Source organism: Papilio xuthus, unplaced genomic scaffold (assembly GCF_000836235.2).
Source record: "Papilio xuthus unplaced genomic scaffold, Pxut_1.1 DF826938.1, whole genome shotgun sequence".
Taxonomy (NCBI): Eukaryota; Metazoa; Arthropoda; class Insecta; order Lepidoptera; family Papilionidae; genus Papilio; species Papilio xuthus.
In genome coordinates, this window is record NW_013531711.1 from 3,815,102 (window position 1) to 4,055,759 (window position 240,658).

Genomic DNA, 240,658 nt, shown 5'->3' on the forward strand with positions numbered 1-240,658 from the left:
TATGTGTATTTTGCAGTTAGGCAATGTTGTTGTGATGACAATATTATTGCATATATCAAGTAAAATTGTGGTCAAATAACTAATAATATTATATTAATGTTATATGAAACTCTGTTTACATTTTCCTTAAATACGGTAGTTGTGTGCTCCGGAACGAGGGCACAATTTGTTGACTCAAGTGCCGCGTACTGTTATTTACTTTGACAGCTCTTTAAATTCAAACTCATTTATCGATTCTATTTGAATTACGAACAACTAGCTTTTACGACCGACTTCACTTGCATTAAAAAGAAAAATAATTTTATTAGATTTAATTTAAAAATAAAAAATGTATTAGCGACAATTTAAAAGATAAAGAGCGGTTTATAGCTTGAAAATAGGTCGAAACGTAGGTGAATAATGTTGGCTAGACGATTTTAAAAGCGTTAAGATTACGTGGAGCGATGTTTACAAACATTCGTTTCGGTTCAATCGCATACCGAAGTGTAATAAAACCGGGCGTATAGTGAATAAGTCTAATATCGCATGGAAAACCTCGCGGTTATTGTAGGCGGGTTTTATTGTCGCAGTTTCTATTGTGTTGTGGAGTGCGATTAACTTTGTTTATAGCTAAATGAGCGATACAATGGTCATCGACCTGGTCCTGAAATAGACTTCGTCATGCGTACAGATTACGTTGTGATAGTCGGCTAATTGCGAGATCCTTTTGTTGGATAAGTCGATTTCATTAGCGGTAATTATGCCTCGAAATGAATTATCTATGTTGGCAACGGCCTCTTGTGCTTATCTCCTTCCTACACTTTATAGTACTTTACAATAATATACTCTAGAGAAACCAAACTCGGTACAATGATCGTCTCTTGTGGACTAGGAAAATCTTTCTAGGTTTGGTTACGGTATAAGATAAATTAAAGAGCATTTATAAGAGGAAACTTATATAGTAAAAGGAATTGGCATACCTTGACCTTACTTGAACCAATCCACTTAATTATTATAAAACAATCTATGAGTGGAAAAGAGTAGAGAACAAAGAAATAAGGTTTAGAATCTTCTATTAAAGCTTCGAGCACCGATATTCTGTAGTTGCCCATTTTTACAACAATTGTAACTGTTGTAATGTTTAATATTAAGCTAGTTTTTTTACGAAAATAAAAACTGATCTCTAAATCTAAATGTTACTTATTTTAGTAACAAATACACACAAAAGGCGATGGAATATAGAAAATTTCAACACACAAAATGATCATTTTATAATCTGTAAATCAGTCTGTGTGCCATTCTTATTCATAAGTTTTACGAAATCGAGGCTATCTGTGTCCAGCCTTCATCCGCGATTACTAAACAGATACGAATATCCAACGACGTATCGGAAACAATGACCGATTATCTCTTTTACCGCATATTATTAGATTTGCTAAAATTATGAAAATTATCGTTGATATAATCTATAGAATGTAAATAACCACTGTTAAAAACAATTGTTTTTGTACACATGAACGAGAGAGATATGAACATTTTTGTAAGACAAGTGTTACGACAATGGAGATTCGTAGTAAGATAGATTTTTTTTTGTTAATTAGTAAGTACTAGGTTTATTCAGGAACAGAGTCACAATATTATCAAGGAATATTCAGGAATTTAATTGTTTTATTATTAGGTTGGATTGTGATGAAATCTAAACATGCAAATTATTTTTGCGGTTTAATTAATATAATTTATTTTTGTTTTAAAATTTAATAAAATAACCAATACTAATAATATAAAAATATTATAAATAAAAATTACAGATGAATTGATAACCTCCTTTTTGAAGTCGGCTAATAAATATCTGCGAAAGAACGCTTTGAATCGTTTCAAAGGAGACATTGTGGCGTCGGGCAATAAGTACTTACTCGTATAATGATATTGTATATGTACTCATTTTCTCCTCCGTCTCCGTTTGCGCGGAATTAAAATAAGCATTATTAGTAGCCTATGTTATCATCCAGACTATGTTCTATATGTATGCCAAATTTCAGTACGATCCATTCAGCCATCCTTCAAACAAACATCCATCCATCCATCTAAACATTCGCATTTATAATATTAGTAATATTAATAGTCCGACGTTTAACACTATTGAGTGAAATATAAGTACCTTTTTTTGTAAACTTTTATAGCAACCTTAAAACTTTTTCGCATAAGTTTTGTTGCTCGTTTTCAGAAAGTGCAACCTTGTACGGTCAAAGTACTACACAGATGAGTCCATCAATATTGTGCGCAGATAAAATCTAAAATAAGTAACGAAATCCCCACACGTTTATCAAACGGACATCGTATAAAGTGTCGGGTTAATGGTGGTTATATTTTAAAACTTTATGACTAGGTTATCTTGTGTGCGATGCTAAAATTTATACCCCATGAACTTCCTGGTGTAAGCAACATATGATAACAATGTTTCAATTTTAACTTCTTCATTGAATAATAACCGTGATTTTCATTTAAAATATATTGTCGTCCCGCTCATTCTCTTTAGTAAAACTGAAATAACTATATGATTTGTACGTTGTTTATTAAGCATTTTGGTAACAAATATACCTTGGACTGTAATCAAGTAAAATATTGATAAAATTATGTGGATTACTAGCTGACGACCGCAACTCCGTCCGCACTAGATTAAAGAAAGATAGTAACTGATTCCCAGACTTATTGAATATGCATGTAAAATTTATTAAGATCGGTGGAGTATGGTAACTAACGTTGTGACACGAGAAATTCATATATTTTGCTAATCTTACTAATATTTTAAATGCAACAATATAGATGGATGGATGGATGAATGAATAGATGGATATTTTTATGAAGAAAGGCTGAACGGATCTGGATGAAATTCGGCATAGTCTACATCTATGCCGAATTTCATCCAGATCCGTAGTCTAGAAGAACACATAGGCTATTAAATAAGCTCTTTTATTAAACCCACACGAATAGAGTCGCGGGCGACAGCTAAGACAAAAAAATTTAGTAATTAACAAAATCACAGCATTATAATCATATATTTACTCCGTAACTTTCAAGCTTGAATGTATATGTTTATGCGTAAGTCATTTGCGAAGGCGGGTGTGTGACCGATAGCGGGGTCATTGCCCTCTTTTATCAGGCGAGCAATGCGTATGCACCGATCTCGTTTTCACGCATTTCAGTATAAGGTGAGGGTTTAATTGTATGAACGCTTGCTATGAGTACGTGACAGAAATAGCGTGTGCTGTTTACTTATCTGTGTAGCTGGCTGTCGTGTCATTGTTCACAATATTCATCTTTTGCGCACAATTTATTCTCAGTTGCATACGAGTTACTGGTTGTGATTATTAAAATTCGATTTCAATTTTTCTTTTCGAATGTAATATGCTTGCTTAGATCATACTTTGAAATTTTATATCAAAAAGGCGGCAAATTTCGTTGCTGCTGTGGATTCTAACATTGCTACAAAGTTTCTCGTATCTATGCATAATGTTGTATAGAGGAAAGATTTCTTTGTTTGTTTGCATTGAATAGGCTCCAAAACTATTGAACTAATTTGAAAAAAAACTTATACTACAGACTGTTAGATTTTCTTTAATCCGCACGGCTGTCGCGGTCGACTGATGGTATTTTAAAAAGATGACAGATCTATAAATATGTATAAATTTGGTATTCCTACATATTTGAAGTATCATTTTTAGACATCCACTGACGATTGATATATCAAATGAAAGAAACAGACCATCTAATACTTTAAATTCTGTTTTTGATTTAATTGATGTTTTATAAGCTTTTATTTTTATCTATGTCTTGCAGAATTCTAATGTCCACACTAAGATAATTATCAACGCCCTTGTGTTGGATGGATCACTCCGTATATCGTACACTTTGTACATTTTAAAATTAAACAACTAATGTAAAGTGCAAACAGTCGCGTATGACCACAGCGTTGCTAATGAAGAGCGAAGTGTCGTTAACCCGACCAACGTATTTGTCACTTACAGTGAATTTCCACTGACTAAATTGCTGTTTAAGAACATAATGTCATCTCAATTATTCTCCTTGATTAAACAGAGACAAACATATATAATGTTGGTGCTTTACCAGTGGAAATGATGGTTATTACTTTTATCTTTACATACCAGATAAATTGATTTTGTGTTTCGAATAATCTAAACAAAATAATGTCTTCATTTTCATTAAAGATTACGTCATGTAAGTATTTACATCAATACAACTTGTTTTTTTTTATCTTATAAGAAAAAAAACGTTAGTAATGTATGGGAGGGAAATATAAGTACCAAAGCAAAATAACGATAAATATGTATATACTATCTATAATGCGAAGATAGGACAAATTTGATAATGAAATTAATATTGATAATTGTACAAGTGGAGGTATATCTAAAAACATGACAGAATTATAAGCAAGGGTAATCTAAAATAATAACGAACTTTTAAAATAGTTTCAATTTTGTAATAGATTAATGAAGAATACCAAACATTTCGCCTAATTATAAGTACAAGCAATTATTTCTATAAGTGAAATGTTTTGTAAGCGATTAATTTTACAGGCGCATGTAAATCGCAGGATAAATACTGTGTCGTTTATGTAACTTGAAATGTACGAACATGGTTAGCTTATCTTAGGTAAGAGAAAAAAAACAACGTTATATTTTCATGGTACATAGTTCTCTATTAATAACCTTAGTTCCAAAAAAATATATTGATTTTAGTAAAAACCCTTTCAAGTAGAAACACGCAACTGATTTTTTTTACATGACTTTTTCCACATATTACTCACATTCACTACGAGTGTTTTTGCATAAGTTACTAATGTTGCCAATGAACTGAGGTTTACATAAATACTTAATTTTTAACAGACAACCTTGAAGATTGTTGAACTTTGTTTATTTTCTTCGCAATAATTAAAAAAGTGGGCGTGATCACCTGGTCACGAATACTTTTACAATATTATAATTTTATTAAATTAAAAATAGAATAATTTAGTATTCGTGAAAAAGGTGACAATCGAGGTTATTGTTTTGAATTAAAACGTTTTGGTTTCTACTGTATTATTTATTTCTTTAACATTTTTTTTTCGTCAACTTTTTTTTGAAAATAAAACGTCTGTAGAGATGAATAGATTTCATTTAAGGAATCGTGACCTCTTTTGTAACCTTTTTAACCAGGGAACAGAAAAAATAACTCATAAAAGTAATTTAAAAAAAAATATAGATTTTTCCCTTAAATTTTCCGATTTGAATAATAATAATACTGTGTCGTAAATATTTAGTAATGTAACCGATGAAAATCTGTTACAGTGGATTATAAAATTTCGTCACATCGGTAGTAAGAACAGGACGTCATTATAAGTATATCTGGAGTGGTCGACTGACTGTTTGATCAAGTGTTGGCTTATCAACACAGAGCTAGCAGTGTTCGTATCAACGGGCCCTTGTGATCCCCCTGACAACCCCACCGGATGTGGCTCGTATTCAAATTATACAAGGCGCGAATCACGATCAATGCTTTAATTTATAATACCGCAAAGACCTTTTATCTCATTTACCAAACTGAAAGCTCGCACTTTATACCAGCTTCATTAATAGGAATTCAAATATTGATATGACATTTTATTCAAGTTTTAGATTGTTAGAGGTAGGTTATTGTTTAAGGTACCTTCCTACAATTTTTTGCACGAGCCACAGTCGCAAGTTTACAACGGAATGTAATTTTTTCAGAATTTTGACATAAACGGTAGGTTTCAATTACATTTTTGAAAATAAATTAAATGAAACACAAATTTTTCTTGTTTAAAGTTAATAAGATTACCTAAAAATATTTATTCTATTGCACGTACATGATAAAGTGGAAAACAGCGCCATCTAGTACAATGCAATTAAACCAGTTGCGAGAAATTTAATAGGGATGCAACCTTGGATAAGCCCATTTAAAATTACTTTTGATTTTACCTTATTTAGATTAGATTTTATAAAAAATCTTTAAATATTGTTTTTTCAGACTATTCTACTAGAATTAAAAGGAATCAATGTTCACATACAACCATTATACTAACTGCACGTCACTAGACTACATTTTTTTAAATGACGTTTCCCTTTCCCGCCACTCAGCTTTGTTCGTGAAATTATAATGAAAAAGTTGTATCATTTCTTTTTTATAAAATAAGATTTCCTCGTTCTAGATTAAATATTATGAAACCGTTAAAACGGAGCGTTATCGATACGAAAGTTATTAAAACAGTCGAGTTGACGACGACCGCCAGATCTAAATAATTTTATCATTTGAAGGTCAGGACTCCACATTTGTATTTTAATCAGTTCAGTCGGCTTGGCCTCACACCCACCTGATAGCCGCTAATGTTCTCTTACTCGTAGAATTATAAAAAATATATAATTATGGCTTCGACAATGTTGAAAGTATTTAGAAACGAAGTAAGTTTTAGTGATTATTGTGCGACATTATAATAAATTTAACGATTTAGTGTACTTTTGAACATGTACTTAATAAATTCGAGCTGTTTTACCTAAACCGGTTACAATATGTGTATGTACTTTGGAAACTGCGTTTCTCGTGACAAACAACCGAGGACTTGATATATCATTCAAGTAATTTGTTATTTCAACCGTTTACATTATTCATTGTGGACCGGTGGATTGTTGATGCGTAGTTGAATATTTGCTTCATCTAGTTTCGTCATTTTTCATCAATAATTTACATAAACCATTTGCAATAATCCTTCACTCACATTTGAGACACTAGTGCAGAGATATTATTACATTTTCCTCCTCTTTAGTTAATTTTCAAGTAAATACATAGTTAACAAAATGATACATGTTATGCAGCTGTTTGCATAGGTATTTTTTGTAAAATATTCCCTAATCATGTCTAATATCTTTAAATTATTTAAATGGTGCAATATATGTCTAAACTATATTTTCAGTCTCGCTTAATTCTCAATAGAAGTTACAGCAGCTCTGCTCCCAGCACAAAATTGTTCATCGATGGACAGTTTGTTGAATCCAAGACTAACAATTGGATTGAACTTACAAACCCCGCAACTAATGAAGTTATAGGCAGGTAAGACTTAAACTGTACCAAAAAAATGTTACTTCTTCATTAACACCATATTCATAATTGAAAAATTGATAGAATACTTTCTGTACAGTGGCCTATATTGGTGGTGTACCCACAACCCTAAAAATAATCACTTTTACTTTTACAATGTTATCAAAGTTTTGATTTAAAATAAACCATTGCTTGTCTCCTGTTACATTTAATGAACTTTAAAATTGCATGACAGGTACCCAGTACATATTTAAACCAATTCATAACCACCTAATTGTTCCTCCTTCTTGTTAAACCATTTATTCTATTATAAATTTGCTTTGGAAGTTCAATATCACCAGCAACCCTCACTGTACCTCATATGTACATAGTGACAATGATAATAAAATTCTTGAATATTTTATTTATAATTATCTCTATCCAAAGCTCTAATTGTTTAGAAGAAACTGTTTAGATTGCCTTGAAATTGATATTATCTCATTTTAAATGGTCCTATGAATGTTATCAGCTTATCTTTTTTATTGTAACTACTATAAACATCTGATGACTTAGCAAATACAGGCCTCCATATGTAATTTGATGAATAAATTACATTAACAAATTGTAAATAATATAGTTTATCAGTATATTTTATTAAAATTATTACTTTGTTATAACAATTGTCATGTTTTAAGATACATTGAAATTATGGCAAGAACAAAGTCAGAAAAGAAATAATCAAACTGTCCTAGTGGTGGCCCATTTCAATTTGTGTGCTTCAAAATCTATTTTTTTATACCTTTTACTTACTTTTTATCATTGCATTTAACTATATCAAATTTCATGTTTATCTGTTTGCACATTATGTTTTTTCCAGAGTCCCAGAAACAACAAAGGAAGAATTAAACACAGCATTAGAGGCAGCTAAGAAGGCATACAAACCATGGAGCCAAAGCACTGTCATGACACGCCAGCAACTTATGTTCAAGTTAGTTTGATATTATTTATTTCATTTATATACTATATTTCTTCCGCTACTCCATCTGTGCGGGCTTAAAAAAAATTAATAAGTAGCCAATGTGTTCTTCCAGACTATGTTCTACATCTACAGATGGTACACCTAGTTTTATCAAGATCCAATGAACCATTCAAGAGATAGCTTCTAACATCCATCCATCTATCCATCTAAACTTTTGCATTTATAATATTATTAAGATGTTTAATATTCTTACATTGTAGGAAAACAGTGTGATGCAATCTGCACATTTCTATGTGGATATTCAAAGTTGTATGTAATGTCAACCTAGTCACAGTAGGTGTAGTTTACTATGGGCTAAAGGCTAGCAGCCCATAACTTAGAGTAGGCTTGAACCCCAATTGACATGGTTGAGTTAACAAAAGGCGCTTCAATAATAATAGATTTTTCATAGGTTTGCAAGATTACTCAGAGAGAATCAAAGCAAATTAGCAGCAAAGATCACAGAAGAGCAGGGCAAGACAACAGCTGATGCCGAAGGAGATGTTCTTAGGGGCATTCGTAAGTGATTATAACAAATCAAATCATACCTTGAAAAGACTTACATCTCTTGAGGGATCTTATATAAGATGTAACCCTTTTAATCACATTGTTTCAAATTAAATAGAATGGTGATATTTTTGGAAACATGTATCTATTCCATTGTGAATTCAGGTTCACCAATAATTAGCTGCCTCCTGTGATTAAAAAAAAACTTTGTTACTAACCTATGTGTTCTTCCAAACTGTGTTCTACATCAAGTCAAATTTCAGCAATATCCATGCAATCAATCTGGAGATATCTTCAAACCAACATCCATCCATATCCATGAATCTTTAGATCCATGGATGTTTGTTTGAATCTCTGGAACAGCTGAACGGATCTTGATGAAATATGGCTTACATATAAATCATAGTTTGGAATATCACATAGGCTACTAATTTTGTTTTTTTTTAATTCCGCGCGGACGGAGTCACAGGCTACCGCTAGTCATAATGTTACTATAAAGTACCAATTACTTGTTTAGCTATTTAAATTTAAAAGTCCAAAGTAACTATAGGTGAAAAATGTAAATTGTCATTATGTATGTGCATCTATTATCTATTTGTTATATTGTAATTTAACGAAATTTACTATATTCTATTGGCAATGCATGACATAATTCTTATCAAGTTTTTTTTGGCAAAACAGTGATTACAGAAGTGTTGATATCACTATCTATAAGGATTGATTATATTATGAAATATATTATTTGTAAGTCAATAATATTTAAATAATATTGTATGTATTAAACTACAATAATAAAATGATTTTGGTTAAAATTATGTACTTAGAAAAAACACAAAACAATTGTGTTTAATTTTGAAAATAAGGTAATTTAAAAACACGCTGTACACAAGGGAATTAAGTTATAAAAAATATCAATTCAATATCTCTATATAAAAAATGTAAAAGTTTTAATTTTCTAATAGTTAACAGTTAACATACACTTTATGTATGTCTTAATCCTATTAACATAATTTGAATACAAAGTACATTATGTAAATAATAAGAATGACATTTCTATTTCAATGAATAAACACTATTACTTAATAAAATTATTTTATGCGATGATTGTGTTGTTGAATGTACTTTAAGTTTCAATCATTAAATTTTTTACTGCATGCTTTCTTAAAAGATTTAAAGACAGTGATCTACAGGGTGTTCGATGTACACAATGGCACAAAAATATGCATATTGACCCAACGTTAAATATAAATCTGATTTATCCTACTATGAATTTCAACTATCATAATGTTATATTGCTATCCCTCTTTTATATTATGACACAAAAGAGATAAAAATATGTTGTTGTATGTTTCGGTAATGGATCGGCGATTAATTTGTTGCAGAATTGGTGGAGCACTGCTGCAGCATCACATCGCTGCAGCTGGGCGACTGCATACAGAACATCGCTAAAGACATGGACACACACAGCTACAAGGTGCCTCTGGGTGTTGTTGGCGGTGAGTGACTTTCGTTTATCAACTAGCTGTCGCCCGCGACTTCGTCCGCTTGGAAAAAAAATATTTAGTAGCCTATGTGTTCTATAAGGCTAAATTCTCCATCTATGCCAAATTTCAGCGAGATCTATGCTACTGTTTTGGAGATACCTTCATCAGATACATCCAGTATTAGTAAGATAAATATTAACAAAAAAAATATAAATAACATTGTGTTAGGTGTTGCTGCATTCAACTTCCCGGTGATGATCCCCCTGTGGATGTTCCCTCCGGCGCTGGTGACAGGTAACACGTGCCTGGTGAAGCCCTCCGAGCAGGACCCCGGCGCAACCCTCATGATGATGGAACTCCTGCAGGAGGCTGGCGCTCCTCCCGGCGTTGTTAATGTATGTTGCTCAATACATATAACACGGCTTATGTGTATATTGTAGTTATATATATATAAAATTAATAAGGTCCATGCTTAAAATTATGACCAAGTACCAAATATGGCTTTTGCATGCATTTTAGGTTTCAAAATTAAAAGTATGTAGTTTGAAAAAAATGTTTTTTATGAAAAAAGCATTATAATCTATCTTATGTGAAATATGATTTGCAGGTCATCCACGGTACCCACGACCCGGTGAACTTCATCTGTGACCACCCTGACATCAAAGCTGTTTCCTTTGTGGGTGGAGATGGAGCTGGTAAACACATCTACACCAGAGCCTCCGCTGCTGGTAAGTCATTTTAATAGTTACCTATTTAACAATATTATTCTTTTTTCACATTTCGTACATATGAAGTTCGCATTTGTTCCTAGTAATCTCTCAAATGGCTGGACTGATTTTTACTGGGATTTAACGAGATGTTAGCTGATGAATGCTGTGTGCTGGCTATATTTTTTTCCAAAATTTGACGAAAAATGTCTAATAAAATAAACTCATGTATTTTAGGTAAACGTGTGCAGAGTAACATGGGCGCTAAGAACCACGGCGTGATCATGCCCGACGCCAACAAGGAGCATACACTGAACCAGCTCGCCGGCGCAGCGTTTGGTGCGGCCGGACAGCGCTGCATGGCGCTCAGCACTGCTGTCTTTGTTGGTATGTCTTTATCTATACTACCTTTGAACAATAACACACACACGTAACCCAGAAGGATAGCCAGAGACCTCGACCTCTACCTTCATTTTTGATTAATGATATAATGACGTTTATAGGTGTAACACCGTATAGGAACATTGTCGTTTTGTCTGTTTTTTTTTTCAAAACTCCAAAATTTTTGTTGTTAATTAAACATAGATGGCGCTAAAAAGTTTCAGATGATTTGAAATATTTTTATTACAAGTAACTTACATTTCAGTAATTTGGACTTTTTTAGAAGTATTGATGATTCAAAGATTGTTAATTTAATGTTTTTTTTAATCAGGTGAAGCTAAAGAATGGATTCCCGACCTGGTGAACCGCGCGCAAGCACTAAAGGTGAACGCGGGCCACGTGCCCGGCACTGACGTCGGACCAGTCATCTCCGCTAAGGCTAAGGAACGAATCATTAGACTCGTCGATTCAGGTATGAAAAAAAAGTTACTAAACAACCTGATTATTTTCATTTACCACAACTATGATTCAGGGAAAAATAAGAATGGAATCACAGTCACTATACATCTGACAAATATGTTGCGAGAAGTGTAACTTTATTTAAGACTATCCAAAGGATTTTAAAAAGTACTCCGACATTAGATCATAATTATCATAACAATTCATCACAACAAATCATTAATTTTTACAGGAGTCAAAGATGGCGCCAAACTGGTACTTGACGGTCGAGGTATCAAAGTATCGGGTTTCGAAAAGGGCAACTTTGTCGGACCTACTATCCTTACTGATGTCAAACCAAACATGGAATGTTATAAAGAAGAGATATTTGGCCCCGTTTTAATCTGTTTGTTTGTTGATACTTTGGATGAGGCCATACAAATGATTAATTCCAATCCTTACGGTAATGGTACAGCTATATTTACCACCAACGGTGCTGCTGCAAGGAAATTCTCTGCCGAAATCGATGTGGGACAAGTCGGTGTGAATGTACCGATTCCTGTACCACTTTCTATGTTCTCCTTTACCGGTACTAGAGGCAGTTTCCTTGGTACGAACCACTTCTGTGGTAAACAAGGTCTCGATTTTTACACAGAGTTGAAGACTGTGGTTTCCTTCTGGAGACAAAGTGATGTGTCTCATACAAAAGCAGCTGTTTCAATGCCAACACAACAGTAAACTAAGATTACAATGAAAATATAAATAAATATGTCTCTTCTGATTCTCGTGTGTTTAAAATGTTTTAAAGGGGATCGAATTCATTGTTATTAAAAGTAAGCGTAAATATTTATAGCATTTATTTTTAAAATGTAAACGAAAACATTCTAATGTCTTCCATTATGTGATTCGTGTTTTGCATGTTATTGTTATTTATGTTTCAAAGTGTCATATTTTAATAAAAAAATATATTTTATTTTTATTGGTTTTTTCCTTAAAAAATTCGCCTTCGCGTTTGGCATATTTTACAGGTAGTCCAAACCTGCAAAGCCAATGCAAGAAAAAGAATAATATTTTTATCGTGCATTGACTTAAAAGTATATTTAGCGCGTGACTAAAAATAGAAGTTCGACTGGAATGGAGGGTTATGGGATTTTGAAAGGGTAAAGAGGATGTTATGGTGGAGGAGGTAGATGAAAAAAGTGGTATGAGATAGTACATGAAAAGTGACATTAGGCGTGGAGCTAGACCTGTGTGAATAAAATGCGGTTAACTGGTGGGAGACAGTGTAGGACAGGCGGCGTTAGCGATCTTTTGTATCATTCGGAGGTCAAGACCTATTAGTTGTTGCTCCAGCGCAGTATTTTCTTTTACCACCAATTGCGGTAAGTTTTACACCACATTTATAATGCCGAACTTAATTTGATTCCTCCAAAAATATAAATAAATGTATCTTACTTTGTTATAAAAAGTGATAGAATGTAAAAAATATTGTTTGTGAGATTTATATATTAATACTATAAATGATTTTTATTGTAATTAACGATTCAATAAAACGGAACAAGTGCTTGGGTGACAGTTTTCTAACCTTTCTATCTTGTCAGTGCTACCTGTCACTGTCATTTGTTTGGTAAACGATAACAAAATACCTTTGTAACCAGTTTAGTGAATAAAAATAAATAATGGCGCAGTCTATCAATGAATTTCGCGGCGATTCGTCACATCAATTTGTATACACGAAAGGAAACAATTTAACAATGTTTTATAAACAAACAATTGTTTGCAGCCTATGTAGATACATTCTATGATCAAATTCCATGACATCATAAACAACTCTAATGTGAACTTCCTGAGTCTCCTATTACTTCGCGGGGGACATCCATGAAGTAAACACGTCTCGCGATGCATAGCTTTAAATTACTGGCGATATTTTCGTTAATATTGACTGAGTGCAATAGTTTGACACCTCAGTGCAGAAATGAAAGGGGAGAACCAGTTGATTGGTAAGTCATTTTAACTTATTCATTGAATATCTCCTACACTTTTATTGAAGTAAACAAAGAAGTTGTATATATGACTCACTTAAGTTAGCAGCGCAATAAGATAATGCTCCAGCCCTTTAATTTATAACAAAGCTATTATTTATTCTTAAAGTTAACTTTATGATCTGAAATATTAGTTTTATATTTTAATACTAAATATCTAAAAGAGAGGGTAGTCATATAATTACCAGAAATACATAAAAAAAGGTATTGGTAAATTGTAAAAGTGTAACTCATAATGTTTCAAATACACCATAATTTTGAAAATGCGTTCTAATAGACAGGAAGTTTATAAATTTTAAATTTAAACTTTATGAAATTAAAATACAACCACAATACCCATGACACATACAGAGAAAAATAATTGTTTGTTAAAATGCATTTATAAATTTAAAAAATAATCTACAGGAAATTGTAATCAAGTTATTTGTGGAGTATTATAAATAATTTCATAATAATACTTTAGGTTTTATGTGTACAAGCTGCCTCGGGAGAAGAATCACTTGAACCCATTGGTGCGAAGAGGAGTAGCATATATGTACTTAACTCCATCTAAGTTAAGAGGAGGATGGATTATGTCAGATTTAGCTATAAGTGATTCCCGGTCTATGGTCGGGAAGACTTTAATGCCTTTGTACCAAGTAAGAGTAATTTTAAATAGTGTATTTTTAATTCTTACCTTTAGAGTCATTTAATTGCTTAATTGTAATAATCCCTTAGTGCACTAAGGATTGTCCTTAGTGATCATTATATGTATATAAGATTATATTATATTAAGAAGACTATTGTAAAAAGTAAATTAAATTTACAATAACAGTTTGTAGATTTAATCAATATTAATATGAATATTAATTATTAATTCTTCATGAAATGATTAACAAAACATCCTGTTTGTGCAACTGCTTATTTTTAGAACAAATTCATCATTTATTAATCACAAATAACTACTGCAAACTTTTAAATTCGATTCCATATGTTATAACATGAATTAATTTTTTAGTTCCTATTTCATACATCCACAATGTCATAAATAAAATATATAGCACAAGTTGAGAGCTACATAATGTCAATTAACATATTTATCCCGCTTAGCCCAACTTTTATTTCGGTACATTTCAGGATAGAAATATAATATCATTGGTGTACAATGATCAGCCTCCAGCCACAGAGCACCAGCCGGACATTCTACAGTCTGTTGCAGAGATGTATTCTAAAAGTAAAAGAGGTATGTATGTTATTTAACACATTCAATGCTATCAACTCATTTTCATGCTAATTAACAATGTTTTCATACATAGAAATCGTATGTTATTTTGGGTAAATGTGAGAAGTAGAGCCTCTATTTTGTTGAATAAGTAATAGATTTTTGGCCGATTTAACATAAATGTAATATTTTTGTGGGCATGTTCAATTGTTATTCCTCTAGTTGAACAGCTATAGATTATTTTAAAAACTTTTAACAAAACTCACATTCAAAGGCATGTTTTATTTAGTTGTTTGTAAAATTCATGATATCTTTCGAAGGTCAAATGAATCAAGCTGGTGTTAAAAAGTTCAAGAAATTCAAACTGGGTGATAAATACTATGATGATTACGATTTAGCTGAAATGTGTAAAATGCATTCAAAGTTCATGAAATCACGCGTCGAGAGCGGACACACTAAGGGGGTGATATTAGGGGATAAGTTTACAGCTCTCTGGTTGGTGCATTCAGTACCTAGGTTCCCGCCATTACCTGACAGTAAGTCGTTTAATATACTTATATTGTCTGCTTATATGTTCCTTTTGGTCGAATAAAAAACCTTATCCTAGCTATCTAAACTAGCAATCGACCGGGACTCCGTCTGCTCGGAATTAAAACTTTGTTGCCTATGTTGTCTTCTAAACTATGCTCTACATCTATGCCAAACTTCAAAGAGATCCATGCAGCCGTTATGGACCTTCTAACAAGCATCTATCCATCCATCCATCTAAACATTCGTTTTAATAATTTTAGTAAGATTCATCAATGTATCATAATTTGCAAATGAAATTTCAGTGTATAAAGTGCATAAAATATTGTCTATTGGAGGCGAAATACATTTTTAACTATGAGTTTAGAAAATCAGCACTCAATATTTCAGAACTTGGAGAAAATATTTTTCTTGTTAAAGTTCTATTATTTCCTTCCAGTTCATGGTCTGAACGTTTCTTCATATAACTATCCTACTACGGGTACGAAGTATGGACAATCATTTCTATGTGTTTCTGTTCAAACTTCAACACTAAATCAGATTGCGACCCAACTAAAATACAATGAACCCTTAATCGTGTATTATCATATGCCACCGGACTTCGATAGTGAACTTCCGAATTTAGTCGATGTGGTTCATAATAAGACGATTGACGCATCACCTTGGTAAGTAAAGCAAGAATTGTGTATATTATGGATATCAAAACATTAATTAATTAGCGGATATGTGTTTTGGAATTATAACTGAATTATATTAATATCGTATGTTTGTTATATTTCTCGATTCCTTGTTAGTTTCCCTTTTATTACTTGTTTTATAGAATGTTAGAAAGACATTTTACTGCTAAAAATATAAAACTATCTGACTAGTAAGACTATAAGAGAATTTGAACAAAATATTTTGTTTTTCTACTATAAATAGTAAATCTTTTTAAAAAGGCTTTGACACATTATTTTTTTATTGTGTATCCATAGACAATTAGAACTACACTTTGGAGATGTATACTGAAAAATTATATTTTCTCTTCTTGTTCACCCACCCTGATCCATAACCATAACCCTATCTTATCTTTTCCTGATAGAAAAATAATAGTAAGAAGAAAATTACAATTTACGTTTTAACCTTCCAGGTACCATATAGAAAGTTTCGAGACTCTAGTGGGTCGTAAATTCTTATCGTTTGCGAAGAGTGCGATGTTCAACGATGACCTGTACAGCGGGCTGGTGGCGGAAGTCCTGCAATCAGATCTTCTTGTCGAGTCCTGGACCAACGGACCTGGGACTCTGGACTCCGAATGCACAAGGAACTTTCAGTAAGTACACTAATGAAGTAAGATTCTAAGATATGTTTGAAGTCAATCATAGCACTGGGCTAGTGTAGTTGTATGATTAATTTAGTCTCGTTAGGTCATATATGTCGCCATTTTTGATTCGTGATATTTCCAAGAAATGAAAGGCTGTAAAGCAGAATTTTTGTATATTCAACTATTTCCGTGGGATGTGTTCATTTTTATATATTGTGTAGGGTACGTAACATCGAAAGACTGAAGTTCCCGATCGCGAAGATGTCGTTCACGTCACACAACGACCACTCCAAATGGGCGGTGGCTGTCGCTCACAAGATGCACAACAGCCAGGACACCAAGGTCGCCGACTACTGGGTCTGCGTCGGCGACATCAACAGAGCGGTAAGTGGCAACTTTCAGGTTCACTACGCCCTCCAGGCTGACTATCTTCTCCTTTCTATGACTCCCTTTTATAGAAAAAAAGTGACGAAAGATTAGGGTATATTTGTCATTTAACTAATTTAGTCTCTCCCTGTGCAAAATCAAAACCACCACCCCTAGATATTAGGAAAAGCTTTACTTAAAAAAGGTGGAAAATCAGATTTTGGTGTACGAGGCATCTCTCATCGGAGAATTCTTAAAAGATCATTAAAAAGGTGGTGTACTGAGTATAGCTTTATAGTGATGTGGTGGTTCCAGTTGCCCCAGGAGTCGCGGGGCGGGGGCACGGTGTGCACGTCGGGGCCAATCCTGTGGGGCAACTTCGCGCACCTCATCGAGTCCGTGCAGACGTGTAACTAGCAGCTAGTGCGAACTACCTAAGGACTAATCGTACCAACGTTTCTCACTAAGTCTCAGTGTAAATATCTATTGTGCCACTCTGTTAAGGCGAGGGTTTTACATTTTGTACCAATTTTATATTCCCAGGAGTTTTTATATTTTTTGCCTTATCGGGATATGTGAAACTTGTTATCAATTTAGAGTCAATTTTTAATAAAACTTTTTTTTTTGTAACTTTTATAAAAAAAACGTTTTAAAAACAGAATGATTTGTAACAACTTGGCCATTTCGTTATAAATAAAATGTATATTAAAGAATATGTCAATTGGTGATTTTCTATTTATAAGATAAATTGTGGAATTATAAAAAAAAAGTGTAGATTTTTTTTTGAGAAATTGATAACCTCGCCTTAAAAGTTTAATATTCTAGTATTAGTACAATACGTTACGAAATAGTTCGCACAGATACGTGCCATTGTGTATTTTCCCCTTAAATGTATTTCTTAATTAAAACTTACCTTTTCCTTGTATGTGTAAAATTTGTAAACTTATTTTATATATATTTTTTAGTTTATTTATTTATGTACTTGTAATATAAGGAATGTTTTTGAAAGAGCGATGTATTTTTTTAACAGTTTTGTTTCAAATGTCACTCATACAAAATACAATTTGAGATTTGAATTTTGTATTTGATTTCTAATATATCAGTTTCAGTTAATGCTCATTGTTACTGCCTGTTCGTGTGTAAATTAACACGTTTACAGTGTGTTTCCATTGCCGAAACATCTGAACAACTATCTCTGTTTATTTGATAAGGAGAATGACAATGTTTTACGCAGGAGTTTTCCACATACTATGTTTTATGTAAGCATAGTATAAATTCATAAGATTTTATGCAACATCGTAAAAAAAGCTATAAAAATAGCTAGTAGCCATGTTGTCATTGACTATATCGGTAGCTTACTTCGCATGTTCTCAAGTTTTTTGTATTTTTTTGACGTTTTGCACCATCGTAAATGGACATTCCGTACCATTGGACCGTGTTAGAGGTTGGAATTATTTGAATCTTCATTGCAGAGATAACGAGAATAGACCAGTTGGATGGTAAGAATTGTTACAATTTTCGGGCTTAAATTGACATCTTTTTTTAACTTTTTATATTCAAAGATAGCATGATTTTAAGTATGATCGTTTCTATGTAATAAAAAAAAACATATTTCGTGAACATAGTTTATTTAAAAAATTGCCAGTTTATCTGTAAGTTCGCGATAATCACCTGAAAAGTCTCGGTTGATTTTGACGGGACTTTTACTGGAAGGTAGCTCACGTATGCCAGAGTAACTTAGGTCACAGCTAGTAAATTAAAAAGCATTGGCATGAAAAAACATTAGGCAAGATTTTAGTTAATAATTATAGGATATCTAAAAATGATTTTCTCATTTAACACTTTCAATGGAACCGATTTGTCCCAACGATGTCTTTGTTATTGTACCAAATTATTCAAAAATTATAGTGATATTAAACGTGTTAAAATCGTGTAAAACTTTGTAGTATATTTTGTACACAGGTGGTACATTTACAAGCCTCCTAGTGACATTGCGCCATACTTAGAGTTAGGACGTAACTTCACTTACATTACTTCAAGAAACGCCGGCAGATGGCAACCTTCTAGTAAATATATAACTGCCAATTCTATGTTGCAACATACGTTATCACCTATTTATAGGGTAAGGATTTTATTTACTATAATTTTAGTTTACTATAACCTGTGTAATTTTGATTCTAAACTGCAAATAATATGCCAGTACTTAGTTCATTTGTTTGCTTTAATTCATAAACTTTATTAACAAAAGATGAATGCTTTAGCTCACTGGCGCCAGTTAATTTTTACAGTATGCCAGTTGTGTGCCAACACAAAATTTTATTCTTCGCTAGTACGTATTTACCTAAGGTATTTGTCACACTTCCATAGTAAAAAAAACGTTAATATTAGTTATTTTACCGTCAAAAATAATTGATGTACACAAATCTATGGGCGCCTTGTTTTTGAGATGACTTTTCAGCCGACGTATACGGATTACTTAGCGGTGGCGGTGTATGAACCGCGCTCGACATCTCAGGCCCGCGGGGTGCTGCTGGCTGACGAGGTCGGCGGTGTATGGATAGGGCATACCGTGCCCGGCTTGATAGATATGCGCGGTCAGAGTTACACTATACCGTTATACTGCTAATAATAATGAAAAAATAGTTATAATACTCTAGGAAAATGACACTTAATTCATCACAATCAGTACACCAATTTGGGCTAGAAAAAGACACAATAGAGCTGATAAGTAGGGAACAAAAGTACTTGAGCCTAGCTTGTATAAATCTTTCCAAATATCTTGTCAGAGCTAACTTCACGCGAGTCTGCGCAGCGCGCCGATGACCTTCGGTCTCCACGATAGTTTAAAATTCTAAAACCGTGTTCATGCAAACTTTAAACAAACATGCAATTTTACTATAGATGATCGTCCAACATTCCCGGATAGTGAGAGAGCAAATGGACATCTATTAATGTGTCTGTCTATCGATCTATTAGCAATCAATGCGATCGCTTCAGCACTACAAGTCGCTGCACCAACGTTCACTTATGTCAAAGTACCAAACAGAATGAGAGAATTATTGCCCACATGGGATTTTGAAAATAATACGAACTCAAATGAGTAAGTAATTTAGATGATAATAGGACAAGAACTATGAAAACTATTTTATTAGGTTTTCTAATAGTAAAAATCTCGTAAATTCATAGCAAATATATTAAAAGTTCCAAGTTCCTTAGTTAAAACGTGTATACGACATTAAAATGATGATTATTTTCTAGAAAACACACGAAAAAAGTAAATTTTTTGACAAACTCTGAATTTTTGACCGTGGAAATGTTAGCGGGACCTCCTGATAATGAAGGTTCATTGTACGAGGAGTTCGCAGCTTCCAAGCAGTTAGTGTTGGACGTGTATAGTCCCACGGACGGAGAATACCTATCTTCTGTGTGCGCAAAAAACTTTAGGTTAGTATACATCAGCTGGCAGCTAATATGTAGTATTAAACATAATTATATAACTTAAATTGCAGCGTACGTAACATAGAGACAATCTCACTAAAGATGAGAGAATCAGTTCAATACGTGAGCTATTTGAATGACCGCACAAGGTTTGCGGTCAGCACCGCCGCTTCCTGGCAGAAGATGAAGTCATCACCTCCACAGTATTGGACCTGCGTTAGTAATCTGGATAAAGAGGATACAATAGGAAAAGGCGGTCTTATCACCTGTGTCGATAATTATCCTATTTGGTTGACGTTTGATAATTTTAAAGTTAAAGAACCAGAATGTTATTGAAATTGTCAACTAGCAGAACCAGTTGGCACGCGTGGCAGAAGAGTTCTCTTGGTCCACACGTGCCAAGCTAAATACATTTCAACTAATTATAATTTGAAAATTACCATTTGTTACCTGGATGTTATCCTCTACTGAAAAAAGGACAAATAAAATGTTATAAAGTTTCTTTATAATTAAATAAATATATATAAGAAACATCGTTTTTACACATTATTTGATGCATTCAAATCGCTGGAAATTAGAAGAACAGAGATAATAATCTCCTCAATAACCTTTCAATAGAAAAGAAATTTATTCTATAAAAGGAAAAACAACAATTTTTAAAGATATATTTTAATGTACAACAAAAAAATTATTTACATACAATTGTGACATCTTTAATGTAAACCCACAATCAGCCAACTACAATTTCCTTTAATCTCTACTTTAGTCATGGTTCCATCGAGTCGTTAGTTAAAATCAGGGCTTAACATACAACGTAAGTAACCAATATCAAACCATTTATCATAAAATTGGCACAAAGCCTCTGCTTCTGCCTCTATTTGCTGTCATCTACAAAAAAACAGCAAATATTTTCTCGTTGTTAAATGACAAAATGTCCATCATTCTTAAAAAGATCGTATAGAAAGGTACTATCAAATTTGTTAAAATCTCATTAAAGCAATTTCTATCATTTAAATACTTTTTAATGTTTAAATTAGTAATTTGTTAGTACCTTTTGTTATTTGGCACAATACCTCCACTGCCCCGTGCCTTCGTCTTACAAGGATACAGTGGGTCGAAAATATATAGAATATTAAGCATTAAAATGAATATAGATTATATAAAATAATAATAAAATGAGTATACGAATTCAGGTTTGCTGAAAAAATTGTTTTTACGCAACGCCTGGATTTAAATATTAGCAAAATATCATAATATGTATTTCTTTGGAAACTGTACCTACTTCATTTAATTTGTAATACTAATTACGGTTAATTCATATTAACTAATTGTCTGATATATTGTTTGGATTACATAATTTAGTGCGTATTGTGTTATTGAATGTGTTCAACATATCTAATAAATAAGGTATGTTTTTGTTTACAAGAATAAAGGGTTCGTCAATAATGAGTAAGAAGGGCGCAGCTCCGAATTTTTTCTTTCCTATGATTTATTTTTATTTTCACTATTTTTCATAGAACGACAAAATGTTAAAAAGTTCTTTTTTTCTGCGATTAAAAATCGTATATTTTTTATAATCATCATCATCAGTGTTTGTCTGTCCGCTGCTAGACTGGTGTACGCTACAAACTCATGAAATTATAGTTTCAGTCAGAATTCACTTTTACTTAAATTGGAGACCATTTAAAATTATTGTCATATAGTTATAAAAAAACTATAAAAACGAATGTTATATTATCCGAACTCCCATTCGAACATTAAACATTTGTAAACCTTTAGAATCAAACAACCGTGATTTAATACAAATCTTAAAAACTTCGTAGAAGTGAATTCGTAAAAAAAGCTACGCCCTACTGATGTGCTCAGTGTCCGACCCTCAAGGAGGGCATCCTTGTGAACCAGGAGTCGTGTTTGAGTTTCAAGTAGTATGAGTCCTTGGGTGCGGGTGTGGTGAGCGCGTCCTCCAGCAGGCGGAGCGCGGCGGCCGGCAGCACCTTGGCGCTGTACTCCGCCGCCTCGCCCGGCATCGTCACCGCACAGCTCGCACTCGCACTCGCACCGCTTATGTCGGAGCTCGGACTTTCGGGTCGGCTGAAATTCAAACGTGATACCAACTGAACGAACATTTTATCAATTAAAAAAGGATTTATGCTTCCGCCTATGTTCCTTTATGTGTGTCAGATTTTAGGCTATACTATTTATGAAAGTTAGCTTACCTTGCCGGCTGGCTGGGCGCGCTGAGCTGTGCGGGCGGAGCGTACACGTCGAGTGCGGAGAGGTCCGGCGCGTGCAGCAGCACGACGCGCACGCCGCGCGCCCGCAGCGCTCCCCGCAGTGCACGCGCCGCGCCCCACGTGCCCCAGCGCGCCGCCGCGCACACCGCGCCCGTCTCGCACGCCTCCAGCGCGCCCAGACTCTGCCCCGCCCCCAGCCCCAATCCCTGTGACACGCTCTCACACGCAGTGTCAGATGTCAGACCTATAATGTACAAACTTACAATTTGAACTTATGAATATGCACAAACAAAGCACCTATATTAGAGAACTTTTATAATACAATTGTAAAATGGTTATTATTATCTTCCTCGGTTACATACATTTGGAATTGATTAAATTTTAGGGATGTAATTAATTAATAAACAGACAAACCGATGTAAAAGAGTCGTCCGGCGTGCGGATGGTCTGCGGCGGCGGCGGCGAGGAGAGGCGCGAAGGAGCGCGCGACACGCAGCGCGCCCAGTACGTTACCTCGCAGTGCCGCCTCCCAGCGCGCCGCACCGCGCCCTCCACACCCCGCTGTGTTGATCACCGCCCACACTCCTGCACAATACATCAATATAATACTAACTTAATATACTTAATACAATCATCAACTGCGGGAATGTTCTAAAACATTAGAGAGTATAGTTGTGGTTGTGATTCTTTAATCTTTGATTTATGTCCTAGTTTTAAGTCAGTTGCCATCTATGGTCAATGTGGTCGTTTACTAGAAGCTAGGATGGTACTTACCATTTTTACACAATAGATGGCGTTAAGTTTAACAACTTTAACATGAATAATGTGAGTGAATAATGGTAATGGTCGCGGGTGACAGCTAGCAATGGTTATAAAAGAAACAAATAATCACTTAAAAGTTATAAACGAGAAATTGAAACCAAGTTTTGATAAAAATTTAAATTAAAAAAAATACTTGGATGGTATTTTTCATAATTACAATTGAGCACTGCTGGTGTAGTGGTATCATGCAAGATTCCCATTCTTGCGACCCGGGTTCGATTCCCGGGCAGTGCAAAATTTTGGCTGCTAGTTGTAAGAAATTACGCTTTCGGCAAGTTTGAAAGAAAATAATTGTAAAAGATTTTACAAGTTTTATCAAGTTTTTATTTATTTTCTATTAATTTGTAAGTATCAATAATACACACATATTTGTACACTAAAATCATATAAATAATTTAACTCCGAGATCCAGTTAATTATTCTGTTCACATACCATGTTCTCCAGCTGGGAGATGCTGCGCGATTGCCCTTGCAGCCTCTTCAAGCAGATCCTCCCGGGCAACGTCCAGCTCGAGGGTGGCGAGGCGGGGTGGTTGCTGGTCTTCTGGCGTGGCGGCCACGTGAGCCTGCAGCCACGACTCTGCCAGGCGCGCACCCAGTCCGCCGCTACGGCAGCCGGCGATCACACGCCACCCTCTATCGCTTAGATATGTCGCTATCTGAAACACAAAGATTTTTTTTAAATAAACTAAGTACCCAGATTTACAGTACAAGATGTGGTAATGTCTTCTTCAATATTAAGTCAGGCAGTTTAAGCGAAACATTGAAAGATTTTTGTTAGAAAATTTATTTTCTGTATCGCTTGATGATTTTAATAATCATGCAAATGACAAGACTAGATTATTCATTGTGGAAATAATTAACACTTTATTCCATTGTTTCAAAATCACATTTATTTGAAATATCACATATAATGTATATCGTTTTAGTTTAGTCTAGTTCAACATTAAAAAATATGAATAGGATTTGTTATTTATTCTTCAATCAATAACCCAAATAAATGACTCATGTAAGCTAAATAATAACCTAGAAATATACGACCGTAGTTCACACAATATTATGTAAAGGTACTTAAGCATACAAAGCTAAGGGCTTTGAGTTTGACAGTTAATCAGCTTTCAACCCACGGGCGTCAGATTTGCGACAGACATGAGCTAAGAAATATGCCTCGCATTGTGCTTCTTATCTTTTAATAGAATATTACGACAGGCAACACAAAGGCTTTCGTTGATATTAGTTAAAGAGCATTAGAGTATCTCTATCAATAGTATAATATGAAGAAAGAAGAAGAAAGAAAAGTTTTTATTATTATAGGTAACAGATTAAACCAAGAAACAATAACTAACATAATAAAATTGCACATAACTAAGAAATTAAATTAGACCTAAGTTACCATTTATGGTTAATTTGGATAATTTAGTGATGCCCACACTAGGCAATGCCTGTATCGTGGGCACCGATATTCAGATAGGTATATATTATTCAGTCCACAAAATTACAAAACCCACACTCACGACACTTTAGCATTTAACAATTCAGTTACTCCGGTATACATATAATAAAAACAAAATTTAAGTTAATGAAAAGAAGAAAAACTTAAGTTAAATATATAATATAAATGTGTATGTACGGCTATATAAATTGATAAGAGATAAATATGTTAAAGGATCTAGGATTGTATCTTCAAAAGATTCTCAGTATCATTATAATTTAAAGTTAGCAGCCATATTAAGCCGCGGTTTAACTCTTAAACATTATCTTATACTTGTATTGAAATATAACTTAACAATCAATAAGTAAATGTAACTCTTCTCTCTTCTCTGGAGTATCTTGTAGGTCATATAAACCACTTTTTCTACTAATGTCACTCTGCGTGACCTGGCCGTGAGCGACTTTCATTTCATGTTACTAACAAGTATCTTAAAAAATAATACCCGTACTTGGCCTTGATAGGTATGCTCGAGTTTCAGAACAAGAGAAGCAGAGACAGGAGTACAAGAAACTACTTGGATATCAAAAAGGACGAATATGTCACTCCAAAATATCATTAGCACTTACTCGACACATCTTACTAATATAATAAATGCGAATATTAGAAAGTTACTCCAGAAAAACTGATCGGATCTCAATGATATTTGGCATAGATCTAGTACATAGTCTGGAAGAACACATAGCCTACAAACATTTTTTTAATTCGCTTCGCTGATGCCAGCTTTATTGTATAAAACATTCACAGTACCTGCAAACCTAAAGCAGTATCAACGGATGTGACAAGCACGGTCTTAGCGCCATCTGTTGGTAAGACCTCTGCAACACGCACTTTGCGCAGTAGGTACAGTAACAGCGCGCCCACGATACAGCACAGAGCCGCCAGCTGCAGCCCCAGTGATAGCCACGTCAGAGGGTCCATACTTCACTGCGCGAACATTTTACCTCTGTAATACAACAATAAGCAAATATTGTGAAAAAGAACATGAGACATATCAGACAGACAGACAATTCTGAAGCTTAATGTGGAGATGTGATTATTTTTTTTTGGGATGCGTTTTTCAAAATAATTATATAACAATTTATGCTTTTGGGCCGTCTAACATATGAGTACTTAATGTTTTTGTGGGTTTTTTTGTATTAAATTTGGCATTTTATTCTTCATTTGGATTTAATTTACAAAGTTTATATTTGACGATAATTTAAAAACGAAAAAAAAACATCAATAGACAAATTTATATATCTCAGAAAACCGTAACTTTTCTGAGACTAAAATCTCATCGTATAGTCATCTCTGTCTGTCATATTTGACAAAACAGAGATAAAAATATGTTTTAAACAAGAATTTTAGGCTGAGTCTAAGAAACCCACGATAAGTTAACAATGTTGGAGTTATAGCATATTGGCGTGTCATTGGACGATGTCCACTGCGGATGTCGTACAATATACAACAGTTCAATAGCGACGAAGTCTTGTTATTGTTTGAACATTGGTTCGGGTGATCTATCCCACACTGTGAACAGCTAGTAAGACAACCGTATGGACATATACAGAGTCGGACTTGGATTATAAAAGACGAATAAACGATGTGAGCAAAAACAAACAGGACATTGACGCGTTCTTTAAACACTCTTTTAGTTGAAAAGAATACTTACTCTCTAAGATTAAGTTATTTTAAATGTTTTTGTCATAGTAAAAATACTGAAACGACTATGTGTAAAAAACCTATAGTTTCTTCTCCTTCAAGAACCATAAATGGGTAAGGGATTACATGCACATAATGCATTTGCCGACACAAGAAACACAATACACGGTTACATTCCGGGAATCCCCGTGGGTTGTTATTGTCAGTACTAGGGTTGCTAACAATCAATAAATGTAGACACGAACATTACCGGAGAAAGAATGTCGACCCTTGATCCCTAGCGGACAACAATAAATGCCATACTGAATGACTTGTTTGACCCTAAAACATTGTCGTCAAATCCTTAACCAAAGTATTCGTGTCGAACCTGATAAGGTGGCAACCCTAGTCGGTACCCTCGTGTATTGATTGTTGAGAAACGTCGCTTTGATTTTTCCCATAACATAACCTTGGCTTATGTTAACAAGGGTAGCCGTTTGTATAAGAATCGGAATAATATTTTATAAGTACTGAGTTCAAAGAATGTTATTGTATGTTGAGGAACCACAAACTTCTATATTTTCGTAGTGACGGTTTTGTTACCGTGGGTTTCCATTGACGAAACTCACGTAAAAAACAACATGTTTTTAGAAGTGTAGCTTAATCCAATAATAAAATAAACTATCGATAAAGTAATATATAATAGGATAAAAAATATATTAACTGAAAAAATGATAAAATATGGGATATCAACCAATAAAAGTCGATTTTTTTTAATTTGTAGGTAAATTATGGATTCTTTATATGAAAGGAATGCTCTGTCAAGGTATAAATTACCTAACTATTCAAGGCTCATTCGACTCGATTTATTTTCTGTTTCGGCAATGCCTGAGAAAACAAACAAACGAATAGAAGTAATAGTAATTTTTACAGACATTTTAAAGTATTATATTTTAAAGTGTTATTCTATTTACACTTTACAGTAAAATGCAACCAATGTTAAATTACAACTTCGTCTAAACAAGTCTACGGTAAATACACGCAACTAACTATAACTGTAAAGTTTTTTATTTATTTCATACACAGCCTTGCTATCTTACATCTTAATAGATCCCAGCGTGGGTTTTCACTGGCGCCAGTAGATTGCCGCTTAAACATTTTTATGGGAGCCTATCTTAAATGATTAAACTCGCCCGCGACTCCGTCCGCGCGGAATTAAAAACAAACTTAATAAATAGTTTATGTGTTCTTCCAGGCTATGTTCTACATCTATGCCAAATTTCAGCGATATCCATGCAGCCGTTCCGGAGATACCTTCAAACAAACATCCCTCTATCCATCCATCTAAAGATTCGCATTTAAGATATCAAATATCAAGTTTTATTGATATTGTAAATATTATAATATTAGTTCCGTTTCCACAACAAAAGTTTACATTTTCAATAAAACCGCAGCAATTTTACAACCGCTTACGATTGGAACGTGATTTCTCTGATATAATTATATTAATATTATTGTAGTGTAAAAGTGGCTTTTGTGTTGTATAATTTGTTTGTAGAAAATGGCATTTTCCTTATGGATTTAACAAATATTTATTATCGGCATGAAACAGCATTTTTATACATACAGAATAAGTCAGGCTGTATTAACCTAAACTTCAGGTTATAATTATTATTATTTAGCTTGTAATTGCTACTAAACTTTATTCTTAGATTGATTATCTTACTAATATTATAAATTTACAAGATTGGACGGATGGATGTTTGTTACAAAGAATCTCCGAAACAGATCAATGGCTTTTGATGAAATTCGGCACAGACGTAGACCATAGTCTAGAAGAAAACATAGGGTATTAACTAAGTTTATTTTTATTTCTGCGTGGACGTGGTCCCGGGCGACAGCTAGTCAAGAACATTATAACTTCATAGAAAACAAAACACAGTAAATCTCAAGAAATGAAAAATATACGAATGGGACATAAAAACATTTGAATTGGGATAATATAAAGTCCATCTGTTTGTATTGTGTTACCAGCGGCCGGGTCCGGACAGCATAACTAAAAAGGATTGCGGACGGAAAAAGTTCTCTAAAAAATTCCGGTTGTGCAATGTCGCGCTAAGATGTTTTGTAGTGTTGCCATTTTACAATACAATCAATTTAAAATATAAAATAAATATATTATACACAAAAAATTACTTAAATAAAATAAGTGTATGATTTCTTTTCACACTTTTTCTTTTAATTCAGAGTCTGGCACGCGATCATGTCTCGGAACGTTTCCCCGACAGCTGTTCTGGATTTTTTCCTTTTGATTTGACATCGACACTGAAGATGTTTGGCATTTATTTATTTCATAGTAGGAGTCATAAGACAAGCATATTGTTACATTATAACAAAGGAAGGGGATCGTTTTATTCACATTTACTGCTATTATTTTATGTTAAGATAGCAGATTTTCATTGCAAATAAATATGAGCTTTACGCGAGTGAAACAAAGTCTAATTTTACATTTTTAAAAAATCTGCTCGCTTATACGCCCCGATCAGTCTCAAAGGACCCTTACAGCTATAAAGTTTGGGTTATATTTTTTTAATTACATACTATAACTTGAATATAATCTACATAACTTCACAGCAATCATAGTAGTTATAAAAAGTATAGATCATTAACTCGGCTTATTATCGCGATGATGACTATTGTCTGTACGTGTGGATGTACAAAAACGTGGGAGATGATTCTATAATACAGATAACAAGAGGAAGATCATGGCCTTACATGACTCACAATGACGATAAAGTGGGCGATTAGACGATCTGATATTAGCTAGTTTTTTTATAAATGTGAAGGACGTTGTTAAATTGAAATTAAAAAGTACTTGTAATTAATGGGATCTTCAAAATTAACAATCTTTTTTGGTAAAGTTCTTTAGTTTGTCAGTGATGTAATAAGATTAATATAAGTTATTTTGTTTTCTTCTTTCTTCTATATAATTTTTCTCGCAATATGTTGACTTCCGTATCAATAAATGTTTTTTTTTTATAACAGAAGGGGGCAAACGAGCAGCGGGAACACCGAGGTGTTCAACGACGCCCATGGACATCAGCAATACCAGAGGAACCGCAGATGCGTTGCCGGCCTTTGAGGTGGTGATAAGCTCGCTTCTTGAAGGACCCTAAGTCGTAGCGGTTTGGAAATACCGCCGAGGACAGACCATTCCACAACGCTGCTGTGCGAGGCAGGAAGGAATCAATAAATGTAGATTATTCTTATTATTCCCCCTATACTATAAAACTCAAAATTTGAATAGATTCGTTATTGTTAAAATGAAATTAATTAAATTCCTATCTTTATATTGATTTAACTTTGAACACATCATTAATGTTGAACACATGTCTGTGGAGATTTCATCACAATCTGTAAGCAACAGGTGTGGCCCATTAACTTTTTCTACCAGTTAGTATTCAATACATGCGCCGTGAGACTCGTTTACCTTTTCAACGTCGTTAAGAATTTACTTTTCGGATAAATTGGAATGATTTACTCCACGTTATTCCTATAAATTATACAAATACACTTTATTAAAAATAAATCTAGCAGTTATTAATTGCAATATTGAAATTCAAAAATAAAAAAAAGGAGCAGCAATGGCTACTTTGTAGTGTTAAAAAGAAAATCCGATACTGTCCCGGTGTACCGGCGCAACTAGTCTTGCTAAAATGACGACGTTTATGACGCCTCACTAATCATTCTGACACTTGACTTTGTAACGAAAGCGCGCCATTCCCGTCAAAGGATTCTAACTAATGTCTAAAAGTAGCATAACCTATAGTATGTGATTTGATTTCTACATAGAAATACCTTGTAGTTCATGTTTAACACACGCGTCATCACTCCGCTACAGACCGCTGAGGTGAAAGGACGTGTCCGCTCGCCTCACTTCTGTCGCACCGCCCAACAATTCGTTGAGCAATCCGCACCTGCGCGCGCCGTAAAAGGTGCCGCCATCCTTTGTTCGCGAGCCGATTGTGTTGGTGCAATTTTTATTGCGCCCGCCATTTGACAAGCGATAATCCTAGTTTCGAGGTAGAACGTCGTCATTTCATTGTTCCTTAGAGAACTATTTATTGCACCGCCACCTGGCAAGCAATTATCTAGTTTCTTATTAATAACATAGCAACGTCTATTGTTTCCGACTTCGGGAACTGCGTGAAAGGAATTGTGAAGTGCAGTTTTCACTGCGCGGAGCAACTTCTTAACAACGCAATTTTAAAAGGCTAGCGGATACCTAACGGTGATAACGAAGCTAGTCAGGCAGCCCCGTTCGCCTGCGTTTCCCCTTCAGGGAACCGCGTAATTCGGAAGGGACCTCCACCACTGGCCTTGGGTAGTGCCCTAGTCAACGTTGGTCCACGTTTGGCCTTTTAGAGCCCACGGGTAGCTTTAGTTAGACTTAAGTACACACCCGAGTGCACAATAAGATCGGCACTCGGACGCACTAGGGCTACACGTAGTAGGCACACATCCTCCCTGCTTAACCCAGCAGGGAGGGAGCTAGGGATACACACCCCGGCATCCCACCGGGAGAATTTAATATATATATAGGTTAGGTCCACCATATGTCCAAATGGCGGACCTAAATCTCGTAGCCGTCCTGGAATTCCTCAGGGCAAAATTCCCTGACGCATTTAAGGCGCTTACCGCCGAAACCGAAGTTCGCGCAGGCCCATCCACGACCGACCCCATCAGCGATGCGTCATTATCATCGGGTAGTGACGTTGAAGAAATGGAGCTAGACTCCCCGCTATCCCCCGAGAACCCGGAAGACATAGGAGGCCTGTTTACGGAAGTCCGTAACAAGAAAAAACGCAAGAAGCGCTCCTCCCCCGCCCCCTCGTCAGAATCATCATCCTCGTCCCCCGTCCCTCCGAAGGCGCCGCGCCCTCACTCCCCACTCGAATCCGGATCTGCCCATTCAGATTTGATTCCAGCCCTTATGGCAATGCCCGTCGAGCCCCCCAAAACTGCTCCCATAAAGCAGTCGTCTGTCCGTTCGGTTCCCCCCGTAGCCCGTGCGCTGACGGACAAAAAACCGCCACCTATTTACGTCCAAGCCCCGGACAAATGGCCGATGATTCAATCGGCCATGTCCAACAAATTTAAATTTGTAGCCGCAGCTACAGCCCAAGGCATTCGGATGCAACTGGAGACCGCCGAGGCCTTCAGGTTCGTAACCCGGTTCCTACAGGAAAAGGAGGTGTACTACCACACGTACACACTCGCAGAAGAGCGCATCCTTAGAGTGGTGATCAAACGCATCCCTAAGGAAATCCCTGTGGAAGACGTAGCCCAGTCCCTAAAAGATCAGAAATTTCCGGTCATTAGCGTCTTCCGGATGACCAATAGGCGATCCAAGTCGCCTATTGACCTAGTACAGGTTCATTTAGAGCTGTCGCCTGAAGGGAAGGCCATTTTTGACGTAAAGTCAATCTGTGGCCTCAGCGGGCTCATAGTAGAGCCGCCACGCAAAAATGGCCTCCCCGGTCAGTGCCACAAATGCCAGTTATACGGGCACTCGGCCCGCAACTGCTTCGCTCGTCCTAGGTGTGTTAAGTGCCTAGGAGATCACGGTACGTCGGAGTGCTCTAGGCCGAAAGATAAATCACTTTTAGAGGCTTTCGGAAAGCCCGCCTGCGTTCTTTGCCGCGGTGATCATACCGCTAACTACCACGGGTGCCCAAAAGCACCTAAGCGTAGCCCGAAGCAACCCCAGCGATCGCTACGTCGGCCCCCTGCGGTACTCTCAGCCAACGAATTCCCACCTCTCCAACCCTCGTGGAAAACGAACGCCCGAACCCCCGCATGGGGCAGTAACAGTCCCACGGCTAACGTATCCGTAAGTAATACATCCACCGCGCCCATTGCTAAGCCGGCCCCGGTCAAGCCGACGGCAATGCCTACGCCACCTAAGACGACAGGGAATCCTTTTGAATCCCTCAATCGTCTTACGAGCCTCAATATGGAGGAAGTTCTAACATTCGCCGACGAATACGAAAAAGCGTCAGGAAATATAGGAACCCGACTGTACTTAATTAAAAAGTACAAGCACATCGTATGTGCCCTCGAACACAACTAGGCGTCTCGATGGCTGCAAACGCGTTAAATAATTGTAGTGATCCGTCTCTCGCGCGTAATAATGGCAGAGTCAAACCGCGTTCGATTAGTATAGCCGTCTATAACGCGAATGGGGGGGTTAGGAACCAACGCGACGAAATCCATACATTCCTCCGCGACCAACAAGTCGATGTGTTACTCGTGCAGGAAACATTTCTTAAACCGACAATGAGAGACCCTAAAGTCTCTAACTATAACATCGTTAGAAATGATAGAACCGGCGCCCCAGGCGGTGGTACTATTATTTACTATAAGAAATCCTTGCACTGTGTACCCATCGAAACGCCCACGCTAACACATCTAGAGGCATCGATCTGTCAGCTGGCCATGACTGGTCACGCCCCCATTACAATAGCTTCAGTCTACCTTCCCTGTAGACCAAGCGCAACCATATTACGCTCCGACTTTGAATCCCTTCTATCTTTAGGAGGAGCCACGATCCTTGCAGGTGATTTCAATAGCAAACACATTCGATGGAACTCTACCAGAATCAGTAATCGCGGCCGTGCGCTTGACGCACTGTCTGACCTACTCGATTTTGATTTCATAGCGCCATTAGAGCCCACTCACTATCCCCATACATTGGGACACACTCCGGATGTGCTTGATATTGCAATCATCAAGAATATCAACCTAACCGTACGTAACGTTGAGGTGATTCATGAGCTTCACTCGGATCACCGACCAGTTCTACTAAAGCTAGGGACCTCGGCACAAACTGATCCTCCAACCAAAACAGTCGTTGACTGGCACAAACTTAGTGCCAAGCTCAAAGACATAAATTCCCCACACCTAAACTCTGTCCCCGACCTAATTAACACGGATTACGATATGGGCGCCGCGATCGGCTCTTTAACAAGTCATATCCAAACCGCCATAGAGGACTGCTCAAGGCAGATGCCAGAGTCAGACAACCAACGCTGGGCACTTCCACCAGATGCCAGAGACTTGTTGAGACGCAAGAACGCGGCCACCCGAGCACACGATTTGTATCCCACTGAATCGAACCGAAAAGCGCTACGTAAATTACAGCGTGAAGTAAAAACACGCATAGCTGCTATCCGGAACGAACGGTGGGATTTAACACTTCGTAATATAAAGCCATCCCACTTAGCCTTTTGGCGACTTCCCAAGTCACTTAAAGGCGACACGTACTCGACGATGCCACCACTCTCTCGTTCAAATATGACACCAGCCATGTTGGACGAAGAGAAAGCCGAATGCCTGGCTGACAGTCTCGAAGCCCAGTGCTCCCCTAGTAGCCTACCGATCGACCCTGATCACCTCCGAAAGGTGGACAGCGAGGTCGACAGGAGAAAAAGCGAGCCCCTCCTTGACTCAATTACTCCGGTTACCAGCGATGAAGCCGAGATATTAATTAAAAATTTGCGACCACGTAAAGCTCCCGGTTCGGATAGCATCACCAATAGGGTGGCCAAACTGCTTCCCGTTACAATTATACAACTCCTCGTAGCCATTTTTAATGCGGCAATGACCAAAGGCGTCTTTCCCAGCGAGTGGAAAGACGCCGTAGTCATAGGGTTCCTCAAACCCTCAAAACCGCCTTCTAATCCTACTTCATATCGCCCCATAAGCCTTCTCAAAACGTTTGGGAAGATTTATGAACGACTAGTTTTAGCCCGCCTTCGTTCCTTTATGGATACGAAAGGCATGCCTATTGCCGAGCAGTTTGGATTTCGCGCCAAACACTCATGCACTCATCAAGTGCACCGCATCACGGAACATATACTTGCCAAACGCCAACGCGGCCTTAACACCGGAGCTCTCTTTCTCGACGTTGCAAAAGCGTTCGATAAAGTATGGCACAACGGGCTCATATACAAGCTATATGAGTACGGAGTGCCCGACCGTCTCGTATGCATAATACGAGACTTCCTTAGTGACCGCACGTTTCGCTACCGCGTCGAGGGAGTGTGTTCTCAATCGCACCCCGTTCGAGCCGGGGTGCCTCAAGGGTCGGTGCTAGGGCCGGTCCTATTTACTCTCTACACCAATGATATGCCGCGCGTACATGGTGTAGAACTAGCACTATTTGCCGATGACACCTGTATTTACACGTCTGGTCGTAAGCCCGATGCTATTTGTCGACGCCTTCAGACCGCAGCCAACACCCTTGGTGCCTGGTTTCGGAAATGGAGGATCGAAATTAATCCTACCAAGAGTGCAGCAGTGTACTTCTCCCGCCTCAAAGTGACTCGTCTTCCATCCGTCACACTTATGGACAGCCCAATACCTTGGGAAGACAACGTTAAATACTTGGGTGTCATCCTTGACTCTAAACTTAACTTCTCCGCTCATGTAACCCGGGTTAGAAACCGCGCGGCTTTCATCCTAGGTCGTCTTTACGCGTTATTTAATAAAAAGAGCAAAATGTCCCTTCGAAACAAGGTGACACTCTATAAATCAGTAGTACGTCCCGTCATGACGTATGCTAGTCCGGTATTCGCGCACATAGCTCCGAAACAAATACACCGACTTCAGGTGATTCAGAATAGATTCTTGCGTAGAGCCACGGGAGCCCCGTGGTACATGCGCAACAGTGATCTTCATATAGACTTGGACTTGCCCACCATCGCCCAACACCTGAAGTTAGCGTCGCGTCGTTATTTTGACTCTGCCGTCGGCCATCCTAATCCACTAGTTGTAAGTGCCGCCACTTACAATCCAATCGCGCTCGGTAAATTCCGTCGGGATCATCGTAGACCTAGAAACGTACTTGACTTTCAAGACGATCCAATTACTATCGCTCAAGCTAAGGTAAAACAACACAGACAGACCACACGCCGCAGTCGCTGTCGGCTGCGGCAATCATTCTCGCGATACGGCCTCATAGCAGGTAGATTTTCTCCTATTAATAATAGAAGCGTTGCTGGAGTTTCTTCCGCCACTTCTTCTCCCAGCGATAACGCTTTACGAAGTGGTAGTAATGTTAGATGTATTAATAGCAATCAGATAATAGCAACCGATCAAGCCGAGGTTCGGCCCTCTCGGGCACCCCTGAATCGGAATGCTAAACGCGTAATGAGTGACAGCCCAAGCCGAGGTCCCCTCTCGGGGGCCCTTGAGACCAGTCACTCCATGGAGCGTCCACCTAAGCGATCTAAGAGCTCGGTGACCTCCCAACCCGGTAACTATAATGAAGTAACAGCCCGAGCCGAGGCTCCTGAGGGAGCCCTCGAGTCTTGTTACTCATAAACGAGGTTCAGGCTAAGCGCCATCTGCGCTCGGCCACCTCAAGCCCGGTGAAGCTGTAAATGCCTCCTCAAGGCAAACAGTGACTACTCAGTCACAAACTGAAAAAAAAAAAACACGCGTCATGGGCATACAGGTTATAACATATTAGCGCTCACAAGGAGGTCAACACGATAAACTGCTGGTTATTCAAGCGTAATATTTTACAGTTTACATCGTGCACATATTGTTACGATACAAGCTAAAAAAGATTTTATCTAATAATACACAGAAATTTAAAAATGGAACAAAACCGTTTTTTTTTATAACAGAAGGGGGTAAACTAGCAGCGGGAACACCGAGGTGTTCAACGACGCCCATGGACATCAGCAGTACCAGAGGAACCGCAGATGCGTTGCCGGCCTTTAAAACCTAAACATAACCTAACCTAACATAAAGTTATGTTTATTGGTTATTTGATATTGCCATTTGCACAATGTTCAATTTTATTAATTAACTTAATAAAACTGTGCTTGCTAATTTTAAAAGTAAAATATAAAACAAGGATTTTAGATTTGGGTTGTCTATCATATATTAATTTTGGATGCGGCAGCGTAATTATTCGGTATATTTTTAAACGTCTGCAAAATTTGTTTTTAAAACATACGATTATTAACGTCGGGACCATCGTTTCTAAATTAGAAGATACATTTATGAATATCTATTCAATATTCTGATTACCTTAGGCTTGAATGAATAAATTGTATTCCAATACGAACTTCCACATTATGCTTCTTTAAAGCGACATCTTCCGGTCAATATCGTAACTTGTCTATCTATTAGCGTGTTTGCTTGTAGAGGCATGACGTAACCATTTTGAATATGGTAAGGCTTTGCCACTTGTGTAAAGTATAAGATAAGATCGGAAGCGGATAATAGTCGTAACTACGGTGGCCAAGTGCGGATTAGTTAACACACATCTTTGAATTTCTTCTCAGATGAATTTTGCACCATAAGAGTATTTCAGCGAAAGATCTTTAACTCAAGATTGGATTATTATGTCGTCAGCTTATAAACATCTCTACCGAGGTTCTCAAGCCTACTCTAATTAGGAATGATTTGGTCTTAGTCACCTTCGTTCGCTCGGTGCGGCTAACTTCATTTCATACACATTCTTGAATTTATCTTGTACATCTACCTGTCCTTGTCTCATTTACGTAGGGTCGGATCACCAGGTTTCCGTCCTTCATCTCAATCTACCGTCTTGGTCGTCACTCCCTTCGTAATCATATCACCTTCCAAGGTATCCATCTCTCCTAAGTTTACCACTACCAGCGTACGTTTGTGAATTTCTACTGTTCCTTCTGAATATTTCTTTGTAACTGCATAGTAAACAAGTAAAACTGCAAACTAACGCAAGTATTACGAGATCTATCCTGTGATATCGATGTTTATTTTGATCGAGACGGGGTCGTCGACCGCGGCGCGTGTCGTATATCCAAAGCATTCACTTGTAATAATATTCCACGACTTATTTCATGTACGAATTCCTATCATTTTACTCGCGCTCACTCACAAAGTGCTAGAAGTTTAAAATGTTAAGTCTAGACAACTTAACCTAGAAAATATAACTTTTAATTTTACAACTATGAGTACCAATTTAACGTAATCGTATATTGTATACCATTCCTCTTATATTCCTTGAAAAAAAAATTTACTAATAAAAATAACTACGAAAACTTTTTGGACAGGTGTTTCGGCTGGAGAAACTCGCTGTAATATATTACATTTCTATATCCATACTTATTATGCAATTCTCTTGACATTTAAGTTGTCCAAACAAGCCGATTATATCAATACGACTATAAGAAATGGAAATTATGTTGGAATATTCAATTTCTAACATGCTGCGAGCAAATCAGTTACAAAACACGTTGTGTGAAAGTTGATACTGACCGGCGAGCTATGAGACAACGATTTGCCACCATTCTTGGAAATGACACACTGCAAGTGACAGTGTAAGCTATGCAACCATAAAATGCAACAAAAGGAAGTTAAGGTGTTAAAATTAGTACTGCAATTTCAAGCAATCCTGTCTTTGTATTTCTAAAGTATACTGTTTGTTAATTACAAGTTACTATTGCAGATATCACCTAGATGTGTTTACAGTTTAGTTTTATTAACACTACTAGCTTTGCCCGCGTGTCTGTCCGCGCGAAGTAAAAAACAAGAATTAGTAGACTGTGTTCTTCCAGACTATATTAGCATTTGTAATATTAGTAAGATAACTGCGAATGTTTAGATAGATGATGGATGTTTATTTAGAGGTAGCTATAGAACGGCTGTATGGATCTTGTTGAAATTTGGCATAGATGTAGAACATAGCCTGGAAGAACACATAGGCTACTTATTAAGCTTTTGTTGAATGTACTCGTTGAAACTAACTTGAACTTTTAAATAAAAGCTTTTAAAAGCTGACATTTGCTGACTAAATTATTGTACAAAGGATTTTTATTATTATATTATCCTGATACTTAAATTATAACGGATCATTTGTTTCATCATGCTCGCAGATAAATTATTCCCGTAATTATTAAAAGACAGATCAAATTGAATTTCAATTAGCTTTTATTTATGATCATCTTATATATAAAAGTCTCGTGTCACAATTTTCGTTCCCATACTCCTCCGAAACGGCTTGACCGATTGTCATGAAATTTTGTGAGCATATTGAGTAGGTCTGAGAATCGGCCAACATCTATTTTTAAACCCGCGCGGACAGAGTCGCGGGCGACAGCTAGTTTAGTCTTAGTCCATTCGTTTTAACAGAAACACGTAAAAGACACATTGGATAAATAAATCATATCCATGTCACAATTCAATGGGATAATAATTTATGATTACGTTTGGTAATATTTTAGAAATTCCTACAGCGCCAAGAAATATGTCGCCCGGATAAATAAATGATCGAATATATTTGCAATGAATCAATTCCGTACCTTTATTCATTCGAAAGTTATTGAAAGGAATTGATATATTGATTTTGTTTGTGTCAAACAGCTTAAATGGAATCAATAGTGGTATAGATAAATCTTTGTAATACATTATTTGCGTTTAGAATTTTGATGTTGCAAATACTCCAGCGTAGAGTTTATAAAAACGTTTACAGTCGTATTAAAAACTACTGGACAGCGAAATAATCCTGATCTCAAAGAAAAATATACCAATTTATTTGGTCTGAATAAAATAGAAAAATATTTCTATTTTATTCAGACCTATGTTCTGTAAGCTTTAAGCTACGCGTCCGTTGACCCGTGCCGGACCGGACGCACACGTACGGCTCGCAACGGATTTTAGTTAACTTTGTATGATTTTACATAACGCTGCGTCCATCATCCGTACCGCCCGTATCGATGACAAAGCAAATCTGTTGAATTCGTGCGTGCGGTGCGTGCGGTGCGTCCGGCGCAGGCCAATGGAAGTGTACCTATAAGCCCAGTTAATTATATTTGTCGCTCTGTTCAAGGAAAGTCTGTTAAACATCGGCGACTAATGTATTAAACGGTTAGTTAATGTATGGAGTACCAGTATATCCAATCCGTGTTAGAGGAGTGTGTAATTATTGCAGACGTCGGCCGAGCGTTGCGGACCGTTTCCTTTGAGACAAATTACCGTTGCCCAAGATTAATGCTGCCAATTCTATGCCTATAGTGTAAGTTAAGAGCGAATGTTTACCTTGATATCAACATTGGAAGAGTCCGAAGAAAGATCAGTAATAAATAGACCTGCATAATGCTACGACCAAACCGAAGTCTGGCGTCAAGTACTTCTGCATTTCATATGAAAGCGTATGTTGCCTGGCAAAATCTAGTAGTCTTTCATATTCGGTCTTTTACTAATAAGGAATTAATGGAAATGGAGTAAGAAGGACTCGATGAAGGAGAGGATGAACAATATGAATCTTCTCATTTTACAATAAGAAGCTTAGTGTTACGTTTTTTACACTTTTCGTTCAAATACAAATTGCAGATATTTACTTTTACTTTTAACGTTTCTGTTACAAGTTTTACATTTCCTGTAACAACAAAACTCACTTATTCAGTCGCGAGTAGCATAATAATAGTTTAACAATATCCGTTCATTTATATAAATAGGTTGTACAGGCGTCCAATTCATTGCTGTTACTGTTTAAAAGATTTTATAATTATAGTTAAATAAAAAAAATACCGCGCAATCGATAGGATCAATTATGTGTGTTTTTTATATCGTAAGGTAGGAAACGAGACAGCGGCCACTTGAAATCGCTGAAATAACTATGCGACCGTTGCCTATGGACACCCGCAAAAGCAGATGCGTGAAAAGTTAGAAATTAATTTCTAAGCAATTTTGAATAGCTCTTGTAACTTAGGGCATACGTGACAGCCACTTGTCAGTTATTAATATTCAGTGTGCGCGGTTCCCGGCACGCATTTGCGACGCGACGGTGGCTATCGCGCATGTATCGAAATCTTTTCAACCGTGCGACATTTCGCTGTAATTACGTATTCAATTTCTACCACTCCTTAACTTTAAGTTGAGCAACTTTATAGTGAGTTTGTTAGATATATTATATAAAAACGTATACATCTACCTAACTTTCAACTCTTATCTGATCAGGTAACTTAATTTGGGATAGATAACCTATAAGCCAATGAAATTGCTTTTTTGAAATATTATAATATTGTTCTTTTGTTTTTATAAACATCTTTATTTTTTCTTCATTTATTAAAAGAAAACCAGTATATTGATTTTTTAAAATGTCGAGACTCATTAGTATTTGTCGTAGGGTTGTCTAAGCGGAATTCGATTATATTACGTCAGAGGGCGCCACTAAAAAAGTACAAAGTTACTGGCACATAGTGGCGCCGTGATATTTTATTTCTCTATTTTATCGAGTGTGTTTGTTATTTTTTCAGTGTGTAAAAACGAGTGAGTAACAATGAACAGAGAATAGTGTGTTGTCCTAACTAATTATATTTGTTAAATCGTAGTGTGTTGTATATATGTTTTGTTAAGTTATCATCATAATTCTATAATAAACATTAAGTGAAGAGAACAATGCTTTTATTTTGAACAAAAGTTTGGTGCCGAAACCCGGGAGAAGAATAATTGAACTATAGTGAATATATTAATATTGTGATTGTGTTACGAGAACATTGAACATTTAAAAATGTCTGAAGCATTAAAAGTATGTCTGCGACGTCAAGAGGAGTTATTTGAGCGGGTTAGTAAAGCGCAGATTAATTACAAAAAATCGCCTAAAGATCGGCTTACTGTGAACTATATTGAAACGAAAATAGAGGCGTTAAATAAACTGTGGGAGTCATTCTTGAGTATTCATAACGAGATTGTTGCCGCTGTAGATAAATCTGAGAAATCGAAACTTAGCTATTTTGCCGAAGATATGTATTCAGAGTTTGAGGATATTTACGAGACCTACAAAATCAAACTAAAAGATGATCTACAGTTATACCAGCCGACTTCGTGTGTGAGCGCAGCTAATAACCAACCTAGTATTGTGGCGACATCTAGTGACGTGAGATTACCAACAATTCATTTGCCAAAATTTTCTTGTGGATACGAAAATTGGCAAACTTTCTATGATATGTTTGTGTCGTTAATTCATACAAATGCTACACTAACCGCTGCTCAAAAACTACATTATCTGAAGAGCTGCTTATCTGGAGAAGCTGAAATCCTACTTAAAAATCTATCAACAACCGATGTAAATTACAACGAGGCGTGGAGCCAGCTAGTTCGACGATACAACAATAAGCGCTTTAATACTAATGAAGTTATGAAACGTTTATTTTCTCAAAAGAATGTAACGAGTGAGTCGCCCGCTGCTTTAAAACAACTTTTAGATACAACATCATCCAGTTTAAAATCATTACAAAATTTGGAAATAGATACGAGTGCATGGGACGCTATCATAATTTATTTAGTAGTCACAAGAGTAGATGCAGAGACAAGAAAGCTATGGGAGTTAGAGGTGAGCCGAGTACATTCAGACGGTGAAGCAGATTCTTTACCTACCTGGGAGGAGCTGAAGAGATTTATCGAGACGAGATTTAGAACATTGGAGATGTTGGAGTCATCAAATCATTACAACTGTAGAGCAGCTAACACAACACAATACAACAACACTACGAGACAAACTACAAAACAGAGATCATTTCATTCATCAGTGGAAGAGGAGAAGAGAGAGTACACATGTGTAATGTGTTCAGGACAACACTTATTATATCAGTGTAAGCAATTTGCAGCACAAACCCCAGAGAAGAGAACTGAGTATGTGCAATCAAATCATTTGTGCTTCAATTGCTTATCACCTAATCATAACGTGAGGAGTTGCTATTCAAGTACGAGCTGTCGTCGTTGTGCTCGACGACATCATACACTACTGCATTATGAGAGAACATCTAACCGTGAAGAGAGATCAACTGCAGAGGTATATTCAAATCATGAGAATACATCCCCTGAAGTTCAAGAGCGAAGCCAACAACCTGAGAGAAAAATTGTAGCACATTTTACCAATGAGAGTCAACTGAGTAGAGTATTACTGGCCACAGCTATGGTCAAAATCAAATCACCTACGGGTCATTCACAAATCGTTCGAGCTTTGATTGACCAAGGATCTGAAGCATCATTCATAACAGAAGCCACAGCACAAGTCCTGAAGTTAAAGCGAGTTTCAGTGAACAGTCTTATATCAGGAGTCGGAGAAGGTCAAACACAAACAAAGAGTATAGCTTCTTTTGAGATCATATCTTTACACAATCCTGAGTTTTCCATCCAAGTCAATGCATTCGTGTTGAAGAGATTAACTTCGTTTATACCATCCAGAGACTCATCTATACATGATTGGCCAGAGATCACCAACATACCTTTGGCTGACCCTACCTACAGTACACCTGGACGGATTGATATTATTCTGGGTGCTGAAGTCTACGGAGAAATTCTACTAGATGGTCTTCTGAAACATTCGAAGTCATCTGGACCAGTTGCACAAAATACGCAATTGGGCTGGATATTATCTGGAAAAATTAAAAATGAGTTAGTACAAGAAAATGGCAATATTATGAGCATGCATATACATGTGAAGGAAGAAGAGCTTTTAAAACAACATTGGGAGATAGAAAGAGAACCTGAAACTATCAAAAGGAGAAAGTCGAGAGAGAAAATGCAATGCAAAGAAATTTACGAAGAAACAACCGAGGAGGGAGACTTACGAGATGCTTACGACGTTTATCTGCCATACCAAGGAGTGATAAGAGAGGTAAAACAGACTACACGAGTAAGAGTGGAGTTCGACGCATCGAGCAAAGGAGTGAACGACGTGTCTTTAAATGACAATATTCTCGTCGGACCTACATTACAGAGTGATCTACGTAATATTCTAGTGAGATGGAGATATCATAGAATTTGTACAGTTGCAGAGTTATTTAATATGTATCGTCAAGTTGTCAACGAGCAAGCCACAGATTTCCAAAGGATACTGTGGAGATCAAATCTAGAAGGACATGTTCAACATTACCAACTACTGAGACTTACCTTTGGAACATCTTGTGCACCTTACGTAGCTGTGAAGTGTCTGCAACAACTATCAAAATATGATCAACCAGGTTATCCCCTAACAGCGCAAATTACACTGCAAGATTATTATATGAATCATTTACTTACCGGATGTAAAACCACAGAGCATACTATAGACAACTATCATCAAATGAATACTTTAATGAGAGCAGGTAGTTTTGAACTTCGAAAATGGTGGAGCAACAGCGAAGTGAAACAAATCTGCAAAGAGAATCGAAGAGAAAATCAGTTATTACATTTCAACTTTAATAATAACATCAAGATATTAGATATTACCTGGAACAAAACAAACGATGAATTTCCGCATCACTTTCAATTAACTAAAGTTAAAGAGAATCGAGAAGATATAACTAAAAGAACAAAGCTGTCTGAAATAGCGCGTCCTTACAGCCCAATGAGGTACACAGTATCAATTGACGTCAGAGCGAGGAGTTTTAAACAAAACCTGTGGGGAATAAAATTATCATGGGATGAAAAGATCACCCCACAACTATTACACGAGTGGCGGCAATTCAAAGAGGACCTACTTAAACTAGAGAAGATATACATACCGAGATGGTTACGCAATAGCACATCTGAGATACTTACCAAGTTGGAACGAGAGCAGTGGAGACACGAGTCTTCAGATCAGAACGCTGTTCCCAATGCGACTAGAGAACTAGGAGAAATGTCTGACCGAGCTAAATCTAAATTACCTGACGAACTTCAGCATCTTCTAGCAGACGAGGAAACAGCATGGAGGTACCATCCTCCGCACGAACCGAACTTCGGAGGAGTATTTAGAGAAGCTGATGTTCGCACAACAATAGTGCATCTGAAAAGAGTGAGAGTAGGAGATTCTACACTTACCTTTGAGGAGCAAATGATCATCTTGAGGCAAATCAAATCCTTTCTTAAATCACCATCCTTGTCCTACCTGAGTGTTAATCCAGATACGGAGTAGTGTAAATTCTTAATTTCATTGTGTGTGTACGTGTGTTTTAATTTTCTTTCAATTATTTCTTTTTGTATAGAGTCTAGAGTTTTACCATTCATCTTTCTTATTGTATAGAGTTTAGTGCTATCTTATCATTCATATTTCTTCTTATATAGAGTCGAGCTTTGTATTTAATAATTTTAATGTGTTATTGTTACTTAAGCATAGAGTGCCATGGTGGGCGGTAGCAGTGTTTAGTATTCGGTGTAAGAGATTTTGAGTTTGTATAGAGTTTAAAAGGACTACGTCCTTTGGTGGGCGGGATGTCTAAGCGGAATTCGATTATATTACGTCAGAGGGCGCCACTAAAAAAGTACAAAGTTACTGGCACATAGTGGCGCCGTGATATTTTATTTCTCTATTTTATCGAGTGTGTTTGTTATTTTTTCAGTGTGTAAAAACGAGTGAGTAACAATGAACAGAGAATAGTGTGTTGTCCTAACTAATTATATTTGTTAAATCGTAGTGTGTTGTATATATGTTTTGTTAAGTTATCATCATAATTCTATAATAAACATTAAGTGAAGAGAACAATGCTTTTATTTTGAAGTCGTAGTGAACTATGTACCTTCACAAAGACATTTTAATTTTAAAAATCTGAGTAAGTTGAATGAGAGCTATTTAATAAAGATGTGTTAAAAGTAACTTAACAATGTAAAAACAAGAGAGATTTCCTTTATAATTTATGCTATATTCAAAGAACTATTAATTTGCCAAAATATTTCGGGAATTAAAGTACATTAACAATGTCTGGAATCCACAAATTAGTTGATGCAGTTCTCTATGCACAGAAATAATTTGAGAAATACACGCTTTTGTCATATATTACACGTTACAAAATAGAAGCTTTTAACATCAGATACATAATAACTTGGATGTTATTTCTATGCCAACATAGCATCTGTCACCACCGGCTATAATTTACGACAATTTCATCTGTTGTTATTCAAACGTTTCAACATTTTTGTATATTTCACAATGAATCTCAGTTTTTGTGTTTCGGGAGCAGATGGCAAAGGTTTATGCAATAGGTTAACTTTGAATAAAAAAATCAAACAATAAATAATGGATTTTACTTTCTTGCAAAATCTATTTTGTTCTTTTGGTAGATTTGGACATTTTCCAGCTATTGATTCAATAAATTCTTAATTATTTTACTTTTGGAAACAAAAGACGGTCGGTGGCTCAGGTGTTAAGCACTTGGCTTGCAATCTGCAGGTTTGAATCCCGCCATGAACGAATGTGTTTTTTCATTTACATATGTAAATTTCTGACGTTCGTACTGTGAGGGAAAACATCGTGATGCAACCTGCACACGAAGAACTTCAAAGATATCTGTGAAATCAACCAACCAGCACTGGGCCAGCGTGGTTGACTATGGTCTACAGTGTCAGTGGGGACGTATAGTGAGCTGATGATGGTGTAAGATACTCTAATATTAAGAAGTACTTACAAATTTAACAAATACAAATGTCCGTCCTAATACGTATAAGGATCGGATGCAATTTTCTTTGAAACAAAGTTTATATAAGACAGTTTGTTGATATTTGTATACAATAGAGTTTGTAGCGCCCCCTGTCGGCTACACGCCAACACAAACAGTTCTTAGAACTTTAAATTGCAGTTCACTCATGGATGTGTAAAGTTAACTTTAACTGTACTTGTTGTTACTAACAAGATTTACTTACTACAAGTTTGACGATAAATATATTGGCTTTGAAAATTTTTCATTCATTTAACAGTGTATAGTTTAGACGTCATTGTAATCTATTTCAACTTATTTTTAAATAAAGAATAAAAGGCAATGATTCAAGAAATAACCGTAAGATTCAACTGCAAAAACAAGCAAAAATCAAATTACTATCCCAACTTTTTCAAGGACAGAAGGGACAACAATGCCTTTTTGTAATATTGTGAAGAAGTAGGAATGACACTCTATGTTTGCGACATTGGTAGATAGTTGATTTGACTATGTTACCTAATATTGTCTAGTAGAATGCACTTAATTTTTAACTAGTTGTCGCCTGCGACTCCGCGCGGCATTAAAAAACTAATAAGTAGCCTATGTGTTCTTCCAGACTGTTATATATGTATGACAAATTTCATCGAGATCCGTTCAGCCGTTTCAGGGATACCTTCAAACAAACACCCATCCGTCAATTCATCTAAGCATTCGCATTTATATTAAGATTAACACTTTAAATCGTTAAAATTATGTATCTATATTTAATTGTTGAAATCCGATTTCAACAATTAAATCGTTTCTTTTTAGTTATAGTAAATAAAATGACACAAAAGTTACTTTCACTTGAAGCGTCAGTCTATTATTCAAACGTAGTATTTAAAAAACAGCGTTAATTGGTACCTTAGTTAATTATAGTTTGTGGTTTATCTTCTTCAAATATTTTTAAGTGTCATGCAACGCCAGAACATTTTATCTTTGTTTCGTGTTAAATGGCCATAACTACCAGTTAATTGCGCCTCTTTCTAAATTGCCATTCACTCGTCTGTTAGTAAATGCATGGTAATTGTATTTGTTTAATAAAATACTTGTAACGTGTATAAGCAAGAATTGAGTCATAAAAATATTATAAATAAAAGAAATCTTCGTCATTAGCCTACTATACGTCCCCGACGTGTTCGGAGCCCACCCTGAGTTTGGGGTTGGGCCATAGTTCACTTACCCCGTGCGGGTTGGTTGACTTCATAAAATTAATTAAAAGAACTATAAAATAAATAGATTCCTATTTTAATTGTGCTGATAAAAGTCCTTTCTGCAACCTATATCTTATTAATATTATAAATGCGAATGTTTAGATGCATAAATGGATGTTTGTTTGAAGATATATCTAAAACAGCCTGACGGATCTCGATGAGATTTATATACATTTAGAACATACTCTAGAAAACATAGGCTAATAATTATGTTTTTTTTTATTCGGCGCGGACGGACTAGCGGGCTACAGCTAGTATCAAATATACATTAAACTATCGAATAATAAATACAACAATACGCCATTAGTCGAATATGTTTCATAATCTATTGTCTATTTGAAAAATAGATGACGAAAGTTGCACCGGTGAAAGTCGCGAAAGTTAAGGACTATACTTCTAATGGCCACACGAATATATTATCTATTGGTCTTAGAATATGTGTCTATATTGCTTGACCCGTTATATTTACTACTTTGAACAATTTTACCAAAACTCACTTATTAAATTGGAATTTAAAAACGGTATTAAATTACTGAAGGACATCTTTAATTTTAAATTCTTGATATTTATGGAAACTAAGATTAAATATAATAGAAATAAAATTACAGAGACGCAAATAGATAGGGCTTAGGACATACAAACCATTGAATATTTTTTTATAAAAAAAATTACAGTCTATAAAATGTTTAGATAAGACTTAAGAGATCTCTAAATTGAAGTACATATTGTTGACAGTTCTAGATCTTACATAACTCTTACGCATAGAAGAATAACCATTGAATATTTTGTAAATGCTTCATCTTTTTATACAAAGAATCGTATGTAATCGTTCCTTAGTATAATAGCTTGTGTTTATGACAATAATTATACATGTGTCATGGCGTCTTAGTCATGGGAGAGACATCACTTAATGTGGACTTTTGTAATATTTGCATTTATGAATTGTTTCGACAAAGTGTAAAATTGCAACATGTTTTATATCATAAAAACTGTAGTTTAAACACTTACCTTAAGAAGTACTAAGTAAAACATGTTTTTATATGGTTATTTTTGCAATGTAAACTCACAATGCTTCTTTTCTATCATTTAAACAACTCAAACTTTAATTTTACAGGGTGTTCAATAATGTTAACTTACTTCTTACTGTTATTAATATTATAAATGCAAATATTTGGATGGATGAATATCTATTCATCCATCCATCTGGATGGTATGGATCTCGCTGAGATTTTGCATAGATGTAGAACATTGGTTGGAAGCAGTCATAGACTAATAATTAGTTTTTTAATACCTCGCCGACGAAGTCGCTGGCAATAGCTAGTAACTAAATAATGCTAAGTTATCCGTCCTCTGGGGTTCGTAAGAACATTGACCTTGAGGTAATCGTCCTCAGTAATGGGTGTGGCGAAGAATGGAAGGAAACCAGTCGTACTGAGCTACATAATTCACTTATTATCAGTTCAAATACCTATTGTATGTTAAGAGGCCCGAATTATGTAGCAACGTGAGTTTCCACTGACGAGACATTGTAGAAAAACATATTGTCATTTCTATCTTTACAAAGACAATGAAAAGGATGACAATATCGTAAGGTAAAACAAAATGGAAAAGTATGTAAAGTATGTTTTTTTTAAGTAAAAGAACATAAAATATATTTACATCATCATTTGTGTTATTTTAAGCTTAACTACAGTTATTCTTGCTTTATTCTATTTGTAGATATAAAATAAATCGTTAGAATTCTTGTTTAGAAAACAATTCACGGTGTATTGACCCACCACGCTTTCATACGCTCAAACACCGTGTAATCATTACTTACGTTATGGAGACTTGATATGTCACAACGAAGAAACATTCCCATAAGGGTCAGTTCAGATTAAACAAAAATAATTGTTAATTTATGTAATGTATATTTCAGTCGGGTTAGACAAAGTGTATTCGCTCCGAAGCGGTTCCATGACGAATTAAAAAAAATTATAGAACTGACATTAACTTTCGATAAGTCACGTGATTATCATGTGTCAGTACCATACATTTTTATAGCTCGAAGTATGGAATCGCTTCGAAGCGAAAGAATTTTTCTATCTCCGCTCTTTTAAATCATTATGCAATTAAAAATTGATTTTCTAATATGTAAGGAATTTACGCATAGAATACGAAATTCATTAACGTATAAAATGTTGTTTAATAGTGACTTGGTTTCTCTTAAAATCTAGATTTATAATAATAAACACTAAGCGACACGCTGACTGCCCAACCAATGACTACGTGACGGTTTAACATAACTCATTTTAAACATGAGTAAAAAAGTTATATTAACAAGGCACCGTCTGTTCGATCTCGCCTGCCTTCAGCCACTCCCATACATTCCAACGTCTGACATACATTACAACTTGGTGTAAATGTAAACTAACCTATACATATACATAAGGAACAATGATTTGTTATTTACTAGTGTTACTAAGCTATTTGCTATACGGTAGTAGTAACTAAATATGTATACATTACAGAACTATTAACATCTATCTCTCTTTGTTTAAGTCATAACAGATAAGTAATATCGAATTTCTTAGCGAGAAATGTCGAATAAATAAATAATTATTAAACTTTACTTCATTTAACAACTACAAAACGATAACATTTTTTGCTTTATTTATATATTACAAATAAATTCCAAAACGTAAGTATAAATGTATTCAGATATTTTGGCGGCTCTTAAATTCGCGCGAGTCGAGAAGAACACAATTTAAGGTGTAGCGGTATGCGGGGGAGGGCAGTGCACACTGCGCGGATGACCTTGAGCGGCGAATATATTTAAAAAGACTTATATATGAGTAATTATGATTTCCCTAATGGTGTGACATATTAATAAAAGTGATTACCCTTAAATGTGTTTCTTATATAACAAGATTTGTATAAAAACAAGTTTAAAAGTACCCAATCAAGTACATTATATAAATGCCACTTGACTAAACTTACATAGTTAAATACTTTAGGTGATTAAATTTGCTGGAATGGCATTTTATATTGAGGATACCTTTTTAAGGTGCTAATAATAATTCATAATTAGAACTAGATTTTATCTAGAATGTGTTAACTGGTATTTTATCTAGAAAATGCAGACATGTTAACAAGTAAGTTAAGAAATTTAAAATAATACTCTTGCAATATATATTTTCTTACAGCCCTCATCTTCATTTTATTTTGAATCTGTGTTTGAACAACTCAAAAACTTTTTTTAAACAGATTTCTTGTAGATTAATAACCGTCAAGAAAGTCTATAAAGATTTTTAAAATAAATTCTTAAGGAGTTAAGTAAACCGTATTGGTTTCGGTGACGTCACTTAAGTTAACACGGCTGCCGTGTTCGTGCTTAGCTTCACAATATTTAGAAAGTTCAATTTTTGTCACCGTGAAAGTGCTGTCCGCGTTGTATTTGACCGTATGATAAGCGAACGTAATTTGTTATGAAAACGTACTTAAAGTTTGCTAAACGACACTTACTAGGTAGAGTAATAAAAGTACCTATAATTAAGAAAAAAAAAACTGCTGAAACATCAATGTTTTTGAAGGGTTTTGCGTTAATTTTGGTTAACGGAAGATTACGTTAAGTATACATAAAAGAAACCAAAGATCTGGGTATGTTGTCCGTTTAACTTTTTAATATTATCGTAAAAGGAATTCCAAATTAAAGAACGTTTATTTTTATTTTAAATCAATTGCTTAGGTAGATTTCACTGACGTTTTTAGCATTTCAATTTAGGAAATCGCGGTGAAATCGAAACTAAATTATGTCTGTAAATACTTTAATGGTTCTCAGTTCGCATGTTTACCGGTCGATCCGTTAGCTGCCATTTTAGGTGAGAGAGGAATAACCGCTTAGAGAAACACAAAAACCTTAACTGCCTATATGTGGGACCGACTTTGACTTATAAAAAATGTACCTGTCATAGGATTAACGGCAATTTTTATTATTAACTTTGCCGTTATATATTCGCGAAGCTTTATAACTGCTTTTCTTTTAAATCTATCATCTCTCTAAATAAATCCTTATAGTCCAACATACTGATATGGTCCGGTGAATAACAAAACTTATATAGAAGACTGAAAAAGTATAGATATATAGCGTGAAAAAGTATTTTCGTAAGGAGGGAGGGAATTCAGATATTACGGCAAAAAAGATGTATGAAATAGTACTGCAAACTGTGTCAACTCCCCTTGGGTAATATGGCAGAAAGGTAAACGAAGATGTAAAGATGTCACAGCGTCTCTATTCTGAATTTATGAACAGCATAACTGCTTTTATAATATCGTGGGAGTGCGTGTCTTGTAATTACGTATAGAGACAAGGTCGGTTGCTATGCCGTGTGTTGTCAGTTGCCACACAGAACACCCTTCGCATTATAATTTCGGTGTCTCGCAATAATTATGATTGCACCTTGATTCAACATGCAATGCCATTTGTGTACGCTTTATATTATTTATAGCAAAACTTAGTAATTTCAACTATAAATAGTTGTCAAACTCTAAAGAGAACATGCTTGTAATGTTTTTCCCAACTTATCCAGGATCTTCCATCCTACTTCTTATTATAAATGCGAAAGTTATGATAGATGAATGGACGGATGGATGGGTGGATGGATGTTTTTTGTAGGTATCTCTGGAACGACTGAACAGATCTTTATGAAATTTGGAATAGATGTAGAACATAGTCTGGAAGAACATATAGGCTAGTTATTAAATTTTTTTTATTGAGCGCGGACGGAGTCGGGCGTACTGCTATTTTTATAATAATTTATATTTAAGCCAACACTACGGTAGTACATGTCATATTTAAAAAAAAATTGTAATTAATTATGTACGGGTTTCGTATGTCTTAACGTAGTTATTAGATTGATTAGAACTAACGGTTTGCGGCCGATAAGTGATTAAAAGTAAATTAATGTAATAGTATCGTGTTTATCGTAAAAAGTAACTACAATTCTTCTTAGTTGAATTTATTTATATCGAAAAATGTAAGTTTCATTAAAAATCGTATTTATAGTATTTTTGTCTATTAAATTATCAAACGTGACTAAAAATAGATAAACGATATTAATTATCAAGTAAGATCTTATTAACGATAATATGAATTCTCTACAATGACACGTTTGAAATGCAAGAAAAACAATCCACAACAATTGCTTTATAAGCAATTGAAGATAATAAGGGTAATAAAAAATAATATCCATTTCATTTAATAATATTTCGCAATTCATTCATAACAGTATGTCGAATGGACCCTTTTTCCCAGAGGATCCATAACAATTTATTGGATCGCGTTAACAACCGCAGAGGGTCGACGATTAGGTAAATATCTCGCTAGGATGATCAAAACGACAACATTGCCCAAATAAATTGACAAATTGATGGAATAAATAGTACCGCTGGTTAATAAATGCTTTTGACGTATATCATCTTTAATTAATGTCTTTTCTAGGTCATGTTTGTAGTAGGAATAGTTAATTCCAAGACCATAAAGAATTATTACTACTACTGTGGGTTTTGAAACACACATAATTTGTACGTTAAATTAAATTAATAAGCAACCTTGTGTTAAAATATTTACATTGGCCTTTAATAAACAAAGCAATAGGTACTATTGCTCAACTAAATTCCACTAAATGGGTAAAACGAAGCATCAGTAATGTAAGGATGTATCGTGACATACTAGAAAATGTCAGGAGAACATTAAAGTTAGAGTAAGTTCCCATTGTCAAAATAAATGAACAAAAACATAGTAGCTAATTATTGTTGCAGCAGAGTGATTCTAATTCAACAAATAACAGATTAATTTGTTTATAACCAAAGTAAAATTCTAACGAATTCCTTCATACAAATATTTTTGTCAACTGTTCATAGTAGCTTTCTTTGTAAGCTGAAATTTACAATGAACTGTCTGATATAAAAATCTATGTATATAAAATATCGTCATCCCTGTCGTTATCTTTCACAAAACTGAGATAAAAATAGTTAAATTTAAGTTTTAAATGGAGATTTATGTCTCAGAAACCCACGGTAAATACTTTTAAGTTAACACTTTAAATGCTAATTGTTATGTATCCTTAGTGATTGCATTACCCAATTCGCATGTAACATTGTTTCCACAATAATTTTTTTTCGGTGCATGAACATCGCGAATTCATCCTCATTAGTTCATATTTCGCAACACAGTCTGCGCCTCAAATCAAACCGACGGTAATAAATCATTCAAATAATTGCAGTGTGAAACTAAAACCTGTTGAATATTGTATTGTTTATAACATGTGAGTCGTTAGTATTGAACAAAGAACCCTTCGTTTGAACGGATTTTAATACAGACATTCGTTTAAGATAGTTTTTTTTAGAAAATCAAATGCTCAGCAAATTGACTGCATAATAGTTTAATTTAGATATCGCTGATTAAGTTTTTTGATGAAATAATCTAGAATTGTTTCAGAAAATTTCTGTTTATTAAAACATGTCTCAAATTTTTTTAAACATTGAGTAGACTATTAAATTATTCAAACTTTCGTGAGACATTATACTAAACTGACATATAAACACGGCGAAACACTCACTCACTGCGACGGCCTGCGTCCGCGATAATACCAGTACCACTCATCCTGATGAAGGGCCCCCGATGGGCTCGAAACTAGACGGTGCCGCCACCGGACGAATATACGTGAGTGTTTAGCCGTGTTTTTATATCAATTGAGTAGCCAAATTAATATGGATAACGTAAATAATAAACTAAATTACATAACAAAAAGGTGTTATTTTTTAGATAATATGAATTAATGATGATTTGTTTTATAATTAATATGAAACTACAATCAACAAAAGCAACAATTGTTACTGTTGAACGAAAGTATGCAATAAACTCGCTTTGCTGCTGTCATGCAAATTGCTGGCATTGAGGGTGTTAACAGTCGTACCTAAGTGAGAAACCTCTATAAGCGAGAGTCATTGTCATTATTGAGGACTACCATCAGCGAGAAACTTTCGTCCACTTGTCCCTTGGTCTCTCCCATAACAAAGTTCAATTGTATTAAATTATTGTACCTACATTATTTATTAATTTGCGTTCGCATTACCAATGCTTAAAATGTAAATTAGTCTGTTTGGAAATTCGCTAGCCGCAAGGTTTCAGACTGAACTATGTAGGTCAGCAGTTGCAGACGCACTTTGTTTACAAACAAAATTTGTTTGTCTATTTCCATTGTTAAAGCGAATATTAGGAATATTTTGTAACTGTGATGGTTGATGAAATAAATATACAAACAATAAATATAACACATTCATTAAAAACAGAAACATAACTAGATTTTCATTTTATCATGCTTAATTAATTTCAATGTAAAGCTTTTAAATAATTAAATTTTGTAAAGCAATGTAAGCAAAGTAAAGTAATTCGTACTATGTATATAATTGGGAAGTCAATGTCTACAAAAATGTTACTTGACGTATCGTCTTATACAATGGAGATATACAAAATAATTAATATTTACGAGAGACACATAACACTGATCGAATTCCATTGCTGGACATTTCAAGGTTACCTTGTTTGAAGTTTAAAGTCAACACCTTTGCAAATTTATTCCATGACTAGCCATCGCCTGCAACTTTGTGTGTAAGAACTATTTCTGTTCCAATTACCATCCAAATCAGTTATCCGTTTGTTTTAAAAAAAATGTTCGATTATCAGATGTACAGACAAAAATAGCTGTTAAAACTTTCTCGAGACTAAATCAGAAACGCTTTGCGAGAGACAAACCGCGACCGCGAAATATTATAATACCAGTTCCAGCCAACCTAAAGGGAGCCCGAAGAGTTCGAAACTGATCGGTGCATTCGTTTAAACGTAATTGTGTTCTAAATCATAGTTTCACGATTTTGTGATCGTTAGCGAAACACATAATAAATTCGGCATTACGCTATATCTTTACACATCTTCGTTTCGTAATAGTTGCACAGTAACGCTGTTCATTGAAGTTTATGGACCGTATCCCAACGTAATTCTAACAAATTCGTAGCGTGACTTTCAACGAATACAGGTGCAAGCTTAATTTATAATACGAAAATAATTTATACTACGATAGTGTAAGGACGAACGAGCAAGCGGTCATCTGAATTTGATAAATTGGGGAAGTAACCGCTGTAAGGTTCAACACGTGACGAAGCATTCGTATTGTAGCCTCTATGGACAATATTATAACATATAGAGTGATTATCTTATATTACTTAAATTCAATAGCGTAAAATATTCTGAATGTTTATGCCAAACGATAAAAGATATAATCAAAAAATTTACATAATATTATCTTGTTGAATGTCACATGACAAAATGTGTGAAACATAAAATAGTAAATTGATTAAGTAATTTTATTTGCATATTCAAATAAATGATATAGATAAAAAGAAATACAAAAATCTAAGAACTTATCACACGAAGACATGAGTTTATATTCAAGAACAATACTTACAAGATAACAAACATTCAAATACTGAATTAATCATATTTTTAAAATTTCTTTGTAACCCGATGACGAATATTGTACTCATGCCCTTGGAAAAAATAAATGGTTGCATCTTTTGATTCAGTTGGCTTAAAAGTTTTATTTTTTCACAGCACCTAGCGACCGCAGACTTAAACATTTGATATAAATTCCAGCTAGATACCTTCACGCGTTTTTGAGAAAAAGGGTCTTGACAGACAGACCGACGGACAACAAAGTGATGCAATAGGTATACGGAACCCTAAAATTGCTTTTTGTACGTATGTTTCGATGATGAAAACTCACGGTTTATCACAAAACAAATGGGCTGCATATGACTAATATAATTTGCATTAAAATGCTAATAATAAGCATTGTAAAATTACTATGAAATAATTATTACAGGTTTGTTGGACAATGTTTGTCAACTATTTGTCATTCTGTTGCCAACTTAGCGATAGTAGTCGATCACCTATTGTTTGCCATATTTGTCTACTTACGCAAACCTACCAATTTCAACATTTCAATACAAATAATGATTTCTTAATTAATACACAAACAATTTAAAGACATTAAATCTATCCGTATTTTTAAAGATCGAAACTGCATACGGAAGATGTAAACAACTACAAAAATGCAGTTTCTTTCATCCCTTCTGACCGTTTTCATTCAAAATACAAGATTAAGGAAATCATCCACACAATAAGTCTGAAAAAATGTGGCCGACAAAAAATTACGATAACTGTGACCTTCGGAGCGTGACGAGTCAAGGTCACGGTGGCGGAATGACGTCAGCGTCGATCCCACAATACTCAGGTCACATTATTAAACACGTGTTAATAATAATATTAAATGATCAAAATTCTAGAAGAGTAGGAGTGCCAAAGCAATAAGTTCATTTGATTAAACGTGTGAATCCGAACGCCAAAATCCTTTGCCTTTTTTCATGGCAATGTACAAAAAAAATATATCAAACAATGTCGTATTATGCCAGTTGGGTACAAAAAGGAATGAGATTTTTGTATCATTAGCATTTTACAGGTCGTATTAGGTCACCTCTGTATTAATGTTGTTCATATTTATTCTGGGATCGTGCGACTTAACTGCAAAGCTATTTAAATCGATGACTCAATACATTCATTTATACATTAATTTGAACAATCGTAGGTAGATAAAGCGCATCTTTAACATCTGAAGGAATAAGCTAATTATAAGCCGCCTAAACACTATTTTAATTATTCATATTCTAAAAGCGATTTGTCAAAATAACATTGGCTTTACAATTGAAATACCAATTTTTTTTATTGTAATGTAATCACGATTAAAAACTCATTTTACGTGTATAAAATGTCTATGGAAATGTATCTACAGACTATGTTAAGACAAGCTGTTTACTATTCAATGTGCTGCGACGCTGTTGCGCGTAAAATGCTGCATGTTCCTACTCTAAATTCATTGCGGTCACGTATTGCCGTTCCCCGCTAGACGTAGGGCTGCCACTGAACGTTGTCTAGAACTGACGACAAAAATACGACAGCTAATAGACATTTGTCAAGGATTGACACTTGTTTTGGTATATTAGACTTGTATTTCATGAAGTTTTATTTTTACTAGAAGACATTAATGTCAAACAAGTACTTTGACCCTGAGCATACATTGTCTCCAAGTCAAAATCGAGGAGTTCGCAGCCCTAGTCGGTAGTATATTCCATTCTTAAAATCGTAGTTTTATTTACAAACTATCAGACCTTGCCAAGTCAAGTACACTATTGGTTGTTGTTGCTTCTAGTTTAAAAGCACAGGTATTTATTATATAGTGATCCTCTATAGTTATATACTCACATACCTGTCATTCTATGAGGTAGGGGTCTATTTGAAATAATTTAAACACTAAGGCTCTATGCTTTACCACGATTTGTGTTTAGACGGTTGTGATTCACTTTTGGTACTTATGTACAACTTTAGTAATCTTACACACATAAATGCGAAAGTTTAGATGGATCAACGGATGTTTAAAAATTATTTACATATGTAGAACACAGTCTAAAAGACCACACAGGCTACTTATTAAGTTGTTTTTATCAAGATCGCCCGTGCGCAGTCGTGGGCGACAGCTAGTAGTAACTAATTTAATATCAGTAAAATAAACCTATGCGAAATTCTGTATCAATGAGTCAGTAATTACTTGCACTTCACCTTGGTCGTTATGTTTGCTATCCATTACTTTATAAATTGAAATGAATGTTGTTAAACGATTGACAATTAAGCTTTACATTGCTTACAAGCAATTATCATGCTTATGGAAATTGTTATATAGCTTTTTATTGCGTGCCTTACAAGTCTGGAGTACGAAAAGGTTACAGTTAATCAGAATTAATTGTAAAATAAACCTTATAAGTATTGTGTTAACGTTTAAAATAAAATGCATAGATCCTACTACGGTTACGAGTTTGTGTGCATTCAATAATTAGTTTTCAAGCGACGTTTTTCAAATGGATTTCCTTTCTTGTTTCCGTATCTGTAAATGGTTTTAGATAATTTATAATACTCCTTCCTGTCATTTCTATTTACATATCACTACTTACCAAGAAAATGTTTGAATTAATTATCATCAAAAAAATTTAGTTTTGCAATTAATAGTTTAGATCCCTTAAACTTCTTGAGTGCATGCTCTTTTGAATAAACCTCGAATTTCTATTAAGAATTGCGTAAAGAAAAAGAGAAATAAAAGAATCCGCTAAAACGCTGTCAAAATTCGTCTACTCCAAAATAAGTCACAATACGTCTAGACATAGGTCCGATTTCATCCGACTTTTTCAGCGGTGGAAACTGACAACTACGAAACTATAACTGTGGGTTTCTGAGACCTAAATTTCCATTTAAAACGTTGTTATCCCTGTTTTGCCTAAGATAACAAGGATATTGCTATATTTTATACAGAGATTTCCGTCTCAGAAACCAATGGACAGTCAGTTGTTTGGCAATTGGTTATTTCTTCCGTCAGTGTACAACACAAACAATCAAACGTTCTCTTTACCTCGATAGCTCCCGAGAGGCTATTGACATCAGCACTTGCGATCGCCATCGCCATCGCTCTGTTGTCACGTAATTAGATCCTATTGTGTACTCGATCGTTCTTTACCGCAGTGGTTTTACAATATTGAATACGATATTCATAATAAACTTGAAGTTACCATATTTGAGATGTATTTTCCTATGTTTGATAAAAAACAGCAACAGAATATATCTTCAGTGCTAAACAACAAAACAAGTCAAAAAATCGTAGTGTTTGCAAAATTTGCCTTCAAAATAATGTATGTAGCCATTCGATGCATCTGTTAAAGGTATGTTTAAGTACCTTCAGTTCCTTTTAATAAGAAATGTTCTTTTATGACACATGGAATATCCCATAAGTTCTTGTATAATGGTCACCCTATTATAATAGCATCACGTCCAGAAATCGTCGTATTCTGTGACGCGCAGAAAATGCCAACTTTTCCGCTTTCTCGTTCACTAGCAACAGTGTATCTCGGAAATGTTTTGCAGGTTCATTGTTCGTATTTCGTAGTCTTGTTATTCTATTCACAATTGGTTAAATAATATTACGTTTGCAACGAGCCGTTTGATGTTTTGTTAGACATGAACTTACGTCTTTCAGGCTTCCTAAATTTTAGCAGGTATAATATGATAGGATAAAAACTATACATATTTAGAAGTTAAAACCAAAACTAACAGTGAAAAATACTTAACCAATGATGATTTAAAAAAGGATTTACCATCTTTTAAATGATTTACTTTTTGCAGTTCTACTAGCTAACTACATATAATTACAATCGTTCAGTTATTTTGATACATATTGACAATTAAAACTTTTGCAACATAACTTTATATATACTACAAAAATCCATTGCAACTATCCCGTTAATTTATGATAGGAAAAATAAAACTTGGACGTCAACAGACATGCTAATTTAGGAACTTTTATAGTCCGCTTTCTAAACATCAAATTCGCCGCGGCATAAACAAAAGACCTGGCCTTGATATTGTTTTTATTATCGCTGAAGTCATCTCTTTGGATCGCAGTTTCGCACGGCTTAGTGTTTTCAGTTCATTCACACGTGGTACTGATCTTGAACTTTAACCTACGTATGACATAATTGAGATCTTTTGTATTATAAAAGAGGAAATTACAAGACCTAATCTTTTTATCATTAAAATTCTATTATGCCATCTTACTATAAACTTTTTTTTATCAAGATAACCCTGATTATTCATGGATTTCTGACACTAACATCTGTGTAAAAAAACAAATGGCCATCCCTGTTATTATCTTTTACAACACAGAGATAACTATTATGTTTTAAAACGGAGATTTGGGACGGTAGCCCACGGTAAATTGTGTGAGTGGAGGACGGTTTACGAAAAATTCTGAATGTCCGGCGCCTAATATGTTTAATATTTGTGTTTTAACAATTACTAGAAATCAGTAAAGTTTAGCGAAATTGCAAAACGTTTAGACACAAACTGAAATCACAAAATTACAGTGTTTATGTAAATATTTTGGTAGAGTTTAGATGTAATGCTGTGAGTATAATTATGTTAAGTCTCAAGAGACGTTACGTTTGTTCGTACAAGCCCAGTCTTCGTGACAACTTGCACGGTTACAAAGTGCTTACGTTAATTAACTCCGAGGTGAGTAATGAAGTGGAAGGCAAGGAGCCAACACTTAATTTAGCGAGACATTTTAACTTAAACGCTGGATGTTCTTAACGTTATCACGCTCTCTTGCAAGGTTTATAAAAGAACGCGAAAAACGTGTGATGTAATTTTATACGGTTAATTTATTTTGTTAAATTGCTTAAAAGAAAAATGAATATAATGCATCAATATATACAAAAATCGACATATAACAAGGTCCAATAGCAGTCTTTTCATCATAATGTTGGCATTAGCATCGTGAATGCGGCAAAGTAGAGCCGGTTCATGACACAGACACTGGTTATGGTGGATTAGGGTCAACTCTGTCTTGCGTCCGTTTCCTTTAGTGTCAATCGATACCAAGGCTTAGATAAAACAATTGTTTATATGGAAACTTGGATATATATACTGTTTGTTAAACAATTTACAATTGCAGATATGCCTTCTTAAGAGTTAAGTATAATTTCTTTAGTAGTTTTTATTTGCAGCAAATTAGCGAGGTCTTTCTTTTATTTTTTAACAGTCCACATTGGACCTTCATTAAAATTCATTGAATTAAAGAGGTAATGAATATTGCCCTTAAATGTAACAAAGCGTATCGAATGTACAGAATAAATAAAATTAAGGTAATTTACTTAAACCAATTAAGATTCTCTACCTACAATTGCTGCGTATATTTTTAAATGGTAAAGAGAAAATTATAGCCCAAAGTAAAAACTTGCTAAGCCGTAAAGCTTGTTAAAACACCTTATTTTCGCATGCAAATAACATCGTTGCAGGATTAGCACGCTGTTTTATATTTCTCTACAATGTTAAGTCGCTTGCAAAAATTTTCAACCGTAGTATGTCGTTTTATTTAATACTTAAAATTATGTTGACAACTTTAACTTTGTTTTTATTATTATTGTATGTGGTAACTGTAAATGTCGTATTTTTTGTGAGTTCGCACTGATGAAACATTAACAAAACACGTTGTGATTCCTTTAAAAATTGACATCATAATAAAAACTTTTTAGACAAAGAGCATTCGCTCCGAAACGATTCCATAAGGAACTTAAAAAATGTATAGAGATCACAATAACTTTCGTTAAGTCACGTGATTGTTACGCGTCAGTTCTATACATTTTTGATGTTTGCTATATAGTCACTTCGTAGCGAATGGACTTTGTTTAGCATTCCTTTTTAGTTTTTATTAAAAAGAAAGGATAAAAAGACGCCGTATTATTATGCCTACCTCTTTTCGGACTATAGGCATGCACATGTAACAAATGGAGTCTGTATTTACGTAAGACTCGGTAATTCTGTGTGTTAACTGTGGTGAGGATTGTAGCGGACTTACGAAACACCCGATCATCGCTGTTGTGCGTGTGCGCATTGCCCTGGTTTCGTTTTTACTGCAAATATTTTGAACGTTAGATGCTAAAAAAAGGTTTGGTTGAACTGAATTTTAAAGGTTAGGAAAACTTAACATATTTATGTTTGAATATTTATCTCCTAAAGTCGTACCGTTAATGTTCAATAACATATTGACAGCTTTGAGTTGAAATTTAAAGTTAATACTTTCGTGCTAATACGTTGGTCTCGATTTTTAGTCCTTTTAAATCGTACTAAGCGAGGTCATGTTATACGGTATGTAAAAAAAATCTGTTCTGGAATTACGAAATAAACATCCATTCAGTCATCTACCTAAACTATCACATCGTACGAATATTATAAATGCGAATGTTAAGATGGATAGATAGATGGATGGATATTTGTTTGTAGTTATCTCCAGAACGGTTAAACGGATTTTAAGAAAATTTTACACACTTGTAGAACATAGTCTGGAATAACACATGGCTACTTATAAAGTTTTTTTTAATTCCGTACGGACGGAGTCGCGGGCGACAGCTAGTTAATATTAAAACTGTCGTTTCGCACTATAACTACTAGCAACATCCATAGTTTTTAGCTTTTTATTTTATATAACAAACGAAGCACTCAGCTTATCCAGAAGGCCGTTCCCCGTGTGGTCATAAAAATGTCTCTCAAGAAAATAGCTTTGTAATGCTATGGTTATTCGACATAGAAGTCTTTTATGACACGATGGGTTGAGAATAAGCTTGTAAAAGGCGTCAAATACCACTTGACATTATAGCATTTGTACGGATATAATATGTTCACGTTTTGAATTACCGTTCATAGCTCAGGTTGCAAATTGTACGCATTTATTTCCGATAATGTTTTCCAATGTTTTGTACGTAAGCTTACGAAATTTAACATTGACTTTTATCGATTTTTATGATGTATATTACAAGAATCGATTTTATTGTCATATCTCACGTGATACATGCAAATTTTATTTGAAGCACGAAACAATATAATTTTGATTTATTTAACATTGGCGGGATAATGACTGACAGATTATTTATCTTTAATCTTCACAACATTATCATATTAAAAAAAAACACAATCTTATATTATTGACTAGCTGTCGCCCGCGACTCCGTCCGCGCGGGATTAAAAATAGATGTTGGCCGATTCTCAGACCTACACAATACGCTCACAAAATTTCATGAGAATCGGTCAAGCCGTTTCGGAGGAGTATGGGAACGACAATTGTGACACGAGAATTTTATATATAATAAGATTAATGATGACTTGACATACAAAATTTTGAAAATAAATTAACAAAATTTTCTGAATTGCTTTATGATAAGTAAGCTATAACAATGGATATTAAATCTAACAATATCGTTTACTAAATATAGTATGTAATTAGTCTGATAAATCGGGTACAGTCCGCTGGCGCGTACGTTCCGCATAACTTAATTGGAAACTACTTTCAGTAGTACTATCGGGCGTTCGTCAGCTTCATAACATATAGAAAGTATACGTACTTTAATTAATAACATTAATTGTTCTTATATTTAAATATTTTTATCAACGAAATATTATAATTTTGTGCAAGTGTGCGCTCTTACTTTTTAATTATTATTAGAAAGGTTACGTGTGTACTTACTTAAGAGTTTTCAAACATTCTAAATTTAAAATTAAACTTATAAGATTAGCGTTTGCTAGCCACTTCATCTGCCCGGAATTAAAAAAAGTTAATAAGTAGACTATGTGTTCTTCCAGACTATGTTCCACATCTATACCAAATTTTATCGAGAACCGTTGAGCTTTTCTGGAAATATCTTCTAATAAGCATCCATCTATCTTAAATTTCGCATTTTATAATATTAGCAAGATTAAATTAAAGTTAATAAGACAATAGTCTCTTTATTAACATCTTATTTAATTTATGATGTAAACATTTTTTTCAAAAGCATAACAATTTGCGTATAAGCTATACTTATAACGTAACTTCATTATACAAAATTACGGAATACCAGAAGTATGTTAATCGAAAAATGCATACATCGATTTAAATTAACGCATCCAAATACGTTACGTAACCTCAGCAAAGCCAATTCTGTTTTTAAGATATTCTTTGCTGAGACGTTTATAAGAAAAAATAGTGTTGTCTCTGTCAATCTTTCTGTGCAAAACCGAGACAACAATACTTTTGATGTATAGCCAGTTTAAATATATGGTTACCTAATTTACGCACACATAGCTCTTTACTAATGTGTGTGTTAACATACATTTTGTTTTAATTTTGTTTAGATCTTTATCTTATGTTATTTTAGAAAAAACGAATTTATACGACTTTCGTTTTACTTTGGCTTTTTTATTCTTCGCAAACATTTTTAATTTCGCCATCACTATAAAGAAATAAGAAAAAGAGGATATTAGACGAGTTATTAACCGCGATTCTTTATTTTGATTCGCGTAAGATTTATATTTAGATTAAAATACGGTAATGACGGTGCAATTGTTGGGGCTTGAGGAGTGAAAATGTACCAAATAAGTTGTTTATTTAGTTAAAGTCACTAGTACACTTTCATTTTTTGGAGAATATTAAATTCTATTTTATTAATTTCAAAAAACATAACGCGCCTCTTTTGAAACGGAAAACTGCGTTGTTTATTATTTCAGTCCGTGTCATTGACCTGCTTCATCCGGGGTGTCATCGTTATGTGATTTAATTACATATTTACATATCCGGTGATTCTTAAAAATAGATATCCTGTGGAACCGCACGGAATTAGGAAAGTTAGTTTTTAAATTTCCATTGAATATAAGAATTTTGATTATAATTTTTTTAACATTTATCATTTGTAGTTAGTTGTTTTTTTGGAAATAAAAAAAATACTATATAGTTAAATGATTTTCATCGTGCTTTTAGTTTTTCAAAACGATCTTATTTGTTTTACCTTACCTATTTATAAAATAGTACAGTTTCCGGTTTATTTATACTTCAGTAAGAAAACTCACCTAAAACCAGTTTGAAATCCATATAAATTAAGATCGTTTGACTACAAGTTGCGATTTGCTTGGCACAATAAAACTCTATATATAATTTTCCAGTTAAATTTCCACACTTGCACACACAAACCACATGTAGGCCGATCAGTGACTGCCGCCGCAAGAAATCATTCTGTTAAACATGCAAATCCACACAGGGAATGCGAGTGAAAATGCTCCGAGATATATTTACATAAATCTTCACGGCATAAAGAGTATCGATATGGAATAGTCGATAAAGATCGGAACATCACTAATTGGTAATTCGATCGGAAAAATATACGATATTCCCGTACAATGAAACCGTTTTGTTAGCAGACTTCATTTATGAAAAATTGCTAGAATATAGTAATAAATATTGAAATATAAATAGTAACTGATACTAGCTTTCATACATAATGTTGGTTTAAAACGCGATGTGTTTATATGCGGATGTGATGTACTAACAAATAGATGGACATTCGTATGTAAATTTTACATATTTAACGGTATGCATGGTAAAGAGGTTTTTGTTCAATTTCGTACAGAAAGTTTCGATTGAATAAGAGTCAATCAATATTCATGTTGCGTTTCCTTTACAACATTAGAAATTGTTTTAAGTTTTTAAATTTATTTAAAATTGGTAAAATAATTGTATACACTTAAACTATTGTATAATTTGTATAAGTAAAATTATAAGTCGCTATATAAAAACATGCGTCTACTTACTTTAAAAACAATCCAAATCTTTATGAATTTTAATTCCAAATGTGTACACAAATCCAGAACAATTTCCAATAAATATTCAATGAAAACACAATAACACTTCCTAATCAAAATAAACAAGATAATTGAGTTAAATGATTTTGAATCGCTACCGTTTTCGCGAAGACGGTGCGTTACGACGTAGGATACGTCCGAACTCTCGTACGTCTACTTTCGAACTGAGGCATGGTAAAGGCAAGAATCGAGTCGAGATTGTCCGGTATGGGTATCGCGAAGCATCTTTTGATACATCGTATGCATTGCTTGGAATGCAGCGCCACAACCTCCTCTGCTTTATTTTTCCCTTCACAAGAACTGGAATACTGGATAATAAGAACAGTCTGGAATATTTTATGTCTTGAAAGACATAGCTAAAAGAAAAGGTTATTCTAATCGAATTTGTAATATTACCTCAAATTTCTAAGCAACAGTAACTCTTAAAAGTTAAAAATATATTTAACAATATTAAACACCTGACAGATTAAAAATACATGTTCACTTATTCTTAAATTTTTGAATCAAGTTAAAGATTTACACCGTTGAGAATATCCACTTATCTTAATTTAAATGTAATCAATTTGTTAGTAATAATTATATTAATAATTATAGCTCTCGACCTCGAAAAACAATTCTGATATCACGAAAGAGAACTTTTTTTTTAAAAGGTTTTTGAAGATATTAAAAAGAAAAATACTTTCTAAATAGCATATGATACTATTTAAGCTGCTTAGCTTCGAAACATTGGTTCGTTTGCCTTATTGTAAATAAAAAAAACTAGTCCAAGGAATGTTTTAAATCATAAAACGTATTGCTTGCGCACGATCAACAAAGTGCTATAATTTGAGCAAGACTCATTATGCGGCCTTACACAACGTGTGTCAGCTAAACTCTGTAATAAAAGCGAGAGTCGAAGCCTTTTCTTTTGCCATAATCTTTTAAAAACACTTTTAATCTTTTACGGAGCTTACGAGCGAATAAGAACTGGACGCCGTAATACGCTACTCAAAATATTACTTTCAAAAAAGGATATGAGTTTAAAATGGGAAAGTTTAAAACAATTCTCTTGTTTTCACTTCCAGGACGTGATAATTTCGACTCAAATAAATTATAATATTTCAAAACAAAATTAAGTATATCTAAAAATAATCTTACTTGTTTAAAAATATCTTGAGAGCCGCTGTGTGGTTCTCTCTGAAATTTGGCATAGACGGAGAAACACATAGGCTGCTAATTAAGTTTTTTTTTAATACGCGCGGACAAGGTCGCGGGCGACAGCTAGTTAAAATACAAATGTGAAATGAAAAATAGCGTAAAATTAATGTATATGTACTTGTTTTTTACTTTATTGAAATATTAATTTTAAGTCGCTATTTCCTCTAAAAGCAATTATTTAAATGAGCAAATGTTTAAAATGCTTAAAATAATAAACAATTAGTGAATGTTGGCCTGTAATTATATTGGATTTGTCAGCGTTATATGTGTAAGTTACCTTCCGTGTTTACATAACTGCCGTATTAGAAAGTCACTTGATGCATTTACTTTATAAGTCGTTTCCTTAATTTTGCTTAACTAGTTTTTTTCACTCGGCATACATTACTTATCGTTTGACAAAACTATTCTACAGATATATTAACACTAGCTGTCGCCCGCGACTCCGTCTGCGCGGAATTAAAAAAATCTTAATGAGTAGCCTATGTGTTCTTTCGGACTATGTTCTACATTTGTGCTAAATTTCAGATATATGGATGCAGCTGTTCCGAAGATACCTTCAAACAAACATTCATCCATCTAAACATTCGCATTTATAATATTCGTATGCTAAACTACAATTTAATGTTGATATTTTATGCTTATTGTAAGTAATTTTGTCATTAATTTCCTGAAATACTTTTACAAAAATATTATTATCCTTCTTTACCGCTGTTCAATGAAAATAAAAACTATGGAAAAGAGGTTAAAAGAAGCATCGCCTTTTTACATAGAATATGTATAAAAGACTATATAATTATTTTACATATTAATGAAGAAATATTCATAAAGTTATTAAATAAAATAGTTATTTTTAATTCAATCAGTAGTCTTTCATGCAAAACTGTTAACGTTAGCGTTATTCCAATACGGGGCCCGTTAGTTCGTGTCTTCGGCGTACACCATGCAAATCGTGTGTTGATAATATTTATAACATAAGCACGATGTTCGCGGTCTAATAGATAAGGTTATGTGGAACATATTACTATTAGAATTGAAAACTTTGTAATACAATTTTGTCAAAATTGAAATTAGAAATGTTAAATTTGAGATACCTAACCAGTCATTTTTGAACACAATCAGTACTACTAATATTATAAATGCAAATGTTTAGAGGGATGGATGGATGTTTGTTTGTTGGTATATCCGAAACGACTCTACGTAATCTCTACTCTCATGATGAAATTTGACACAGATGAAGAAAATAATGTGGAAAAACACATAGGCTACTTATTTTTTTTTGTAGTCCCGTACGGACGTTGTCGCCGACGACAGCTACTTTTAATAAAGACAAAATACCATACTCCTGTAGCAATTACAAAATACGATTTTAAGCTGGAATAACTTCGTGTGGCTTTTGATTGACGGCTCGTTTTACAAAGTGTAACAAATTGAAACGTTAGTCAGCCATTTTTCCAAACAAATGCGTCGTCATTTTTTTGTTAAAACCGCTTACAAAATGCTAGAGTAAATTGTGAAAATATATATGGGCCTTAGTTCGCGTGGAAAACAAAAGCTAAACTGAATTCGACGTATGTTAAATTCTTTTTTATTGGAAATAAAACTTCAAAATAATGCTTAAACATCTCTCTATTGAAATTGCTGCCTAATTAAAGACCTGAGTATAAACTTACTATAATATAGTGTGATAAACTTATTTGACCCGGTGTGCATAATTTATACTAATATATCTGCTCTCTTCGACATATGTGATTATTTGTTTCTTCCTAAATCTTGTTCTAGTAAATAAAAATATTTTTTCTACTTGGCTTGTGTAAGGTACTTGTTTATGCCATTTATATTGTTTGGTATAACAATCTCCCTCAAACAATAGCGTGATAGGCCTATTGTTTGTAAGTTTTAATAATAATTGACGTTCGTTCTGAGACTATATTACATCAACCGACGAAAAACAATCGAGGGAATAGTTTAATCGTTCAGTTTCTGTGGGTTTCCTTTGTTGAAATACTAGTATCGAAACAAATTGTCTTCCTTACCATTGTCTATGAAAAAATTATATACTAGTTGTCACCCACGACTCCGTCTGCGCGTAAAAAGTAACTTAATTAGTAGTTTATGTCTTCTTCTAGACTATGTTCTACATCTATGCCAAATGTAGTTTGCTTTGGAAATACCTTCTAACAAACATCCATCTTCCTATATACCTGTTTATTATAAATGTTTGTATGGATGGGTGTGTGTTTGAAGGTATCTCCGGTTGAAAAAATCTCAATGAAATTTGGCATACTTATAGAACATAGTCTGTTAGAAAACATAGGCTACTTATTAGGTTTTTTTTTTCAATGCAGCGCGGGCAGAGTCGCGGGCGACAGATAGTAATTCAATAAGTAAGTAACAAACTGTTTTTTTTAATACTTTAACGTCACTTTATGTTATATTGTTGCAATTCAAGTACTCCAGTTCTCTTTCACGATTCGGGACAGCTGCCAACTTCCATTCAATTTGCAATACGAATAAATTAAAATCAAACCGCAATTAAAAAACATTTATGTAGTTTTTTTTCATATTTTATAGAATGTTCTTAAGTTTCATTATAATTTTCACAGATTAACGTTAAATATTTTATTGTAGATTAACTTTAAAATTAAATTGTAAATTTAATTATTTAAGGTTACGAAATAGATTTAAATTATACTTTTATGTAAACATTTTGTACAGCAAAATAAGCTGTACAAAAATAAAAAAGGTAAGGCCTGAATTCGTATGATATATAATAAATTCTTAACTAAGAAATCATATAAATTTATTTTTATGAATATATTGTAAGCACTAGTTAAATAATAATAATAATATGCTTAGTTTAATTCTACAAGATTATAAATCAAATAAAAGACATTTAAACGATTTCTCGCTTCTACAATAATACCTTTCTTTCATCAATCATTTTAAATGTTGACTTGCGAGAAATATCTCTGTCCGATGTTTTATTTGCAACCATTAACTTGTTTTGTAAAAACTTTAGACGTAAATTATTAAAGCACTAAAAGTTGCTTTTATTATTTTAACGATTAAAAAAACAAACAGACAATTGGATAATAACTAACATTGAAAGTTAAGCAAAGATTATTAACATTTGGTTGCTTAATTTGAAAGAATTTTTTGTAACACAAAACATACCGTCTTACGACTATTACGACCTTGAAATAAGTGTTAAAATTTTGAATATCGGTAGTTAACGACCAGTTTCTTAATATAGCTTAGGATCTATATTTGTTCATTATCTATTATTAGTTTTTCCCGTTGTTACCGCCTTTCTTACTTCATCGATGGCCCTAGCTAACAAAAATGTCCTTTATTCATTCGTAACAACTAAAAGACAAACATTCCTTTCAAATTAATTGATTAAATTACGTCTATCAATAAGAATGTTAATGTATTTATGAAGTGTTGGATAAGAGTAAAGATTTTTTTTTCGAATTTAAAATAGAATATAGTCACTTACCAATTTAATCAATAAACCAGCAACATGGCACGAAAGTCTTCTTCAAATATTTACGTTTTGTTTTAAATTGCATAAAATGCTTAACTTCAAAATTATTCACTAACACAACGAGTAACAAAAATTAATATGATAAATGTCACACTTTTCTATCTACCTTAAAAACAAAAATGCATGATTATTATGTCAAGTTTACAAAAACGGTATTAACAAAACTGTATTAGCATAGAGTAGGTATATAAAGAAATAGAATATAAAAGTCAAGGTCGTTTTTTTTAAGTTATTTCACGTAACTTTTAGAAAAACAGTCTTAAAATAATAACTTAAACTCCAAATCCATAAATATATTTCAAATTGTAATTTTATATTGGGGATCATAGAAAAAAATTTAAATGCAAGTAATGAAATACAAAAATATTAAGAAATAAAATAAAGTTATTTCTCATAATTATTAGATCATTTACAGTAACAATTTAATCTAACTTGTAAACTGCCTAAAACGACAATTGTTCGTTGAGCTTTGTTATTGACTTAACGATTTAATGAGAGAAATGCCGAGTTAATTAAATAAAACGTGAACAAAGCTCGCGCTTTAAGACAATCTGCAAAAAAACGTACATAATATAAATAGGTAAATAACGCTTGCAACTGCTTTGAGAAACGTTTTTGTTATCTATATAACAGCGCACTCTAGTGAACGGAAGACACACAACAACGACTTAACAAAAATTTTCCTTTAAATATCTTCACACATACTTCAGTGAACTTTGAATGTGCGTAAGAAATATATTAAAAAATACATTCGAGTTTAATAAAACATTCAATTTATTTATACTTTGAAAAAAATCACTTTAAAGTGTAAAAATACGAGAAGCTTATTGTTGGTTTTACTTTAGTACATGATTTTACCGCTAGATGTAGCTTGGGACGCTCGTAGCGTGAGATTCAATATGGCGGCACCATTCGCCTCTGGAACAGGGCGGGGAGAACAGTTGTCGAATCGACTCTACCATATCTACTCGTATTTTTATCGAAACTGTAGTGTTCGTGACTTGAACGCGGGTGATATTGGAAATTTATTGTGTGTTTCTGTGTTTATATATGTTGTTTGTGTTATCAATAGTGCGTTATGGTGTTTTTGTGTGAATAACGTGAAACTACTTTAGGGTAACAATGTCTAGTAGTTGACATGTTTATCTGTGTCGTGTGTGAAGATTTTCCCTTGGCGTGAGGAGGTGCCGTGCGCTAGTGTGCGCGCTGGCGCCCGTGTGCGTGCCGCGGCCGTAGTAAGCGGCGATCCAATGATGGATTGCATTTCCATGGATGTATAGGTAAAGATCGCCACTCAATTTGTGCCTCTATTTAGCGAGTAATGGCCCAATGCCATACGCATACGAGTAGATCGGTTTCGGCCGCATTCCAGCACTGCTTTGTTTTATACATATCCAGTTCTTTATTCTGTAGCGCATGTATTTCAGTATTAAGATGTATCCTTGAATCGATAAGGATAATGTAGTTTTAGAGTGCGAATTCAACAAGCTTTTTAGTTTCTTTTGTGTTGTCTTATTGCTTTGATTTAAGGTTGTTCGGACCTTGTCGCCGCTTTGATCTTACGAAATGTTTTCCTCTACAGTTCATTGTGTAACATGACATTGGATATTGTTTAATTTCTAATTTATTAGTGTGTATTCTTATTCTTACTTATTCTTTTATTACTTTCTTTTCATATACATAATCCAATAAGAAATTCTTATTAGTTTCATATAACTTTTATGTTTACTTGTGTGATTATAATTTAATATGTTTGATATTGGAAGCTTTCTATCAAAGCTATTCCATACGCACGCATAAAGTCTAGTTTGTACAATTGAATCTTAATTCATTACATTCATGCGGAGTCGCGCGAGAATATGGTTCCCCTCGCTCTGTTCACTGCCTCTGGTTATCAGCTTACAAAATGACTGAAGCTGTCTCTCTCCTGCAGCCTGCTAATCCGTGTAACTCCGTCTCTTTTTGGCGCATATTGCGCGTTTTTCTTCTTTTGCCGCGTCATATGGCAGTGTTGAGGTACAAGCATAGTTGGCGAAGTGAAGTCGATTGGTTTTTACCAGCGCGTTTTAACAAAAACAATCGTGTTTAAAGTTTGACCGTGGGCTGTAATTGATTCCGAGTCCTTTGTTTAAGAGTTTGATACATAGTATAGAGAGGGTATGTTAAGGGCATCTGCGCATCTCAACCGCGCAGTTAGAGGTTTGGAGCTCGTCCGCGGCGCACGTGGCCCGTCCTCTTACCTCCAATCGGGTACCTTGCAATTATCCTAATAAGTTAACGGTAAATGCGATCAGTCAATCATGTAAACGACTTTGGAGGCTGTTTAAAACGTAAGTTAATTTTGTAATAATGCAAGAAACTAGATTTTTGTAAAGAGCCATCTCTTTTATGTACTTTAAACATATTGTAACATTTTCTTGTACGTATAAGTTATTTATCTAAAAGACAGGTTAGAATTATTGTATTTAGCATCAAATAAAACTCAAATAAAAACGATAAAGCAAGTTCCAGGAATTAATTACGTCTCAATTTTATTTAAAAACAGTGTCGTGACTAAAAAGAACTCATTTCGAAGTTTATAACAACTGGAGATTCATTTCAATGCAGTACATTGACGTTCAAAAGGCGCAATAAAAAGAGTTTATTAATATTCATCGCATGAGGAAAAGAGACGGCGATAACCTTTTAGTCCATTAAATTGCTCTTTATAATTACATCATTGACGTAGCATTGAGAAATAAACTTAAGATCTTCAACTTTAACAAATACCCTCATATAGCTACTACAAAACTCCGCTACGTTTCTGTGCATTAATATTATTTGGCTAGACTAAATGACCTATGGTACAGAGTTTTTTGACCTTACATGCATGTGGTAGAGTTTGCGAGTTTGTTTAAGCTTGGGTAAAATTATTGTAATTTTACCCAAGCTAAGATTTTGTAAACTGAACAATGAGATAAATATCTTAAATCTTTTGATAATGTTGGAATCAGTCCTTTTTTAGTTGATTTACATTCAATTAAAATTCCTGGTGTAAAAAACTCGTGATATCAATTGCCACAATTGCTAACATTGCACCAGAAAATTTAAACGCGGCGTTAGTACAGATATGTATTCTGTAGTGCGCTTTCACTGCTGGTATCTACAAACAATGAAAGTGCACGTCATGCAATTTTTGATGAAGAAGACGAACGTCCCACAAAAAGTCATTGCAAACTTGAAAGTATACATAGGTGATTAGAATTATGGGTATACGACGACGCATGTAGATTAATGGACGTAAATAAAGAAAAAAGGTTTGTCTGCCTGATTGAGATGCGTAATCTCTGTCCACAATTACATACTTAATTTAACGATATAATATCACGACTAGCGCTTTTGCCTACAGCCAACACCTTTTATAAAAAAAAAACTTGAGTGCAATTGTTAGTCATTTAATTTTCTCGTCTACAAAGTCACTACAAAGTAAGAGTTCATTGCACTCTTTGATATTGTGAAGATAATTGTAATATGTCTGTAATTGATTGCATAAGTCTCTTGATATTCTCCAGCTTTGTGGAATCGTATTACATTGTTAATGTTAGGATTACCGTGTAATTAACGCATATAGACTGTCTCGTTAACTCAGCGCAATACAATGTCTAATTAATCAAATAAACCTAGATGTTTCCACTACCTTACCAAAACAGTAAACTATTACTAGTGTACAATGTGATTAATGAATTGTTTTAATCAATTTATAGGCTTTTGGGTATGTACTTTTGACCAATACAGACTTGAAAGTTTTATCTGTACCAATTATTTCTTTTTAGCCGACTTCAAAAAGGAGGAAGTTATTAATTCGTCTGTATGTTCTTTTTTTATGTGTGTTACCGCGTAACTCCGCTTCTGGTGCTCCGATTTTTTAAGAAACGAAGAATGAGAAGGAATTCAAAATTAGGCTTTAGGTATTTTAGTCAAAGCCATTTCTTTTTATTACTTGCATAATAGAAGACAAAAGAAAGTACTTGGACATGTCAAATGTTGATAATGGACATTTTTTAAAACATAATGTCCCTTATAAAACTGTACAATATACTGGCAATAAAAAAAATGTTTATTTAAAGCTTAAAGCGGTAAAAATACTAAAGAAGGATTATTGAGTGTAAGAAGTCGCAAACTCTTGGCGGCAATTAAGCTCGGAGGCACGGACGAATTAGAAAAAGTTGATTACTCGCCAAATTTTTTTCCTCACGTTAAGAGCTACGAGTGTTTATTAGTTAAGAATTATTTAGTTGCTTAAACGCTTTGAAAGTATGTCTATAATATATTATTTCTTTCTCACTAATGTTGTAAATGCAAATGTTTAGATGGATGGATGTTTGGTTGAAGGTATCTCCAGAACGGTTGGACGGATCACGATGAACTTTGACATACACATAAAACATAATTTGGAAGAAAACATAGATACTTATGATATTTTTTTTTATTCTACGCGAACGGAGTCGCGGGCGACTGCTAGTGATATTATAAACGGAAAAGATTTCGTTGTTTGTTTGCATTGAAAAGGCACTCATTACTGAACCGATTGGAAAATACATTCACTGTTGATAACCTACCTAATATTTATTAGACGGTTGTTTTAAATTACGCGCGGATGAGTCGCGGGCAATTGCTAGTTTTAAATAAAAGGAATAATATAATCTTCGTGTAAATTAGCGTTTAAAATTAAATGCGAAATATACCTCTACTTAGCAACATAGAAGTCAATATCCTGTGAATGAACTCAACCAAAGCGATTCCTTATCGCTATTCAGATATCAAAATGTATGGCGGTGTTTCTGAAATGAAAAATATACATGGAAATGTGCCAAGTACTGTACAGTTCATTCAGTGTGAACCGCTCGTGCTCATATCAATATAGAGTTAAAGATGTCTTGTCCCCGATTGTGATACAACTTCCGTTCACTTGAATAACTTGGTACTATATTGTGCTATTATATTTAAATAAGAGCGTCTCAAATTACAAATATTTAGTGAATAGTTACTTAGTTAAAATCTTTCTTACTAATATTATAAATGCGAATGTTTGTATGGATTGTTAGGTAGAAAATCCGACACTGTGCCGGTGTACTGGAGAAACACCAGCCTTAATAAAATGTCGACGTTTATGTCCCCTCACTAATCATTCTGACACTGGACTTTTAAACGAATCTGCGCCATTCGTGCCAAAGGATTCTAACTAATAATATCTTAAAGGATGGATGGATAGGTGTTTGTTTGAAGGTATCTCCAGAACAGATGCATGGATCTCGCTTAAAATTTGGCCCAAATATAGAACATAGTCTGAAAGAACACATAGGCTTCTAATTATTATTTTTTTTGTAATTCCGCGCGGACGAAGTCGAGGGCGACAGCTAGTAATTGCATAAAGTTAGTTTTATTTTAGAAATTTTTTGGCTATGTAAAATATGAGGCAAGGGAATGATTGAATTACAGAACTATTTTAGGATAGACAAATTTTATAAAAAGTACTCAGTTCAGAAATAGATTTCTTTCGAATTGGATTATTTTCATCTTAAATGAGGAAAACGTTAAAAATGTCTATTCTTAGAAATTGAGAAAACTTGTTTACTAAATGATATGAAAGCTTTTATATTTCAAGTAAAGCAATTTGTGTTAAGATTACTTAAAATGTTATCAAAGGGCGACATTAATAAGATATTTTTGTAGCGAAATAATTCTAGCTTAAGATTTAGATTTGACGAAAGCGTGGATGGCTCAGGGGTTAAGCACTTGGGAGAGCGTTGGTGGCTCGGGGTAAAGCACTTGACTTGTAATTTGCAGGACCTGGGTTCGAATCTCGCCATGTACCAATGTGTTCTTCGAATTTCGATTTACATACGTACATTTATCCGACGTTCTTACGGTGAAGGAACACATCGTGATGCAACCTGCACACATCTGCGATGTAATTTTAAATATATGTTTGAAGTCGACTAACCCAAACTGGACCAGTTTGGTTGACTATGGCCTAGTGACCCCAACTTAGCACCGAGCCTCTCGGTTGGGACGAATAGTTAGCTCATGATGATGATGACTTTGATTTAATATTGCTTAGTTTGTTTTGTATGTCATTGTAGTTTGCATAGTACATAATCAATCCTTATTCAGTTTATCAATTTGTCAGTTTGTATTACGTAGTATAACATTGAACGTACGCTATCACATAATAGAATTTGCGTTGCGAATGGATTTAGTGTCTATCAGTGGTTACATTTGATTCACTGTAGTCGACGCAAACAAGATTTTACCTATTATATTTAAAGGAAAAACATGAAACTGATTATTCTACATTAATTATGTGTTGATTTTATTTTTTGTCGATGTTATTTGTTTAAATCTCAGCGTTTGATTTATTGTGATTAGTTGTTTTATATAAATATGTCTTACTAATATCATAAATGCGAATGTTTGGATGGATAAATGGATGAATGTTAGAAGGTATCTCCAGACCGACTGCCATAGTCTGAAAGAACCACATCTGGCTATTAATGTTTTTTTTATTCATGGTGGAGTCGCGGTGCACAGCTAGTAAATAAATAAAAATGTTAACATATATTTGTAAGCTTTATTAATAATATCTTCCGTTTTACATGACGGTTTCTGCAAAAATATCGACAACATTCTGCGTTTGTGTGCGCGTACTTTTGCTTTATCCAAATTAGTTTTTTTTTGTGATGTTTTTAGAGCTTTTAAGAACTAGAATTTGAAGCATCTCTTTAATCTTTCATCTGTTCTTTGTTTAACAAACTGATTACATTATAATGATAATAATTTATTCAGTATTAAGTGAAAAGCGTGGTGAGCCGTTTAATATGTAAATGTCATCACGATGGTAATCAACATAAAATTAAATTTGGATTAGTAAAGTGAAAGTCACTTCTTAGTTGCCATGTTCCGGTTTTTAATGAGCTTAAGTAAAATTATCTGGATTATTACACTTACTTAAATGAAATAGCAAAGTTAAACTCTAGTAAATCGTATTTTGTGGTTCTTATATTTGCTTGATTATTCAATAATCCTTTAAGGTCGTTTTTTTGGTATGCTTACAAAGAAATGCCATTAAAAGAGATTTTTCTATTGAAATTCACTCTGGGAATTCCACACTGCCTTTACTTTAAACAATCCATACTGTGATGAATAGTAAGTTTCTCTTTGCTGTAATTTTTATTGACTATAAACTAAACTTTTGAAGTTTTATCTATGTTAAAATGTTTACAATTTAAAATTGGAGTGCCTGTAATACAGAAAAATATTGTGAACATGATGTATTTTGCCTTGCTTATATCGGAAAACATTTTTTTTTCTGTATTTCTGTCCGTCTGCAAATCTGCTTTTCTTTGAGATATCTCCGGACCGTCTGGACTGATTTTGACGGTACTTTTACTGGAAGGTGGTGTATGAACGAGAATAACTTAGGCCAATTTTATTGTTGTGCGCTTACGAAGTCGCAGACGCTAGTATAACAAACCCAATGGACACAGACAGATACGTTTAAAGTACTGCGAGTTCAGTTAATATTTACTCCGTCGTTTCATTTGCGGCTAATCTCAAACAAAATATAAAACATAAGTTAGGAGTATTAACATGTTCTGTTAAAACTCCGTATAAGTTGTATGAAGCGTTAGCCCAACGTAATCGAGCTTGTTTGTTAATTAGTCGTCGGTTAAGTGAGTGAGAGAGGTGTACTCGGGTGGGCTTTATCTGCGGATCTGTATTTCATATTATCCACTAGTAAAATTCTTTGTTACTAATTTGTTATAATTATTCTTATTTTCTTGTATTTAAGATTTTTCATACCACTAAATTTTTAAGGCGTTTCCAAAGTACTGGCCTATTTTAAATACCAATTTAACTGTGTAGTGCTCTATGTAATAATGTGCTTGTAGTCTTACTAATATTATAAAAGCGAATGATTGGATATTTTTAGAAGGTATGCCCAGAACGGCTGCATAGATCCCACTGAAATTTGGCATACATATAGAACATAGTCTAGAAGAACACATAGGCTACTAATTAAGTGTTTTTCTAATACCGTATCGAGTCGTCGTATCGGCGACAGCTAGTTGAAATATACAAAGTCGATGTATAAGTAATGGTAGAATTAGTTTACGACAATACACGGCACATTCAGTGTATAAGTTTGTACTTCCTACATCGAAGTGCCTATATGAACATGAGTATCTCTTCATCCATACAATTGTTAATGGTACAGGCATTAATATTGCAATTACTGTCGTAGTTTATACGTACCTTTACATTGTAGTTCAAGATCCGATGATTTAAGTATTATACTCAGTTAATTTAGACAAAACGGCCTTGCATTTCTGTTTCACGTGGCATCTACAATGCCAAGAATGTTTGTAAAGTTTCAAGAGGTGGATATAATTAGCTTAAATTAAACCCTTTGCTTAAATGGAATAGATGCTAATTTACTTTGTCCCTGGCACGACGCCCTGTGTAGCCTGTGTACAGCTTATTATAGCTCTTGTTAATTTGACTCCGTAATGAATATTAATAAAGGAATATTATGTCTTTATCTTAATCTATGTCTTTATCTATGTGAAATGTCTTTATCGAATTCTATGTATTAGTTTGGTCAATATCTATATTTAATCATATATCAAGGAAACGAATAAACAAAGGTTAATCAATTCCTAATCTCAAATTATTTTAATTAAAATCATTATGTTAAAATAATGATATTGTTTAATATTTATTTTTTTTTTATACTAAATGGTGGCAAACGAGCGAGCGGCCTGAAATCGCTGAAATAGCGAAGTGACCGTTGCCCATAGACACACGCAATTGCATATGCGTTGCCTACCTTTAATCGACGGAGGAGAGGATGCACAGAAAGAAAATATTTTCCCTTTCCATGCATCCTCTCACTCGGAAAGTCCACTTCCACTTCCCATCCTTTCCTTATAAGGAAAAGTTAAATTTGGTTAAAAACAAACAATTTAATGCATATAATTGTGTACTGCTTATTTAGGAATAAATGGGATTATAAGTATTTCATTTACATCTTTTTATTTTCACAAAATTTATGTCCTCATACTCCGTGTGCTTTTGGCGTGAATACTACCCTTACAGAGGCCTCCATAAGATGTCACTTTACCCTAATAATATTTTTACTTTACTTGACAATTTTAAAAAAGGAACAAAAGCATATTTCCAACAAATTCTTCCTTTTATTAACATAACAGATTCATAAATGTAATTTATAAGAGAGAAGAAAATTCTTCATACATTATTGGAAGATGTTCCGATTAGAGACAAAGGATATCAAGTGATATTACGAATGAGAAACCACATAACATGAAGATGAGACATACATCTGTAATGTTAAAATAATGATTGTTCGCAAGAACAGAGTCGTAAAGCGCCGAGGCGGAGACTAATCAGCGAAACTCGAACCGACTTCATTGTATTTAATACATCTCGAGTTTATATCGCTCTTGGCACGTGTTGCTTTTGCTCAGCTTTGATAAACATCTTATTACTGACTTATTTGTTGAATAAAATATATATAATTTGATATATATTCTCACAGCTATTTAATAGAATAACCGTGTGTATCCACTGTCGAAACTTTTAATATCTCAGTTTTTTTTATAGAGAATTGAGGGATGGCTCTTTGTTTTTATACTTTTTATGTTTAATGATTCATCATCGTCATCATCCGCTCACTATACGTCCCCACCGAGGGGCTCGGAGCCTACCCTAAATTAAGGGTGATTAGGTCATAGTCAACCACGCTGACCAAGTGCGGGTTGGTTGACTACACATATCATTGAATTTCTTCTCACATGTGTGCAGGTTGCATCACGATGTTTTCCTTCAACGTAAGAACTAATGATGATTGTATGATTGAAATTCGTATTATAATTATATTTTAGCTGCATTAAATAAAATCTAAGTATTGAAATATTAATAGCTTAAATAATTAATTGAGTAATATAGTATATTAATCTTGTAACTAATCCTTACTAATATAACACTATATAATCCGTCCAGTAATATACAGACTATCGATTGATTAGAATTTAATTTGGAATATGTCTTGATAAATATTAAAGGTTATTCGCTTTATTATATTTATAAATCAATAGTATACAAATAAATACGTTTTTTTATTAACATGTTCAGTGCCATTACATATTTTTCGCTGGTGTGTTTTGCACGGAGAAGGTGCGTGCATTCCGAGGGTCTATCAAGAATATTTGCGATACGCTTTTTCGTAACGTTGTCGATAAAATATGTTGAAACAAGTGAGATTTGTCGTCGTACTTTTCGCGTGTCGCTAAATAATAGAACGTTTTGTCGTTACGAATACTTTTTCGTAAATGTTCGTGCTATTCCCACTGATTCACTCGTACGTTGCGTTATTGTTATCTAACGTATCCGAGGATTTATTATTACTGCGTGCCCGCTGTAGTGTTTTTGTTTACCGTAGTAAGATAATAACGGAGTGCCTGTTGCCTTTATTTGCGATACACTTTGTTTTCATGTCGTAAACTTTAGACGTCACTTTTATTTATTAAATTTAAAAACTTTATTATTTTGTGAATTGATATAGCCGATATATGGTGCTATAAACCACTCATCAAATGATTTTAGAGGTTGGAGTGCGAACTTAATTACCACCTCATTAATTTTGGGCCTAATATGGGCTGATAGGTAAATATAGGTTGATCGCTTACCACATTTTATTCAATTAGCTAAGCAAAATGTAGGCGGCACATTAAATTCAGGTATTCTGATTTATAATTATGCTAGCTGTCGCCAGCGACTCCGTCCGTACACAATTAAAAAAACTTTAGTAGTCTATATCTTTTTCCAGACTATGTTCTATATTTATACCAAATTTCGTCGAGATTCGTTGAGCTGTTCTGGAGATTACTTCAAACAAACATCCACTCATGTAAACATTTGCATTTATAATATTAGTAAGATTTACATATACATAATTTATTCTGTTTAGCACTTTTATTACACGATAATTACACGAATTAAATGTTTTCGAATTCTCTTTTTTGAACTATTATTCTATTTTAAAGAAGAAATGATAATAAATTCCTCAATATTCTGTTTTGTTATATAAACTTTCATCATAACTTATAGTCTATTGCAAATTGAACACATCTGAAAACAAGACCAACTCCCATTATGTTAATATAGTGGAGTTTTGACTTTCCAACATCTCTGATATATGGCGCGGCAAAATCTCATTTGTCATGGCTTCACAAATCTTAATCAGATTTTGTAAGTCTGACGTTTCGTACTGTTAATTATAAGATAGTCTGGTAGCTAATAAACCATTATAAAGATTAATTTAAATTACATTATATTGATGTTTACTTTTTCAATGAAAAACTTTACATGTAAAATTTATTAACTGTGTTTAGGAGCAAATTGTTTTGTAAATAAATTGTAAGCGAAGTTAAATATCGTTACGATGACTAAGTATTTTGAAAGCATTATATTTTATTAATCAATTAAGATCCGCTTTAAAGATTATATAAGCCTATATTAATAACTTAATCTACTAGCGTTATTCGTCATGAAAAATTAAGTGGTAGAATATAAGATTTTAGATTTTACTACCGAGTTATTGTTTTCATTTAAAGTAAGTTTCATTGAAACATAATTGTTAATCTCTCTAAGTTAATAAATTACAGCTTTGTGGATAAAGGGTGTTGTTGAGAGCTTCGTTAATTCACGGATATCCGGTACAGTCTGTTACTCGTACATTCGGACGTAGGAAAACTCGTCCGTAGTAGACCGTAATTACACCCTGACCACTGGATTCCGCTCGGTTTCAATGTTATTCAACAAAATTTGCAAGTGTTAATTCTCCAAGACAATAGTGTTAATTAAATATCAACTTTCTTCCTGAACTCTTTATCTTGTCAGTCATACAGTAAAATTAAATTGTAACTCGTTCTATATGCAAGTAAATTTATTGTTAAAAATTGTTTTTTTACAAAAACGAGAAGTAAATCCACAGATGTCAAAAATATAACCCTTGTCACACTAGAAGTATTAAAATCATAAAAACGTAATCATTTTATTTCATAAGGATAAAGAGGTAAAATTATTTATTACCATAATTATTTTTATAACACTTATATAAATGTAATAAAATATTCGTAATAGAGGAAAACGAGCTTTTATTTCATGTAACGCTGAATAAAATGAGTGTTATTTTGTAAGGAAAAACAAATATCGTTATTGTTACGTTGCATATTATAAGATTTATAGGCCGTGCTCGTACGCGTGTTTTCCCTTCTGACGTAACTTCGTGCTGGGACTTTACTATCTATTGCAATTTTATCGTTTTCTTGGCCCTGAAATGTTATAACTTTTTTGAGAGTTCAATGATATATTAAATTCACGTCATAATGTTTTAACTAGTGTTTAGAGAAATCTTTGTAATTGATTAACTCAAAAAATTCTGTAATTATAAAAAAATTTTTTACACCAATAGACAGCTACCTTATACATCTCATACATCGAGATCCGTTCTGGAAATACAAACGTCTATCCGTTCGAAAGTTCATCCGTTCGAAACCGTGACAAGCTGCTAATATTCAATACGACTCCTTCTATGTATGTATGTTTACAAATATATTCTAAATAATTTGAATTAAAACACAATCTTAGGAAACATTTATTATTCATCTTAACTTTTAACTTTCAAAGCTTTTTCTTTGCCGTCAACTTTGTTCGTTGTATCTAGTCCGTGTAATCTAATAAGAAGTGGACGGGTAAAAGGGTTCCATCGGTTGTCTAATTCATCTCAATTTGTAAGTTTGTAGCATTCGCACAGTTCGTAAGTCGAGTGGTCGGTTAACAAGTTGAACGTACTGTCGGGGGAATCACTACGTCTTTTCTAAAATGTTACCAAAGAAATTCTGTTACCGAAACATAGTGTTATCTTTGTTTTTTTTTTAAGAGATTAAAACTCATTTTATAACAATGGAAATAAACTTAACTAGCTGTCGCCCGCGATTCCTTCCGCGCGGAATAAAAAAAAATAACTTAATTAGTACCCGCTGTGTTCTTCTAACAAACTTCCATCCATCCATCCAAACATTCGCATTTGTAATATTACTATGATTGACTGAGTGTAAAAAATAATAATATATACTTTAAATTAATTCTCTAAGTGTATAAAACCGTAACTTGGTATTACTCAATCGTAAAACGACAAGTTGGGGCCAAGATGTGGTTAAATGATAACTCTTGCTCATAACAATGCAGTTACATCGTCTTTTCTGAACTTACCTTGTACTTATATTACTATAGTTACAAGTTCGAAATAACAACCGTCTTGGATATAGGAATTGTTTTTTAATCTTTGTTTTTTACACATGTTAAAAAATCCATAGCGAGAATCACATTTACATAAATTTTGTTCTAAACAGTTTTCCGAACATGATCTTAAACTTGTTAAAAGTAAAGGAATATACAATCATACTTCATATTAATATTATTAATGCAAATGTTTAGATGGATGGATGGATGTTTGTTTGAAGGTATCTTCGGAACGGCTCACTGGATCTTAATGACAATCGACACTGATGTAGAACATAATGAGTAGCGTAGTAGCCTACGCTACTCATTAAGATTTTTTTGAATTCCACACGGACAGAGTAGCGGGTGACAGCTAGTTTTATAATAAAGAAATAATTTATTTAAATTGAGCAATCTAAAGCACTCTTGAACATGTAAAGCGTACGTTCAAGTCGAGATTGAATTGGCCTTTTTGTATAACTGCATTTCCGTGGGGAGATAGCAATAAATTAATCTGGTCCGCTCCGGCACTTAGTTATCGCAAGATACTGCGGAGTGCGACGGGAAACGGGGTTTACACTTCGTCTTTACAATTTGAGAGGGTCTGAAGATTTTACACTTAAAGGCTCTAAATCGTTTACTTCATTTGAGTTTGAGGTTTGTTTATGAGTCATGACACTATACTTTGATATTGTTAGTCTTGTTTCTTGAATTTCGACTCCAAACATTTTTCTAATATCTTTAAGCTCAATATTGAGCTCTAAAAATAACAACAGTAAGTTTTAACATAACGTAAATATTCTTTAATTTTTACTATGTATTTAATAGTATATTCGAAATGTTTCATTTTAATTGTGAAAAGTTAGAAACGATTCATTCAGTTCGTGAAAAATAAGCAGTGCTTTATTTTCCGTTGACGTGTCGCTGACCTGGATAAAACATAAAGAGGACACGAAAAAATAGATAGGCTTTACTGTGTCTTTTCGAGTACTCTTCAATGTTCTTCAGAATTCAGACCTCAAAAAATCTTTTGTTTACAGCAACGAGAAACATTTTTCATGATAATAATTTGTTTTTGTGAATATTAAAATAAACATTAATTAGATTTGTTCATTTTGTTAAGTTTAAAAAGGATTAATTATGAATCCATTTAACAAAGAAATTCTAAGAAGTTTATAAAATGTTTTTCGTCATAAAAATCTCATGAAATCTTTTCGACTTTGGCTAAATAATTTGAATTCGATTTCTAAGAAATTTTAATCGGTAGCTTTTATATAAGGGAATTAGGAAAGAAATTTTCTTATGGTAAAGCGGTTTAATTTCACATTATCATATTGATTAGATCGAGTAATGCGTAAATTACAAGCTGTAGGGCTCAATTGACCTACTTACGTCGACAGAATGTTGTATTCCATTGGTGACACGAATAACAATTTATAAGTTATACAAGAATTAGAATCACCGAAATAGATGTTAGGAACTTTTTAAACAGCAAATGTTTGCAACAATTGTTTGCAATTAAATTAGTTGGCTGAAATCATAACTTGACATGAAAATATAGTAAGGCACTGTTTAGTTGAACACGTGTTTTAATTAAGCGCCAATAGCTAATGGTTAAGGCTGCGGATTCTCGATCGCGAGATCGGGGGTTTGTATCCTGCCATTCGACTATTGTCGTAAACCATATCATAGCACAAGCCTAGAGCTTAATTGGAATAGTACAAGAAATATTAGTAAATTTATAAAAACCTGCTAATATTTTTACAAATTGAAATCTGACCGCCGGTGATTGATAGTATGGACGTTAAAGTGGTTTTATGTTAATAAATATGTTTCATCACTACAATGCTTTTGTATAAGTACCTATTTAATTATTTTATTTGTCAAGGTTGCATTTGTAAAAAAATCGCGCCAGTCGTTTGTTTAATCTAAAATGTATTTGAATCGCGCTCTATGTTTTTATAAGGCCCATTGATCTATGGAATTTTTTAATATCTAATTTAATATAGTGCTCTGAAGAATTGTTTGGAACGATTCATGCCGCCGAGTTCCGTCGTTGGACGACACGACAGACCGCCAGGTTCCATCCACACCTTCACTCTATCTCGATGGCAGACAATCCACAACCGTGCGGTTTGCGCGAAACTTCCTGTCTCGCACAGCAGGTTGTGGAATGGTCTGTCCTCGACCGTATTTCCAAACAGCTACGCCTTAGGGTCCTTCTAGAAGCGTAGTAGTAAGAGTAACACCATCTAAAAGGCTGGCAACGCATCTGCGGTTCCTCTGGTATTGCTGATGTCCATGGGCGTTGTTGAACATCTCGGTGTTCCCGCTGCTCGTTTACACCCTTCTGTTATAAATAAAAATATCGTGAAATCGTGATGATAAAGTCTTTATAATTGAAGTTTGTATTGTATCACACTGCATAAATGGTGTCGTTAAAAGCGTAAAATATAACGTATAATTACTAAATAATTATTTCCAGCTCTCAAGTAATATAGCAGAGGAATTATTATATTATGATGATTTAAATTTACGGCAGCCATCAAGTGCAAATATGTACGTTAATAAATAGTTTGCGGTCCGAGATGCTTATTACAGTTATTGTAACTAACTATCGTTTAGTATGAAAAGGAATTGTTTCCTTTGTGAGAGCAGAGTTAATGTAGTCCTTCGAACCAACTTTACTGGAACAATTAGTTAACTTTGTTTCTACCATGTTTAACTCGCAGTTAATGTTTAACTAACAGAATTAAGTTTAAGTAATATTTGATTAGCTTATGGGAAACTTAAAACTTAAAGTTCATTGCGGTTTGTAAAAAAATAGGAAGTTAATACTTCTTAGGGTATTGTTGTAAATAAGAATTGGATTAAATGTGTTTAACGACAGTTAATTATTTAAATGAAATAAAGAGTTTCAGATATAAAAATTATATTGTAAACATTTTGACAAGAACGTAAAATTAACTCTTTATACAAGTACGGTACAATCTTAGTTCTTTATAATAAAGAGCAATATTTTTATGCTTCATTCACTAATAGATCAATTTGATATTGTTAATTGCTTTAAAGTTTATTCTAGTTAGGTACTGTAGATGTCTACTTTCCACCCGAGAATCTATAAAATGTTAACCCTTTAAATATTATAGCCCTATTAAAAACAATAGCCCGCATAATTTCTAATCGAAGGAAAACGCTGTCAGCTGTAAGAGAGTATAAATTTCTTCGAAGTGATCCCATCTTCGTTAAATTAAGGAGAATTCTGATAGAATTTATGCTGATTTTCAAAGATATCTAGACTATCACAATATAATTTTTAAAATGAATTTATATTTTACTACGGCATTTGGTTTTCCACCATCTTACTAATATTATAAATGCGAATGTTCAAATGGATGGATGGATGTTTGAAGGTATTTCCAGAACGGCCAAACGGATCTGTCTAAAATTTGGCATAGATGTAAAACATAATCTGGAAGAACATATAAGCTACTTGTTTATTTTTAATACCACGCGGACGGAGCCACGGGAGACAGCTACTAAAGTTATAAATAGAAATGGAAGAAATTTTGATGTAACGTAAATTAAAATTTTCTCGGGCACCGACTTACAGATTCTATTAAATGATCTCGTAATTTGTGTTGGTTTATTTGATTTTTACTCAGGCGTGATATTAAACGTTCATTTAATGAAAATCTGTTCATAATAATATTACTTTATTGCGCGTTTTAATTTTTATTGCAATATGAACATTTTGATATTGCATAAAAATTCAACACTCAAAATACACGAATGTTTAATACGAAACGTTTTTTCGATGGTATTTTTAAATAATAGTTTTTATAATTTAAACGAAAGAAAATATTTTAAGTATGAAATTGTAACTAAAAGTGATTGATTTTTTATTTGCATTCCCGACAATAAAGTCGTCAAAAATCATTGAAGTACATAATTAAGAAATAATTATTGAAATATTAAGAACTACAAGATGTAGCATGAAGTATTAAAAACATTATGACGTTAACCTTTACGTTTTAACTTGCACGTTAACCTAAAATCAAAATGCAAATCTTCCGCTCTCGGCATCGGCACACCGTAAGTCAATAATGTTGAGTACATTGCAGCGGGGTAAAGGAATATTGAACATTTTGCAAAATACTATCGCAACTTACTCGATGTTTACAGCTGCTATAATACAACATTTATAACGTAGTAAAGGTAAATGGTTTTAAATGAATGTTATAGATTGTTCTTTATTTCAATACAAGCGGTCGTCTGCAACTTTGTTAAGAATTAAAAATAAATATAAAACAACGTAGCCCTTTAATACGTGCGCACACGTCAGCTCCTATCCTATGAAAGTCCCGCCAATATCCTTCCATTTCGGAGTTTACCCAAAACAAACTCGGCTTGCGGACAGATATATAAAATTTTTAAAAATTATTTTTTCGTTATAGGTTATGACCCAACCTGAGCTCATTTCTTTTGCATAGCGTATTAAGGGACTTTTTTAAGTCTGTCGCCTACATTCAGAGAATTCAGTGGTCTACCTAAGTGAAACCTACGCTAAGGGTCATTCTTAGTGCTTAGTTATGAGTAAACATGGTATGTTGATTGAAATATAGAGTCTTATATAATCAGATAACACAAAGGGATAACTACAAGTGAATGAGTAACGTGTGAGGTATTTCTAAGCATGATTGCATAATAGTTATGATCCAAACATACCGATTGTTTGTGATTGTAATTTGACGGCGACGCGAGATATACAACTAACAGGTATTTTATCAACAACATAGACTAATAAGCCAAGTGTAAATTAAAAGCAAATAATTTGATACGTTTGTACAATAAAATAAATTCTCATATATTTTATATTCAGAAAATTATGAATTGTTTACGCGATCCGTCGCTTAAGGTCGTGTATAAATATCATCTTGTTTGTGTAGACTTTTGCGTCGTTATTGTGAAATCAATCATCAATATTCGATATGTCGAGACTGAGTAGGTAGCGCAAATATACGAAAGATATTTTTAAAATAATCCTGCTCGAAGGACCAATTAACTAGACTTACATTTATTTTGTAATTCGAATATTTTTTCCACTATAGGCGAATTAGTTTTACTAAATCAGTAGTAAAGCACCTACGATTGTCCATTCTTAAAGTCTTTAGAAGTATTATAAGAAATGCTCTGTGATAAATGCGCAAACGAGGTCAGGGTAGGTGAATTGTTTCCTTGACAATGTTACAGTTCTTAGGCTTAGGTTTCCGATTATGCTCACAAGTTGAATACGAACAATATTATGCTATTACACATTGTCAGTTATCCCTAACTGGGTCATAATAATGTATTATGAATGCTTTTAACATTTAAAGAGCCGTGGTGATAATCATTATAGACCAATATTATCATTATACTACTTATCGTAAATTTAATATTATAGTAAGAGTTGTTTTTTAAACAATTTCTCGGCAAACAAATTGAACGGCTGGCAAATCAAGACAATTTACACATGTTGATTTGAGGAATTATGTACTCAAATCTTAGAACAAACCAATCTAATGAATGGCATATTCACGAAGTCTCCGGGATGGTGACGTTTTTGTTAAACAAATGATAACTTAGTTCATGATATTGAGCATTAGAGAATACTCTTCTTCTTAGAAGACTTGATGTATTGTTGTGAAAATATTTCATCGATGCTTGATCATATAAAACACAAAAATACAAAAAGGATTTTTTATAATACAGTCGTTGTCGCCTCTCATGTTTAAATGTTAGAAACCGTTTTAAAAACAACCAGTATTTTTAAGTCATATAAATAATATAGGGATAATTATACAATAAAAAACTAAAGTGTTTAATGTTATTTAAATTTTGTTAATTAATAAATTCAAATTACAAAAGAGATATTTAACGTCAAAATTAACTTCATAAAATTATAATGAATTTTAGCTCCACCTTGTTGTATAATGCAGAGTTAACTGGCAAATTTAATGAACGCGTTTTATTTATAGTCTTAAAGCCTTTTGGCTTAAAATTTGCAAGGATCTTGTAAATTTATGAGGTGCCATTGAGAAAGTTAAGTTGTTGATCAAAGTTGTTTCGCTTGCTGGTTTACGGATTATCTCTTTTGATAGCGATCATCTTTTATTTAATTTTGATTAAATCATGGTTTTATAAAATGTTTTTATATAGTACCGGCGTTTTATTTTTTAATTACATAATGTGATTTATTTCGCATAAATATTTTTATTAAACTCTTTCTGTAAAATACCATAATTAATCTTTTATCATCTCGTTTCCTTTCACAAGCATTTATCGAAATCGTATCTCCCGGTCTTCGTTAAATGAGTGAATTTATCGGCACTTGATACGTGCGTTGAGTGAACCCGTCTCGACTCGTGATTCTCGCATTGATTGGTCGACCGACGAGTTTTATTTGTAGGTTAAATTGGGCGTTGGACAGCGTGACGCCAATACCTTTGAGTCAGTGCATGTTTCTTATAAAATAAAGACTGGAGTCCTATCCCGTTATCGCACGAGATAATATATTAAAAGAATATTTGAAATTGATCCAGTAGTTTTTGAGTGTGTTCTTGTAACGAATACACACAAAAAATCCTGGATAGAAATATGAAAACCGCGTATAAAGTAGTAGATATTTTAACTATTGTTAACTTTATTTGGGTTACTAAAGTATAATAGGTTAAATTGGGCTTTGTCGTATTCTTCAAAACAATTCAGATCTTAAACTCAAGTAACAGAATAAACTATTGTTCAAAAGCTGTCTACTTTGTCAAACTGTTTCCGAGAAATAAAACATTTAGTGCAGTGTTAATTCACTCTGTTACATCGACATGACTGTACACGATATGTCACATTAAATAACATTGACAACGACTGTACCGCTTAATTGCCAGTTAACGTTGTCAAATGTAATTAATAGTTTGTGTACTCTGTGTTAAAATGTCGTTAATCTGTCGCACCTACTAGTACAGTTCAGATTATATCATTTATGTTATCGTTTAAAACATCGATAGGAATTTGTATGCGACTTAATAAATTGTATTTATTTAATTATCAGAGATGTTTATTAAATTAACAGTAGAGGAATAATTTAATTATGTTGTTCTGTTTAATTTTTTTCAAATGGAAATTTGTGGAATGTGCAGTTAAAATTGCTAAAAAGTTAAATATCGAATAGTGCTAAGTCTGTATGTTTTATTCTCTTTGAGTTTAATTTTATATTTGGACGCAACACGTAATGTGTTAAATTCTTTATACAAGAAACATTCAGGACTAATAAGATTTTATAAAATTCTGAATAGAAAATCTCCATAAAACACTAAACACAAAATTTCCATACATACAGATAAAGACTTACGACTCTCTGGTGGAAACTGTTATACTATTAAGTACGCAAATATGTTAACTTTCGACGGATGGATAGTTTGGAAACTTGTTGAATTTAACTTTGTTAAACAGCTGTCGGAATATTGAAGCTTTGAGCAGTCGTTTAATTCCCCAGTCAGGCATAAACTCTACTTAATATAAGAATAATCGGATAATGGAAAGGACTATACTTTAACAAAATTTACTAACAGTAGGTTTCTGAGACTAAAACATGTGGTCATCTGTGTTTAGACAAAGATGAAAGACAAGGGTGACGATATGATTTAAACAGAGATTTTCATGTCAGAAACCCACGGTAAGACCTGTTAATTAAATGAAACATTTAAGTAAATAGGTATGTCAAGTACATGTATAAAGTAACGATCGGGTTCTGATAAGTAGTAGGTATGTTTTAGGAGCTATTAGTATAAACAATATTGCGTGTTACTTTTATATAAAATACAAATAAAACGTAAGCTAACCTTTCCCTATTGAGTTTAGATAAAATTCCTATGAAAGGTTTTGAATATTTCAACATTTACAAAAATATTGAGTACTGAATGAAAATCAAATGTTACGAAACATTTTTCCATAGCGACAAAATTGGAGAGTCAAATGGATCGAGAAATAATTCCGACACGGGATTTGATTCGCAGCGAGTTGTCGTAATCTTCTGAAAATTCTCTCGTTTCCTGCTTCAGTTCCTATTTTATACGAGCTCGTATTCAAAGTGAACTTTTCTATTTATTTCCTTGTTATTGGAAACCGTTTCATGTCACTTGTTATCATATTTTCGATGTTTTAACATGTTTCTTTTACTGTTAAATCGTGTACTAGTCGGCTTTTGTTTGACATGACCTCTTCACCGTAACTTTTTAATTAATTCGATATTTTCTGGTTCAATAATCTTTAATTAATCGTTTATTAAAATAAGACAGTTATATATTAGTAGTCATACCTAAGATTAACCCTTATGTTCATTTCGTATAGTATACCATACATACAACTTTATAAAAATATGCGATCACTATAAAATAATTTTTAACTTAGTTTTTTTTTTACTTTGTTTTTTGCTGATCTTCAAAAAAGAAATCATGCCACAATAAGGGTTAATACAGATAAATATATTTAAATTAATTACGATAAATTTAATAATACGTTTTTATTTATTGTATAAATGTCATGATACTGGTATATGTTCCTATATATTGCCCTCTGTGTGTATACTGAGAGGAAATCTGTGTCGCTCTATTTTCTGTCACAGCGTTCATATTCAATTCTGCGAATTCAAGTTCAATAAACGATGATGTGAAAATATTTATCGATTGTGTGTTAAACCTACTAAAAAGAACTACATATTTACTGTTAAAAAAATCTTGCATTGTGATATTTTTATAAGTATTCATAAAGCATTTACGATGATTTCGTAGATTTAAGGTTCGTTTTATCGCTTGTTTTTTAGTTCTATTTTTGAACTAAACTTGCTTTTAAAATGTTTCATGCACAATAAGCAGATATATTTAGCCCTTATTATCAAAGTAAGAAGACCCACAAGAATGATCTGAGTTTTAACATCGAATCGCTTGTTGATTTGCCACAATCTTCAATCAATTTCTTACACGTTAACGTTTGGTATACGCCTCTTGGTAGGGTTGTCAACTCTTAACAAAAGTGGAAAATACCGATAGCGAAAAAAAAGCCAAGATTATCGGGTAACTTGTGGATCTTTGATTCGTTCACGGACCACACAAAAACAAAAAAAAGTTTATCTTTGGGGTCCACTTAGTGCCCGAAAAAAGACGACATCCATTGATTACTTCCCAAACAAAGACATTAATGTCAAACATGCCTGAATACGGACTATGTAAACTCGTACAATTTGGGCTATAACAGATGACAGCCCTATTCCTGAGGCTGATTGCGTCAAGGGCGACCGCAGCGGGATATTTTTAGTATCGGCGTCGCGCACGTGGCAACAATTGACATGTCTGATACACAACGCCCACGATACACCCGCTTAGATGTTAATTTACACAGATTCCTATAGACTATCTTGTCTTATAATGTAGATAATAAATTAATAGACATGCCTATATTTTGACATTAAACATGAAATGCTATTTAAATAACCTTGAAGTGTTAGAATTAAAACAAAAGTTCAGAAAACAGAGGTTAAATTCAAAAGGAACTTATAGATTTTTATATTCTAAAGAGTTTTAGAGAATTTAGTTACAAACTTTCTCAATTTGAATATCGTACTAAATATTGCAACTCGAACAGACGTACTAACGATTAAAATAACCAAAGAAAGTACTATTCTTTAATCTTACTAATATTACAAATGCGAATGTTTAGATGGATGGATGTTTGTTTGTTTGAAGGTATCTCCAGAACGGCTGAACAGATCTCGACAAAATGTAGCATACTTATAGAACATAGTCTGAACAATTATGTTTTTTTTAATTCCGCGCGGATGGAGTTGCGGGCGACAGCTAGTAATATTATAAAACAACTTTGTTACAGATTAAAAACATGTCTATTTGTAAAGTACATTAAAACAGATTTAAAACACTTTTAGATAATTTATTTACGTCACTTTATTTGCGTGACTCTAAAATGTTAATTCATTTTTTACTTTACTAGGCGTATGCTAATGCAACATGTTAACAAGTAATTTTTCATTTATGAATACTTAATACGAGTGCAGTTCATAGTCAGATTAAATTAAATGTTACCCATTAAAATAATTTTTATAAATGTAACTACCGTGTAAATGTTTATAAAAAATGTAATAAAGTAAAAATAAAAATATATGAAATAGCAATTATTAGAAAACAAAATTACATGATGACATCGGCTATTAGTATTTTTAATTCATAATTTATTTCTATGCTAAATATTTCTTATATTTTTAATATTAATAAAAATAAAACGTTGCATTACTGAATATCAGAGTATACATAACTTGTTGAAACAATTGCAGTCCATTGAAATCTTAAATGGACAGACAAGGTCGTACGTCGGATTGCAAAAAGTTGATATCTCACTCTATTGGCTCGGCAATGAGCACTAAGGCCAATGTTCAAGGTATTGACATGAAAATGTATTAAATGTTAGAAAATAAAAAATAAAATTAAAGAATAAATTCTTAACAATTTACTAGACTAATCTATAATAATCCATGTAATTAACTAAGTTAAGCAGCCCCTTAAGTAAAGGAGATTTAAATAATTAAATATATTTTAAGTGAACTGTTACAAATATTTAAATTATATCAATTTTAATAACGCTCATAAATTTAATCTTGGGAGAAAAAAATAAGTATAAAATTGTAACTGTTCGTAACTTAGCCAACGTTACTTAGTTATTTGTAACTTAATTATAATGATGATCAAAAAGTATTTCTATATCGGAAGCGAGTGTTTGTAAAGATCTCACTAGCATAAGCATCTTTTATTTAAAAATACCGGCTTTGTAAATGACGCAAATGTATGCACAAATAGCGATACTTTTCTAACTCATCGCGTACATTACACAAACGAGCAAAAAACGCTGCCAACATTGTGCACAAGAGGAACGCTGGCTTTTGTTTGTTTTTTTCAATGCATGCAACCGCACACAAACATTTGGAATAACGATGCTTTATTTAAAATATATCGGGACTCGTTGTCGATTAACTTTTTTTTTTAACGATTAAACGGTTTTGTTATAGGAGAGTGTTTGATTGTGGACAGTTTACGTAAACGAGCCTTGCGGTCGATGTGAATTACGGTTGTGTAAGTCACAGTTTAATTGGTTAAGTTTGTGTACCACTTTGTGTTTGTTTGGGAACGAGAAAGTTTGTGCGAGGCTTGGATTTTATTCAAGAACCGTTATCGTATGAAGTAAATTATATTGTTTGTTTAGTCTAGGTTAGACGAAGAATCAACAGATATAAAATAAAAAAAGCCAGCAGATTATTAATAAAAAAAAATCTGGTAATAAACATAGCCTACATCAACCGGCTTACTTAGCTTCCCAATAGTGATTTTTTTTTAAATCTGTTAAGTACTTTCAAAGCTATACAATAAAATCTAACAATCTTTCATTTTCAAAATATTAGTGAATAAAATTGACGAAATTATGCTGAAAAAAATTAGTTGAAATAACACATTAAAGGTTACGATAAAACGTACTATCAAAACTAATATGATATAATTTTCATTCCTCGTTATTATTAAACAAGCTACACAAACGTAGTAATTGCTAATTAGTAAATGTTCAGCAGTAATAGCTTGTTCTAAGAGAATCTGCAAATAAAACAATAGCCTCGAGAATTTCTTACATTTACACAATAAAATATATTGATTGTCATCTTTTTCTCTTTGAAAAAATTGCGATACCAACCAATAGTATTTGTAAAATGATTTAATTTAAAAAGAATAATATATTTTAAAGTGAAAACACAAGATTACGATCTGGATCAAAGCGTCAAATAAAATTCCTTATTCGTGCTACTATATAAGAACCCAATCTCAGCTCAAAATAAACAGGTTAGTAGGTGACTTGACGCGAGGATTAGTGTTGTGTCAAATAACATCGTACCACACTGTACCTCTCGGTTTGATGACTTAGGGAATTCTGGACTCGTTCAGGCAAGGATCTTTAACATCGCGATTAAACAAGTTCGCTAATAAAGAGGTTAACCCTTTTATCTTTCAATTGTTTAGCTATAATTAAAATTAAATTGTAATTGAATTAATTGTGTTGTCGCTGCAAAAAAGCGTTTATATTATAAACTACCTTTTACCAGTAACTTCGTCTGCGCAGAGTTAAATAAAAGACTAAATAGTGAGTGTTGAACCGTTACGAATTTATCGAGTAAATATGTAAATCAAATGTATTCCACGGGAACTGAACATATTTCCGGACTCATAGATAGTCTATGTGTTTTACCAGTCTGTGTTCTACATCTATAACAAATTGAATCGAGATCCATACAGTCGTTCTAGAGATACTTTCTAACAAATATCAGTATCTAAACACTCGCATTTATAGTAGTAAGATTGCAATTTAAAAAAAGTCGAAGTTCATAAACTTTCGGTGGCATATGTATATTTATTGAAGCTTGTTAAGTGTAGTATTATACTTTTGTTGAAGTAATCTTTAAATGAAAGTATTTATTTGGCTTTAGTGTGTGTACACTGTAAACAGCTAATGGTAAATGAAAGCCGAGCGTATAGAACGGATTAAACATTAAAAGCATTTAACTGCTGCCCGTACAAGTCATAGTTCACGAGAATGTTGTAGCCGAATATTAGCTTCTGTTCCCTTAATGGAATTCAGGATAAGCCTCGCTCCTGTTAGTTTATTGCAAATCAAAGTTAACAATTTTATATTGAATATCAATAATATTAATTTAATATTACAGTTTCGACCTTCTAAAATAAACAGTTCTTATATAGACAGTAAAGGAATTGCAACTGTTATTTTTATTTATGTTTGACATGGCTATAAAAAAAAATATCTGTTCATGTCCCATGAGATTAAAACCTTTAACAATTCTAATCCGTTATGAAATTAAAATATACATGATGATATTTGTAGTATTATAGGATCTAGATTACATTAGTATTTCCAAACTTATACCCTACTTACATTCATTGCTTTTATTTAGTTCGGGAAATATAAATTAAAACAACAATGTGTTGAGTACGGAATTACGTATCCGAACTTTTTGGTGGACATCATCAAAAACATTCTGGAAATGTGGCATACTGGCCACTAAGAACTTTGGCCTTTTAGATTAAGAAAAAGATAGATGAAAACAAAGAGAATCACATGAAAACAAAGAGAATCGCGCGGGAAGTGTTAACTAGTTAACTAAATGAAGTGTGAATTAGAAGGTCGATGAAATAATATTGTAAATAATTTTAATAACCAATAATCGCATTTTAACTGCCGTGCTGATGTTTTTAATTTATACACACTGTGCAGAGTACGGGAAAAGGACATTAATTTGAATTTTATTCAGTGCTCTTACCGTTTTTAACTACTTCACTGGTGAGTCGATCGTGACTTGGTGACCTATTTCGTAGACTGCGTCCATTGACTGTCATGCGGTTGACGAAGCGTACTCAACTCGAGGACTGTGACTCTGCGATACAAATCAAATTCAGGCGAATTAAATGACTTTTTCCTGTACGTTGCTATTCTTTTTTATTAAATTAACTTATTGATGGTATGTTTGTCAAAAGAATATATAATAGGAGAAATATTTTAAAATTTGTACGAAGGTTTAAAATCGTACCGTATGCCAGTAATTTTATTTTTACTAAACTAAAACATTTACGGGTTATTCGCTTACATATGTATTTCTAATCATTGATTGATACATCCTATATCATTGTTTTGTTAAGATGTAGATCAAATATATTTATCTTGAAAGTATTTTTCCACTTGTAACATATTCATAGAACCAGATTTCCTCTACAATGTTTATAGTCTTTGTTAAAAGCTTTAGATCAGTAAAATAGATTATTCAAATAAAAAAAAACATTTGCGCAATTTTTTATTTCTTTTCTTTTCATTCATTTTTGACCGAGATCATTGATGTTAACATTCGTATTTAAGTACAATGAAGGCTCCAATATATAAACATCACCGCCCAAAATCAACTCTGGTACACAACTCGCATAATGTAAACACTAACTGGTGCCAGTGAAAGTCGTGCCGTCCTACTGTACTGGCATAAAGCAAACCAAGCATTGGGTGTTAATCATTATTGCGAGCGTTCAAAGCTATTAGCGTCGCGGCGGGCTGTTGAGACTCAGAACAGCCCCAACTGAATACCGGCCGCCGACGACATGACAGCTGTTCACCAATTCACTTGATTAACTTCACAACGGGGTCACAACGCCACCGCGGTGCACTCGTTTACACATTTATTACTTTTGAAAGCAATTAATTCTTATTGATATCCGTAGTTTTTACTCTACTGACATTTTTAATTAATTTATGTAATATGAGGAGAAGTTTCCCAGTAATTTGAATTAAAATGATTGTTACTCATACCTATATATGAATGACAGAGTGATTACTTTTAAAAAGTAATGCTTTTGATGAAATATGGGTGTTATAAGTTGAAACAGATTTTTTAAAATTATTATTTCCTTTAGGACGCTGAGAAAGTTTCTTAATAGGTCTTTATCTTTATAGGTAATTATCGTGTAATGTTAGTATATAAAAAATCGTTAAAAAATCAAAATAAATGTAAAGAGTACTTTACTTTCCTCTAATGTTTCATAATGCCAATACTTTCCAAGTAAACAATACAGGATAAAAGCTATCTGGAATAAATGTGCGGTTTGCAAATTGCCATTTCCCAGTGCAATATGTTTTAGCGGTATTAAAAAACTTGAGCCGTCGTGTGATCGATAAAGTTGCAGGAACTTGGCTTGTTTGAAAACTAGCTTCCATCATCTCAGGTTTACATCGAACACGATGCTATTTGAACGCCTTTGAAGCGTCATAACTTTCAAAGTTATGTTCTATCAATATTATGAATATTTTCTTGATGAGTAGTTGAATACTTATTAGAATGTAGTTTGCTTTACCAGTAAATTCCAATGCCAAAACTTATTTTAAAATAAACTTATTATATATATTTTTTATCATAAAAGTAATGAGAACTTTTCTGCCACGCACACGGCTGTAAACCACTTAAATGAGAGAAGCAAAATAACCACACTTTATAGTACAAAGATAAACATCGTCTTTGTTTAATATAGTTAGATTGATTGCTCGTTACGTAAGCACAGAATTCGAGAGGATCTGATATTGAGCGGCAATAGACAACGTAAACCAATAATGTTGCAGGTTGCTCGTTTACCATTAATTACTTATTTGACACGGTACGGGACGGGAGACAATAATACAGGGAAGTAGGTCACTCCGGAACGCGTATATTAATTCCCGTTAAACAATATGGACGACGAGTAAAGTATAACGTTTCATATCGCAATTTGGAGTCGACAGTGACAAGATTATTGTTACAAAAACTACTAGTATTTAGTATTATAGATATAATTTTTTACCTAAGGTTATTTAAGTTCTTCATTTAAAACTCCGGTTAACGCTAATAAAATAATCTTCGTTCTGACTCTTGTTCGTCATTGTAAGGTTTCTAAGAATTTTAATATTATAATATTACTAGTTGTCGCCCGCGACTCCGTCCTCGCGGAATATAAAAAAAGCATTGTTACTAATCTATATGTTCTTCTAGAGTATGTTCTATATGTATGCCAAATTTCATCGAGATCCGTTCAGTCGTTCTGGAGGTACCTTCAGACATCTATCCATCCATTTAAACATCACAACTATTGTAATACCATTATTCATTGTAACAATTTTAGTGATATTAAAATACAAATAAGATTCACGAGCTTAGTCCGGGAGGTATTTGATTGTGAGGATCGCGTTAGACTAGCCACACACGTTAGGATAGCAGCACGGTTTGATTATGCTAACCCTAGCTTTAGGTTGTGCTAGCAAGGTAAAAACCGTAATGAAAAAATTAACGTGTGTGGCCGATATTATACTCGTCCACCAGTCCGGGATTAATATCACGAGATCAAAGCATAATGCTGCACTTCATGTAATTAAGCTTCCCTTTAATCATGCATGCATTGTAGTGACCGCAGCCGTATCTATCTAACAGGACACAAATTTAAACAGATTTTCTAGAGACTACAAGACTTGTTATAACTATGGTTTTCCATCGCCATCACTTCTATACAAACGTATTGTTATTCTAGTTCTATTTCAGAGAAAATGAGAGACAAGACACTTAAAAGTTCTACTCTATCTTCAAATTTTTGGTGGAAAATATGCCAATTAAAATTTTTATATAATATAATAGAAAATACTCGTAGTATACTCTCCTATGTCTATTAAAGTGAATTTCAGTACTCGGCTAATATTAATGATTTATATCTGTGAGCGTTCCCGTATTGACCCTAAGCAAACGCTCCAAACATATAACCTATTAAACGTCATAAGTTGAAAGCGATTTGTGTAAGCAGTACTGAATCAAACGTTGAACTAAAACCAATATTGTTTGACATCGGTCTCGCAACAGTCTGCTTCAAAGCAGACTGTTTGTGGTAGGAGGATAGCATTAACTAGTCAATTTGCGGTACCGTATATAGGTAACAAACAGGTTTGTATGTTTGGATCGCGGATTTGTTTGTTTGGTGTTTAGTTATACATCTCTATACGCTTGTAATGCCAGTGGGCGGCGCCTCCCAACGAGGTGGCAACGCTGTGTCCGAATACAGAATTAATATTACGAGATTAACTTCATACAGCTCGAGTTGAGAACTGGTTTTAATTTAAATATCATACACATAAACGTTTCTATTTTATAACATCGTTGAATAATGCATTTATCCTTGGTTTCTGAGCACAATGTTTAATACACAGATTTTGGTCTCAAAAATCATTGATTAGTCTATAATCTTAATAGAAATTTAATGATCTGTTCATAATCAATTTATTATGTATTCGTATTCATTTTTGTTGCAAAAAGCAAAGAAGAAAAGTCTACTAGTAGTTAAATGGTTTGAGTGTAGATGGCATTACGATCGAAATTGCTTGCGATATAGTGGTGTTACGGGTCAGTAGATATTCACAGAAACTACAAAATGCAAAATGCGGAGTGGGTTGAATTATTTGTACAACTTAACAACTGAAAGTTACGCTTAAATAAAATATCAGGTCGTCACAATTAAATAAAGATAATGTTGTTTAAGCAAAAACGTTTTATTATGTTAAGTTAGCTATTGAAAAATTATAAATGCATTGTTGATTGAATTCTAGTCAAACATTATCTAAGTTATAGCTTAAAATACTTTATAGGTCTAGTGTGTTTTACAATATAACACTTCACACCTTCCAAGGCAGCGCAGGCAACATCTGTTAATTGACCACAACCAGACGAGAACGTCATTAGCATGCACCTTGTATTAACAACGGCGGTTGTTATTTTTGATCTATAGCAATTATTTTAAATTATTCTTTGCCGTGCCGATTTCTATAGTAATCATTAAGCAAAGCTGTGCCGAATGAAAAATTATATGTAATAGTTAAAACAAAGTTATCCGTCGATAAAAGAGCTTTCTGGTAATCAAAGTTATATTATATATGCGGCAGTTTTCGATCCTTATTAGTCCCTACGTTGTAACAGACTGGACATCTCCAGTATCTGTCAAGTAGTGTCAAGCCCAGTTTGAGCTTATCTGTCAGTCTGCCTTTTCAAATTCTTGCTACAATTTAATATTTCTCTACGTATAAAGAAAATGTTTTTATTATGATTTCGCAACTCAAAAATACGAAGGTGTTTTTAACGTGTCAAATTTCTTTCCTTCCAAGAGCTTCTTATGTTCCATTAAGGCTCTCCACATGCTTTTAAAATGTCCTGTCACCCCACTTGGTTGTTTCGAGACCCTCTGCTAAAACAATCTTGCGTGATAAAGTTTAAAACTTTGAAAAGGCATGGACTGCGGTATCTGAGAGCGATGTGAAATGACTATCTAACTGCCTTTCCAACTTTAAAACGTGAGTTGATGACATATTACCAGGGTTGCCACGACTCGATTTTATTTATTATAATATTTACAAATTTTATTTTACTTATTCACGAATAAAATGCAATGATATGATTATGGAATCAACAAAGGTAAATGAGAAGTCAATACATGCGCATGACAAATTAGAAAATTAAATTTATACATCTTTTTTTCTTCCAATCTACAGTTTAAAAAAAAAAACGGTTATAATCGTATTTTTTTAACAACCATAAATTGTTGGTACAACACAAATAATGGCTATAAATTTATCGTGCGTCAGCCCTACACATACACACAAAGTTGACAACGTAATAGTTATATGACTTTGGCATTTTGTCAGCCGAACTTGCAATTTATAATGACGGATCTTGTGAGGGTTCGTCAAGAATTGCGAACTTTATATTAAAAGGATTTTCATATGCCTCCTTTCACTACGAACTGAGACATGATGAAAAGAAAAGATTTGTTTTACTTAATTTTAATTTATTAATTGTATAGTTTATAAATCAAAGATATCAGCTGTTAATAAAACCAGGAACAAGATTTTTCTGGTTCTCTGTGGGTTTAAAATACTTTTTTATGGTTCATTTTTTAATTTGAGAAAATCAGACCTATTTAATGTTATAAAATCAAATAAAATAAAAGAAACGAAGAGTATAATATGACTAAGACAAGATATGGCAATAGAAATCCGATTTACCGTTTTCTTCAATGAAATATTCAGCGTAGACAACACATATTTTAGAGAGGCGCAATTCAAAAGGGGAAATCGCTTACCGACACCCGCGGATATTGGCTCAACGGAACCGGTTGACGTAAAAATGATTCTGTTTCGTCGAACCTTTCGAGTGATTTAATTTTCCAAGGGACGTTTAACAATCGACGGAAATCGAAGTTTCCTTGAACGCGGCCTTTTGTGTCCTAATCTTGGAATGCTTGAGCAAATTATCCGTCCATTGAATTGCAAATGGGGAAATTTGTTTCACTATAAGTGTTTGTTTTTACATGTTTAACATACAATCGATGTTGTTTGCATTTAATTTATGTAATTAAACATTAACGAAGTAAGAATGTAGATTTAAAAACAGGACTGTCTCTAACGACATATACTTGGTTTTAAGTTCCACTTTATTGAATGAGAACAAAAATTTAAATTGGGCAGAATAACTTCACTATGAAAATAAGAAGAAAATAAAATAAAAGAAGAAGAATTAAAAAAAAACTTAATAAATAGCTTATATGCTCTTCCAGACTATTTTCTACATCTGTGTCAAATATTATCAAGATCCATTAAGCGGTTCCAGAGATACCTTCAAACAAACATCCATTTAAACTTTCGTATTTATAATATGAGTAAGATAGAAAGATACAAAAAATGTTTAAGTATTGATAAAGTTACACTTTATAGTTTATATTTTCTTCCAAATATTTTGAAGCATAAAACACAGCAGCGTTTTGGAAGTTATTGGGCCTAAGTGTCTTTGTAAAAAACACAGGGCTTTTTAAAGAGCTATTGACTAGCGTTTAATGTTGCAGTGTATGTGAACAATGCCTACGAATGGGTGACGTCAATGCATACAACATCAATGCATCTTGCTTGCATTCTACTTTTGACAAATGTTACATCCATTGTCAAAGTCATGCTGTATGTTCAGGATAGATTTTTACGGAATCGGTTTACTAATTGCCTTTGCTAAACCGCTCTTCATTTAATATTTTTATGTTTAAATTGCAATTATGATGAGTGTAGAAAACTTATTTTCTTTTTGATTATATGGCTTCAAAAATTCTTCGTTGTTATTGCTCATTAAAGGTTTTTACGAGTCTTTATGTAATTTTTGTCCCTACCTTAAAACTTTACTACAATTCAAGTTCAATTAATAACCTTCTTATCTTTTAAGTCCCTACAAAGAATTATTAATATATTATTAAGTAAAGAAATAAATCAATAAAGTATGACAACCTTAAGAGATGTGCTAACTGCGCTGTTGCAGCGACATAAAGTTGGATGATACAAATTAATTTTTTTGTATAAATTACACAATTTATAGAAAGTGACGTACAAGTTTACATTTAGAATAGACTCCCGCTAGCAAACATATGACAGTCAGTGTGTGCTCAGGGCGATAGGACGGCCGGAAATGACGTCACGATTGCCCGTTGCGACACAGCTCGGATATACACGTCACAACATGCTTTATCTTTATCAGGTCAGTTTTAACAGTCCTTTAGCAATTCTGTCAACATTTTTTATCAATCCAACCGGATTATTCAAAATGGATGATTCATAAAATGAAATAATCTTACTAATAATAATATTTGGCATAGATGTAGGGCATAGGCTGGAAGAATTCATAGACAACTTAATTTTTTTTTATAATTCCGCGCGGAGGGAGTCGCTGATGACAACTAGTATAACACTTAAATCCAATAAGTTATTGTATCGAAGGCTAGCGTAATTTATATTCGGACATCGCTCGTTTTCATTTATGGCCTTGACTTCCGGTGTGGCCACACACAGAGTTCATTGTCCGGAAGCAATCAGGAGCCAGGACGTTGTTAGTGATACTAACGTAAAAACTGTGCGCATTGTATGCCTACAGTACCTACTCTGTACTACCTAATACTATTAGTTTTATATTATATTTTTTACGTTGATTTGTATTTTTGCTTAAAATTAATTTGACCATTTCCAGCAGTATTCATTGAATAAAATAAAATTTCAATTGGCATAATCGATACAGTTTTTAATATTTTAACAACTCTAGTAAGATAGAAGGATTTAACATCATAAGGCGAGTATAGACTAGAGAATTTACTTGTAACAGATCAACGAGCCGCTCTATATATTCTTGTGTATCACCCTTTCACGAACGACACGTGCTTTGGAAACTACTTTAACATATATTAAACCATTCGTAAGTACTTTACATTACATAGAAATGCTTGTGAAAATGCTCTAGGGTATATTCACCTTTAGGTTTTACATATATGAAGTACAAGCGGTCGCCGGCGACTTCGTCCGCGCGGAATTAAAGAAAAATCATATTTAGTAGCCTATGTTTTCATGTTACCAAATTTCTTTGGAATCCGTTCCGGAGATACCTTCAAACAAACATCCATCCATCCATCTAAACATTCGCAATTATAATATTAATAAGATTAGGTAGGCTTTGAAACACAAAACAAATTATTATTTATATGACCTCGGTAGCATCTTTTCCGGGGCGAATAAATAAAAATTTTCGGCGAAAAAAATCGTACTTAATTTAAAAATCAGTATTTTAACAGTGGCATCGTGACCTTTGGCATGCTTATAACTCCCTCGCTACGGTATAATTTCATCGCGGTCAAGTGGTTAGACATAATGCAGTCTTCGCTTTTACAGTTTTTGTAGTCTAAAGTTACTAATTAACTTGTTTAAAAGATACTTTAGATTTGGATGAAAATTACAGAAATAAATTATGTTATGGTAGAGCCGGAAATTCTGAGAAGCAGACAGAAATTATACTTCCTAGTCGCTTAGTGTTAAGACCACCTTTCTTTCCTAAACATATAAATATTATAAAAGCGAATGTTTAGATGGATGGATGTTTGTTAGAAAGTATCTCCGGAACGGCTTAACGGATCTTGATGAAATTTAGCACAGCTGTAGAACATAGTCTGGAAAAACACATAGGCGGCTTATTTTTTTTTTAATTCTGCGCGAACGGAGCCGTCGACTATGAACTAAGATAAGATACTAGATACGTATTCATCATCTAATTTAAGACCTTAGTCGTATTTATTTCTGCATCATATTATGTTTTGTCACTATCAATTGTGTTAGTGAATGTGACTAGTTATCTCATTACAACAAAAACTTCGTTGTGTGTTATGCATTTAAAATTAATCTTTTAACTAAATGTAATATTACGTATTAAACTTTAGTATCGTGGTTCACGAGCGGTTGAATTTCATTTTTATGGACGTTCCATTGTTACTTACATAGTAAAAGCAATGAAAGTTTGAAATTGAAAGAAGCGGACGCACAAAAGAATTATATTGATAGAGTAGATACGAGGCGCGGCTAAAGGTATTGTTGTGATTGAATTCATTGAATAGAGCTAAGCTCAGTTGAAAGTAAATATACTATTATTATTTTAAAACTTTTTGTTAACGATTGAAAACGTAATTTTATACTGTTTATTGGAACCTTACAAAATACAGGTATCTTTGGGTATGTCTTTCTGTAAAAACTGTCTATGATGAATAAATTCGTAAACCTTAGCCACTTTTATTACCAAGTATTGCAACGAATCCTCAAAACTCCGACATACGTATTAAAATGGATTTTTATAATTCCACGTTCCGATTGTGCTAGTAATGATACGTTAAGGACAGTAATAATACTTGTTTAGTAAAGTGAATGTCAAGTGCGTTGAAAGCGTAGAAATTTTTGTCGCATTGCTTATTGGCTTGTCTATTACTCAGAGATTGTATAGGAATTTGAACTCAAAATTATTTGTTACAACTTGTACCCAGTATATCAAAACACAATTATCTTGTTGTGTTATACTTTCACATTTTTATATTCCTTTATTCAAAGCACGTAATACATAATGTTAACACATTTGAATCTGTGTAATGCCAACGGTTTCAAAAATAAAACATAACAAAGCATAAGGTGCTTTGAAACAGAAATTTCCACATCAAAACACTATGTAACTGAGTTGACAAAGTCCCTGCTACAGGCCAACATCTCCCTTTCTTTATTCATACTCGTATAGAGTGCGCTCTCTTTTCCTCCTTATCCCATAAAAGGGAGAAAAACTGTGAGACGACGCGTCATTCAAAGCAAAAATGAATGGACGTACAATAAAAGCATTAAAGGGCTATTGCGGGCGCTTGGTAACAATTTTGACACTTGATTTCTTTATTCCGAGCCCATAAATCTTGATTGAGACGCACGCCCGCTGCGCTCTGTTATTGCCAAGTGAGATAGTGCTAAATTTTACAGAGCGCTCTGAAAGAAGGCTTTTTAATTTATTACACAAAAGACTTTATAATTTGTTATCTACTTTTCCCTTTCGGATTTGCCATTAGAGGTAAATTAAACTTTAATAAAAAGTAAATTAGATTTGAATGAAGCCACCGACGATTTTTATGAATGAAATCATCGACATCATCAAAACATCAATATGTAACATAAAACTTGAAATTACCACAGCTTTACACTTCGAAGTTATGTGGGGTTACATTAGTTTGTAAAATCATACTTAAATACTAGTAGTTAAGTTACAAAACTTAAAACATCGTAGTTATAATAGTTGTTACAAATGTTTAGGAAAATACTGCATAGATATTTTTTTTTTGTAAACGGTACTCAGCAAATAAAGTCCGCACATTAAGCTTCTGAATGCAATGTTAAAGTGCTATTAACTTTTCATCCTGGTACTTAATAAAAATGGAGACATTTCGCATGCGAATTAAAAAGTCTGGTAACCCGTTCATTAAGTGAATTAATACGTTCAAACAGGCGTTACTGTTTGCCAATTACAATTTATATTACAGTGTAACACAATCAATGGAAAATTTATAGCTCAGTAAAATGGATTTATTTTGACATTTATGTGATTGCAAATAAAATAATGTGTTTTAATAATTTCAATACTTCTTCTAACTAAATTAATAAGAATAATGATTTGCAACGATCATTAATGTGGGATATGAGACTTAACTTTTTCATTATTTATATTATCGGAGTAGTCGAGAGTCTTAGTATAAAATCATGATCTGAAAATATTTATTTACTGGAGCTTACTCAGTCTTACTACCTGAGCCATATAACAGCACGTATTTTAAATCTTAGTTCATGTTGGCGTGAAAATAAAAAAATAGTACAAGAAAAATGTGAGAACAAAAATTGCTATTTCCTAAATTGTTCACAAGTGCATAAGGAACGAAGACTTGCAAAAACATTAGACGCTAGGAAACATTTAAAAATATAAGTCAGCCGGAGAGCTTTTTACTTGCGTATTAAAAAAAGAAAGCAAAAAATTGTTTTTTGCATTTTTTATTATATAACAGCGTATTTCGCTGTTTTAAAAATAGTGTAGACTGTAAACGTTTATAATTTATGTTCTTTTAACACTTGTGTTTTTTTTTTAATATGTCGGTGTTATTGTTTGTGATTATGCGATTGTAGCTTCAAAAATTCCCCATTTTGAATGTAACTCTTTACTTTGATATCTAAATTGGTGTTCAATCTTTCCTAAGCTAAGTCTGGTAGCTAATTTCAAGTCGGAGATCTCGCGTTAATGTTCTCTTCGCTAATAAAACGTTAATACCAAGAATGACTATAGTTCAGTGTTAAGAGTATTATTGTTTCCAGTATTGTTTTGTTACTTGTTAAGAATAATTTTATCACTTTTCTTGATCGCTCATTGTTTAGTATGTCTGTGATGACATAGCTAGTGAAATATTATTATGCGGATGTATTTAATACTAGTAAATAATGTTTCTATAGAACATCAATTAATAATTTTAGTTTGAATTGTATCAAGTGTCAATTATCTCCATTCTGCCTGAAGTAAACTCTCCTTAGTCTGTCCATATTCTACTACATTCTGATTTTACATTTAAATAAATCTGTAATGTCAATAGATAATATTTTTTAGCGTAGATAAAAAAGTATGGAATATTTGAATGTTAACAATTTATTATAATTAAACGTTACAGATAATATGTAGTCAGCTATTATAGTCGTCAATTAAAATATAATAATTAAAGTACATTAACCTAAGACAGGTATATTCAGAGTATGGGCGACAATGTCTGATTAAATAGCTCGCAGATATCCTTTGTTTCAGTGTGGTATTATCCTTTAGTAGGGCGTTTAAGTGCCGTGCCGTGCCGAAAGACTAAACAATCTATATCACATAGAGCGAAGATTTGTTAAATTATTCACGATTTTTCCTGGATTGTATCAAGAGTTACTTGCTCTGAATTTTTGAATGTTATAAAAATAAATTTCAACTTTAATCTATCATTGGACTTCGCACTCACTTTATTGTTTTTTTATATTGCGCAGAGTTTACAAGAATTAATATAAATGTGATATTCAAATGCTTACGATATTGCTATAGTTGACGCGACAGTTGACAGGTTAAGCTAACAATTACAACAATCCTGTACCAGGCAGCAATAGATAATGAAGAAGAGCGATTCGCACGGAGCCGTAATAATTAAACGATGAGTCCGACCGGCTTTTGTCAAGTTAATCTAATAAAAGCGAGCGGCCACGGAGTGTGGAAGCGTTCCTTTGTTTGAAGCGAGACCTTTATTTTATTGCAGACCGCTCGGATGGTGGACTTCGTAGTTTCTCCTCTATTACTAACTCACGGGATTTCTCTCATATTTCACAAAGATTCCTTTTAATTTAACTTGTGATCGTTTTACGCCTCTTGTTTACTTTAACGATTAAGTATGCAATGGAATAATATAAAATAAAATTCTTGTCATATTTGGTTGTCTCTTTATCACAGAAGTAGTCATAAAATTAGTTGTAGATAGATTATGCTATAGAATGCTGTAGTTTTATAATGTCTAGTAAAAACTTTTATTGGAATAGTTTGATCCGTCCTCTGGTCGGTTATGCGTCCATTGCTAAATTATTTTTTTTACGATCTTCTGTTTAGCTTTACAGCGAATAATTACCCCGTATGTTGTTTTAATCTCATTGATCCTCTTTATCATTATTAAGAATTAATCTTGTGTGCATTATATGTATCAATACTATAATACTTAAATTCTGGATAGTAGAGAAATATGTACATTTAGTCATATGTTTAACATTGTCTTGTTTTTTTTATTTCAGGATGTGAGCTCCTTCGTCAGTCCATCAATGACGGTAACATTCATATGACCACAGTGGACAATGCGGTCACAAGCTTCTAAAACCTTACCTAAGAAAGGGGCTACAGGAAAAACAGCTGTTAAGGGTAATTCTGGCACTAAATCTATAAAAAAGAAAGTCATCGCGCAAAAAAAGGTTAAAACCTTACAAAAGACACTTTTAAAGAGTGTTAAGAAAAATACACAAAAAGATCAGAAAGATGAGGTTTCGTGTTCAACGAGCAGCGCAGCCCCAGCTGTTGAAGAAACTAAAGATCAATGCGGGGAGGCAAAAGATGAAACATCAAAAACTAGTCAACCAAGAAGTAGCTCGCCAACGAAAAAACTTAAAAAAGAGCCAAAGGAAAAGAAAGACGCGGCTAAAAATACCCCAAGCAATGTAAACACCAAAGTAGCTGCACCTAAAAAATGTGTTAGAGCTCCTAAAAAAACAAATTCAGCAGTGAAACTTGATAATGTTGACGTTAACAATGATGATGTAAAGTACAAAATAAATGTAGATTCATTGAAAAAAAATCAAAATTCTTCTAAGACAAAACCTGTAAATAGAAAAGCACAGACTCCTAAAAAGAAAGGAGGCAATGTTACAAAACTAGAATCGCAAGATAAAGAAAAGATATTGGAAGAAGATAAAAATGAAGAAGACAAACAAATCGACAATAATGATAATAATACTTCTAATAATACCAAAGCAGACACTTCTGTCGAATCATCTAAGGAGAATACAAATGAGACTATCGTTCAAGAAAGTGTTGAAAGTAATAAAAGTGTTGTTGATAATTCAACGCCAAGTAGTAGTGCGTCGTGTAGTACTTCAACAAGGAGTCAAATAGAAACACCTAGATCTGAATCAGAACGTCCTCTGAAATTTTTTACTTCAAGCCGGTCCCCGAGAACAGTTGATATAGATGTGAAGTGTTGTAAATATTCGAAAGGCAATGTTAGTGCATCTGAAAGATTCTTACCAATGAAATGTGAAACGAAAATAGATGAACACGCTAAAGAAAAAAGTACATCTAATAACCTAGTGTCACAAGGGTCTGAATTTGATGTTTATACTTTTACAGATAAAGTTGATTCACCTAAAAGCATCTTGTCGGATTATCGTATTACGAACAACAAAAGCATAGGCAGAGTACGACCTATAGCTCGGGTTAAGGGTACAGTTGTTGATAAAAAAACTGATACCGAAAGGAAAAAATATTCTCCGCATAGACCTATCGAAGTAGTAGTTCAACAACTCAAGGCAAACAAGCGGTCAGAGGATTCAAATAGTGGTCAAAGATCGGTCGGTGGCCGAGTTTCTGACACAGAATTTAATGTCGGTAATGTTGAAGATAATCCACAACCTATTGTGAGTAAATCATATAAAATGGTAGCACGTAAATCGAGCATAACGGGAAAACCATTTAGCCCTATCAAATTTTTTGATCACGAATCTTCTTCCCCAAAAAGTGACCCACCGTCTTCCCCTGTGAAAGTAAACGCAAAGCAGACATTAATAAAGAAACAAAAAAAGCAAAGTAGATTATCCAATAAGGAAATAGATAATTCTAAATTTACTTTGAGTAAGCAATCTCTTAGTTATACTTCTTCAGAGGAAAGTGTTAATGATTCTAATGATGACAATGAATCTAAAGAATCATCTGGATCTGACAGTCCTAAAGCCAAAAAGACAAAAAATAAAAAATTCAAGCGAATTACAGATAGCCAGAAAAAACCTGCATCGAAAGAATTAAAAGAACTATCGAAAGATTCTCTTATTGATCTCAAAGATGACTTTTCTGTATTGTGTAATGAAAACCCGAGTAAAAGGAGACTGAAGTTGTTGTCTATGTGGGCAGGACCTAAAAAACATAGAATGGCTTCTTTAAATGCTATAGCTAAAGTTCACTGTCTATACGAAAATGAAAGCAGAACGCATATGGAATTAGGCTTAATGAAGACGGTGGACCGTCAACCGATGCCGAGTACGTCAAAAACGTCGTATAACAAAAAGAAGGAAAAGTCAAGAGATGTCGAGAAACAAGACAGCACTTCAGAATCTGAATACGAAGTTAGGAATGACAAAAAAGAGGAAAGTTCCGAAAGTTCTGATGATAATTTACCACAAAGGACTTTGCGTGGAGTTCCCGGTATTAGAAGTGCAGGTAAATATTGGGATCCTAAATCATCCACGTCTTCCAGCGAGGATAGCGAAATAGAACAAAAGCCGAAGACACCAGAAAAAAAGAAAACCATTTCAAAGGTTCCAATTCCAAAGCCTGATAATGACAAATCTACTAAGCTGAAGAAGACCGCTGGTATTTCTGTTAAGAAGAAACGTAACAGAAACGAAGTTGTCATGGATTTAAAGGATATGGTCGTGCAGAAGCGTATGGCTAGCTTGAATGCTACGGCAATTTTGGCAGCAAGCTATGAAAAGCGCTCTCCTAAATCCAGCAAAGATGAAACTACTTCAGATTCCTGTAGTGATGAATCATTTACTCATAAATCAAAAAACGTGATCACGGCCAGCGTAAAGTCTGAGCTGAAAAATGAAGAGACTAAAAAAGATGTGGAGGACACTACAGTAACTGATAGGAAACAGAAAGTTGAAGTAATTGTTAACCAAGAATCAGACGTAACAATAACCGGGGTATACTCAACACATCATCACGAAGGTTTTTGCACTGTCTCAGGAATGCAATACCGTATATCGTCCACAAGTCACACTCAGACGACAGCGACGGCTAACTGCGAAAAGGTAATTATACTTTATAACCCTTACATTTTTTATGAAGAAAAAAAATTTGATTTTCATTTAAGGATTATCTTTTCGGATTAGAAAATTTATCTCGAGGCGTTTCGAACCTCATTAATGCCCGGTAATAAAGTAAGTTCTATGTAAACACGCCTCGGGTCTTCATCTTCACATTACCCTTCATCGCTTACCTCTCCGGAATCATTACGATGAAAAATAAACCTTTTGGTCATATTTCAAACGATAAATTTTGAACACAAATTCTATAGAGTCGTAAACAATTTACGAAGAGGAGAGTGTCGACGCTTTAACTTTTGACGGGGATTATATCGTCTAAACCGTTAAACCATATTAACGTAATGTTAAACACAAGCTTAATAAACGAATTCATGCATTTCATAATACTTAAAACGCCTTAACTAACGCCATGTTTTAATTTGTTACCGAGATAGAAAAGTTACATGAATTGTAAACAATTAAACATTATTTTTGTATTTTTTTGCAACAGTAAATTACTAATTAGGGATATTTTTCTAATTATAAACAGGAGGGATGCCCACGTGAGGAAGGGTCCCGTTATACGCCCCTATCTGCACTATCTTCTATGCAGCCGCCTGCGGAACATCCTCACACACATCCACATCCTGGTAAGCATTTATTTATCCTCTTTTCTCTTGATAGTTAAATTTGATTATCTAAATTAAGGTATATAAATCGGATCGCACTGAAAACCTAAATGGATTTTAAAAAAATCATCTTAAAAACCTACTTCTTATGTAAGGTTGTAGTTGATTTTACGTCACCTCTCCTGCCATTGAGGAGCCCAACAGTAAGAACAAAAATGCGAAGCTAATGTAGCGAGTAAAACAGTATACTATAATTATTTTTGTTATGCAGTGAAATATAAGCGGTTCGTTCCAAATAGCAAAAATACTAAAATAATATTATGGAAAGCTTTTTCGTGTCGGTGTTTATTGTGTAAATAATAAACGCTCGTTTAGCCCCGAACATAAAATGTGAGACACTTTCACTCGAATCTTTTCCACAAGCTCGATGCTTTAGTGTACTTAGCAGATCCTAAAACATCGTATAGTTTGCTTGTTGGCGTGCTGCCAATCGTGCAGATGTCAATGTGATGTCTCGGCCTAGAGAGGTGCTTTCTTATTATACAAATAGCATCTATTAACATTGTGATTCTATAGTACAATGATGTTTTGTTTATATTAAAGTACTATTAGTTTTTGTAGCTCACTTGCTAAGATTATCATTCATAGTTGATTCTGAATCACAAATCTTGTCTGGTTAATTTAGAAACTCCTTTATATAAAATTATGAAGATCTAATTTTTTTACGTATCCTATGCTCAAGAATTAAGTAATGATTTTATATATTTTTTGTTTTCCTTTTTGCTTTTAATAAATCTTGTGTTAGAAGATTATTCTTAATGTTCTACCATGTTCGCAAACTTTCAAGTTGTCGAAGGAAATATTTGAATTATTCGATTCTCTAACATTTGCTTTCCAATTACGCGAGCACATATCTCGTAAGTTACCTACAAATTGCTGCAGACTTTATAACGGTCTGAAGAAAAGTTGCTTCCACAGAAATGCAGTGTATTGGTCGCGCCAACTACGGATATTTTGTGGTGCAAGTTACAGAATATAAATTAAAAAATATTCATCTTATAAAATACTAAAGAATAAAAAAACATACAGAATAATTTTAAAACTAACATCGTAATGGTTTAAAATAAATTTATTCAACGATTATACTTTGTCAGATTATCGGTTTTCTTATATTCAAAGTTGCCTTATACGTAAGGTACAATGCCTTGTCGGGCTTAAAGATTCATTCGACTTTTAATAATAGTTTCCAAACATAGCTAGTTCTTCATTTTGCTAATTGAATCTTAGAAATTACTGTTTTTCGATGTATAATAATTCAAATATATGACAATATTACTAATTTTCCGCCGTCCCCCCATAACTGGGACGTTATGACGCTACTCGATGGCAGAGTTCCAACAGCGTCTATTCCGCAGATATTAAAGAGAGGCCACTTATCTAAGCAGCCGTCCAACGGCCAGACTCAAAATCAGCACTATCGCTACTATTTGATATTCAATTTAATTTTGGCGTTAGCTCATATTTAATAGAATATCAGTGATAGGAACATTACATCCATTACCATTGTAAGACTTGTCGAGGTTCAACCCGCGTCCCGGACGACTAATTTTAGTCCTCTTTCCCTTTCTACCCTTTTTCTTATAATGAAATTATAATAAGTAGAAGTGGATTTTCTGGATTAGGGGATGCATGGGAAGGGATAATATTTTATTTCTGTGCACCCCCTCCACTGTCGATTAATGGTAGGCAACGCATATGCAATTGCTTATGTCTATGGACAACAGTCGCTTTGCTATTTTAGAGATTTCAGGTTCGAGCCGCTTGCTCGTTTGCCACCTATTGATATAAAATAACCATATTATTCTAAATTTTTGATAATAGTAAGAATGATTGCTATTATTTATAATGTACCTCGCTCTAAAAAATCGTATCTTTCACAGTACTTAATTATAACGAAATTGAGTTACAACCGCAATACTGACGCTTTTGTTCTTATTCGAGATGTATAAAATGTGTAAAAATATAAAACTAACTAATATGTTTGTAGAAATATGTAAGTTATTAAAAATAAAATTCGAAGCGAAATGATTTTGCTCCGACACTAACGGCATAGCATTTAATTCCGACGGCCTAGCGCTAGAGGAATCACATTTAAATAATGCGCGTTCATTAGCGTCTAAGCAGTGTAACCTATTTGTTATCTCGCTACAGAAAAAAACAACACGGACGTCGTTCCTTCGCACAAACAAGTTTATACAAAGAGGCAGAAAGACGGGAAAATGAAAATGCGGCGAACACTGAAGTTGTTTGAGTTAATCATGAAAGCCTGGCGCTAAGCGACTCGGCAGCTCCCGCTTTGTTTTGTTTGCTCAAGGGATAAATATATGACAACACAGAGATATGTTTAAATTGTAAGCGAGAGAATTCAGAATGAATACACCATATCAATTTTAATCTGCAGCACGTTTGTGCAATTTGTTACATTTTAATTTGATTGTTAGTGTTGGTTGATAGTTCAGCTTTCGATTTAGTTATCTTAAACACAAATCAATTTTAGTTTGTCGTAAGTTAAATTTATCTAGTACGCTTTACACAATTGAAATATACACGACTAATTATGATTTACTTCTAGCATATATAATGTGATAAATAAGGAGTATAGAAGGAATGTAGGACGGTTTGTGCCAATGACTTTTTTTTTATTACAAAAGGTGGCAAACGAGCGAGCGGCCACCTGAAATCGCTGAAATAGCGAAGTGACTGCTGCCCATAGACATACGCAATTGCATATACGTTGCCTACCTTTAATCGACGCAGGAGAGGATGCAAAGAAAGAAAATATCTTATCTTAGTGAATTCTGTAATGAAAAGCAAACTTACCTCACTTCTATCGATTAAAAGTTAAACTAATTAGGTATTAATGACACTAACTACTTATCAAATACTTACTTCGACACTTTAAGCAATAAAATATTCATGATTCGTAATATTTATAAATGTTTTGTAAATAACGTAGTACATTTTTAATTATATTAAGTTTACATTATTCACTTTCTGGCAAAGTTTACGCTCTACAGAACACGTACGTGAATTGTTTGCGATGTGTTTTATTTGTACACTCTTTGTGGTTTTCGAATCCATATCAAAGGGATTCACTACGAGTAGACGATAACAAACCATAACCTTAAAATAACATCTTATTATAAACAAAGTAAAAATAGTGTATTGGATAACATTTAGTTGAATTTTTAAATTCGCTGAATGACTATGTTTTATTCTTAATTTATCCTTAAACTTGCATTTACAACGTGGAATGAAGCACTTAAAAATTATGTTTAACATCTTTTGACTTTAAGATTTCACTAAAATTAATTTTAATAAAGCGACAACATAAAACAAAGCAAAGTAATGCAGTTAGTTTATCAAAGGCCAGTCTATTTTCCATGGTCTTGTAAGAAGAGCAATTTAAATTTTAAGTTTGTCGACAGTTGTTTCGCCGTAGCATCTCTGCTATAATAATGCGAATTACGAGCCTCTTGAAGCAAAGCTCGCGTAAGCCTCTCCTTTTCAGCAGACGTCATTATAATTAGGTACATATGTCGCCGTACAATTGTAAACATCGTCATATTATAATCATACCACTGATTTAATAAAATATAAAGATAACTGAACTTAATTTACCTACACTTGAAACGTTTATATCTACATTTTTAAGCCACAGCGTGAATCTGTTTGGTTATAAAATTGCCAGTAATGTTTTAAAATAAAATGTTTTATTATTTTACGGTGACATACATAAATAAGTAATGTTAACATCACTGTACTACGGTGATTTCTCTAATCTACTTGACGCCACTTGCTAACCAACAATAAAGCACTTACAGTCAAGTTAGAAGTAAGTTTTCAAGTGCTGGAGCTTAAATGTAATGCACAAGAGGAGTAAACCTAAGTTTGTTCCTTGTGCTTTTGCTTGCCATTTTATTTTAAATGTTGCATCAAAGTTTATTTACAGCTTATGAAGAACGGTTTTGTAAAGATACATTATTGTTGACTCACAATGAATGTAGGATTTACGTAGACTTTATATAATTTTTTTCAAACGAAATCCATTTGAATTTTCATTTACCGTGGGTTTCTGGGACCAAAAACTCTGTTTATAACATGTTATCTCTGTTTTGTCAAAGATGAGAGACAGGAATAACGATATGTTTTATACAGAGATTTTGACCTCAGAAACCCACGGTTAAACCTGTAAAAGCGTTTCATAACAAAGTTACATTTACTATTCTGCTTTTTTAATGTAAATTTTATCCCTTTTCAACAGATATTTCGATTTAACCAGAGTTTTATATAGCAGCAACAAAGTTGCATACAGTCACTTATTACTGTAAAACCAAGTTTTTGTTAATGTTTTTTGCGACTACTTATGTCCATTCCATTGTGACTTCATGCAACCTAAGCTGCTGGACCGAGTGTCGATTATTATCTGATTCGTATTCTTCCCTCGGAGTAAAGTCTGTCATATAATATACCCAACATTATTGTTAATTTTATTTAATTTAATTACTATTTATTAATGTAATGTTTTTTATAGTTCCCGAGCTGGGTGGTCTCGCTCGCCGCGCCGGCTGTTCCAGTGCATTTTCAGCGCCTTCTCCCTCCGCACATCATGATCCAGGTCAGTGTTCTAGTTGTACATATAAGATTCAATATGTATTAAACTTATAGACAAATTAGTAAGACATTTTATATTGATTTGAATGGCAACCTGAAGGATTGACACTGGTAATTTGAGTTCTTGGCTACTGGAGGTGTCAACGGATTCTGGTATTAAAAATAATAAAAATATTAAATAACAAGAAATACAATGTTTTAGGCAAACTATTATGCAATAATAGGTATGTTATAAAATTACTTCCTTATATTTTATTATGATGTATTATGATGAAGATGTTGAAGCGCCAATAGCCTAATGGTTAAGGGTACGGATACCCGATCATGTGTTCGAGTGTTCGAACCCACCGTTAGACTATTGTCGTAAACCATATCCTAGCATAGAGCTTAGTTGGAATTGTACAAGAAATATTAGTAAATTTACAAAAAAAACTGCTAATACTTTATACAAAAAAAATATGAGTTGGATTAAACATTTAATGGAACATCCTCTTTGTTAAGTACAGTAAGTTTTATTTACAGGAGTCAATTTAAATGGTTCTAAAATGTTGCGATGTGGAAAACAACATTAACAAGTTGCAACAGAATTTTGTAAACGCTTTGCACGCGCTGAAACTTTTCAACTGACTGAAAACTGTTTTAACTGTTACGGTTGTATGCAATTTGTGACAAGCTTTATTTGCCCTTTTGTTACCTGTATTTAGTCGTATATTGAATAACAAAAATATTTTCTTTGTCGACAAAAACAGGAAAATTTTGCTTACTAATCATCTTTGATTTAAGCCACTACTAATAGTGATGTTTAAAAAGTTTAATTACATGAATTTCTTAAATATTTGTAAATTTTACAAATCAGAATATTAGGATGAAGTTTTAAAATACTTATAGAAGATATAACTCTGAGTTAACTTGTGTGTACTCTAACTAAGATGTGGTCTAATTTATCTTCATGTCGACTAATCTCTGTCGCTTTCTAGTGGCCGGAAACTATTTGTTAAAGTAGTAAGACATAGTCTTTGACTTGTAATTTAGAAGCTGGTTTGTTTTATGAACGTATTTTTATTACCAGCTTTAAATAATCGAAGGATTGAAGCAATGAAACAAAATAGTTGATAAGAATTATGAAACTAACACAATATACTTGTGGTTATTAATAATAGTTTAGTTGTAGCTTTTTATAACTACACCAAACGTACGTTTTTTCTATTAAATATCAGAAATATTCAATTTCAATCTACATGTCCATAGTTCATTGAGCTTTACCTTAGTTCACTTATATTGGTACACAAAAATATTTTTCAATAAACACGATACGAAACATAACAAAATTAATTAGGGACAAACAAAAACAACAAATTACTTTCTTTATTCTTGATTTCGCTTGTAAAGCGATGTGTATTTATAACTATACTAGCAGTAGCGACAGAATTAAGAAAAAAACTTAATTAGTAGCTTACGTGTTCTACCAAACTATGTTCTAGATGTACGCCAAATATTCGTGTAGCCGTTCTGCAGATACCTTCAACAAACATCCATCCATCCATCCAAATATTCGCATTTGTAATATTAGAAAGATTTGTTATAATTTTCTCTTAATTCTTTCTTATTTCTTATTAACTTGCTTTTGGATTTATTTTATTTGTACGGTGTAAGTCTACAATAACTTTGCCGTTTACTCGTTGAGATTTGTCCGTGTTACAGGTGGTTTAATGTTAGGACTCAACTAGTTTAAATCGTAATTTGCAACAGGGTACATTCCCTGTCGCTGTTTGCATTCATTTGCAAGGTTAAAAGCGTGCATATTGCTAAAGCTTTAAATAACTGGAAGGCGAGATGCACTGTCCGCGTTATACTGAAGCTGGAATTCTTTCTCCGCGGTTTCTCGCTTAAGTAATTAATTCCTTTGCCTCGCTGTTTGAATAAATCTTAGTCAACTCCAACATAATAAATGTTGTTCTCCAACTTTTAAAATTTAAAAAACGTTGACATTGTTTGACGAAAAAAAAAACAGTAATTCTATTTTATGCAAGAACAAATGTAAAGTTTTCTGTTTTTAAATATCTTTTATACAATCATCGTCATCAGCTCACTGTACGTTCCCATTGAAGGGCTTGGAGCCTACCCTAAGTTAGGGGTGACTTGCAAGGCCATAGGCTTTTATACAATACAGAATAAATTCTTTACCTTACATAAGACTAATTCCTTCATAATTTTTGAACAGTGTTAGTTTATTTAACTCTATAGACTCCGTCCGCGCGGAATTAAAAAGAACTTAAATAGTATCCTATGTGTTGTTCCAGACTATGTTCTACATCTATACTAAATTTCAGCTAAATGATTTGAACCATTCTCGAGATATCTTGTAAAAAATATCCATCCATCTTAACATTCGTATTTGTTCGTATTCGTACCGATAAATAAATCGGTAATCTTTGAAAAAAAAAGAGAAAATATATGTTTCGGCCAGTGGAAGCCTACGGTCAAACTGAACCGAAAACTTTTGTAAGTGTTACTACTTGGTCATTCACAGTAAACAAGTTCTTAGCAGAGCACTAGAAGGAACAAGTTACCGTATGGAAAACTTTAAAACTGGGTCTTGACGGTTTAAGGCAAGAAGTTGTTTGGTCTCGGTCCGACTATGAATTAACTGTGTTACCTTCCACTGGGAAGTTAGCTTGCTCGAATCGACTCACAAGTCACACGTTAATATTCAAAGAAAACTTTTGTAAAGAACCCATTTAATTTGCTACATTTATTGCGATTTAAACTTTATTTATTTTTAACTTTGATTTAGGGCGTTAAATATTTAATACCCATTTTCACCATCCAGATCTAAAATAATTCTTAGGTGACTCTTTGGTCAAAGTCTCCATAAGTCAAGCAAAATTATGAAGATACGGGACATCTAAATGTTGGTGAAAACTAAATTCTTATAGCTCCCTTAATAATTAAAGGACCCTTAAATGTAACCGATGGTTGGCTAAAATGTCCTTAGATTTCTTTTTGTAGCTTAAAATCTAAAAAAAAAAATCTTATCAAAATACGTTTTCCATAAATTATTATAATTGTCGTCCTAAGTTTGTCGTTCGTCGTCGTTACGTTCTTAAACAATTTTAATAAACTTTTTCTGATAGATTTAATGTGAATCAGAGACTTTATTTAACACAGTTTTATAATGATAGTCTTTAAGATGCAAAAGATTTTACAAATCACAGTTCTGTATCATATATAATGGAGCTTTACATTTGATACGATAGAGAATTTCGCGTTAGTGTAATAACAAATCATTCAATAAATAAATCAATTTAAAAGCTTCGCGTATCAGATTTAGCCGTGTCGAAGTTGAATGTTATTTCTCGTTGAAATGTTATTTATTTTCGAACAACACGTCCTGTGACATATTCATTCGGCTGCGGTCTCGTGAATATTTGATATTGAGCAAGCGACGCTTGACTGCGGAATGGTTCATAGGATGCCGGTTTTTTAAACAATTTTAAATGGCAATGCGTGAATGGTAGAAGTGATGTAATGCCATATTCCAAAAGGCATTTTTTTTAAGTGTATATATTAACTAACTGAATCTGGCATGTTTAAAAATACTAAAATCAAAGCAATTTTAAATAACGAAATATCAAATTTTCTAGTTTAAGTAAAAAGTATTAATGTTTATTTTCTTTTTTTTTAAATTTTAATGGCATAAATCTTTCCTGGCATCCTAGACAACCCGTACGAAACTTCGTCATAAGGTATCCAATGGCTTACAAATATATTTGGCATAATCATACAAGCTATAGATAACGGATAGATGTCCATACGTTTTCCTCGTTCGAGGTCATATGTATATACATTTTATCATATATATTTATCAGATCCATCTCGATATCCATTAGTTTATTAAATAAACTTTCTGACGAGTTTACAAGTTCACTCTGTTGTTAGTTCGAGGATTGAACCAATCGCATTTGCTTCGATTCTATAGTAATTTGTATTGCTAGAACCGAAATTCACAGAACTGAGATCAAACATTTTTGTTTGGTTCGACTAAGGACTAAACTCGCCATTTTGACAGATCAAATTAATTAAGGACTTTTAATGAAAATTATTCATTATTAATTTTATAAGACTTGAAAGTTATTAAACCGTTAATTTGTAAATCAACAATTTTCCTTACTCCTTGCTATTGTTTATTCGTTTATGAAAAACATTAATTTATATTTCTTCGGTAAGAATTTTCTATAGAATATTTTAACGGTTAATTTTCAAGTTACTGTTGGAAAAGACTTTATAAACGCTGCAATCGGTTTTTGTGTCGTTTTAATTCTGTTAAGTGAGTTAATTGAGCGCAAATCGAGTGACGACGGTTCACGCTTCTTCCGCACGGAACGTGCTAAGTTTTTGATATCGTTTACATTGTTTTTTTTTTCAATAAATTTGCGCTAGTTCTCAGTTTTGTTGTAGAATTTAACATTATTAAAATGAAAACAAAAAAAAGAAAACGCCTAAAATAGTTTTTAGATGGTTTACAACTTTGCTGCATGCTTTGTCACATTATAAGTAGCCTAGAGTTAAATTAAATATAATTTATAAAATATGGGAATTTTCTTTTTGTATAATCAAAATTGAAGTCAATTAATACCCGTAATAAGATGCAATACGCCATAAACAAGTGCATAGGTGTCAACGTTCTGTTAAAAAGTTATTCAGAGGTTTGGAAAATATTCAACAGTTCCGTCGTTCCATAATTCATTTGAGAGGAAATTTCCATGACGCAGAGAAACCACTTTGCATTTCAATCGTTTAAATTTATTAAGTAATGGATATAGTTCATTTTAATATTTAAAATCTTACATTTATCATGGACATTTATTCACACTTAATCATAATTGGTTGCCCTTTCGTGTACATAAACATGTATGTAGTTAAAGTATCGTTTCATTTATTTAATTATTTTTATTATTGTTTTCTCTTAATTAAATTAATTGAGATGTAAATAAAATTATTTCTTTGTACTACTATTACTTAGTAGTATATATTGGGTAAAAATAGTTTCTTTTATGTCCCTTTCAATAGTAATTAAACGGTTATTCTAATACATTTATTTCATCATCAGCTCACTATACGTTCCCAATAAAGGGCTCGGAGTCAACCCAAAGTCACGGATGACTAGGCCATAGTCAACTACGCTGACCCAGTGTGGGTTGGTTATTTATTTAATGTTAATTATATATTTATTGGATTTTAATTAATTTTGCTTATGATCTATATTTAACTACAAAGAATTCTTCAATTTATATTGTTTACAAAAATGTTGATGCCATAAAAACTTTATAGTTATATTTGTTAAAATGGTTGAACGCGTTTTGATTGGTAGCGTTATACAAGATTTTCGGCCAAGGAAAACTATTTGGGTTAGCTACGATAAGCTTGTGGTATTTGTGGAACGATTTCGGTCAGGGTAATGACTTTATACCAAGTTTCCTTAGTTTTTATTGAATGCTAATTATAATATTTCTTTGAAAAATAAACTTTGATAAAATATTTTACTTCTCAATTTTCATAGTTACGAAGTCTTAACATCTTTTCTGAGTTGTCTTAAACTAAAATGTTGTATCAAAATCTACGCCAAGGGTTGTTCTTAGTGATTAATAAACGACAGTAAATGAGAAAGTTTATGAAGATCTATTTCAAACACTCAAAGGCAAAGTTTTCTACAAGCCTTCAAATCTACTCTTAATGGAATATAACATTTCATTCGTATAAAAGGATAAGCGCATTTGCTTTTACTCGAGCAAAATTTTTCACTTACAAAACATTTCCTTGCAAATATTTCGTGTAAATTCTTAAATAAAAAATTCTTTAGAGTTTCACACTTACAAAAAAATGTAATGCTCAGTTTGTTTGCATGTTAAAATCTCAAAGGCGGTATTCGTAAGTACTATGTGTTGGAAGTACTTTGGTCCACGACGGAATATGAATTAGCCGTATTACACTCGACAGTTTCTTAACGCCACTCGGACTTACTTATAACGTTATTAGACGCCCGATGATTTTTTTTAATACTCGTATACATTTAGGTTTTTTCTTTGCACGTTTCACTTTTGTCCTACATTGTAATTTTTTTAACACGCATTGGATGCAACTTTATTTATTAAAAGTATTAAAACAAGAAATAAACTGTCAGATGTTTTTATTTTCAACTTTTTACTACAAACGACAACGAAATACGACTTAGGGACCTTCAAGAATCGAGCATACCATTTCCTTAAAGGCCGGCAACTCTGCAGTTCCTCTGGTGTTGCAGATGTCCATGGGTATCGTAGATCACCACGGTGTTCCCGCCGCTCGTTTGCCCCCTTCTCTTATAAAAAAAAATACTTTTATAATTTGTCACTTAAAAACAATAGTAAACAAATAAATTATTCCTGTAAACAGCAGATAAGGTGTATTTAAATCACAGTTATAAAGCCGTATCTACATCCGTACACAAATAATATGTTGAATTGATCAATTAAAGTGATTGAATCGACTAACCTTTGGCATATGAAATTAGCAAAGCGTCTGTGTACATTGTTTATTGATATGCATAAATCTCCTTGCCTTAGGTCCAGTTATATTAATATTAAAGCTTGTTGGTTTGAATATTTATATGATAGATTAATATAAACAATTAGACACTATGTCTTAAACGCTCTTATGAATATAAATATCACCGTGAAATTTCAATGCCGTGACTATTGATACATTTTGTTTGTTTGTTTATAGAAAACGATAGGATAGTTTTATGTTTTTATAAAAGTCATTATAGTGAAATTTATAGTTTAATTTGTTAGAATGTATCTCCAGAACATCTCAACGGACTTTGTTGAAATTTGGTTTAGATGTAGAACACATAGGCTACAGATCCGCGCGGATGGCGTCTCGTACAGCTAGTTGAATCATCATCATTAGGTCAAACACGCTGGCCCAGTGTAGGTTGGTTGACTTCACACATATCTTAATTTTTTAATTTCTATAAAATAAGGGGACAAACGGGCAGCGCGAACACCAAGTTGTTCATCGACGTTGATGGACATTTGCATAATACCAGAGGAACCGTAATCGCGGGATTCCAACCCTGCAGATTACAAGTCAAGTGCTTTGACCCTTGAGCCACTGAAGCTCTGAGTTCTCGTCAGTTGAATAATAATAATTAACTGTTTGTTTCATTTCTCTTAATTGAAATACCAATTATTAGAATTCCATATCATTCGTAGTATAGTAAAGCAATTACATTTAAAAGCTACGACTATTGCCATTCCAATATGTTTACTCTGTTAATAATTTACGTAATGAGACCTTTGCATTAGTTTCAATTTTAGTAGCAATCAATTGAAAATATATTTGATTTGCTATTTGTGCCCGACTGATGGGAGGAATGTGTTACGCGTATGTAATAATGTATTAACTACACGGGTTTGTATGTCCATTCCGTTATCGCCTCTAGAAAAACGATGATTTTGACGAGTCAGTGATTCGATTCGCATTTTTACCAGGAGTCAGTTCTTAGGCGCACTTAGGCTTGTATTTTTATTAAGTTTTAATTTTGATTTGCTGATAATCCCAAAGTAATTTAAATAAGACACTTCTTTACATTTACTTATAACTAGCTGTGGCCCGCGACTCAGTCCGCTCGGAACTAAAAAAAAATTATTAGTGGCCTATGTGTTCTTCCAGACTATGTTCTATATCTATACAAATGTCAGAGCTGCACTCAGCCGTTCTGGAAATACCTTTAAACAAACTTCCTCCATCCACCTAAACTTTCGCATTTATATAATAATATTCGTTAAATTCTTTACGCAAAATACTGTAGACCAGTGGTTCCCAAACTTATTTTGTCTACTGCCCACTTTGAGAATAAATATTTTTAGCGCCCCCCATATTTTCACATCTTTAAAAACCACTATAACTCCAAATTAAATTAATTAATTATTGTGACCTATATATGTATATTATCTGAGAATTCTAAACGAAACTTTTACTATAACCCGCAACTTAAAACCTGCAGCGCCCGCAAGGGGGCGTTATCGCCCACTTTGGGAAAGACTGGTGTAGACGATTTGTTACAAGGTCGAGACAATATTTGTATATTATATTTGTTTATTCGTCTGGACATGTTCCGTATGTTTCGTGTTATTGACACAACAACCATACTTCCTACAATATTATTGCGATTTTACTCTATGAGATTGTTTTAACCGAAGGCTATAAACACCTTTGTCACTGCGAACAGTGTTAACTGATAACTGGTTTTATAGAACGACAAGATTTCTTATTTGAAGATAAGAAAAAAACAAAGTTAAAAAAAGTAAGTTTAAAATTATTTTATAGTGATCGTATATTTTTATAAAGTTGTATGTATGGTATACTATACAAAATGAACAAAAGGGTTAATAACTTTTTATTTGGCCACGAACATTTCGAATGTCATTGAGTAATTAATAATGAAAGTTATAATTACGTAAGAAGTGCTATTTTATATATAGCTATTTTAACTTTATATTTAATGCATGTTATCAAAACAAATCAAAGATGTCATTAACGCATTTTTATAATTTCTATTTTTATATCGTGTACAGTTCAAAAATTTAATAATTGTATGATTTATATCATTGAAATATACACCAAGGGAAAAGTGTCGCCCGTCATACTTGCGATTAATTTAATTAATGAAGCATCGGATACGTTTTGACATCCTACAATTTGAATTACAAATCGTTTTATTTTAACCACAGTTTGCTTAATGCTTTAGGGATTTTACAAACATTGACGTTCATGTGAACTAGTAAATAAAATATATTTTTAGTATTATATTTCTTTTTTAATTTTAAAATAAAAAACATTACTTTATCCGAATTCATAGTTTTATTTTGTATTGAGAATTCAATACCTTGTGATATCGTTACCAAATAAGCGTGGGTTACTGAAACCAAAGTCCCCGTTACAGAGTTTACTGCAAGTCGATATGATAGTAACATTATAGGACTAACATTTTTAATCTTCTCTTCACTATAGTTATAATTTCAGTAGTTACAAAACTAAAAGCGATACGTTGCGGGTTTCATCTAAAAATAAAAGGTACGCGGTATGAATAAAAATATCGAGGAGAGGCTTATTGTGGATGCTATTGCGGCCGGCGTGCTCTGAATACCTATTCAATGCCTTAATGACTTTCTTCTAGTACTTATTACCTATCACTTGATACAAATTACTTATCAATATCATCTATAAAAACTCGATCTTGTTCCAGACGACATATTTATTTGTTAACTAGCGGTCGCCCGCTACTCTGTCCGCGCGAAATTAAAATAAAACATAATGAGTAGTCTATGTGTTCTTCCAAACCATGTTCTATATGTATACCAAATTTCATATCCATCGATCCATCCGTCTAAACATTCACATTTATAATATTAGTAAGATTTAAATCATTTGAAGTTACGCATACAATTGATGCTGCGGCCGATTAAAGGTTAATAAATCGATCCTAAAATTCGAATATAATTAGCTTTCTAAACGATACATCCGGTCTTTCGTATGTTATCGAAATTATAATTTGTATTAAAATTAAAGTCTATAAAAGGTTAATTAGAAATAATTAAGACAAAGTTAACGTATAGTGTTGTATCTGCGTCTATATAAAATAACAAATTGCTATTCCATTCAATGCTACGTTATTAAAGTTTATTCCAAACATGTATTCCATTGATTGCCGATGAATACCGTTCAGATATATAACGTTCAATTTAAAAAGTCGGAACTCGTGCGTTATTTTTTACTAAAAATATTATTTGTGCTAACATAATACGTTTTGTGGCATTTTACAGCTCACAGCGAATCGGAGTGGGCCCACACGGACCGGATTAAATATTTGATTTGGAACAAGCGAGTCGCGCGTACCGCAATTTTATTGTATCAGGACGTTTGTTTCGCTATTTCAACTTTATGATTTCCTCTATAATACGAACAATTTCAACAGTTTTGTTGAGTTATAACACTGATACGTTTAACAACGTTTTTAACGTTATTGTTAAAGCTTTGGTTTCAATACAATTTATACGCATACAAGTATTTAATTAATCCTTTTATATGCGACGGAATTTTTCCTATATTTTACTAATGAATAACAAAACAACATCAAAACTTTTCGAAACGAGATCTGACCTAGAAATATCTATATTCGCTGTAAAATCCCGACGAAAAAAACTGAATCGAACCCATATTTGATAGAAGCCTAGCTTGGATTTGTTTAATTCTATTGAGCAATTATTAAATTTTCGTCGACTAATTTTCAGTCTTACTAGTGTTATAAAAGTGAAAGTTTAGATGGATGGTTGTTTGTTAGAAGATTTCTCCAGAACGGCTCAACGGATCTTAATGGGTTTTGACATATAGATGTAGAACATAGTTTGGAATCATAGGCAACGTATTATGTATTTTCTTTAATTCCTCCCGGACGGATTCCCGAGCGAAAGCGAATATAATAATATAAATTACTAGATTGACTGTAAATTCAGATTGTAATTTTACTTCACTATGCGGTCGTCTTACGTCACAACTAAGCCTGACCCAAGACGGGGTCACGAATAAAAACACGGAGCTACATGAGAGGCTTATTATAAAGATAAAAGGCATTACGAGACCTGAATTCGTATTTACTCTACCTGCTTTTAATGTATAAGCTTTGGAATACTTACAGCGAAAATTACTACTTTTGCTGTCACACACCAATGAGGCAGTTCATTTAATAACCGTGTTTAGTTTGTTGCTGTTCAGACATTTTAGAGTTCAATGGTTACGTAAAAGTAGACAATACATATAAATATTTTCCGCAAATATTTCTAAATCTATAAAAAAATTCCCTATGACAAATTATCTAAGAAGAAACCATTAAGAGAACGACGAACTATTATCAAAGCCTTCATCGCAAATGATTTTGGCACAGGCAGCGAGACTGTTCGCAGCACGTTCATATCAAGCTTGTGATTGTCTATTATTTTATAACCATTATTTGTATAAATCTAGTTGCCAATTCATTGAATCGTGCCGTTTAATCATTTGTTTTTTGCTGTAAAATTTATATTTTGATAAGAATGAAGAATATCATATCAGAATTTTCGCCTTTTGAATTTAGATATAATAATTAACATTTGTTTTTACTAGCCTACGCTCCGATTTATAATTTAGGTTTAAAAAGAAACATTATTATAAGGTTCCTACTAATTATTATCAACGAAGAGGCGGGAAAAATATGCGTAGCGACAAAAAATTCTCCAGTCGACGGCTACAAAGAGTTGGTACTGAATGTTAATTATTAGGTTGTTTTCACTGGAAGTGCTATTTAAAAGTTCCCATTTTCTTTCTTCCTATGATGACCTAAATCATTTTATTATAATATTAATTTTTATGTTTATGTCAAGGTCAAAGAATATTTCAAATTAAAATGATGTTTAACAAAATATTTTGGGGTTTCTACCTAATATTTCGCTCAAATATTTTATTCTATAAAAAGAAAATAAAAACATGTCAACAGATCTTCTTTTATTTCGAAAACAGATAAAAACAGTTTATATTAGCCTTTATTTGGGAAAGATTTTTGTGATACGTCCCTCATAATTTACGTTATTCATCCGTGACGTGTGCGCTCAAAGTAATTTATGTCCCTTCCAGTTTTCGTATTCTCGCGGACATCCTACTTTTCTTACTTAATTGGACTCCATTATTTATTTTCCCTTGTTTTCGTCTCCTCTTGCTTGAGAAAGGAAAAAGTGTTTTTCACGTCTTTGTTATTTATTATCTTCGTACGTTTTGTTTTGATATTTAAATTCAATACTATAACGCTTTGTTTCATAGTGAAAACTCGCCAGTGCTTCTTGCTTCTTCGTATGGAGGGGTAGCTAACTATATAGAAATGTGGCCTAGGTTCATAACATTAGGGTTACTAGAATAAACGTAAGATTGAAACCTTACTTCTACATAATATTTGCAAACATTATTATTATTATTATAAAAGTTACTTAATTGAAATTAACAATTATATAATAGTAACACTAAACTCACGCCCGTAACCCAAAGGGGTAGGCAAAGACCACACACCTCCATTTGGCGCGATCCTGACACACCTCCCTCGCTTTTTCTACATTCATACATCTATGCATACATGCACGACGGTTTCATTGAAATTAAAAATTAATTTTCGAGCGTGACTTCGTATGTTCAGTCAACAATAAAATCAATTCACCGTTCTTATATAAAATTTAAAAAAAATCTCCCGCTTAAAATAAAACTATTTTCCCAGATTAAAAGCAAACTAGCCCACCCATACTGCATCATGACTTCATTGCAAAAGCGTTAAATATCTAAGTAACTCATGACCCAAATACTAGCGTGTAATCCAGATGGTCGTCATTAGATTTAAATACTCGTTATATCGCATTACCCACCGCGTGCAGAGTTAATCCCCCACCGTTGTAGTACTACGCCTATATAATCGACATAAACAACCGTTGGCGAGACCACTTTGTTCGCATGCTCATAAATAACATAACCAGCTACTGTATACATACATTTTATCTTGACTTACTGAAGGTTTCTGAGACCAAAATCTCCTTTTAAAATATTGTTATCTCTGTATTGTCAAAGAAGACATGGACGATATGTTTTATACAGACTTTTAATCTCGGAAACTCACGGTTAAATCTAATTCACTTTAAATATTTTACACTGCTTTGCAAAAGTAATTATCCTGTTAAGTTTGTTTCCAAACTTTTTATTTAATATAAATATGTTACTTAATAACGTTATTAAGTAATTAACATGAACAGTGAAAGTAAATAATTAAATCGTAAAGTCAAAGGTTTATCGTCGAAATTATGTTTATAAGTGTTTTAATATAATCATCATCATCGACATGCATTGTCTCTACGGGGGGTCGGCATAGTATGTAATACTCCTCCATACATCTCTATCAGCCGTCATATCTGAATCTACCACCTTCCTACGTTTATCTACTGTCACACAATTAATCCATACTTTCTTTAATCAAATGTATTTATTGCCTATACATTTAAATACATAATTTTGTATCTCTATTAAGCTATCCATCTTAATAGAGATACAAAATTATTTTCCCAAGCCTATAAATTTAAAAAGTTTACTTTAATAAACATTTTCTTAAATAAAAAATAATATACGCATATGGTAATAAACTAAAACACAATAAATAAACTTTCCATACCAACTACAGCTTGCGATATCAGATCGTGTAACAATGTCTAATAATTAACATTCAATAAACAAACAAATAAGCAAACTTAATGATTGTATTATAATTGCCACTTGTCAGGTCTGCGCGCCGTTTGTGCGGTTGCAAAATGAAATGTCAGAAAGTACGAGTATTGTTTTATACAGGAACGTGATTGCTTTCATAATCTGTGTCAGTCCTTTTGTACCTTTTCCCGTGTTGCATAAACGTGTTTCTCCCTTTTCTATGACTATTTAAAAAAAAAAAAGTAACTCATAGTATGGGAAATGCTGTTTTAAACCTTCTGTATGGTTTAGACGAAAATTTAACGTAGCTTTTTCTAAGCCTATTGAAATCAAAACAGTACCCGTATGATGAAAATAATTGTCTTTTTGTGTAATATATAGTTTAAGTTTCACGTATATAATCAAAACTTCATAAAGTTGAAATAATCGACAAAATATTTATCAATGTATACTTCGGAGGTATTTTATTCAGTAAAATAAATTTATATAATTTATTCAAACCAAACCTCGATATTTACGAATGTTTGCAAACCAAATTTCATAGAATATACGTATGCATTTTATTAATTGTCCGGAACCCGTTAGTTCAGCTCTTCATTTCACTTTATTATTCTGCAATCGACTCTCGATATTTCGAAATTCATTAATGATTTTATAATTGGTTTACCGCCTGTATATTAATTCCGTTAAATCGTTATGTTGAGATATCAGAAATTGTCGTGTGAATAAATACCAGTTTTTAAGGAATTTATATTTCATTAAACTTATTAAATTAAATTTTAATTATAATTGAAAAAAAGGGTTGTTGTGATTATGAATATTGTGACGCCATATTAATTATAATTAAATAAAAAAATAATTTTAAACGATTTGTGAATTTTGTTATTACCTTTCAATATATAGGAAAACATATAAGATACGTTTACGTTATATTTTTTCTGAGCAATAGATTTTTTTATAAATTTATGGAATTTTCATAAATAATATTAAAATATTACCATACAATCTCGCCGCATCGTAAATCTGTTACGAGAATGTCTATTCTTGTCTCCGTTGTGTCGCAAACACCTCCTCCTCTTTTATAAACCTATAAATATAACATTAGGATCAAAATCAACTGCACAAATAGGATATGTACTCGTACAAACGGAGGATACGGTATAGCACACTATTTTAACTCTATATAAAGATAGATTCGAGAAATAAATATGCAAAGTATTTCTTTTGACAGTTTTTCATGACCTACTTTTTAATATTCAATTACGTGAAATAGGAAATACAAACTGAGTGAAAGCAGATTTTGAAGCGAGTACCGTTTGCATTTCATTCGTTTCTTATTTTATTATCATTATAGAGTTTTCGTAACTCCAAGAAATTATCCCGCTATTAAAGCTTTAGCATTTTAATCTTGCGATTTCAGCAACAGTTTGCGCTTAAACTTAATGTAACAACTTTTAATTTAATTTCTTAACTTTCATTTTAACATTCAATCGATTACATTAAATTGTTAATATAATTAATTTACGATCATGTTGAGATTTTTTAAATCATTGAGATAAGACTGTGTCTGACAGTGCAACAAAGTTTTAACCTTACTAGCTTAAGATGTACTTGTAGTAGTTTTAGCAATATATATATACTCGGTGTTTTTCAAATTTAGCATAAAAATTTATATCGCGACTATTGTCACCAGCACGGACAACAAAAATAAAAGGTCAGTAATAAGTGTAGTTTCTTTTCGCTGTTACAGCTTAGTACAAGCAACAAAGTTTGCAAAATTCTCGTGAGAATCGCGGTCCTAGTAGCTCCGCAATTCCCCTATATAAGTCGCCACCTAAAGCTTGAAAAACACTACATTAAGTCAAAGTATGTAGCAGCAAATCATTGGAGCGCGATGCATTCGTTTTCACTTCATTTTAAATTCCGCCGAAGCAATCGAGCGCCGTTCGCCACGTGCGGAAGGGATTGCTTTAAACGCATTTCTCGGAAAGCCGATTACAACTCGATTCAGACCGATGTTGTATTACCAATTGCCGCTATGAATTGATCATTATTACATTGTGTTGAATTGTTTAGTTTAACCTAGTCGGAGTTATGTTGATAGAATAATGAACAGTTAAATTGCTGTACGCTAGACATGCCTGATTTATTTTTTATTTTCAGTGACAGGTTTTAAATGGAATTCACAAATAGAATGTAGCTAAAATTCACTACATTGGTTACTTGTAAAACAAAATAGTTACAATAAATCTCAGCATCGGATCAGTCGATTTCACTGTCGATAGACGAATTGTAGTTGTTTTAAAACACTGGAAAAATCTTATTTGGCATCTCAACGACGCTGTTTTGTATCCTCGTATATTTTGCACGGCTGTAGATTTACGAGGGAGTTACTGTTGCTGTCAGACGAATGAATATACACTTTTAACGTATACAGAGTGGAATTTAACAACACCTAAAATAAAAATCTTTTCGTAACAATGCAGTGTTTAATTTTTTATATGTATTTTAAAACAGGACAATGTTTATAGAAAAAAATTGTTCGATAAATTCACAACAATTTAAAAGTGCTAAGAAGCGGAACTAAGGTCTTGTGCTTCATAAAATTAAACAAACGTTTTAAAGCAACAAGGTCATATCAATGCCGTCTACATTAAGTTTGGATATTTGCTAAGTTATCTCACGTGATTATTAAGCGATAATTTTAATTGCTGTAATTTATATTCAAACGTTCTAACTTAAATAAATTTGAATTTTTATTGAGTTTTTAGTTCCTTAATCCTTATGTGTTATTTTATCGGATTTTATTTTAAGTTATGTTAAATTTTTGTATTTTTAATTGTATAATAGCAGTTATATTTTTTTAAACAATTAAAGAATATTTGGCTTCACAGTTTAAGCAAGTTTACGAACTGATGAAATAAAATTTGCAAACTTAAACTCTGAAGTACTACTTCGTCAATACCTAATTTCGTCATTTTAAAAACTTTTACTTGTGAAACTCACGAGGGTAAATGTTGAAGGAGAGTCCATTGTCTTGAACTTTGAACATGAAGACCTAGTTTAGTGGAAAATTTCTGCTTCATTCCCAATATAGACGTCGAAAATTTACAGAATCAATGTTTTATACGTACGTAGATGAAGAATTTAGAAGGTTTGTGTTGTGTTTGTTTTCCGTTACTATTTCATTCCTTAATATAATAAAAAGAAATCAGTTCTAGTAAAATCGGAAGAGTTACAAAGATTTATTCCTGTTTGTTTAAGATTTGGCAATAACAAATACAGATTAAAGACATTATTTGAAATCGTATTTATTCGTTTTCTATCTACATATTCTTGCCATGACTTCTCCTACTGGTTCTCTCAAAGTGTTGGATCCAATATCAAGACTCATGTTATTTTTATATTATTTAAGAGACAATAAACTTGTAACCCAGTCTTTCCCAAAGTGGGCGATAACGCCCCCTTGTGGGCGCTGCAGTTCTCAAGTTGCGGGCTATAGTAAACGTTTCGTTTAGAATTCTCCGTTAATATACGTATATAGGTCACAATAATTAATTAATTTAATTTGAAGTTATAGTGGTTTTTAAATATGTGAAAATAAGGGGGCGCTAAAATAATATTTATTCTCAAAGTGGGCAGTAGACAAAATAAGTTTGGGAACCACTGTTGTAACCCATAGATTAAACGTAAAATATGAGTAATGAAACATGATATTCTTTGTTCTTGTAAGAAATAGAATGCTACGAATTCGCGTAAATACCAATTTTCAGAGCGCACTAAATAAAATAAATCCGAGAAAATAAATTCTCCGGTTCCTAATACAACATACCATTTTCCGTGAAAAGAAGTCGGTGTATAAAAGAGATGTTTTCATAAGCCCGTTGCGGTATCTACTGGTCTAGTGGAGGCTCCTTTTGATGCTACACGTTCAGGACTTCTAAATATTTGATAAATCTTATGTGACATTTTATTGAAGTTTTCGCTTTATACGAAAATACCGACGACGATAGACGAAATTTTATAAAAGTCTGTCGATTGTTTTATACTGGTATTGTTTTTGATTTAGCCCCTTTATTACTTGAACAAAAACTTAGTACTTAATCAACTATTACTTACAAGTGACATCTCCTTTTTTCTACAATTTCATGTCATTCGTACAGTTTATTGATGAAGATATGTGATTATGAACTTAACAAACAAGTATTGACATGCGGCTTACTTCAAATAACTTCTCACTAACATCGATAAAGATAATTAACCTTCAATATAGAATCTTGCCAACACATTAGTGTAAATTGTTGATCTTCGATTCATGTATTTATTTAACCGATAAATAAACTTCGCTTTTGTTATCAATATTAAAAATGTTAAATATATTTTTTGTTTTAAACATGATATATAACTTTAACAGTGGTAGAAACCTATGGGTGGTGGTCGCTTCGACTTTTCGGCGAATTTAAATGGCCATTTGTCACTTTATGATATAAAAAAGTTAGATCGTAGCAAAAAAAAATGTAGGAAAAATAATAAACGAAAAAGAAGACCAATAGAATATTTATAAAAACGAAAAAAAGCAAAACTGACAATCGCTTAATTTATTAAATAATATGTAAAAATAATATTTATTTCAATTGAAATATTGCTACAAAATGTTAAGTAATTTTTTTAAACAAATATAATGCGAACATTCGAGATGATAATTCGCATTTGCAATTCCGCAAAGCACCAACTATTCCGACGACTGTTACATCCCACTTCATATTTGGGTGTTCATTAATGATTTTATAATAGTCCGCTGTCCCTCGCATTTCCCACGCTCCATTACGCCGCGATGCCAAATAATTCGAATTATTATATCGGTCGTTGTGGTTTTCCATGTTTTGATTGTTATTATCAATTAAACTTATTAAATGATCGATTAATATTAACCCACTTTCTATATACATCTGATTAAGCTTTAATTTTTTTAAACAATTCGTAAACATAAAATAAGCATTAATTTGTCAATTCATGTAAAGTTACTTACTTCTTAGTAGTCTACTAATATTATAAATGCGAATGTTTGGATGGACAGATGGATGGATGTTTGTTAGAAGGTATTTTCAGCACGGCTGCATTACAATCTCTCTGAAATTTAGCATAGATGTAGAATATAATCTGGAAGATCTCAATTTTTTTAATCCGCGTGCACAGAGCCGCGGGCGTTACCTATACTTATATAACCAATTCAACAGTCATTGTATGTTACAATATGATTGAATTATCTATTCCCTTTATTAATATGAATTAATGTTTAATTAAATCACTTAATTAGGTATTAAGGCATGCAGTAACAGCAATCCAATGAATTCATTACTGGAGTGACAGTGATAATATGCGGCAAAACCTGTTCATAGGAAACGTTTCATGCGGTGTACTTCAGCGTAAAGCAATTTCATCGAGTATTTACCAATCATTAGGATACCTTATGAACGTACTACTAGAGGATTTTTGACGTCATATAACTTTTACTAATATTAACTGATTTTGTTATATTTTTGTAACGATTTAATTGCGCTTTACGACAATTACGTATGATTTTAGGAGGCAATGTGGTTCAAAGATTGTCTGCACTAACTTTTAGTAAAATTTTTCACGCAAGTTACAAAGGCACCCATCGTAATTGAAAAGAAATATGTAATATACTAATGACGCAAACTTATTTCAATCTTTTGCCGTATGTAACACTGTTATAGAACTAGGGTTCAATAATTTATACGTTATTAACGTTTTATATTCAATTCTATATAAAAAGTGACGTATGAAATATAAATATTCATTCATTAATTAAAAGTCATAAACGTATTTCACGCATTGTATTTAAAACATTCACAGTTCTATCCGCATGTAAATATTCATGGAATCGTGCTCAAATAGATCCGAACCAATATCGGTTCTGCGACCAAACATTGTCCTCTGCAACGATTGAAACAACTAAATCAAACACGTCCCTGTCGAAAAATACAGGCACTTTCCAATTAAGCGATCCGCATCGGAAAAGGGAGCGAGGGTAGGGTTGCCAACTTAAAATAAATATAGAACTCAAACGTCGGAAAAACAAACGACGATGAGTCGATTGTCAAGAATTGACTCTTTAGCGGATAACAAAAATAACATCTCATGAATTATTTTACACTATAATTCAAAGGCATCGATTTCAAAACCGTCGTCCGAATATGCCCCGTGTAAACCCGCAAATGGCACCCCTAATCGCAGGACGACCGCTATCACGGCATCCCACTATCCCGGGGAAACCTAATATTTTCACAACCGGGGTGTCCATTGCTCATTCCTACTAAAACATAGTTTACGTTTGTTAGGTTACGCATAATAAAAAGTTACATTAATTTCCATAGTTTTTATTTATATGTTTAAATCAACATATAGAGAATTTATATAATTACTAGCTGTCCGTATTGTGCTGTTGTCAAGTTTAAATACATTTAAATACTATATATTACCGTTAATTTTGAAGAGTAAGCCTGTTGTAATGTATAAGTTGATTTGGCAAAGTATTGAAATTAGACCAATAGTTTATTTTAACATGTTTGCATTTTTATTTTAAATGTGTATTTATTTTTTTCAGGTAAGCCACAAAAACATATAAACAATATTTTTATAGGTAAGTATTGCAACACTTTTTATATTTTATTCTAATCACTTAATTCAAGGTGAATATCACTCAGCTCTCATGTTCTTGTAACAATAATTTTGACTCAGTCTCTTGTTTTTGGAACAAGGTTACCTACATAAATTATCGTAAGCAATTAGGAAAGGCCGTCTTACAGACGTCCAATAGTCTAGTCAAACGTATTACTTAGTTTTATGTCGGGTTAAATGGTTCTTACTTTGAAATTTGACATATTTTTATTCATCTGATCATTTTATAGGTCTTTAAATAACTATCTTGTAATATAAGAAATGGACATTATATGTTAAAGTAGCCTATACAACATATTTTATCTAAAAGAATTAGCTTAATATTTTATCTATTTCTAACCAAGTAATTGTTACATATCTGGTGTAAATAGGATATTAGAATTCACGTAATAAATACAAGTTTCCCTTAAATACATTTGAAATGGAAAATCACGACGAAGTCGGATCACTGAGTTGTAATATTATGTTTGTTTCATTACGAATATTATAATGTAACAAAACAAAAACGACTCGAAGTATTAAACAGATTGTTGTAAAGGGTTATAAAGACATTACCTGAATCATGATAAATTTTCATCTCACTCGAAACATCGCTAAAATAGCACAATAGCGACAAAGCGGGATTTAAATAAGGGCTCGCCGATTTTATCACACGTTGAAGCCAATTATCTTTGAAGACGTCGCGTTGAGTACCTCGTAAAAGACCGACAACGCTTATATTAGGGCAATATCAGTGATCTCGGTCATGCAAAACGACATTCTAGATTCGAGACCATCCTACGGGATTGTTAAGAAAAACAGCCCCTACTTAATTCAACTTAATGTTCGAGATACTATCGAGAATACGCCGACCATTCGACTCACGTATCGTGTAAAAATACTCGAACGAGGATTCTTTGTTAGCTTTGTGTTGAAACGTTTTTGTTCCGATCGCTGTTACGCTATATCCAGTGGTGCTCTGGTTTAATTTATTGAAAATGTACGCGGAGCAGCTACAGGGAATTTAGAAAAATATTTCACTCTCAAGAGACTTCCTGATGTAGTATTTGATTTAATAGTGTCAGTTAAATTATGAATATTTTATGTGTAAATTAATAAAAATAAAATATTGTCGTTATTCATAATTTTTATCTTTTGTTTCCTTTTTCTTTCCTTTCTTACGACATTTAGACTAGTTTTTTTTAATTCCGCGCGGACGGAAATCGCGTCAGCTAGTAAATAAATAAAGTAATTCAATCTTACGTAACAAAATTAAAAAAACAACAACATATAAATTAAGTCTGTAATTATAGCGGGATATTTATCATATCTGTCATGTTTAATTACACATCCAATAAATCAATCAGCGTATAAACTCCGATAAATTTGTTACAACAATAATAATTAACACTCCAATTCCCAAATCTATGTAACGATATAACGTTTAGATGCTGCGATACATATCCTTGACCTGATGTTCTACTTGTGTTGACGCAATCGGGACGGAGCCTTGGCCACCTGAAACTTTAATCAATTACGATGTAAAATGTTTTATGCGATATAAATGTTGTCGATAGTGAACTGCAAATTTATAATTTGCCCAAAATTGTAAAGTCAATTCTCAATACTTTGAACTGATTGATTTAGAGGTCCGTGTCACTGGGCTTATTAGTACAGCTAAAAAAATGTCGAAACCAATTGGCGCGCAAATCTTACACTGAATAAAAATATTAAAAAAATGTCAAACTATATAACACGTTACTATGAATTCATTCGAAGTCTGTTGGCTGTATACAATTTGTCTAGGCAAATTAATAACGGGCGACATTAAAGATCGTTCGGTGGCATAAACAATCATCAGTCTCCAATTACTGTCCTCTCTATAACCAATGACATTCGAAATGCGAGAACAGTTCACAGGACTCGATTAATTTATTACGCAATCAACGTTTTACACGTAAATGAATTTAGTAGCTCAAAGGTCAAGTGTCTGGGGTTAATCCGATTTTCGAATTTCCCGCAGAATACTGCAGGAATAAGTTTTTATACCATCATCTAGCTGTGCATAGCTTGATCAGATACATAAAAACCCACGCCATATTATGGAAAAAGTGTTGAAATAAGTTTTTACGCACATAAGAATAAAAGCGTTTTTGCGCCTCCGCGCAAGGATTTTTTATATTCTTGATGTATGCTTAAAATAGAATCATAGACGTTTAAAATAAGTTTAAAAAGTCGTGAAGATTAGGTAATTGGATTATATTTGTACATATAATAAATAATTACTATCAATCCACTAAGAAACAAAAATTTAGGTATTTAATAAAGTAGAAACTAATATACAAAATAAGGAACGAAAACCCTTAGAAAGTATTTATGTTTCTGTTTACCCCGGTTAGGTTAAAATTGTTAATACAATGCTTATTTTTTACGTAATCTGTAAAGTTGTTTACAAGAACTTTAACTGCGCACTCAATATTTATTATATAAACAACCGAACGACATCACATAAACACAGATGTATAAGTTGCAACTATTTATAGATTACAATTTGTTAGAACATATGCCTAGTTAAACAAACACAAAGATACAAGTTAAAAGTATAATGACTAGTTTACATAACTTTCATTGGGCTAAGCCAATTTAATTTAAAAATTCCCAAGAACTGTTTAAAAAATGATTATAAATTATGAAGTTATACTAAAAAAATATCTTTCGGTATCTTTGGAGAAATAATATAAAGAACTTATATTATATTTTCATGTCATTCCATCTGAGCGTTCTTCTGAATATTATTAAATAGTTTGGTGGCGCCTATCGTGATATTTTCGTGATACGCCCGATACGTGATAACACCCACAAATGCCTTCCGATTTAAGCTGTACTGTTAGAAAAAAATATTTATAGACATCATTCTTTCTTCCGTATATTAAAATAAAAATTACGTTTAAGTTTTCCGAGTGCGTACGTGATATCTTTATTGTATTTATTTTGCTCCCGGCTGTATATTCAATGATATCTATGGTAAGGTCGAAACATCCCTGGGCAATCTGTTTGTTTATTAATATTTGTAATTTGTTTTTATAAACTCGGTACAACTGCTATCTTTAAGTAATAACAAAGCAATATTGTATCGTACAGGGATAACCGCTTCTAGAAAATACTTCCCGCGTTTTGTTAACGCATGCGTCATCATTTACTATCCCTTTCTCGCTCACTGCGCGGCAGTCGCCACTGCGCACTAGGCGGCGTCACCACGCGCCGGACGTAATTCCTTGCATCAAAACAATTCCACTATGATCGCCGATCTGCCACCGCCGCGAACCATGGAACAACCGTCCACGGAACACGGCGCGTACATGGAACATCACGCGTACTCGTACGCGAAACATCAAGGTACAACACGCGCTCGCTTGCATAGACTTTTGGAGCTGCATTCCTTCTTAGATTATGTGGCGCAGTAAACGAATGAAAATTGTAAAACTATATATGCATGCGCTTTCTATCTATAAAAATCTATATTAAATATGTTTTCTATAAAATTTTTCTATAAAAAAGAGTACTGCGTTGTACAAACTAAGGATGATTGGAGTCGAAAAGGTCGTAAAAGGCAGGAAAAGGTCGCGCGGCAGTAGGGTTGTCGCGACTTGTTGCGTTCCCGCTCGAAGCGTGTTTACAACGTGGATGCCGTATTTCAGTGTGGATTCACACGGCGCAATAACAAACGCATTTCACTCAATCGCCATACTCGCTAAGTGCCGGCTTATGACGTATAATCGGAGCGTTTGTAATGCGACTCGCGACTGATATCGCTTTTAAGTTATTGACTGATTTATTGCAAATGCGATTTTAAACAATTAATTAAGTTAAAACAACAAATATTTCACTTTAAGCGTCGACATGTTTCTTATATTAATACTTTATTGTAGTAAATTAAGACATTTATTTGGTAGTTTTCTCTACTTCTTTATAATGTAACCTATAACACTCGCACACTGTGTGGTTAAGTGCAGAGCTAGCGCAGGTTTTGTAAGAGAAATCTACACTAAGGGTCTTCTTTACTAACTAATGAACATCTCTGAGTGCGGAAATAATTCACGTCGATGAGTATGTTGTGCAACGCATTTTAAATTCAAGATGGAATTGTTAAGTAGACAGACGACTGTCGTGTGCAGGTGACCAACAACGCGCAGAGGTCGGGTCGCGGTCACCTTACGACGACCGTCTGTCGGCTATGTAAGACATTAGTGAATCCAAGTGCTATCCAAATTGTCGATTGTCTCCTATTGATTTTGAAGTTTTAAAAGAAATGCACGGATAGAATCCATATCGATAACTGTTTACTACAGTTTGACTTTCAAGAGCTTAAAGGAAAATCTGTTGTGATAAATAGAGAGATTCAATTGACAAGTTTAAAAATAAAATAATGCACTAGTATTATTTTATTTTTAAACGAATCAATTGAAGCTACAGACATAATATGGCTTCGGTTACGAACTAAGTTTACTGTCGCAGTTTGAGAATCATCGCAGTGTTTTTATTTTTACGTATTATCTTAAAAGACGATTAAGACATTATTTATGCTGGAGCATTATACTAAAGGTACAATTACACTAGGACACTATACAAGGTACCCTTTGTGTATACATCGAAGGTCTATGTAAGAATACGAGTGTCTCACAGCAGTTATTTGCAACACCATAATAAGTATCGCTTTAGCCGCTGATTAAAAATTTTAACATGTGTAAACAGTACCGAGATTAATGTCGAACATTTATGTCGGAATTTATGTCGTAGTCTAATAGTACATTAATTGGTATTTTGTGGATGCTTCTGTACCATAACCAGACTATTCAGGTACGAAAAGTCTTTAAAAGCGTTCAGAAATTAATTAGCGACATTTATGTCGCAATTTCTATCACAACCTAAAGATAGTCTAATAATTCTGTAGTATCTGTGCTTAAATCAAACTTATAAAAGAAATTAAATATATTTACAATTTAAAAAAAAAAAACTAAGTTAAAAATTATTTTATAGTGATCGTATATTTTTATAAAATTGTATGTATGGTATACTATACAATGAACATAAGGGTTAAAGTTGAGTAACAAAATAAACTTTTGCCGTCAAACGCCGTGGTCATGGCAAACGATAAGTTGCAGGAAATTAAAATGTATCGGAAAACTGTCTTAAATATTATTGCATTAAATTACAAGTTTTTATGTAATGAATATTATAAAAATAAAACTAACTAACACTGCTCGAAACGTTCTTTCGATTCCGGTCATAAAAAAATATATGTGAAATCGATATTTAATTATTTAGCTACTAAAGAAAGGCGTACAGTTGTTTTATATGCATACTAGCTGTCGCCCGCGACTCCGTTCGCGCAGCATTAAAAAACTTAATTAGTAACTTATATGTTCTTCCGGATTATGTTTTGCATGTATGCCAAATTTCATCGAAATCGGTTCAGCCGTTTTGTAGATACCTTCAAACAAAGATCAATCCATCCATCTAAACATTCGCATTTATAATATTAATAAGATAAGTATAGTATACAAGCTTTTATATACCATTATACTCTATTTACTCCTCAGTTACACGTGTGCCTTCTTATATCAAAATTTAAAATGACTATAATACACCAAGCAGCATTAAACCACACATCAAACATATTTAAGTCGCGGAGGTCTGGCCATATAAGGTGACACACGTAAGTTGTTATAAAAACTTAGCAGTGATAAGTATGAAGACGGTCGGCGAAGGCAAAGGAAACGCGGCATAAGGGGACCTATTAACGCGTCCCAGTCGTTTATAGAGCCAATGATGAGCTTCGAGCTTGAAGTAAGCTCACTCATTATCGCCTCAAACCGGTTACAACCAGTGGTGATGCTGCCTTGTAATTTCTCATTTTTGCAGTTATAACATACTTGATTTTTTTACGATTGTAATAATTGTATAACTGATTTCTGCAGATGTAACGGTTATTTAATGTTCGTAATAGTCTAAATAATATAATTTTTTATTAAAAAACAAGCTTTTGTCCGCGACTCCGTTCGTTCGGAATTAAAAAAAACTTAGTAAGTAGCCTATGTTCTTTTAGACTACGATCTGTACTTAATGCGTCTAAACTTTCGCATTTATAATATTATTAAGATAATTGAAACACTAATTAATGCTTGCAACTTTTACTTAGTATTTTACAGTTAATAATACTTAATACATAAAATGTTTTAGATTCATTTTTTTTCGTTAAATCTTCTGGAGTCCCTTAATAGTGGTCAGTCCTACTTTTTAAAGGTATGTCGAATTAAACGACTACGTTCCGATATGAAATCAAATTACGTGCCTCTACCAGCTAGTAACTAATTGAACTGGACCAAATTAATACGAGAATGACAAATGTGAATTCAAATTAAGCAAGCTCGATGTAAATTATCATTGATATCCTTCAAACGATTTAGAATTCTATTGCAATCAAAACTGAGATTAAAATACGTTACCATTGAATAGAGCAAAGCAATATTTGTGATACATTACATAGGACTTGAACAATTTGTTAACAGAACAATCGTCAAATTCAAGAAAACGTTGGTTTAATCAAATATATAACAAAATTCCTTTACTTCTTACTAATATTCTGAGAGCGAATGTTTGGATGGATAGATATTTGTTAGTAGGTATCTTCAAAATGGTTGCATGGAACTCGTTGAAATTAAGCATAGATGTAGGGTTATCCATGACAAAAAAGAAATAACATTATGTTTTAACCGGAGGTTTTAGTCTCAGAAGCCCGCGGTAAATCTTTAAATTAAAGCATACTACATATATTACATACATTGACATTTAAATGCCACTTTAATAAAGCATTAATTTAATGTAATCTCGGATTATTCGATACAAAGTGTAAACTTGATAAGCTGAAGCGTCCGGGTATAATATACACATTTGATATTTATTCGTAGATAAAATTAAATAAAATAGTGATAGGAGTGTATCTCAATTCACCGGTGGGCGGCCTGTGATGTTATGCCGCCCACGTCGCCCACCGCCGCCCACAACTAAGCGCACAATATAATGTAGGGTATATAACTTAGGGTCGAAATAAACTGCAATATTACGTCATTTTAATAAAGGTAAGTTTCGTATGATGCATAGCAGGGATACTATGGCAGTCAATCATAAATTATATATTTTTTTATAAATTTCAACGGTTAGTTTTAGGCATATTGATGAACACATGGTCCTTTATTACGGTTATTCTTAATTTAAAAAAAAAAGAATAAATATGTGTGAATTGTATTTTTTTTGGACCTAGACAAACTGATGCAGAGTTAAAGAGTAGATATTTAACTACTTTAATTAAATGTAATATAAAGAACTAGACAAATGTTTGCGTAAAGTTACAAGTGAATTAAGTTATTTACAAATCGTTCAATAATTATTTCGGAAACTTTCAGTTAGTAAATAGCTACAAACGTTTAAATAAGCAACGGGTGCCATTCGATAATGAAATCTGGCAGCACTTAGTAGAATTCTACTTCAAAGGGTTTGAAAGTTAATTTTCTGCCCTCACGATCCTAGTAGCGGCACGTGTTAACTACTAGCCAATGTACTACCGTGGGTTTCTGATACCAAAATCTATGTATAAACATACCGGTATCCCTGTCTTTCATCTTTGACAAAACTGATTTTCAACTGGAAAACCCACAGTATATTAGTTTATGGATAGTTTTGTTTTTGTACTGTCTGTTTAGTATAAGAGTTTGTAGTACCAATTAGTTTTAAATAATTCTTTTTCATTCTGATAAGAATTGCACGTAACTTCTCTTGGCGTCTCATTATGTCCAAGATATATTTCTGACACCCACCCACACTTTGCCAATTAAGTTTTTTACGACTACACATAACTTTCTTTTATTCTTTTTTAAAACATAAATATTTCTACACGGCTTAGATTTTACGTAATTTATTGTTACTGAGACTTTGTTAGTCGGATGTCGAAATATTCGTTAGTCTATTGATGCGAGTATCGTAACAATATTATCCGATGTTCGCTGTCCGAATGAACGAATCGATGAATTATTCATACGTTTCATTCGTTCACCAATCCCTCGGTTACCAGTCGGTTACGAACGGATTTAAACACCTTTATGACGGATACGTACTTCGGTTTGTTATACATGACTGTATTTCTATCTTTATCAGTTATCTTTTGTATTAATTTTAAGATAAACTACGACTTTGTTCTTGTTATATGAAAAACACATTTTCGCATTTTACAATATTCTAATTCAAACCGATCGTTAAAACGGTGGAGATAGAGACTAATCCTTGATAGAATAAAGCATGCTATCAAAGATTTTGCGAAGCAAACTGTAAGAGTCCTAGCGATATTTTACACCCCGTAAGGCAAACTAACTCCAAATACGTGTAAAAGATTCGTGACTAGTTGCTTCATATAATGTGCACGTTATCCGAGAGTGTTGCGTGGAAACTTTCACTCCGATCTTCTTACACTCTAGACGCGATTGACAAGTACCAACATAATCAACATAATCTTATCGTCATTTTTGTAAAGTTTACTAATAATTAAAAAGCTACAATTTTAATAAACTTAATTACAATGTGTTAACTTATTAATTAATTGTGTTGTTTACATTTTTCTTTTTTTTACGGCTTACTCAACAGAATTCTTGAACTTGTTCTTATGTTATAGTAAAGGTTTAAACGATTTTGACAAAAGTCCAATTCGATGAATACAAAATGAAATTCTAGAGATAAAGCGTACGAAGCGATGCATGCTCAATAAAAGATCAAACTAACGTCAGAGGACCGTTACCTCGCTTTACATTTCCTTTTGCATTTACAATCAAATACATTTCTAGGAATCAAATATTTGAATACGCACTAACGATCTATCTAAACCGATTCTTGATCTCCACAAGCAATTAGTTCGGTTATTTTGGAGTGCGGTGATGTGTAGTTTTTTTTCGTTTCCTAAAAGTTTATCACTGATCAACTTATATGGGGTATTCTGAGAAAATCTGGCAACATATTTGTAACTCGAAATTAAAAGTGTTATTCTGAAAAAAAATATGAGCAAAAAACCTTTTCACATTTTTTGAACTCAGTAACCTGAGACTGATTTTTTATAAGCTTTATTAACAAAACTTATGCGTTTGCATTTGACTATTTAGCTTCATTTTAAGTAAATTCGTTTAGAACAACACGAGTTGCGATTTGTGCACGCTTTGGTGATCATAGCGTTCGGCTGCGGGGAACTTTCTAGGTCAATCTGGCCGGTAATTTATTTGGAGAGAGCGGGCGTGAACTCGATACTACAAAATACGGACGGCACTGTGTTGGTCCGCGCTTTTACACCGCGATACAAAAGGGATGACTTTGTGTACCGACATTATTGTAAGTGTTACCTCTTATGTTTTCTTTGACTTACAGAATCTGTTAATATTGAATCTTAACACGTACAAGTCCCTAAAAACAGAAAAATATATGTTTTGATCGTATTAGAGTTGGTACATATCATATGATGTGTTAAACGGGCTCTCTGAGTTGCAAACTCCGCGACCTCGCGACTCAAATGTCACGGCTAGATTCAGTAAAATGCTATTGCTCGACTTTAGTTTTAAACTTGTTTAAATAACTGTTGGCTCATTTGAACTATGAACACTATTTGAACAAAGATTAGCAATTATATAAAACTGAATCTAGTAAACAAACGATTCTATACAGACCTTAGTTTACTAAAACTTTAGTCATATTCGTAGAACAATTAAATAGTTTAAAGAAGTTTTTAGAAACAGATTTTCCGCAAAGTGATAATTATGTTGTTGGATAAAACTTAATACTTACAATTACACATTCACTAAAGTATAGAAAAGACGGCATTGAAATACATAAGTGGAGCGTACGGTTCAAAACAGTGGTGGGTCTATTGATACCATCGTAATCTAACGCATAAGAAAATATATCTTATGTTTTTGATTATTATGATCTTATTAGCTTAACTGCGTAGATTGACGTCTTACATCTCAATCAATAGGCGCTGAGATATTATTGAGATCTTTGCGCTCTGCCCCATTTGTCGTCGGCGCCGGTAATTGGTATATTTGTTGATGATATAAAACGTTCCCCAAGCTTCTTAGCGCTTGTTAAGTTTGTGAATACCCGATTTGAGAATAATTGGAGGAGTCGAGTGTAGGAGCATATTATTTCGCTTTAATGATGAAGAAGTGCTTTAATTTTCGTCTTTTTATTACCCGTCTGATAAGAATGTTTTTCGCGTCTATGTAACTTTATATTTATATATGTGGGTTTTTATGTATCTAAATTCTTGTATGATGGAATGCAGCCTAAACGACTGAATATATTTTTACGAGTAAAATGTCATACGATTCGTCTTTTTCCTCGGAGTGTCGTAGGGTACGTAACATAGTGACAAAATACATATGGGCGCATGAAATAAAAAATTAAATTGGTGAAAAACTTTTAAATCTCACTCGCCATAGTAATTTTCTTGTTGTCATCGTGTCTTTAATTTATTATTTGCCTTATCAATCTCGACGGTATTCGTAAACTTTCTGAAGGTCTGTAGGTTAATGTGTTTCTGATAACCCGTCCTCATTCTTGGGATTGCTTCATTGTAATATGAAAATTAACAAACACAACACTAAGAAAAATATCTTATTTTTAATTTAACTTTTGACTTCCAACTGATATTTTATTATATATTTTGAAATAATTTATAATACCTGAAATGTTAGATTTCAGGTATTATAAATTATTTCAAAATAAAAGTCTTATTTTATTTTCAGTTTAATTTATTACATTTAACATTTTCAAGACTTTCCGAAGACCTTTATAATTGCGTTTCTTGACAATCTATATATATAAAAGAAAGTCGTGTTAGTTACACTATTTATAACTCATGAACGGCTTTGCCGATATGGCTGAAAATTGGTGAGGAGGTAGCTTAGAGCCAGGAGACGGACATAGGATACTTTTTATTCTTTTTTTTATTTATTCGAATTTATGCCTTGCTGCTTTTTATTTAACTTATCCATATATTAAGTTTTTTTTATATATCCACGCGGACGGAGTCGCGAGCGACAGGTAGTGTCTTTATATACTAAAATATTTTGAGTCGTAAAACAGAACGTACATATATTCAAATACCTTAATATATGCACTTGAGGTATCTCCAAAGAGATCTCTCGCAAGTTTGCCAAATCACTTTGATAAGTTCGCGGCCCGACTCGCGGGATCGAATCAAAGTTTGTTGGAGTTTTGCCGAAATTCCACAACTAACATCACTTTTATTCCTCTTCTCTCTACTTTTAATAACCAATTTAAAGTATCTTTAATAATAATCATTTAATTTAAACAAGTTATCGGTATTATTCTAGACTAAGAGCTAGACTTAGGAATCATTTGAGTTGTCTGAGATACTTGTCTTGAAGAGACAACTCTTCAAAGTGCACCGCATCTTTAAAACAACGTGAAACAATTACGATCTTTGTAGAGTTATAAATGTTTAAATACGACGTTAATTCCTAATTAAGAAACAATAGAATCCGCTGATCATTAGCCTCTTTGTTAAAAAAATACATAAAGAACTAACAGTTCGTCCTATTGAATTAACTATTTAATATAAATGAAAAATTTATTACAATACAAAAAAGGGTCTTGAAAGATAGACGAACAACAAAGTGATACTATAAGGGTTCCGTTTTTTTTTCCTTTCGAGGTACGGAACCTTAAAAAAGAATAGATAACTATTAGAACTGTATCAGCTTTGACAAAACTATTAGGCTATAAGATTAAATTTATCTCGATCTTTAGAGCAATGAAATAAGTTAAATGGGTATATGACACATCCGTTGTTATCGGTAAACGATGAGCGTCGGAACGTTACGTTTATCAGTAAATAACCACACGCTATCTTATCTTACTTGTTGTGATACAAAGGGTCGACCTTTTCAATGGTAACGCTTCAAAATATTGCCTACAAGGCCGCTTTATTTACATTTCAAATTACTCTCAAATAAACTTATCGAATTAATAATAAATAGATATTATATTTCTTTTTTTATTCTGTTCACAAAAAAACAGACGTGAATTAGAAACAATTCCGCATTTCGTATGATAAGTGTGCGTGTGTTTCGAATGTCTAATTTTAGTCTAAGGGAAGGGAATTCCCACTCTTTTCTTATAAGGAAATGATGGCAAGTGGAATGTATTTCGCAGAGGAAGTTACGCATAGAAAGGGGAAATATCCTCTTCCTGACCATACCCTCTTTTGTTGAACCGTTGTAAAATTTGCATAGATCAGCGGTAAATTTAATTACCACTAAATGATAAGGTTTGATTTTAAATTTTGGTTAATACAGATTCCATTAAAATTGCAAGAATGATCTCAAAGGTCGCAGACAAATTACCGCGTAAATATCACGAGACAGCGAGACGGGGCGGGACTCAAAACTTTCCTCCATAACTCAAGCACTACGCAATATTTGCCAGCCCGTGAACCGACAAAAATAAGAAAATGTCTCAAAATGTTTTCTAGTTTAGCTGTTATTTCCCATAATACTACATTAATTTTATCCACACAGTAAGGTAACCTTTTTCAAATATATGTACCATTGTAACCTAAAGGCTATTCATACTGACTGATTGATTGTTAAGAGTCATGTTTTTGCAGAGATGGTATGGTTTATACATAGGTTCAATTTTATATTAATAATTTCGTATGTCATTTGTTTTAATTAAAACGTTCTAATGATTTTTACATAGAACAAACAAAACAGATCAGAATATATATCGTGTTATTTAATGGAAAATTATAGTGTTAATAAATTAAAAGTTTTAAAAGAGCCTAAACAATGTTAAAACGCAGTGACAGATTATGTATTCTTAATAGATGTTCTATTAAGAGAAACCTCTCGTTAAATACTGGCATTGTTATTGTTAGTACTCGTAGAACACTGCTACACGTGTTGCACGTGGCATTACAAGTCAAGCGTAGTTGTTTACTTTATAACATCGTAAGTACGCTGATGATCTGATAGTTGTCGGATTCCCAGCTAGAACAGTATTCTATGTATCTGATTACATCCAACGTAAAACTTCTCACAGTTTTCACGAAATAAATCGATAAATGTTTTAACGAAAGTGAGGATCTTTATACTATTTTTGGCACTGCACATACATTGCTGTTGACCGAGAGAAATAAAAAAAAATAGTAGGCTATGTGTTCTTCCAGACTAAGTTCTACATTCATGTCAAATTTCCTCGAGATTCGTTTAGCCGTTCTGGAGATACCTTCAAACAAACATCCATCCATTCATACATCGTACCTTCACATTTCAAATATTAGTAACATTTATAGTGGTATAATAATAATTATATCAGCAAATGATTTGTTATGATTACTTTTATCTTATCAGTATGAGATATAAATGTTTTACTTGATTAAACAAATACATATCGGTTTATGGTTTTTATTAACAAGCTGAGTCGGTTGTAAAATTAAAAAAAAGCCGCTCGCAAACAAACAAACGTTAGTTAAAACGAGCACAAGGGAATAAAGCTCCCTTTAGTAGAGCGATCGTTACGGCCGGATGCTTTTTAATTTAGCTTTCTCGGTATAATTAAAACCTGTAGAGGCGCGCTGTGGCAGTTTTCGAGACCCAACAATAGATATTTTTCTTGTTTAAAAAATTAAGATACCACTGTAATAAGCTTTTTATTTCCTTTGTGCTCTTTTTCGGTTTGTTTAATTCTTAAAGATACTTCAAATAGAATTGAGATGATTCTCTTAAGATTGCTTTTTGTTTTATTAATTTGTGAACGCTTTGGTTTTGTAATTGCTTTTAATTAATTCACTTTGTTATACCAACTGTGACAAAACTTTTCTCTAAGTTATTTTGAGATCGCGACAAGAAAGTTTAATCATTGACTTTTCACTTATTTTTTACTCTTTTACAGAAACAATCGCAATTCTATTTTTGATTTATTAATTCGAAATCATGGATAGATCTAATTTTAGATAACTGATGAATAATAGAGCGTCGGTGGCTCTGGGGTTAAGCACTGACTTGCAATCTTCAGGTCATGGGTTCGAATTTCGGTTTGTACCAATGAGTTTTTCGATTTTATATTTACATATGTACATTTATCCGACGTTCGTACGTTGAAGGAAAACATCGTAATGCAACCTGCACATATCTGCGAAAAAATTCAAAGATATGTGTGAAGTCAACCAACCCGCACAAGGCCAGCGTTGATTATGGCCTTGTTACCCCTTAGGGTACCTACCTTCCAAGGAAACCTTCCTAGCCCCACAGTGTGGGACGTATAGTGAGCTGGATATTATGGATACCCATTTCGTTTGTAGCAAAGTCTTGTATGATATTTGAGTACTATAAAAAGTATACTTCACATGAAGCACGACTCGACTTTCTTTATCTCATAGTATCTGCCGACAGCTGCTGATTTTTCTGAACAATAGTGAGGTAACGGTAAGCCTTATGCATAGCAATGTCGGCTTTTTACGCCTAGAGCGAATAGCCTCTTATTGTGTTCGTAACATACTTTCAAATATTTAAACACTCATCCACACGATAATGATCAATTGACGTCATTATAACAAAAAGTCAATTGTATCTCAATATGTTGTAAATGATCTGAGATTTCCAGTTAGTTGGCCATCCTACTTCCATTATAATTATTTCAATACAATCATGTTTGCACAGTCAAAGAAATAAATTTGCTTACCACTTGATTCGATTGTCGTACACCAAATGTCACACAATAGAGCTATAATTTGGGACTAGATTTCAAAGTTATTGCATTGTGTCAAATGGCATTTACCAAAAATGAATATAGCAATGGGGAGGAAATAAACGTCCTCGACTGTAAATGTTATTTATATAACTGTATAACTGTATTTTTTGCACTGTACACACATTGTACATATTATTTGCGATAATATCTAAAATTAAAATTATGTTATAACAAAAACTAAAGCACCGTTATAAAATCAGAAGCTCTTCGGCATATTTATAAAGTTAGTGGGCACTCGGTTGGCCAATTTCTCGTTTCCGCCTTCCCGAGAATGGAGTGTCGACGCTCCGGAGCCGGGCTCTCGAGTAACTCGCGGCAAATAGAGCACCGAGCGAGCTATAACCACCTCCAACTATATCTTTTTAACAAGAATACAAGTCGAACGTGAACTTTGAACCTTTATCGTAGATGACATGTGAACAACCTATCCTGTCCAATACTTAGTTTCAAAACATAAAACAGTGCATTGCCTTAAGCGAGTGTGCGATTGAGGATTGGAATTTATTCTCTTTTTCTACAACAGTTGTCAACGCATCTGCAGTTCCTCTGGGATTGCAGATATTCATATGTTAATGGTCATTTAAAAAAAACGTTAGGTAGGTCCTTCAGTCCTCTTACGATATAAAAAATTATACTATAGTGACACTCTGAACTGTTTCTCTCCCTGTCCCTTTTTGGTAGGTGCTTACATTTTTAAAGTCACTCGTTAGTCTTAAACAGTATAGTTTACTTAATAATGAGAGAAATAAAGCGAAAAAATATATAAATCTCTTCCCTATAAACTGTTAATAAGTTTGAAATTCAATTTGCTTTTTGCCAGCTTAGCTTAGCGCTCCGTTCTAATCTCTCCGTAACAGAAAAGTTCGTTATAAACTTTTTGTTGAATGCATTCATTTATAAGCTTTACACCTACACAGTATTCTGTCAGGGCGTATATGTGACATAATGGAATTGACATAAAATAAAATCTTAGTCGGAGACAAACATTAAATTAAGTCAAAGGAGTGTAGGGGTAATCGATTAATCAATAGTATCAAACATTTTATACAGAAATGCGACTAACGAAGTTGCATACTAGTAAAAAGTTTGATCGTTTACCGGTACCTTAGTATATTATTATACTAAAGCGTCAGTCATAGTCAAAATAGTGTTTTTAATATGCGTAGGCGTATAAAACTTACATTAGGCTAATGCTTTCGAGCGACGTCTATACGTCTGTACTAAAGGTCATGAGGCGGCACTGAATGTCGATTAGGAGCAGTTTAGTAGGACACTTACGTTGCTTCACTTGATGTTCTGTTGAAAATATTCTTGTTTTATCGGAGTTAGGGTTGCCAATTTTCAATAAATGGAGACGCGAAGGCAGTGAAAAATACTGTCACTTGTTAAACATCGATTCTTTGGCGGACGACGAGGAAAAGGAAGAAATAAGACTAGAGGCCTTAACGTAGTCTGTTTAGTTGGTATTTCCTATGCAATTTCACTGATTTTATTACAAGAAATCTCTCAAAACAATTTTTGTGATACCTCCATTATATTTAACATACTTTTACTAGGTATTCAGTAAAAAGTTTGGGATTTAAATAAGTTAGCAATATTACATATTGTTTGTTCAAACACAGTCTTTACTTATTTTTTATCTGTGAATAGTAAACAAGAATTCAGGGTTAGAAAAACCTCAATAACATTCCTCAATAAACGTGCAACGACAGTTTAATCGGTTCCCGTAACCCCTACTAAAATAACACAAAAGGCGTTCGAGTTATGTCGTTTTAATTAAGACTTTAGTGCGGAGAAATTCCATCGGCGCCAACACGTAGCGGCCAATCTCGAAAATAAGCAATTATCAACTAGCTCTATTTCAAAAGGGATGTTTTAAATTTGTTAATTTTCTATACAAATAAGACGTTTTAAAATCTAGCCAATAGGAAGCGTTATCTACTTTCGATTAAGCCTTGTGTAACTTAATTTGATTTCAATATATTCTAAAATAATGTAATTGCATTTTTTTTCAAAAGATCTTGTACCTGAATTTAAAATAGATATTTCACAGTCATGTCTATTTCAAATGTGTGATAAGGGAAACATAAATTATACTTAAAGGTGTCGGTTACGCTGTATAAACAGACTACAAACCTATTTCTTATTTCAACAGTATGGTGAATATTATATCGCATATAATCGGCGATTTTAATAATTTAAATGGATAATCTGTTTAAAAACATGGTATGGATTTATGCGCCAGTATTCTAAGAGATAAATTGCTATCTACTTTTGGTATAAATTTAAGTTCCATGATTCTTGCTAGGATCTCAGAGGTGTAGCCATAAACATAAATTAATATGTCGTTAACACATCTTCGCACGCACTTTAGTTTTAAGTACTAAGTTAATAAGTAGATTTTGATCTGAACAAATGAATTCTAACTAACTATCACCATTGCTTAGTGCTTGCATCTTAAAAGTGAAACGTATGTCTGCTATATGTCAGAACCTATCATTTAGAAGTTAGCTTTTATGACGTCACAGAAACGATAGTAATGTTCACAAATGTTGTCCTTTGTCGTAATCCATTCTACCGGAAGAAATTAAAGATATAATAAAAACATTTTAAAGCCAACTGACAAATTATCGCATTAATATGATAGGAAACAGCGGATCGCAAAACTTTCCTCAATAACTCAAAAACATCGCAAGTTCCCTCGCTTTTTGTGAAAACAAGCGAAATAGTTGAAGTTTCAACAACTTTGTTATTTACGCTTTTTAAAGTATGTCCTATATCGAAATTTATTCATAAGAAATTGTAACTAAACTAATAAAGTTTTGTATCGAAACTTTATTACAACGATCTTAATTGTTTGTGTGTTTAGTAAATATTGAAAGTTATTAATATCTTTAACTGATTTCTCACCTTAACTAAGATAAAAGTATTTAGTGGCTAATATAAAACAAATTAATATCAAATTATTACATATTGAATGTAAAGTTTTAAATATAAGAACATCTCAAGTAATCTTAAAAATGTTAAAACAACACACTATGTATAATTACATACACTTTCAAGAAAAAAATCTCATATAATGTGCATAAAGTGCTCTGTGAACGTTTTATCGAACTTTTTTGATGAAAAGTTTACAGGGTGCTTTATATACTTAGCTATACCGTAAACTTGGCCATTATCATAGTTTGATCACTTTCGCCGTAGCGTCGGCGGCTCATCCTTTTGCATTGTACGAACTGGCAGCTAGCGGCCTCCTTTGTTCCCAACAATAGCAAAATAACTCCGCTCTGACGACGTCCTGCTCTTAGACTTTTGCCACTATCATTTCATATTAAATCTATTGCTATACGCTGGTACTCGTCTACAATATGATTTCAATTTTAACGGCAAACATTTCAACCTATATCTATTCATGTTCAGAGTTTTAAGTTTAGGGAGTTTGTTTCAATCTCATTGAACATTTAGAACTGTTTTTATGTTTCTGAGGCTTATATTTATGATAAAGTATCTCTTGTCCAAATCTATGTTGCTTAGGTAATAGGTTTTCGTCCTCCAAATCGATCTATTATTCGTTATTCGAGTCGCCTCAACGTTCTTTATATTTAACGCTATCCATTCATATATTCCTAGATATTTCCTGTTTTCCGCCTTTTATAAACCCCTACGTATTCTTCTTGTCACATAAATACCAAAAATGTGAGATTTAAAATGTTTTTCCTAAGTTTATCTTTGAAATAAAATCTTCGTAAGATTGAAAGGATTAAAAAGATAGAACTTAGTTCACTCACATTTCACACACGGCTGCGTAATATCGTAAGATCATACGGTGTAGTTGAAAGAACCGGTAGAAACCGCAGTAAGCGGGCGCTTTCGGTGAAAGCTTCACGTAAGCGCCTCGCTACCGATAGCTATCGTAAATAATATCTGCTACCGCGGTACGAGTTTCACTTGCGATGTAACATCGTGTTTGTCAATTTTAATGTAATTGAATGATATTATTATGACAATAAAAAAATGTGTATCTATATTCGATGGTTATGAGCATCGTTGAATACCCTGCTGTTTCTGCTGTTCGTTTGCCCCCGTATTTAATATTTAAAAAAATACTACTATACATGTAGTCATGTCAAACAAGACTCCATTAAACGTGGGTGACTAACTCTTGGTAAATATTGAAACGGTAAAAAACTATACTAATATTATAAAGCGGAAGAGTTTGTTTGTTTGTTTAAACGCGCTAATCTCAGAAGCTACTGGTCCGATTTGAATTTTTTTTTTGTTGGATAGTCCATTTATAGAGGAAGGCTTTAGGCTTATACAACATTACGCTGCGACCAATAGTTTTTTTTTTTAAACTCCGCGCGGACTGAGTCGCGAGCGACAGCTAGTTATAGATACCACGAAGATGTTATGTAAAAACAGTTTAATATAAAAGATCAGTTGCAAATTCGTTTGCGAAAGGGATTTTTAGATTTAAAGTCAAAGTGAAAAATTTATCACAGTTCTGCGTAGCTTTTAAAGTAAGGCTGTATAGTGTACTTCACTTCTACTAGCTTTTATTACGCTAAATGGATTGAATCCGAACTACTTAATAAGTTAGCTGTAATGAATCCAGATAGTTTTAAAACTTTGAAAATAAGACTTGCGATGTTTGAGAAAGTTTTTCTTCGCGTTTTATATACTACCGTAGCTAGCGCGGCAAATAAAACTATCTATTTATTTTTATAACTTAGGTACTGCTTTTATTTATATTTCGATAACCATACCGTTACTATTGTACGATTTATTTTTATTTCATATCGGATATGGAAAGATTGAGATTTTTTTTCAAAACCTTTTTTTATTTTCTAAATTTTTCCTTCAAACATGAATATTATGTATACTAACTTCTATTAATTAGTAACATCTACGGGTATTGATATTTTAGACGAAAAATCTGTATTTAATTAAAAAAAATATTAAAACAATGTCATATACAGTTTAGCGTTAAATTTGTCATAAAAAGTTATTTATTAAAGATCAATTTATTCAGACTGTCAGCACATTCTGAGGTTTTAAAAGCTGTAAATGAAAACTGAAACGTTACCTGAGTCGTCGGCGGCGTCTGTCAGAGATAAGGCACGCATCCTACACAACATAACTGTACTACGTACCTGAAATTGCTTGCATACACGATTTTATATTGATCAAGTATCATATCTGGTTATTAAACAATTTATAAACGTTTGTACGTTTTAAATTAAGAATATTGCCATAAAATAACATTGGCAACTTAATATTAAAATGTATTTTTTTTAATTTGGAGAAATTACTTTTAAAGTTAGTTGCACTCTCGCCTCATGGTTAGAAATATATTGTTTTTTTCTCTCATTTTTAACGGTTTTATTGCGATCTCCTGGAGACTAAACCTCTTGAATTATTTTGAATTTGAAGTTGACATTCGCCCCGTATTATTCAGAATGTTATAGTCGTAAAGAAAATAAACATAAGTTTTGGTTTAAAAAATACGTTCGAATAAAAAACTTAATTTTATACGATTTATTCCTTTTAAATCTCATAGCACTAAAATCTGCAAATTCGTATATTAGACTCAGTATCCAATTATGCTGCAGGACAGTACACGCGCGTAATTAACAATTAAGTTGAGCCGCGCGCCTGTTTTGGTTTGCCGCAGTTTTACTCTGTTACAGTGGTATGAAACATGTTGAATATTAGCATGTGTTTTCACTACCGAGACTGAACATTAAAAAGAAACCGTAATTTATTTGTTTCTTCTAGAATTTTTTCAATAGCCTAAGTAAGAGTACTGTACTGTTTACACCCATAATTCGACATGTTTATTCAACTTCAACTTTAAGCAAGAAATATTTAAACAGAATAAGCTCCTATGATTATGTAGCTCAGATAAATAGTGGTAGGGCCATTTCCATTTACATTAAAAAAAAAAAGAAAAGCAAATTCAGTTATGGGATTAATTTTTATTACGTCATATCTATTGCATGTAATGCATCTATTATATTGGAAGGTATATATGTAATATATATGTTGATATCGTTATTGAGCATGGACAAACACGAAGGGTCTTATATCCTTGACCTTATCGGACTTATTGCAATGCGTAATGCGATCGGAACGAGGCTCGGAAGTATGTCAAGGACAGACCGTATCCAGACTTGTAAACACGAGGAACACAAATATTTTGACTCGACTTTTGTACCTCAGGTAAACATATCGGTCCCTTGTTTTTAGCCGACTCAATGATAGTTGCGCAATAATTTTAAGTGCATTCTTTCGTGTAATTTGTTAAGTGCGACAAGCTTATCTGGGTCGGTAAAAGGGACGCTGCTATTGTGGTTACTTCTGTCAAAGAGTATTAACACAACACAGACAGATAATGACGTGAAGGAAAACAACGTGACAAGACAAGCTAGTGATTGTCGTATAGTTACGACAAGGATCTTTTCATTTTTGAGATTAACGTTAGTGAGTTATCATATCATAACCAATGGGTGAGATAACTTTGTTATATTCAGTTGACTGCACTTCAAAGGTGGAATATATAATACGAAATTATATACTCTACTAGAAATATGTATTAAAATTGGCGGATCCATATAAAATAAATATCATTTACAAACTATGTAGACAAAGCTAGGCAAATTACAAACGAACGACATTTACAATTGTTCGGTGACACGCATATCATTTGCCACTTAAGACTTCGTCCGCGTATGTATAGGTAGTAAATTTAGTATAGGAAACGATAACAAGATTTACGATGTGGTAGACTGAGTAAATTTAAACAGTCCTTGAGACTGTCCACACACGTGACGCTTAGCACCGGAGATGACGTAACATTTTTATGGTCTATGGATAATACGCTTGTATACTTACAGGCAAAATTAAATAGGTTAATTTGAATTTATAGAATGTTTATAAATAACATTAAAATAAAGGTGTACATTAAACTATAATTTAGAGTGAAACAAAAGTAACAATATTTAAAATTGTTTTGCGTAAACAATACTTTAATTAACAACCATTTAAACATAAAGCATACATATGTATTACTAGATTTATAGATAAGAAATAATAAGCATAAGTAGTAATTTACAACCGTAACGATTTTCAATTCCTACCGAAATCTTTTACACTTACAAGAAAAGTACGTAGTTTTAACTTTCCCCTTACCTAACTTATACTTAATTAAAGAACGACCAGTTTCACAGTAAACAACATAGTGATATGTATTCGTATCACAAACTACAGATCTAAATGCCGAGACCAACATGTGTTTTATATCCATCAGAGTTTATGTCATTGGCCGTGGGGTTCTGAGACTTAAATCCCTGTTTGAAACAAATTGTTATCTTTGTTTTGTCAAAGATAATGAAAGAGATGACGCTATTTTTTATAGAGATTTTGACCTAGAAAACCAACGGTGAATGAGATGAAATTCTTTTATTTTATTTGATTTGTTTTTAATGTAGAAATTAAAAACATCGTTCCTAATTAATCTAATTTTATAAACAATCGATATCAACAGACTTCAGGGGATTAAAAAAAATAATTGGAATAACCTTTTCATAGTCCCTAATACACCTGAGTCACCTCTAACTTATGGTAGGCTCCGAGCCCCTCAGTTGGGACATACAGTACGCTGATGATGAATGAATGAGACCCTTATTAGGTGTATTTATTACTCAAACTGAAACATCTGAAATATACCTATTTTACAAAACATTAACTGTAAAATAGTTTGTTTTTTGTAACGTGATTTGTATAAACCGATCGAGAGATAATACGTTCTCAACGGAGTACACATTGCACCTGTTATTTACCAAAACATCGTCCGGATGTCGTTATTACGCGCAAAAACGATCTCCATTCTTGTTCACTTGTTTTTGTTACAAGTAAAGGGCTCAAAACAATAAGGTAACAGAGAAGATAGTCACTATCTCTTTATCTTATCATAAATGCTTACATTAACGTCGAATATTAATTTAAAAAGTAAATTAACAATACGACCAGTCAATTGCTATTACTATACTGTTTCAAATTAAATTTAATAACAAAGATAAACCGACATTTTATGCTAAAATTCGAATATGAAGATTTTGTAGAAAAAAAAATCGCATAAAGTTACCTATCCCTATGTTACACATGGGCATTTTATTTTATCTCACAATTTCGACAAAATTGCGACATTTATGACGAAAATTTAAAATAGTAAGTCCGTCATTGAATATGAGGTTGTATGTATTTCTAAATTGTATTTTATAAAGAATTGACATTGATACAGTCCACTATTTCTTAGTCTTAGTAAACATTAAAATGGAGCGTTGAATAACTTGATTTGTTGGTTGCGGTGACGCATTGACGTTCGTCGATTCATTTAAAATAATTGCACTTACATTTGTATTACGTTATGTTTATCCAAAAATAGCAATGCTCCTGTTGTCATTTGTTCGTTTTAATGGTTGACTCATTGTTTGGAACCGCGTAATTATAACCTTCTTTGTCATTCTTTTTTATATAAATATGTCGCATATATATCGCTATATGTTTGGTGTTTTTACAATCTCAATATGCATATGTAGTCTGGATTCTGTTAAAAGATTTTACACATTATTATATTTTTGATAGCCGTTATTATCTTATAAATGCGAATGTTTAAAGGGATGGATTGATGGATTTTTTTTAGAAGGTATCTCCAAAACGGCTCAACAGATCTCGATGAAATTTGACATAAATGTAAAGATATAGTCTGGAAGAACGTATAGGCTACTAATTAAGATTTGTTTTACAGGTAGAATAAATATGAAGAATAAAGAAATAAGTAACGAGAAAACTTTGAGAGTTCTTAATATTTTTTTCCAATAAACCGTAGTTATATTGACACAACATTACCGGTTAGAACAAAGGAATGCAAAAGCAATTATAGATGGATATCGGCGAAGCGTTTAATTTATTCCAGTAGAAGCAGTTCGCATACAGTGGTACATCTGTTGTACAAACATCTATAATATTCATCTATTCACAGGAACGGTATTAGCTTGTGTACTTTATATTAAGTCGCATTCGCCGCAATGACGTAAGCGAACGGATTTGAACATCTTCCGATTATGCACGACATTTTTCCCCCTAATGGAATTGCATTTTAAAAATGATGATATGGAAATTTAAAGATGTAAAAGGTAAAAAATCAACGGCTACACCACCATTAAGGCTGGCAACGCATCTGCAGTTCCTCTGGTGTTGCGAATGCTCGTTTGCCCCTTCTCTTCTTACAGCAAAAAAAAATCTTTGAATATTTCTGTACATTTATTGCGTGCCACATTGGAAGCGATTTAGTCTATTCCGATTTTCTTAATTTTATATTTTGTTGTAACAGCATATGGAGTATTTAAATAATAGTAATTATTTAAAAAGTTTTTCCATCCTTGTAATATTCCACTAATTACCACGTTTCTGCAAAATACCGCAGCGGCTAAACCAAACATCGGTATGGAAGTTATACTAGATCAATACGAAAGAGGAAAATCCGTTGCCCAATTAACAGATAATAATCACCGCGGACGTGGCCTTCGGAATTTATTTACATTATAAGTTTTGCGAGTTTTATCCGAATTTTGAACTAGAACTTTTTTAGGTTATTAATTTAACTTGATTATCAATTCCGTTACTTTCAAATTGTAAATAGATATTAATGGCTCAGACTTAAGAGAAATGACTTAATTTACTTTTCTATAAAAGCTTCGTCAAAATTTGTTCAGTCGTTTTAGTAATTACCCGAAATAAATGCAGATATGCAGACAGACATAATTACATACAGACACTACAATTTTATTAACAGTGCAGATATAAATTTATATTTAAAGAAAGAACTAAAAATTAGTTTTGCTTTTCAAAAATGAGAGTGGCGAATATTATGAAAAAATGTTGCCCTAATATTATATTGTATCGGACTTAGGCATTATATATGACCTACTTCTTCGTAATATTATCATAAAAATTTGTTAAACAGTATTTACGTTTGTAAATACCGATGTACCATCAGATATGAGAACAATTATTGTTTCCAAGAATCAATGAGTCGGTATTGTACCGGACCCACAATGTGGCAGAAGTCATAAACATAAAAAAACGGTAGGGGTTTGTTTTGCCATTTGTAACGTCTTATTTTCTTATTATTTTCTATTAAATATAAGCGCCGCTATAACGAACAACGATGATACCTTTAAGCAAAGCTGCATACAGTGAAATATGTAATAAAAAAAAATGGAAAACAGCTAAAATTTTACTAAAATGTTTCCATAGTTAATAGTATTATTTTCATTGATAGAGAGATGACATGTGAGTGGAATATTAATATATTTTACATAATAACTACTTTATAAAATATACGAGGTTTGATTATTAACTAACTAAATAATAGAATGCCTTTATCTATTCAATTTGTACGTAGATTTAAATACTTGTTGATGTTTATGACCGTGAGAGTCAATTTAAATGGTAATCAGTAAATTTAAATGCATGAAAGAGTCGATATTGTAAAAAGTATGACCTGTATGTGGACAGTGTTTTGCTTAAACATTAATAATACGTCCATTAAAATCGCGCTAACATAAGTAATGATTTTAGTATTGCCGTCTTACGTATTAAGGGTTTTACTTTTTATGAAAAAAAAATTCTCATGAAAAAGCGGTTTTATGTTTTGATACATTTATTATAACCATATCACATTATTGCAAGAATTGAACTATGAACTAAAAATTAGACAATTTGGAACTAGGGGAAAATGACTCATTCAAATAAACTGGAATAATCTCATAAATCACAGCGACATGTATAAACATGTAAACACATTCGTTCGACGAATTCACGGGAATAGCTTTATCTGTAACTAAGCGAATCGGTTGTACTTACAAACGGTCTCGGTTACAAATAGATGCGACGTTTTGAAAGCGAGTGCTCACTGCCGGCGGCGCTTCGCCTCCGTTGTTTTCGTATTATCCTATTTTGGTGAGATACCGTTTCCACTGTTAACACTAAAGGAATCGATGCCCTCTTGTCTCGGTCGGGTAATCGCAGCAGGTAGCTCTTGAGAACATTCCGGCGGGATTCCCGGAGAGTAGCCACGAAAGTCGAGCATTTCCAACGACCAATGAGCGCTTAAGGGCGCCGCAATGTTGTCTTTTGGATTGTATAATGAATGGAGCGGTCGGTTTTTGCTTCGTATTCCTTTTATTTATTGCTATTGTTGATCGAGCTTTCACAGCTAATAAAGCGAACGGATTTATGTCGCGTTTGTGTTGGTTTTTGTTCGGCTCATTAATGTCAGTGATGCTTATCGGTACTCAGTTTACACTTTTAATCTTTTTATTCGTTCGATTCCAATTTTGGCATACAATACGATTTCGCAATTTAATTACGATATTTCAGGAATGTGTTTATAAAAGGGAAAAATCGTAGTCATCTGCGTGGCTGCATGCATGCAATATTACGTCACACTTCTGGGCGTATACACTTCCTCTTGAGAGAGCGTTAGATTTAATTACATATTTATTTACGGATTTAAGTCTTTGTTGTAATCCTGCCGAATACTAAAACTTCACATGTGTACTAATGTAAGTGATCCATTAGCGAAATAATTATTGGTAATTTTTATATAAACACACAATGTAAAAAAATAGTGAAAGCCGAATCGGGCAAGATGGTTTCTTTATACGCTTACAATGTTGCAAAACATTATGCAGTCGTTTTAAAAGTCACGGGTTACATAAAATTAACTGCAAAGTTTAATTCAGTAGCGGACCGTTACAGTCGACACGAGGCCGGAGGGGCTTAATGAATGTTTTGAACAATCCGATTAAATACCTTTGTAATGTTACAAAACTGTTCAAATGTTAGTTTTAAAATCGTACTAATCTCTCTACGTATATTTCACGTGCAAACTCCATTATTAGTTTTTATGTAACTTTTTGTGTAATGTTTAATTTTTTGGTCAAATGGAGTAATATGAAAGATCGACAAAATTAGTTTCTACTTTATCCATTCGTAAAATAGCAAGCGTTTTATCAAATATGTGTAATGTAAAGATGTTTACTCCTATAGGTTTGCTAAGGGTGGTGTCCTCTCTTGGTATATACCATTTTTAGGGTTCCGTACCTCATAGGAAAAAACGGAACCCTTATAGGATCACTTTGTTGTCCGTCCGTCTGTCTGTCAAGATCCTTTTTCTCAAAAACGCTTGAAGGTATCAAGCTGGAATTTATTATTTATTAAAATCATATAAAATTTCAATTATGAAATTAACTTTTAATGTTTCGTAATATTTGGATTCACAATCAATTAAAAAAAAGTCAATAAGAATTATAAAATGGGGTTGTAAACATCTATCTATATTTATGTGACGACCTTCAATATTCTATGACCTTGTATTACACTGCTGTTTGTTTATTTAATGAAATCGATTATCCTGCAAATGTAAACAGTCAGCAAACAATGTATGTAACACTAGTGCTTTACCACTGACCGAAATTAAATTATGAATCATTGAAATACTTCCCTTTGTAAATAAACTATGAGTCAGGATTGTATTCCTCAAACACATTGTTGAAATTTTTTCATACTGTAGAAGAAAATTATAATCTATTCTTTTTTGTTTCAGGTATGAATTTTGGAGGATATAAATTACTCTAAAGTTATGTTAGGGTAAGGTATTATATAAATAACTTTTAATACTTTCGAGTTGAACCACTTCTCGTTGGTTTCTGATACCTAAATCCCTGCATAAAAATATTTTTATCTCTGTTTTATCAAAGATAAAGAGCAGGAAGACGATATGTTTCCATAGGGATTTAGATCTCAGAAACCAACGATCAGTCGTTAAATGAGTTAATCCAGACAGATACGGCGAGTCTCCACTATCGTAACACCTGTGGAACAACAACATTGCCAATATCCCTATTCCCATCGAAAAAAAATTGAGAAAAGAATAGTATTCTTATAATTATGCGCATAAGAGCTAATACACTTAAAATTAACGATATTAAATTAGCAACAAATACCAAGTTGAAATTCAATGCAGTATAGTGTTAAGTACTAGGGTATCAAAACGTTAAATGCATTAATCTGCAACGGTGTAGGTAAAGAAAAGGCTTCTGGATAGGTACATCAGTGAGTCACGTGTTCTCGGTAACATCGCTTAGCCCCGGCTGCGTGTCGAATTGCTGCAAACTTGATGCCTGTTGATGCATTGTGGTTTAACGGACCCCTTTTAAATACGTAAATTTTCCCAATGTTTTGTCGTAAATTTATAGTTCGAAAGTATAATTATTTAATCATTAATCAATAAATTTTTGATATCCTAATTATATCCACTTATAAAAATGTCTTTAACTAACATTAATACTATTTCCTGTGTTAATGCGAATAACGATATTTCAAAACTCTTGCACAATATTTCATGTAATATTAAAATAGAATCTGTAACTATACTGCGTAGTAAACTATGACCGGATAGTGACAAGTTTTTTAATAATGTACAATGTTGCAACAGTAAATAGGGGTTTCTTGAATGTATGATTTGTTTCTAAATTGATTGTAAAATATTGCTCGTAAAAGCGAATTGTGATGAAATTTTACATGCGTACCTTTATGATTTAAAACTTTAGCTCGCTACTTCGTCCGCGTGAAAATAAAAAAAAATAATAAGTAGCCTATGATTTCTTTCAAACTATGAAGGCTATATATACAAATATCCTTGCCAAATTTCATCAAGATTCGTTGAGTCGTTTTAGAGATAAGTAGGAACAAACATCCATACATCCAAAATTATAATTGAATTATTTGTCGTTGAGTCATCACGTTTACCATTAATATTATATTTATTACTTGAACATTTCTTGTTAATTTTACACCCAAGATAAAGGCAAGGACGTTGAAACATTCAGTAATATCTGATGAGTGACTGCACGAAAACATAACAATTGAGTGGAACGTTCAAACATGTCGCTATTTTCGGATAAATACGACAGCGCAAGCGTCAACCGCTATTATTTTTAAATGAATCACAAAGAGACAGTGACTTTGACCGCAGTCATCTTAACATTGACATTTCCTTTGAAGGAAAAATCGGTCAACAGTGTTATTGCCAAAGTCGTTTTAAAAATTAAAAACATAAATTCCTATGGTAGCGTAATAATTTTTACACACCCATGCTAAAGATTCGTTATGCGTTTATTAATCAAGATACAACAAACAATATATCATTTTATATCAAATGATAGAATTGAAAGTTATGGAGAATATAAATAATCATTGGGAAGTTTTATTAAGGCTGTAAGTAATTACTATCCTTGTATTTTAAACTCTTAAATGATTACGTTCATAAAGAAGATCTTAGTTCTAAAATGTAATCTGTTTCCATTTGTCTAAATAACCTTTTTTTTTAATTCTATCTTGAAATAAAAAGTTATAATTTTGAACAGTGCTCGGTAAAATAACTTTAACGTTCAACTTACAAATAGCAGTTAAAAACATACAGTAAATTGGCTGTAATATAGCCGTTATTGCGAATCGGATAGAATTTCACAGAAGAAGAATCTGTAGACGGCATCTTCCAGATATGTTCGTAACACGGCATTTTTCGAGTTACGGAGGTAAGCTATCGGAAAATTGATGTCCATTCTCATCGGCTAAGAGCCTTAAGCATACCAATACGCTCACAATATCCTGGGAAATCTTACACTGTATTCATACTTGTATTATGAAACATATTGTTTTTTTTTGGTAAAAAAACAAGAATTTATCAAACATTTCTACTAATATTATAAATACTAATTATGAATTTTTAGATGGATGTTTGTTTGAAGGTACCTCCGGAACGGCTCAACATATCTTAATGAAATTTGGCATAGATGTAGAATTTAGTCTGGAAGAATACATAGGCAAGTAATTTTTTTTTTAATTCCGCACGGACGGTGTCGCGGGCGACAGCTAGTACTGCATATTTAAAAAAAAATCGCTACCAACTTTTGTTTTTGTGTCTTTCAAATAAGTAATTAAGTATTGGGAAGACACAATAAACAACTGTCAGCGATATTATTCAACTACCGACATCCAATAATCCAGTTTTTGTAAACAATCCCCTCGAAAGTTTCCATTAGTACGGAGATTAATCAAAACGGGCGGACGTTAATTGAGTGACCGTAAGCCGCGCCGACTTTAATGGGCCGCGACTCAAATCAACACAACGTTTATTTAAATTATACTTAAATTAAACAACTCTTAAATATTTTTGATTAATACAATGTTAAAAAGTATAAGGGAAAAAATTACTTTAAAAGAATTATGCAATAATCCTTTTTATAACACACGGTTCTGCGGTTTCTCATTCAACTTCCTTAACCAACTGACTCGGCAAGTATTACTTCGTAAGATACTCGTATTATAAATAATGAATGTTGAGATATATGCGTAGATTCTATCACAAGTTATCTCCAGAACGCCTGCATGTATCTAACTGAAATTTACCATACATGTAGAACATAGTCTGGAAGAACACATCGGGACTTAAGTTTTTTTTTATGCTGCTAGTTGATGCATAAAGTAGCTAAAATATACTAATTGTAATTTAAATTTAACCGCAATACGATGTGGTGTAGATAAATCCATTATCTCCTTTCCAACCACAGACGTGACCTTTCCGATGATTTGTTTCAACTGTAAATAGAACAGTGATTCATTTTGAAATAAACACATTTCACGAAAACTCAAGGAAAATATATTTCATAACGTGTATTATGTATATTTTATAACTATAAGGAAAGATAAACAATAAATTAATACATTACTGAATTATTTTAATAGTGAAAATTCACAATTGTTAATTTTTCTTAAAAAATTGTCAACTTGCTATTCTTAAGAAAATAAATTTATGAGATTTCATATCATGTTATAAAACGCGTATCTTTAAAGAAATATTTATTTGGGAAGAAACTTACAATCGAAGCTTAGATTGTTAGTCAAAGAACTCTTGAATTGAGACATTTATAGGATTAGAAATAAATCAGACGAATTGTTGGTAATATCTTGTGAAAATTTTATCTGCAGCTTCAGTGCAGAGCTTGAGAGAGCGCTCGGAAATCCACTGGAGCTTTATAACGGCGGCGACGTGACGCCCCCCGCCCCGCACTTCGCACCCCTCAATGCTCTCCCTATAGAAATGTAAACGAGTGCTAGGGTTGTCAATTACATGCGTATTATAAATGTAAATTATTCATAAAAACTACTAAGTTTATTCTTACAAAAATGCATTAAATTTTATAATGTTTTAAAGATTACTAATTTTATTAGCAAAATTTAGCTTTGGTTAGCTTTTTGCTTTAGTTTCGTAGTTAATAATTTGTGTATTTGACAACCCTATATCCTGAGCAAGGAATGAATGCTCGATTGTTGGTCCTCTTTGTGGTCCACAATGTGGAATAAAAAACGCATCCCTCTTTGTTCGACTACGACTATTGCTGCGACTCACCAGACATATCAATCCACTCGCACCTATCCCGCTAATGTTTATATTAAAATAGATGCGACGGTTTTTTGTCCCGCTATTTGTTACAGCTACAAATCCAATGAACTTTAATAATAATATAAACAGAATATTTTTCCACTTTCCAGTTCATTGATATAAATGTTTTTATTTATCAACATCCTACTCCACTTCTTAAATCCCAAATCTTCCGAAATATAATTAAAACTATCTGTCGCCCGCGACACCGCGCGGATTAAAAAAAAAATAATTAGAAGCCTATGTGTTCTCCGTCCTACGTTCAGGAGATACCTTCAAACAAAAATCCATCCATTCACCTAAACATTCGCTTTTATGATATTAGTAAGATTTCTATTTATAGAGGTATCCTTTCATAACAATGTCCTGAACGAATTTCTTGGAAATGGAGATAATTTTTATCTCCATTGTCTATTTTAAGAAACGATAATATTAGCAGTATCTAACACACAATATTGATAGCACGTAGGCGTACTCAGTAGGGATTGCGTGACGTCACCGTGACGTCAAGTTTCGCAACTCCTACAATTGCCGGTAATAATGTTTTATTGATAATGAAATTTCAAAGCGTCTTGTTTATGTGACCTATGGCTTTTACTTGGTGACGTCTTTAAAGTTCAAATCAAATAAAAAACAAGATAAATGTTACAATTACCCCTATTTGTATGACGTATAGAAGTTTAATAATTACTGAGCAAATAAACACAAAGACATTCAAAAATTTATTTTGGACTGTTAAATGAAGAATAAATTACTCTTTTGAATTTCTTCAGATTTATTAATTTAATATACACAAATTGCGTTTAAAATAAAATAAAAAAACTTACTCAGATTCTGTATATTCTGAAAACCTTGTATATTGTACTGCATTGAATCATTTGTTCGTCTGAAGAGACCACTTCAAACTGCCTATTGCTGAAAGTTTTTCGTTGTCTCCGTAACTCTGTATGTTACGATGTTTTAATGTCTGTCTACCCCATCTCTTTTTAGCATCAATTTGTAAATGTACTGAAAGCTTTGAGTCTGTTTCACATGTCTTGTTTACTAAAGCTTTCAATTTTTGTCAGTTAACAAAAAAAAAACTTCAAAGCAAAACAAGTTGACGATATGCAAGACATATGAAAACAATCACGAATGAATTCTTATTGTAAACAGGAAAGTGGAAATAAATATTTTTTTATAATTCGCACTGTATAAAAATATTCGTATTTTTCGTTTACATATATGTAATACGAAAAAATTTCGATAAAAAACGACGTAAACAACTAGAAAAAATTGTACTTTTTACAATATACCTCGATAAAATCGCCGCATAATTATAATAATTACGAATCCATAAATACTTAAAAAAAGTTTTATGTCTGTCTTTACTGCTTGACTCGTCTATATTCAATGTTGTTCAATGGCCATACCGATACGACTTCCTAGCACAAACATCACGGACCATTGATCACATACTGGGTGGTCAGACGCTATAAATATTCTGCTATAGTTTACGTGTATTACACATTAATTCCTCGCTCAATATATTTTACCAGAAGGTTTGTGAAACCATTTTTTTTATTTTCAAATAGATGATACTTTGGCTGTACTATTGTGTGTTATATTTTCCTGACAAGATGTATTTTTAGTATCGAAATATACAACGTATGAGGATCCAATTATTGTTTAACAATATCTTGATTCACAGATAGTAGTTAAAATTAAAATAACAGTCTCCTATATCAAATAAATCAGCCTCTAATGATCTCAAATAGCTTTTCATGTTGTTGCTCTATAACATATTTTTTTGTTCAAACCACCAAGTTTTATCTGCAAGTCACAATTAAAAAAGAAAGCTTTTACATTTCGAAGTTCTTTATAAAGAGCCGTTAGTCTACTTGTCCGAAAATCTGAGCGAAGTGAGACAACGGAAAGCAATTCAGCGTTCAGCAGTTAACGGGCCGAGCTGCGACCGTTAAACTGGTTCTTGCATCGCACTGTATAAAACCATTTGTACCCGCGAAGAGATATACACGCCGCGGGCTAGAGGTGTAAGAACTGAGGTGACAATGATATGGACAAATGTAGGACATTACACTTATATCAATTTCAATAAAACATTCCAAATAGACATACATAGAGTACAACTTAAAATTGAAATGTAATTCGTTGTGTGAATTTCGTAGCAATTTGTGATATTCATTATGAAAATATTTATAATTTTTAATGTGTCCCATTTATCCCGTTCTTGTTGCACTACTCTTTTGTGAGCAAATCACACAATTTTGCGCATGGAACTTTCTTACATTAAACCTTTTGTTACAGTATATCCAACTCATAAGAACTTTTTATCGCCAGACTAAATCTAAAACGATGTAAATATTTAGAGTTTTCTTCTTTAGAAGCATGATGGTTCAAATTTAAAAACTTTAAGAAATATAGAGTGATCTTATTAATAGTATATATTACATGCCAACCTAAAGAGCTTTACCTATACAAATATTATCACGATCACAGGATTTGTCAGCAGTTAAGCTATTTAAATTTCTCGCATTAACTTAAGTGGGACTTTCCTACTGAACACAAAATCCTTGCAATCCTATTTGTCTGGCTTCCGCATTTGCCGATTTAAAGCAACCCAACTTGCTCGAGTATACCGTCTCAACGACCGGATAATTCTATTTAAATCATTTCTCGCGTTCAGATATTATCTCTCATACACTCGTATGATTTCAAATTATTAATGTAACCTTTGTAATATTGTTGTGTATTTAGTTCTTTTTCTATTGACAGTGTAAATTATTTTATCCTGTATTCTTGTAACATTTTGAGATAGATGTCATTTGATATGCATTTTCATCGGTGTAACATACAATAAGATGGGTTTATTTATTTCTTAAATTATCAAAGTTAATTGAAAGTAAAATTAGATTAATACTTATCCTGTTTGTTTAACTAAGTATAGATTACTTACATTAGTCCGCAGTATGCCGCGTGCCGCGAATACTTGTGGAAATTGTATGAACGAGCAGACAAAGCGTCAAACCGGACGCCGACGACGCGACGGGTCCTTGATATCGCACTTCCTCTTTCCGACATCGCATTCCTCAATGATTCTTATAATCTAACAACAATATTTCTGCAATAAATTGATATTTTTTTAGAAATCGAAAGTTTGCATTTTACAATATTTATTGATAGTTACAAACTACTTTGTTAAAAACCAAACTTTTCTAGTTTGCCAAATTATTTGTTACTGCCCCTTGATGCTCTCATCTATTTAAGATCTTTGATGAATAGCTTTATCTAACTCTAATGACTTTTAAAAGGGATGCCACAGTCAAAATTTATTTTTAATTTTTCGAAGGTTTAGTAATGAATTGGATATGTGACACAATTTATAACAGTTGTGTTGCAGTAACGTATTCGAAATTCGAATGAATTACAGTCGTTATTAAATTTAATTATTACCAAAAATGAAGTTGTGCACAGTTTCGTAATGGCCTTGTAAGATAAAGAATGACCTTAACCGCGCGACATTCAGTCCGTTATCAGCTAAACGTCGCGAGATAAATACAGTGCAAACCGCTCAGTCAAATTCTTCATCCACTATAACTATGTCCCTCTCATTGTCTTTGAAGAAAATAGAGATGACAATATGTAGTACAAATCATTAATTTTATCAGCTTTCTTTCTGAATCATCTGTAACACTAAAAAACCATCAGAACAATCTAATTGCAATAAGAGTCAAATCATGATTAGTTAAGCATCCTTCAGTGTAAATTTTTCTCTGTTAGTAATTCTGAGTGAGCAATAAGAACCAGATGTTTATCACTCCGCGACCGTTTATCAAAGTGCAGATATATCTTCTCTGTTCTTTACTATTAAATGATTTTTTAAAATAATTCTTCTGAAAGAAACTTCGTCCGTGACCTTAGCAAGTTCCATGTTAATACGGTAACTTTTGACATATTACTTTTAAATGTCACAAGAGAGTGGGTGGTCTGCATCCAACTCTGGAGTTTGAGTCCCTGTAGTTATTTTCGATAATTAGGAAATTATCTAATATTCATAAATATTTATGTGCTAAAAATAAACCTGTAATAATTCATACACTTTTATTTGTCATAAGTATCCCTAACTTTTTTAAACATAAGTGTATTTTTCACACATATAAATGTTATTAATTTCTATATTTAAATAATAAAACCATGACTATAAATAAAAAAATAACAAACTATCTACCGAGTAACCAACTACGATAAAACGAATTTTATCTTAGTTGCTAATAAAAACACAATTTGGTAAGTTTTAGAAGACAACTAAATACGCCACCACATTAATTGTAAGAGGGTAAGAAGGGCTGGAACGTGGTCTGCCTAGGAACACTGATATTTATTAAGTCATTAAAGTCCCATGGCAATCTACGTGCCCCACGTCGGCATAATCATAAATTAAATTGCTCCATAATTACATTTGCCTTATAAATTGGGACCAGTTTAGCAGGACGTTTCTAAGGAACGAACAAACGTTTCTCTTAATGTTTCACCTTACATGTAGAATACATGAACGATTTATTAATATTATAAATACGAATGTTTAAATGGATGGATGTTTGTTTGTATGTCCTGTACGGCTAACAATGTCGCTGAAATTTGGCATAGAATATAATCTGGAAGAACACATAGGACTTACTTAAGTTTATTTTTATTTTCACGCAGTCAATATTTACTAAATCACATACGAAAGACTTGAGATTATTGTAGATTGTAAAATAAGTGTTAAGAAGTAATTTTTCCCAAAAATTTAAACATGAATTAAAAGAATTAATCGTTTTGTCTTAATAACATTAGTAAGATAACACAGATGTAATCTATGATAAAAAAAAATATCCTTGTGTATGTGCACAAAGATTTTATTTGTAATTTTTGGAATAACGAAAAAATTTTTACTACTAGCCCAATCTTGGTCATCAGGTGACACCCACATATGTTAATACATTTATAATTAAATTAGTGTTATAATAAAATTAACAATAACAGAAGTTTATATGCGCGATAAAACAAATATGATACACGATAAAGTAAACAATTGCAAGTATAACATAGACGCATTGCATTGTTAACGTTATTGCTAAGTGGTAAGCGCCGGGATGTCGACAATAATTATGATATATTGACAAATACTTGGTTTATCCCAAAGTAGAGACCATTTCACACTAAGCTATACGAACTGACTCGTCTAATAAAATATTGTTAAGGCGTATACACACTTAAGCGAAAAAGGTACTCAAATTATTTTACTTGAAATATCATTCTTACAATTGCTTACACAAAAAAAATCAGCAAAGATTTTTAATATATAGTGTGTGTAAAAATTAAAGTTTTTTTAATGACATTTTAAGGTTTAATTCGATTAATTTAAAAATACTAAACAAATTGTCTTATCCCAGTTGAGTCTTTACAAATACCACAAACAAAACTATGAAATGAGAGATATTTCAATTTTCTTTTATTTGGTGGTTATTATTAAGGAAGACAAATAAATGCATATCTTTATATAATAGATGTTGAATTGAAACTGCAAAATAATTATTTTCTTCAGTGTATGCTCACCTTTAAGTACGCGGCGGTTTACGGAAGACTGCCGTTATCTACACGCAACAGCAGTAGAGTATTGTGATCTCTTTTACCCTTACGAATAACTTGACGTAACAACAAAGGATAGCTATACATTCGTCGTATACAAGAGAGGTGTAGCGATGCAGACAGGATGCGCGAGCGCAGCTGGCTGGAACATTGTGTTTTATATTCTTTTTCTTTTCACGGACAAAAAAACATAAAAACACGGTTTCGCGCGGGTTACCTCTTAACAAACCGCCGACGGTTTCCGTAATGGGAACGGAAAATGCTAATAAGTGTTCATCAATACACATTGAATTATATGGTTGTTTTACCACTGCTGTGTAATTTGATGGCAATTATAGGTTATGTGCTAATTACTATTTATAAGTTATATTGAATCCTTCGTGCATCCTAATTAAAATTATAAATAAATCTCCCACGCCTTGATCCATACAAAGTATGTACATATGTGAGGGAATTCGGTGCATACCACAACGAACGTTGCGTTCGCTTATAATGTCCTAAACGTGGTACTAAATCCAATAAATGTTTTAGACCTGTCGTCATACTTAAATATAGGTACATTTCCAATATCCAATATATTTTTGTTTACTGCTTGATTATTCTAATGATTTAATTTATAATACCAATTACAATCAATTGTTGGAGACGGGTAAGGGTGATCGTGGGGCCAGGTGCGGGATGCGGCGGGAATGAAAACATCCGCGATGTTCGTCAATTCTCCGGTCCTGCTATAAAGTAGATCCCACTGTCTTAATATCTGAAAACCACTTTATCTATATTATTGCAACCGACTTATATTATATTCTAAATTTAGTTTGTAACACCCATCTGCCCAAATGTCGCTCGGAGGAAGAATATGAATCGAAACAGTAATCATTCAAAATCACCGTGAATTGAACATTAAGAAACACATCTCATGTTTTTTTCCTACTTTATAAAATACATGCAACAATCTGGACAGAAATCTGATACGAAATAACGGTCCTACTTCTATATAGATTCGAACTTATGCTCTCCTTCGTAACTAAGGTACACCAACCATTAGACTATTGGCGACATTGCATATTACATTTTAGTCCGAAAACTGATAAGGCAAAAACAGTAGCCTTCACTCATCGCAGCATCCTATAAAAGGTTAGGACAGGAGAGCAAATGTGCCGACAACGTTTTATGCAACCCATACATTACAAGTAATTTATGGGTTGCGTAATTATTTACCACGCTTGGGAATCAAAACTCAAATTGGCAGTTTATGGTCAAATATATAGTAACAACATTATTCTTACTGGTACATTAAATATACTCTGAAATAAGTTTCTTCTTTTCTTCACACATAAAGTTGCTAAATTGGGTTAAATAAGACTCCAGATTAAAAACTACACATTTTTTTGTACTGTTTTGAACCTATGAGTTCGGTTCTTAATACCAAAATTCAGTCATACAATTGTCAAAGACTACGAACTTGCAATGATCTCTGGATAAAATCTTCTTTAACTACAGACTCTGCGGCTTTCCATTTGACTCAATTCTGGGACAACTGTAAATTAAAAGTACTACTTATGTTGTCTAAACCAAACCACACACAGTTAAGCCATACATTGGAAAATTTGTAAAAACAAAACAATTACGCTCACTAAATTGTAACGGAATTAAACTAATTAGTGATTCTAAAATACCAAAGTAAACTAAATGAACTGCCGCAATTCAGTAGTTTTTAAATCACATTTTAAGTTAAGAAGTACGTCTCGCGATCTTATCTGATGTCGAACTTATTGACCAAGTTTCAAAACTAGTGTTAGCCGGTTAAAGTGTTTGTAGGTTATATTTAGAGTGAGACTTTCCAACTTACGTCACTTTATTATCTGTGATCTCCTCCATACATCTCTATCGGCCGTCATATCTAATTCACTGCCTTTTTCATGTCATCTTTCGCAATCCATCCATTCCTTCTGTCTTGCTTTCACCTTAGCCTTATATTTATTCTCATTACTCAAAAAGGACTTTATCTATCTTGCGTCACTTATCATTTACTTAAATTTTATAAAATATTTATAAAAAATGTAAAAAAAACGTTATGTAATTGTATGATGATATTTATATCGGTTGTAAATTGTGTTACGCGGCATGGCATGCAAATTGCATGTTCATTGTCACGACTCTGTTAACATATGCGACATTTGTCAAGATAAGTTATTGGAATTATATTGAATTATTGAAGGCCAACCAAGTTTTCAGGTTATAGACGGCTCTGATTCAAATCTTTACAGAACGATACGATGACACGTGTTACACGTGTCGGGCTCGAGGTCGCCCACAAATTAAGCACTCTTTCTATTTTTATTTTGCTTTAAATAATTTAGATTATTAACAGAGTGTTATAAATAAGGTACATCACAATATCATGTTATTAATAGCATTTCAAATTAATCGTGCTTAAGCAAATAACCATTTATGAGTGTTTACCGCTCACATGACTAACCAATTAAACTGTTTCACAATTGCATACAAGTCGTTAATTCCAATTATGTATATGTTAACGTATGAAGTGCACAGAAGGCATTGAGTTGCGCAGGCGCACGGTAGGTATAGAGGGTGACGCGTGGCGAAAGCTTTGCGCCGCCCGTGTGGACAAGTGTGAATCGGACGCATGTCGCATTGCATTGCACTGCGCGGCTCGGCGCGGCAGGCGGGCAGAGGAGCGAGCTTACAATCGCACGGTTAGGCGCGCCTAATGAGAAAGTTTATCGAGCGTTTATTGCGTAGTTGAGCGGGAAGCTTCGCGTCGGACCGATCCCGCCGCAGGTGTGCCGCGCCTCCCGCCCCGCCGCCTCTGCCCCCGCCCCGCGCCCCTCCACGCCGCGCAGGCCCCCGCGCCGCCCCGCGCCGCGCCATCACGCAGCTTTCCTCAAACGCCACCAGTCGACTGTCAACCACGCCGGCGGACGGTTGTCTCGCGCGGTGGCCAGAAAGCGCGGCGCCAACAGTAAACACAACGCACCGACGACCGTGCTGCGCTTCCGTTCGCGATTCAAACTCGATTCGACATTCAATAACCAAGTGTCGTGTTGTGCCAAAGTGATATGTGCGTGACTTGTGACCGAATAAAACTTCTTATATATACATGTAAAAAGTTTACGATGTCACATACGTATAGCGGTGCGGTGTCAGCGGAGTTGATCTGATCGCGCGAAGAAGTTGCGAGTATTGTCGTATTGTGCGGAACGGGTTCTGTGGTATCGGAGAGCCAGTAATGCCGAATTTTCATGCAACCACCGACTACAAACCGCGCGCCTATCACATTCGGTCTTATCAAACGGCCCGTCTGCGTAAATGAAGACGGAACGCGGGTGTCGCATTACCATTTTGACGAAACGTCAACAACCTATTAAGTATTCATTTGGCCGGCGCGGGCTCGGGCATGGGCATACGGCTAATCTGTGTACAGAATCTAAGCGGGCGAGAGCCTCTCGGTCGTTTCGCAGTTATCCGCAAACAAACTGAGCGGCTTGGACACGTTAAATAAAACTTACCTCACACTCCTGGTCGGCCAGTTTCATACTTAATACTTATTAAAAACTATTAGTTAAAAAATTTACATGTAACAATAATTTATGTTCAACAAACAAGTTCGTTAATGTCAATGACAAATCTATTCAGACTACAATCATTTAAATAATGAGGAAATCCTTGACGTATGTTTCTTTGAGCGTAACCCGAATGTTTGTAACAGTGTGTAAGAGAGAGACTGAAGCATTTAGCCATTTACTATGTGTGTCCCGGTTGTCAGTGCTATCAATTACTGTCGACGATGTTGTCCCAGATCGACAAAGGCAAGCAAACCGTTGAGGAAGAACCAGAATAATACAAGAAGCAGCTTGACCCACTAATGAACTAATTAATAATTGTTTACGTTAGAAATTAGATTGACTGTCGAGGGAACTTACACTCTAGTCAACCTCTACAGGTAAATTTTAAAGTGAAAATATTTTTAAAAGGCAACAAAGTACTTTGCATATTAATCAATTATTAATACCTATCTATGTAATTATGCGTGATGCTTGAATAAACAATAAATTTTTAAGACAAAGTTGCTAATTCTGCCCTACATTATAAATATTGCAATATTTATCATAAATTAATAAGAGAAAAGTCCTAAAGACATTAATTAGCCGATTATTTTCTCAAGTAGTGAGAGATAGCATATTTTTTCATAACGCGGTAAAAAGATAAAAATCAAGCTAATATTTACATTCTTAATTTTGTAATTGTTGCATAATTCATATGAATTAATACAAATATACACAATGTCAAACATCTATTTGCTAATATATTTCCTCCTGCCTACAACATAGAGGGGAGAATACAGAAAGATTTCGGAATTTTGGCGCGATTTTGCTCACCTCTCTCACTGCTTCCTACATGTTTTACAAATTTTCATTCTACCGCCTCTTTTCAGGTATTTAATCTTATTAAAATGTTTCTCTCTGCCTATGACCCCAAGGAATATTATAGTTGTTTAATATAGTGCGTAGTTAGATAGGCAAAGTGAAAGGCTTACTTTCTCCGGCCCTCCGGCCCTCTCCTACACTTCTATTGCAAATAATTTCACATCGCTTTGCGGTGGATTGTAAGATATCAATTACTTTGATAATTGGATTTACAAAGCGTCTTACTAAGTTTTACGATCATTCGTGCTATTTCAATAAATCCATCGCTATCGCAATCTATTCGTTATTTATTATGATTCCCCTTCAAATAAACATTTAGCTCTCGTCAGTGTTAAATATGGTTCCAATTATACTATAACTTATGGTTGCATTAAATAAAACAATTCTATTAATAATGAACAATAAATAAAACATTTCTAGATTCATAAATCTGTTTAGAGAGCGTCGGTGGCTCAGGGGTCAAGCACTTGACTTGCAATGTGCAGGTCCTGGGTTGGAATCTCGCCATGTACCAATGTGTTTTTCGATTTCCGATTTACATATGTACATTTATCCGACGTTCTTACGGTGAAGGAAAACATCGTGATGCAACCTGCACATATGTGAGAAGAAATTCAAAGATATGTGTAAAGTCAACCAACCCACACTTGGCTAGCGTGGTTGACTATGGCCCCACCTTAAACTTAGGGTAGGCTCCGAGCACCTCGGAAATCAGTTTAGAAGCTACTATTAAAGTTACTATTAGAATATAGTTAGTGCTGTCTATTTAATATTATGTCTATTATCTCGCTCTTGTTTCACACCAAATAGCTATTTTTGATTATGTAGACATCGTTGTCGGACATATTTTGTACATCATATAGTTTTTTAGTTTGATAGAATAACTTAAACGCCCTGTTCAACAATTTTGTTACTGTTACTCGTGCAACATAAAGTGTTTATTTCATAGGTCCTTTCTACTTCACACTAGTATATAAAGGTTGAGACTAATCAAATATCTCTAATTTAAGCCTTACACATTAAACTTAGTTTTCTTTTGTCTGCCATTTGCTCAATGCAATCGATTTATACGTAATTCAATTCATGTATTAAATATACGAACTTAAAGCTAACTTATTTGAGAGACTCGCTTAAATGTCACTTACGCAAACTCTGCTTATGTAAACTATTTGAGTCTCTTGTGAAACTGCACTATGTGAGCTTTCGTTATTTATGTCTTATAAAATGTTATGTATATTTGCGAAACTTTAATTTTTAATTGAGTTAATTTGAAAATATAAAGTAACTTAATCATGGTCAATTTTTTTATTGGAGAAGAAGGCAAACGAACAACCGATCCCCTAAATTTTTTTTTTCATAAAAGAAGACGTATGAATATGTAGTGCCAACAAATGATTGGAGCAATTGTAACTTTGTTAAGCATTTTTCTTTTCATAATTATAATCAAAACCGCGACAGGTACTAATATGCTTTCTTTATTGATCGGAAAACCAGAGATCCGTTGACTCTTTTTATAATTTGAAAGACTCAAGATTAGATTATAAAAGTATAATAATATGCAATGATGTAAAGGAAAGTATCGAGTTAAGCTATCGCCTTGTCGATATGGTAATCAATACTGATAGTTCACATTCCTGATAAGAGAGTTCTCTTTGTATTGATTTCGCAATTCTAAAAAAAATTACAATATTTTTTTTATAACGACGCGTTTTAATATAAAATTGTTATACTTTACGAATAAAAATTGTTTTATACTAGGTATAAATCCCCGTATGTTCGTTAGAATAGTTCCTATTTGTGCTTTATTTAGTATCATGCGATTTATATTAGACAGTTAGTACATAATCCATCATAATAGTATTATCTAGCTCAAGTCGATGTTAGTCTAGGCCGTCTAGGCACTAACAAATTGGGTTTACGCCAATATGCTTTGCCAATGACTTCGTACTAAGCTATATTCTAATGTACTAACAAGTTAACATTAAAAACTGAAAGCACATTATATAAATTCATTTCAACAACGTAAAAAACAATAGACAAGCTAATTAACTGATTATTTGTCTGGGTGTTAGCCAGGAATCTTTGCCAAAGGACTTAACTAAGACAATACATTTCGATACTTAATAAAACAACTGAATCAAACCTTTAAAATGTTTATAGTAACGCAGTATATTCATCATTTACATAACAATCATTCATTTCTGTAGCAAATCGTACGTTTGTTTTATTAGTATTTTGGGAAAACCGCCAGATAACATTGCCAAATATTATTAGTATTTGTTTGATAGTTATTGCGTTTATAACTACGACCTCTATTCATAATTTCCGATAACTTGACGACTAAATTTATAGACTATTTTATTTTTATAAGAATTAGGCTCTTAGCTGTTTCCATAAGAAATGAGTTCTTGGTATTTCTTCAACTATATCGTTGATATAGTGAAAACTGCGGTATAAGTTTTTATTCAGAATATTAAAACAGTAAGTGCTAATATATAACTGTTAACCACTGCAGGTTAAACTTGTGTCATCATAATTAAATCTTGTCATAAAAGGTGTATTGTAATGAGTCGAGACTCTATATAAGGAACGTAATCTTCAGTAATGTAAATAATTGACTAACTAAGGGGGACGTTCGGGCCTCTGAGAGTCCAAATGTAACAATCATTTATTGCAGTCTAACGTCCTTTAATTCGTATAATTAAGTAAGGATCTGATTAATTAGGGGCCGATATTTATGTTACGCTTGTTGAATACTGATGTACGTTTAAAAAACTTGAATTAGCGTCGGTCGAGTCAAGTCGCGGGGCAGGTAGCGGCGCACGGGCTCGCGGGGTGCGGAAGGGTAGAGCGGGGCGGGAGAAGGCCTTCCGTCCAAACAGCTGTCATAGCAGCTGCCTTACTTTGATCGCACGTGCTGTTACACCTATTATTAATGCCCTTTTTTTAATTTCGGGAAGTGTTACCAAAGATTCTAGGAGACTTTTTTTTATTGTCAGCTATTGTTTGCCCATCTTGCAACGGTTTCATAGTAGGTAACTTATATTCGAAGTTTATTCGGCGTGAAAAGGAATAGAGAAGTTTGGATGGAGGAATAGAAAATTTGGCAATAAATAAGACTTAACGATCTTTAACCATCTGGATAGTTACGACTTCAATCTGACAAGATGTGAATTTTTCATCATTGAAAGACGAAAACAATGTTATTTACATACTGAACTGGATATAATTTTAAAATCTGTCCGCCCAGCTGTATTCCTATAACCTAGGAAAACTACTAATGGACGTTAGATCAATCTTGAAAATAGGTAAAGCTATTTAATTTAAGGTCTTAAAGGGAAAATTTACATATATTCAGCTGTCAGTCTTGCAAAAATAAATGTAGATTTAATAAGACATATTTGATATTTAAAAATGATCCCGATAAGATATCACGTAATCCAATGTAAATGTGATTTCCGTCGGCGAAAAAGTGTTTTTGTAAATTTACGATCGTTTAGATATGGAGGCGGGTGGAATAACAGTCTCGTTGCATGATCGGCGGAGCGGTGGCACACGTGACTTTTGTTTATGTGCAGATTCAAGGCCGGCTGCATATTGCGACGTTACCAATATTCTCGCAACTAAAACGTCAAGCGACAAACTACATTAAAAAAAGATCTAAACAACTTATTAGGTAAAACAAAGTTTATTATCACACTTTTGAATCAATTATCAAAAACATAAGTATTGTTATGTTATGTTTCGTTGAAATAGTTTCTAAAACGAGTTTTTTAATTTATAATCTAATAGTTTGTCTATATTAAACATGTATCAATGTCGGTTATTTTACTAAAAATAACAATTTTATTATTATTAATTAATTCTAATTCAGGACATTTTTATTTTTTATTTATTAACACAGAGTGCCGAATTAAAAATGTGTCAAGGATTTTTAACAAGGACATGTAACATTATTAGAAAAACACAAATTTTAATACAGATTATACATATTAATATAATAATTAAATATGTATTCGATTGACAAACGGTATTAGGCAATAAGCGCATCGTTTTGAAACTGAAATCGCGAGACATAGCTGCTCTGACCCGCAATGCAGCGTTCTGACACCGCGCCGGTATAACCGTAGAATTACACTGCCCTCACACTTGTATCATAAACATGTTTTGGTTTTGTGAGATTAAAAGGAACGACAAAATGTATAAATACAAATGTCGCGGCAGTGAAACTCTACTTTGATAAGAATGTTTTGTTCACATAAACGATCGTTAATATAGCTTGTTTAGTTTGGCATACTTAACTAATATCTGAAAAGAAAAATTTATATTGTTTATTTTTTTTTTCGTTACATTGATAGTGGAAAGCCTTTAGTATTTTTTGGTGGTAAATTAAAAAGAAAAAATAGAACAATAAAAATATACATAAGATTGTTTCCACCGATTTCCCAGAAAATTGGATAATACAAGGACCAACATTTTTATCGTCTGATTTAAATCGCTATGTTTCAAAAATTGTAACTTAAATCAACGCAATGTCGTATCTTTTTATTCAAAATAAGCATTTCAGTGAACATGGGAAATTATTTATCTTAGCGATTATGTCAGGATTTTGAATGTTTCATGGAAATGTTTTAATCATAGTGTTGCAGTCTGTGCGGTGGGATGACGCAACGTATTGCAAAACTGAAATATCGTTTCGGCTCACTTTGTGACATTTCAATGATTCAAAAGGTCAAATCGAGCGGAGTATGCCAAACAAGCGACGATATTACGTTTATTTGAATAACAAAACAAGTTAAAAGGGTTACACCAAACTTTTTTTTGTTAAAGAGTATTTTATTTTTTATTTGTAGGTTGTTCCTACAGAGACTTTATTCCATATTCGTTTGTTTGAAACTGTTGAGCGAAAATTAAAACGGTATACGGAACATTTTTTTGCGTGTGGTATACCAGTGTTAAAGCGTGAAGTGATTGTGAAGAGACGTCGCCGAATTGCTGTGATATAATTCTGTGATGTGGGAACGAGTGGGATATTTTTATATGTGATTTACCAGTGCCGAGTACAAACCGAGTACAAAAAAAACGGAATATAGAGAGATTATTTATATTTATACGTTATGAAAGAGGAGTGCAAGTTGTGTAGCATGAGTGGGTGGGTCGCGGGCGGACAGGGGAGCACTGACTTCTCCATCAGGTCGCTGATGGCTCCGCGAGGGCAAGGCGAGCCGCGGCACGACGCGCTGCTGCTGTCCGCGTACCTGCTCAAACTAGGTGACTATCAATTGTATACGCTTCACGATCACTACGGCGCCGGTGAGTATCGCGCACGTAGTCTACACTAACACTAACTGGCCCTGGATCAACTAATACATCGCCATTTTGGTATATTCTCCTTACTAATTTACTCAATGCAATGTATTTTTAACATTTTTGGATAACGTCGTTTGTGTAAAAGGACCCAGGAAGGTTCGTATCTCTTGGTATTTTAAAAGAAGAGAGTTAGATGGCAAACTTTTTAAACTATGTTTTTACTCAAATTTCTAATAAGATTAGATTAATATAGAACTATTAGATGTGTCCCATTGCTTAAAGTAGTAGTAAAGTAGTTTATTAAAACGTAGAAAGATTTATGATTTTTTTAATACTCCATACATTACCTTCCACATATAAATGCTATGAAACTATTTTTATTTGATTATCAGCAGTTTTTGTAGTTTTATTTGTATTACGTAAGTTGTGACGCAAACACCACGTACCGACGCATTTTATCGGCATTGTTCTCTCGCTTAGTTCAAGAGTACATTTTCATTTCATATCGAATATTATGTCACTGACTAAACTACCGGATTATTATCTCAATTCCAACTTTTACTTGATAATATAGCGAACGAAAACACACTGACTTTTCGACAATTGGACTTTTTGTCTGGACCACGCCAAGTGAAGGTCTCAGATCTCTGCCTATCCCTCTTGGTTACGGATGTGAGTTATGTTGTTGTTTCCAACGTTTATATTTCTGTTGTTTATTTGTGAGAGCGGCGATGGCTCAGTGGTCAAGCACTTGATTTGCAATCTGCAGGTCCTGGGTTCGAATCCCGTCATGTACCAATGTGTTATTCGATTTCCAATTTACATATGTACATTTATCTGACGTTCTTATTTATTAAGCTACTCTTTGGTATAATTATTTAGAAATGACGCAGACAAATTAACATGTGTTTTGATATGCAAAGTCCGCTCTGACGCAAATCACTTTTTTTCGCAATGTTTTGTTCCCGATACGGTGGCTAATGATACGATGTGTGTTCAAATTCGCGGTTTTTTTTTACTTTTCACAGTATGAGGTTTTTTTTAAATTGGAAGGCTAAGTTAGAAATTAATCATTTTTAATTATAAACTGAGAATGAATATCTCCGTTTATTGAAGAGTGCATGTAAACAATTCGGACTAATCTAAAGTCTCATCTCTTGTAAGTAGCTATTTATTTTTGTCACTCTTCTACCTCTCTCCTAAAAGAATCCAAATGTCAATTGTAATATTTCTAATTATTACGCCTTAAAAACACAGAAAGAATTAAAAAAAATGTATCTTAAATTGGTACCTTTGAATGTTTCAGAAATCAAATTATTTTGTACTTACAGTCTACAGAAATAGATAAAGTTCAATAAACCGATATCAGTTAATAATTAGCATCAAAATGAATAGTATCGCATTGGCGTACTCAGACGGAATGCGGTCCGAGGGGAATTCGAATGGTATTTAATGTACGATAATTTACGCTTAGCGAGCGAGTGAACGATATCACGACAGACAGACCGACCTCGGGCAGATCCGTCAGCGAATCCGGACTTCGCTTTTATGTTTTATGTTTGACTAACTGTCGCCCGCCACTCTGTCCGCGCGGGATTAAAAGAAAACAATTAATAGCCCATGTGTTCTTCCAAACTTTGTTCTACATGCCAAATTTCAGCGAAATAAACATCCATCCATTTATAATATGAGTAAGATTATTATAGACCAGGAAACGTTATAGCAAATTTACGTAAAGCTTCGTTATTATGTTAGTATTCTGTATAAAGCGTCCCTTTTGTGGCTCGTGTGTGCTTTTGTCGAGGACCTTATATTGATGTGAGTCGCCCGGTGACGTCACCGGACTCCCCCTCGAACGCTTCACTAACAGGAAAAGGAAGTGGTACTTTTACTAATCAACAAAGGGCGCTTACTACAGCGGAACTGTAAGCTCATCAGCAAACTTTTACGCAAGCATCAATTTTAAATTTTTTAGTACACCTTGAGCCTTATAATACTTATTAACAGTTCTCCTCGTGTAGATTTCTGATATTAAAAGTACGCTTAGAGATAACCTTAGTTACGAATTAATGACTTAGGGTGTGGTAAGTTAAAGACGATTTCTGTATCACCTTTATTAAACCAACTTTCTACTTTAAAATTTACTGATGTAAAATTTTATGAAATTGAATTCGTGCTTCACAGTTGAAATAATTATTTCCCATTACTTACAACGAAGCTAAAACGAATATCTAAAGGTCAAAACGCTACTGCGGAATGCAACATGTATATGGACCTAATTAGAACTTAAATGTCAGAACGTTTTGGCGCGTATCCGAACAGATTTTGTTTCAAACAACATTACTCGGTTTAAAAATTCTTTTAAGTACTCAAACTTATCACATGTTTCTGCAGTGTGAACTCGCGACTATGTGGCTATATTTGTATTGTACCTAATAGGTAAATTAGTGTACCAAATTGCGTTGTATTTGCAAAATGCTCAATATGATTTTATATTCGTTTGAATTTACTGTTGCTTTTGATTTCGATAAAGGATATTATTATGCCAATATTTGTAAACAAACATCGTTCTCTCTAGCACTAAAATATGTGTGATAACTATTAAGCTCGGTTTCCACTGAACGTTACTCTTAAAACATATTGCCATCCTATTGTTACATTTTTACAATAGCAATATTTTATGCGATTTGAACTTGAGTAATTGAATTTCTTAGCACGTACAAGTCAAGTTGAAGCTTCGCATAAAAACCGGGAATTTATAAGGCGTCTAGTGGATTTGTGACCTGGTTTATTTTTGTTTATGACCGAATGCTGCTTGCTAGAACAAAGCATAGCATCGGAATATTATTTATTCCTTTTTCTATTTTACTAGCTTTTGCTTGCGAATTCGATCACATACTAAAAAAAATTACTTCGTTGCAGAATAATATTAAAGACTATTTCTGGTTGCAATCTATCTTCAAATTTCAACCATTCTGAAGTTCTATTCTATTCCTTCAAACTTTCGCTTCTATAATAACAGTAAGCGTAGTATGTTAAGTAATTATTCACAATAACAAGTTCGCGATGTTAAACAAGGAGAAGGCATTACGCGCGTCGCACATGCTCTGTGATGATAACATGTTTCCAATTAATCTACATAATCCTCTTATATGGAATTAGCTTATCGAGACAGATAATTACTTTCGAACTGTTTTTACCGACCTTTTATTCATATCAGACTTGTTGAAACTATGCATATTAATGTAGGAAATAAAAATTTTGAATTGGAAATTGTCTCGACGATTAATAATACGAAAATTGCAGTAAGCGCTGTGAGTTTGCAAATCCAAGTTTTATAAATAGATATATTATGAATATTTTATAAAATGACAGTTGTATAAAATTTTTGTACAAAAAAAAAGTTATAAATAACATAAAACTTAAGATGCCATTGAGAATGGGGTACTAAAGTAAACTCCATATAAACGTTAACACGTCAGAAATATACGGGGAGCAACCGCGCCCTAGAGTAGCGATAATTAGTTGGGCCGTAACTGAAATAACCCTTCGCTAAGGCGTCCGGCCAACCGAAGCGCTATAAAAGAAGTAAAACAATAATCAGTGGTGCGCGGCCCTTTCTTCCCCTAGTGAAACTAAACAGAGAACGCGAGAAGGGGCGTTGGGTAACGACTCGCGCGTTTTTGAATTGTTTACATGATTTGTATGAGATTTAGCTGTATGTGTAAACCAAATATGTAATTACTATGTTATTGAATACTCGTAAACAATTTTGAAATGTTTCGTAACGAATTTAGAATCAAAGAGTTACAGATTAACCAATATACATGCACATTGCTTTATAAGGAAAGTAATTTAATGAACATCGCGCATAAATCGACGATTAATGCCAATGTATTTGGAAGTCAATTTCCTAAAAGAAAGACTGTTAAGAAAGCAGAAAGCACAAAATGTAAGAAACTAAATTAATTAATGGAAGTGTAAATTTTTATGAATAAAAAAAGAAAAAAAAAGTACTGAATTGAATTATGCTCAAAAATCAAAAAGGCTGTAAAGAGGTGATTAATTATTTAACAATTCCAAGAGCGGAAGCTTATGTACAATACAATAGATAATAGATAAAAAAATCTCAAATCTGTCGGTCAAAGATTAGATTATGTAAAAGCATATTTAAAAAAGTAAAGGAAAACGTTTTATCTGTAACATAATTGATAACACAGATAAATAATAGTTGCTAATTGTGTCGGTATACACAAGTATCGTAAATGAGATTTACGTATAGTAACTATCCGAATTTTGTCAATCCGTTTATCTTTGACATTGTTCTATTAACCCACTTTAGCGCAAGCTGTTATCATGGTAGTAATAAAGGTATTGTGGGGCAAAGCCAGTCCCCCGTTAACGGTCTCACAATAGACCTTTGAACGTCTCAAGAGGGCTCTGAGAAAGTTCATGTCCAACCTCCATATTTGTCGCATCGTTGCGAATCGTAAATACTAACGGTTTAAGTGTATTTACTTATCTAACATCTATAAAATATTAGTTAAGTACTTTTAGAAAGCGTGAGGCTATTTCAAATTGCAAGATAACTAATTGTTAATTCCTGTGCAATGACATTAAAATAATATTTTTTATTTATGAAAGTTAAGAGTACATAAAATGCCACTAAATTATTGAACTCGATTTCAATTGTGCGTGTTCTTTAGACCTCTCCTTAAAATGTTAATAAATTATCTAATTTCTGCAAGGATTATTTTAATACTGTTAATATCATATAATATTCCTAATTTTTGTTAATACAATGATGTACATAGTTTTAATACGATTTGGATCGTTTATACATTTTCTATGAGCATGTGTTTAGCGCGTGAGTCGCATTTTAATTTCCTTTTATTATTCAAGTGTCATTGAAAAGAATCGTTGGCATTCGTTTATTTCCTTAATATTACTAAAGGAAGCTATCATTTGCGATTAACATTACCAATATTACATTACGCGAGTTAAATTATATATATTAAATCTTGTTTCTGATAGCAGTTATGAATTTACTGTATAAATCTAAGAATTTTTTATATTTTGTTTATTTATAAAACATCTTTTCAAACATTTCTTGATAAATAGAAACTCCAGATTCTCATAAGGAAAATTCAAGTCCATTTCAAAGATTGATGTTTAAAAGAAAACCAAGCACTACATAAAACTTCTTATATAACCACGACGTCGCGTTAACATTTTTAAAATGTGTATTTTTTGTTTCAGGTAAGCTAAGCGAGACTTGCAGCTTGTGTGACGTCACACCACACGTGTCACCTTACGGTGAGTTAGGAGTAATTTTATCTGTGGTTTTGTTGTTAGAAAACCTACTAACAGTAATATCATCTGTGGTAGAAAACGTTCACAATAAATCTAACATTGTAATAACCACAAATTCCAAATAAAAAAAAAACAATTGGTACATTGTCTGGTAAATTAAGATATTGTTATTAACGTGTTAGATTGTATCATAGTAATAAATTGTTACGGATAATAACTAAATTAATACAGATTAAATATCAAGATTTATTCAGAGAACATACAGCTTCTGACGAGTAATCGTAATAAAATAATAATAATAATAAAAATCGTTTATTTAGGCAACAAAAATTATGACAAAATTACATAGTAATAGTACGCCTGATTCCTAAACTAGGTTCTAGACCCGTATTATAGGAGCCAGGTCTCTTTCGTCTTAGTGCTATAGTTTAAGTAATATGTTAGTTACATTGTGAGATTGCTTGCCTTACTTAGGAATTACAAAAAAAAGAGAAAAAATTATATTTAAAATAGCTTAATATTGCATGTAATAATAATGTAACAATAATGCATGTATAGTAATAGCAATATTATGCGAAAACTTAAAACTTATTTATTATAAAGTAGATATTTATCGCCCGCTACTGTTTTAATATTTTATACTAGAATTTTAAAATACTACCATTGGTTTTTGTTTAGTTGTATCATTAAAAAATAAGTTATTTTAGGGACATTTTATTTTTTAGAAGAATACAAAATAAGTGTTACCCACTTAATGTGATAAATCTGTTTACAATAGATTTTAATTTAAAAGAAAAAATGAGGCCTTTCATCCGTATTAGCGTGAAATTACACATTTACAATTTAAGTTTCTTAAACTACATAATTATTAATTTCTTCGTACCTAGTCTACTCTCTAAATTTTGTTACTGGCAATTCTTTGTATTCATATTTACAGAATCTATATTAAAATGGTGGCTCTGTAATGTTAGTTTATGGACATAATAGCATTAACCGTGTTCTGAGCGCGGCCAATTGAATCGGGCGCAGTAATCAAGTCGGCAGTGGGTCACCGGGTCGATCCCGCCCGCATCCCGACGTACCCACGACTTGTTAATATCAAAAAATATACCCTCATATAAGCTAGATGTATGTTTGTTCCCCTCTCTTTTTTAATTCATTATAGTTTGTTTTATCAAGCTGATTTGATAATTTGATTAACAAATGTTATTGATATTTCCAATCTTTTGTGATACTAGTGGTTGCCTGCGACTTTGTAAGCGCAGAAATAAAAAAAATACCTTGGTACTCCACAAGCAGCTATCTTCAAGTTAAAGATCCGTTAAAATCGGTACAACCGTTTTGGAGATTATCCAGAAGAAACGCGGACTTACGGACAAACAGATAGGCAATAAAAAAAATGTTTTTTTTGTTATAAATAACGCAAATGCAGACTTCACATGTACGAAATATGATTAATAAAAACGATTCGACGACGACAAGATTTTAAAAAAGCATTAATTCAAATAGCTGTATTCGATAAGATCGCATCATAAAACTACAGCTACTTCCTATGCGGTTGTTACATTACAATGTTGTCGACTGCGGCTTGTAAACAGCATTTTATTTGACACGAAAATGTACTTCCGCATGTAACGAGTAATTTATAGAGAAATAACCCTAGCTTCACGCTGTATAGTCGTATTCATTTTAATATACCTATGTAGATGAAACTACTATTAGTTTTATTAGTGTTCATATAGGTAGATTACAATTTTTATCTAAGTGTGACTTTAGTATGAATTACCTTATAGTATAATATAATAAGCGACTTATTGCGACTGTCAATACTAGATTATTATAATTAGACGGAACGTATTAAACTAACATCGATGCAAATTTATTTATAACATCGAATTATTAAAATTTTACTACATTTTACTACGCAAGCTAATACTACTAAACTATACCCCGGCTGTTTTCCAATACAACTCATCCAAAAGAACTCTACTAGGTAAACATTCCTGCATCCGCACGCCAATGTAGTCAATAATCCAGTTTGCTAATTGCTCCACACTGAATCTTGATTGCTATTAAATTTCGTCAGCAGTCAACTCAACTCGTTCGCAAAAGCCCTACATCGCAGAAACTATTTACCGTTATATTACACTGCATTAAGTTGCCTCAGTAACAGTTAACCGTTATAAACACATAACGTTTACAATGTTATATGCTAAATTTATTAATTGCGATAATATCGATTATTTTTATTAACTACAACGTTTGCGATAATAAGCGGCTTATTGATGACTAAAGTTGTTATTGCTGATTATTTTTGATGCATGCAATATTTAAAAATAACACATGTTTTTCCGCAATGTAAACTCATAATTAGAATCTAAATATTGCCTAATATAGATTGTGAGCGATATATTTGTGTAAAGCCGTGAAAAGTTCGAATCTATTTCATTTAAAAAATATATACATCTCAATCCATTCTATCAGTAAACATTAACCGGTTCTCTTTTACCTATCTGCCAGTCTAGACTCAATATAAATCAACTGGTGTACGCAGCATTATTCACAAAGGTTCCCACGGGAAAGTGGGATAGTTTTATACAGTAATACATGCGTGTAAGTGGGACAAAGCTAATAATTAATAAGCGATATTGTCGCCGCCCGCATGGCACATAAATAACTCTAACGAACGCAGAGTGGACGGATCGCCTCCCCGTCTAATGTGTTGAACGTAATTATACCAAATTAAATCTGGGGAGTTGAGACGATATGAGCTGGACGTCTTTTTATAGATGGATTTATTGCATTGCAGACTTGATATATTACAGATGAGTAATAAAAATTCGTAAATACTTTTGTATAATTTAAATATTTATGCACAATAAATGGTATTGCACAATGATGTATTTAAGATGAATAAAAAATAATGAAAATTTTGATGTTGACTTAATCGTTTTACTTTTACCATTTAACTCGACGATTCACGCAAATTTAAGTCGACAACGACTCGCACGTATTTTGCGTGAATAGGCAGTCTTAAGTATTTGTTATCATGCCGCAAACATGTTCCAGTTTATTGGATTAGTGAAATTCCCACAGTAATATAATGTGATGTCAAAAGGCCGACAATGTTATCGGCACATCTAGGGACATCGCGGAAGACGCGACTGCCGCGGAAGTGTAACCCGCCTCGTTAAACCTGCCGCAATAAAAGCTCAAAAGTTCCGAACATTGCATAACGAATACACGAAAATCGCGTGCAAGAGCTTTTTAGTTGCTTTGCATCTGATGGTAATCTCGTAAGAATACAATGTATAAATACGTGATTTTGTAAATAAATGTATTAGAGACGTAGCTATGTTTTTCCTATTATTTATAAACGAAAATAATATTGAATAGTTTTCAATAAATATATGTGATGGACTCAACACAATGTAACACAATATTATGTTTCACTTTTATGACTTTGGTTCTCATATTATGCACATTAATTCTACTGAAATTATATTATCATATTTCGTTAGATAAACTAAACTAAACAAGCAATCATTTTTATTTTCGATCTTGACCATGAGTAAAAAAAACAAAAGGAACACATCTATGCGATGTATATCAAACTTCAAAATCAAGGTGAATAATATGACCTACACGACTTTAGGCCGTTCGCATATTATTATCGTGCGAACCTGGGAAGCTACAGCAAGGCTGCTTCTCTTATATAATGCCAGTTACAGACGAGGGCAGATGAGGCAGAGCAGTAGACAGTGCGGTACGCACTCATGCCACCGAAACACACCAGCTTCACTGTTGTGCGCTCGTGTGAAACTAGCATAATACGCTTCCTACTACAGTGGTCTCAGATCTTATCTCTGTGTCATATTATTATCATCAATAGCTTACAGATAATGTAAATACGGCACACGCATTATGCAAAACGCGCTAATTTTTACGAAGGCCGAAGTTAGACCTCGCCAAAAATCAGTTCCGACCTCGTATTTATCATTCGCAGCGATATAACGATATGCGCAGTAATTTCGCGATCATAGTCACTCTGCTCTCTCGTTCCGCGTCTTCATATTGTATAGACAAAAGTTCGCGCGTTTCCGCATGTGATTTACAAAGAAACCGGATATGTCAAGGAAACAGATATACGCGCGTAAGTTGTTTACACAATTTTTAATATTAACAAACTAGTGAATTATTTTAATTATGTGTTAATATTCTTTTATTGTTAACGCCTTGGAAATCAGCAATTCAAATTATAATATAAATGTTTTTGCTTCACGATGTTTTTCATTTTTGGATTCGAGAGAGGATTTTTTTTTCTTGTTTTTTTGTCGGACATAAAACATTAAAAATGGTTTTTTTAAGAACTAATGAGATTTTTTCATTATGAGGTTACTAGGGGGATAATAATGGCCATCGCAATTGTAAATACAGATTACAAAATACGTGTGCACGCTAGATTTATTGAATTTCTATTTCGTCGAAAGGGTCTAGTATGCACGTGCAGCACCGTAACCACTTGATGCTTTGTAAAGTTAAATAATGCTTACAAAATTAGAGAAAGATTCAAACAGACGAAAAACTTCATCAAAATTTTTAAAAGTCCAAACAGTCGTAAGTAAACAAGTTATGATATCTATAATTAGAATAAAATGGCCTGCATATTTGATAAGTACTATCATCCATCTCACCGCGTATTTATTTGTTTTAAATATTGATCAAAATAGGAAGCTGTTCCTATAAGATTGTATGTCGTTTATTAAAACTGGCGATTTTTATCTGCACATAACCAGTTAATACTTTATTAATTTTATCATAAATAAATTATCAATACTATCTAGATATTAATAACAAACAACTGTAATATATGCATATAAAATTCTCACGCTATTGACCTATCAGTTCACGTTTTGACATTTTGCAAGATTCTGTTACATATTAAGCTGATAAATCCGTTCGAATCCTTCGTTTTTAGTTACTATTAACAAATTATTAATATTATATTATTACTACATATTTGTTATTAAATGTTGCTATGAATTATTATTCCTAAAGTTTTATATTCTACTAGCAATCTTGAAGAAAAATAATTACTGCTAATTTTAAAACTGAATCAATGATGCACGAATCCCGGATTTAGAAAGTTATACAAGTGTTTATAACAATTTCCTACAACTTTAATACATTTTGCAAATAAAGGTGTTGTATTCGTCCGACCCCGTAACCGCGATAAAAAGAAACTTAATTAATAGCCTATGTGTTCTTCCAGATTATGTTCTACATCTATACCAGATTTTAGTAAGATCCGTGGAGCCATTCTGGAGATACATAGTAACAAACATTTATTCAAACATTCACATTTTTATAATATTAGTAAGATTTGAAATTTATAACATATTTAACAAAAGCTAACAAAACACATTGAATATAAACACCCGACTTTTCGCCGATAGACGTGATATAATAATAACGCAGATATTTAAATAATTTTATTTATTCACAAATTACTATAAAACTTAAACGCTTTACAGCTTTAGGGATCAACTATTATTTCTCACAAATTAATTGACGTTAATTAAAAGTGAGTTGTTAGGGCCACATTAGTTCTGCATCGATATCCGCGCTTAGAATGATATATCCTACATAACTTTAACGGCTTTTAGTTTTTAATTATTATAACTACAAAAACATACATATGTATACAAAATAAAAACATATATGTATATTAATATGCACCACTATGCGACCATTATATAAATAATAAAGTTTTACCTTATATGTTGTGGACAAATTTTATATATAATAAATTCGAGCTAGACATTTGATAGAGATACGTATCTGTACAATTTTGTTAAGTTCAAATTATTTACGAGTGGTTAAACAAATTCGAAATAACATATTTGTCGCTGCATTAAGTTACAGAAATAACGTGCAAATGACATTGTATCACAAGCAGTAACAGGTCGTTAATAACAAACTTATAAATCAAAGGGGCGCCGCGTTTACAACGTGTTAACCGTCCCACTGGGCGGTAAACGCGCTTCAAGAATACTCCACTTCGAATTTTATTGTAGCGACCCAACACCAACAACAATTATATCAACTTATAAAACATACTTATGAACATAACATTTAATAAACCAACATAAACGTGTAATAGGTTAAAATAAATTGTTTATTAACATGCTACGGTAAGGAAGTATAACCACGAGAACCCAACCACTACAGACTAAAAAAACTGTTAAAACAACTCTTTTTAATATTTTCAATAATTCGAATCATGGAAAAAGTCCAATTCCGATAATATTATCGTGTTTAAATAGTGATATTTAATTAATTCGATGCCGTTTCAATAATGAAAGGGATTAATCGTTTTAAATCGAACGTCTTTATATCTGTCGCGTGTTCTATTTTGGTGCTGGCCGCCTAGACAGTTGATATGTTTAGCAAATGTATGAAATGTGACGTTACGTCAAAATAAACGCGGCAACTGTCGTCTGACACTGTCTTAACAAATCCAGAACATATTCTTTCAAATGTTTTAACTATATCCATCGGATTGAAATATTTTAGGGTTAACTCGAGCTTCATCATTATTTATTTATAGTCTGTTGATAGAAGTAATCTCTCGCTATCAAAACCTTTTGTAGAAAATATAGGACTACCAATATTTATAAAATGAAAATTGAACTACAAAACGTAAGCCCAGTTATTTATGTCTACTTAAGTTAAAATTTCTATTCTATGTTCACATTTAAAATATATACGTATTAAAACTTCATTTATCAACAGGTTAACTGTCGATATTAATTAAACTGTAATACTGAAAAATAATGTGCGCATCGAAAACTAGATACGTTATTAACATGACAAATAACATTAATCTGCTATACAAGCAAATCGTTTAATTTATTAAACAATTTTCGCACATCTCGACAATATTTGATTATTTTCCTTATCGTTTATAAAATATTTGTATTTGTCTAGCGTCCTTATTCGTGACTTGCCGGGTACGAATGAAATTTATGAACATCCATTCATTCGCAAGCTTTAACATGATTGGATGAATACCAAAGTAGCTTATTGTTGCCGCGTCCCATACGATCAAGTTTCCGACTTACAAATATATTGCTTTTGATATTTTTCCTTGCGATTATTTATAATTCATACGCTTATGCGATATTGATTACTTATCAATACAATTAAAATATGGAAATTGGAAATGCACGGTTAATAGTGTTGTTATTTAAATATTTTTTCACACTTATTGAGGGGTTTTGTAAAATTCCTTAAATAAATGAAGTCAGCACATGTAGCACCGCTAAATTTGGTATATTTTAGACCTTAGACAAACACAGCAGCAAGGTGATTTGTGCAGTTTTCGTGATGTTTTCCTACACCAGAATATTATTTTAATGTTAATTGAATTGTAGTTAATGTTAATTTAAAAATAAAATAAATGATTTCGCTTATAATAAGCAAGATTATTGTTATTGGTAACCTTAATATTGTCCACATTAAGACCCCTTTAACTAACCAGCGAGAAATGTATGCATTATAATCTTGGAAGAATCGACAGTGTTCGAATCGTGCCAAATGAATGCTGCCTGTCTTCCTGCCTCTCTGGGTCATGGATATAACTTCACTTGTTTATTTCTCAACAAATAATTGGGAATAATGTATATTCCATAAGCCACTACCCTCACGAGAATTTTTTAAACACGCTTAAAAAGCGTTCAAATAAAACAACTGAATTTCCATGTATCTGTTCATAAGGCAGCGTTTTTAAACTGCGATACTTATTTATCGCGTAATTTTGAACACAGGGTGAAAGATACAAGAGTGATTTTAAAGCTCGGGAGCCGTCAACGCCGAGCTGTAACGCGGCGTCAAAAAAGCGCCCGTGCGAATGCGCTCTAAACGACTTAAATATATTTTCAATGTCATATTTACCTGTGGATTCAAACCGCATAAAGCAAACGATTTGATGGAGCCATATATTTGATCGTATTTAATTTTTGGGTAACCTTGCGTTGAGTACATTTAACCGTCAAATAAAATACGACAGACGACCAACTTTCAATAACTCGTCGGTGTTTAAAATTCGTGTCCCGTCAGGGATTTGGCACTTCGATGCAAGTTCAGAATCTGAAATACTTTTTTTATAACGTTCTCAGTTTTATTCGCACGATGTTTTACATTTTATATATTTGTTTTTGACAACGGAAATTTATTAATTTTTAAATATGTTATTACTGGTAAAGTTTTTTAAGGCTCAATAAATTCACAATTGTATGCTTAATAACAGCGAAGTAGGTAATATCATTTTAAAAAATTAAGTATGTATTACATACCTACCGCTTTACGCTTCTTATTTGATATTTGAAAGTACAAAACTGGCGTATTACGCAGCTTGTCTTTAAATTTCTAAATGTGCGATTCTGTGCTTCAAATTGTATTTACCTATTGTTGCGATTAGTAATTTTAAAATTCTAAAACCGTCATGCTATGTTCAAAAACAATAGCTACTTATTATTCAAAGATAACAAATATAAAGTGGTACGTCATGTCTACCAAAATACCAATAGTAGTAGTAAACTGTAGAATAAAATGCAGCAAACGTTCTCTGATCCAACGTCAGCCGTGCGGAACGATTACGTATAAATTGAACAATTGTTTGAATATTGATACGTTCACTACAAACTTGTTACTGCAACTGTCGACTTTACAGACAAAAGAGAATATACAATTCTTATACAGTATTTATTTATTCTATTGGGACAGTTCTTTTTAGATTATTTTACAAAATAAAATTCGTTACCAAACCAATACGACATATGTTCCTTCAAGAAACGAGCATGCCATATCCTTAAAGGCCGGCAATGCATGTGCAGTTCCTCTGATGTTGCGGATGTCCATGGGTGTCGTTGATCACCCCGGTGTTCCCGCCGCTCGTTTGCCCCATTCTCATAAAAAAACAATATACATATTGGGTCAGGTTTTAAATCAATAACTTTTATAAGACGTTAAATTATTTAAACATTTTTGAATATTAAGAAACTTTAATCTATTTTTTCTTAGGTCATCATTTTATCAGTGTTTTTTTATTTCGATAGCGTAAATGACCCTCTTGTTACTTTAAGAGCATATAAGTCTTGTAAAATTATAACATAACAAAGGATTAAGGATTATTTACAATAATGCACGGAAATGACCTAGATTATTAATACCAGAAACCACAGTTATCATTGGTATAATAATACTAGTATAAAAAAAAATCTGAAGGTAAGAATCTTACGCTACATCGTATAACATTAAACTGAGTTTACATTTAGTAAGAACAAATCAAATGATTTCTAAATTCTCATTCTTTTACCGATTCCGGTCTATAAACATTCAATGTTTGATGAAAACTTTAAGTGTTTTCTCCGTTCTCAATAAAGACAGTAGGATGATCCCTCGGGGCGATGCAACGTCCGCTCCACATCCTGAACCCAGCCTCAATGAGACCCGCACCACTCTTAGTCTCAAAGGCACTCTATTGAGGCCAAGAACCGCCGGAGATAACGCCCCTTTTAAGAATAAGAATTTCTCCTTTCATACCTTTAGTATTAACAAAGATTCCATGTAGATTTTATTAGATAATACGTACATGAAATTCAAAGGAAATAAATGTTATACAACATATTTCTATCTCTATTTTTTTCCTTTTAGGAGAAAGAGAGGGATAAAAAGTGTATGTTTCGTTATTAAAAAACACTTTCTGCTTTATTTCGTTATTCTTTTTTAATCTTCTACTATTATTCTTACGACTCTTATGTAAGTATTTGAATATCGTTTATTTTAAACAGAAGCAATTTATTTAAAAAACTAATAGCGTAGGTAGTGTTTGTAATCAAGTCGGAAACGATTCAAGGAAATATTACTTTTATATTCTCACAACAAAGGAGGAAAAAAATATAAGTTTTTATATATAGCAGGAAAAACTAACAATTCAACAAACGGACATGTGTACATTGAAAAAAATTAATATTCATTTCATCCTTAATTATTATAAAATTATATTATTTAATACTATGTTCTAAGATATACTGCGCAATTTATATCAATTTCTATACCTATGAAGAAGCCCCTTAAACATGTGCACCTTTGTTAAGGAAGACAGACAATCAAAGATTCGCGTTAAATATATAAGGATATAGAAAAGTTCTAAAATTGAGTATGTATAACACTTTAGGTGTAAAATACATGACGCATCAATTACGTACCCGTAGTTGGATGACTAATATGGACAATTAAGTTTATTTTGATGACGTAGGGGTCGGACCCCATCTAAAAGATTAAAGGGGTGATCGACTACTATCGTTCGTATCATTCGCCACCCGCTACACACAAAATGCATATTCTGTTTTTGTATTTTTTGACGCTCGATAAAATATTGATAAATATCTTAATGATTAAAACATTTTCGTAGTCATTTTAATTAATATGATAAAGCTTTTATGTTTACTTGTTGTTATATTAATAATAAATAATGTTCTGAAAGATAATAAAACTTACTGCACTATTTATAAACGTACTAGCTGTCGCCCGCGACTCCGTCGGCGCGGAATTTAAAAACTAAGTTAGTAGCTTATATGTTCTTTTACATCTATGCTAAATTTTAGCGGGATCCGTTCAGACGTTCTGTAAATACCTTCAAACAAACATCCATCTATTCATTCATCTAAACTTTCGCATTTATAATATTAGGAAGATAATAGTTCTTTCACGCATTTAGCCCGGACACCTAGACAGAGATTACAAATTCCTTAAATATAGACAAGGAAAAAAGAGAACATCTAGTATATTGCGGCCATAATTTAAAAGGAAAAATTAATAGAGCCGTGGGCATAAATGCGGTTTCTAGTTATAGATCATAGAACTATGGGTTCGCGGTCGTCGTTCCACATAAAGGTGTATGTTTGTCAGCGGAGCGGCGGTCGTTGTCAAAATTGTAACCGATTGGTGGCTAGAGCGCCATCGTGCCTCTGACCGACAAAAGTTTACACGAGCGAAGGTTGAACTTTAGCGTCGGGTAACGTGCTAGTTCGACGATTTATTCTTTTATTCCTTTAACAGTATATTTTGCCTGATATTAATATATGCCTAATTTATAGAATGCTTTTAAGCAATTTTTTTATGTGTGGTATGTAATGGAAAAACTCTACTTCCAAATCCAGAATCATCGAATTGAATTTTAAACAGTTCATTTCTATGATTCTATTTCTATTTACAAAATCATATTTTAACTTATAAATAGTAAAGCAACAAACAAATTGACTAGATGATAGAAAAAATATGAACAGTTATTTATAATTATCTTTTATTCCACAAATAGCGGTCATTTTGCACTTAAAAGCGCTTTATCTCTGTCAACATTAATTAATTATTTAAAATACGCCGCACTTATTTTAGTCAAACTCACCGCTCTATTTCGTCTAGGTTTAGCCTGACTATACATAGAACTTGTAGTCTAGATTGCGTTGTCACAACTTGAATGAGTTTAATATATTACTTAAATGATACGGTGTCGCACGCCTTGAACTAAATTGTCGATACCGAAACTAGTTTTACTATAAATTGATAAGAATAAACTATATTCAATAAGGTGTTTATTAAACATTTGTATTAATATTTGAACTGTAGATATTTAAATAATTGGTATACTAAATAATTTACGACTAAGTGGATAAAAAAATGTCAACGCCCATAAGACACCGATGAAGAATTTAGACCTTTTAGGAGCAGTCAAAATTAATTTATGTATGATAGTTACTTAACCTTTAGAAGCAATACGATTTTTACCCTTGATCTCCTGAACGACAGCGTGTTTTTATATTAATGTTATATTTCTAAAATCCTTCAGTCATATTATAACAACCTTGATGTAAAGTAAAAGTGTAACTAAAGCATTTTATTTGAAAAACTTTTATCTATGTATATTTAAACATTAATATTTGAAAAGATGAATACATAACCTTACTTGTAGGAATATTGAATTTGTATATGTAAATATTATCTGAAAAGGATTGTATTCAATTATTTTAATTTGAAAGGTTCCATTCGGCGCCGTTGCTACTCTAAAATACAAGTCTCGTTGTGAAATCACTCGCTCGTCGTACGCTCCTGCAATGTTTTTAATATCTTCGCAAATCTTTTTATAACTTTTTCACAACGGATTTCATTCAAGTAGTTTGTGAAGTTTAAATCGCTTCTTTATTAGAATTCGCTCGGAATTTAGAGTTTTACATTTTATTTACGAAGCAACAAGCTTACAACTTGATAATGTAACTTTGAAACGGTTGATAATTCATTTTGGATGCTTTTGTAAAGAAGTATATAATTCATGCCTGTAGCATACAGGGATAGACAGATGTGACGGGTTTCCCCGCGGCGTCTCTGTCGCCTCTCGAACATCCATATATTCTAAGCTAGACATAAAAAGTTAATCTTGATATTAAATTACGATTAACCATAAATACGTCTATTAAAAGAGAACCACACTAGTGTTTAACATTAACAAACGTGTAAGTTATTTAATCACGTGCTTATATCACGTGTTAAGTTAATTAAGATTTAAGATAACCGAAGTGATAATGTTATCGATAACCAAACTTATTTAATTTTTATCGCACTTGTTGATGGAAATGCTATACCAATCTGACATAACAAATGTGAAAAAGGGTTCCTTTTGATTATACATTAAATTATTATATGAACAATTTATCTATGTTTCTGTGACGTGTAGATGTATAGAAAAGATTTATTTATTTGTAATTTAAATTATGATTTTAAATTCTACTTCTAAGGATTTACCGTTTGTGCAGATTATAGGTATTTTTAGTATACGATATACTAAATCCATACTAAGCGACGCTCTTAGATGCCATTTAAGTTTAAACTTAGAGACAATATACAAACACAGACATTAACTAGAGAGATAACTATAATAATACGACGTAAGTTTTACTGCAGTTTCTGTTGATAATTTGCACAGATTGTGCTATACTTTGTTTAGATACAGAAGGTTCGCCCGCTCATCGCTTCATCGCAAATTCTATTCGAGCTTTCGTTTACATATAAAATATGTATTATAGTACGTCACAATTTACTATGCAGGGTTGCCATTAATTGAAATGTTAATTTTCGATATTTTAAAAAACATTTAAAAACACATAGTTACTTATTTTGTAAAATATGACGTATTTTCTCGTAATAATATCAGCAACTGTCAATATACCAACGTTAAACTCATACAAAAGCTATTTCATACATCCTGCAAAAAAAATGAAATATACAATAATAACGGATTCTCCGTTAAGATCGGTCCCTACACGTTAAAATCCCAAAGGGGCTCTTTATATTTATCTTTCAAACCAGTACAAATAAACGCAAATCCACTCATCCAACATCAGATATTAATCTCGGTCAATTCCCGTAACATTAGACAAGTGGCAACCCGAATTTAACACCATATAAACTTATTCACCGCCGGGAAGGGAGCAACCCTCGCTTCAAGGTCATAGGGGTGAGCCGCGTTGATTTGTATTCCATCCATTTGTACACTGCTTTATTTTAAATGCACTTACATATTATTTTACTACTCTATGGTTTACTTGATGAGTTTATTTAATCTACTTATTTTAATTTAATTCAATAAAATTTCATTCAGCCAATGCTTTTAAACGATTTACGATAAAAACGTACTTGGCAACACTGAATGTGTAATGAAAATAAATTCTTTACAAATGATAATGTTCATTCAATACGTATTCTGAAGATACTCTTCAAGATTATTTTTAGTTTTTTTTTTTAACTCAATATTCATCGTGTAAACCTTTTTGCTTAAATTGACGGTTAAAATAACATTTAATTTAAGAAAACTAATATCTGCTCCCCGCTACATTTTAATAATTCTTTTTGAATACCTTCAATAGCGAGCAAAAATAATTATGATAAAAATAGAATTTGCTGCAAAACCTTACATTCAAAAGCTCTGCTTGAAAACGTTACCGGGTAACTATTTTATACCTTTAAGAGATAAAAAATTTGTTTTATTTTATTCCCTTTTAAACATGTTCTCAATACTTTTTTATAACAATGAAAGCAACTGAGATAATTTATATTAACAAACTTAGCAAGGCAAGCGATCCATACATTATAAGGCAAATACGTGATAAAATGATGAATAGCGTTAGTTAGAGTACCCTTAAATAACGGACGTGTATGTAAATGTATGTGTGGGGAAGTAACGAAGGACGTGTGCCAAGCCCTTGAATCTTAACCCCCTTGTTCCCGTATGAATCATGACCGTAACAGCTTTTATTTTTAAGTTAAGAAATCTATTTCTGACTCACCAACACATGATTTAAAAACAATCTTCCCTTTAAGAGACTGTAAAATTTTCTATTCTTTGAAAATAATGAATGCTGTTTAATCTTTAGCTAAAAATTGAAAAGTTAAGTAAAGTTAAACGAAGGAAGTAAACAATTGTTTTCGTTAATTCGCTGTGTATTAGTTTGAAACGTGTTTGATTCATTGCCGAGCACGTGGTTAATGGCAGTCATAACAATGAGTAGTAAACTATTATGGATGCGGCTATTAAGCGACCAGTAATATTTCAATTAAAAGAAAAATCTACAAGAAACAAATATAACAAGAAAAAAAATAGCGATCATATTTTTTTGTAATAAAGAATCCTTGATAATTTCTCACTGCTCCGAACCATCATATATCTTTTTACTTCGTCAGTTATATACAAAGCTCAATTAATTAATGTTCATACTAAACTTTTTTATGTTGTTTTGTTAAAAACAATGTATGTAACATTGTTTTTAATTGACTAAAAACTGTATTAAAATCCGAAGCAATCAGACACTATGACCGCATCAAAGCGAGTTTGAAGCAATACCTACGCACATCGGACTTAAAAACACTTTTATTAACGTTTTCCGCGAAACATGATCGCTGGAATAGTTTTTACTGCCGCCTATCTGTTATCACGCGGCTGTCGGGGGCGTTAGTTCACAGAATTCTTAAACTCGTAGTGTATGAATATCTTCAATAGTATTGGTTACATTAGAAATATGTTGATTACATCGACAAAAGCGTAAGCCGATTATAACATTTTGTACAAATCATTTTTGTTGACATTACCCAGTGAAAAATGGGCTTAAATTAGACTTAACTGTATATTAGATTTTAAAATCTTCTGTGTTACATATTATGGATAAAACAAATAAAAATCTCATTATATTTTAATTGATTAAGCCCTCTAAACACCTTTAGTATACATTTATAGGCAAAACTTAAATCTGTATTTATAGTTAAAATGAGCTACAGTTTTGCCTTTACAAGTAACGTAGTTAAAATTAAAGATGTCATAACTGATTTTACCTTTAATTCAATAATCATTGTATTAAAATTACTAGTTGCTTCTAACGAGTATGTCCGCGTTGAATTAAAAAACCTCAATAGGAAGCCTACGTGTTCTTCCAGGCTATGTTCTACAATTATGCAAAATTTCGGCGAAATCTATGCAGCCGTTCTAGAGATACATTCTATCTAAACATTCTCGTTTATAATATTCTAAGTAAAATAATATATAATTATTAGCATATCCATACTATATATTGAGAAATACGCTACTGTAATCTCCCAATTACTCTTAAAGTATCCACCGTAGGTAAACAAATTTTACAGCAATTAACCAGAACGATATAATGATCGAAACTTTCCGTAACAGATCCGTTTCATCTATCGAATTTAATACATCGGAACGGTATTAACTTGGACCGTTGTCAAAAGCTGTTATTTATAATCACGACTAGATCTTGAAGAATGTTCATGCTCCCACTACACAAAGAACATAAAATTACATACCATTACCGCTACTAAAGATAAATATTAATCTATAAATAGATATTATGTATATCATTTTTAAATATCGTACTCTCTTCAATTCTAAATGTAAATAAACTATTCATTTTTTTTACATATTATATGCAATTTCTTCAAATGAATATACAATTTGTATTTACTTCGATGAGGGCAATGAACTTAACATATTTTTTTCTAGCCGTAATTGATGTACTAGAAAGTGATGATTCAAATATGAACCCGGACACTATGTATTACATAGCTACTATGTACAGAGGGTAATGTACGCTAAAGTCGACAAAAAAGTCGAACGAAAATAATAATGAAAAAAAACATTCAACGTATCTAACCAATTTAAGGACGATGAACTCACTAATACGATCTTTGAACGACGACGCGTGCAAAAAAAATAAACACAATTTTTATCTAATAACTTTGTTATGGTAATAGTTTGCGTCATCATAAATCCATAGCTTAGTACGGCTTCCTTTATGTCGTGACATGTTCTTATATTTCTATTACATCGATATTTACTATGTGTTTTAAAAAGTGTTTCAATTGAATATTTTAGTAGCAGTTGCCGTGACTTCATCAGAGCGGAATATAAAAACTAGTAATAAATAAAGTCTATATCACCAAGGGATAGTATAGCTTCCTAATAGTGAAAGAATTATTCAAATCGGTTTAGTAGTTTCGGAGCTTACTCAATGCAAAAGAACAAACAATAAAAAACTTTCCTCTTTCTATATATTATATATTATTAGTATAGATATAATTTTGTCTATAATTAAATTTTTATCATACAATTTCATCTAATTCCAACAATAATTAACAAAATTAATCAACACCGTAAAGAGCTTATAAAACTAGACATGTAATAAAAAAAATCAAACACTAATATAAAATGTGTACTCTTAGATTACGTTGCAACGCACAAAAGTATCCCAACAACCACGCCTATACGTCATTAAAGAAATAATTGAGTCATTATACTCATTTGAACACTGTCGCCGTAATTTGCGATCAAACCCAAGTGAGTTATAAGGTAACCTACATACGATACTAATTGATTTTCCAGCCCTTTGTAATTTGGTGCCGCAATACATAGTTTAATGCAACTTAACAGATCTAAATTAAGATTTTTGTCTTTTTAAAATAACACTCCGCTTTTGTTTTGTAGTTTCGTTAAGTAAAGGTTCTTTAATGTTCTTATTAACATGTTACTATCGTAGGTATTAATAGCAGTTACTATTGGAAAATTGTTTTGTTAAACCTTTAGTGGTATGAGGAGTCTGTTACTAGATAATATCTATAATTTACAAGTAAGCTCTATTACTAATAAATCAATGGCAAAAACCAACAAAACACTTTTTTTCGTATAAAATATAGTATAAATTATGTAAATTACGAAAAAAAGTCTATCAATATTTTTTGTTCAATTTATGCGTGTTAGTTTTTGGGCGCCATATTTTATAAAAAAGAAATGAATAAGACTAAAAATATACGGCCATAGGATTTATCAATATTTTAGAGATTTGTTTATATAGGCATAAACATCGTAAAGATAAAAATGCCATAAAAACTTAATATTTTTTTGCTCGTTATTTCCACGACTCATTTCGCGGACGTCGGTTGCCTACAGATTTGTAATTCTGGTTGCGTCACATCTCACAGGTCGTTGACACCGCCGCCTAATGCGCGCTCACTAAAAATGCCGACAAATGTTTATTGTTCATTTTGATACAATACTTATGTTCTTAATTCATTAAAAAATAGTTGTAACTGTATCCATACATAATTGAAACGTTGCAAAATGACATTTTGTCAGTTGTTACATTAGAACTAGGTAATAATATAATGATTTTAGTACTGTAAGTCTAGCACGAATTTGTAACAAGCTTCATAATATCGCCGTTGTCAAAATTTGTATTGAAATTAGCGCAGCCATCTATCGGGCGTAACGTAAACCTAGATGTTATACTAATTTTGACACAATTGACGATTAAGATACGAAGGCGCTTGTCACAAATGGTGTTGGACCCACTGTTTAATTTTATCTGTGGTAAGCTTTCAATTATAAAGCACTTTTATAAAAAGTACCAGGTACTCATTAAATACTTCTTAGTTATATTCATCTTACTAAAAAGTATTTATTGAATGAATATTTACTTTTTAAATTTTGGCAATCGTTCTACCCCACAAGGCGAAGTAACCGTAACCATGTGTGCTAAAAATAAATGATGCATTAGGTAGCTAAATAGATCGCGACGACAAATTGTCATGTTGTTTGTTCCAATACTCGCGACATAATGTGGGTCACGGCATTATATTTGGTACTGAGTTATGTTAGAATAATCTCACTATTTCACTGAGAATGATTGATGAATATAAAAATAGTCCAACATCAACATGTATGTCTAACATATTTCAGATATCCTTTACCCAAATCCATAATCTATAATGTTATTTATAGGCAACATTACATACGTTTTACCGTAAGCTTTCACTGCCAAAAACACCTGTATAAAACATTATATCATCCCATTCTCTTATTAGAATTAGAAACAACGTTAAGTTTTTAAGCATATTATTTGTTTTTGTGATTAGAAATACATTATTTCGTGGGAAATAATACTATTTATTTGAAAAACCAATCTACACTTTCCATAAATTCACAAACATCAATATTAGTTGCTTAGCAACCGGCTGTTGGTAAACATTCACATTGTATCAAAACACGTATCTGTTAACACTTTCCTAACTGAGATAGAGCACTTTGTGAGAGCCCGATTTAGTCGTAAAGCTCTCGAGTTACTACGTTCGTAGTTTTCCTCGAAAATAGTTTGAATTCGATCAGCATTATGCGGCTTGTTCATTTTGTTAAATGAAATGCTTTGTTTTGAGATTAAATATTTCCACAATAAATTATAATATTATTTGCAGCACTCTCAAACGCGTACCCTTACGGAAACCCTTACTTATTTGAGATGAGAAATTAATACTAAGCGGATGGTTAAGTAATCATTTAATCACACATTGTAGCAACAAATCTCACATTTTGACAGATATCACGCGTTATATTATAACAAATATACATTTTATAATAAAAAAATATATATATTATTTTTATATTTATATGTGTGGTAGAGCGCGGTCGCAATTGCCTATATCAATTGTGTTCGTCCACAAACAATAGATAATGAAAAACAATCCCGCGGTACTGAATTCATACGGAATCGGAAATTTGAATTTCAAATGCGGCTCGTCCGTTTTAACAGCCTATCGATATGCGTCTATTCTTCAAATAAAGTTTCATACGAGGGTAGAACACTGAGGTAGAACAGTGGATAGTGCAGCACTGGTATTGTTTGAACACACTGTTAAATTCCACTGACGTAACACTTAGATTATGGCATATTGTCGTCTCTGTTATTTTCAAAGGTAATGAGAAGGATGGCAGGTTTTTGTACATGTAGCACGACACTGAAAATGCACTATTACGCATAATAGTATTATTCTACCAATACTGCAATGTCTACTGCTCTGTCTGTTTCGCCCTCGTGTTAATATGGTATATTACCATGATCCACCTATCACGATTGATTTAGTTTTTTTATTAGCACAATAACGAGTTTCTCTCTTCTAAAATTACATAATTATTAAAAATCGAAACATTTGAAGGTTTTAAATGGTTATCTGTCCAATAAATTTTCATATTATAGTCGTTAATTAAAATATACGGACATAAAAGGCAGTTGAATGTCGATATTATATTTAAGATAAATATTTGCGTTCACTCCGTTGAGGATTTTAATTTTTTTTTTCATTTTATTTTGACCTCTAATTCGCCGATGAAATATAGATACGATGTTCTAAAAAAAATTCTGGTAAAATGTGTCTTTCAATTGCTATCTCTATTGAAAAAGAATAAAAAGTTTAAACTCACTGTACTACATACTTAAAAAAGTTTTCAAAACCGCTCTCTTATTTAAAGTAAGGCTCGTATAACAAAATAGGTTGGTAATAGCGGTCAGTTTATCTCCGAGCTCGGTGGTCCGACCCGAACATACCTCGTCCGTTTCCAGCGCAGTCATGACAAATTAACTCACGAAAAATTGCCTCCGTTCCTCAACCTCATTTACTTTTAAAAGCCACTCGCAAGTAGTACGGATGCCAACCAGTATATTATAATAGAGCGATTTATAAGGTTTTAAGCAAATAAAATAGTATGTTTAATTACGTAAAATATTAAGTAAAAAGTGGCATAAAAAATACCAAGCCTTATTGATATATTTGACTTTTTTTGTCATTTTGTAAAAATGTTGTCTTGTAAAGGTCAGGTAAAGTTATGTTAGTTGATTGGAATCAGTTAAAGAAATAGATGTGACTTATTATTTTAAATCGTCATACGAACGAAACGAACTTAAACAATATCATCTAGTAATAAGTTTCTACTGAAAAATCTATACAATAATTTTCATTTTATTTAAAAAAAAAAACACAGAAATGACGATAATAGATTGTGAAATCTATGTATGTTAAAATCTTGAAAGACCGTCATACAAACTTTATGATTTATGATACCTGTAAATACTCTTCACAAAAGCCGGACTAGATTGAAACTTGTCGGAAACTTTCCCCAAGTGTGGATAATAGGAAAATGATGTAACGTACAGCATTGTTGATCTCTGTTTCAAACTTAAATCAACTTCCAAAGTTCTAGAGAATGTGTTAAGGCAAATATACTTTAGTCAGGAATTCAAATCGCTTTACCTACTGCTGTAGAATAACTTTATCGTAAAATCTTTAAACGTTTCATTGTTACTTCTGAAAATATTATAATTAATTAACGTGTTAGTATATTATCTATGTAATTATTTTTATGGTTAAATATTTAGTTAAGCTAAGTTAACTTAATTTCTTAATAACTGTAACAAAACAGGAACACTAGCGAAAAAATTGTTTGAAGATCTACAAATTTCAATCTTCTATGGTTCTTGAAATCAGCTACTCGTTTTCTTTTTTATATTAATAACCGGCCAGTAGTATCGTGTTAACAGTAGCAGTTTTTACGAGCATTCGAGTGGGAAGCGTTTAGTTATCTAATGCCGGCACGACCGCAATCCGTGTCTACTCTACTACGATTATCTCGGTATACGCCGGCTTTTTGCGGCTCCGTGTGCGGCAAGCCTAATTGCACGCTCGCTGTCGCTAATTGAACGGTTACCCTAACCGGTCCGTCCACCGCTGTGTTTGTTCGACGATTACCCGCCATATTATACGCGGCTTTTGTTTTTATTCATATTTGCATACTACGTTAAGCGAAACATGATTAGCTCATGTTGAGGTCACTTTTGGCACAATTTAAGCTTGTACTTTTGTCTAACACGAGTGATGTATTATGTAGATGCAACAAGAAGCTTATTCAACTATCATTGAAAGAATGCTATTTCGTGTTTACAATCTCGCCTAATGCTAAATAATGTTTAAATTTGCTTGAAGGAAACTAAAATTTAGACAAAAGTTTTTTTAAATATATTTGAATTTAAATAGAACCTTGACCAATTTTACACCATACATCGTTAGCCTAAATTTCAATTATTTTTTATTCGCGAAATTTTGAAATTGCACCTACATTAATCAAAGTTGCCTAGTAATCTTATATTTCTAACTAATTCATTATAGATATTAAATCGTGTCAAGGTGTAAATTAAAGAGTTAAAAGTGTCGCATCAAACGGAACGAAAGCGGTGAAGTATATCCCTACCGTTATCTAGCAGTCGGCATCTGTTTGTCCGCCGCCGCTAGGTTAAACTCACTCGTAAAAATTATTTAATTACGCATTTTTACATAATGTTCAGATCATTTCCGGTGTTTTTGATAACCGGCTAATTATATACGAAAACAAAATTATCATTGTATAAATTTATTTATTTTAGCTTACGAAGTGCGATGAAAAGATTTACGAATTTAACGGACAATGCAATGAAACATAATATTGGTTTCTACTGTCAACATAATGTTGTCTCTTTTCTTTAGCGAAAGAGAATGACAATATTTTATAATACAAACGTTTCGAAAGTGAAAATTCACGGGAAGTTTGCTATATTTCACAAACTTGCATGGTACAAACTTTCACAGTAAAGTTAAACTTAAAAGACTATAGTTTTTTATATCAGTTAACTAACATAATTTGCATCAAATTATAAAGCGCTCTATACCAATCTATCTTAAAAACCCGTCTTTAAACTTTTAAATGTACCGTTTAATTTTAATGTGTAAGCCATAATGTTTATGTTGACCATCGCTTAATAAGTACAGTGCATATGTGTTATTTATTCATTTTATATGCTGATTATATCTTTATTGAAGCTTGAAAGATCACTAGAATTTGTGCAACTATTTTAATTTTATTATGCATAAATTTAGTTCCTTAAGGGTTCCGTAAAGATAATTTTATAGTATATTACCTAACGCCCGCGACACCGTCCCCGCGGGATTAAAAATTAGATAGACTCTCAGACTTACTGAATGTGCATATAAAATTACAATAAAATCGGTCAATCTGTTTCGGAGAAGTATAGTAACACTAGTGTCTTTATTTTATATAACATAATTATGTATAGAGTTGGCAACCAAGTCATTGCAAATATTGTCCATAAATGAACTTGACCCTTTTTTATTTGAGTTATATACTCTTTTCTATTTAATTTATGTATATTTTAATTATTTAGATATCTTTTCTTATAGTAAAACGTAGAAAATAACTCATTAAAATAGTCTGGAAAATTGATAATTATATAAAATATTTTCTAAATGTGCAAAAGATAACTACGGAACACTAAATTATATTGTTTCGGATACACACATGACTGATTTAATTTTTTTCACAGCTTATGCACACGATAAAACTCAGTCAGCATTTAAATTCTTGTTACAACACGATAAGCAAAATTCATATTCTTTAACAAGTTTAAATTCCAGAATAATGATGCCAATAACTTTTATAATATCGCTGGAGAAAAAAATCTATAAAAGTTGAAACATCTCGGTAATTGATCATGTAACTATACAATGAAACTGGTAGATAAATAAAAGCAAAAAGCGGCTTCGAAAATAGTCCCCCTTAAGTTGCGTAGCAGCTGAGACTGCCAAGGCAAACAACACGCTTCTTTTAGGCCACGCATTCACACTATATGTATTTATAACTTACTAGATTACTATACATACTCGATAAGTACAAGCCTTAGATAATAGTGAGACATAAAAAAAGGAATTCCAAATACAGACCTTTACCTAAATGATGGTCATCCTAACAACGAACTAAGGTACTACTTTTATAGACCTAATTATAACCTTTAATATGCTACATCCATTCCTGTCATTAACTAGGAATACATGATCGCACAGACTGATAAGTGTAAATATATTTACTAGATGGATTTTACAGCAATATTAACGCACCTGCTGTACTAATTAAAAAAAATTAACCAAGCAATCTGATAACGTAATTGCAAATATAGCAAAAGCTGTATATGTCATATTTAATTATAGTATTCAGTATTTTTATTCCAACATCCTTGCCACTTGCCAATGTTATCTATCGACTAAAGCTAGGCAATGTCGAAGGACGATAATAATGGTTTCATTCGGCTCATTAAATCACTGCCTATCAAAGGATCAAGAGGGAAATTTCCCCTAACAAGAAATTCTTCCATTAGTAATGTTTTTTAGTACTGCATTTTTTATTTCAAAAACGACATTACGTTACATTTTTCTGTCAAATTAAGCAAAGAACTAGAAAATAACTCTTCGATGTCAAAATTACAATAATACACAGTACAATTTAAAATTCAATTTTGTTACATTTGCGAACTCAACATTAAAAAGAAGCATTCTATAAATATCACTCAAGACAGCGTTAGTTTAAAATTACTTGAGAAAGTTTATCTTCTCGATATTAGTTGGTGACTTTATGAAATTAAAAAGTTTCCTTTGACACTGACGCAGGAGGCTTCATGGCCAGGTTATGTTAGGGTCGCGTGGTGGAATGCACTTTACCAACTCATCACAAATAAAAGATTCGGATTTTCTAAAGCACTATTATTTTTTAAACAGATTCATAAAGTAAAAAGTTTTACTTTTCATCACATTAAAAAAATTGCATGAACCTTAGAAACGTCTTGTCCATGTCTTGTGGTATTTTATCCTAACTTGATCATAATCAAAACAAAAGCGTCCATCCCAAGCGAAACCTGAAGAGACAAAGGTGTTTTAAATACATAATAAAGCAAAATAAATTTCCCGTTAATAAATAGGTACCTTCACTTAAGTATTTCAAAAAGCTTCGCAGAGTGAAATTTCAATTAAGCAGGTCGGAGGCGAGGCGATAGGCATCTGGTACACAATGGCCGCTCCATCCGGCCACCAATTAGCTCGCCCCTTAAACAATTTGCTCCCACTGCTCAGGACTTGTCTACACGAATCGCCTCAACTGTCACCTTGTGCTGAATAATCCTTTAAATAGCTGTAAACAATTTTACAAATCTCTATTTACATTTTATTATTTATATTACATCGAAATTATATAACAACTATTGGAATTCTAAAATAAATAACATCGTTATCTACATCTGATTTTTTTCTACTCTCCCTTCCTCGTCAGCGAAAGTTTAACCGATATTAATTATAAAACAAAAAGTTATATCGTAAAAAATAACCATTGCCGCGTAATGTTTCGATGTAGAAAGCGAATCAAAAATAGTATTTATCTTTTGCTCGACCACTCGGTCATTTGAAGATAAACGCTGATGTGGTCTTTTACTTAAACTTTTCAAGTATCCAATTTTTATATTTGGACTGAAACACAAACGCCAGCAATTAATAGCCTCGGAAATGTCGTTCTTCTTATAAAATATCATAGAAAGCTTGTAATGTTTTTCTTTACAAAAGTCGATAGAAAACCCCTTGACCAAATTTGGTGAAGTTGACATAATTCGCTAAAACCTTTAATTAAAACTAATTAACCAAAAATATACCATCAATAAATTATTAAAGAAAAAGTTCTGAGAATTTTATTATTAGTCGGTATCTTTGTTTGATTGCCTTGTCTAATTTAAATAACAAAAGTCAGAGGATATGAATAAATTAGAGGCCAAGTTACGGGCCGTGCGGACCGCGATCAATTTCATTGATAAGCCTAATGTTTATAGGACACGGTTATTACTTTCCATTAGGCTCGGCGTCATGTTATTTGTCTATGATAAAAAAACAAACTAAACACCATTAAGAAAGGATGCCAAGTCAAACGCATTTAACCTTTACCAGGTTAAACTTATTAAATTCTCTTCTTTAAAGTAGATATTCCCGAAACCTTATAAATTAATTTGAATGAAAGGTTTACAGGTTAATTATTTAACAATCATAATAATTGAGGCAAGAATGTCATTCTTTAAAACTACATAATATGTTGAATTAAGAATGATAACAGGTTATTGAGGCATTTAGCCGTCTAGTGATCTACGTTACATCTCAACCAGTATTTTCACATATAAAGAAACGAGTTTTATTCATAAAAATCTCAGATTTAAATAAAACTTAAACTCGTTTATATATATAATATTAATTTATTATTGTACTAGGATATCAGAAGTTGTAAGCAATAATGTCCAGATTAAGGTTTCCCTATGCCCCCGTATTAACGGTACTATGACGCACTAGCGCCGCGCGGAACAATACAGCACTACAATAGTGACGTCAACGTCGTCGAGACTTTGAATACAGTGTGCTCTGTTTCTTTTATAGTTCTATTAAGTTTATTGTTACGTCGTGTAAAGAGGATCTTTATATCAAGCGTAAAGCAATGAAGTAAACTTGTATTATAGAATAATTGAAACATCTTTCTTATAATAGTTTGTACACGATTCATTTCTATTCATAACAAAGTAAGCACCTTTTGTTGTATGTTCGCAAGCAAATTTAACATTACTGCAAGTATAATTATTATGACTACAACTAGAATTAAGTAAGAAATCAAAGTAAGATATATGTATCTTTATTTAAGGACAAGCTGTCGAACGCAACACCGGTCGTGCGGAATTTTAAAAAAACATAATTAGTAGACTGTGTGTTATTACAGACTATGTTCTATATGTATGCAAAATTTTATCGAGATCCGTTCCGGATTTCTGGAGATATTTTCAAACATACATCCATCCGTTCATCCATACATCCACCTAAACATTTGCATTTATAATATCAGTAAGAAGTAAGATTATAAACATTAAGATACAACATTATTTACCATATATTCATATCTCGATTAATTCTTATTAAAATAAATACTACTTTCTTTGCTTTCAAGAGACAAATAGTTAATTGTAAAGGTTTTTATAGCGTCCACCAGAAAAAAGATATGGGTACGCAATACATACGGCAAAATCAGTCTTAGTACGTATGTATGTAGACCATTTTGTACAAAGTAAGGTTAACAAACCAGTGCTCAATTCACTTATTATGCCTCGGTACTTTTATGGGTCAGCGGTTGCCTTCACTAACAATAAAATACAAAAGCAGTAGGCTGCTATTTTATGTAGATCTGTTACAACTAGTTTTTGGATATTTGAACTTTGTTTGCTCTTTCCGCCCATTACGATCCATAAAGATTTTTTTTTTGAGAAAATTGATTTTTATAATAGTTTTCTTTTTTTTTTCTTTGACTGTTTCAGAGAAAATCCCCGTTTAAAACATATTATCTCAGTATACACAAAGATTTTGGTCTCAGAAATGAACGATTAATTAACAAGTAACTAGAATGAATAAATCTTAATATGTCAATTTATCCGTTAGCTGGTCGTAATAATACGAAGAAACTTACATCACAACGCACGAAGTCATAAACTAAACTTTTTGAATATCACACAGGGAACGGAATTGCGAAAAACAAGACTATATTTTAAGTATTGAAATAATTTTATATACATAAAAATATATTTATCTGTAACGTAAGCTGAGGGCTAAATAATAATCGATAGTTATTGATGCTAAGGCTCGCGCTTGCCAGCGTTGCCATTGTTTGAAAGTGGGTATAAAGTGTTTGCGCAATCGGAAGTGGTCGACGCACTATCAACGCGCTGCTTGCGGTCTAATATCAACTGAACATTATCTTCAATTTTATTATGCTCTATTTAATTACACATTAAAAATAAACAGTTTTGTGACTTAATGTATAGGTTTGTCTAATGGTTAGATGCTTTGACCTTTAAGAGACAGGACCAGACTGGTTAAGCGCGCCCACTTCTCTCTATTTTCCTCGATCTTCCTCTATCAAGTAAAATTGAACATTAGCATGCTTGTGTGCTCGTTTTGCGTAAATGTGTAAATGTTTAAGTCAATTTGCGTTTTTAATAGATCAATAGTTAGCAGATTTACGTAAGTATTCGACTTCTGTTCGTTTCTAACGTTTCTTATTCAAGTTTTAGGATCATAACAAAAGTATAAGATTGATAAATATGGGCAGAATTTTTGAGAAAGTACATAAAATATAACGATAAGTATGCTTAGATAGAGTATGCTTGTAAAAAAAAACTTCTTCACAAAATTCGATATGCGTAACTTTTTCTCACATTTGTAGGTGTTAATATCAAATGTTATTGTAACTTTTCCTTTATAATGTACACAAAAACTTCAATAACAATATACTTTTGACGTATAAATTAACTTAAAAACCATTCAATCAATTTATAAACGTCTATCACTTTTTTTGTTGAAAGTAAAATATATCAATATAGTATTATTACTATGGCAATTATTATAAAACATGCATATATTAATTTACGTTGAAAAAATAAAAGTAAAATACTTGGGCATCTAATTGAATATTGTACAGTACTTCGTAGTTTTTGAATTGGAGTACATTCGAATGAAGTAGTCATAAGTAGGTTGCGTAGGCGACCGCTGAGAGCCGAGGCCCGCGTAACGAGTGGCGCCGACCGTCCACTTATGCATATGCCGACAGAATGAAATTTTCCCCAATTTGTGAGGCAACTAGTTTCCAGCAAATGTCGGAAACTAGCCTGGAATCGTGCCAGCTACCCCCAAATCATTTAAATTACACTTATACTCTTCATCTACCCTACCCAGCAAGTCTCTTTTAATTGAATGGGTGAAAACTTAAAGACATTGCAAACGATCTGTTAACAAATAATTGAAGAATTGTAACATATAACGTAAAAAAATTAATTCGAGCGAGCCTTACAACGAATTCGGATTGATAGATTTCACTTGCCACATTTTCAATGATTTGTTTCCTATTGTTCCAGGATATTACCAGCCCGCGGGGCCGCTGATCAAGGAGAGCGGTGCTGAAGCAGACAGGGCTCTTGGCAGATATCATCCCGCGCCACATTACCACCCGCCGCATCCATCGGTGAGTGTTATACTTTTTCATCCTTTAAGTTGCAAATATTTTGCAAAATATAGTTTAACAAACTTGACACAGAAGTGTTATATTCATAAGGTCTAAGCAAAACGAGAGATGAAAGTGACAAAGGCAATAAGGCTCTTGTTATTTATCAAATACTCTAAAATTGTAATGTTACGGTACTTCCCTAGTCAAACTAGTTTATACGTGGAAAATTTGGCAGCAGACTACCACATATAACAAATAAATTACCAGTCACAGTTGTTATATGGTTACTAAGTGCCGATCTCTGGGTGGTAAGCATAGATTATTTTCATCACATAAAACAAGATTCTCAACTTTTGCTTATATTTGTGGTAGATGCTGCAGCAGTATGGTCCGCCACCGTACTACCCCGCGGAGCTGTGCTACGGGCGGTACTACCGGCCGCCCGGGCCCTATCACATCCCGCCGCCACAGCCTGATGCTCCGGTAAGACTTCCCTGCAATGCCTTTAGTCAAAACGGAGTAAAGTTTCTTTTTCCTATGAGACTACACCCAATTTAAAACAGGAGCAGAGCTTTTTTTTAATAAATATAACGTCTCTATTTCAAACGCTTATATTGCTAGCTATTACACGTGTGGTAATAGTGGCCACAATTGCAGATGGTGGGAGTAGGCAGCGATCCGTACCCGCCGCCACAATACTACGGCTCACCACCCTGCTACCAACATTCACCACAAAGAATACCATACGTCGGTAAGTTAACCACAGACTTTTTCTATTAATTTCGAATTCGAGAAATATTTTATTAGTATTTTGTACTGACATTGTTAATGTTTTTTGCAGAGTATCGTGGATGCCCGTGCCCATTAAACGCGTGTCCAAAAAACGTCCTTATTGGGCCCGCTACTGGTAAAGCCCCAGCCGGTGGCGGCCCCGCCGACGTCCTCGCTCTTGCGCCGCCCGGGGGCGCCTTCCGCGGGAAGGTGCGGGCCTGCGCCCTGGACTCCGCCGCCGACACGCACGGCAGCGGCAAGGTAACACGCCACACATCTCACCCTGCACATAAACATAAAACAAGTCCTTAAATAACTCAAAAAGTAAAAACGGAAAAAGGACTACTTAAAATGCACACTTACATAAAACATTATCTGTATTTCAGTAGATGAGTTTATTTATTTAGGTCAGTTTTAAAACGAATTGAGGAAAGTATTTATAATTCCAGGATCCACCGTTAGAGCCGGAGCCGCCCGCCGCGGCCGACGCTCCCCATCCTTGTCCGCTGCCGACTATCGGCGGTGCATCGCCCAAACGTGAACTGTTCGACGTTCGCGACAACCTACGCCGCGCCGGGGATATGCCCAACACCGGCGAGGCTCTCGGCCCGCCTTCGCCTGCCAGAGGGTCTGCGGGAGCCTGCGCACCACAGCCACCGCCTGTCGCGCCCAGGCGAGCCAGGCTCGGCAAAGCCATGGCCAGGCGGACTCTGGCGGGCGACGACACGGGCTTTCTCTTGTCAACACCTCAGCAACCGACACCACATAGTGACGTCGATGATGATGTGCTCGCCATCTCTCCCCCGATCTGTGTACCGATAGACCTATCGTCATCAGACGAACGATCGACGCCCCTCGTCGACGTAAAAAAAGAAAACGAAGGCCCCACGTACACACAACCGAGGAAGGTAGAAGCGCAAGCTCTTAGGGAACATAACAGCACGGCGGCGCTTCCCGAAATACCTGATTTGACGGAGGCTAATAAAGCCGTTAAGAGAAGGTACTCGAAGCCCAAACTTGAAATCGATATGAGAGATATACAACTGGATGATACGTGTAAAACTAATGGAATTGGGGAACATGTAAAACTACAGAAAAGAAGAAAAGTATCAGGCGACCACACCGATATTGTTAGGATAGAAACTGTAACAAAGGAAGCTAAAAAGAAAACGACGCCCAGTACCAAGAGAACGCCCAAGTCGCCGCCCGCAGAGAAAAAGAATCTTAAGAGAAAATTAGAGAACATGACTAACGGGCCTAAATCTAAAAAAGCTCTAATCGAAATGATAGATGAAGATCCCCGCCTTAAAAATATCGCAGCTGTGACGGAGGAGCCGTGCATAAAGAAGACAAAAACAAAAAGTGCACTTCTTCTTGACAATTTAATAAGAAAAAACAGTATCGATGGCAAAGGTTACGCGTCCGACAAGGAGCTGAATCCCGCAGAGTTATTTTTGCCACCGAACGAAAACGTTGCACAAAATGTTACGAAGAAAACTTTAAATATTAATAATAACATTGTTGAAAATACCTCACCCACGAACGGCGTGCGGCCGAAAACGATAGCCGCCGTGAGCCAACTCATAGAAAAGAAACTAGCGTATAAGAACGCTTGCAAGATTGACTCAAAAATCACGCACAACTTAAAATCAGTATTAAAAACGCCCACCGATACTTCTGACTTAACGGAAGACCATACAAGTAAGGTCCCATTTAGCAGCGATGCAACCTCAGACACTAAGGTTATTGATAAATGTGAATCAAAATTAATTGAAGACAAAAGTGAAAAAGACAGTAGCAACGATGGTATCACAAATGGGGATGTAGTCAAGGCTGTGAAAACGTTAAAAATCAATAAGACCAAACCTGCATCAAATCAAATAGAAACAAATCTCAAACCCAAGTGTGACATTACCTGTAGTGTCGATGAATCTCAGTGCAAACCCAGTAAAGTACAGGATCCAGACGAGGGGCCGAAAGATGTCGAGACAACGGTGATAGCAGACAAATTGTTAAAGAAACCTAAATCTACGATAGAAAAATCTAGCGGGGAACTCAAGGGCAAAAACGTCGAAAAGGTCGTTAAATTGCTAGTTTCAAAGAAACAAGCGAAAGCGAAGAAAGTAGATGAACCGCCGCCAAGCCAGAACCAATTGGACCAAATAGAAGAGAAGACGAAAAATGAAAAGACAGGGAAACGATGTAAACTAGGTATGGATAAAGAATCAAGGGGGAAGAGCGTGGAGAAGTTAGCAAAGCTGCTGGTGTCAAAAAAGACCGCTTTGAAAATGGACGAGGCCACATTGCTGGTAGAGGCGGCTTGCGCCTCGCCCACCCCCAGCGCTGCGAGCGAGCCAGGCGAGGCGGGCAAGCTGTGCGTGCAGAGCGCGGCGGGCTGCACGGGCGGAGCGCGCGGCGGCAGGCGGCGGCGCAGCGGGGGGCGGCGCGCCCGCCGGGCCCCCGCACCCCTCGCACCCGACGCGCTGCAGCCGCGCCCCCCGCGCCCACCGCCGCGCTGGAGCAACGGCTGGAACTGGGACGGCGAACATTACGTGTCCAAAGTCTACCTCAACGTAAGTTGACAAGTCAAGGATCGCATCTTGCCTTCGAGACATATGTGATATGACCAAAGTTCGCTCGCTGTATACAGAACGACTCGCGACTGGACCGCACGGCGCGGTGCTGGGCGCGCATGTGGCACGCGAGCGGCGACCGCGTGGCGCGCGGAGACTGCGTGCTACTGCGCGCCTCCCTCGCGCGCGCTCAACCCTTCGTCGCGCGCGTCGCCAGCCTCTGGGAAAACCCCGACGATGGTTAGTATACCGACCTAATTTCATATCCCTGCCACAGGCCATTATATATTTCTGTAAAGTATTTTATGATTTTCTGTATGTGTCTATAATGATGTATGTTCTGCAGGCGAGATGATGGTGTCCCTGGTGTGGTACTACCGGCCGGAGCACACGGAGCGCGGTAGGCAGGACGAGGACGCGCCCGACGAGGTGTTCGCCTCGCGCCACCGCGACGCCAACTCCGTCGCCTGCATCGAGGACAAGTGCTACGTGCTCACATTCAATGAGTACTGCAGGTCGGTGTGCAGCACGCATGCGTTAATCGCGGCATGTTGCCCTTACATCTGACACAATAAAAATTCAAAGCGCAACTATTCCAAAGAAATGGCGCGTAAATTGACATTTGACAGATGTCAGTCTATAAAAGTGTTAACCTAAAACTAAGTTTTGTCATTTACTTTTTAATTTGTGTAACACATTGTTTGCAGAGAACTCAATTAACAAGATATTGTGTGATTATAGATATAGAAAACGGCTAAAAGCATCAGAGGAGGGCATCACGATGGCGCCGTCCATCGTGCCGCCGCTGCCGGCGAGCGAGGTGACGTCGACGCTGGCGCCCAACGACACCAAGCTGCCGCCCTCCGTGTCGCCGGAGCTGGTGCTCTTCTGCCGCAAGATATACGACTTCAGGTCCAAGAAGATACACGTGCCCAACAAATGAGAGCTCGCACAACCACACGTGCTCGCCGCTCACTCGGCTGACGGTTTATTTCACCTCTATACGGATTCGTCTCACGGTTAGGCGACACAATAAATCTTGTCGAAGTAAGAACTTATTAGAAAAGTGAATACCAAAGTCGCTTTTCACATTCGATGGATTGGTTGACGACACGGATGATAAAAAGTTGTATTAAATTCGTGTCGTCGAGTCCACTTTATCGTTGGAGTTTAACGTAATAGATGTATTATTAGTGTCACGATCCCCATCCTCCAATTAGTACAAATACACGTGTAGCTGCCCCCGCGCCAGCTTCACGCCAACTTATATTTGTATGTAAGAGCCGATTGAATCTTATGTTGCCTGTGTCGTGATTTGTCGTAGATAAAATATCCCGTGTGATTAATTTGCTGGATTCCTGATAATGTCGGATTATTATAAACAATTTTATCAATGGATGCCTTTTATAAAATGTAAGTAGTCGTAAGAGTCGTAAAGCATAATGTGAATAGAGATATGTTTGTTTTGCTTTTGGGGTGATCTAAGTCCTTTATCGATTTGTTAGATTGCGAATCGTGTGCTCGGGGACTTATTTTGCGTGACTGATTCTCGTAGTTTTACAGCTGCATAGACACTATAAAGCATTTATATCGATACGATTTCTTTCCTTTTGTTATTGTAGAATCTGTATTAAATTATTTTTTACATAATTTCGTGCATGAGATGTTTGCAGTAACTGTTTTTAATACGTTCGAATAAATAATGTAGTATACTTCAATAAGTGCGTTGATATAAGAACTAGTATAGATCAATGAGATTTAAATCCCAAAGATCAATTTTATATACAAACTTAAAGAGATATTTATCAAAAAATGGGATGATTTCATTTGTATACTGGTTTTAATATCACCTCAATAGTTGTAATATTTGCTGAAGCCCCTGCGTGTTTTAATCATTGGCTAAACCTTATTAAGTTGTCTATTTCTCTATTTTTTGCTTTGAATTTAAATTTGTATAGATGACAACATTTTTCAGACATGGCAGTCAACAAACACCTAACATAATGAACTTTACACGTTGTTTATATTGCATTGGATACTTACCAATATTTTTAAACTTTGTGCTGCCTTTTAAGGAATTGATTTTTCATTGCATTTCGGTCATTACTACAATTTATTGGAAAAAATCAAATGGTTTGATTTCAAAAAATGTTTTTAAAAGAAAGAAGACTGATTTTACGAAAACGGCAACAGATAAGATCAATATGTTTTTTTGGTATATTCAACTGGTTCGTTCAATTCTTAAGTCAACCTTTTTCTAGATTCGCAGTATTTAACATTATTGAAATAACAAGTGGGAACATTGTAACATATTTTAAATGTAATATTAGAGCATAGATTTAAACATAAAAAAACACAGATGTGTTAAAAAGAAAAAAAATCAAATTCAAATTTGATATTTATTTGAATGAAGCATCATCGATTTAGAAATTCATAGGCCGCCGTCTGTTCGAGTTGATATGGGGAAAGACTAACATTTTTTAAGTTTGGTGAATTTTACTAAAGTCTAAATAAATAAATTTACATAGAACATGTGTAAGAAACTTCGTTGCATTTTTGTTTGTGAATAAATTTCAACGAGTTCGGAATATAGCTTCATATTTCGTGTGTGAAATTCTTGTAAAGGGCATTTAAATGATTGTGTTTTACATATATTTATTTTCTATCCTATATTTAGTTCGTGTATGTGATCACGCTGCCTATTGTTTAAGCTATTTTTTTTGTAAATATTCTCATTTTGTTAGTAGTACTTTCTTTGTTATCTTTCCAGTGAGATTATTTTCCTTATTCGAACATATGATGAAAAATCTGTATAATCGTGGTACCAAAATTGGTTTCAATGCATATTTATTAATGAATTTTTATACTGTTTTTACTCAGTATCATATTTGTATACAGGTTTTTGAAATGTTCGAGAAAAATCGAACCTTTTGCAAATGAAGAATGTATAGAATTGTTTTTTTTACGGTAAGCTAAATACTTAATCAGCGATTTGTATACTAACATCAACAAATATGTATTTTAAAATCAAATTTAATTCAATGTTAAAATTTTACGGAATAAAAAATGCTTCGTTATCTGTTTTATTAAGAATTAAGTTTAGATTTCTCAAATAGATGTATTTACTTTGCCAAAAGCATTGATTTAATTTCAAAAACCTGTATAATTTTCATAATGTAAATATTATACGAAAATGTACATCTTTAGACAAATAATCGAATACGAAAAATCGGAGAGACCAAAATTAAAGGACCACAGTGTGTCACTTTTTTTTTGTAAACTTCAAAAAAGTTTTATTTGAAATCTATAGTTGGCCAGTGTTAGTAAAATAAAAATAGATTCCAACAGAAAAATAATTTAAACCACGAAACATTTTCTTCAAAGTCTCACTGGGTGTCTATTCCAAAGCTTATGTTTTCTTTTTATTTCATTGCTTAAAGCCAAAAAATTAGAAGCAAAAATGTCTATTGTCCTGTAAAGATGTAATACCGATCTTCTTCTTTAGGTTAAACCGATGGCGGGGGAATGTGCGTATGCACAGTCGTTGTAACTTTATACTGGTTCCCAAGAGGACAAACTTAAATCAATTATACAAGGTAATCAGTGTAAAAATATATTAGTGAAAAATAGTAAATCATGAAATTTTTAAACAAAAAAATTAAAGGCGATGTTACGAAGGTCATTTGGGACACTTTCCTCCGCCATTATACTCATTATGAATTAATAATAAGAGTTAATGAGTAAATTCCATAATACTATTACTATAAGTGAGTCCCTTGCTTGTAGATGGATTGTTTTAAAGATGTTACCTGGTATTCTGCAGACCTTCTTATAGTCAATCAGTTTTAGAATTAGGTTATTACTAATAAGAAAAAAAATACCTTGTTTTTATTATTTATTTGTTTCAATGGAAATTATATAGGTATATTTTTATTATTGTAACCTACATAGTTACGTTGGCTGTAATTTAATATTGATGTAAAATTAATATATGTATTTTTATTTCAACATTCGTGTTATTTCCACCTTAAAAAACCAAGACTCGGCCCCCTCATGTCTCATACATCAGGTAAGTACTTACTATTAAATTGCACATCTTTACAAATGAGAAAAAATAACAAATAAAATTTAAAAATATTGGATTCATGCTGGCATCACTTTAACGTCACCATTGCTAGCGGAACTACGAAGATCTGATCAGTTGGAGCAAACTTCCTCATGTTGTCTGCCTTTAGTGAAAAATAATTAGTTTTTTTTTTGTGTTTATTGCTGTATACATTTTCCTTTAATTCGTTACAGAAGACATCAACAGACTACACAGGCAAAAAGTCAATTTGTTGAGAACAAGAATTACAGATAAATTTAATAAAGAAATGCTTTTATTTTTGAACATGCCATATATTAAATAAATCCTCGGCTTAATAATCAACTGAAAAGTTCATGCTTATACTAAATGGCATTTAACATATAATAGCACACATCCAAAGCTACAAACAGTACATAAGACTAATAAAACTTGACAAATACATATTTTAAAATAATATTTACATAATGTAGTATTTTGAACTTTATTATTAGTTCAATAAAGTAGTTTACTAAATGTAGACAAATCGTTAACTGTCAATATTATTTCAGCAAAATCGATATAATCAAAACTTTAATGGTTACAATACAATATTGTAATATTATTGTATTAAGATTTAAACTCATTTGTGCATTTCCTATAATTATAATACAGGATAAAATTTAACTTTAATGTCAATTTATCAATTTGAATACTTTGTCTACAAGACTTTAGGCCTTTAGACAAATAGAAAATAAAATACTTCTCAAAAATTCTATTAATAAGGCTGTTTTATTTTAACTAAAATGTGTATTTCTGTTATACTTTAAGATATTTATTCATGAATGTATACAAACATTTTTATATTAATTTGAACAATTTTACTAAATTCTTCTAACATGAAGCTAATTAATACAATTGCTACAAGATTTTTAAGTCACACATTAAAATATAAAAATATATTTTACAGCTGACAATTTGAAAAATTACAAATTTGTAAAAAGCACATATATTTTACACGAGACATAACAAAGCTCACTTCATAACTACTTCTAAATTGCTTTTACATAAACATCTTTATTTGTTATTTTTTAATATTAAACTTACTAGAACTCTAATATGGTTTATAAGATTCAATTTTAGATTTAGCTTTTAGATTTTAGATTTTGTACCAAAATTTATGTTTTTAAATAACAACTACAAACGCACAATATCTTCTATATTTTTAAGCTATGTTTCACCATTAAAAGTAGTATAAATCTTTATATGAATATACTGTACAAGAATGTGATTTTATTGCCCTGTTTATTATAAGCTACAATTTATTTTAAATACAACATGCTAACATCTTAAATACAAATATTAAAGTACAAGCAAAATCTAACATCAACTATACAATAAAAATAAATCAAAATGTAATACTCGATGTAATTACATCAAATATCACATTCCAAAAATCATATCTCAAAAATAATACCCATTATTTATATGGAACAATAATCAAACATGATTATATTATAATGTGATTTAGACATATATACTGCCCATAGGTTATGTATAATACCTAATTTTTGATGTAAAGAGATACATTTCTTAAAAGAGTTTATAAAAGATGTAACTCTTTTCAATAGATAGGTTGTATTTTGGGGTTTTCACTTTCAAAAAATTTATACATAAAACCTTAGTCATTACTCCCATTAACTTTGAAACAACATAGATAACCACATCATTTTGTACAATGGCTTAAATGAGGGTCCATTAGGACAGGCCAACTTATGTAAAATTATCACTACCTCCCATAAACACTTCACACAAAGTTGGTGCCGCCACCAGACAAATAAATGTGAGTGTTTTGGCTGTTTTTATATAAGTTTACCTATGAAGTTGTATAAATCGATTCTGAACCAGTTCAAAAGATCATGAGACTTGAATCATTGAGCTGTGGTTCGACAATTAAATTGGCAGCTCACAGTTGGTAATATACTATCACTATGTAAGACAATGAGCTACCATCTGCCTGGTGAGTCGCAGTTCACAGCTTGAAACATAAATCATAACTCTACGCAGGTACAAATTTTAATAATTCACTCATGTGAACTGAGCTGCAGATCATCAATTTTAAATAAGTAACACATCACTATTGGCAACCTTTAAAAAAAAGACTCAACGATTCTGTCATATTTTCTAAATACTTTTTATTTGCCATTACTTTTATATGAAGAGTATTAGCAGCTAACCATTCAATGACCATATTTTTAATTACATAACTCTTTAAAAGTAAGTCATCTTATATAACAAGTTTCATATTGCTTATATAAAAGTTTATCAAGTAGAGGTAAAGGTACCAATGATACTATATATGAGTTTACAAATTTATGGTATATTTTTAAATAATATAGTATGTAGTAAGTATCTAGATTTTTCCTGAGACGGTATACAGAATTAAAAAATCTTAGTAAGCAGCCAATTCAAATGCTACGACACTTAATTTATCTCTGTCTCAAATTTTACTTCAATGTATTAAGTCATTTGGAGTTACCTGCTAACAGACATCCATCCATCGAGGTTTTCACATTTACAATATTAGTAAGATTGTAGTAGTAACTATTTTAGTCAAAGTATATCAAGTCTACTCTTCATAGAAGCATTTCAATTTAACACACAAAAACTAGATGGTTTTATTATTACCCAGGTGTGGCATTTCTATTAACAGCATATTTGTAATGAATGTGAGATACCTCAGAAACTACAGCAACTGTTGGTTTTACGAGCGGTCTTATAAAATGCTTTACTATGCATTGTCAAACTGTCAGACTTAGCCACTAAATCATCTAGTTTCTCTCCTCTTTCAAGAACAGCCTTAATTGTATCGTGTAAAATGATTTTCGTTTCATCAAGGTCATTTTGTATCTTCGTTAGAGCATCAGCTTCTCTTGGATTCTGGTATTTGGCCAAATACTGAGGTAGAACAGGAAAGTCTATAGTAGTTTCATTACCAGTGGCCCACAAATTTGTGGGCACTTTAGCAGTAAATTCATCCAGAATTTTTGTTATTAATGTGTGAGCTACCCTATTGGGGTACTCGTGGTCCGATATTAAAATCCCAGCGAGGTTATCTGCTCGGACATAAACTTGTAACATGTATTCACCTTCTTTGACTGATTGTCTAGTAGCTTGTTGTGTTCTTTCCACTATAGTTTTACTCACAAACACCATAAATTCTTGTACAGATGAACGTTGAAAGAAACTAAAGCTCTGCAAATCATATGCTGCTTTCAGCACAGTAGCGCTGTTAACTCCTTTGTAGAGAACTCCTAGTGCATACACTCTGACCATTTTGAATTTGGTATTCCTCGACGGAGCGTCGCCCAATTAAATTGATTTATATGATTTTTATTTTAGTTTCTAGTCGTCGTAATAAGTGAAAGTTGTAATTGGTTAAGTTAAATGATTACGAGATTTTAACACATCAAAGATACGTATGAACGTTTTGCTACAATATTTAGCTGGTAACTATAATCACATGCAAAAAGCGCAAAACTTTCGAATCTAGTAGTATTTAGACAAATTATAATGTTGTAAAATACTTGAAACGAAGTTACTAAAGTGATATGACAGGTCAATTCTTTTTTGACTTCTTCAGATGACATGACAATGACATTCTGTTTTTTTCTCCATTTTCAAATCACAGAGTAATTATTATTTGTAACGGTTAGGAAATAAAATTTAAACCTTACAATTAATTCAATGATATTTTTAACATTATACAATGTGTGTTAACAAGGATTTACTGCATTTTCTCTTCACTGAAAATTCACTCAAAACTTTAGATAATGCTGTAATTTTATTAGGAACCCTAGTTATTCTATGAACATAAATTGTCATTTTAGTGTGATGTTTCTGGAGGTGGCCAAACCCAAAAATATTAAGTTTAAAAAAAACTTGTATTAATCTTAAGCAAATTTAACATTTTTAACAATATTGACCGATTGTGGTTATAAATAAGTTGTATACAAGTTTTTTTTAAGTAACAAACGCTATTAATAAATCTAAATTGCTCTAAAACGATGTCAACAATGTCAGAAAATGTAGAAAAAGTAGAATGTGGGATAGATGCACGAAGACGGGTATTAAATCTAGCAGTTTCAACAGTACTTCTAGAAACAGGCTTCGATTCTGCTGATAAAATGTCACTGGAGACTTTAACTGAAATACTACAATGTTGTATGTTTTTCTTTCACATACTTCAATTTTATAGCTTAACAACTATGTTTTAATGATGTTTGCTAATTTTCATTTCACCTGAGTAACCAAGGTTAAACATTGTAATATATTGTTCTTTCAGTTTTCACTGAAATTGGTAACTCAGCAAGAGGGTTTTGTGAATTATCAGGAAGAGTTGAACCTGTGTTAAATGATATAGTAATGGGTTTGATGAATATGGGTATGTTTAAACTAATTCTCTTTTAATCTTGTTATTGACATTTACTTGATTATATTTAATTCTTAACTAAGCTTACTTCAAGTTCTCACTATTTTTGTAGGTATTAGTATCCAGGGTATAGAACAGTATGCAGCAAGACCTAATAGACATGTAGTTCAGCCTCCACAGCAAGCAACTGCCCCTCGGACACCAGCCATGCTGTCAGCAGGGGCTAAAGCTAAGCCTGCACCACATATACCATTTCATTTACCACCACTTCCTGATCCCCATGCATATATAAGAACACCAGTAAGATGACTTTGCTACTTGATTGCTGTATTAAAGTGTTTTAGTATGTAGCTCTTTGAATGTTGAATGATGCTCTGTGGTTCCTGATGTACCAAATAAAATTCTGGATAAGCACTTGATTACATTTGTGAATACTCTTTCCCTTAGCACAACACTTTTAAAGATTTATTATTTAATATTTACTTGCATTACAGACACACAAACAACCGGTAACAGAATATGAGGCAATAAGAGAAAAAGCTGCTACACAAAAGAGAGATATAGAAAGGGCGCTCACAAAATTCTTAGCAAAGACAAGTGAAACACATAATTTGTTTAATACAGAAGATAACCAAGTTTATCCATGTATGTATTTACTTCTATTACATTTGCAATTTATCTTTTAAATCAGCAGTAGTTACACTCAAATATTATGTCAAAACATATGCCTAAACAGAAATGTGTTTTACGGTACCTTAAATTTCTGCATAATCAATAAAAAAAAGGAAATTACTTAATTACTAGAATATAGAAATATTTATTGACACAAAATAATGATTAAATTTGTGTAGAAATTTAGTAAAACAAACAATCATTTGTTACAGTGATAGCGTGTAAGCCCACATTTCCTGCATATTTACCTTGTCTTTTACCAACTGACCAGGTATTTGACTTTGATGAATTAGAATATCACTTCCAAGTTGCTAATAGAACGGAGGATATGCCCACTGAGAAAAAAGGTAAGCGAGTTATCAAATTGCCAAAAAAATAATCCTAAAACACTTGTACTTTGTAGTAATACTTAGGTATATGGCCAACCTGTGAGTCCAGGGGACTGCAATATTTTTCTCGCTTTTAGAGATTTGTTGCTTACCCAATGGGGTTGTCTGTCAGACTGAAAAATGCCTTTTTTTATTTTGTTTTCTGACTAACCCAGGTTTGACTTTGTTTATTCAATTACAGATCAATCAGATAATGAAGGTGATAATGGTGGTGACAATGACAATGCAAACAATTCTCAATCCGAAAACCAGGACAATGCTGCACCATCAAGTCCGGAAAGAAGTAAAACTTGAGAATAAGTCATAGATATATTTTTTAATATAAATAAAATGATATTTTTAAATGCTAAGTATTCACTATCCTATAACATTGATACAGAAAAAGGCATCTTCAACATTTATGAAATTATATTCAAATAAGTATTCATTAAAAAATGTAAGTAAAGTGAGAGTAACATATTTTTTGGCCCAAATTTTGTCATATGTAATAACTAAATTGAAGATAGAAATTATTTCTAATTATTGTAGAACTACCTTCTCTTGTTTCCACCTACTTCAACTGTATAGGTTACAAAACATAGCAAAATGAAAATAACAGTGTAGACAAAATTATACCATTTAATCTTAAAAATGTGAGAATTACTTTAATGAAGATGAATTAATAACGGGGAGAACTTCAATTCCATCTCTCTTCACAACAGTCACCTGGAAGTTGGGCAGGCTAACAAATAAACGCTTGTGTACCTCCTGGACACACTTCTGGAGTATTTCATATGCCTCCTTTTCAGTTAAATCTGTAAACATCATAATTCTGTTTGACATTCATAAAATTGATTAATAATTTTCATTCTATCACTCCCATTTACAATCTTATTTATTTATTTAATAACTAGATTATTTTAAATAATTACCTTTTTTATAGTATCGATCCATTACACTCAAACTTAAGTAACCACCAAAGCCATGAGCTGCAAATGGAACTTTAATGCTGGATGCTAAATAATCCATAAAATACAATTCAGGGCCATTTTCCATGTCATATCCACCCATTAAGATGTTAACAAAGTATGGTGACTGAAATAAAAGAGGAAGAATAAAAAGTTACATATTGTATTAATGTATTCCGAACTTTTATTTTCTTGACGCAACTTAGGACACTTTTGACACCACAATTTTTTGTAGATAAAATTAGAAATTTGAATTTTTAACTATAACTTACACTGCTTCTGAGGTACTCGGCTAAGTTACGACGAGTAAAATTCGCTGCAGCTGTCGGTCCAAGCTCGTATCCATTGCGCATCTTATATAGTTGAATGTTCTTTGCAATATATTCTGCAAATTGTGTTGTGTCGCCGGAATCTCCTACTACGCCCATCACAAGCTTGTCCGATATTTTATAAATCTTTTCTTCATCTATGAAAAGAAAGTATATTGTCAAATAAAATTGTAAAAAAGGGACATGAAGAAAAACCGAAGTCGCTAACTCACCATCTTTCATTACCATAATACTATGGCTATTTGTTTGATCCGCAGCTATCATAACAAAATCGTTGCATTGGATTCCCAAGAGACATTGTAAATTGATATTAGACATATTTAAAACTAATATTCTTGAAAAACCGCTACAAACAATATAAATGAATAACCTCGACAAGTAAAACTCGAAAGTTGTCAAATCATTTGTTTTTAGGGTTGCAATTTGCAACGCAAATAAAAGGTTGATAAACGCTTAAAGTATTATTTAGTAACTATATAGTAATCGAAGAAAAGTTTCTAAAAGAATTTCTAATTATCAAAGTTATAAATTGTTCAAAATTGTACTTCAAGAAAAAAAATCAAGGTAAAAAAATCATTAATTTGGTTGATACTAGATAATAAATACATAAATTTCGGAAATTTAATATCTGGCAACTATGAAGAGCAGATATTGTTGTCAATTGTCATTGATTGATTGACATTGACTTTTCAGAAAAAGAAACAAGAGGAGACGAATGCAATAAAATTTTATAAAAATATCTTATTAGGAAATTGTCACAAAAAAAAATGTTCAAAAAAGTTGCTATTGGTATATCTGGAGGAGTCGATAGTGCAGTTGCGGCTCTTTTTTTAAAACGTTTAGGTTAGCTGTCTACATGTTACAAAATATATTTTTTACGACAAAATATGACTTACAAAATTAATATTTTTTTCAATTTCTAGGATGCCATGTTGAAGGGGTGTTTATGAGAAACTGGGATCATAATTATGAAGCAGGTTTTTGTTCAGATGAGAAAGATTTCGAAGATGCTTCATTTGTTTGCCGTAAGCTCGATATTCCTTTACATAAAGTGCATTTTATCAAAGAGTATTGGAATGAGGTGTTCACGGTATTGCTGAAGGAATATGAGACAGGTTTAACACCAAACCCAGACATATTGTGCAACAGATATATTAAGTTTGATAGCTTTTTTGAACATTGCAGGAACAATTTAGGAATTGATGCTATAGCTACTGGTCATTATGCAAACACTTCATTCGGACCTTATTTAGAATTTTACAAAGAAAATGAAGGTAATAATTCTGTAGACTGAGATAATTTCATAAAATTTTGTAATTGCAAAAACTCACAATGTGGATTAATTATTACTATAAATATCTATGTTGGTTCTAGGTGTGCGACTATTACAGCCTAGAGACAAACATAAGGACCAAACTTTCTTTTTATCACAAGTGAAGCAATTTGCTCTAAGAAAGTGTATGTTCCCAATAGCAAACTTATTGAAAACAACAGTCAGGGATATAGCTAGAGATGAAGGTTTAATTCAAGTTGCTAACAAAAGGGACAGCACTGGGATATGCTTCATAGGAAAGCGAAGATTTCAGGAGTTCATTGAAGATGTTTGTATATATTCTGAATTTGTAACATTATATTATTATTCAAAGTATAATTTGTATTTTGAGAGTTTTTTGTATTTTTCAGTATATAGAAACAAAAAAGGGCCTCTTTATAGACATTGATACAGGACAACCTGTGGGAGAACACAGTGGGATACATAAATGGACAGTTGGGCAAAAGTGCTGTTTGGCTAATTATAAACATCCATATTTTGTATTTAAGAAAGATTTAAATACAAACAATATTTATGTGGTATGTTAAATATTGAACATTATTTCTTTTGATAGCTTTGGTGCATATTTATGAGTTAAATATTGATTGTTATTTTTAGGTGGCTGGAACTGAACATTCAGCATTATGGAATAATTTATGTTTTACAACAGAGCCTCATTGGATACATAGTGAACCTGAGGAGTTGCAGCACAATAGTGTATTACACTGTTATTTTAGATTTCAACATACAAAGCCCTTAGTAAGATGCAGAGTTACTAAAAATTCTGAAGGATTGACCATTTTTTTGGATAAACGTCTAAGAGCACTTACAGAGGGACAGTTTGGCGTTCTTTATAAAAATGATGAATGCCTTGGCAGTGCAAAAATAAAAAATGTTTGTCATAATATACTATACTAAATAATAAAAATAAATTATTATTGTTGTTTTAGTTTGAATAAAATTATTAGTTTCTTTTTACACTAGTACAGGATAGACTAATAATAAAGGCAAATCGCTCACATCAGTGTTTCTGAGTGACAAAAACATATCTGCTTTAACAATTAGTTTTTTACTTATAGCTGGCAACGCTTGCTAGTGTCAAGTTGGTTCTTGTCAAAACCGCTTTCATGTGTCAAATAAAATCAATAATTTGAACATTTTGTTGCTTGGAAATTTATTTTAATGAGTTTTATGTTACAAGTACTCTAAATTTAAATTAGATTGAGTTTTATCCGAAGAAAATTGGATGTAGCGTCAAATGTCGATACCACCCCTGAATTACACCATTCCACCTCCTTCCCTCAATGTACCTCCACCGGTATCTTCTCCGGTGGTACCGGTTGTTTCTCCAGTACCACCACCTCAGTATTACAACCATCTTCCGCCATACGAAGCCAATATATCACAAAACGTACAGCATTATTTAAACATGCCATCAGGATTACCACCTTTGAATGTCCCTCCTCCTGTTCCTTACGGTCCATCCACCGAGGTGTCCGTCTCTTTCCCCGTTCCTACCAATCCTTCAAGCTATTCTTACCGTCAACCTGGTTATGGCAGCCATGACAGGAGTGCTTATAGTAAATACAAAACTGAAACAATTGTTCGATCATCAAATGATTATGATTCAGCAGAAAGACAATCTGGTTCTTCTAAAGATCTTTCAAAAGAGATACCACCTAGTTCCAGATCAAGATATTCCCGACATGAATCAAGTTATGAAAGAGAAAGATGTTACGAAAGGGAGAGAAAACGAGACAGAGACCATAGTTCAGAAAGAAGAAAAGATAGAGAATACAAAGAGGCAAAATATAGGGAACATAGGAGATCTAGAAGTCCATCAAGATACTATGATCGTTATAGAGATAGGGAAAGATACATTGACCGTGAGCGTGATAGAAGACATGACTATAAAAGGTCACATAGTCCATATCATAGAGACTACAGAAGCCACAGTCGAAGCATTGATTCCCGAGATAGTAGACGGGATAGAAGATCACCAAGTAGACATAGTGAGAGATCATCTAGGAGGGAATCCCATTCCCATAGCAGAGCTAGAGAAAGGTCACCTAGTTACTATCGTGAGTCAATCCCGAAAAGACCTCTAACTGACCGTGAAAAGATCTTAGAAGACTACAGGTAAGGATTACTATTTAATTCTAGTTCACTTCTTTTTTTTTAAACAATAAAAATGTTTTAACTTTAAATTAATAATACATAGGAAATACTATTATATGTTTTTCTTTTAATTTTGTTCCAGGAAGAACTATTGTGAGACATCAGGAGAGTTCATACGAAAAATGGAACAGTGGTCTAGGGAACATCATTCTGATGAAGAAGAGGTATTGAATTTTTCTTATTAACTCTTGGTTAATTGCTTATAATAGTCAGTAGTTTAGGAAAACATTTGTCATCAATATTGTATTTTTAACCATAGATTAGTTAACATTAAGAATAATTATAACGAAAAAATTCATGTTTTAGCATTCGCACATTTTGTTTGATGTGGCTTCACTATTAACCACTAATTTGTCTTTTATACGGTATCTTTTAGACATCAAAAATGTGGTACCGTAGTTCACCAGCTGAGCTGTACTACAAACCAACACCAGATGGAGTAGGTGTCATGCAAACAAGTAAATTGGAGAAACGCTGCAGTACATTCTTTAAAGAATTAATAGAAAGGGGAAGGAAGGCACGACCTGAAGTGGATGAATTGCCTCCATTAAGGCCATCACGAGGGAAGGCTTGTAAACATAGAAGTGAGTTTAAACCTTACTTTATTTACAAGATTGGTGGTACCTTATTTCTACCTGGTACCTTTTAAATTTGATAATTTGTCTTCCATGTTAGGATCTAACAAGGTAAATTTTTTTTGAGCATATTTGCATTTAAAATATCTTTTATTTATTTTTCCTAGTGGATGACAAAAGTTCATCATCGTCAGACAGTGATGAATGCATGGATGAAGATGGTCTGCAGGGCTATTCTGATAGAATCATGATGGAGCTTCAGAGAAAACAGAGCCATCCGAGACGTCTTCATCCTGAAATGTGGTATGTTGATTGCACAATTTATAACTAGACTTTACTTATTTTCGAAATATATAAACTGGGTTAACTGATTTTTTTTTTAATTTTACTGTATAGAAATATATATTGAATACAATCTATAGGAAAAAGGCAAAAAGTGAAATTATAATAATCAAAATTTAGACAAAGTCAGAATTATCCTTTCTTTCTATTAGAAATATATTAAACTATTATAGAAAAAATAAAATTTATTCTTTTTGTTTTTTGTTAGCTTTTCTTTTAGACACAAAACAGAATTTTTTTTATTGAACTTTTATGTTTATATTCCAAATACTTTTTATTTCGGTTAGCTTTTATCAATATTAAAGCTGGTTGCTCTACTGCCTTTGTTATCTTGTTTCTTTTATATCTTTTTCCATAGGTTTAACAACACAGGTGAGATGAATGGTGGGCCGCTGTGTCGATGCAGTGCGCGTGCACGTCGCTACGGCATGAGGCACGGTGTGTACGCTGGTGAGGAGGCTTACCCGAAGTGTAGACCTACTGAGAGTAACATTGATAAATTGTACCATTATAGGTAAGTGAAGTAAATATAGTATTGTGATTTTGTGCGGGTGCAGGCATCTGTTTGGGGTAAAAATCCAATAGCGGTTTTTAACCGACTTCAAAAAGGAGGTTATAATTTTTTTTATGTCTGTAATTTAATCAAATTTTCTCATTATAGTAATTCTAGTAATGTATTAGGCAAGCCAAGCTTAAAATAACTTAAACCGATAATTGAATTTTGCATCCATTGACATTTATGTTACTAATTGAAAAATAAAATTTCAAACGCAGTAAATTTTGTGATAGGTCTATTTCCATCTGATATTACAGAAAAAAGTTACAATTATGATTTTTTTTTAATTCAAGGATAACAGTGTCACCACCAACTAACTTCTTAATCAAAGCCCCAACGATCATAGCGCATGATGAACATGAGTTCCTCTTCTCCGGCTTTTCAATGTTCTCACACTACAAGCTCTCGAAACTACCTACATGCAAGGTGATAAGGTTCAATATTGAATACACCATATTGTATGTAGAGGAACCTGCGCCTCAAAACTTCTCAATACAGGAATTGGATCTATTTGGTATGTACTATAATATTTTTACAATGCTCAGCTCCAAGAAGTAATTAAATTAGGAGTACTTTCTACTTTATGTTTAACTAGCTGTCCCCCACGAATCCGTCCGCGTGGAATTAAAAAAAAAGCAATCAGTAGCCTATATGTTTTTCCAGACAATGTTCTACATGTATGCCAAATTTCAGCAAGATCCATGCAGCTATTTTGGACATACTTTCCAAGAAACATCCATCCATCCAAAAATTTGAATTTATAATATTAACAATTTTTTTTATCTGTGTACTTTATATGATTGAATATTTTCAGAGGAATATCTATTCTACGAGTTGTTAGAACTAGTGGATTTGGATCTTGGCAAGGCGACTGAAACAACATGTTCCCAGTTTCATTTCATGCCACGGTTTGTACGGTACTTACCGGAGGGAGGATGTGAGGTATTAAAACTCTTTTAAAATCTTTTAAACTCTTTTAAATGTTTAATTTAGCAGTAATTAATGTAATTATAGGTATTATCGATGTGTGAAGTACTAAAATACTTAATAGACGAGAGTGGCCTGCTGATACCACCTGACACATTGGAAGAGGTCCATTCTATGGATCATTACAAGTGGCAAAAGTTTGTTGACAGGATTAAAGGTATGTGATATTTATATATGTACTACGTATTACTCGCAACTCCGTCCGCATTTTTCTTCTTCTACTCTCGGTATCCCACTTTGGCTACGAGTGCTGACTTAATTTATGTATTTTAGGCTCTTTGGCTTATGGTATTGAATACTGAATAATATTTTTTTTCATTTTACATTTAATTTTTTGTTCCTAGGAATGATAGTGACGTACCCGGGTAAGAAGCCGTGTTCAGTTCGCGTGGACCAGCTGGACCGCAGCCCTCCGGTCAGTAAGGAGATGAAAGATCCCAGCGCTATCAAGAAGTTTTACCCCGAAATAGTTCATTTTGGCATCCGGCCACCACAGCTCAGCTATGCTGGCAATCCTGAGTAAGTTTGCTCATAAAATAATATCTACAAGCATTTATTTATTAAATAAAATAATTTTATTTCTTTTATCCAGGTTTCAGTATCAAATAAAAACGGTTTTTCCTAAAAGTTGTACAAAAATAACGCTATTTTGTCATAAAAAAACATACTAACTTTACCCTGATTATGTTTGAGGCAAAAATTCATATTTATTGACACCTCACTGGTTAAAATTAGTTTTGTTGTTAATGCACATGTGGTGCAAGTTTTAGTAGATTTTTTTGTTTCTCCCTCTAGATATCAAAAGGCGTGGCGTTATTACGTGAAGTACCGTCATCTGATCGCCAACATGGCGAAGCCATCGTACAAGGAGCGGCAGAAGTTGGCCACCAAGGAGGCCAAGCTGCAGGAGATGCGCACTCAGACCAAGATGAAGAGAGATGTCACAGTTGCCATCTCATCCGAGGGTTTCCATACAACCGGACTCATGTGCGATGTCGTACAAGTAAGTCTTGTGCTAATTATTCATAATATATTAATTTTAAGTTAGGTTTTGTTTCTTGGCTTTACCTTTTACGACTAATCTTTGCAAACATCAATAGAAAATACTACCTTACCGTAGCTATTACGGGCTTTTTACATGTTTTAAACGCGTAATCAACGCAATAAGACGCTTTTAAGCAAATCTTTTAATGTTTTATTTCAGCATGCAATGTTAATCCCAGTGCTAGTAAGACATCTTCGGTTCCACAAATCGTTGGATAGTTTGGAGAAGAAGATAGGCTACGTGTTCAAGAAACGTCTCCTGCTGCAGACTGCCTTCACACATCCATCGTACAGAGAGAACTTTGGCACCAATCCTGATCATGCGAGGAACAGTCTCACTAACTGTGGGATACGACAGCCCGAGTATGGAGATAGGAGGATACATTATACTAGGAAAAAGGGTAAGTTTTAAACTAAACTTATTTGATTATATACAAATTACAAAACTATCTTTTTACTCCCTTCTTCTTCATCATCATAATCAGTCTAAATCCATCCACTGATTACTCCTTTCTTAATATTTTAATAATATGAATGCAAATGTTTAGATGTATGGATGGATGTTTGTTAGAAGGCATCTGCAGAACGGCTCAATGGATCTTGATGAAATGAGGCATAGATGAAGAACATAGTTTGGAAGAACACATAGTGTACTAATTCAGTTTTTTTTTAAATTCCGCGTGGACGGAGTCGCAGACTACACTAGTAAATTATAATTTTCCTCGCAGGTATTGTGACACTGATAAACATAATGTCGAGGTTCGGCAAGCGCAGCGAGACAGAGTCAGAGATCAAGCACAACGAGCGGCTGGAGTTCCTCGGGGACGCGGTGGTGGAGTTCCTCTCCTCCATACATCTGTTCCGCATGTTCCCCGGACTGGCGGAGGGAGGCCTGGCCACGTACAGGGCCTCCATTGTACAGAATCAACATTTAGCGCAATTGGCTAAGGTCAGTAGGCTGGCGGCTACGTAAGCTCTTTTAACATGTACTTTTTTGACTTGGGGGGGTTAGGTTAGGTTTACAGGTTTTGGTTAATAGGTTTATGTGACACTGTGTAATTCGCAAACCAGATGCAGGCACTCACTCAAAATAACTGAAGCGCTGTGTCTTGTGAGGTATTGATGAATTATTATTATGGACACATATATAATTAATATATAATAAAATTCTTAGATTAATTTGAAATTATTTTATTAGTAATGTGATAATTGGTAACAAATATATTGTGTACAGAACATAGAGCTGGAGCAGTACATGCTGTACGCGCACGGGTCCGACCTGTGCCGCGAGC

At 33.3% G+C, this 240,658-nt stretch overlaps 10 protein-coding genes and 1 non-coding gene across 11 annotated transcripts in view; 8 read left to right on the forward strand and 3 right to left on the reverse strand.

Annotated features, from left to right (window-relative positions):
* The first annotated feature begins 6,293 nt into the window (after positions 1–6,293).
* On the forward strand, positions 6,294–12,342 carry LOC106121791 (probable methylmalonate-semialdehyde dehydrogenase [acylating], mitochondrial). Its single transcript, XM_013317602.1, has 10 exons — positions 6,294–6,455; positions 6,965–7,101; positions 7,946–8,056; positions 8,499–8,605; positions 9,976–10,089; positions 10,306–10,472; positions 10,685–10,805; positions 11,022–11,171; positions 11,497–11,637; positions 11,857–12,342. Exons 1-10 carry the CDS (start codon positions 6,420–6,422, stop codon positions 12,339–12,341), a joined length of 1,569 nt encoding a protein of 522 aa, XP_013173056.1. The 5' UTR covers positions 6,294–6,419; the 3' UTR covers position 12,342.
* An 884-nt stretch (positions 12,343–13,226) lies between these two features.
* DNaseII (deoxyribonuclease II) lies at positions 13,227–20,979 on the forward strand. The gene is made up of 13 exons (XM_013317633.1): positions 13,227–13,603; positions 14,109–14,283; positions 14,762–14,867; positions 15,167–15,382; positions 15,814–16,039; positions 16,504–16,686; positions 16,899–17,061; positions 17,359–17,450; positions 19,006–19,165; positions 19,502–19,637; positions 19,945–20,143; positions 20,302–20,487; positions 20,553–20,979. Exons 1-13 carry the CDS (start codon positions 13,503–13,505, stop codon positions 20,815–20,817), a joined length of 2,208 nt encoding a protein of 735 aa, XP_013173087.1. The 5' UTR covers positions 13,227–13,502; the 3' UTR covers positions 20,818–20,979.
* Positions 20,980–21,140: 161 nt separating this feature from the next.
* On the reverse strand, positions 21,141–64,937 carry LOC106121718 (estradiol 17-beta-dehydrogenase 2). The gene is made up of 6 exons (XM_013317504.1): positions 64,911–64,937; positions 25,777–25,972; positions 23,971–24,196; positions 23,130–23,300; positions 22,698–22,959; positions 21,141–22,572 (listed from the first exon to the last, which is right to left on the reverse strand). The coding sequence occupies exons 2-6, from the start codon at positions 25,945–25,947 to the stop codon at positions 22,344–22,346; spliced, it is 1,059 nt and encodes a 352-aa protein (XP_013172958.1). The 5' UTR covers positions 25,948–25,972; positions 64,911–64,937; the 3' UTR covers positions 21,141–22,343.
* Positions 23,701–23,771, forward strand: TRNAG-CCC (transfer RNA glycine (anticodon CCC)). The gene has a single exon. It is a non-coding gene; the product is annotated as a tRNA-Gly (tRNA).
* On the forward strand, positions 41,222–44,590 carry LOC106121584 (uncharacterized). The gene has a single exon (XM_013317296.1). The coding sequence runs from the start codon at positions 41,222–41,224 to the stop codon at positions 44,588–44,590; it is 3,369 nt and encodes a 1,122-aa protein (XP_013172750.1).
* A 6,439-nt stretch (positions 64,938–71,376) lies between the features above and the next one.
* On the forward strand, positions 71,377–224,498 carry LOC106121662 (uncharacterized). Its single transcript, XM_013317393.1, has 14 exons — positions 71,377–71,723; positions 109,651–112,434; positions 112,979–113,078; positions 117,652–117,735; positions 189,810–189,866; positions 218,108–218,214; positions 218,569–218,679; positions 218,854–218,947; positions 219,038–219,228; positions 219,417–221,316; positions 221,377–221,540; positions 221,618–221,780; positions 221,887–222,055; positions 222,282–224,498. The coding sequence occupies exons 2-14, from the start codon at positions 109,711–109,713 to the stop codon at positions 222,481–222,483; spliced, it is 6,066 nt and encodes a 2,021-aa protein (XP_013172847.1). The 5' UTR covers positions 71,377–71,723; positions 109,651–109,710; the 3' UTR covers positions 222,484–224,498.
* Positions 224,499–226,551: 2,053 nt separating this feature from the next.
* Ykt6 (YKT6 v-SNARE homolog) lies at positions 226,552–229,226 on the reverse strand. Its single transcript, XM_013317558.1, has one exon. It carries the CDS (start codon positions 228,937–228,939, stop codon positions 228,343–228,345), a length of 597 nt encoding a protein of 198 aa, XP_013173012.1. The 5' UTR covers positions 228,940–229,226; the 3' UTR covers positions 226,552–228,342.
* Positions 229,227–229,493: 267 nt separating this feature from the next.
* On the forward strand, positions 229,494–231,608 carry Taf8 (TBP-associated factor 8). Its single transcript, XM_013317556.1, has 6 exons — positions 229,494–229,827; positions 229,949–230,047; positions 230,148–230,335; positions 230,530–230,680; positions 230,920–231,054; positions 231,278–231,608. Exons 1-6 carry the CDS (start codon positions 229,671–229,673, stop codon positions 231,388–231,390), a joined length of 843 nt encoding a protein of 280 aa, XP_013173010.1. The 5' UTR covers positions 229,494–229,670; the 3' UTR covers positions 231,391–231,608.
* Positions 231,609–231,696: 88 nt separating this feature from the next.
* Prosbeta4 (Proteasome beta4 subunit) lies at positions 231,697–232,751 on the reverse strand. The gene is given in 4 exon segments (NM_001311896.1): positions 231,697–231,890; positions 232,008–232,170; positions 232,316–232,509; positions 232,585–232,751. Coding segments are annotated over 3 exon segments (474 nt in total). The 5' UTR covers positions 232,472–232,509; positions 232,585–232,751; the 3' UTR covers positions 231,697–231,735.
* Positions 232,752–233,050: 299 nt separating this feature from the next.
* LOC106121623 (mitochondrial tRNA-specific 2-thiouridylase 1) lies at positions 233,051–234,602 on the forward strand. The gene is made up of 5 exons (XM_013317342.1): positions 233,051–233,215; positions 233,296–233,646; positions 233,747–233,973; positions 234,056–234,223; positions 234,303–234,602. Exons 1-5 carry the CDS (start codon positions 233,140–233,142, stop codon positions 234,600–234,602), a joined length of 1,122 nt encoding a protein of 373 aa, XP_013172796.1. The 5' UTR covers positions 233,051–233,139.
* Positions 234,603–234,776: 174 nt separating this feature from the next.
* Positions 234,777–240,658, forward strand: part of drosha (ribonuclease 3 drosha) — a 9,059-nt gene continuing 3,177 nt past the window's right edge. The window contains exons 1-13 of the mRNA XM_013317297.1: positions 234,777–235,823; positions 235,945–236,026; positions 236,239–236,446; positions 236,605–236,740; positions 237,138–237,293; positions 237,629–237,849; positions 238,150–238,277; positions 238,350–238,479; positions 238,667–238,841; positions 239,118–239,325; positions 239,527–239,767; positions 240,095–240,315; positions 240,601–240,652. Of these exons, the coding sequence (XP_013172751.1) occupies positions 234,943–235,823; positions 235,945–236,026; positions 236,239–236,446; positions 236,605–236,740; positions 237,138–237,293; positions 237,629–237,849; positions 238,150–238,277; positions 238,350–238,479; positions 238,667–238,841; positions 239,118–239,325; positions 239,527–239,767; positions 240,095–240,315; positions 240,601–240,652 (2,839 nt within the window). The 5' untranslated portion in view covers positions 234,777–234,942. The remainder of the gene's footprint in view (positions 235,824–235,944; positions 236,027–236,238; positions 236,447–236,604; positions 236,741–237,137; positions 237,294–237,628; positions 237,850–238,149; positions 238,278–238,349; positions 238,480–238,666; positions 238,842–239,117; positions 239,326–239,526; positions 239,768–240,094; positions 240,316–240,600; positions 240,653–240,658) is intronic.

Excerpts from the sequence above, each read along its gene's own strand:
- DNaseII (XM_013317633.1), top strand. The coding sequence starts at position 13,503 with ATGCATAGCTTTAAATTACTGGCGATATTTTCGTTAATATTGACTGAG. Across the intron at positions 17,451-19,005 it reads CTCATCGAGTCCGTGCAGAC|GTGGTACATTTACAAGCCTC; the intron begins GTGTAACTAGCA and ends TTTTGTACACAG. Across the intron at positions 20,144-20,301 it reads AATAATACGAACTCAAATGA|AAAACACACGAAAAAAGTAA; the intron begins GTAAGTAATTTA and ends ATTATTTTCTAG.
- Ykt6 (XM_013317558.1), bottom strand. The coding sequence starts at position 228,939 with ATGGTCAGAGTGTATGCACTAGGAGTTCTCTACAAAGGAGTTAACAGC.
- Taf8 (XM_013317556.1), top strand. The coding sequence starts at position 229,671 with ATGTCAACAATGTCAGAAAATGTAGAAAAAGTAGAATGTGGGATAGAT. Across the intron at positions 229,828-229,948 it reads AACTGAAATACTACAATGTT|TTTTCACTGAAATTGGTAAC; the intron begins GTATGTTTTTCT and ends TTGTTCTTTCAG. Across the intron at positions 230,681-230,919 it reads AGATAACCAAGTTTATCCAT|TGATAGCGTGTAAGCCCACA; the intron begins GTATGTATTTAC and ends CATTTGTTACAG.
- LOC106121718 (XM_013317504.1), bottom strand. The coding sequence starts at position 25,947 with ATGGACCCTCTGACGTGGCTATCACTGGGGCTGCAGCTGGCGGCTCTG. Across the intron at positions 23,301-23,970 it reads TCTCCCAGCTGGAGAACATG|GAGTGTGGGCGGTGATCAAC; the intron begins GTATGTGAACAG and ends TGTATTGTGCAG. Across the intron at positions 22,573-22,697 it reads GCGCCCAGCCAGCCGGCAAG|CCGACCCGAAAGTCCGAGCT; the intron begins GTAAGCTAACTT and ends TTTGAATTTCAG.
- LOC106121584 (XM_013317296.1), top strand. The coding sequence starts at position 41,222 with ATGTCTGAAGCATTAAAAGTATGTCTGCGACGTCAAGAGGAGTTATTT.
- LOC106121662 (XM_013317393.1), top strand. The coding sequence starts at position 109,711 with ATGCGGTCACAAGCTTCTAAAACCTTACCTAAGAAAGGGGCTACAGGA. Across the intron at positions 189,867-218,107 it reads ACCACACGTGTCACCTTACG|GATATTACCAGCCCGCGGGG; the intron begins GTGAGTTAGGAG and ends CTATTGTTCCAG. Across the intron at positions 219,229-219,416 it reads ACACGCACGGCAGCGGCAAG|GATCCACCGTTAGAGCCGGA; the intron begins GTAACACGCCAC and ends TTATAATTCCAG.
- LOC106121623 (XM_013317342.1), top strand. The coding sequence starts at position 233,140 with ATGTTCAAAAAAGTTGCTATTGGTATATCTGGAGGAGTCGATAGTGCA. Across the intron at positions 233,216-233,295 it reads TCTTTTTTTAAAACGTTTAG|GATGCCATGTTGAAGGGGTG; the intron begins GTTAGCTGTCTA and ends TTCAATTTCTAG. Across the intron at positions 234,224-234,302 it reads ATACAAACAATATTTATGTG|GTGGCTGGAACTGAACATTC; the intron begins GTATGTTAAATA and ends TGTTATTTTTAG.
- LOC106121791 (XM_013317602.1), top strand. The coding sequence starts at position 6,420 with ATGGCTTCGACAATGTTGAAAGTATTTAGAAACGAA. Across the intron at positions 10,806-11,021 it reads CACCAGAGCCTCCGCTGCTG|GTAAACGTGTGCAGAGTAAC; the intron begins GTAAGTCATTTT and ends CATGTATTTTAG. Across the intron at positions 11,172-11,496 it reads CAGCACTGCTGTCTTTGTTG|GTGAAGCTAAAGAATGGATT; the intron begins GTATGTCTTTAT and ends TTTTTTAATCAG.